Consider the following 288,358-nt stretch of genomic DNA (forward strand, 5'->3'; position numbering starts at 1 on the left):
TAATTTATGATAAAATTATCACATGCATGCATTCATATGGGATTTTGAACATCTCATAGTCCCAGATTCAATCTAACCACTACTCATCTTCTGAAACTTGGAGAAACAAATTTCACACTTTCAGTGGTTTTTAGTGACAATTCAATTGTGATGACTAAGTATGAATAGTCTTACAATATTGATCTCAAAGTTCAGGAGCAATGTAAACCAAGATAGGTGTCTCCATTCTGGAAACTGATTGGAGAACCTCTTCCCAGTTACAACAGTGTCCTCCTCACAGATGTTCTCTGTTGGATTTTGTGTCCATACCGTGACTTCAAATTGACTATAAATGGAAGTGCCAAAAATTGAAGGCAATTAGTAAAAAATAATACTGCACCACATGCCGCATGTGATATCTGAATAGATCCATGGACGGTATATAGGCATAATATCAAGCAGTTATGATGAGAACACATGCCTTACATGTATTTCTCTATGACATGTTGATGTTTCAGCCAATTTGCCTAAATGGTAAATGCCACTATAACTGGTTGTTCATCATAAAAAAAATTATATTTTATTATTGATATATGTTTATCATGTACAATTAGAGATTTTTAACAATAAACATATGGCTATAATGAAGGATTTTCACACTTAAAGCCCCAAAAACTGGTCAAAAACCTTGAAAACAACAACTGCCTTGCAATCTTCATAACATGGTAATAATGTTTGATTGGTCCAATGATTGATAGGTCTGTGTCTGTATAGTTCATACATGTAATTATACTTTATTTTAGCAATATAATTTTTGCAACAATCAATCAAACATAATGTTTTGTAATTATAAAAGCAGAAGCATGCATTTCCCTCCATTTTGATTTCTATACAGACCAAGCGACAAAAATGCATCAAAAACATGATTAAAATGATAGTGTAAACATGAGAATGTGAAATATATAAAGTACAATCTGAACACATTGCACCAAACATTGGGAATAGTGACAAAAGCCATATAAATAGCTAAATAAACATTTAACTTTTCAAACTACATTTCTATACATGCAGCTGTACTAGGCATTTGTTACATGCACAGATATATACATAGTTCTTGGCAGCCTTTTATACATTTTTGTCAGACTTGTATTAAATAAACAATATCAAAACCAGCTCTACCGGAAAAATATAATCATTTAAACATTATCTAAATATAGATTAAATCCACCTGGTCTTCCCTGGTATTTCGTATAGCCCATAGTGTTGCTTCTGATTCATTTGGGAGACCAGGAATTTTCCTGCAGAGATATTCAAATGCCCCGGATTGAAAATTGGGACACTTACCAGGAAACTCTAAATCTATAATTGGGACTATGACAAGAACAGCGCATTATGTTGAGTTTGTATGTTTGCTCACAGCATTATTGTTTTTTTTTTCATAGAAAAGACAATAATATAACACAGCAGGTACTGATAGTTCTTGTTATTGTCATTCATCTGGTATGAGTACAGCATGAAAAGGAAACATGAATTTTATCGGGTATAACTGAGTTAATCCACTCAGTAGACATGGAAGAAGCAAGATGCCAACAAATTTACTGGGACTTCACTGGATTGCATTACAGTAACAAGTTTGACACAGGCATAAATTATCCTGTCTCACGTTGATTATAACTCTGTACAGTATAATAACACACAGTATTGTGACTGATGTAGATCCAAGAGAATGATGCTAAATTGTGAGCGCTTGTTTTTTGTTTCAGTACATAGCTGAAATTTCCATAGGTAGCGTTGCATAAACTTGTTTCTCAGCTTTTAAGCAATAAGGTGCTGTCAAGGTAGGAATAGTCCTGCTTTCAAATACACACCTTGCCATGTCAGCACCTGCAATCAAAACGCTTATTTACGCTGAGCGATGTCGAAATGTGTACATGGCAATTACTCACTTTACAGGCGTGATGGGGCACAAATTTTCAGCGCACTGCTCCGTGTTCGCCGCATATTAAGAGCAGCAGATGCTTTTAAATGTAAATCTGCAGCAAAAGAGTTTGCGCAGCATGTTACCATAGAAACAGTCCAGAAGAAGCCCGGGAAAAAAAAAAGGAGTAAGTCTCAATATGTGTTCTGACCCATTTTGGTCTTTTCTGAGTTTGGTTTCTTCGCCTCTACGTTTCTGGCTCTATAGCAACACGCCGCAGTCTTCATCTTTTTATTGCCTTTAATAAATTAAATGAATGAATGAAAGCTATCAAAGCATGCAGATTTGTCCCTTGTAGCACATATACCCATCGCACTAGATAAATATTAGAGGCCCTGCACTTCACTGAAGATGGCTTTTGGCAAACAATTTAATTGTGGTAGAAATGTCAAAAGAAAGGTCTCTGCAATATTAGAAATGTAGATTTTAATTGAAAATGTATTAATAGATTTTTTCTAACTTTTTAATTACTCAACTAAGTGCCACAGGCTTTTTTTTTGGGGGGGGGGGGGGGGGTGGGGGTGGAGGATCTGTTTTATCAAGACATATCCACTTTCTATTTCTGAGATTTTGATATTTTTTTGCAAAAGTTTAAATACTCAATAATGGCTGTCATGAAGTGTTTCACAATCAGTTATTACACAATAAAAGGAAATGGAAAGCAACTCTCTTTGCCATTTTGGAAATGCACAAGCACAAAATATTGGCAGTGTGGGAACCGTGTGGGGATTGGCACAGTAATTAAAATTTGGTTAACTGTCTGCGTCACGAAAAAGGAGACAATAAATGTGGTGTTCTCCCTCCCAGAATAAAACCAGTCTGGTCGCTAAAAACCTTCTGTACCACACGGCCGGCGGTGGCTATGGGCAGGGGTGGGCTCAGCCCAAACGTGCATCATCCCAACCCAATCAAAAGTTAAGAGAAAAAAAATAAAAATAATAATTTCTCTGATGCCCCCACTTCGACAGCATCCGACGACAGCATCCGCCAGCACCCCGCCAACACCTCCCCACCCACCCACCCCCGGTCAACCGCACTGGGTGACACCAACCCTAGTGACGTCACTGCGCCCAAGTTGCCCACCTATTATTTCTGCCAGCCCACCCTAATATAGCAGGCTAAAACCAGCCCTGCTGTACCATCAAGTTACTTCTGGTTTTCCTGGTAGAAGTAGTCGTATTTCTTATTTCGCATTATTTATGATATCAAATCTAAGCGAGCATACTTTTTATTTTTCTTATTTGAAATATATATGTATATATATACTAACTTGCTCGCTTGCTAGTCATTAAGATTCCTGAAAAATATTGCATAATTATACATTTTAAGCCATAGGTCACCATTAACGATAATAACTAAATGGTACTGTCCTATTTACAAGAATAATTATCAAACGGTGGTGTTTTCAATTCTGTGTTTTAAAAAGTTCAAATCTGATTTTAGATTTTAGTTTAGAGACAGAAAGGAACAACTGTATTGCTTTTTACAAACTGTATCCACAAACTGTACCTGTTCCAGAACACAATATCTGGGAATCATTTGAACCATGAATATTTACCACTCAAAGAATGTACAATACGTTAGAATGCAGACAATAGCAGGCACCCGATGTGAAATACCAGGTGTAGTATCATAGAGGATCTAGGCATGCACTGAAAAATGAATTGCTTCTGAATATCACAGACACCTTTGAACTGAGATCATCAAAATTCCTTTAATTAGAGAAGCATAATTTTGTGATGCATATCTGTTTCAAGCCTTGATTATTTATATCATTGGCCATTTGGAGTGAAACAATGACATGCAAAATGATAGTGGAATTTAGATAAGTAAAACAAGATAATCATGATTTACTAGCAATTATGAATAAAATATGCACCCTAATCACACTTCACTTACTGATGCACTTACCCCAACTACTGCTGAAGGTTAGTGAATTAGGGAATGTTCTTGAATTCTGTTCAGTTCATATTATAACATTTCATCCAATCACAAAATGACCTGAATCATTGTGGTTCCTCTGTTAAAGTAATGCATTATTGGTATTTTGAATTTTTTAATCAGAGCAAAGATTTGTGGCTACTGTCGCCTAGTAACATCCATCACTTATGTTCAGAAGGACAAAGATTAACATACAAAATTAATATTTCATTCAGATGGCTAGTCCACAGACAAGATCATTTATAATACAAATGTGACAACGGGGACTTGTTTTTTACAAATATAGACTTGGCCTGGGCAAAATGTCTTAAAGACCATTGTTATTAACTAGCAACTGGCTGGCTACCTTTAGTTGTATTCTTCTTTATCAGATGGCTATTGATTCAACACCAAAACATTTTTAAGTACTAGGCACTGTGATTTTAAATAATATAAATCTACCACATTCCCTGATCTTGATGAGGTTATGCAGGTATGCACTTGGTTAATACTTGGGTGGGAGACAGCCTAGGAAAACTAAGTTAGCATTGCAACTAGTAGCCAGTAGGGGCAGTGCCCTAATACAGTGATGGGAACACTGTGCTGTAGGAGATGCTGTCTTTCAGATGGGACATGAATAATCATGTCTGATCATGATCGTTAAAGGTCACGTTGTATCATCGCAAAGATTGGGGGTTCCTGACAAAATGTAAAATCTGCCTCTCTCAACCTGTCACCTCTCATTCCCCATTTTAATTGGCGCAATAATTTACCCTCTCTACACATAAGCTAATGAGTGGTGAATGTTGTGGCACAAAATGGCTGCTGTATATCACCCCCTGGAAGCTACACATTGGTGCTGGTTGACATGGGTCCCTCCCCCTTCACTGTAAAGAAGGATGAGAATATGAAAAATGAATTCTGAATGCAGTCCATTATTATTATTATTATTATTATTATTATTATTATTATTATTAATTCATTGATACACTTTGTAGTTATGAAAGTATGAAATTACTCTCTACACAGTCTGAATTTGTCCTCCTCATACTGATACAATTGCAATTAAAACAATTGTATTCTCAGGAATCCAGATTGCCCTAATAACTTATCAATGCCAATGTATAAATGCCATCAACGTGATTTCTTTCTTTCCCATTCTGTCATTGCTTTAATCAGCTTTTTCCTTCTAAATTTCATTAATTTTTTACATTTTAGACAGCACCTTGAAAACTGATCAACAGAGCACTTTCTCTTTTTTTTTTTTTAAATAACAGTTACAACCTGGATAACATTTCAGGTAAAATGCAAAAGGCAATATTGATTTACACAACCATATTACAGCCATGAGTTATTCTCATTAATGCAATGGTGGCACTATAAGCAGAATTGAAAGAAAACAGAAAAATGATCGAGTCAACTTATCAAATTTTTTATTAGAAGTAATCTGAAAGCAAACATCTGAATGAAATTGCGCTTCTTGAGAAAAGTTGTCCTTATTTTTGAGATTTCATCTCATTATTTTATCTATTTGAACACATGAGAATTATACGAAACATTCCAAAATATGCTGTGGAATTGTTTCCTTAATAATTCATTGTGGTTATAAATAACCAACCAAAAACTAGCACAACATATTTTTCATATTAACTTATTTGTTTTCCCACAACAATGTAGTAAACATTGGCAGTCCTTCAAGTAACACAACGCAGAGATATGTTTTAAAGACTAATGTCCCTATACACATATAGACCCCCTCACCAAATGCTGTCTCGATTCTTTCTCAATGTACTCTTATGATATTTATATTTCGGTTACAAAAATGGTGGAATGTTGCTGTGGAACACATAATAAGTGAGGAATATTCTTTCAGACGAAGAGAGCAAGAGCTTGCTTAATTTGCAGTCAACTTGTTCCCAAGAGATCCCCTGCCTCTCCGCCAGAGTCTGAGATTCGCCGCTCTCCAGTTGAATTTATTAAGAGTAGAAAAAAAAATCAATCCTTCCAAAAGCATTCCTGAAAGCCGAACCTGCTCAGTCTGTTGTGCACAGCTGTGTACATCACTATTGATGAATTATAGCCTATTTCAATGGTCAACCTTACCATTCCAACATGTTTTGGGTCTGAATACACTATGTGCTTTTATAAAGATAGCTAGGCTTACAGGAGTGACTAATCCTTTCTATGATTATTACCGTACCTATTTCAGACATGGCTCATTTAGACTGGTACCAATTCAGTGTACGGCTGGTTGGCTGAACAAAGTTTTTTCTCCTCTCTGTCTCACCTGTAGTTGTTTGCCATTCATTTCATTTGAAGTCCCACGTTTTTCCACATATAAACACCCTCTATTTTTTTATTTATTTGACAAGCTGCTTCACCGAAACAGCACACACAATGAATGCTGTGCTTGCATCCACCCACACACTTGCTATTCTTGACAAGCGCAACTACATTTTTGGAGCAATTCTGTAAAATACTGCATCATGTATCAGTTTAAAGAAATGTATTATTGCAAATTTGATTTATTTTGTTGGCTAATTGCTAGTACTGGAGACAGACAGACAGATAGATAGAGAAACAGACATAGTCCCTTGCTTTACAGTACTCTTGTGTCTCCTTTCCAGACAGATGTCCTTGGATAGGAGTCTGTTTAAATTTGTTGATAATATCTTTTCTTTCTTATTCTTAACTTGCACATATTCTGAGCTGATTATTCAAAATCTTTACAAAACCTTAAAATGGGGTTGCATGGGTGGGGTTGTAGTTTTAGTGTAGTGATACCACCACAGTGCGTTATTGAATCCTGTCATTTCCAGTGCCAAACGTGATGCACTTCCCCACAGGGTGCCATTTCAATTGGCTGTAGCATCACCTTGGGAAGGCAGGATTTCAGTCATTTGGACAGCCCTGGTTTACCGGGTCCCTGCACAACCAGCGCATGAAGCGCACTCCTCTAACGCAAGGACCATAGAGCTCAGGTGGAGTGCGAGTTCGCCAGAGCTCTCCCATGTCCAAGGAGGGTGGCGTAGCGAAGAGACGCGCCAATGAATACGATCAAGCTATTCAAATTCAGAGCATGGTAAAGCCAACTTAAACACTTCATGCAAACAGCAGAACATATTTCATGTGTCAATGTGAAGCTGGTCCTCTTCGAGCCACAGAACATATGGGCTCGATGGCTAATTTCTACCTTGTGAGAGGCATCATAAAATTAATACGAAGCAGCTGCTCTGCATTCCAGCCAGTGTGTTAAGAGTTAACCAAAATGTAATGATAATTTATAATGTCAATATAAAACTGAACACATAGGATTTCATAATGATGTAAAAATGCATGTGTAAGTACTATACTTTAACTGCAATATTCTTGTGACTCGTACTAGTTTGTGCCATCCGCTCCTCCCTTTTGGTTGTTGTCAAGGCTCCCTGCAATCTGCGAAGCGTGGGAGAACTACAGGGGTGTAGACAGCGGTGACCTCACCCTGTGTAAAGGTCAGTACACCTGAGGTTGATTAGCAATCAGACCAGGTGTTCCTCGTTTTCTTTTTGGATCTTTTGTAAGTGCAACAGACTGTGGTGCCTTTTCTGGGTGAGACTTCCATGGAGCAAACTGGTGTACAAGGATTTTTTACACGGTCTTACCACAAACCTGGAATTGTTTTTGTTTGTTTTTGGGTTCACATTTTCTGTTGATCTCTGTACTTGTTTGTTGCTTGATTTCTGCCTCATATGCCTGCACCTTTTTTTGGCTATCGTGCTTCCAATCCAATCACCGTCTGGAAAGATGACAACCCCTTGTATCGTGAAGGCTATTCAAAAAAAAAAAAGTTTTAAGGTTTTTTTCCCCAAAATCATTCACATTTTGTTGTCCTTTCTAATGTATCTGACGTAAACGGTGCACGGTTTGTAGTCCATAACGTAAGAGTAGGCCACAACTACAGTTTATTAAGGTATAGTGCCGAAAAACATGAATGGCAAACTCGTTAAGGTTTAAAGAATTTCTCGGCTGGGGGTGGTTGCTGGAGAATAAATTCTGGGGAATAAGTAAGGCTCGCTTCCAGGTTCCAGAAAGCTCCTTCAACATACATCAAATTAAAACCATCTCACCCAGTATCTACTTCTTTTCGCTGAATTATAGTTTTCCATAGAACTGACAGGAAATGACCCTTCAACAAACTGTTGTTCTGGGCGCAATCCGCGCAGCCTGAAGGTATCCAATAATCCCCCCAGCCCCCCTCCCTCGCCTCCCCGTGTTCCTGCCCCTCCCTCTCCCGTTTTTGCCAGTGCAGCTAGCTGCTCCGCTCAACGTGCGCCGAGTGTGACTACAGATATCTGTTCAGTGCTTGCAGTGTATACCGAACATTAGAGTCCATGTGCTCTGTATGGATGTTGAAACCGTGCAGTGTAGCTTGAATAGCGGCAAGCAGACAATATGTCCAGTACACCCCACGATCCGTTCTATTCCTCCCCGTTCGGACCTTTCTACAGAAGGCATTCGCCGTACATCGTACAGCCAGAGTATCGGATCTACGAGATGAATAAACGGCTTCAGTCTCGCACAGAGGTGAGTTCACAGCCGGAGCTGCAGATGTTTATCAAGTGCTGAGTGCGTGGTGTTTGTGCCTGGTCCATTTCATATGGTTGGCAGGCGGCGTTGGTGTGTCACGCGTTTCTCATGTTATCTTGTATGTTTACAGACACTTATTGTCAGCCCGTTCGTTCACATGTAGCAACAAGCCCCAGTGTCTGCTGTTTCCGACATATCAGCGATAGGCTCCCACAATACGTTAATATTCCGAAGCATAACTGTTGTGGAATTTCAGACAACAGTACTGATTTCCACTGATGTAGCCAGTGGACTGCAACCTTACCGTTACCTTATCTAATCTCACACCTACCTCGTTTGGATGGCATCATCATAAATCGCAAACACATGAAAATTGAAATATGCAGGTAACCGATCGCGATCATGTTTAAAACATTTAGATCATAACTAGGACTTGAATGAACGAACACGCAATTGTATCTGCCGTTACTCAAGTAAGTTTATAGAGGTCTGGTTTAGGGTATGCTACAGCTTTCCAAACATTTGTTACGGATGAAAATAGCAGGACAATCAATTGAAAGCAGCGTAGCCCACGTATGAAAAGTCATGCTGAAGTTAGAATTTGATTAAGTGGTAATCATCCGGGTCAGTTTGATATTTGTACTGGTAGGCTACTGTACAGGTAGGCTACTGTTACAGATGCAGTCCTTGCATTATTGCATTGTAAAGTATTGATTCCAATTACTGTATCCTTCGTATAGTCCCTAAATTCTTTTCTTTTTTTTAATAGCCTGCATTTGGTATTTGGTATGCTGTAAAACTGTATTTGAATAATGCATGTCAGAATTATCCGTATGAATCTACTCATTCACTTTCAGACTACAATCTTTATTTTAATTATATTCCACCAGATTTCCAAATAATAATCCACAGTTGGTTATATAAAGTAAAACAATGGATTGGAATGGACAAATTCACAACATTTCACTGGCTTTATACATTAATAAACAGGAACGTGTAACATTGTGTAAGAAAAAAAAAAGAATCAAGGCCCACCGCCCACCGTCCACAGCCCCCCCACCCCCCACCCCCACACACACCACCTCCAAAAAAAAAAAAAAAAAACTCAAGCTATAGCAAAAAGAAGAAAAAAAACATAGCTTACATGTGTTCAGTCAGGAGTGTAGTGGAAAATGATTAAAATGATTAAATACCAGAGAAAAGGTCATGTTCATGCACATTTTATAATGTTTTGGAACATTTCAGTTAGAAGCCCTGTAATAAATTATAATAATAATTTATTCATGATAAAATTGAATGTGTTCAGGTCAAGGAGTAGTCAAGGAGTACAGGCCTCTGTGAACAGATTTTCCCACTGGACAAAACTTAGTGCTCCTTCCATTTAAGTGTAAATGCTATGCATAGCACATGGAGATATTGGTGTCTCTGTGTGTATGTATGTTTTCTCGTGTACTAGTTTTATTTTTGTATTTCAAATACCAACTTTTTTAAGTGGATCTCTTAGTGTAAGATTAAAAACTATGATGGACTACCTCTTGCAAGTGAAAATACTAAAAAGAAAGAAAATGGCTTTCTGTTGCATCCATGCAAACCCCTTGATGATTGACTGAAGAGGAGCAATGTCAAGTATGAGAGTACAGAATATATGATATTATTTATCATCATACGGAGTAATAACTGTGTTTGAGTTAGTGGCACTTGTACTGTATAGATCTGAACTCAAATCTGTTGTGTTCCAGTGTGTGATCCTACGTCTTCTTCAGAGAAGGCTAACTGCGGAAGATTTTTCTAAAACATATTGTGTCAGACGCTTGCACTAAACTCGTAAATATAGTGCTGTGTGGTTAGTACTTAGAGGCTTGTAAATCAGCTCACCATTGGGAATTAAAAAGGATGATTTGTCACTCAGTGATGTGACCTGCGATAGAGAGACACAGTCCCAAGTCTGTGGGACTTGAGTAATCCACAAAAGATCTCTATCCAGTTCATTGCCACATTTTATATTATAATGTGCAAACAGACTGCACGGATGTATAGGGATGCATGGGGTATGCATTTACAATCTTAAAATGTCCAAGGGCTATATGTACATAAGAATGGTGAAGGCAGAGATGCACTGGTCCACGTCCACAGGGTATGGGGGCCGCACATTAAAATGTTCAGTGTCAAATCAACTCTTGCAGAGTACATATAGTCCCAATTAGACTCATATGTACTCTGTTAGAGTTGAATTAACACTGGAAATTTGACTGTGAGGAAGTGCTTTTATTTTGTCTCATTTCTTATGCACACTTGTAGATGCACTTGGGAGTATAACTTCTAATGAAGAATTCTGATGACCTATTTTTATTTGGAAATATTTGATTAAAATATAATTGATTAAAATAGCTGAAAAATGAATTTCAGCTCAGAACAGGCTAACAATTGAATGAAAATTATTGAAGCCAGTATTAAAAAATGGTAATAAATATGTTTGAATAACACTAGGGGTGTCCTAGTGTTAATAGATTGACAAATTCCATCCAGGATTTGCTTGCCTGAAGTCATGTTCATGCCTGAATGAGTCTTATGCAGTCTGGGCCTTAAAGCAGAGTGAGATAAACTTCTAATTTTTTGATAAATTCTGTTTAATTTATTTAATCCATTTCAGTACATCTGTGGATAACAGTATCGCCGTCCAGCCACGAACAAATCAATTTATTTTAAATGAATGTTTAAAAAAGAAAGGGATTTACAATGGGTCTTTATGAATAGCTGAGATAACAATGGTTTTTATAGTCAACGGTCGCAAATATGAGTTCACAGTAAATGAGTGTAAACATGTAAAAGGTTTCCGTCTGAGTACCAATCGCACGTCAGGTGGAGGAAGGTTTACTGAGGTACCGTGTACTGTAGCTTTAAGAAAACTGAAGCAATGTTGCAGAGATGCAATGGCAAAACATCATGCATTATTCATGAGGAGTGGTGTAAGCCCCCGAAGACTTCCACTCCCTTATATTTGTTACCAAGGACGCATTAACTCTATGGCACACCAGCTTTTAACCAAAGATTCCTTCTCAAGGAGTAACAGTTCTAAAGAGAATTCATGCAATACATTCAGAAGACAAGATACCATTGTTTATGTACAGTACATAAAGTCTGAGATGTAACTTATATGTTATAGGGTACATTTAGTTGAGAGGGGTTTTACATGAACAAGGGCAAAAATACAACTGATACTGGACAATAGGTTTCTGAGAGAATAAACAAATAACAGCAAAGTTCTATGCAAATGAAACGGCCTAGACCTGGTCACAGACGAGAGAATGGCTGTCAGAAATACAGATGCAATAATATCTTAATTTACTTGTATGCTGTTTAACTAAGTAGTTCAATGATGCACATTAAGCAATTATAGTAGTAACAGCAATAGCAACAGTTTATGGAGATGGAATTGGCACAAAATTGCTGGTCCAAAAGGAGTCACACAAAAAAATGATTCTTGGCTGTGTTTTGGTGCAGCTCTGTGCTGTATTCTTGTTTTTCTGGGAATATTTTAACAGTGGTATCTCAGGCCTTGCCAACCTTAACAGAAGGGTTTAACCTTAAAAAGGAAGCCAAGAAATAAAGCTGAGCCAAAGGGAAGAGGATTTTTCTTGAAAATCAAAATGGCCACTTTTAGTATATGTATCAAATATTTTTTAGTTAAAATAAAACAAACGAGAAGAAGACACTTCGACACATCTGTGTTTCTTATTCTGGCATTGAGAAACATTAAAATGGTAATTTTATAGATTTTAATATCAATATAAAAGTTTAATTAAAAATATTTCACCATATTTAACAATTCAGTTTTATATTGCAAAGTGCTTTCTTCTTATTTTTTTAAATGACCGAAGGGGTGGCGAATTATGCAAGTAGGTTACCTTCTTTCATGTTTAGCTTGCTAGATATAATTTTCTTCCTCAATCATCATTACCACTGCTACCACCATTACATTACAAGCTATTTAACTGTTCTAGCTACTACACACCGATGGCATCATAACCAATTCTCACTAATATTAACTGTTACTAGAATTTGTGCTGCTAACTTTAGTGTAGTGGTTAGCTACTTTTTCATCAATAGCTATAACTAGTAAACACTAAACAAAATCAGTGCCAAAGGCTGTCAAAAGAAAATACACATAAAAGCATTTGGAAGAATTATCTGAAATTAAAAAGTGAGTGCAAAAGTGAGTGATGGAGAGGAGAAAGACATACCTCTACAGAGCAGTGATCAGGGACCTCAACGTAAACATGTAACAACATAGTTATGCTTGGGAGGGACTTGTACTGGGGACATACTCCGAAAAGCAAGGCTAGTTAGCAGTACATTCATAAATTTGAACCTGTGTCAAAACATTTTGACCACTGCAGTCATTCATATTCACTTGTAATAAATGATGAGCAAATGAAAAGAAATCACTGTTGCTGCTTATAGAGTTATCTGATACTAACATTATAGTTTGACAAATGCAGTGTAAGTTAGATAGCCAGTATGTAACACTGTTTGGCATATTAGCTAAGATCATTTTGCCATTGCCCAATTGGCCAATACATAAGATTGCTTACACCAGTGGTATTACTTACACAAACTGTTGCTGTAATTTTCTGAATAGGGGTCTTTCTTTTTTTCAGGACTCCATATTATGAGTAAATACAAATAAATTACTTTGGCCATCATTGTTTCTACTGTAAGAATGTACATTTTGAAATGTTTTAATATTAGCTATCAGTAGCTGGACAGACAATCAGTAACAACATTAATTCAATTCATACATTGAATTAACATTTCTTTCCTTATATAAAATTCTGTCTCAAGTTTAAAGTGGGTGAATGTACTCCTCTTGTGAAGCAGCCGCTGCTGACATGCTAAAAGTTCACACATGCTCATGTTTGGCATTATCACCATCCTCAGATCACTTTGCTTCCACTGACATATTTTGTCCATGTCAGAAACCATTATTTGGGTCCCTCAAGGACGAAGCTTCTGTTTTATTCAGGATGTACAACGTCTGCTTCGTCAGACTTTCACCTGGTTCAGGATAGCTTCAAAGCACCTTGGGACATGCCCCCCCCCCCCCCACCCCCCACCTCTCTTCCAGAAACCAGTATCGTCTAGAGAGGAGTTCATTTCACAAGACGGCTGCAAGGGATGTAAAATAAAAGTGAATACATATACAGTGTAATGCATACAATTTTTTTCAATAATTAATTTAAAATGACCCCAGCGGGAATTTTCTCTCTCTCGTGTGTGGAGTTGCTCGGTGTGCCTCTTGAGTACCTTGTCGTATCCCTTCTGCATTCATCTGCGAGGCAGGGAAATTCTTCACACGAGTCATGCAGCGTAACAGGAGAGCCAGGGCTGTTTGGAGTTGCGATGATTTCCCCCTGACTGTTACCGGGAGCCTATGGGCAGTTAGCAACAAGTTAGTAGGACCTGATGAATTGAACCCGCTCTAAGTCAAGTCAAGGCCTGAGCCTACGATGGTGGAGCCCAGCTTGCATTCGTAGCCAGCATCTGTACTGACTGAGCTGCTGGGGATTGTAGTGCCATGGATGTCTGTTTTAGCATTTCTGCTGACTTTTTGGGGTCCATCTGTCCATTCAGTGGTTTTCTGCCAGGCATTGAACCAGTTAACCACATTTTATTTATTAATTTCTGAGCAAAAATAAGAATATTAATATTGTTTCCAAGCATTGTTTCATACAGTGATATGCATCCAATATTCCCTGAATTCTTTTTTTCATTTGGTCAGTGTGACATTTGGGCTGATCAATAGTTATAATTCCCACAAAATACCTTTGAAGATGAGCCCTTCACTGTTCACTATGAGAAGGCCAGAGACAGTGGAAAAGAACTTCTCTCTTCAAGAGGGGGAAAGGGACAAGGTAAATATTAGTGCAATATAAAATGGAGGGTAGAGCAGGTATAGTAAATAAACAAAGGAGCAATAGGAAGGGGAACTTGGGTGGTAATGGAAATTAAGCATTTAATATTGGCATTTAAGCTGTATTATGGAAAATGCAGGACTTATATTAGGAAAGGCATTGTGGGTATGTTTCCTTGGCATTTTTCTGACCTGAACACAAGCTGTAGCAGTCGTGAAGCAGTCTTAAGATATGAGCTTAAAACAGGCTCTTTGCAAGATCCATGTTTTTTAGACTGGGGAATTTAGGAAGACCACCATTTACTTTGGTAGTATTTTGAAGGCACCCTTTAACACCCTTTAATTTAAAGAGCTGTATGGTTGTTCAGTGGTAGATCACCGGGTGCAAGGAGAGGGTGAAGGTGTAGACAAAGAAAGAGGTAGTTTGATTATTAAGAGGCTGAAGTTGTTGCACCGAATGACTTCACTTCCTTCATTGCCATTGAACATGAAGTCATTTGCTGTGAATCTTTCACACGCGTACCATGTGGCATGTGTGTTCAAGCAAAAACGCAGATTGTCTGAATGAGGTTCATTAACAATGCTTGTGCTCGTTAGAATAATAATAAATTAAGGATTTGTTGTCAAAGTCAGTTTATAAGTCGGTTTAAGGCCAGGTGTAAAGCAGTCTGGAGTCTTCCCTTTCACCAAGGCACCCCGACTGTTAGAAGACGAAGACAAGATCTGAGATCGCCAGCGAATCGCGGAGCCGAGAGGATATTGCAGACGGCGGTTTTCGCTTCCGAGGCTGACTGGAAAACTCATGATTAAATGTTACAAGCTCAGCGTTTTCTCTGCCATCCGCTCCCATCACCTGCCCTGTGGAGGGCTAAAGCTGCGCTCGCTGCTCTCGGCTTCCCAGTGCCCGCTCTTCAGGTGGGCCCCTGCCCCCCCCTCCTCCGTAACCCCGCCCCCCCCCCGTCTGTTTGTGCGGGGGGCGTTGAAGAAAGAAAGGTTTCGTTCCTTCTCCGCACCTCATGACACGGTCCCACCTTTACTCCGCACCTCCCCGCAGATAATCGTATTACTCCCAAAGCAGTCATTTTCTGTACGATTTAATTCCACGCCTCCTCTCCCCAGGTGATATAAACGTGTACGACAGGGCCTGCTGTCGCAACTCCCGCTCTTAGTGAATTTCTCTTTTCTCAAACGGGCAGCTTTCTGCGCTCTCCCCCACTTCTTCAATTAGCCTTCTCTTTGCCGTATGTATTTTTGCAGCACTCTGGAAGGTATGGTACGTTATAGGGCAGGCTCTTCAATTATTACAACCAGCATTAATCTTGCAATTAACCGCTTTACCCAAGATACATAATTGGGAGAATTGATTCTGCTTTGCACAGCCTAGTCGTGAAATATCAGGAAATGTTCAGGTGCAGGTTATCACGAATCAATCTACGAGGATTATATATTGTTATTATTATATTTATTGTATTTGTTGTTGTTGTAATTAAATTTATTTGTGTGTATGAATATGCACTTTATGTTTTAATATCAGGTTTGACGCCTGAGCCCCAGATTGTGTTTCCGCATCACGGAGAGTGTGATGTTGCCACTATGGAGGGCGTGGAGGCATTGGCGCCTGGCTGGATGCAAATAAAGAGCTGATTAACATTCTGAGGAGGAGCCTCTGTGTGAGCTCATTAGCATAGATCTCATTAATATTCAGTGGGAGAGCTGGCTTTAAACATCATGCCATGAAGAGAATAATCAATGATAAAGAAGAGGGGGGGAAAAAATGGTTGGGCCTTGTAAAAAAACAGATTCATTTCAGATTGGACATAATGTGTGTATCCACTGACTATATAAATTATCAAGCATGTTCATGCCAAATCCTTCTTCAGAAAGATCGGTAATGGAGTTTATTGAGAGTGACTCATCAAAAACTTGTCTGAAACTAACCAGTGTACCTCATTTGGAATTTTTTCATTTAATTAGCAGAAGAATTACTCTGTAACAGCAAAAAATGATGTTAAGCATACATTGTCAATAAAACATCAATGAACAACCTTTATCTGTAATTAGGAATTCATTAGCATCAACACTTCAGAAATGATTTAATGTCACCCGAACTGCATAAAGGAAAATTATACATGAGATTAGTATCACAGGACTCCAGTGAACTCCACCAAGACTCACAGGAAAACAAGGAAGTGTGACGCAACCCCTCATTTAAAGGGATAGTGGATAGCATTCTGATTTTGGCCAGTTTATGGTCACTTTCCCAACAACTTAATGTCTTTGCTGACTCTTTACACTGCATGCATCAGCACTTCTAAATACCTACATTCCTTTGGCCATTTGGTCACTTGTTTCAATGCTGTCAGCACTTCCATTTGTTTACGGGGTTTTAATTCAGTTTTTTATTTGTATAGTTATTGTCACAAAGTGGCTTTAGAGGAAAATTTGTTTTCCTGTACAGTTTACAGCCATGAAATACTGTCCGCATTATCCGCGGTATGATGATATAAATGTGATACCTTCAATTTGTTCATTTGTGATTCAAAATTTTACTTCAGTAATGTGCATGAATGTATCAATAGGGATTCAGTTCCACTAATGTTGTAACTGTAATTCTTTGTGGTGGTTATGATTCTTTGACCAAATTTCCATCTGTTAAAGTGAGATAGTGTTGCAGTATGATTTATTGTATATCCAAAACTTAATACTGATTTTGAACTCAGTTTCTCATAATTCATAGGCCCTGGCGATGAAAGAGCCTCTTTTTCATCTAGTCCTCTGATTCTTGCCCCCTCCAATGATTTAGATTTGTGTTTGTTTTAATGTTCACTAACATACCTATCAGCATGTATAATTGTCCAGATTATTGCCCTCTACCTCTTGCCAATATAATTTGTAGTCTCAGAGGTGTGACTTTTTATATGGGCCATACATTGGGAATTGACACGTGCAATTTAGAATTGTTCCAAGTTGTCTTAGCATTCATTTATTTTCACTTTCCTGGTGTTTTAATTTGTTCTGTTCTTCACAAGCACTGTTTTGTGAGCTGGTTTTAACAATTCATTGGTAAGTGCTTGCATTTATTGTGAATGATTGTTGATTGAACAAAGACCTTTATCATACTCCTTTTGTATAATCGTTTACTTTAGAGATTATGTAGATGGTAAATGGTAAATGGACTGCATTTATATAGCGCTTTTATCCAAAGCGCTTTACAATTGATGCCTCTCATCCACCAGAGCAGTTAGGGGTTAGGTGTCTTGCTCAGGGACACTTCGACACGCCCAGTGCGGGGATCGAACCGGCAACCCTCCGACTGCCAGACAACCGCTCTTACCTCCTGAGCTATGTCGCCCCTTAGAATGTAGAATGTCACTCTTTCTTCTCACAAAAAGTGAATTCATGACAAGATACCCCGCCTATTGCAAATGTCTCGACTGTAAAGTGTCATTTCTTTAAATTTAAATTTTTTTGACTTCATCTCAGGCGTATACCTCCTGTCAGCATGTGCGTACTTCTCAAGCTCTCCCCCCAAGTTGTTTGTTGTGTTGTTGTTGTTGCTGTTGCTGCTGCTGCTTTTCTGTACTCTTTCCCTCTAATAGTGTGTTCATCGCGCGCTGTAATCTTCCACTCGCACACCACCGGCCATGACTTACTGAAAATGGATTTCTGAGATGCAATATTCATGTTCGTTCCTGTTTGGTTGTAAACAGTTTTCTTGGCGCTGGCATTGCAGACGATTGCATTAGCGGTGGTGCACTTACTACAGATCGATAAGCGGTGTATCAAATCCCGGTCAGATAGAGGATGTTGCAGGGCAGAGCATGATTCGACACATTAGACTGAAAAAAAAAAAATTAAAAAAATACAAACAATGAGGCACGGGGCTGGCCGTCAGGAAACTGGGACAATACTCCCACCTTTTTCCTGCAAATTTCCCATAGTTCCTTCCAGGGTACAGTGCTGTGCTGATAACAGATAAGGGAGATGGTCGTATTCCATTTACGTCTTGTTTTGTCATCCTGTGTATCAGGAATAACGTATTGTGTGTGAACTTTTTGGGCACGGAGGGCCTTTACTTGAACACGCCTTTGGCACAACCAGGCTTTTTCAGGGCAAAATTGTACACGCATGCGAATAACCTAATGTGTGATGTTCTGTACACCTTAAGTTTATGAGAAATCAAAATGATATATTTTTAAAATAACAAAAGAAAACAAAGTCGCCTAAATCAACAAAGTATGTTTACTTCCCGCTATAGGAGTATTGAGTCATTTGAAGACCATGTGTTGTGCTTAATTAACATGGAATTTACATTTTAACCAATCTGTGGCAGTCACTGTTTAATTGGCTACCAATCAGTAAATTTGATGTGAATATCTGTAACAAATGGACACACCACATTGGACCTTCAGCATTCATGTTTAGAGATGACATATTTCACACCAGAACAAATTGTTATCATTTAACTATTCAAATTTCCAAAACTGTGCCTACATCTGTCTTAATGTGGCTTAATGAAAGCTTCAAATGCAAGAAAAGAGCCTGCACCGGGATTTTAATAATTAATATTGCAGTCTGTACTTACGTACAGCCCAGGTTCAGTGAATTATAATAGGTGAGGTCATCTGGACCTGTCCTTCCAATCTGGAAAGTTCTGATGCTTTCAATGGACAGAAGAATGTGAGGAGTGATTCAACTTGAAGAGTGATTCAAGTCTGACTGTGAATGTGTGTCTGGAGAGAGGAGAGGAGTCTGTAGCCCCTAGAGGATTGGGCTTACACTTCCTTTATATGACAGGAAGATTTCGCATTAAAAAAGTAAATATTGCAATGATGAATGGATTCCTATTTTATTGTAATTTCTAACTTTTAGAGTGGCATGATTTATATGGTTTAATCCTTGGCTTTTTCATTTTCATTAATTTATTTATTTTTATGGAAGGACAAGGCCACCGAGTCTTCCGAAAAGTGCACAGCTGCGATCATTTATCCTTTACTGTCATCTTAGCGGTCTTATTTAGGAGATTGTTGAGTGTGCTGTAGGCGTCTAATTCCATTTGAAAATGTTGTTCTTTCATTAGCTGCCGTAGCTCAGGCGCGCGCTCCCCGTTTGACAGTTAGAGAAAAGGAGCGGGACTCGCCGCTTAAACTGGCGTTTAAATACTCTCCGCGGTTCGTTTATCGGCATCAAAGTCTCACCTTGACAGTTTCCTTTCGTGCCTTTTAAATGAGGGAGCGCGGGAGCGAGCGAATCGTTCGCGGGGAGCGCCTGACGGACTGATCCTCGCGTTAATCGGTGTCGGATGACAGGGGCGTCAGCCCGCGCCGCGCTCCGCTAATCTCTTTTCGCGTCAGACGTCCGGACCGTAAAGCCTCTCCGCGCGAGGGTGGTCTTCGGGAGTTTGTCATTGTGGCCGATCAACAAACCACTGACCACTCACTCAAACGACCACTCACCTTTTGAGCTAGATTAAGAGATGCGTTGAATGTGTTGTTCGCTAGCCTTTGGGGTGATTTTTATTTTGTTTTTATTTTATAAGGGGCTGTACAGCTGATAAGTGAAATGGGTGATCTATAATGCCAAATGGTGCCCATAAATATCCTGACATTTAAAAGGTCACAAGAACATCTTAATTTCACCTTCAAAATAAACCGTAGTCTGCCTGAATTAAATAAATGTTTGTCCTTAACTTTATGTACAGGTGTTCATTTGTTCTCCTCAGAAGCTTATTTATTTGGTTCAGATTGCTTAGTGCTGAACACACCAACATGGGTTTGTCAAAGTTGATCCAATCTAGGAAATGAAAGGTACAGTTCATGCAAAGCACAGTGTACATACTGTAAGTGTACCTCAGTACCTTGAGAATGGATTAAGACTGTTTCATTTATATTTTTGTTTGTTTATTCTGTATTGTTTAAGTGATGACATACTTAACTTTAAAATACTAAGTAGCCCACTTTGTGTCTTGATTGAATTGCTCCTAAAATAAGCAACATAAGAACACTCTTACCTGACTTAAGTAGCTCTGTAATTCTAGTAACATGGAATTTTGGCATTCAAAATGGTAAGCTACTAGACTATAAACTAAAATGGTATGATTTGTATAGTTTAATCCTCGTTGATTCTTTCGAAAAGTACACAATAATGAGCATTTATCATTTATTGCAATTTTCGCTGTATTATTTGGGGGATTGTGCCCTAAATAGACTTTGAGATTTGAATTAATCTGGATAGATGTGTAAAAAAATTATTTCATCGTAAGCAAGCATTAGTATTTTTGTAGAAGTCAAGTTAAAAAAAGCTTTTATTGTCACTTTGTCTAATTAATTCCGAGCTAAGATGATAAGCAAGGTAATTAAAACGGAAAAACAATAACAAGGAGAAAAATGAGTTCACCTCGGCTTGCATTATCCAGTATCTGATTACAGAGCTCACGCTGAAGGATTTATTATAATTTTTCTTGTTTTAATAACTTTAATATTTTGTATATTTGTTGCACTGAAATATCATCTTCTGCAATGCAGATGTGTGCAGTCACTTTTTTGTGCTGTGGGTGACAGTACTGTTTCGGAGAAGGTTAATCAATCCTGGCCCCACAGGTCAGTCACAAACACAAGCTTTCATATAGTGCACTGCCATTCTGAAATGAGTTGTAATTATTGTTAATTATCATTTTATGTATTCTTTACTTTACATTTATTTAGCAGACGCTTATTTAAATTAATCAATGTATTGTTTTTATTTATTTATTTAGTTATTTATTTGATGGTGGGTGCATTGGGTAGGGTTGACTGAGTAGAGTGGAGTTAGAAGTAAGTTAGAGGGCAGTTTGTTGTTAAGTAGATTAAAGTAAAGACAATAAGACGATAGTAAACACAATAAATCCTATTAAGGTAGTGAAAGGTAATGAAAATAGTTCCCTTTGAAGTTCAAATTATAGCAGGCTTACACTGCTGTCTTGTTTCTTATGTAGTTTCAGCCTGTAATGTGGTGCCATTTATTAGCTGCTCCAATGGCCTACTCAATGCACAAGGAAAACACAGGAACAGATCTACAGTTCTCAAATGACTAAAGTTATGTACACCGGCAAAGCAAATTTAATTATTTGTGCACCAACCCCCCTAAACCACCCCCCCCCCAACAGCACCTCACCTCAACCCCGAAAGTAGGGTTAAACTCTATGACAGGGACAAAAATAAGTTTCAGGTAGGCCGTTATTCCTACCTGCTGCTACTTCTGGCCAATCACAAGGCCCACAAAACAAAACACTGGACCACAGAGGTGATGTGATGTCATTTCCCTTGCACATAATGCTTTTGAAAATGGCAGTTAGACCCGATGACATATCATTTACTGCCAGGGTTGCAGAGTCACCATTGCGGTGCTTGGATGCTTGAATCTAACACGTACAAATGCATATTATGTTTGGAGGTCTCCGGAGGAAAGAAAGAAAGAAAGGCAGAGGTGTAATAAAGAGGAGAGAAGGCAAACATTTTGAACAGGCAGAACTCTCTGAACAGGAAAATTCGAACGGAGCCAGTGCAGACGCTATGAACGGGGAGGCTGAAGCGTGTGGGATATCGAGTGCCCTTTGCCTCCGTCTGAAAGTGGCGCAAACAAGATGAAAGTCGGGAAAATGTTCCTTTTGACTAAGAGCTTAATTGCAGAGCCTTAATGTCAGGTAATGCACCGTACATGAAAATGCTGTTGCCTTTTGAAGTGTTGGCTTTGTCGAATGGGGGCACGTCACCAGAAGCAGAATGTGAGCAGTTTTTAATGTTTTTAATTTTGATGTTTTCTGTAACCTTGAGGGAAAGCCAAGCAGGGCTTAGCACCAGCTCCGGCTTCCCCCACGATGAATTGGTTTTTCTTTTTTAATAATTTTGTGAGAATTACTGTATGTATGATTTTTCACAAAAAATATTTGTCATCAATGTCAATATTTTAGTGTGGAATAAGTGCTTTTTTTGGAGAATTAACTAGGCAAACATAGGTGTTTTTTCATTACAACAAGCCCTGAGCATATGCGTATTTTGACCAATATGGTGCATACAGTGTCACTTGCAGAAGTACAGCTGTGTCAAAGCATCTTATTGAGATAATTACCCGCACAATGGTGCATGCCAGCTGCTGTGTAATGACTCTGAGGTACGTTGGCGTCTGTCTGTACACAACCTAACATTTTTAAAAATCTGTTTTAGCATCTTATCGATCGAGGGGCAAAGAACAACCCCTCCCCCAACAAAAACACGCACACCCACTCACGCGTGCGCGCACACGCACGCACCTGCACGCACACACGCGTACGCGCACACAGAACCCGACAGATACGCCCCCTCGCGCGCGACGGGGCGTAAGAAAACTCCCCGGACGGGGCGCTTGGGACCTGTCAGTCTGGACTTATTGACACTGAGCACAGTAGCTAATTTAGTCCTCAGCGAGCGCGCTGTCGTCTGGAAGGAGCCACAGTTATTTACTCCGAAGCTACAGCCCGGAGTCCCTCAAATCCCGCGGATTCAACATAAATCCTTTCAGCTGTCTCGCTGTGATCCTTATGAGAACAGGCATTGACACATTTATAAATCCCTTTGACAAGGGCGATATGTAAAAATCAATATCACTTTATCAGCCCGGCACCACGGACGAGGCGTTCTAGTTTACCTGAGGTCCCAGATTGCGGCAATTTGCCGTGGTTTGGTTCACAGACCGTTTCGACCGTGCCTGTTACATATTGACCACATTAGATAGCATTTTTCTGAAGGAAGTGCGGAATCAATTAAGGAAAACGCGCAGGATTTGACATGCTTTGCCTGCTGTATAAGAGGATAATGGGTTTTAAAGGAATCAACCCTGTAAAGGAGTATTGAACACAAACTATTCATACTTTTTTAATACTTCTGTCTGTTTATCCTTTGGAATTAATCTGAAAATTGTTCTTGCGTCTTTAGCATTTTGATTGAGATAAAAACAATTAGCAAGTGATTAGGCAAAATGAGTTTGCTGTCTTGCAGATAACTGAAGAGCACCCACTAACCATCTTACGCAGTAGGAAATAGGCCTGAATATCTTCCTCACATCATTTTGTTCGGTTCTCTTTAACATACATACATTAGCCTTTTTCTGCTTTATTGAAAATAGGTAAAAATTATTTGCCCTTTGTAAGCTCTCTGTTCTCTGGGAGGTTATACCTGTGTTATTTGATGTTTGTCCAAAGCATCTAGTCACCTTGAAAGGTAAATACCCCAATAATACTCCGAGACTAAATTACAGACTAATTCTCCCCCCGGGCTGAGAATGAATTGTTTGTTTAGCCGAATAAAAATGAGGGCGTACATCTTACGGAGTCACCGTCCTCTTCGTCGTCTGTCTTAATGCTCGCACGACAGAACTGGGCCTTGGAAAATATGTTTCTGCGCGGCTATAGATAGGCATTGGCAGAGCTACTGCCGACGGTAATCGCCCCTGTCAGGATACGGTATACGAGTTGTTCTCTGTGCCATGGGTCTTGTCTGGAAGGTAATGATTAGAAAATCAGGGTAAGCTGTCATGCCAATAACGGAACGGCAACAAATTTAACTGCCTCGTGACCTTTTTTCAATCTGAAAGGCCTATGGGGAGCAAATATATATGTGGATGTCACTTGATTTAAAGTATCAACGTCAGATTTTACTTCTATGCAAAACTGTATGATTGAATCCCTGAGAGAACCTGGTCTGGCCAGGATTGGTCTGGTGCTCAGAGTTACTGAAGCTCTTATGGGAAGTGCAGGCCAGGACTGGTCTGGTGCTCAGAGTTACTGAAGCTCTTATGGGAAGTGCAGGCCAGGATTGGGCTGGTGCAGAGTTACTGAAGCTCTTATGGTAAACACTGGCCAGGATTGGACTAGTGAGTAGAGTTACTGAAGCTCTTATGGTAAACAAAGATTATACTGGAAGTGAGTTATTTTCTGCCTGAGGGACTTCCCTAAAGCCGGACGGAAGGGACGTTGCTGTATGTCACAAAGTGCAGGCATCCTCTTCCTGGAAGTTGGATTGTTTTCAGAGCTTTTGTTTTCAATGCATTGTTAGTTCATATATATGCCAAATGAAGTAGGCAAATTTAGTGAAGGGTCCCTAAAGGTTTGACTGTAGAACCTGCCACCTTTACAATTTCTTTACTCTCAGGTTTTGGGGGAATTGGTCTCCTAAAAAAAACCCTATGATCATGTTTGACCCCTTGCCTTAGTCTATGACCTTAATTTCACAACTTTAAGAGAATGTGTGTTATTTTCTGTCTAAGAGTAGCTGCAGAGAGGTGTGTTTGTGCATGTCTACGTTTGTGTGTGCGTGTGTGTGTGTGTTTGTGTGCATGTGAGTGTGCATGTGTGTGCGTGCGTGTATGCACATGCGAGTGAGTGTGAATGTATGTGTGTGTGTGTGTGTGTGTACGCACGAGGGAGTGCAGAGAGAGCTGATCGCTGACATTCGGGAACACAGGTCAGCTACTGAAACAAGCTGATCTGAGCCAGCAGTGTAAACGGGCTGACCCCAGCATCAGAAATGTTCCTCTCTGATGAAATCCAAGCGTGCAGCCATGCTGCAGTGTAGACTTAACACCTGATAAAACAAAGCCTTTGGATTTTCAGATGTGTAATAGAACAAAGGTCAATCAAGTGATTTTTTTTTACGACATAGTGAATTGACCAGACATTTAAGAAACAGCATTCTTCAGTGACACTCAGTGTGCACTCAGTGTGTTATATTTTAAAAAGTGACAGGCATTATAATCCTGTGAAATAATTACATCTGTGCAAAGACATGTTTTTTTACATCTTTGCACTGTAGTTTACTTTCTGTGAACTAGTTTTTCTGCATGAGCTGGGCAATAATGTAATTGGAGAAAAAAATGCTGCTTCTAGGTCACTGCTGTTGACTGCTTTATTCTGCAGATAAAAACATGTCCCCGTGCCCCACTAACATCTGTGAATTCACCCATTATGACACAAATTCAAGAGCCGGCCTTTCCGCCAAACCGCCAGAACCTCCTAATCCCGTCCGAACGTGATGAATGTACGCATCTAATAGATTGAAATTATAATAAATTCCGGGTGCAATTTTCGTAAATGTTTCTCGTTTCGTTAGCAAAACTGCGCCCGAGAAACGATCATAAATTATTATCGGAGGGGCGTCGTTAAGAGCGTGGCGCGCGGTGGCGGGGGTGGGGGGGGTGGGGGGGGGGGGTTTAAGATGCCGATTGACCCCCGCACGCGGCTGATTTCACCCCACACCCCCCCCAGAGTGCCGTGGAAGCGTCGGATTATCCGGAGAGGTCGCGTAGGCTGAAGAGTCCCTCTGCAGTGTTTAACTGTGACCCTCACGCACAGACTTATCCTTATCCAGTCGGGTCACAGTCACAGTCAGACCGTGCGTGGCTGTTGCGGTCAGTCATCCAGCGCTGGTGTCCTGCTGCGCTGGACAGTTAATGCTTCAGAAATGGCGCCGCATTCCTGGCTTCCATTCTTCGGCGTCGGCCGTGCTGCATTTCTAGCATTTTCCGTCGACGTCTCGTCCCCGTTTTTCCATTGGTCGTTGCTCTTTTTTTAATCACACGTGAGCCATATTTGATGACCCACTCAGAATTTTCATTGAACCTGATTCTTCGGTGCCATTTGTAGTTTCAGCAGTGTTTGGTGCATTTGCTCCATCTAAGAATTGATCAACTGCCTGTCAGATTGATTTACATTCTATGAAACAAAATTTGCATTCAAGAAAGCAGAAGATCTTACCTGACAAACCCTTATGATAAAACTGAGGCAATCGTATTATGTGTGGCTACTGCTGAACTTGTGAACAGTACATTTCACTGAGTGTGTTGAAAGGAAAGAGCTATAGCGGTGTTGCAGACGTAGATTAACAGCAAACCATAGCGACAGCTCAAACATACTAAACATGAGGACATGTGGCCTGAATTCAATCAAAATCTGTCCTTAACTTTGTATCTAATAATTGTAGTCCAGAGTAGCTTTTCAGCGGAAACACAGTTCTGGAAGAGTGCTCACCAAAATGAATCAAAAACATGTTTTTGCCCTGAAAAAGGTGTTAGTGGTACATTTGTGTGTATATCATATGTAAAGACAAATGCTGATTGACTCCACAATGTTATTTCTTGAGGCGCTCATGCTAATAGGCAGCTGTCTGAAGCGCCTCCATTAGATAACTTGTTGTGGCGGAGTTTCCATTGTTGGCGTCGCCGTCCCGCTGAACGTGACTCCTTGGCCCGCGTGTGTCGCGCGCGGATACCAGACGAGACGCGGGGGTCTCCGCCGGGCCCGTCTTCATTACACACGACAGCGCGCGTCTCTGGCTCCGCTAACTGCTCACCGCCACCCCTTCTTCCACCCCCCCTCCCTGCGCAACACACAGCAAACAATACGGACAAACTCACAGCTTGTCACAAGACGCCCCGCGACATTGGCGTCGTTTGTCAGGACGTCGGTTTCGGCCCCCCGAGAGCGTGACGTGACGTGACTTGACGTGTCAGAGCCGGGCTGGAGCGCGGGCGTGTCGCGTCTCCGTGGTAACACGCGGCGGTGTGTGGCACACGGTCGGGAGGACCGCTGCTCGTCGGTCAGAACGAGAACGTTACAAGGCGGGCGGTGTTCTTCCCCACTGTGAAACATTTGCTTACATGGAGCGGACACGATGAGGCTGTTCTTCACAGCGCTGGTGCATACACCTGGGTGTATATAAGGGGCAGGGGGGGGGGGGGCACACAAAATGCCCCCCCCCTCAATGCTCCTCTCTTTAAATGTACAACGTTTCACTTTTTGGAAGTGGGGGGGGACTTGCTGCGCTTATGCAAACTAAAATAAAAATTAATCTCTGTCGTGAATAAATGTTTGAAAAGGGGGTCAGACACTTTTTGTCATTCAGAATAAATTTCCTTTTGGTCTGACAGTTGGGAACTGGAGTGGTGTTTTCTCCTGATCTAAATAATGAATGTATACAAGCGTTACCTGATCTTCAGTTCTTGCACGTTATCTCAAACTCCATAATCCTGTGCAGTTCACAAAAATGAAAATATTGTGTAAAAAAACAGATGCTAACATTTAAGGGCAGAGTACTGTAGTGCTCAGAGCAGATGTTCCAGATATTTCTATATTCCTGTAGCAGTTGTAAAGTAAACTAGATAAGCCTTAAGGGAGTAGAACTGATGCTGAACTGAGCGCATATGTTTTGACACATACATCCTAACCACTGCTTCTTAACGGTTCTAAATGTTAGAAGTTTTTAACGTCGGCATAACAATCTTGCATTTCCCATTTCTGCAAAAGCTGTCACAAAGCCTACTCTTTATTGAAAAACCTGATATTGAATCTCACTCAAATGTCAAAGTGTAGTAAGTGGTGTCAGATGCTGTCTGAAAGGAAATTCTTGATTTATTGTCTTATATTTGTCTAAGTCACTGGAAAGAGTTAATTAGATACGTCTTGAATGTTCCCTCTCAGGCAATGGACGAGTGTGTAATATTAAGGAAGCGTCTTGTGGGAGGCTGTGAGTTGAATACCAGGATGTGCCAGTCTGTCTCGCATGGTACCATACGTTTCTCAGCAGGGAACTTTGTTCAACAATCGTGGCAAGCGTTTGTGCTACTACTCTACGTATCTTTCTGACGCAGTGCAATGTCTAAACATTTCCCTCACTACTTTTTAGAATAGATGGTACAGGACAACATTTCAACATTACAGGGCCTCTGAAAATAGCAGTTCGCAGCAAGTTGTGTCTCTGTGATTTCCCAACAGTTTTTACCTGAAAAGGCCATACTTTTTATTTCTATCGAAGTAATGTACACTTTGTTTGATTTGAATTCAGTCTGAACATTTATTGTGTTCTGAAATTAATGAGTTGTTTACAAAACTAAGAAAAATGCTCATTGTCAAACTTATTATTGAAATAGAAGAACAGTCCTGTTGCGAGATTGAATGTGGCCTGAAGTTATTGGAATTTTATTTTTGGTACTGTCCTTCTAGAAATACTCAGCCTATCCTAATTGTTGGTTCTTGTTTCAGGAGAGTGACAACCTTTGGTGGGATGCCTTTTCTACTGAATTTTTCGAAGATGATGCCACACTAACTCTTTCATTTTGCTTGGAAGATGGACCAAAGAGATACAGTAAGAGTCTATGTATATCTACCTGATTTGGCCTCTACATGTAAACAACTAAAATTGCCACTTCTGTCTAGATTTGTGTAGCTACGTTTCATGGATATGTGCCTGTCTATCAGTGTACAGTGTTTTTTTTTAGGAATTAATGATGTCTTGTTTTCAAAATTCAGCTAAAATGAGCAAGAACAAAGATTTTTATGTGGTGACTCAAACAATGCAGCTCACGTATTCTTTCAGTGTGTTCATTAGTGTAGTCAAAAATAATTTGTGCTGCTTCCCAATCTAATATCTAGTATGACGCACATCTCAGTGGAAAGCAATAATGTATGATCGTCTTTCATTATCTTTTCCCCAGCATCTTCCTTAAAAAAAAAAATCAAACACACTATAGTTTTATTTTTGGAGAGAGATTTACATTCATTGAGATCTACCTTTTGGATTCAGTATTAAAACACTAGTTTGAATCTCAACTGTTTTAATTTCTTGTGTTCCCATGCAAGAAATATTAACTGCATAAGCAAGTAGTAATTAGGTATTTAAATATATGTGCAGATTTAACCTACATGCATGTACAGGCGGTAGTGGAAAGAGGGAGTATAAAATGGCACTCGACTTCAGTTAAATGGCCAGAAGGAGCGGTTGCTTTTGTCTGTGCTTGTCTTTTTGCCTTTTTTGTAGTTCTTGTTTGTCTTGTTGATTTCCTGAACTACCACAGAGGCAGCCGTTTGGCTGCGCGTCTCTTAACGAGAGAGCAGCACTACCAATAAGCCATGATACTGTATCGGCCTCTGTTTTGTTTAGTTTTTTTTGCACGCTGTAGATTTTGCCTGGGTGATTCTGTCTCAGAATGGAGAGGGCTAAAGGAATAAGGCTTTCACAGAGCATACGCAAGGCCTCATGCGCAGATCGGGGCTGCGCTGGGGTTGTTTCGAAACTTTTTTGTGTAGTTTGACAAAAAAAAAAAAAGCCTTTCACTGTAGCCTCGGCAAAGTTCCTGGATGAGGCGAGCAGAACAAGGCTGAATTCATCATAGTCAAGCAACTGTCAGAGGGTGGAAAAAAATCTGTTTTCAAAATATACTCCCTCAGAATTTTGGCTCTATTTTCCTCCACTTTCATCATTTTTTTTGTGAGACGGTTCCTGCGAGAAGTATTGCATGGGATTCTGAAGTTTAAGCCTCAATGAATGGAGTCTTGCCTTTTATTCAACCAAGGAACCGTAGACCCTTTTACTGAAATCCAAAGGTCACCAGAATGAAAGCACCAGACTGTGCACAGAACGCTTTTAGGCTGACTCATTTCAAGGAGGTGCCTCTGGAATGTTTTTTTTGTAGGACATGTGTCATCAAATTGTTTATTTCTTCGCTGCTGGAGCCAGATTTGCAGAGGCAGTTGCATAGGCGTGAATGACGAACCTTAGCAGAGACATTTTCCTATGGATGACAGTCAAAATCGAAGCAGCAGGCAAACATAGTCGACGGATATTTTACAGCATCGGTATTGTGTTGGACTGGGTCGATAACATCTGCCATTCAGTCATTCTGTCTGTCTGGCCACATACTTAACCGGTGCCTTGTCATAAAGTGCAGAGAAAATACAGGTTATATAAGTAGGTTAGGATATGAATTTAAAAGTCCTGATATGACCAAACCTTCATCTCTAATTGGCGCTCAGGTCATGTGCTGTATATCATCTATCGGTTTTTTTTTTTTTACCCCGGCGCACCTTTGTCTTGTGAGTGAAACATCGCCAGCTGAACTCAGCGAGCCCCCTCTGCCCTTCTCAAGTCATGCGGAACATAAATCCCGTTGGCTAAAGGCAGGGGAGCGGCCTTGATATTCAAATCGCCTCCATCATCTTGATACAAACCGCGGTTGAAGCGTGAAACCGTTTGACACTGAATGCAGAATGAGCTATTTACATCCCTCCGCCACCTCGGTTGTACCGCTAATATATTTCAATTTGCCGCGTTGTAAATGTCTGCCTTCCCCGAAGTGGTGCATCAGTGGAGTGAACGTGTGTTGCCGAGGGAAGTTTTATCATCTCTTGGTGCACATACAGATAGGTGGGCTATCGAAATGTGGATTTTTTTCTCTGAGTGGTATTGGAAAGTGTGGTGGAAAGGTAAAAAGACTGAGATCTACCGGAGAGGAGTCGTGACTCATAGTTTGAACCATGGGAAGATGCAGGGATGTCAGATGTGCCAGATTTTTCCAAAATACCCATTCCTCTGGGAAAAAACATTCTGCAAAGCAGTGAGTCAGACTTAAATCATGAGCTTGCAGGGCCCACAACAGAAAAAGCTCCATAAAACAGCCTGTTTTCTCTGCACAGTTTAAGACTCAACACTTAATCGAAATGAAGACTTGCATTTGCATATTTAGTTCATTCACTTCAGTCGTTTGAAGAGGCTTGTGTCTTTCTTGAACATATTTCACAACTGGAAAACATGGACTCCACTTCCCAGCAGCCCTTGTTTGAAATTCCTCAGGGTGATCATCCTGAATCCAGCTCAGCAGTGATGATTTGAGTGGGCGTTTAGCTGTAAGCGCTCAAGCAGCTAGAAATTAAAGCCGTTGTCCGAGTTACCCAGTCCTTCTAGACTTTGTATGTTAAATATTAATAGTAACTGCACATAATTTGTGAGTGGAAAATGGTTCCTTGCTGGAAAAAGGCTCGATGTACACTAGTCCTCACTGACCATGTCCCAGAGTTCAGCACTCCAGTGGATTCTCACCGAGAAGAGTAGTATTTTAACACTGTACTTAAACTGAGAGCACTTGAGCCACTCGGAATAAAACGTTGATCTAATTTATGTGTGCTTTACAAGCAGTCTAGGGCCATATTATCTTGGACGGTTTCCACGGCGGCGTTAGGCTCGCGGTGAAATCGGGAGCGAAAGCGGTTTACATCATTAGATAAGGCCCGGTACTTTGTTACACCTGAACGGTCTGGCAGGCGTCTGCGGCTCGTCCGTTACGGGGTGGGGTGGGGGGGGGGGGCGATGTCACGCGTTTAATGGGAGGCTAAACTCGCGTTGTTTCCCGAGCCTTTTTCGTTCCGGGGTCCGTGAAGGGGCCCGTGAAATATTAGCGTTTGTTATTCGCCGTCTCCGAATGACGACCGGAGGCCGGTTCCCCTCGACGATGGCGATGGCGACGGCGGCGGCGGCGGTATCTGCTGATCTGCGGTGATTAGGGTCAGCCCGCTTGTCGGATCTCGGATTCCGCGGTTATGTCATCGCTCCGGAAAGGCGTGCGCGGACGAAGCCGGGGCAAATTAATGTCCTCCGATATCAGCCTGGCTGGCGAGCGCTGTCTGTCACTGGGGGCCGTCCGTCAGGCGACAGGTGTTCTTCCTGCATTGTACCAGTCTTCACAGTGCTTCTGGTCTTGTACTCTCTTTTTTTAAATTTTCACTATAAAGCAATGCATATCTTTCGCATCTGCATCATGGGATTTTATGTTTGTTTATAAATTCTCATGATGTCCTGAAATGGAAAACAAGTGACAAGAGTAGTAAAACTCCAAAAATTTAAACAACAATCAATACAAGTGAAGTGTAATGAATCAGTACGATAAAGATTTATTTGTTTTTAATTGCGGTTAATATCATAATATTTCAGAGCAAATCTTTTCAGTTAGAGATTCAATTTTCTGTTATTATTAAAACAATCATTCATACCCAAGACATTATCATTATGAAAATAATGTGAATAATATTATATAAAGGTTGCAATATTGAAGTAAAGCTATATATAGATCAGCAGGTAGGATTAAGCATGCTAGCTCAAAATGTAAAGAATAGTCTTCATTGCCTCTGCACATTAGCTTACAAATAGCAGTGGAAATATGTCAAGAAACAGTCATTTCATTAGTAAGTATTTTTGTCTATTTAGAAACAGAAATCAGAACCATATGGTTATTTTTCATGTTTATTTAATGGTTGGCAGCATATGTACTGTACACTCATTAATCCTAAGTGTTGATGTCAATGTAAGCTAAAACTCATGTTTTTCAGTTATCATTGCAAAGCAGTAATCAGCAAGTGAACCAAAACAAAATAAATCCTACAGGTAATACAAGTAATGTTAATAACTTTTAATTGCATACAATAAAAGGATGTTTAAACTAAAGGTATGGTTTGAGTATTTATTCTGTTTTTTTTATTTTTTTCATCGTTATACAGTTAATTCTAACATCCACGCTGTTTGAATATGAGCTGAGGTTATAATTACGCTTTGAGTTGGAGCAGCATTGCAATTCACATGCATCATGTTAGCCTCCCTCACTTGGAATTGAGTGGCAGGTAAAGCAGTAGTATAGGTTATGATTAAAAACCCATTGATTCTGTTTGTTGGTCATATTAAGACAACTTAATAGGACCTTACATTTGTTTTGCTGATAATAATAATACATCTTGTTTATGATCTTGTGTTTTCAGGGTCTGAGTGCATTAGTATTTAGCCAATGCTGATGTGAATGTTACATAAATATATTTCATGTGATTATCAAACCAGAATGATTTGTAGAAACCTTTGCAGGAATTTGCTGAACTCAAAAGAATGGAGGCTGCATGCTTTGATCACATTGATGTTTTGTGAATTTGTGATCTAAGCAGGTGGCTGTAACTTATTTCGCTTCATATTCTGTTTCTTTACCTTTCATGAAACGTAAGTATGTTTCATTTTCTTTTGTTACCAGGAGGTAGTATTTGTAGGTCATTTAATTAATATTTAGTTTGACTTCTATATAAGGTGGCCTAGTTCATTTCTATGTTTGATTTGTTGAATAAGTAGTAAACATCACTTCTTGCATTTTCAGTTGTGCTAGGTAGTGCAATTCTGTACACACTTATAATTAGCAAAGATTAAAGACCAATGCCATGGTAACAATGGTGTTCCCTGTTCATTTACATAACAGATATGGTATACATGTTCACAGGCCTGTACAAAAAAAGCAAAACAGTAAAAATGCTAATTTCAGCCTGCTTTCACTGTAAGTGCAGCGTACAAGGCATCAGTGAGCCAAGCGTTCAGTTTGACAACCCCAGCACTGAATTTCAGTAATGGGATCATTCCATCCTCATATTACTTAATTTCACTAACACAACTGCTTTGATTTTAAGATTTTTGTCCGGATGTCTTGATATTTCTGCGTAGGGCTCATGTTAGCCTCACGCTGTGTAGATCTTTTTTTTTTTATTATCTACATGCCTGTGAAAGCCTGGTTTCGGGGAAGCTCATGTCATAGCGAAGGGTTCCTTGTAATAGAGGAAATAAATATCTCCTCCTGTCTGTCAGCTGTGTAGGATCTTCCTGAGTGATCTGCATCGTTTGTGCAGTAAGTGCACTGCTCAACTGCCGGATTAGAGAGTGCAAAGGAACAGTTTAAAGTGGGGGGATATTTTTATACAGACCTATCAGCGAATTCAGGCATGCCCGGCAATGGCAAACTAGTGTTTCCGAGTACTTGTCCTGCACAAAAAAGAAAAAAAAAGAAAAACAGCTTCAGTAGTCTGCATGTTTGTTTTTTTTTTTTTTTTTATCCTGCCATTTTGTCCTCTGGGATGGTACTTAGTGGCGGCAGTACCTGTTGTCCCTTAGTGCTCGAACCTGTGGCCAGGCAGTGAAATGTCTCTAATCCCAACACAAGGGGATTTAATCTCTCGCGTTCTCATGACCGCAGATGAAATTAGGCGGGCAGAACGGGTCGTCCCGCTCGCTCTCTGTTAATCTGCCGCTCTTTGCTAATTTGCTTTTCAGACCAGGCTGAAAACCCCCTTGATTAACGCGGTGCGCCGCGCGCTGCCGGAACAGGTGCCGGGCGCGGCTCTTCCGCGACGGCGTGGCTTCGCAGCTGCGCGCGTAATTGCGAAACACGCCGAGATTAGTCAAGGGTTTCATTTTCTCCCCACTCTGCCTCCAGTGCTCCTGTTATTATTGTTTGTCGGGAATACGCGTTAAGTGGATTATCTTATTTACTCCCCGTTCAGGTGCCGCCGTACGCGTTCAGGAAAGGAATAAAGTCATTCATTGCGCTGAACTGTAATTGGATAACAAACGATATACACGCGGAGAGGGAAAGAAAACACTGTTTTCGCGAGGTTTAGCACAGACCTACAGACCCGCGGGTCACACAGGCTCCTACGGCGCAGCCTAAACACCGAAAAAGTGGCACAGCGCCTGGCTATCGGGTGCGGTAGGCGTCGGCGACGTACAGTGGGGCTCCTTCCTCGACGCGCCTCTCGCCATGGTAACAAGACCGCTGACTAAGTCAAGTGGGGATTTGCCTGGGCGCGAGCCGTCGGCTAGCGAGCGGGCGGGCGGAGGGGATTGGCGAACCACTCCCGCTCCCGTCTCTGGCTGGCCGTTCCCGTCTCCCCTCCCACCGGCGGGGCAGCCCAGAACGACGCGGATGTCAGGTGCTCACACCGAGCGCGGACCCGCGGTCCCCTTGGAAACACCTCTGTATGCGCAGCTGACCGGCAGTCAGAGGGGGTGGCAAAAACGTTTCCTGTGTATTTTAATGACACGCCTTCCTTAGAAAAACACATCTCAATACCCATCTCTTGCAAAGCAGGCTGTGCTTGTGTTTTGATGCTAATACAGTACATGAAAAATAAATTCTTTCACCATGTGCATTAAAAATCGGATAGCTCGTTAACTGACCTTAAGCTCTCCTTACTTAGAGGATTAAACTAACGGTGAAGGTGCCATTGAAATTATTCTTCGAAATCAATGGGCACTAAAATGAGCAGGTTTAATGGGGTGTGCACGTATACCATCATGAAGTAGTTTCAGCTCTAAACTGGAATGTAGTCTCTTCTTCCTCTGTACACCCATCCCCCACCTTCTGTTTCTATCCTCATCTGCTCTCTCTCTCCCTCTCTCTCCCTCTGCTTCTCTCTCTCTCTCTCTCTCTGCCTCTCTCTCTTACTCTTTCCCTCGTTTTCTCTCTCTCTCTGGCTATTTCTTTTTTCTTTTTCTCTCTCGTGGTGGAATATTTATTTCCTCCAGTTCTCTGTGGTATGAGAAGTGCTAGCTGCATGTGTGCGTGTGTGTGTGTGTGTGTGTTTGTGTTTGTGAGGACTGCAGGGAGCAGTTAGTCCAAAGAAAATAATGGCATGATTGCCAGGACTGTTTTTTGTTGTTGTGTTGTATCTGCATCATTGTAGAATGACTTTATTTTTCAGGATTCCGCTTCCCCTGAAGATAAATGCACAGTTTTGGGGCTGTTCACAAATCCCTAACATTAGCACAAGGTGCTGTGTTAAGCCAGGATGTTTTAACAGTTGTTTTTTTTTTCTTCAGCATGATGCAATCTTTCTGCAATCATTGCAGTTAAGGGTAGTTTGGGAAAGTTAATTGAAATGCATTTTCTTCCCTTTTTTCCAATTAATGTGAACCAGATAATAGTCACGAAGCTAAGCTACGAAGGTAAATTTGAAATTAGGAGTTGACCACATTAACATGTGTTATGGTTTTAACTGTAGCAGTGTGGCATGTTCCATATTAAGTAGAATACTTCAGTTGAGCTTCAATATATTTAAGAGGACAGAGTATGTAATGCACCAGATCCATGGAAAAAAAAAACAAATTAGAATAAAAAAAAAAAAAAAAAAACAGTTATCAGGTTGTGCACTGTTGTGTGTCATATTTATGTTTACTGCAATTATTTTATCAACACCAGTATCAACACCGTTGTAGTTAGGGGCTGCTAAAAGTGCCATGCACTAATATTTTAACATTTTGAATAGTTAAATGTCCACCGGCAATATTTTAAGTGGACCGGCTGTCGAAACTATGACTCACTGTGGCATTTTTAAAAATGCGTATCTATACCGAGCCGTAGATTTTGGCCTGAAATGCAGAATTGATTTAAGGCCTTTCTTTTATGTCAGTGTGGAGACATTATCGCGGCCGTGGTAACGAGCTAGTAACAGCCCGTGATGTGTTACCTCGGGAACGCCCCTAAACCTTCTTTGGCAGGGTGTCAAAAGGGTGCGAAGCCGCCATTAATTAGGGGAGCAGAAGATTAAGCGGCGATCCGTCGAGCGGTCCCGTTGTGTGCGACGTGCGCCTCTCGTGAATCGTATCGTGCAATCGGATGTTCCGCGGTCGGGCAGTTATCTTTGAGGCGATCCGTCCCCCTCCTGGCGGCCGATGATGCGGCCGAGGCGCGGCGAGATCGGGGCGGCCAGAGAGAGAGAGCCGGAGTCGCCGAGGTGTTTGATGGGGCCGGGTTTCTCCGCCGCGCCCCGATTTCCGGCGAAATGAAGCCGCCGTGGAGGAGGAGGAGGAGGAGGAGGAGGAGAGGCGCGCGCGAGCGAGCGAGGTGATTGACAGGCAGGCGTAGACGCAGCACAGCGTCGGGCCCCAGCCGGTGGAGAGCTATAGGTCTGCCTGACGCTGAGCTAACTGACGGCTGTCTGACAGCACCGACTGGGGGGGGGAGAGACGGGATGAGCACCGTCTCCACTGCACTGCAGAGTGGGGGGGGGGGCAGAGAGGGGGGGGGGGAGAGACAGAGGGAGAGAGAGAGAGAGAGAGAGAGAATGGGGGGAAAAGGCATAGTGTTAAACTGAAAGTGTGAGAATAAGAAGGAAAAGAGACGGATAATAAGAAAAAGGGTGGGGTTTTAACCGTTCTGTGTCCGCGCTGCTCGGATCCGGGGTTGGAAGTTCAGTTCCAGGGAGGAGAATCGTGACAGGAAATGGAAAATCTTGCAGAATGCAGCAGTTTTGTTTTGGATGGCCGTGCCTCTTATCTTCCTGCTTTCTCACCACTTTTTGTATCCCGTGGAAAAACAAACTGTTTCCCTCACAATTCTGAAAACAATAGCTGTCAGAAATAGCCTCTCCTCTCACAGATTGGCTCTGGCTCTGTAATTGTAATTGCTCTTACCGAAGGGGCCTCTATCCCTGACCTCCCTCCACAGCTGTGATGTGGCAAACTACGTGTGTGAGTGTGTGTGTGTGTGTGTGTGTGTGCGCATGCAGGGAGCGGTCAGTCCAGAGGAAATAATTACATGATTGCAGGGACTGCAGCAGAATATATTGTCAGGAAGAAAGTAACGTGTCACATGGTCGTCTCAGGTAAAAATGTAACACAGTTTTGAGTAAAAATTGAACTGGCTTGTGCAAATGAGGTGTTACATTGTTGTGTCATTTAAGACATTATATGATTCTAGATCATCCACTAGAGTGCCTGCTTAATTCTCCAGAAGGCACACTAGGTAATGGGGAAATAATACTTGGCCATAAGGATTGTACTGGTTTGCATCAGGTCTGGAGGCTTTTAGGAAGGAGCTTTCGCTGTTTGAGAACATGTCCAGTGAGGCTATGGAAAACATACCACACCAGCTTTTGCCAGATGTATAAAATCCATTGGAATAAATTGACATAGAACAAGAAACATCAGTGGTCTGAACCGTAACATTGTCTAGGTTAATGTGGTCAGAAATTGAACATCAAGGTCATGCGGGCCAGTTGGCAGTCAGATCTTGCGCAGAAGCACTTGAGGAAATATAATAACTCACCAGATATCACCAGAGATCATCATCACAAGATTTGGGAACCTTTAAATGTCCACCTGAGGAGCAAATGGAAACGCTGAAGAGAAATGACGTGAGGGAAGAAAATGGCCAACACCCAGCAGAACCTCAAACTCCTGTATTCTAAAGGAGCCATTTGAAAATGGTTTCTAAAAACCATTTGAAAGTATGGGATTCGCTCAGAAAATATGACCATTAAAGGTGGAACTTCCCAAATGGTAGGCTTCCCAAAGGGACCAATAAAAGAAGAGACCCCAAGTAGACAGGGACTGTGAGTCCGCCAAGAGTGAAAAGGCATGATCTTCACAAATGTAGGTCATACTATATAAATTTCAGTAAATACATGATGCATACTATATACTTGCATGATAGTATCAAATGAGCTGTCCAGAAGCTGCAACCGTTTCCACTGATTGATTGGCCAGTGTGACCTTACTGGGAGAGAGGCTATACTTGAAGGCTTGTACCTCATGTATCTCTGACATTTACTCATTCACATTTCATTCACTAAACTAATAACTAAGTGTTCAGAAACCAGCCATTTCTCGCGACGTGGTCCCTCAGGCTTGAGTAGACCACTGTGACTGACGCGGCTGTTTAACCTCTTAAGAAGACTGACCGGCTTGGCCGAGTCCAAAGCAGCCGATGTAAATAGGAGGAACCGAGCAGTTTCCCCTCCAATAAAATGAATGCGAAGGAAGAAGTATCCCAGAGATCTCACCGAGATGATTGGTGCCCGAGATTTCACTGGGGTTATAAAACAGCTGCCTGTATTCTGTTCTGCAAACAGTTTAACCCTGTTTGCAATTGTGTGCATTTTTGGTGGCGCACCGTGGAGCGAAAATAAGTGGTAGCTCGCAGCATTCTCCCCAGGGAAGGGCACCTGCTTGTCTGAGCTCTCTCAAAATGACACAGGATGTCACAGCAGTGGGACAGGTCTGATAGGGCTACACAGATTGTGATAAATAAAATAAATATTTTGGTTATAAAATAAAAAAAAGTGATCGAATAAAGACACGGTGTAACATGAAAAAGCAGGATTTGTTTTGAGCAGGAAACAAATGCGCTCGATGCTATTTACATGTCTGGAAATGGACTTGTTAACAATAATAGAAGCAGTCTTTTCTACCACTTTGCTTTTTGATTTTCACAGCATGAAGTACAGTAAAACGCTCCGTAGTTTAAGCAAGGAAGATAATATATTATCATTATGATCAAATGAAGGCAGAACTGAAACAGACACTTGAAAAAAGGCTCCCGAACCTCACTTAAGACATTAGATGTTTGTATTGTATTATTTCAACGCAGGCTCTCTTTGATTGAGCACCACTCATGTCTGTGTGACTCCTGGTGTGCCAAAATCAATGATAACGACGGAGCAATTTGCTCATTGTTGCTTCAAATAATCCCTAATCAAAGACAACGCTAATGCTGAGGCACTCACTGCGATGTGTTTTTGTGTATTCCTGGAGTGAATTTTCCTCTCCGGGGAGAATGTAAGGATTAGCGATGGAGAGCAGTTGTTAAACAGCTGGATCCCATGTTAGCACCGCCTTAACACAGTCAGGGAGAGAAAAGGCGCTCTCAACGTGCTTTTTTAAAAAAATTTTTTGCAACTGATCAAGACGAAGAATTACAGAGTGGTTTGGGCTCGGTCAGAGACTTCAGTTAAATATGTGATTAACATATTGTTTCAGATGAAGTGTAGGTTACGGGGAGGTTAAAGGAAACAATGTGTGTGTTTCCAGGGGTTTGGTTTCAGGAGCGAACCTAAGGCTGTGACTCAAAGAAACTGTTGTTTCACAGTATTTCTTTATCGTTAATGAGCAACATTTTTTGGCTGGTGTTTTGCGACACTTTTACATTTCTTTTTTTACATTTACATGACTTGACTCGTGAACATTTCTGTAACGTTTTTGAAATGTTAAGTAAGAAAAAAAAGACTTTGCTTGAAAACAGTATTTTTATTTTTGTGTTTATTTTTTTATGAACAAGGCCCTTTGTGGTTTGAAGGAATCGAAGCCTCAGAGGCCGTGTGCACTCCTTTAATCTCCGAGGCGTAAGATTATTGGGTTCCTTGTTCGTTCGTCTCCACCGAGCGGAATATTCTATGAGCTCGGTGCGGACCGAGCGCACGCTGGTGTCGGCCTTGGTAGCCCGTGGGGGCCCGCTGCGTGCGGAAGATGAGAGGCGGACTGGCCCCTTCTGAATTATTGACCAGGGTACTGGAGCTTAGGGAGGTCCCCACGGCCGCGCTCACGTTACGCCCGAGCTGGAGCGGGGGTGCTTCGGGGGCGAGCGATTCACTCCCCCCGGGTACCGTTGCGATGAGTACGGAACGAGCTGCACCACTGGAAAACCACTGGAAGAAGTTTCTGGAAGATTATCTTGAACTAGGTCACGTTGCATATTTTAGGCTTCCAATCCACCACATGTACCAGGTCCAAATCAGAATGTGTTACAAGTCCATAGTCTTGCTTCCATTTCTTCCTGTATTATTTCCTTGCTGCTTTTTTGGTCATAGGTAGTCCACAGATGTCCATAAAATGCTCTCTCTCTCTTGCCCTAGGCCTCGGGCCGTGTCCAATACGGACAAGGAATGAATTGCTCAGACGCAGGCACATTTCTGCCCACAGTGCACGCCTATCGATCGCACATTCATCACACCGGTCTCGGGCTGTGAGCACACAGGGACTGCTTTTCATGCACGTCCATGGCCATACCCAGCCATTTCCCAATATGGTCACTAGACTCAATATTTGTCTGACTTTTTTTTTTTGCAGTATTTTCCACCAAATTCAGTGTTGCCGTTGAATCATTTAGTGCTACGTTTATTTCGGAAGCTCTTATGGATATAATTTCTCGTTTATTCCATTACTCACTCCTCTGACAAATGGCTTGCAAATGTGGGCTTGCCATCATACTGTATGTATATATTTTTTAAGTGATGTAAATCTTTTTAAGTCTGTAATATTTTTTGTACGTATTTTCCGCTGAGCGAGTGAAAACTGCAGAAATAAATTTAGATTCTTTAATGGTAATATAATATTGTCTCTACTTTTATGATAACAAAAGAAGTGCTGTTTACACTCTGCGTGTAAGAACAACCGATTCAGTCATCTCACAAACACTTATATTGTCATCAAAATTACACTGTGAAGCACGGTGGAATCTCAATCACGAGATAAAATAATTACACAATAAGTAAAACAGCAATAGCGGACGGCACACAGCGAGTCCTACGATTCCACTGTAGCCTGTAGTAGCTGCGAGGGCCTCTCTGATACAGACGTATATACATACCAAGGCAAATGCAATACCCTGGAGATCCCTGGTAATGAGCAAGAGCAGCAGAACAATAGTTTTCTGGTTTTACCGCAGTATGAAATCACCCTTCTGATAGAAGAGGAAGCTGAGGAGTGGCAACGCTCAGTGGATCTCAGCAGGAGCACATGGAATACAAACTAAATCCAGTACATGAAGGCATCACGAGCATCACAAATCTATCTCGCAATCGTAAAGACAGCTAATGTCTGTGCGGGTTATGACTCATCTCTCCAAAAAAGGTTTGTTTTGGTGGGGAGAATAGCCAACGCTTCCTGTTTCGCGGTAATCGTACAGGCCTGGCTCCTTACCGACTTCCATGCATGACTCAGTTCACTTTAATGAGCTTAAATGAAAATGCATGTTTGCAGTTGAAGATCCATAGTTTATATTTTCTAGTTTATCTGAAAATGTGTTATTAGGATTCTTTGAAGTGCATCATTCTTCATTACATTTTCTTGTAATCTCAGTATAGTTTATATGATTCAGATGATTCACTTCTGGAAGTTTCCATTTCATTTTGTTTTCTGGATAATCGCATGAACAATTCATAGAGGTTTTTGCAAAAAAAAAAAAAAGAAAAAAAAAGTGTTTGCTGTACAAGAAATTTAGTATGCAGCTGAAGCAGCATAAGCAGTGTGTTAAAAATTGTATACTAAACCTAAAAAAGAGAGAGGTGGAATAAAAATTTTATGACTGATACATATTTTATGTTCTGGGCAATAATGCTCACATTCTGGCGCAGTGTTTTTTGTTTAACCCCTTCCTCCCCGGTCTCCCCCCGCAGTTTCCTTCAGACTCACAACAACTCGCCCATTACCCGCCAATGCAGCAGTTTCTGCTAGAAAATGTACTTTGCTCCTCTGCGGAATGGCTGCAATTTAATGCAATTAGTTCTGCCACAGTGAGGAAAAAAAAAAAAAAAAACACTGCGAGAGAATATCAGCAGGGCTTATTGTCCACTCCTCAGAGTTTAGTGAAAACACATTCGAGGAGCCCGAGTTCCGGTGAGACCTCGGACTCCGCCGTGGCCCTAACCCCCCCCCCCCTCCCCTTGTGATTGACGGGTACAGACCACGCGCCTTTCAGTCCGGACGTACTGTGACAGTCGGGTCAATGCGCCATTGGTGCAGAGCCAAGCCATACCTGTGGAAACCTGTATATCTCTTGAACAGTCACACAACTCTAATTAATGGTCAAAGTCAACAGCCAAGCTTGTTCTGAATCGTATCGAAAACCACCTCTTCCCTTTCTTTTTACCCTGCCTCAAATTTTTTCTGAATACGTCATAATTCTGGTCAGCCAAGCAGTATGTGCTCTGGGACGAGTAAACTGTTTCACGTATTTTATTGGCTATTTTATGGTTTAGTTTAGTTTTATGTTGATGTAGAAACTGATTATATTTTCAGGTTGTATTCATATATAATATTCATTCATTCATATAGAATCGCATTTTGTTAGACATAATCATATTTAATTAAAATCAGTTTATTTTTCCTTCAAGCACTTCTCAACTGCAAATGTACGTTTACATTAAATCTCATCTATAATAAAATTGTTTATAATTAAACCAATCCTCTAAAATGTCAGATTCACATTTTACTTTCCAGTGACGTCCATCAGTACCTGTCCTGTACGCATTAGCTGGTAATTGAATTTAATCATTTTGAATTTGCTGGTTCATGTAAGTTAGGAATATTGAGTATGTTCCGTCAATGAATTAACTTCCCTGCAGAAGTCATTTACCTCAGAACACCCAGTGCGTAGCCTCATTTTTACTGTGCAGCCCTAATGCAACAGGACACTGGTGGCTACTGTATTTGTTACTGTAGTAGTTTGCACTCTATCTTGAACTAGATGTTGTCTGTTACTTTGTGTGAAATGAAAAAGAGAATGCCTCAGAGAGAGAGAGAGAGAAAAAGCGAGAGACAGAGAGAGAGAGAAAGCGAGAGACAGAGAGAGAAAGCGAGACCAAGCGACACAGAGAGAGAAAGCGAGAGACAGAGAGAGAGTGAGAGAGAGAGAAGAAAGCGAGAGGCACAGAGACAGAGTGAGAGAGGCAGCGAGAGGCGCAGAGAGAGAGTGAGAGAGAGAGAAACAGAGGAGAGAGCGAGCGAGTGAGAGAGAGAGAGAGCGAGTGAGAGAGGAGAAGTGTGGGTTGTTGCGCTGAGTGAATACGGTTCCCTGGAGGGATAATTACCGACAGGCAGGGTGGGTTTCGTATTGTCAAAACCCCGCTTTGTGTGCGCAGCGCACTTGAAATGAAAATCTCATATTATACGGCGGGCACCGCACTGGCGCTAGTCAAAATAATAAAGAGGGGAGCGGCACGAAACGCTACGGCGACCCCCCCCATCCCCCATTCCCCCCCCCCCCAAACTAAGGCGGGATCACAGACTCCAGGGTCTGACGACGGGCTCCGGCTCCAGTAGGGCTCGGTACGTTCAGAGACGCCGCACAAAGAATTCCAAACATCTGTTAAGGCGGATAAATATTTAGGATTACCGATCGGAGCTGATTGTGGAAACTATCGGAAGCACGTCACCTTCGCCGGGGGGTTATTCTGAGGTGGCCTACATTTTATGAATTGTCAGTCGGGACGGATTATCAGGTGGACAATAAGGACTGTTGCTATCCCGGTGAAGCGCCTGGCTCAAACTGTGCTGTAGGTACAGCAGCAGTGACCTGACTGAGATTAGAACTCGCAACCTCTGTTTCAGTCCTTGCTTTTATACATCAATGTCCATTGTAAAAAAAAAAAAAAAAATTTTTAAATCATGTACTGTCCTCAACTGTAGTTTATTAATTAAATGTGTTTGTGTACAAGTCTGTGCGCTGAACAGGCATGTTTGAATTTCTGGAATTCTCCCAGCAATTTTGCTTCATGGCACTGAGGCTTTACCGCCTAGACTGCACACCGTAAACTGAATGTAATCTGTAATTAGAAACTGCTGCATGCAGACAAATTCTGGACAGTATCCAGTGCAGCACCGCAAAACTAACTTCCACGATGCCTAGCATCGAGGTTTAATACTAGGATGTAATTAGACAAACAGCCAAGGGATTGAATGGTTTATCCGAATTCCTCTTTCAGATCAACGTGTTGTATGCTTTTCACTGTCACACACTGAAACCTACATTTACCGTGTCAGCATGCATAAATACAGTCTTCAGACGCCAGGACTTGTCTCGTTTTTTGTGCAACTTTCGCACAATCCCATTTTAGTTGGATCAAAATAAGCAATCAAAGGCAAACGACTGTAATGCATATGTAAATTCTGTGAGTCTGACAGCAAACATGGATGCCTGCTTTTACTGCTGTGTGTAGCGCAGCCTAACAAATTCAAAAGCGACTACAATTTAGTTACTGTTTTTTTTTTTCCAGTCAGAATTTGGTGTGTTTAAAATGAAGGGAATTGGAATGCAGGTCAGCTCGTGTCTCCCTCACGCATTACATTACATTACATTTATTTGGCAGACGCTTTCATCCAAAGCGACGTACAAAAAGTGCATTTCATGGTCATAGACGACTGCTAAACACAGGTTCAGTAAGGTACAATACTTATTTTGTACAGCTATTTCTAGCCAAGAACACAGTTTAGTTCACACAGTGAACACTATTCAGACCACGCGTCCGTCTAAGGGAACGTAAAAGGAGTGATTCCGCTCAAATCCGGACACGGAACAAGCAAGATGGCGCTAACTGATGGACACAGTCGCAGGGCCGGCTTTTCCCCAGCCCGCGCGCGAGAGAGACACGCAGCCGCGTACTGTAACAGCGAAAGCGTTTGTAAAACCGCGGCGCGGACAGAATGGCATCCATCTGGTGATTTAGGGGGACCATTCAAACTGGAACTCTGTGAGCTATGCCGGCACAAAGATACGGGCGTGACATTTTAAGGCTTTCTTCCCATACAGACCTCCATGAAATGAGTTTTCGGTTACACCTCGGTTCCTGGTGGACAGAGCCCCATATCACAAAAGCAGTGGGGCCTGTAATTCTGTGTGATGCTGGTGCGGGGACCGGGGGGTGAGGGGGGTTGAGGGTGGGGGCGGGGGGGTGGATGTGGCAAGATGGGAGAGAGATGCCAGCAGAAGTGGAAGGGTGGGGGTGCTGGTATAGATGAACAGAGACCTAGGTTGATGGGTTTAGGGCGGGAGGGGACGGGGGCGTAGTTGTGTTTATCAGAACGTATCAGTCCATGGTTCCTATGCTTCTCCAAACCTGGTTAGCCCTGCAGATGGGATATCCTAAGATTACATGTGAGGTTCAGATCTCCATAGGCAGGACAGAGGCTCAGTTGTGAAGGCTTAAAGTTATGTCAGCGTACCTAGATAATACTTGAGTGGACTGGTCTGGGCCCCTCACCACTCTGAACTGGATTGCTTTTGTGGCCCTGTGATAGGCCAGGATCCTACCCAGTGAGGGCACCTGCTGACCAATGAAATTGAGATCTCAGAGAAGGCTTCTGTCACTTATGATAAATCTAACAGCAAAGCTCTGGAGCCATAATGGTGGAATTAGACTAAATTTGAGAGTGATGCAAGAGCAGTTGGTTGCCCATAAGCTTTCAGGCTTGCACCAGGACGAAATATCCAAAAGATCAGACCAATGACAATTTTGACAGCTGTGTTGGGTAAAGCCATATGTCCCAGAGAACTCCTGTGTTGACAGTTTACGATTATGATGTGTACTTTCCCTTATGCTACTCTGGCTTTGTTCCCAAAACCCAAACGGACCGAAGCTTCAGAATCTCAAACATTTTTTCCGCCTCTTCATTTCCATGCATCCTAGGCGGGATGTTGCAGTGCTGCAGTCTCTCTCTCTCTCTCTCTCTCTCTGTTTATGAAACAGTGTCAACAAGATATAGCCGTGCAGGCTTACTTAAAATCAGTATCTGTTAAAATGTTGAATCTGGTGCAGCAAGTGGCTTTCTGTGGAATCTATTAGCACACCATACACTCCTTGCCAGACCACTCTGCTCCGCATTTGCTGGTTCCCACTGTGGAAGGAACCTCAGTCTTCACTCTGTTTTGGAGGCTGGCTCAGCAGAATCGGTCCCCACCGGTCATGTCTGTTCTCAGGCCCCCAGTGGTGGAATGAGGACAGCCTGAAAACACGCCTGTTTAAATTGCACCTAATTCAGGAACATTTATCATGGCTTTACTGCCCCCACCAATGCCGCACATAAAACTATATCCTCAGAGCCATTTTCTGCTAAAATACATTCTACAGTCTCCGTTCTCAGTCTCCCTCTTGTACCTGCATTGCACTTAAATTTATGTTGTGGGTTTATATATTTACTACTTCAAAGTAAGTTTTGTATTAACAGCTATTCTCTGTTGTAACCCTAAAGAACAGACATCCGCTCTTCCTAAACCTTTTTGTAGGCACTTATGAAGGTCGCTCTGGACAAGAGCATCTGCTAAATGCCAAAGTGTATGCTAATGTTATCTTTTGGAGGTGTGTATTGCGGAAGAAGAAACATTACAGTACCGGTGCGGACATGACGGGCTTGCTTCTGTCTTTACTTGAGAGGGAAAAGCTCTTGAGCTTCTCATTTCAGCAGAAGACAGTTCTCTTGGCCTGTCTTCGGGTGAAAGCGAAGTGGATTGTCCAATTGGAGGAGCCATGTCTGTGGCAGGCCCTGTTCCTGGACGATGTAATTAATTCTTGCCGGGCCGTGAGGCAGCAGAACCACTGGCAGGCCACCCGCTGTTTTTTTTGCAGCCGTCGGCCAAGGTCACTCCCGTCCAGCATGGCCTTGCCTACCTAGACAGAGGGAGATTCTTGATCTCCAGTCCTTTGGAAACCTCAGAAAACACAAACACACACGAACACACGAACATACTGCCTTCTCATTTGAAAAGGCTGACATAGGCTAAAGAATTGTTCTTATCCAATCAAATCTCAAGAACCTGTCAACAGTATTGTACAACATTGACTTTTTTTGACTGGTAAGAAGCGGTATATAGTTGACTAAGTCTGGAATCACGCTGTGTTCTAAGTGGATCTCTTCTCCAACAGTTTTCCTCATATTCGATCAGTGTTCAACGGAGTGAGTTGTTTTTTCGGAGCGGATTTTCTCCGCTTAACGCCCGTGTTTACCGACCGCGGCGTTCTGTTGTCGCTAGCGCCGCCGCTAGCGCCGTCGGCGGTTCTCCGTCTCGTCCGCCGGCGCGCGGCGCGATCGGCGAGCCTCGCGTCTCCCAGCTGTCTGCGGCTTCGCGCCGGGAGACCCGACAGCCAGCCGCCGCTTCAGCCACTCCGAGCGGAAATTTCACAGTCTTTTGGCTCAAACTGCTGGCAGCCGTCCCGAGGACTCGGAGGAAACAATTCCATAAAAGTGGCATAAATTAATGTGACTAATTAACGCGATGTTAATTATTTGTAATTGCGGCGTTTGGAGTCGCATTACTTGAGGAGGCATATGTCGCGCGCCGTGTTTACCGAAACAAGCGGCGGCTAATCCCGTCTCTCGAGTGCTCCCTTCCCGTTGTTGGCCCAATCAAGCGGCGGCGCTCTCGAAACATAAAGCGAGCTAAATCGCATCTCTCTGAAGAATGCAAAGCCAGCGCTGTCCGAACGCTGCAAACCTGGATTCGGGTTTTCATTAGCATCATCGGTACGTTTTGACTCTTGTTTATGCCGGAGCGGACAGTGGTCATTGTTGAATAAATCAAATCTAATGAAAGTGCTAAATCCGCTGACATCGGTGCCTGTAGGCAAGAGCAGACGTTGTGGCTACACATGCATGTAATCACTTTCATTGTGATTATGTGAATATGTGAAAATATTCTGATGGTAAATGCTATGCCCAGCACTGAATTTTTGAAGTATTATGCAACTATTTATTGAAATTTGTGTAAATAATTCCATTGCTTATCCTTCTTGCGTGTATATAAATATTTTGAAGTAGGAAACCATTCATGAGAAGTCAAATGCATATGAATCAGATTGCAAATGATCCCTTAAAAGCCTGCACTTTCATATTTCGATTTACTAATTACAGAGCTGTAATTGTAAACAGTGCCCTGTCAGTGACATTGAGTTAGCCATCCCTATCCCCCTGTAATAAAATAGGAAAAACAATAAAATTGGGAAGATATACAGGTCTGTGTGCACGTTGCTTGTGTGTGTGTGCGTGCGTGTGTGTGTGCGTGCGTGCATGCCTACGTGTGTGTGTGTGTGTGTGTCCGTACTGGCTTCCAGCAAGTCACAGTGGTACTGTGTTATATTCCGAAATCATTGCAAGAACTTGTGGTTTGGATTAAATGTATTTTCACCTAAATGCAACTTAAGTCTAGAGTATTTAGCATGCGCTTATTTTAAACTCCTTTCATGGACAGAATGTGTGCAGTTCAAATGAATTTAGTTTAAAACAAGCATATGCTAAAGATCCCAGGCTTAAGCTGCATTTAGGTGAAAATATTTTTTTTCTCGATCGTACGCAAGGTTGGGCAGAAGGGTGCATTAAAATTTATGAGCTCTGTGTTTATCGTATTAATAAATATTTAGAAAGATGTGCATTGCGCACGCAGGCCCGTGATTGACGTCGTTGTGTCCCTGTTTTCTTTTGTGCGGTGTCGAGATTTTCCAGCCGGCTTGGTCAGAGCCCGTGATGCAGATCCGGGCGGTCGGCCTCCTGGAGGCAATCAGGTGTGCCTCTGTAAACATCCCCAGTGTGCCAATGAGAGTGCTTCTCTCGCTCTCTCCCTCCCTCTCTCTCTCGCTCTCTCCTCTCTCTCTCCTCTCACTCTCTCTCCTCCTCTCTCCTCTCTCCTCTCTCCCTCGTCTCCTCTCCTCCCTCTCTCCCTTTCTCTCTCTCTCCCTCTCCCCCTCTCTACCTCTGTTTCTCCCTCTCCCTCTCTCCCCCCTCCCTTCCTCCCTCTTTCTCTCTCTCTCAGTCCTTCTCTCTCTCCCTCCCTCCCCCTCTTTCTCTCTCTTTCCCCTCCTCTCCTCTCTCTCTCTCCTCCCTCCCTCTCTCTCTCTCTCTCTCTCTCCCTCCTCTCCTCTCTCTCTCCCCTCTCTCCTCTCCTCTCTCCTCCTCTCTCTCTCCTCCTCTCTCCTCCTCCCCTCTCTCTCTCCTCTCTCTCCCTCTCTCTCTCTCTTCTCTCCTCTCTCCTCTTCTCCTCTCCTCTCTCCTCTCTCTCTCCTCTCCTCTCCTCCCTCCTCTCTCTCTCCTCTCTCCTCTCTCTCTCTCTCTCTCTCCCTCTCTCTCTCCTCTCCCTCTCTCCTCCCTCCCTCCTCCTCTCTCTCTCCTCTCTCTCTCCCCCTCCCTCCTCTCTCCTCTCCTCCCTCTCCCTCTCCTCTCCTCCCTCTCTTCCTCCTCCTCTCTCTCTCTCCCTCCCTCTCTCTCCCTCTCTCCCTCTCTCTGTGCCTTCGGGCCCTCAGCATATGAACAGTGAGCAGCGCTCGGGGGCTCGGCTCGGCTGCCTGTTTGTTTCTTAACCACAGGAGACTTTTATTTACACATTTAGACCAGGCCTCCGTTCAGCTCCCTCCAGCTCTCCCACCGCCAATCCCTGCGTTTATAAGATTACGTATTTATGTAGTCGGGCCCGACTTTATAAATTCAAAGCAAGCAGGTCACAGTTACTTTATTTTCCAAGTTCGGTGCTAAGAAACCCCCCGGATTATTTAGTGTTTTGGGAGGGATTTGAATTTTGTGGGGTTGTTTAGCCGATTCCCCTGGGGTGCCGGTTCAACATATATTCACACTTCACGGAGCGGAATAAAGATGGATTATTTCGGTTTTAAATGGGAAAAGATGCTAGGCGGCACAGCAAGTTATTTTTTTTTTCCCATTATAGAAACTTGACGGTCAATTGTTTTCAACAATGACCAACATCCCCTTTTTCAAAACGAAAGCCATTTCCTCATACTGATGGAATATACAGTAAGGACAGGAAATGATCTGTACAGAATACTGTATAAATAATTTTACTGGAGGTAGTCCGCTACTGTATACATTTTATTATTTGAGCGACAGAGCTTTGAAATTTTGTGTCAAATCACGTCATTCCTTCGAGCTTTGCTGGGCTCTTAGAGATTCCATACCCTTAATGATCCTTAGCTGTGGTATGTGAAGTAAAATTTTCCGTGGCGTTCTACGGTCAGAGGGACCAGGCTTGACCATTGATCAGTAGTTAATCAAAAAATATCCCCGGCACGAGTCTGCTCCCGCTCGAAAAAAAAAAACTGTGCTTCATCACCGCGGACTCGCGGAGCTGCGCGAACAGGCTCGGGCGGCGAAGAGAATCCGCAGCTGTGCAATTCATCTTGCTCCATCAATAGTTGCCCGCGGTGAACATTGTAATTAAGGTATTAGCCGCCTGTAAGATAAACACGGCTCTTTGAGAAACAAACTGCGCCGCACTTTGGCAGTTACTTTTCGAACCAACGCAACACCCGCTGCTTCTGAAGTTGAGTCGAGTTGCGTCGTTGTACAGTGGGCATGAGACCCACAATATGCTGTTTTGTTCTATGAAAAATTAATCTTATCTTCATCCTCTGTTCTGTTTTCTTGCCTTAGATTTTTTTGCAGCTAAATTTTACGGGATCAATCATTTTCAGTGTGATGTACTGTTTGACTGACTGCGGGTAACACTGGTATCATATGAAAGGCCAGAGATTCACCACTTGGAAAAAGAGCATAGGCAAAACATTTAAAAATGTGGTTCCAGTACTGATGTTTTTCATTTCTTTTTTTCTTTCTTTGTGTGTTTTCCGCGCAGCCATTGGGAGAACCCTCATCCCCCGCTACTTCAGCACGGTGTTCGAGGGCGGAGTCACCGACCTCTACTACATCCTCAAGCACTCCAAGGAGTCCTTCCACAACTCCTGCATCACCATCGACTGCGACCAGTGCACCATGGTCACTCAGCACGGGAAGCCAATGTTTACAAAGGTAAAGGTCGCTCTTCAGATTCCCTGTACAAAGGAAAAATACACTGAGAGAATGAGACACCACTGGTGCCATGAACACGTAATAATGCCAATTTGATGACCTTGTACAGCGCTTCCAAACGCCCTAAGAAACTGAATGCAATTATTTAGGAAATTCTAAGGTCTTGTGGGCCAGAGAGAAATTATGTGTCTGTGTATATGTATGTTGAAAAAGTATACTTTGATATTTGAAGCATATTTGTCATTCTTATTTATGATCTACATGAGACCATTTTCATTATGTATGGTTTGTATTTTCTCTCTTTGGCTTATGTTTTTATTTTCAAAACAATAATTATTTGAGTTTTGTGCAAGTCTTGGGTACAGTTTTCATGTTTGAATTCACCACGGGGTCTTTTCTGTTTATTTTGAGGATAATAGCACAACCTCATAAAAAGGGGAAATTTATCAGGATGAATTCATGCGATTTTCTGTTCCTCCTGTTCACATGATAAACAGAAAACAGATAATCATTCTGCTCCCATGCAAGCAGACTGTCTTTGAACCACCAGCACACCCACAGAGGTAGAGCCAGATTTATTTATTTATTGAAGCATTTATTTATTTATTTATTTTGGGGCGGGGGGGGTGGGAGTAAATTCAGTGTCCACAAACTACGATGCGTGATAGGTTAGACCCTGCAGTCCTCACGGGATTCGTCGGATCGCAGCGAGAGAGCGAAGTGACAGACGGGATGCTGCCGTGGTAATGGAACCGGCGGGTTTGCCATTGCAGGGCAGGGAGAGGCCCGGAGGAGAGCCATCATCCGCGCGGGAAACTAGCGCGGAGCCCCGGGGCCGACAGCCCCACATCCGCTAGCGAGCGCCGCGGCGCTCGGCCGTCCGCAGGAGGCGCCGTTAGCAGGGAAGGTCGGCGCGGTCACTCGGCCGCTCAGAAGCTGCTCGCCCTGCGGCAGTCAGCTGACCGGGATCCTACCTCGCTCAACCGCCGCCCATTCACATAATGTGGACACTTTGTGTCTGTTGGTGACGTCAGGAGAAAATGTAAAAAACAATTAGCCTGATTCTCCGTATTCCAGCAATACTGGGAGAAATGGAGAACGCTGATGTTCAACAGTGTCTCAGTGTCTGAAAAGCTGATTGGGGTTAGCTACCACAATAAAATACGGCTCCTATCTGGAATTTTAAAACACAGATGATACTCGAATGGCATTTATATAACATTCCCATAATGTTCTAATAACGTTGGTATAGAAGGCTTTTTTTTTGTTACTGCTATAGTTTCTTTAACAAAAACAAAAAAAAACTCATCGCATTCGGTCAGCAGCCGAGGTACATCTGGTGTGAAAGACTGTTCCAGAAACTCCGGTGCCGTGAATCATCCCCCGTCAGGAGCGGAGAGGTTTCCAGCGGGGGGGGGGGGGGCGTAGGGTTGGGGGGAGGGGGGTGGGAGGCTCCGCTTTATTACTCCCCCTCCCCCGAGACGGCGGGCGCTCTTCCGATCCCGGAGGAGGGCCGGCGTGCCCGCTGTGGGTAATCAAGATCTGTAAACCGCCGCCGTCGGGAGGGAGATTCGAGCGGCGGGGCGGCGGCTCGGGGGGGGGGGCGCCGCTGTCACAGCGCTCCCGTTCGCCCGCGCGCCGTCCGCCCGCTGCGGGGTCCAGCCCCCGCGCCGCGGTGCTCCTTTGTGCGCCGCGCCGGGGACGCCGCTGCTCTTATCCCGCCGATAATTCGGCCCCGGTCCCGCGCCCGCGCTCTCCCCCCCCCCCCCTTCCCAGCATGCTCTGCGTGCGCGTGCCACGCTCAGCTTCTCAGGCCTCTCTTCCCTTTCCTCCCTCAGGTCAGTAACAGTCATAAAGCCCTGAAGTACACGTTTAGCATTTGTCGTTTATTCGACGAAATTGCCGTCTAACTTCAGTGCAGAATTTTTTGAAAATATAAAAATGCCTAAAATGGCTCTTGCATCAGATTATGTAGAGTGTTTAGGCCTTAACAGAGCACAGTTTAAAATGCTAAATATGAAGACGAATGCACCAGGGAAAACAATTAGATTATGCAGAGTATTATAGAAATTGCATTGTTTGTCATAATGTATTGTCATGATAGTATTATTGTAGATTGGTTTAATAATCTTTAATAATTGTGTGTGTGCATGTGTATGTGCGTCTGTGTGCGTGGGTGGGTGTGGGTGTGTGTGCCTGCTTGTGTGTGTGTGTGTGTGTGGGTGGGTGCGCGTGCGTGTGAGTTATATGTCTTGATAGCTTGTCCAGCTCCTCGCTGATTTCTGACTTTAAATCATTCATCAGCCCTTGGGGTTGTTGAGAACAACTTACATGAAACAGAACCTGTTCCCCCATTGATATTAACAAGGGTTTCTCTGCTCCCTAGTGCCACTTCCAGACTCGGAGAGTTCTGAATAACTGCTGGGGATTAAACTGAATTAATGTATCTTCTATATATTAGCCTTTTACGGCATCCCTTCTGAATCCATCAAACAAGCTCGTGAGTTGAAAGGGAAAGTTTTATTGCGAGTGCCTTAAATCAATGGCCGCCCTGTTAGGACTCATCTTTCATACAGCCACATTTCATTGTGTTCTCTCTTCCGGATTGAGAAGTTGTGTTTGCGACCGCGTAAATCAGAACGCCACAACGGCGGCTAACAACTCCATCATAAAAAATCTAGATACATAGAGTGTCTTGATTTTTAGAATATTTGAAGTGCTGCAACTGTTGCCACAGACACATTACGAAGTAGTATTCATTTGTTAATTTATGGTATTGGAAGTCATTGGATCCTGTGGTTCCTTTATAAATAGCAAAATAAATGGATAGATTATTTTTACCATTAGTACTGTCGTTGTGTATTTCCTTTAAATGTTTTTTTAGTGATTAAGGATGCACATCAGTCATTTTTAATTTACACTTTAACATCTAAGACGTAAAGAGCTAACTCTGTGTAATGCTGGCACATCCTTGTTGTCTAGTCTACAGCAGTAACAGAAAATGGCTATATTAAAGAAGACAAATTACTATTACCACAGTATTATATTTTACAACAAAATGACTTTTGACATGTCAGATCTTTCTCAAAGAAGCTCTTTAATTGTTTTGTTTGCTCAACCCTCACCTTCAAAAGCACTTCTACCTGTGCCAATAACAATGTTGTGCTCTTTATGCACCTGTTCCCAATAATAATTGACCCTGTCTCTAATTAATTAATGAGATATTATAGAGTAATGAATGCAATTAAAAAGAATATGAGAAAAAAATACCAAATCTACATGAGAAATATAAAAGCAAGAAAGTTAAGGGCAAATTGAAAAATATGAGCATTACAGTCAGTCAAGATAAATCTGCTGCACTTCTGGTGTTCCTGTAGAAGTGCCTGGCTCAAAAAGAAACAAAGTGTGTTAGCAGATCTTCTTCACCTCTTGCAAATGGATTAAATTGTGTAGAAGCATGACTCCCAGAATAATGGCAACGACAGACAGAAACCCCATTTTACATCTTTATCAAAAAATATTTAAAGACCCGCTGTGCAGCTCCTGTGTTTCTGTTTGGTTAGCGTTCCTCTGCGCGTGCTGGTTTATATAATCTCCTCCTTACAGCAACGCGTCCATCGTTACTGTCTAGAACGTTTGATCAGGTGTGATCAGACTTTTGCAGGGTCTGAATATGTGATATGATATTTTATGATGGGGTTTCAAAATCAGTACAAACAACCAAAACCTGCCCTAGTCCTTCATTATGATCTGAAAAGTTATTGCTCGCTGTACTGGCCAGTCTGTACTTTTTACAGTGGTGATCCTATTTAACATGCATGGCTTTGATGGAAGATGACAACTTGGTCCATCACCCTATGGAATGTTTATGGAGTCCCGTGTTGTTAAAAAGCACATAATGATGTATTACCCAATACCCTTAAAAGTAATGAAGTTGTCATTTGTTGTTTTTTATGGTTGTGTTCTTTTTTCCCTGTGTAGCCAAAAGCCTCTTTTCAGTCCAGCCACATTATTTTTTTCCGTAATTAGAGTTAATTTCTGAGGGAAATGATGCTGCCGCTGAATGTAATATTTCGAAATTTTAAATCAATAAGGCTCTTCTTGTCTTGACATCATGGGGATTATTATTTTTTTTTTTTTACAGTAGATCGTATTTATCTGGGAGTCTGGAAGCCCATAGTCAGTGAAACTGGTCTGAATTACCCTCGTATATATATCACTGCATGAGGAACACCTCTTTATCATCAATCAGATGTGTGTCCCTGTGAGCTTATCCACTTAAAAAAAATCTATACAACCAGCAATAAATGATGTCACCGTAACTGGTTCGAAAACTTTGGCGGCTTTTTTTCATGCGCGCTTAATAAAGATCTAGCATTTGAAGTGCATTCAGAAAATAGCAATGGCGGAGCGCGCGGCGTGCTGGAATGGGTTAAATTATATATTCACTAGTTGGAAGGGAGAGGGGGGAGAAAAAAAATGTTCTTTTTTTAGTTTTCTTTTCCAGCGTGGACTAGCGGTACCACGTGACCGAGCTGTGTGCCCGCCAGCCTCTTTCTTGTTGATCCTCAGGAGACCATCTGTGCTGGGGGCATTGATTAGAGTGTGTCTGCTGGGATTACATCTTTTCTGTTGCCATGCCAACTAATCAGCTGATTTCGGTTGCCACGGCAACAAAATGTCAGAGCTCAGAGTACCATAACATGAATTCAGCAAAAAAAAAAAAAAAAAAGCAAATGTTTTCTTAATTGGCAACTCTTTTGATTTAAGAATCTTTGTCGTGTAAATTAACCCAGTTTGCAAAGATTGTTTTTTTGTTTTGTTTTGGTTTTTTTTTTTTTGGGGGGGTTTGGGTATGAGGAGAGAAAGGAACAAGGATTGTGCAGAATATAGAGATGGTGTATTTTTGTTGGAATACAAGCATATTTTTTCTTTTCATTTCTTTTTTTTTCATTTCTTTTGCTCTATTGTAAAGGAACTACTCACACACACTGTGTTTCGCTCCTTTACCTTGAATGTATTGTGCGTTTACTAATCAAACGCAAGCAGCATCTTTGAAGCGGTATGAGAATGACGCTCTGTGATGGAAATCGTTTGTAAGAGGGAATTAATGCTGAATTATGCTGGGTCTGAAAACACGACAGATAATCTGAAATGGCCGTTGTGTTTTCATGTGACTAAGGCGTAAGGAATGACAGCTTTAAATACCACTAAGTAAAGGCTGGTATGAGTTTATCTCCCGCGTCACTTTTAATTTGGATCCGTTCCTTTTAATCTCAATTCAAATTAAACACACGCTTCTGTAATATAAACAAAGCAACTCCAGACCTACATTATGGGCTTCCTCGGGAAAATCTCAGAAATGGTGCTTCCCTTTCATCTCTCATTTATCTGTTGCAACACGTGTTGGCAAAGCTTCTCATGGAAGTCTGATTGCAGTGCACAGTTCAAGCTATAGATCAGAGTGGTGCATTGATGCCATTCTATGAAAATAATCATCAAAATCCTCTTCTGTTCATTAGCAGGTGCTTTAAATTGATGTAAGTGAAAATTTTTGGGAGAAATCCATGTGTAATATAATGTAGGAAATAATAATTGCTGTGAATTCTCTGTTTTGACCGACGAAGACCTTATGTCATATTTTTTCAGCTGTAATCTGATATTTTAATTTGTCCTTTGTTTGCACTGTAGTGCAAATACGTTTATGAATGAAGGTGGTAAAAGGGCACCTGGGGTGGTTTTCTAAAAATGATGAGTTGTTTATACAACACTTATCATTTAACATACTTAATATAATATGTCTGCTGTAAGTGGCTCTTTATTTGTATTGTTGGCTGCAGGGAAAGAGAATTGGCCGGATGCTCCATAAAAGCACGTAACATAAAGTGGTACCGGGCTGGAATGGCCAACCAGCCACTTTTCCTGGGTTTCATTTTTTTCCACAGCACCGCTCCACGTGACTTTAAAAGCCAAGGACGTCCAATACAAAGATCAACTACCTGTTTTATCTTCTTTTCCCGAAGGTCTGCACGGAGGGCCGGCTGATCCTGGAGTTTGCCTTCGATGACCTCATGAGGATCAAGACGTGGCATTTTACGATCAGGCAGTACCGAGAGCTGATCCCACGCAGCATATTAGCCATGCACGTAAGTTAGCATTTTCCTTTGCGTTTTATTTCCTTCTCGACAGTGTAAGGTATTGAACAGCTCTGTGTAATCTCTGGCTTGTTAATATTGCAATAATAACAGTCTGCTTCTTAATTCATTGACTTCAATACTCTACTCTGTAAAAATATATATATATATATATATATATATATATATATTGAATTTTAAAAAATTGTCAGGAATTTGTCAGGAAATGACTAAATCTGACTAGACTTTACTTAACTGCAAATACAAAGTGTCCGAACCTCACATTAAGCCAAAACAACAGATTTGAGCATGAAAAATATTTTTTAATACATGGATTTCAATTTTTTTATATTGCTAATTTCCAATATTGCCAATATGTTCTGATGAATTGGTACCAATATATTTCTTAATTGTTTTGTTACTGTTGAATTTTGTTTCCAGAGATCAGTATTCTGAAGTAATATATTAAAAATGAAATAATCACATGAATTATTGTTATTGCCAGGATTTAGTTTTCTGTTTCCAAATACCCATGTTCAGGGTAAAGAAGTACCCCTTGTCTGATCTTAATAATTTCCAAATATGATAAATATGGTGTAATTTATGGAACATCCAAATCTTATTGTCATATTTAATCTAGATAATTTTTATAAAGTCATTCTACAAAGTTTCTGAACGGTTTTATATAATTATATTTTTAAAAAATGTATTACAGTGTCTATAACAGGACATTTACAATTGAATTATAATTTTACTACCATTCCATGTCAATATTTCAGATCATGGAAATATGGTTAACATTTTATGAAGTGCACTGTTAAATCAGCTCTGATAGATGTATGTTTTACTCTGATAGAGTACATTTGATACTTTTATTAACTGTTTTTTGGTTGAAATAACGCAGAACATTTTATTGTGTGAGCTTGCCCTTTGCTTGCCAGAATACATTATGCCTTCCAGTGTGTCTGTCAAACAGCAAACCTTCCTGTATTGGTTATGATATGATTTATCTATAGGAAACAGTACATATAATTGTTGTTGCTTTTGCCAGTGTTGACAGTATCGCAGCAGTTTGTGTATGGGCAGAACATTTGATTATTAAAATGTTCTACTGAAAGATAAATGGGAAATAACAACAGATTTGTATGTTTTTGTTCTGTTATTTGGGTGTTTGTTTTTTGGCCATAGCTCCTGACGTTGAGCAAACATTTAGCTATCCAGGGCCACCACCTGGAGTCCTTACTCTGATGCCAGATATTTAAATCTAAATCCAGGCTCCAGACTACATAGCAGCAAACAAAGACAAGACAAACACAGTTTAGTGACAAACAGGAAGGATAACACACGATCAGTGTGTATTTGTTACATTTGCTCACTGTATCCAGTCCTGTTCATTTATTCTGTGTTGGCCATGAACTCATGGTGTATATAAACTTGACTAAGTGCCTGAAGCAGCAGGCCAATGGCCAAGTCATTTATCGCTGATAGTTCCCTTCTGTTGCAAAGCACGGTAAATTACGTTCTGGTGAATTCCTGTCTACTTTATGACATTGGGTGAAAGAATTCACAAGGACAAAAAAAAGTGTCATTAATATCATAGCCTAGTGCCAAACCAGAGTTACTATAAAGCATTACGTTTGTAGTATTGTTAGCTAGAATTACCGCTGGAGTGGGAAAGGTGTTATATTCAAATTGGATTAGCTATGTTTGCAGATTTATGCTCATAATTTTGCAAAGGGATTTAGCTGTATGGATAGTCAGCTTGCTATCTAATGTTACTTCGCTAAGCAGCTACAAAAAAATACCTTGCAAGCTAACATGATCCACTAGCCGATAGGTATGAGTAATGGATGAATTACTCGTCAGATACATGACTACTTGATTTTTTTTTTCTCACAAAGGCTATGCAGTTACAACCTGTGTGTTGGAACTTCACTCTATTTATTCATTTAACATATTTTTTTAAATAGACACATTAAAATAGAGGATATTTTTTCATCTAATTTTAACACAATAGAACAAATATATATTTTGAATCGCATGTTTTGGTTACATGCAATTATGCTTTTTGTTGGTAAGTTGTTGTATAAGTGGGATAATGATAAGTTTACACAGTTTAAATGCCCAGAGATTGCAGAGATGGATTTACTACATCCTCATCAGGCATTCAAACTGCGAAACGCCAAAACTCTGCATGTCTGGTGAGGCTGATGCAATTGGCAGATCATGGGATTTGGACGGGGGGGAAGAGAGATTCTGTCATTGCTAGCATTGCTATGTTAATTTACAATTTTTCTAGCTACTTCCTCTGGTATTATATTGCCGAACTTCACTGTATGCTAGACCTTGAGGTCATGCAATTGGTGAGTGAGTTGGAGTAGAAACACAACTGTTTTCACCCAGTAATGCATCTCCAGTGCATTTTGTCATATTTCTGTCATTATATTACAGCATGATTAAAAACATGTATTTTTCTCTGTGTATGCCTCCCTATATTTGAAGTGATTATTGTGATGTGATATATTTATGATTTGTATTTCTTTCCTGCACCTAATGACGTTACCTTGTGGAAGATCATATGGGAAAAGGGAAATTGATTATGAGCTATTCACCTGATTCCCAGTGGGGGTTTTTTTTTTCCTAATCCCAGCCTTCTGAAGAATATATTTTAGGAGCTAGAGATGGAGATGCCCAGCGCATGATCTGTAGAAGTAGCTCCTTTTGATCATAGCTTTATTTAATGAAGTGGGAGAAACCCCGGCCCTGAAGATAAACCCAGTGTTCCATCGCGATCGTGGGACCGAATCCGTACGCTGCGTTTAATTGGTCCGCGGAATTCACTTAATGAATGCTACTCAGAAATGCACTTTTAATCAAAGTCTGAATGTTTCAAATTCAAAATCACCTTTGAAGGATGTTTTGATTATTGAAAGTGTCCTTTGTCCTGCAAAATGTTAATGTGAGATAGAGTCCCATCTATCACTGGGCAGCTGTGTATAATGGGTAAGGAGCTGGTCTTGCAACCTGAAGGTCACAGGTAGGACACTGCCGTTGTACCCTTGAGCGAGGTACTTAACCTGCATTGCTTCAGTATATATCCTGCTGTATGAATGGATGCAATGTAAATGCTATGTAAAAAGTTGCATAAGAGCATCTGCCAAATGCCTGTGTTGTGATGTAAGTTTTGAATGAAGTCTTCTCATAGATTACTTTCTGTATATTCTGTATGATGCACCTTTGCAGTGATTTCATTGTCCCCTGTATGAGAAAGATGTTCTTATATCACTTTCAAACATATATCCTGTCTCTTCAAGGTCACAGCCATTTTGTGTTTGCATTTTCATGAAGCTGATAAAAATGCATCATTATGCTATTACTGGATATTTATACCGTGGATTCACACATGGTATTCACCCTAAAGGTTCGCCCTAATACAAGCACTTAGCTGCAGCACCTTTATGCCTTTTTGCTGGCACTTTGACTCCCAACAACGTGGTCGTCTGACCTAAACGTTGCGTTTGAAAAAGGGACCGACCAGCCATCCATTTGGTCTGTAGCACCAGAGGAGAACAGTGTACAAGGAGCAGTTCTCACCTGAATCAGAAATACTAGGTGTTTTTTTTTTGCATGCTCAACACAGATGGACTCTGCGTATCATGCTTGAATTCCGCTTTGTGCGAAAGTAACAAAACGGCTACGCGTCGGCTTGCTTTACCACCGCCGTGTAGCTTTTGTTATGTGTTATTTCATCTTGCTGAACCGTTTAAGTGTTTCGTTCATTAAAGGTCTTGCGTTAGAGTGCACGAATGTGCCACAGTCAGAGTCGCTGTCGGTTCCTTCTGTTTGCGCCCTTTGTGTGTTCAGAAATAAAAAGAAACCCTCTGTGTGTGATGTATTTTGGCATTCGGATGTGGGCAGTATCAATATTCCTGTAAGGTCAAGGTAAGGCCCGCATAGTTGCGCTGTGAATAAATGGTATTATGAACACATTCATTGTGCCAGAGACGTTGTCTCTGTTTGAAAGCACGCCTCTACATCTCTGCCGAGCAGTTCCGCGTTGGATGAAGGCCTTGTCAGATTTCGTTATGAAGGCTGCGGTTCGAGTAGACAAAACTAGTACACAATTATTTAGGCTGATGGCACAATCACAGTTATTAGCCTGGCTTGAGCCACTGGAAATATTTTTTAAAACTTCTGCTATCCGTCATACCTCCGTGAGACCTGTTCTAGAAAATGTAGCATTACACGCAACAGTTTTTTAGTGATTTTTTTTATCAATAATGTTTGTATAAAATGAAGCATAGTGCACCTCAGTGTTTTAAGGTTTTAGCAGTCATCATTTTACTCGGCGAATATGAGGCTAAATCCACAGTGGTGTGAATGTTAGACGTTCTCAAGTTGTGTACATGTTATTTATTATTTCTAATTTTATCTCCCTATTAATTATCGCACAAGGTGCTCTCCTACAGAGCCTGATTGCTTAAATTTGCTCAGTTAGATGTTTTGCTTTCTGCTTATTTGTGGCAATGGAAGAAATCTAATGAGCATTTAATTTCGTATCACAAGATTACCATTCTATTTTGGACTGATTTATTTTCAAAATAAATAGCATTAGTATAGTATCTTACGGTCGTTTATTCCACAAATTAACAACATCAGTTTCTTATAGCAGAAAGAAAAATGACAAAGTTTTGAAAATGGTAAATGAAAATAAACTTGGTTTGGGATTCCTGGAAGTAATCAGGGCCAAGGTCTGTAGATACTACCAGGTATGGCTGCACTCCTGACACCATATTCAGTCAGGGAGAGAGGGATGGCTGGGGGCAGCCCGTGGGCTTCACGGAGTCAAACCTGCCCCCCAGACGTCACACTTAATTCAATCAGCGGCCCTTGGAGACATGGCTGCTTTTCAGGGGTTAGAGTGTGATTGTGGAACCTGCCTGAGGCTGCGGTCCAGGGGTCAAAACACCCCCCCACGCCCCCCCCCCCCTCCCCCCCTGACTCTGTGGGGAGGCCAGAAACTTGTGATGTTTACCACTCCACGTTCGTCGAAGCACCTGGTCTTTGTTTTCATTCCGGGAAAGGTTTGCAGCGAACTGAAAGTAATGGAGAGCTAATGGAAGCTTTGTCTTCTGTTCCTCATCGTGCTTGCCCCATAACTTCTGCAGGTTTCATTCGTAGGCCATCCCTGTTTGCAGGCTGGCTCATTTAAAGATGTTGGGAAAAATACTCTATTGTACTGTAACGTGCGTAAGTATTGGCAGAGCTGTTTGGGGTTCGGTTTTGCAGCCAAATTGCATTAAAGCATCTAATTTGCCGAACACAAGAGTCAGCCTCTCGCACTCAAAATATGTGAAGTCTTATTTGCTGCCTATTTTGGGAATGCCATTTAATGCACACAGATAACACTGAATGTTTGTCTTGGACCTTCTCTGAGCTGTTGTTGTAACGGTAATAACATGTTGGTAGAAGAAAATGAAGAAAATTGCCTTTTTAGACAGAGAAATGGAAGGTGTGCATTTACCTGTTGCCACAGAGCAGTAGTAATACCCAAAACCATTGTTAGCTCACCGGATAACATTACAGTGATGACTTAGACTGTGAAATAACTACTAACAAGGAAGTTGGCTATATAGTTACTTGAGAAATCTATGTTATATGGACAGCTGTGAATCATTAATGTTCTGTACAAACTGACGTGTCCCATGTAGCTCTGTCAGCCAGAACCTTGTTTCTGTCTTTGACTATGCTTGCGCTACAGTTTTAAATCAGTTCATATGCACACGGTAGACGCATTTTAGCTACTCCCGAAGGCAACAGCCTACTTATAGCCAAATCTGTTCGCGGGCCAATGTGACTCTACCCTTCTTTTTCACTCCCCCGCCAACACACACACACACACACACACACAAAATATGCAAGCCCGGCTGAGGTGTTTCTGTTCCGCGGTATGATTCGGTACGCTTCCACGAAGAACGCCTGAGGCTCTGAACGTGAGCGCGCTCCGTGCGTTCTCCTATGCCCGTAATCTGTCGAGCATTTCCTGTGGAGCGAATGTTTTTTTTCCCCCGCGCCGACGTCATCGATGTCGACTTTGATTGGCCGAGGAGAAGTTTTATGGGACGAGGCAACGGCACTTTGACCGTTTCAACTCTGCTCTCGTTCCCCCCGACAAATATTTTCGCTTTAAGACGAGATGCAGCTGCCTTAAAACACCAACATGTTTTCATTTGCTGTCTTTAAAAAAAAAAAAAAAAAAAAAAATTTTTTCCTTTAAAGTGTTTTCATTCTGATGGATGAGATCTACTCAATCTAATCTGCTCATCATGCTAATGCAATGTATATATTTTGTCTTTTAGCACATCATTGCTAGTACATTACTGCAGCCACCAAACCCACAAAGTGTTGTGTAAGAAATGAAAAAAGGAAAAACATCTCCAGGGACCAAGCCTGTTGCTTTGTTGAATGGATGCCTAGATTTGAATGTAGTCCTGCAATGCCATACCATTTGCATGGGGAAAAAAATTAGCATTTCCAAGGGGGGACAGTTATTTGGCTTTATATTGTTCTTAAGTTACCTATATTGATTTTGGGAAAATTCCAATGTCCGGAGATAACATAGAAAATAAAAATACCCTTATAATCACTTCGTTTATCACTTTTTTTGTTAAAACACTTTATTGTCCAGGCCTGGCCAGATCAGTGATTGCTATGTATAGAAACATTTTATTTCCATTTGTTTTTGCATTAAGCAGTCACTCCTTCTATGAGCTATTAAATGTTGCAATTCTCGGCACTGTCAGTTCTGTTAACATCGCGTAATTGTTGCAAAACACTACACTTTACTTGAAGACATTTAATGACCCAGAGGCTTCAGTTTTGCCATCTCCTTGTAAAAAAAAAAAGACAATGTTATTAGTTAGGGAGAACCACTCGGTCAGTCATGACTACTTGTTTTTTGTTAACATGTTTTGTTTTATCGTTTGTCGTGTTAAAATATCTTTCAAAATGGCAGGGGCGAACCGAGGACGAGTCGGCAAAAAAATGTGGGTCGTCCCACGGTCACAGCGTGGGCGATGTGTTACCTCTGGAGGTGAGATCAGCGGAGGTCCGGGTCTCAGACGTCTCGATTCTGCTCCCCACAGGCGCAAGACTCGCAGGTCCTGGAGCAGCTGTCGAAAAACATCACCCGGATGGGCCTGACGAACTTCACCCTCAACTACCTCAGGGTGAGACTCCCTTCTGCGCTCACCCGATTCAAGTGTTTCAGATCACCTAAGTCGCTATACTGATTACATTTACATGTAGCCTTATAAACCATTTATTAGTCTGAATGGACCAAGAACTCTTTTGAACCACAACACTGATACGTAAGCGCCTCTGTCAGAATTTGGTAACTCGAACAGTCCTTTCCCAAATTAAATTTCATTCTTGATGACCTGTTTGACAGGAGAATAGTAGGCAGGTAAACACTGTTAAGTACTTCATTTTGAATGTCTGTGTGACTAGTTAAGACTAGGTGACAGGGGCAGAGATTTGTACGTAGTCAAACACCTCAATGACTGTGAAGTCCTTACCAGTCATTTGATTTAAATGACATTCAAAACAATTAAGGAATCTGGGTTCTGCAGGACTATCAACAAGATTAACCACCTCTGGAAAGTGCAAAAAAATAAAAATAATAATAAAAACTAAAAAGCAAAAAAGCCAGAAAGGCACAAATGGATTTAATTCAGCTAGCTGTCCATGGATGCAGTGAATGGGAGAGAGGGACTGCCCTATTCCAGTCAAAATGGTTTTATGCAGATTCTGTGTTTCGATGTGTAAACAGGCATCTTAAATTATGCACCGAATTTAGTGGTCATATAAACAATTTATTTGGAATGGCCAAATATTCAGCATGTTAATGTGGTCCCTGAGTATACTTTTGCACCCATCCCTTCAGTCCCTGCAGAACACGTTTTAGTTAGCCCCTCTCCTCCCATAGCTAATTGAGGGGGAGCTGTGCATCTGGATGACTCATCCATTACAGGACGAGGTGGATTCTGTGCTATGTACTTTTATAAACAGCAAGCATGGGAGAATTGAACCCAATGGAAGAGTCCGGGACTTTCCAAGCACACACCAAGGAGACGACCCTTACAAGGGTTTTAGATAAATGCTTTGTGCCTCCGACTACCCGCTCCCCCTCCCCCCCCCCATATTTATGTTTTTCCGGCAACCGCTCTAGGCGCCCTTTAATTTAAGAAGCCTGAGGCAACTAGCCATTAATTTAGCAATGTGTGACCAGAAAGTGACCTGAGCGTTTATGGCGAACGGTGTCCGTGGTGAGAGCGGGGGGGGCATAGCGCGTTGTGTGTGTTTGATGCCGGGCCTCCCCCCCCCTCCCTCCCTCGCGCCGCGGACATACAGCTCGAGAGGCCCCCCTTGCATCGGAATACATTATTCCCAGCTTTGTTTGTTCGAGTCATTCCGGCTTGAGTGACAGCCGGGAATTCCAACCCGAGGAACAAGGGAGAGAAAAACTAATTGGAGATGGAAAATTAGCATAACATTAATGAATGTTCCCTGTGGAGATGCATTATTTTTTTTTTCTCGTGCCGTGCTGAGAAAGTGGCGAGCCGTTATCGAATAAGAGACGGGCTAAAGGTAAACGTTCTAGCACGAGATGTCCTGCGGAACTGTTACCATGGTAATTCCTGATATCCTGTCATTACGCAGGTATCGAATAGCAAACAATAATAAGCTTTTTTCCTATTTTAGAAAGCAACATAATGATATAATAAATGTGTTCCACTGTTCAGTTGTTTTGAGGGGCTTAATCAAACTGATTAAATCCCCAGACCTGACTGGATCTGGATCTATTGGAAACAGTGGCAGATCGGGGGGGAGATGCCATTGTGTAAAAATTTGAATTATAGTTTTGGTTCTTGTGAAATATGATCTATTTACCATAACTATTTTTGTAAAATATGAAGATCCAGGAAACTGGATTCCAATTGTGAATGACAATTGATTGTCTTCTTAATATTTCTTTCAAGTTCTTAACCTAGTTCTAACCATTAAATTTTAAACACTATTAGATTATTGTGACCTGTTCAGCAGACAAGGACTGGGTGGGTGTGTATCCTGCGCTCATTAACATTCATATCCGTAAGACACGTCATATGTAAACCATAAGTCATCGCTAGCTAGGTTAGAGCCTGTTAAATCAGACAACCTTGTAGTTACCTTACACTACCAGACAAAACAAACAAAGTAAACTAGGCTTTACCATTGTATAGGTCAACCTGAGGATCATTTGATCGTTGTAACACTGAGCTACTGTACACTAACATTAGGCTCTATAGCAGTCTCAAACTCCCGACATTACAGTCAAATAAAGTCTTTGATTCCACGCGTCTAAGCTTGCAAGCTATTTAATTGTCACTAGCTAACAGTGGGCCTACTTGCCGACCCACCACATTCTGGGCACAGGCGAAAATGGGCGCTGCAAATACTAACTGTAGTGGTTATTGTAATATTGCAGTGCCTGGGGGCTCCAGAAATAAAACACATTAATTCTATGTCCCTTCATTTTTGGGAAAAAGAAAAAAAGCGTATTGCTTACTCCACATCCAGAGCAGGGGCAATGCTTGGGCATTTCCGGGTAGGACGGAGTGTGGTACAGTGGGTAAGGAACTGGGCTTGTAACCGAAAGGTCGCAGGTTCGATTCCCGGGTAAGGACACTGCCGTTGTACCCTTGAGCAAGGTACTTAACCTGCATTGCTTCAGTATATATCCAGCTGTATAAATGGATACAATGTAAAGTGCTATGTAAAAAAGTTGTGTAAGTCGCTCTGGATAAGAGCGTCTGCTAAATGCCTGTAATGTAATGTAATGTAAAATTTCAACTTGGCTTGTCTTACCTGCACAAAAGTGGCAAGAGCATCATTTACATATTACATGTAAGAAGGATTTCACTGGTTTTTGTTACGTAACTAAGACCAAGTTAACCCCACCCACTGAAAACCTGGCGTTTAGCTTAGGGGGGGAAGCAAGCCAATTTCACCACAGGCTTTTATTTATTTTATTTTTTTGCAAGAAATATTTTAAAATATTTATCAGCAGTTGGTGAATACAAAAAAGTATTAAAACAACACATCGGCAAAGAATTCACAGATTCCAGTTTCCTGGACCTTTAAACATAGGAATATAGGTGTACTGTTTTTACAATGGTATTAATTACAGTATAATACTGCATATGAGACCCTGCTGAGGCAGTTGAATGCATGGCATACATTCAAACTGTCCACTAATTGCATACAATAGAAAATAAGCATGGGAGTCAAAGTAGTTTAAAACATAGAATGCATAATTTTTCAGTTCAGTAAAACATGTTGGAAAATATGTAAAAGTTGCGTCATACATAAATCGTAAAAATATGATTTCATAAGTTAACATAACTCACACACACACACACAAACAAATCGTACGCAACACACACACACACACACACAAAAGCATTAGCCCATCTGTGTTTAAAAATAAAAAACTTTAGGTAGAGAAGATTTCAGTTAATATATGCACATTTATTAAATAACAAACCAAAATAAAGAGTTGGGCTTAGATGTGTGGAGCCAAGTAAACATATTGTGGCGAGAAGGGTCCAGCTGATGGTCAGTAATGTTAACGGAGAAGACCAGGATGAAGAAGGCTAACATCAGACTATTGCTAGACATCACAAATATTTTGTGATGTCTAGCAAAAGCAACCATTGTAAAACTGCACCACAACTACAGGAAGAACTCTAGAGTGCAACTAGAGAGAAACCAGTTTCCCTGACTACAGTGAAACAGCGACTGTGATCTGCTGGCCTAAAAGGGTGCGTATCTGCATAAAAGCCCTTGCTATGTGCTGCTAACGTGAAGAAAAGACTCCAGTGGGCCAAGCACCATCGACACTGGACCAAGAAAGATTGGAAAAGGCTCTCTCGCAGATGGAGTACAGAGCCAAATAAATAAAAAAATGTTTTGTCCCAAACATTTTGGAGCTCACTGCATATGAAAAAGGATTGGCACATTGCTAGATGTCAGTTATAGGAAAGATGATTAACAAATGATTAATCTCAAAACGATACACTTATTGAGTAATGTTCTAGCCAGAGCAGTTCCTGAGGAATCAAATTAATTTACTTGGCTTAGCTTAAAGCTCTGCGTTGAGTTGAGGCTGCAGGTTGGCTGTCTCGGAAGAGTAGAGCAAAAAGTCACCTCCAAAGAGATTTAACATAACCGTAAAAAAAAAAGATCCCATGCCATCTGCTTTGAAAACAAGGACACACATTATATCAAAACGTGTCAGTCTTTTACCGTTTGAAAGGGGGATTTTGCGTTTTTTAAAAATGCCTGTGATCTATTATAAAGTTCCCAGAACATTTTTAACCTTGTCTCTGTCAAACCCACATGTTCACTCTGAAGAATTGCTGTCACAGACAAATCTTCATTATGGAGTCGGCAATGGAGTCCCAAAGGAGCCTTTCTTCCTTCTTCGGTACACAGAAACGTATTCAATGAGCTTTGTGTGAGTCGGGTTCTGTTATAAATTCCCGCCCTTTCATCTCATTCGCTGCCTTTAAAGCTGTCAAACTTGAAGGGGGCATTTGTGTATCGCAGACATAAATCGAGTTTCTTCCAACTTCCAACCAAAAATATAACATGGCCTTTAATAATAATACATCTTAAGCAACAGGAAGCAGAACTACGTATCCACTGCGATTACGGTTTGCTGGATTTTAATAAAGCAGTTCAGTGCATAGTGAATATGATTAGAAATGTATAGTAACTGGATCATACAGTTTACGGCAGTGTTTGTGGGGTATTATGTTCATTTTCTTGCCAGTTCCAAAACATATGTAGCATTTTTTACTGTGCCTGTGTGCTGTTAGCTGAATTATTAGTTTGCTTGTGCGATCCTGAAAACATGCAGAGCTGTTATTGCTTTATGTGAGTATTATGGATTGAAGAGTTGCAAATAGTTTTCACAAGGTACAGCTATGTAAGAAAACCTTTTTCATAATCTCACAGAATTTAAACCAGGTCAGAGTTTGTTGCTTAGGTGAATTTTTCCCATGTATAGTATTTAATTTAGTGACATTCTAAAACAATTTTTTTTGGATATTTGGATATTTTTTATATTTATTGCTACAATTATATTTGAATGTAATTTCGGAAATCATTCTTATTACAGTTAATGTGAAGAAATATTAATAAAATTAATAAGATCAGCTGTGATGAATATTTTAAAACCAAAGCCACACCACCATGTCCTGATGTCTTAGTCATTCGACTATCCGAGTCTCTAACTTTTAACTGACTGCTTTTGTTATGAACAGGGCTATTGTAGGTATTATGTAGAGCTAACATTATTCATTCATATCATAAAATACATAGCGCTATTACACCACAAAAAGAGGCAAGACCTGGACTAGTTTTCAAGGTTCATACTCAAATAAAGTGAACAAAAATAGGCATTATATTTATCCCTGAGTAAAGTAACCATGACGTGGAGAACCGAGAGCCTGATATAGCTTATGCATTACTTTACACGTTGCCAAGGTGGTTAAAGAACATAATGAACATAACAGGATGGAGTCTACAGGCTGTCAATGCGAATCTTTATGGAAGGGTTTGAACATGCTGTGTCATGGACTATTGGGTTTTTTCTCATTAGAACACTATCTAAAGGTAATAAGAATGCCAGTAATCTCCTTATCATCTGAGTTTTATACTGGGATTTATAAGTGGGCTGCACAATGAATTGCCTATCAGGGAATCTAAATATTGATTGAGTAATTGATTCTTTGATCGACTGGTCGAGCGTTCAATGTGAACATTAACTGCTTCAGCAGACTGGTCCCTTTTCATACCTTCTAGGCTTGTTGTTATGTGAAGGTGAGCTAATTTCTCTAGCAAAAAAAATGAAATTCAGGGGTTTCTCTCTCAACCTCTCACAGCCTAGATGAGAAGGTCTGAACTTGAAACACCCACCTAGCCTGTCTCCTCCATACACACAGATATTGAGAAAGGCTTTGGCGCATGTGTGTACCAGCCTTATAGCATTGAGCTTTTGGAGACGTCATACAGGGATGAGAAAGCGATGGCTGTTTGGATAGCTTCCCTTCAGTTATTACTCTATAAATACACTTATCCACACTTACATTGTAAGCTTAAGTGCCTCCTTGTCAGACCCAAACAGCACCCAGTTTCTGCGAGAAATTCCTGAAAATGTTAGTTTGTGATTGTAACTTACATTTTGTCACTCCTGGGGGAAAAAATACATGCGCACTTATCGAAAATAGGTTTTTTTTCCAGTGCGATTTTCTGGTCCTAGCGTGGGTGGGTGTCTATTGTGACAGCTGTCGCTCAGTTAACGTGTGCCCTGTCAGGGCCGGCCCTAGGATTTTGGTGGCCCTAAGCAAATCTATTTGACCGGGGGGCGGGGGGCGCTGTTCAATTCTGTCGAGCATGGGTTCGCTTGGTAAAATCCTTCTTACACTTCATTGTTAGGAAATGTTCGGTTGCCATTCCGTTTAAAATTAATACCGCTACTTCCGCGGTAGGGGATGAATAACGTAATTGTGAAAGTAACGTTATTTACCTTAAAAATAGCATTGTGGCCCTAGACGACCGCATAGACCGTGTATGCCACGGGCCGGCCCTGTGCCCAGTGGCAGTGGGCCCGATCATGCCCAGTTGGAGCCTGAGGTCACGTCTCACCCGCGGGTCGAACGGCAACCTCGCCGTGAGGACAGCGCATCCTCCCGGGGCGATCTCGCCATGTGCGCCGGGCGAAATAGGAACCGGACGTTTCCGTTCTGAAGTAAGATTAGCTCAGCGCCCCTATTGTCTTGAGAAATCTGGCAACCTTTTCACCCTCCCCTGCGTTGGAGGTGATTCACCGCGGTTCTAACCGGAGTGGCCAGTTTTAAAACACACCTCTTCCCCCCCTCCCCTGAAATTAGCCTAAGTGAAGTTCGGAAGCCACCCATTCTTTCCTCCTCCACTTATCAGTGACTTGTGGCAGTTTCCTGGCTAGGGGTCAAACAGGCATTTTGGCTGGTACATTATTATTACACCGTATAGCTTTTACATTTATTAAAGCTGCAGGCTTCCTACCATTCATACTAAAAATAGCCCTCGGAGAAAAAAAAGTCCCAGGATTGTTCTTGAGTGTGAGGTTGGTAGATAACACAGAATCTCTGTGTTCCTGCAGGATATGAATCTGTACTTGTTGCAAAATGCAGCCAAACTGCTCATTTTTACCTGTGATTCAATAGAGTGGTATGATCTTTTGCCCATGTCTGTATAATGTCATCTATCGCAGTAAAATCCCCTGCCTGGTCAGGAAAAAGGCGAGGTGGAGCATGGGGTGCACTGTGAACTGTGTGTGTGTGTGTGTGTGTGTGTGTGTGTGCGCATGTATGTGTGTGGGTGTGTGTGTGTGAGAGAGAGAGGGAGAGAGAGAGCAATAAAAGAAAGAGAGAGCGAGAGGGCGCTTGTGGGTGAGTTTGCGGATTGGTTCATACATAATGATAACCATGTGGTCCTATGAATAACGGTATTGTTGTATAATTTGTGGGAGAGAAAGGATCTGGCTCCTTTTGACTGTCGTAGAAGAGGGCTCTTCATTAGAGCTAATTCCATTCCACATATGTAGGATTTCATTATGGGACCTTGTCTGGAAATAGATACTAAAACAGACGGATGTCATCGTTAGTGTCACACTCCACTGTAATAACAGGGGAAAGGCCCAAGCGAAGGCCTCAGAGTGGTGAAGCTCTCTCCTAATAGAATCTTCATATATAAATGCATTGCGAAATCAATTCTTAATGAAATGTATGGGAACTATAAAGCATGCAGTGTTGTGGTTGAATAAATGCATGCTGATGTTTATTTAAAATAAATGTAAATGGTTTATCAACCCAGCGGATGTAATGTGGGAGATCTGTACGTTAAATTAAATACTGTGAGACACACAATATAATTTCTATATATAGATAAACAAAGATAATTGTTATTAAATTAAATAATTGTGGATATTATAGTCATTCATATTGCCCGTCTGAACAAGAAATGTTAAAAATAAGTGTTATGATTTCCTAAGACCGGGGTGTGAGTGAAGCTGGGTTGTGCTCTTTTTTGCGTGTGAATTAGGCGCTCGCTCAGTGTGTCCATCGTGTGCTTTTTTCAGCTGTGCGTCATACTGGAGCCCATGCAGGAGCTCATGTCCCGGCACAAAACCTACAACCTGAGCCCGCGGGACTGCCTCAAAACATGCCTCTTCCAGAAATGGCAGCGGATGGTGGCTCCTCCAGGTATCCCAGAGTCCATTGTGAAACTTGCCTTGCTGTCTGGCTGTCGTTTAGCTCGCGGACAACTGTCTTCTTTGATCAAAGCAGAGTCTAATTCTAATCGAAGCAGATTGCTTAAGAATTTCACTACTAACATGGCATGCTTTCCTAAATTCTTGGTTTGACCCATATTCATATCCTTGTAACAGCCTAACCTAATCTGAACACCCAAGGCCATTGAAATAATAATGTTGGGCATTCAGTAATAGAAGGAATATTTTGTATATAGGGAATTTACGGAGTTTATTTTTGTCTAAATTTAATCCGAATGAGTGGTATCTACTAGCATTTTCTATGTCATTGCTGCTAATCCCATTGTGCTGTGTAAAGTTGTGTATGTCTACAATGCAAGTGAAAATTTATACAGGCAGGACTTACTTTATGTTCCCTGTTGCTATAGATACACCAGTAAGGTGAAACATACAGTAGCCATATAGAATATTTTCCAGATTCTGCTGCAGTGTGGTCTCAGGTTTAAGAAACACTATGTAAGTAAATTATGTGGTTGAAATCACAGTGATGGCATTATGGTTTTGGCCTCAAGGTATAAGGAACTAGGTTGCTAAATCAGTAAGTATGTAGTTTTATGAATGGATATGAAAATTCAGGTCAACCTCATAAGTCAACATTATGAAGTTGTCTGGTCAGAAAAAAACAATCACGATAATAACAATAGAGAAAAATACCAGCTAAACCAGCGGATATAGAAGACATGGGCACACAGACAGACACAACAGTCATTAAGAGTAACAGAATGCACGGCCCAAATTGTCTGAAGTTAGAGAAAGCCGCATTCAAGCTCAGAATATTTCTGTAACGTTGAGAGCATGTCAAGGGCAGTTTTGTTTCTGTTGGCAAGAGAATATTTGGCTGAATTCCATTGGCGGGCATCTATGGTGATCGCCATAATTCAATGAATAAAAATGTCTCCATCTTTCCTTAAAAGGCACAAAGGATGGTACTGTGTTAAGTCAAGCCCCTTAGTGTTCACAAAGTTGAGTGCAGCAGGCATTTGTTTATCAGCTTTGCAAGAGCCAATGTCCATGTATATGAAAAGAAACTTCTGTCTGAGTACATTGAAAAAGAACACTGTAATGCTTACTTTTAATTATTAATATAATATATGTTTCGGACAAAGGTATATTTTTCCTTGATTTTACTCTATGCTCCACAATTTCAGATTTGTAATGAAACCATTTATTTGTGGTATTCAAAATACCCTTTAATAACTGAAGAATTCTCACCATAATGAAGAAAAACCACCAAACACCTGTCCGACGGATCAGAAACACTATTCAGGAGGCAGGCCTGGATGTGTCAGTCACTACCGTCTGTGGAAGATTTCACAAACAGAACTACAGAGACCACACTGCAAGATGCAAACCAGTAGTTAGCTGCAAAAACACAGTGGCCAGGTTACAGTTTGCCAAGAAGTACCAAAAAGAGTTTTGGTAAAAGGTCTTGCAAACAGATGAGCCACAGATTAACTTGTATCAGAGTGATGGCAAGAGCAAATTGTGGAGGCCAAAAGGAACTGCCCAAGATCCAAAGCAGTACAGGCCTGGCAGAGCATCACCAGAGAAGATACTCAGCACCTGGTGATGTCTATGGGTCACAGACTTCAAGCAGGCGCTGTATGCTGACAAAGTAATAAACATGATTACTTTCATTTACATAACATGAATATGTCCCAAACATCATGGTGGGCTGAAATACCGGGGGCTACATAAAAAGTGCTCTAATTTCTGAATTATTTGAGTACATATCTAAAATTGTGAAGCGCAGAGCCAAATCAAGCAAAAATATGCCTTTGAAGCTCACTGTGTGTGTTCATTCATAATGTTAAATATTTGTTATAAAAAACAGATAAAATGCTAAAGGTATTTGTCATCGGTCTGATGCCTGCGTTTTAGCCATATCAAGTTCATCTACTGTGGGTTTCACCGACAGTTTTGTCTTTCCTCCTATTCTTCTCCAAATCTGGAAATGTTTCTGCTTTTGCGAGGAAGGAAGGACAGACCATGTGCTGATAAGCTGAAACAGTCTTATTTTGGAAATCTGGCACGTTTCAAATGCGTCAATAATTTGAGGAAGTACAGGACTTTATCGTTAAGCTTTAAGGTGTGTCTTTAAAGCGGTAGGAAGTAGGAAGCAGGAAGCTATATCAGACTGCAGCCATTAAAGGCAGAGCTTTACTCGGAATTCTCTGTACATCCTCAAACTCGTTCCGTTTGCGTTGTTTTTGTTCACTTCAAAAGTAAAACATCTCCCTTGGTGTGATTAGTAAGAACCTCAAAAATGTGTTTCAGTTTTAAACAACCCTGTAAATGTCACTATCAGCTGGTCGTCTTTTCAATGATCAAAAACTTGTGTTGCTGTTGAGTTGAAAATTAATTTTGTACCATTGGATAACACTCCCATAATTATTTTTCATGAGCGAAAATTGTCACATCTGACAAAGTTAATACACTTAGACTGAGAATCTGTCTAATCAAGAGGACATTATTCATAACTTTGGAAATATACTAAAGTGTTATCTTTCTCCTGCCTTATACAAAATCATTTTTGCTACTGCGTAAATTAATAAAAAAAGTTTGTAAAATAATACTTTATTCAAAGGTGACACATAACACAAATATTGGATTCAAAAACAACATTTTTACTGAATTGTGAATCAAAGTTAAGGAGTCCTGGTCAAAGTTAAATACAGTGTATTTAATCATAACACAGAATTCGACCCTTATTGCCTGAATCCTATTGACAAGCTGTAACCATTAATAGTTTTGCTTGTTACTTAAATATTACTTGCTAAACATGTACTAACTGCATGTCTATTTTATGTCACTAGACAGTTTAGACATTTGATTGGTTGTCATGCAGGTCTTTGTTTGTCTCCATTTTATGGACACCAATTACTTTAATAAATAAAATTCCCTCTGACTCCAATTTCAGCAGGACACCCACAGAACTTCAAAACGGAAATTTTCACTACAAATCACAAAAAAGGTACCCTTCCCGTCTTCTGATCTTCTAACGCACGTATGGTGAGCTGGCGATCGGCAAGTGCTGTCGGCCACCACTGGAATGGCGTGAAATACATTTTTTGGGGGGGGTTTCGTGAATGCTCCGATGGCACAGCGACTCCGACGCATCCACCTCCGCAGCCATCATTGGCTGTGTCCGGGATGTCTCCGTCGCACCTGTCTGGATACCTGTAGGAGGTGGCCGAAGGTCCTGATTGGATTAGTTTTCACTTCCTCACCAACGGGGCCAATCACAGAGTGGGGTCGGACTCCACAATGTATGGAAAAACATTGAGCATCGTTTCCTCCATTTCTTATTGGGAAATAATGCTTAATTATGTGCATGATATGAATTACACAAGTTCCTCCTACTGAAGTATGCTCTTGCACCATTGAGCATTTATGCAAAAACAATGGAAGAATGCTTCTCTCTTACTAGTGCATGCTTGGGGAGATGTTGAAATGCTGTCTGATTTCACCTCTAAATAAAACAAAGCATGACATAGTGACAGCTACAGCGGGATTTCTTTGCTAAAACCTGACTTTAAAACCAATCCCGCTACGGCTGTTGCAGCGCGTTTTCTGTCACCTGAAGAGTGTCCGCGTGTCGTGTCTGCTTTAGGCCCTGCGTCTGCACAGTTTTCCATTCTCTCTCTGCTTCTCTCCGTCTGCCCGCAGAACCGACGAGACAAACGACGACCAAGAGGAGGAAAAGGAAGAACTCGGCCAGCAGCGCGTCCAACAGCAGCATGGGCAACAACGCCAACAGCAAGAAGCGTAGCCCCGCCGGGAACTTCAGCCTCTCCAGCCAGGTACCTGTAAGCATCTCCTCTCTGCTGCTCTAGCCCCTCCCTCCACACACACACACGCGCACACACACACTTAAACACACACACACACACACACACGCACACTTAAACGCACGCACACACACGCATGCACACACACGCATGCATGTACACATGTACACACACACACATACACACACCCACACTCACGCACACACACGCATACATGTACACATGTACACACACACACATGCACGCATGTACAAGCACGCGCCTGCACACTCACACACACTTAAACCCACACACATACTTGCGCACACACACATGCATGAGCACGCACACACGTGTACAAACACTTAAACACACACATGCTTTCACACACACGTACACAAACACACACACACACACACACACACATACACACACGTGTAAAAACAAACACACTCACACTTATTCCATTTGGTTTCCGCATCTTTTCTTCAGGAGTCATATTTCTGTTAGTGGAGTGTTTTGAACTATTCTGCCACTGGAGGTGGGTATCGGTAGTAGGAGATGACTCACTCACACGGAAAGCGTTTGTGTTGACTGGCTCACGCAGCCCCTCGTTTCATGTGAACGAGGCTGCTTTTGATCCAAACCAGCTCCCCGTGGAGACGCGCGCTGCATTGGTGTGAAAGATTAGGGCCATACGGTTTCTACACACCGCGCGAGACTTGCCATTCATCAGGGATACGGCCTTCCGATCTTAAGCAAAGCTCTCATAGTTTCTGTTTACGTGGGGCCATTGTACAGTCACGCCTATGAATGTACCGGCTCTCGAGGCCCGGACAGCTGAACTCCTCATTTCATGTGCTTCAGCTTTTATGCTCCGAATGGCCAGCTTACGCCACTTTTACGTTTCCTTGCTTAATTTAACCACTCAGTCAGATTCAGAAGTAGGGTTGCTGACACCGTTTCATCCCTGCAGACGACGCACCTCTCATGTAACGTCCTACAACCAGGGCTCGCTTCCGGAAGCTTCCGTCCGCGCTCGACGTGGACGTTCCCGCACGCTCGTCCTCAAGAGCAGCGACGGAAGGAGGCTTCTGCGGTTCCGTCCGCCTGTCCGGTTTTCGGAGCGCTGGAGCGAGAGTTGGGTCGAGGCGGTCACTGCTGCCCGTGCGCTGATCTGTTCTGCTGCAGCTGAATATCTCCCAGCCTCTCCCCCTGTCTGTGCGGTCTCTCTCTTCACTGCGGCCTCTTCGTTCTTAAAAGCAGAATTTAGACAATAAAAAAATTCTCTTACTCCTGCATCTGGGAGTAATCTTCCTCCAGAAAATCTGGATAACTACTGAGTAGCTATGACCTGCCCGCGTCTAACGTTCTGTGTTCGTCTTTATCGAAACAGCTTCTCCTTGAATTATTTTGTATATTAGATGCGTGTGGCACCACGTCCGGATTTCAAATTGAGTTCCAAGCCCAAGCATCAGAGTGTACATTCTATAAGCGCAAGGATTTTTCTCTCTCTCTCTCACTCACGTACTCACAGAAACAGCAGGACCATGCCTGCATCGATTACAAATTACAGAAAGGGCGTAGTCTGGTTTTGAAATAGGACTACAGTTTTTCCAGAGACCAGTCTGGTTGCGCGGTTCTTCTCCCACGGTGTGGCAACAGGGCCGTTAGCCGTCGCGTTAGCGTGCGTCTCCGTATGTGACGGGATGGCGCGTTACAGCCCCCCCCCCCCCCACGAGGCTGCCAGACGGCTTCTTGCAGCAGACACGGTTACATACAGAGTACATATGTTGCACTCCCGCTCGCTTTGTCTGAGAAGTTGTACTTTCGCCGCCGAGCGCACGCCTACGTGATCACAATAACAATGCAGGTGTCTCCGCATGGTGTTGACTAAAGAGGAGGGGGCTTCGGTGGGGGTGGGAGGGAGGGGGAGTGAATTCCATCACGTATTCAACAGTGACCTCTATTGGCGGCTGTGGTGAATTGCGCCGTGTGTTCAGAGCTGTGATTACCTCAGGTTGTGCTTCGCTCCTGGACTGGTGAAGACGTTCCATTTAAAAGACACCTTGAGTGGCACTGCTAGAGGGTAAATATTAAGGAAGGAAGGTCTTTGGATATTTAAATAAGTGATAAATGAGACTTCTACCGACAGTTAACTTGATATAGTAGCTGCATGTTCCAGTTGAGCCCTTTGATGCAAACGCATTGTATGCGTATGTTGATTATGATTCATAGGTGAATAGCAGGTTAAACCGCGGACAGTTTTTGATAAGTTAATGAAGGTGATACATTAAAGACCATTATAAAAAAACCGCAGTGTCTATCTCGGCCTGTCGGCGGAAGCCGATCCGGGTATTTGCGATTTCAAAACGAGAGACTGCTGTCGGCGAATGGCCGTGAGAGTGCGTGACATTACATAGCCCGTAAGCCCGCGGACAAATTCGAGATCTCCGGTGCCAGCCTGACGGGGGCACTTGTCAAGTCTGCATTACCCCGCAGGCCGGTCCTAATGAGATGAGTACATAGGAAGCGGTATCAGTTTAATTGTAATTAGCGCTCTCGGTCCTCCCTTCGTATAACGGCAGCTGGAAGGACTGTGTGTTTTCTCTGCAAATTGGCTCCGTGTTTGCTGCACAGAGGTAGGTGACAGGCAGGCTGCAATAACAGATGGCAAATTCAGGGCTTGTTGGCAATCAGCAGGTTTTTGCTAATGACTTAATTAGCTATGCAAATTGTCAAATCAGTGTGTATACTGTTATTTAGTCGAAACCTTACCTAAATTAATTACCATAATTAAGTAGCAGAACGTCAAGTATATTGGCGGCAGCTGGGGGGAACTCTGGCTCGGTAACAGGAAGAGGTTTCTCACTTCCAGGATAAATAAACTTGTCCCGCGCGTGTCCCTGCCGGTGCTGGGGCGCTAGGGGCTGTGGCGGGTGGGGCTCGTGCGCCTCTACACCGAGTCGGCGTAAGCGACAAGCGAAGTATGTTTAGTTTAATCTCTGCCCACCATCCCAAGATGCACTGGGCAACATGAACGAGAACCAGCTCCGGGTGACAGAGCCCGAGATCCAGGCTGTCTTGTGACGCGAACCCGCAGGGCTCCATGACCACCCGGTGCAGCATCGAGCGTTCCCTCGCTATTACTAAAATAGCGAGAACTGATACAGCAAATAAGTACAGCGCAAAACTGCGTTTCCTATGTCAGGGGTGTCCAGTCTTATCCGAAAAGGGCCGGTATGGGTGCAGGTTTTTGTTCTAACCCAGCACTAGTTCACCTGATTCTACTTATCATTGTCTTGATTGAAGACCATCATCAGTTAATTAGTAAATGGTAAATGGACTGCATTTATATAGCGCTTTTATCCAAAGCGCTTTACAATTGATGCCTCTCATTCGCCAGAGCAGTTAGGGATTAGGTGTCTTGCTCAGAGACACTTTGACACGCCCAGGGCGGGGTTTGAACCAGCAACCCTCCGACTGCCAGACAATCGGTCTTACCTCCTGAGCTATGTCGTAGTAGAATCAGGTGTCATAGGGCTGGGGCTGAAACAAAAAACCTGCACCCACACCGGCCCTTTCTGGGTAAGATTGGACACCCCTGTCCTATGGGTGAATAAGGTTCATTCAGCATTTGAGTAACGTACTCATGTCTCTAATAATTAAACGTGTTTTTCGGGCGTGCGTTCACCTGACACCTTCGCACAGCCTTTTTCGAGGGAAATTTCGAGCTGGTTTTTAAAAAGCAGCCGCGCGGCGGTACCTCTCTGGAAAGTTCTGGGCTTTGACCCTCCGCGCTCGGCTGACTCCCCGAACGGCGATCTCGGTGATGGGTATTGATTGAGCGACGGCTACCTCGCGCCGCCGCCCCGGCGTTTCATTCGCGGAGAGCATTCCCGGGTCCTCTCGCGCTCGCTGGGGTTCGCCGGATCGCCGGCAGGGCGCGCCTCACCTCTGCGTTCAGATTCCTTTGTCTCTAGAGAAGAGGGGTCTGGAGGTGGGGCGGGGTCACGCAGAAAAATCTGGAACGCTACAAGAAGCGTCGCAGGACGGCTGACTTTCTCGCCTGAAATAAAGAAAACAACTGACATTAAGTGCTATCGTGGCTAATATATGGTGCACTACAACTGGTTCTGTACTTTAATAGTAACCAATATTGCATCTTGCGTTGTAATCCGGTATTGTTCTCATACAAATCCCAAAATTGATTGGCATGTGTATTTATTTATTTATTTATTTATTTATCGTGAACCATAATATAAGACCAGTGAGATTTCAGGTTAATATTTACCACTTACTTTACTTTTTAAATGTGATTAATCTGTGGGTTCTTTTGGACTACTGTTAATACTTGGCAGTCTGAAAAAATAGGCCTGTTATGAAATTAGTATTTATTTTTATATTTATTTATATTTCAGCCAATGCTACAATTTTTTTTCAGAAACCAATATAAATGCCAGCAGAAATGCCCCTATAAAAATGATTCATTTTGGCTCCTTAGTGTGGTTTGGTCTGGCACATAAAGCAAAAGCACATAAGATGAAAGAAACTTTGGCCAACACAGGCTGCTGCCTGAATCACATGCTTAGGTGTATCTAGCTGTGTGCCAGTGCTGTCAGTTCACATACCTTAGTTAATGGGTATGGATATGGCATAGTTCATCTGTGACCCTGAAATTGGCAACATTGGCTGCTAACTGATTAAATACTGTAGAAATGCAGGATGGCCTTATTAGATCAACATTAGTTGCTGATAGATTATCATTACAACATGTTCATTGCAACATGTTCATTACAACGCAACTAACAGTGCCCCTCTGATGGCCTTCCTCCTGCAGTGACCATTACCCACCATATACACCAGTATTCAACAACGGGTCAATGGTCAGGTCAGGTTCGTAGGGTACGTTGACCATATAAGGAACGCAGACGGGTAGAGCATGATCTAGTGGCAGCAGCGGATTGGCCATACTGACCTCTGCCCCGCCCTGTTGACAGGACGTGATGGTGGTCGGGGAGCCGACGCTGATGGGCGGCGAGTTCGGGGACGAGGACGAGCGGCTCATCACCCGCCTGGAGAACACGCAGTACGACGCCGCCAACGGCATCGACGACGAGGACGACTTCAACAACTCCCCGGCGCTGGGCAACAACAGCCCCTGGAGCACCAAGCCGCCCAACAGCCAGGACGCCAAGCCCGAGAGCACGGCGCCCCAGCCGTCGCAGTGAAAAACACCGCCGCGAAACCCGCGCCGGAACCCGCGGGGCCTCCCCCCCCCCCCCCCCTCCCCGACCACACACTGTACCCTGTGGGCCCCCACCCACCGCACACTCCGCTCCACAGCATCGACGCGATTCTGACAAACCTCAGACAACTCTAACTCACCTCCTTGTAATATAAAAAGAAGATGGTGGCAACGTGCGTAACACCGAAACATCGTTTTTTTTTTACATAAATGTGTACAAATGCGTGTAGTACAAAAAAAAAAGAAAAAACAACGGAATGAAATGGAAGTACTCTTCTTCTGTACAGACCCCAGCCAGAGTCTCCCTCGTGTTGACAGGAAACCGGCTGTTTTAGGAATCTGCCGAACGTCGGAGTCGCAGGCGCTGAAGAACACGACCGGTTCGCTTCGGTTCTTTCATTGTGCGTTCGGGCCGAGCTTTGCCATCGACCGTTTACTACGATGTCAGATCACTGAACTCCAAATGAATCCAGAAACTACAAAATGTTTCAAGAAAAGACTGACTCGGTGCAGTTGACCCTTGAACAAATTTAAAACCGTCATCAACACGCATCCCTGGCTTCCCCCAAGGAATCATGGGAACTTGCGAGGGCCACTCAAAAGGTGGCCTCTCTCTTCTCTCGCTACTGAAGTGTGACCTCATACGGATCCAGTCGCGCATGTGTGCGCAGTCAGGCGGAGTTGTGGGAAGCACTGAACCAGCGTCCTGGCTTTAGCAACAGCAAAATGGTTTCAGCATATTTGCATTTTAATTGAAAAGTGAGCTCATTTTGGATGTCTTTTTTTAATGAAACACAAACTCTTATCTGTTTATTCGGTTCTATGGACTGATTCAAACAGGAATGATATTGTCATATTGTGTTTTCCAAGCACTGCGTTATGGCTTTTTGCAGAATGTTACTGCATACAAAGATTTACTGTCTTATTTTGCATTTATTTTTATTGTTATTTTTTTCCAAAATTATTGCTTTTTCTTTTCTATGTAACTATAAGCTCTTGAAGTACTTGGCTGTCAGACACATGACCTGTGCATCTTTACTAATTTTGTACTTTGAACAGTCCCTCTGTCTGTTGTATGACTGATTCCCAAACTGAACAACAGAGAACAAGCCAAAGAACTGGCATTAAAGTGAATAACAATTCAAAATGATATCATTCAACCATGGAATTTAAGCAAGATTTCATTGAGCAGTAGAATTGAATCAATTACTTATTTGATAATTAGTGCATGATTATAAGATAATAGAACTTTTTTTCTATGTTTAATGTTACGAATCAAGCTCAAATTATATAAGGGCAGCAAGACAGGTTCGCTAAGGGGTGATAATTGGTTCATAATTCAAAAATACTATTTTTGAGCCGAGTATATATGCAATTATGGAAAACTGGAAGATTAGCAGGTTTAGTTCATTATGGCCATATTGATAGAAGCATGTGGAGATACTTAGTTAAAACCGGTGTCAGAAAATGTATTATCGAGCTTCATCACTGAGGTACAATATGAATGTTCATGTGTCAATTCCTGTCAAACAAACCTTACCACTACCAATTAGTATAGCCTTGATAATTCCTGTTCTTCCCTCAAAGGTAGAGCCGCCTCCCTGGAGCAGTCAGTTTGTTAATTAAAATTAATTTAATCACACAATTGACCTCTGAATGAGGTTAATTCCTTTAATCGAGCACTTTGCTGTTTGTATTTCAGTAACTGGCTTAGCTGGGTTCTTTCAGTGTGGGCTGACTGCCATAACAATTCACATCACATCCGTGTGTTCTGGTATTTTCTTAATATAATTACTCATAATTTTGCAGGTCTTCATAAAGCGTTCATCCCCGGTCATCTTCTGCATTTGTTAGCTTAAATATCCATGGTTGTATCTTTTGCTTTGCTGTCCTTTTTCATGATTTTGTTTTCCTTTTTCCTAACCACTGCTCTATGTATGAATTTTTTCTTATATTTTACTATTGCATAAATCAAAATTTTTGAATTATCCAGCTTAATTATTTAAAGGTAACAGTATTAAAAATAATTTTTAAGACCACATAATTACCATCCTCACGGTTATCTGTTTTCGGTGAGATTTTCCTGTTCTTAATTAAAATAGGTTAAAGACATTATTATCGCTCAATTCCTAGCTAGGAGTGTTGGGTTCCATTTTAGAATGGAAAAACTGTTGAACTGGGGAGTTGATTCATTGAGGTTCAACAAGGTATGGTATGTAAAATATAGAGAATGTGCCATATTGTGGCTATTTTATAAGCGGTGTTTTTTGGCTTATCTACCCAGGCCATTAGAGGTGCAGAATCAGAGACATACTACAGCCCACAAACCCCATCTTAATTTTGTTTCTTGCCAAAATAGAACTGGGCTGTACGTTCACCATGCAGTGTCTCTGCTACAATCCGGTGAAGTGGTATGGACACGCGGTTGGCAAGAAAATACTGCGAATGAAATCTGACAAATGTTTTGTTAACAATGACGTGAGAACGATTTAACTTGGCTTCGTCTTGATTTAACTGCGTTTCTGCTTTCAGTTTTGTTATTCAGTTTGGGAAACCTGTTGAAGCTCTGTATATAAGCCAATGAATCAGACATTTGAAATCTGTTGATACCATTCCTTAGAATAAATAGACTCTTGTGTTTTTATTGTACTTATCTTGACTGTTTTATTAGTCCTTAATCTCTATTGTCCTAAATGAAAAGGTAAAATGTATATGGCAAAATATAAAATTCTAAATATAAGGAATTTACTTTTAAAATGTACCAAAATAGATGTTATATGTTGCAAAATAAAGCAGTCATTGCCACAGTAATATAAAAGTTATGCATGTATTGTGGAATATTTTACAATGTATGTAAATAAGCTATATATTCAACAATATATGCATAAATATTCTTGGCTACAACTGATATATTTTCTAATACATTTGGTATGTTTTCATATGTATTTGAGGAAAAATTCCTTGCATTTTAGAATTAATATTTTATCACATGCTACTTTTTCATTGGGGGTCATTTACGTCATGTTAGATATTTTTGCTAAAGAAACAAAAAAGATGACCTCAGCTGTCACTATTCTCCTTTACCTTTGCGTATTTATGTGAGAATTTGTAAGGAATCCAACACCTTTTTTGACTTTGTTTGAGTCTCATATTAATACAGTGCAGCACAACTTGTAAAATATTAGCAGATATGTCTTTGTGTCATTACTGATGTATTTTATGTATGCTTTGTCATTATGTGTGCCAATAAATTGTGCTTACATGATTGCTTTGCTGTGGATGTAACCCTTACTCCATAACTTACTTTTAGCTATGGTCGTTAGTATCTGTCAAATTTAGGAGAAGATACTTACGTTTAACCTGTGCCAATGAAATGTGGCAGCATTCATATTTCAGACTTTGTGTAATACTAAGGGGGAAATGAGGAATGAATTAGAGTTATCATTTTATCAAACAGCAGAGATGTTCCAGCAAAAAGTGCTGGGTCACAGAGATAGCATATTGCCAATATAGTGAATAGCCTTAAATGTGGCCACACAATGCAATTAAGTGACAGTCACATACAGTGCTGTGAAAAAGTCTTTGCCCTCTTCCTGATATTGCATATTTGTTATGCTGCATGTGGTCAGATCTTTGGACAAAATGCAATATTCAACAAAGGGAATCTGCGTAAACACAAAACACATTTTTAAAATTATAATTTATTTCATGAAAAAAGTTACCAAACACTCATGCGACCCGTGTGAAAAAGTAATTGCCCCTTAAACTTAAGCTTTATGTCAGACAATGGGACCCACGTCATCCAAAAAGTTCCACTTCTGACATTTAGCTGGCACATGGCCAATGTAGGATACAGTCTAGGGTCTCTGGGAAAAAGGGTGTAACAAGTTAAAAGATAATTTATTGAGTGACTCATCCTGCTGGGTTCCATTGCTGTGATGTGTCAATTAGTCTTGGATGACATCCTGACTGTTAGTACCGACTAAGGCTAGTTTGTGAACATCCAGCCTGGATGGAGAGTCACTTGGGTTGTACTCATCTCATTTCCTGCAATAGCTGCATATGAAGTATTGTCCTCTAACATACTGACTGCACGGCTCACCTGGTGACTGTTCCTGAACTACTATGTCACAGTGTTACCATAATATCTTTTAGTAATTACTGAGTAGAAAAACGAATGCCCATATTTCTCCACTGAAGTTCAAGCTGAGGGTAACTGGTGTGTTTCTTTCACAGTGACCTGGTTGCCCTTGTTACACACCAGACACTAACTTCAGCAAGTACTCAATTAGCACTTTACAACGATCCACCAATGACCAAAGACTTGCAGGTGTGAGATTTCAGCAGAGCAAAACATCAGGAAACAAGAGTTTGATAGGGTTTTGTGTTGAATGTCTGTCGATGAAGTTCTCTGGAACTTGTTTCTGATGCTTCCTCCTTTGCCTGAATCTCTGCAGTTTCTGCAAAGATAACGATACGTGTAACACACCACTCAAATCGCAGCAGTAGCCACTGAAGTGCGAGGCCGCCCTCGTTAACACACAGGTGTGGCTCACAGCTGCGTTTGGTTTTTGGTCGTTATCTCGCTACTAATTTTCTCACCCAATCATTGAAAAAGAAGACACAATTTTCTTGGTTTCGATAAAGTATGCCATCATGGAGCAGGTTTTTTCTTTATAAACCAGCCGTGTAATGGCTCTTAAATTGGCATGTGTTTATTTGTATCCACACTGTATTTGTGATGCTTTCGTAAATATGTGTACCATGCTAATTCTGTGTTCTGAGGGAATGAACCTCTGAAATAGACATTTTAACCTTCTTAGGTGTTGAGTCCAGTCTTGTTTTCAGTGGCTCAATTCCTCAATAGAGTATTCAGCATTATAGCTTTCTTTTAATAGCTCATGGTACAAACCCTTGTTTAATGAAAGTTTTATCTTGGCAAGAAATTTGGGATGTATATAGATGTTGGCTTTTTTAATCTTTAGTCGTTGTTTTATGTTGTATGACTGACTTTAAACTTCTCAAAAACTGCATTTATGAGGCTGCGTGCAACATTGAGGGGCAAGAACAAGACGTTAAAAAAAAGAAGAAAAAACTGGCTAAAATCTTTTGAGTTTAGCTACATCCAAATCATTGTACTCTCTTGCCATCTTGTGGTATAAAGTGGCATGAAACTAACAAAGGAAATTTTTTTTTTTTTTTGTATATGGCAACAAAATAATGGCATGGACAGGAAACAAGTATCATGTTGACACGTGCAACCTCTTTCTGTTCTGTAGTTACTGTGCCGTATATGACTGCTTTAACAATGCTTTAACAGGGTGAGACAATTAGCTTCCCAACTGTTGGATTGTTCTATGGGGGGAAAAAACTAATATTTAGGTTTCAATACAACATTTTTTGGGACATTCTTAGGGGAAGAGTCACCAAAGATTACACAACATGTATTGTAAGGTTTATATAAAAATGCATAACATAATATCCAACAAACTGTTACAACTGAATGAACTAGATCTAGTATAACCGTAAAAAACGTTTTTTGGTGGAGAAACAGTACCCTCCAGTGATTAAACACGGAAGTGCAGGACATTCTTTGCTGAATAACTCTCCTTAATTTTCAAGTTCCTTTCTAATGCTGAACACGACATGAGTCGAAGAGTGTTTGCGTCTGGGATGCGGCCTGCCTCCCTCGCTGGTTGCTGATGCAATCAGCCACACATCAAAATAATGGAGCCCGGTTCGGCTCTGCTGTAATCACGGCGGAGTACTCGAACTCTAATAGAAGTGATTGAAGCAGTCTTTCAGCGCAGCCCTGACGAGAATACATTAAAGCATAGTAAATCAACGTCCCCTGTGTTACAGCGTTTGTCTGTTCGGTGTTGCGTCAGCTTGCAGATAAAGCCAAAAATGGAATTTTGAATGCGATATTAGGCATATGGTTATCTCCGATAAATAAATGACTTCGGTCATTTTCAGTTCAGTCAGTGGTTTGAAACACCCAGTTGACAGGTTGGCCGAATATAGTGCTGAGGTGTTTTGAAAATTCAATAATGGAGACATTACAGGGCTACAGGAGAAAAAGGTAATGGAGTAGCTGTTCTAATTAATGATTAACCGAAATAATTCATATGTTCATCAATGGAAGGGACGCTGCAGAGACCATTTGAGCTGTCATTCACGCGTCATGGTTGACGTGCTAAAGGGGTACAGTGCCAAGCCCTGATTCCAGACAGAAGTCCCAGGAACCTCACTTCTGGGGTTTTGCAACAAATAACTGGTGAGAACATGAATTTCATCATTTTGCTACAAATAAATATGTTTCAATAGCTTTCAGAATGCTACAGATGAAGTCAAAATGCTTAATTCATTTAATTGATTAATGAACAACGAACGACGCTACACAATTCAGACTGCCTGAAGGAAAGCATTTATATATTTTATGCAATTCTTGCAATGTTCCTTGTGGTTTAAAAATGACAATCATGAAGCATCCATGAGAATGTGGTAAAAATGCTGTCCCACAGCAAAACATCAGAGAATGAGAAGATGTGTCCATTATGACAAGTGTTTATAGAAATTTATATTAATTTATGTCCACCCCCCACCCCGCACACACACACACACACGCCTCCATGGCCTGGGCTGGCAAACATTCAGGCAACAATCCCTCTTCCATAGTCCAGTGCTCCCTCATTATTGCAGTAAGGCTATGGGCAACTTATTTCTGAAAACATCGCCGCACTACTATGAACAAACGAGAGAGAATCCAATCTGTTCCACTCCTGAATATGTGGCAATAAGACATCATTTTTCTATTTCTGCTTTACAGTCCAGTTAAAAGCGCCCCAGCCTCAAAGTTTACCCAGGTCGGTATTATATGATCCTCTTCAATATTTTCATTATTTCACTGTGCTGACACATTTTTTTATTTTATTTTATTTTTTATTTAAACATACTGCATTTTTAATAAAATAGCTGTTGATCTAAAAGTATTGTAAATTCCAGGACAGAAGTTCAACACTACATTAATATGATATTCATGGTAATGCTAGCAGCACTTCATTGTGCAGCACTGCTGTACAGCAGCTTATAGCTGTTTAAGTGTATACATGGAAGTTACACAAGGCCTGCACCATACCCCAGTTCACCCATTACATTACATTACAGGCATTTGGCAGACACTCTTATCCAGAGTGACGTACAACAAAATGTATAACCATAACCAGGAACAAGTATGACGAAAACCCAAGAGAGAAGTACCAGTCCAAGTGCAGGGAACAACCGCATAGTTCAACTTGGACCCTGAAGGTTAAACTGATTAACACTAACACAAACGAGAACAGCAACAACGCAGTCTATGGAAAAATACAAGCAGTAGTTAAGACAGGTGCATTAACTAAGTCACCTACGAAACAGTAATATCACCTACGAAACACCCAATATTGAAATTCACATTTTGAACATAAAAGCCTTTCCTTGATCACAGTAGGCTACCTGTAGATCACTTACAAACCTGTGCAAGTGTTGGAATTATCAGAACTACTGTACATCACCATGTACATGTGTCCATGGCATCTCTATTACATTACATTACATTATAGGCATTTAGCAGACGCTCTTATCCAGAGCGACGTACAACAAGTGCATAGGTTTCATGATGTAGAGGCGCAAAAGAAACACTAGAGTGAAGTAAGGATCGTAGTGCCAGAAGTGACCACATCGATCAGGACTCCAACCATGTAGAGTAAGCTTGTTCAGCAAGCAAGAATCCTACCAAGTACAAACTAGCACTGGAATCACACCTAATCATACAAAAACAATCCTGCCAGATACACTAACATAATCAAATTATCCTAGCTAGGTACAGTACTATTAAGAGGACAGTGCCCAAATGATATTATGTCTATACATAAAAAAACTTTATGTTATAAAGTAACTTCATCTTGCAGCCCTCATCATAAATCAGTACTGACCATGTTCAATTTCACAAGAATACAAGGATTCTTACACCCCCCAAACTATCTATCTTTCTGTCTAAAAGTGAACCAGGAACAGAAATAACAGAAACCTTTGCATAAATTAGCTACAAAGATTATATGCAAAGCAGAGGCTACTATGCAGCCGATATCATCCAGTAGCCAAAAAAATAACATCCCAACATGCAGGTCATGCATAAAAATGTAGGCTATGCAGGCAGGACATGCTGCAAGAGTGGACCCCAGAGACTTTGAAAGAGTGAATGTTGGGGCATTCGGTGGGAGCGTCAGTGGCCAGGAAAGCTCAAATTGCAGATTATTCAAAAGCAAAGGTACTGTCAGAATGGAATTTCTTTTCTTTTTTTGTAAGTGTTTGAAAATGAACACCAATGAAAGTGTCAAGTCGGCCGCACCAAGCGCACACCCAGTAATTAGCCCCTAGAGTGTATAAATGAATAAAGGCTTGTTTTGTCCAGCCAAATATTTTCCCTTTCAGAACAACCTCAAGAGCACTTTCTCTCTCTCTGTGGGGCTTGTGGCTTGGCAAATCTCTTATGTAATAGCAGTGTCACATTGAACAGAAAACTTTATGCATACCAAGATTGCCTAGCACAGTGTTAGTTGTCTCAAACCCCAGTCGAGCAAAACTGACGTGTAGATGCTACATCTCCAGAGTTAAATATAAAATGAACTCAAACTTAACTGATAGAATGTTCCCCACTGTTTCACATTAATTAACTCCCAGTAGCTAAGGTTAGCGGCTAGGTTAGCTGCTATAAACAAACAGACATGGAGTCAGAGTCCCAACATTGTTTAACATGATGTTCACCAACAGGCCAGTGTTGGCATACTCTGGTGCCAATAATGCAGAGCCTTTAAAGGCTGGTACATAATAGAGGGCACTGAGGTAAAGAGGGACGTGTTTTGACTCTTGGCACTTTTCCTCATTTATTTCACAGGGTCTTCAGTGCAATGCAATCACATTTATCCTCACAGAGAATCAGATTCTGTAATTACCCAGATCACCTCACTATTTAACTGGTTTAATAACCCTTCCTGTCACACCTCACATCACACGCGATTAGCACTCTGACACAAAATGGATGCCGTGGATCACCTAGGTGGGTGCTACCTATAAAACAAGCAGCTTCCTCCTTTCACCATAATGTGCTTTGACACATTTGAAAAAAGCGTCCTTGCATGAAGGACTTACTATTTCAACAGTTTTATGTACAAACAATATGTATTTTGATATAAAATTCAGAGTATTTCAATCTTGTTTTCTGTGCTCACGTGTCCATTTTCTTCAAGAAAGCTCTGTACTGTAGTGTGTCACGTATGCCTTCAGGCATTTTGACTGTCGTATCCCATTTCTTTCATAAGCACACAATAGCCCGCAGAAGCTAGTGCCACACAATACATTCAGTAATCTAAGTAATCCTCTACAGACTTGTGTCTTTGTCTCATGCCTGTGTAACAGCATATACATGTAGGTTACATATCATATGTGTTCTCAGGGGTTGGGGCTGTGCAAAAGTGCTAAGGGAAAGTTCCCTTGAGGTATTTTGAGAGATATATTGGTGTGACACATGTATGACACGAGATACATTAGTATGACACGTATGACATGAGATACATTGGTGTGATATATGTATGCAATGAGTGATGTATTGACGTTACACATGTATGAGATGGCTCACACCGCTTTTAGTTGCTTTTAAGGATAAAAGGTCTGAGATTACATCACACATAGCCTTTGGCTGTTATGCAACGTTCTATCTTTTGATTGTCATCTCTCATACCTCCATCATAGCCACAGCATTGACTGACCTTTAGAGCACTACCTTTTATTCAGATTTTAGGTTTTGGTTTCTCACTGACACCATCTTCTTGTCTGACACCATTGTTTGTCCCATGTTAACTGAATGCCTTCAAGAATATTTATATGGAGACACTGCAAGGGATCTGAGGTAATTCGCTTGATCTCTCTGATATTAAAGAACTCTTGTGTGATCAGTGTCCCAAAGTTGGGCGACTTGATTTCTGAAGATGATGGCTTTTAAAAGATCAAGTGGAAAGCACAGCGCTGTACCAATGCTGATATTCCAGGGAAAATCACATAACAAAAGTGTGAGGTTTCCTACTGGTGCTGTGGTTTTGCTTTCACCATAAGGAGTTTGAAACAAGCAGTGAGAGAACAGCACAGTAACTCTAGATTCTCGCCACACTATACACCAACCACAATAAAGGGGGGAACTATGACATAGCACATATGTGGTTGCTAGTTTTTATACAGCCAAGATGTCTGGCAAAGAGTTTCTTAAGCAGACATGGAAAGACCGATGCATTGTCTAAAACTGGGAAGTAGAATCTCTGTGAAGGCCACATAAAGAATGAGAGAGCCAATTATTTATTAAATTCTTCACAGCCAGGCTGTGCTAAATAATTGCAGCTTCGCCTGATGTCTGAGAAACAGCAACAGATGGAACTCATTTTGTGCCCCCCCCCCCCCCAGTCTTGGTCACGGTCTGTCTGGATTCCTCTGCAAAATGCTTCCTGGATAATCAGAGATTTGTGTCTGTGTTAGAGTACCTCTCTGCTGTTTGAACACTGCATACTGATGTACAGTCATCTGCATTTGATGCGTTCCACCTTGCGTGACATTTTCTTTCCCCTAACCGGGAAAATAAATGCCTGAATATCAGCCAAATCTCAGTTGGAAGCATTTTGATGGATATACTTCTGAATTCTATATTCGGTGTGAGATGCAACTCCAGGTGTTGTGGTAAAAATATGGCAAAAATGTGGCAACAATACCACATTGAAATGTACTGCAACACCGTACAGAGTTTGGATAATAACAGATAAGCAAAGAGATTAAAAATGACACTAAGATGACATTAGATCATAGTAATATAGTGCAATTTAATCAACTTTGGCCGAGTGGCAAAGCCACACAAGGGTATAATCACCTGTTTTACATACAGTACACTAATATTTGCCGTTTCCGAATTCCTGCAGTGCATTGGAGGCAGTGTATGGATGAGAGTGTGCCGGAACGTTCACTGGAATGACACAACCCTGTCAGAATTGAAGAAAGGGCTCCACGGTTTCAGTACAGCCCCTGACAGTATTAGATAACCCGAAAACACGGCATATAGGAGCTGGGCCAGGTATCACACACCGGTAATCATCTGTAACCTCACATGAAGACAGCGAAAGCTACAATGTGAGACCTAATTACTGTAAGAGAAGGATTACATGACAATGAATTAATCAGATAATTGCCATCGTTGTTACTCAAACAATCTCACATCTTTAGCTCTATCTTTGCATGATGTACTGAATGAAAATTACAATACAGAAATCAACTGAATAAATCTATTTAATCATTACAAAGAATAACCTTTTAACTTTGATGAAAACTTCTAATTAACTCCATCTCATTCAATAGCTTTGTACAGTAAAGGAAACAAACTTCAGAAAACTGTACTGTTCTATTTAAACTGCACAAGCTTCGCAGGTCTGATTAGTTCATCCTTGAATTCAGACAGGGAATGAAAACCACAATTTCACACCACCAATTAAAATAAACTGTTGAATTTTTATTTATTTATTGCAAGGGTCTGTGATGTTGATGAAAACATTGTTTTCACTTATATTATTATCACTACGTTAATATTGATAATTATAATACCTTTTGGGATTGATTATTAAGATAGCTGTTTCTCAGCTCACTGTCACATGAATATTCCTCATTGAGATCACAGGGACAGGCCTTGCTTGTCTTATTAACAAAACTATTTATTTCACCTAGAGCACTATTCAAAGCACTATACAAGTGCACTTCTTCATACATTTGAATGAGTTACTAAACCAGCTAAATAAACTGTACATTTATCAGATCCACAGTCAGGTTGTACTTAATTTGTATAAAGTTTCTATTCTTATTCTTTTGTGTGTGGGTATGTGTGTATACAGTGAGCTCCATAAAGTTTGGGACAAAGCCTACAGCAAAACAATGATCACAGACATACTGCTAAACAAAGAAGTTTTTCAAGCCAAAACCTGGAAAATTCTTGACATTCACCTGATCTGAATCCAACTGAACATGCGTTTCATGTGCTGAAGAGAACACTTAAGGCAACCAGCCCCTAAAATAAGCAGGACCCAAAGATGGCTACTGTACAGGCCTAACAGAGCATCACCAGAAAAGATACTCAGCACCTGGTGATGTCTAGGGGCCACTGACTTCAAGCAGTCATTGCATGCAAGGGATATGTGACTAAGTACTAAGCATGGCTACTTTCATTTACATAACATTACTATGTCCAAAACATTATGGTGCCCTGAAATAGGAGTGGGCAATGTATAAGAAGTGCTGTGATTTCTACATGGTGAGACTAAAATGTATACAAATACCCTAAAATCTGAAAAAGTGCACTTTAACCACGTGTGAATTATGTTATTACAAATCGAAAATTGTGGGTCAAACATTATAGAGCTCACTATATGGGTGCTGGATAAAAATGTATATTAGACTTTATCAGATATGATTAAGTCTAATATACTCAAAGTCCTCTTCAAACTTAAATAAAATTAACTTTGGCAACTTTGTTTTAAAGAATTAAACATAGCACCCCAAGTTGAGAGCATTTCACAAATAAAACTTATTTGACATGAAAAACTGTGGGTTACAACATATCCATTATGCATGATGGTTATGTATTTCAAGTAGCCTACATATACGTGCTTGTTTTCATAGAGGATCTGGATACCAGTCTGGCTGGAAGAAAGTATGCATAGGACGCCTTACAACATAAGCGTGAGGTCACAGTCAGGCGCCCCATAAAAAGGGGGGGGCGGTTGAAGAAAATGTTATTTACAAAAAAGAGATAATGACGAACACCGAACTTTGCACTGAAAAATATGTGACTCTTATATAACATTTTATAACGGGAGCTTCATAAAGCGGAACTCTTTTTTGCGTAATTATTGTAGCAGTAACAGGAACTATGTTGTCTGCTACGGAAATAACGTTATTGCAGTCTAACGAGTGTCTTGTTGAAGCATGAGCCGTCTGAAGCTATGTACTGACATCATCTTTCTGCGTCCGCATCGTCTTTCGTGTGTTTCTGTGTTGAAGCGCTGAGGAGAGTAGCTATCGGTGTCTCTTTTCATCTTATTTCGAATCCTCATCAGTTTTCTTTGGGGACAGATCTACTACATTTAAGCAACCGAGAGCAGATTTTGTTTTCAGGAGGTAAGGAAGCACCATGGACACCGTGTGGAAACATTTCTGAGGGGACTGGTTAAGAGTTTAAAGCAAAGGAGAGAATAGAACATTTTATAGCTAGCTTGTCAGCTCTGGCTTGCTATCTATCTGCAAGGGGGAGGGTAACGTTAACCCACTGGAAAAAGGAAGCAGAGCGTGAGAAAGACTGCAAACCAGCCATCCTTAGTAGCTTCAAGCAAGCAGGGGTTGCCCGCTCTGTGTGAGAATAGAGGCCCCGTTTGGTGGATCGTACGACTAGCTTACTTTAGCTAGTACCTAGCTACCAGAGTCCACCCTGAGGTAAGTGAACTTGGTTGCTGTCTATTAGTTAACTACACATTTCACAAAAACAGGTGCTTTATAATGTCACTGTCTGAGTTTTTAGTTAGCTAACGTTAAATAGCAACATTATGGTTATCTGTATTTGCAGAATATATGGGGAACTAGAAAAGGACTCGCTAGCTAGCATGCAAAACTATTACTGCCATCTTCAGCACGCACAGAGGTCGAAGCCCTTGCCGGTTTTTTTGGGAGACCCTATGAGCGAGTTGACAAGCGTTAGCAAACTTTATTTAACTGGCTGCAACCCTATTTGAGCGCTTAGCTGGACGAATGAAAATAGTGTTGCATGTTTTTGTTTGCAGGCTATCGACCTAGTTTCAAAGTATGTGGCCAGAAGTCATATGCACAAAGTTAGCGGTTCTGCCAATAACGTGCATTCATCAAACTGGGGAACACGCATGCTTTCTCTTGCTTCATTTGGCACTGTTGCCAGCTAGAAAGCATGACTTGGGGATGTAGGACTAACTTTGCTCGACCATGTTAGCATGTTAATTTTGTAAAAGCAAATCATGTTTGCTTTGGTATCTGAAGAACTAAAGTCACCGCTATGTTTTTGACGCACGCGTGACCGCTCGTCTCTGCATCGTCTATTGTGATTTACTTGATGTGGTCTCACTTGGTACATCGTTTACCTTTTATCCAACTTTAGCTAGCTGTTTTGGCAACATGGCTAAATAAATGATTACAAGCCTACAAATATATGTTTAAATAAACACAAAAAGTTTGGTCAGCAAGCTTGCAAACAGCCTAACAGTTAGTGGTGGTAGTGCCTTAAACTAAAGTCAGGGAGCGCGTTTCAACACGTGCACGCGTTCGGCGAAAACTGGTGCAGCAGGTGCTGTTCACTTAGCCAGCGCCTGCTAGGCTGGCCCTCTTTTTCGTTTTGATAGATATGTTCTAGCCGTATCGAAGTTGGAGAAAATGCTAAAAACAAAACCTTGTGATGTAAACCAATGTCCTCCGTAAAATAAGTTGCATTGCTTAAGTTGCATTAACCGTTTAAGCGTAAAGTGGTCAGACTTTACAGCAAGCTAGCAGCCAAGACGCTGGCCCGACTTTATACGTAGAAAACGTTTGTTTTACTATTTGCGAGGTATTTAAATTGCTTCAGGCTAGATATTTGACAAGATGGTCGGGCCATCCTTGCAGCTTGATGATTATTGAAGTGCTGCTTTCTCCATAAATGTTATTCTGTTCGTGTGCCTTTAGACGAAGTGTTGTTCAGTGTGTGACAGTTACTTATGACGTCAACTATACATTGATGCGTTTTGTCTTTATGTATTTTGAGTTTACAGTCATCTTTAAAAGAGCAAGTTGTCAGTATTGTTTAAGGGTTGTAGAAATAAATAAATAATGTAAAACGGCAGTGTTCCCGCAGTAAAGTGTGGTTCCATATGAGCACGTTTCTGGCGTAGATGGAAAGCAAGGCTGACGATGCTATGGGAAAGCATTTACTGTCTGTAGATAGGTGTCTTAAGAGGCCAGTACCCCCTTCCGCAGGGCATGTGATGTCACCCAGTGGTTTGAGTAGCATGATACTGTCAATGCCTTCTTCGTCAGCAGTTGTGAGCCTAATCGCCAGATCTGAGCCTAATCGCCAAATGTAAATCTTACCAGGCATCTGCGGGATATTCTGGACATGGCCCGACATGGCCCATTCTGCTCTTTTCAATATAATGTGAGTTTATTGACTTTCTCGGGTGCGGTAGTCATCCTGTAGAACTCCAGGTGCTGTACGTGGCACACTGCACCCTGTTGAGTGGCTTTACATTGGAGAGTAATTTTTTGTTCACTACCTGTAGCTGTGGCCAGTCACCTTGCTAGCGTTGTTGTTACTGGACATCTGGCAGTTGGAAGTGGTGGAGCCGGCCCTGCTCTCTGTGCCGTTTCTAGTTCTTTTCACAGTGAGTCAGAATCCGGGCACGCCTGCATCTGAACGAAGAGGGCATCTTTTTTCACTTTATCTCGCTTTGGCACTCGCGCTTTGAGTTCCGAGCGGAAAGAGCGCCATTGTCTGCGTCTGAGGAGGAAGATGGACCTGGATAAGGGATGGCACGGGAATCTGTCCTCTGAAGGGAGGAGTGAGGGAAGGAGGGAAGCTGTTAGCGAGTGGAGGACAAAGGGAAGGAGGGAATTTGTTAGAGAGAGGAGGAGAGAGGGAAGGAGGGGAGCTGTTAGAGAGAGGAGGAGAGAGGGAAGGAGGAGAGCTGTTAGAGAGAGGAGGAGAGAGGGAAGAAGGGAATCTGTTAGCGAGTGGTGGAGAGGAGGCTGTTGTAGAGGAGGGATGGGTAAAGGAGGGAAGCTGTTGGTGAGCGGAGAAGAGAGGAAAGGAGGGACGCCTCAACCTTCTCCTCTACTCCGTTTCACTGGCAGGCTCGCTGCTGGCTGTAGGTAATTTCCTCTGTTCTCACTTCCTGCTTAAATGTCTCTTCTCACCCTCTCCTTTCGATGTATTTTTAAAAACAGGAATGAGGTACAAAGCACAGTTTTTAAAAATTTTTTATCTAAGGATACTTGCCACAACTCTTGTGAAAGGGGCCAGACTTGTATTGTCATGTAGACAGAACTGAAATGAAACTAGTTCATGTGATGAGATGTTGCTTCTATGTGCTGAATGGTAGTTCTAGGCTTTCACCCATCAAGGATTCTGACGGTAAAGGTGTTGAGGAGTGATTCTGTGACTACCTAAAGGCCCCAGTTTTCCTAGCCTGTGAGTTGTCTGCTCAAATTTGTCCAGCACGTCAAGCCGAAGACCTTTAAGGCTTCATTGTCACTCAGTCGAAGCCTTTTAAGACCACTTCATCTGTCTACCGAAACCTTGAGACGGGGAAAGCTTCGTCAGGGTTCCGGTGCTCGAGGGGCCCTCCGGCTCGGAACTGTCAATTCTGAAACCATACTTGTGCGGTTTACCTATGAGCATACTCTTAGATCTGAAGTTTGACTCCTGGACCAAAAGAAAGTGAGAATTCTGAGTGGGTTGTGCATCAGCATCTTTCTCAGGCCCGGTAAATCAATTCGTTTCCATGTCTTTTTGTTGATCCGGTGATTTTTACGGGCGTTTGAAGACGGGAGATGTTTAGCGTTTGCTTTCCTGCGTTATTATTTTTCGCGCGGTTGGTGGACTGCAGTTCTCTCTCGATCTCTCTCGAGCTGAATGAAAAACACGATATACAGGCAAGGGTTGCCCACGTGATGGATTTTGGCTTCCGGTGAAGTTTCTCCAGGAGGTGTAATCTTTCATTTCGCACAGATCTCTCACCCCTGTGGAGTCCCCGTTCTCGCAGCGCTGAGGGAAGGTCCTTATGCAATAACTTTGCTGTAATATTACAGAAGCATCATGCAGACGTCGTGCGAGCTGGAATTGCATTTGTACCGGTGGATTTGTAGCCACACCAGTTGCTGCAATATTTGAAGGCTCATTTTTTTTTACCTTAGGCTATTGGGCACTGTACTTGGTTGCACGCAGCGAGTGGACTGTTTAAAGTCTGATTTTGTGGCCTCTGAATTGAGTCCTATTCTCTCTTTGTGAAGCCTTGTAAGTACCCCTGTCTGAGTTGTTTACAGCTCGTCTCTAAGGGTGTCTTATGCCGTTGTGTGTGTCTCCGCTCCATCGCAGAACCTGGAGAGGAATGCAATGGAGGCATGTCTCAGAATGAGGAATTCCTGAATTGAAAGCAGTCCACAGGAGTGACAAGTTTCTCCAAATGACTAATGCGGATGCACTCTACTAAGAGCCAGCGGGAAGGTCCATCCATTTCAGGCCAAAGACCATGGCCTGTCTATATGCCAAGTCCTATAGCAGTCATCCTCAACCCTGGTCCTGAAGACCCACAGGGTCTGCTGGCTTTGACTATCACCTTAATGCAGTGCAATCAGTTTAGATTTAAGAAAATGGGTTAGACGAGTTAACTCTGTGATCAGCTGCTTTAATTGAACAAAGATATTTAAGTGAACAAAGATAAGTGCTGAGTACATGTGAAAAAGCAGGACCCTCCGGAGCTCTCCATGACCAGGGTTGACCTCATGTCCAGCGTGCTGCAGTATTGCACAAGCACCCCGTCCAGTCTGCTGTTTGCGCTCGTGGAGAACAGGTGTTTCTGTTGGCTTATGCGTTTGAAGAGAGAAAATGAATGCATGTGTGGGCGGTACTTTCCTAGGCTCAAGAGTGAGGACAAGAGATTTGGCAATGCTGACATTGACAGGCTGGTCTTTTTCTTTTTTTTTCTTTTTTTGCTATTGTAATTACATTTACGTGACATTACAGGCATTTAGCAGACTCTCTTTCCCAGAGCGGCAGTTTCCTACCCTGGAATCGAACCCGTGACCTATAGGTTACAAGACCAGTTCTCTACCCATTATACAGCACTGCTGATTATAAAATTGAAATTATACCTTTATATTTGACACGCATTAGATGCATTACAAACTCCCTCCATCTTCCTTGTCCCCTGTAAAAATGTCTAACTTAGGCCCCGTTTTTGTGGCTGGAGCTTTCTGTTCTCGGTTCTTCTGCTTTCTGTTTTCCCACATGAAGTCCCCGTTTGCGTCATCTGTGTTATGAGTTCAAAAGACAGTTATGTGACCTCGCTCTTCAGAAGAGCACGTCCTTCAGTTAGAAGGAGCCCAGTCTTGTGAGTTTTTTTATTCTTTTTTGACTACTTATAATAATAAGTGAAATATTGTAATTTCCTGTAATCAAATTTGTTTTAATGGATTGGTTAAAACATTGCGAAGCTTAGACATGATGATCTGTTTTATTTTCGCCACTTGACCCATGTTTATAAGTTCAGTGCATCAATCTATGAAGTAGGAAAGTTCAAGTCCTTTAGAGTGTTCTAATTTTCCAAAGGCAGAAGCATTTCTTATTTTCTTCCAATGCTTGGCCTGAGCTGGCCTTAACTTGTTTCATTGCAAAGTACATAGGCATAGCCTACATTTTTTCCTATCCTGGATGATAGCACAAATGTGCTCCTTTGGAAAATAGCTTGCAGTGTTTTTTATTTATCATCTGTTTCGTTCACTCTGTTCAAGGAAATGGGTAACACTTACTGCAACTCCTAGATGGGGCATTCCGTTTGAAATCAGCATAAAATTGCCATCGCCCTTGTCAGTGGTGTCTGGGTTTCCCAAAGATGCGACCTATCATAAAGGCTTTTGTAGCTCCACCTATCATCGGTTTTCTTATTTAGCATTATGGCTGTGTTTGGCCCATACCCGTCTTAGTGAGTTTTTACATCGCTTGCATACTCACTAACGTGTACTCACTGTTGTGGTGGGCTTTTTTGTCCTGGTTACATACAATCTCTTAGCTCATTTTCCAGTACAATACTGCCCGTGGTTGATTTGGAATAAACATGCACGTTGGGGGTTTTTCTTGGGTTATTTTGTTTGCACGTCCTCAAATAATCAGTGCTGCAGGGACAAAATGTTCATTTTTGTTTAATTTTTTCTGCACTGCGATAAATTATTTTGTCGTGCGGAAAGGGGGAAGACACCCTGGCGAAGAACCGTCTTTCCAGCCGGAGTCGAGCGGAGCTTCAAGGAATCGTGAAATATTCAAGAGCGGCATTATGAATGTTTAATTGTCTTTCCACGCGGACGAAATGCAAATAGTTGGCTTCCGTCAAAATTGATGAAATTCGCAGTGCACAAATGCCCGCCGCGCTTCATTGACGGTTTGCGCGGCGGCGGATCGAAGCGCGGTCCGTCTCCGGTCCCGTCGGAATCCGAATCGGTCCCGGGAGCGAGGTGCGCGCGAAATGCCAGATCACCGCTAGCGGTCGGCTCGAACCGGGGCGCACCTGAAGGCAGGCCGAGGGCGGGGGCGGATCAATTGATCCGCGGGCCGGGAGACAAAGCCCCCGTCGCTCCAGCCTCATCGATCGGGGGGGGAGAAAGGCGCCCGCATTTCGCTCCGGCGTCTAAAGCCGTCTCGCACCCCTGGCGTCCCGCGGAAAGCGAGGGATGGAGGGAGGAGGGAAAGCGAGGGATGGAGGGAGGAGGAAAGGTCATTTCAGTGCACCCGGGGAGGGCTGGTCAATAACGAGAGGTGAGAGAGCTCTAATTTATTCGCACGTCCAGAGCAAGGCTCGACACACACCGCTCGGCCTTCAAAACGCCTTCCCTGCAGCAGCATGGAGCCGACCAGAATGGTGAAGATGGGAGTTTTTGGAACAAATGCTCAATATGGCATTAGCCTGCCCAGATATTACTGGACAGGTGAAACACTTCACCTGTCCTGGACACAAAATTATATCTCACAATGTCAGATGTAACATGCATCTGTTAAAAATACATATGCATATGTAGCATTTCATAATTTTACAGTACAAATAAAATATAAAGTTGCGAAATGGCCACTTGTCAGAACAAAGTGTTAACTTTGCTAGTATGTACAAGGTCTAGCAGAACCTTTTTAGTTACACAGAATACAGTTTGACCTGCTGCAACACCTTTGGTAAAATAAGGTCTACAAGTTGGCTTGTCACAGCTACAGGTAGTGAACAAAAAAAGAACTCTCCAACAATGCAGTGCAGTGAAGAGTGATAGTGTGCAGTGGTGCTAAAAGGCAAATAAATGCAGCTTGTTGGAATCTATTACAATTCGGCTTACTCTCGCGTTCACCGATATCTCCCCGACTACAAACTTTACTTTCCCCTCATCCAAACTTTCTGGCTCCGCCTTGCTGGCTGTGATAAGAGCGGCAGCATTACTCACTCCCCTCCTTTAATTTGTCCAATCAGAACGGAAGAGCACGAGCATCAATCACGGATTTAAGAAAAGGCGACGCGCGCTGACCAATCGGGGACTTCGGCCGGAGTTCGAGTTCTCCGGCTCGAAGGAGCGCGGCGTCCTTTTTCTGCTCTCGCCGAGGCGAGAGAAGTCGCGTTTACCTCAGAACCTGCTCGCCTTCGCCTCCCCGCTCCCGCGTTTGAGCGCTGGGCCGGCCGGCGTCCTTCAGCCCGCCCGACCTCGCGTAGCGCTAATTGCGAAAAGATCAAAGCGAAGCCCGTTTTCTCCCGCCGTTTGTCGTGAGCCTGCTTCGGCTTCTCGAACAGACATTACATTGCAGGCGCTTGGCAGACGCTCTTATCCAGAGCGACGTACAAAGACAACACCACGCGCCTTTTTCACGAATTCGCCGTCTCGGGAAAAGGCCTGCGGTGTTTATTTTACCGTTTCGTTTAGTCAGCACGAGAGAAAGAGAAACGTCTGCCGCCAACAGGCTCGACGGGTCATCCTGTATGACAGCCGTATCCAGTCGGCCTGGACCTACCGCAAGGTTCGTCTAAAAGCACCGGGCCTTGGCCTGGACTAGACGTGCGTATCGTCGATATTAGATGGACAAGGGGGCCTGGAGACATAAGAAATGTAGTCTGTCAGATGAACCTGTGAGATGGATTGAGTTTTCGTTATCTGCCTGTGTGTGTGCATGTGCGTGTGTAGCTGCAGAAGGTGCGGGTGTTGAAATTCGGCAAAATGGCTGCCCACCTGCGACAGTGCCCCATTGTACTCTGAGGCAACACCTGGCTACTCCATGACTCGAGACTGATAAGAGCGGTTTCGTGTGTGCGTTGATGGCATGCTGCGGTGGCTGATGTTTTCTCTCGGTCTTTCCCATGGTGTATGAACGCTTGGGCTGACTTTGAGAGAAATATCTCAGCAGACAGAGCAATTATAATTCCCAGTGGTGCAGCTCTAGCTAAAGAATGTATGCCATCTGCAAACTAAATACCAGGCCTTCTGAGAAACTGAACAGAATGTCGAAATATTCTATTTTTTTCCCACATGGAGCCGGTTTTATTCTTGTACAACTTTTTGTCCCGACTATATACATTTTTCCCTTGCCTGGAGCCACTTGCCTGAACATCAGAGTGAATCCAGATGACTAGGCCGAGTCATTAATTTTCCATTGTATATATAGAGTTTCATAAATCTAGCCTATTCAGAATTTGTATGTTTTACTTTCGCTAATTTATGTGTCATTGCTGGGAAGCGGGGGGTGGAGCTAGGCCATGGTGTGTGGGGGGGGGGGGGGGGAGAGAGACCGAATTTTTGCGGTGTGATGGTCTAATTTCCCCACCCCCCACAAAGATGAGCCCATTGGCTAATGGTCAATTTGAGACGGGCTATTGTGTGGCCCGGGGCTGCTTGCGCTTCCCTCGCCGTTGTTTGAAAGGATTACCTCTCCGGGAGCCGCCTCACAGTGAATCTCAATGGGCCGAGTGAGCGATGGCGGCATGCTCGCAGTGTGAAAGGAGGCTTGGGCATTGTCTCCTCCGTGAGCGTGTGTGTGTGTGTGTGTAAGAGAGTGAGTGCGTGTGTAAGAGAGTGAGTGCTTGTGTGTGTGTGTGTGGGAGTGTGTGTGTGCGTGCGTGTGTGTGCGCGCTCGTCTGCGCGTGAGAGATAGATAGATAGAGGGAGAGCGTGTGTATGTGTGTGTGAGTGAGAGAGAGCGTGTGCGTGTATGTGAGAGCGAGAGAGGGAGAGGGAGAGAGAGCCTGTGTGTGTGTGTCCTGATTAGGAGAGGGAAACTTGCTCTAACCTTCTGTACTCTTCCCAAAGCCCCTCCTTTCTCTGCACATCTCAGGAAAGCCCTGCATTTTATGACAAACTTCCCACTCGTTTTACGGTGGCGGATTAAAGCGGAGGTCTTTCCACCCCCTGCTCAAACACAATGGCCCCGCTCGAGTCTATAGTGAATTAAGAGACGGCCTTCTGGAGACCCCCCAGTAATTTGGGAACTACATTTCCCACAGTCCTCCCACACAGAAAGAACTGCAGCTCCCAGCAGCACCCACCAGGACCAATCCTTTTCTTGCAGCACATAATTAAGTGCCATATTAACTATATTTGAATGAACAGCAGGGTCAATTTCAGTTGCATGTCTTTGAGTCAAAAGGCATCACAGCCATGCTCTGTGGCGTGCAATGATAAACCACATCAGTGAAGCTGGTGGTCTCTTTGTCAGTACACCTTGTAGGTAGTGACACTGGTTTGTTAAAGTATGCAAACACGCTGTTGAAGGTGCTGACTGTAATGTAATTTTGATGTGATGGAGTTCTTTGCAGGGTTGACGTGCTACTTTGTGCCTTCAAAACGGAGATTGTGTGACTGTCTCACCGGGCCTTACTCTAGTCTTTTGTTGTGATACGAGCTTCTTAGCTGTACTTCCCTCAGTCGCTGCGCTGTTTTCTTTCAGTCAGATACAGTGATTTGACTTCGTTAGCCTGCTGGAGTGCGCGGGCCTGAGGTCACCTAGGTCAGAGCGGTTCTGAGCGTCCGCCGTTCCCACGACGCGGATCCCCGTCCGTCTCCTCTTCCCCGAGGGACGGGACGGGGGCCTGGAGCGCACGTAGCGGCGCGCGGAGGCGAGCGCGCAGATGGGGACGATCCTCAGATCCTCTGGAGAAACCAGGGGCAGCTGGCGGCCCCGGTGGCCCCCGGTGAAAGTGCATTAAGGTTCGTTAGCGGGGATAATCTCCGCGGCGGGCCGCGAGGGAACGAAACGTGCCTGCCGTCTCCCCCCCCCCTTTCCGCATCGCCACGGCGTCGACCTCAGTCGTCGTTCGTTCGTCGTCAGTCTGGGAACTTATTCCGTTGGGGTCGGCTGTGCTTTTTCGGGTTAAGCGCGGGTCAGGCACGCGGGCGGTCTGTTAAACACCACTGCTAGCGCTCGCGGTTCCAGCGCCGCGCGGTCCAGACGCGGAGGCGTGAAAACCGCTCTAATCTGGATCGGGCTCATCTGGGTCTCTCCGCTCCTTCAGGAAGGCTGGAGCCAGAAGCTCGCTGCCGAGGACCTGGCTTCTCAACAGGTACGCCTGTGTCACCGAAAACAGACTCCTGCTACTCCTTTGCTAGCCACGTCAGAATTCGGTTCATGTGCAGTTGGCGATTGTAATTGTGCATTGATTATGTAATTGAATTACTGAGACTGTGGTAATTGCTTAATAGCATTGGATACGTGCTGTTCTTATCCGTGTTGGCGAATGGGCTGACTTGGCTTCCTACTTTCCGAATGTTGATGCCCTGGTTTGCTGGTTCCTCTCAGGTGAGCTCTTTTCTGTTGTGAAAGCAGAACCCTTATAACCTCTCTTCTAGACCGACGCGTAGTCTGTGAAGTGGCCTCGTGCCTGGACCAGCGAACAGTAGACCGCGCGAGCCGCTCCTCGAGTAGCCGCAGATGGCTTCAGAAACCGTTCTTCCCTTCATCTTCTTGAAAGACGTCTCTGGCTCCCGCTGCGTGCTCAGACAGAAGATTCTGCCATTGTCATTTTGTGAATGCTATCAAACAATCAATACGGTCATTGGGTGTGTGAAGAAGAGATGCCGGCTGCGTTCTCGGAAGCTAATGCAGCGGTTTCACCTTCATGAGGCCCCTAGTGTTTATCCTGTTTTTACACTGCTCTCAGATGACCTCTGACCTCTGCCCTCCCTGTGGCAGGGGAAAGTTTTGGGGTTCTCGTGACGTAAAGGTTGGGGCCTGTCCCTCTCCTCTTGCTTCGTGACCTCACGTTCGTGTGGCCTAAATGAGATTCGTAGAGCGTGCTCGTTTGACATGACGACGACGACTTGTTTTCACGAGCAGAACTTTACTGTGGCCTCCCCATAACAAGCCAATAAGAAAGCTTTACGTTATAGGGCTATGAAAGCTGCAGGAAAGGTAAGCAAACCGCTGCTTTAACGTGTTTGTTTTGGAGTGTTCTATCCATTTCACCCTCAGAGTAAATGTACAGATCTCTATAATTAGCTGAATTACCAGAGCTGGATGTGTTGATTTTACCCACAGTCCTGTGGGGGTTTCCAAGCAGGCTTGAGTGAGACACGCTAGTTTAGCATCGAGCAAAAGCAGCCGTGCGCTACAGTTACGGTTTACAAATGAGCTGTTTGAGAGGTGCTTGTAGCTACAGCGACGTAGAAAGTGCATTTAACATGGTAAACAGACACTGCTAGAGGTGGGCAATGTTGCAGTCAAATAAGGGCCAACGTTAAGGGACATTTTTCAAGGCTAGAATATAGAGATTCTTATGCTTTCTCACAACATTGTGGAAATGTCAACACTGAAATATCGGTGTGGCTAATTAGCCAATTATGCAGGCTAACCCTGTATCTTCCCACAAGCAGCTTTAAACATAAGAGTGTCTTGTCGAACTGCTAACTCGGATGCTAATTAGATGGAGCAACACGATATAGTGTAGATCAGGGGTAGTACTAACACGTCATTGCCTTTACTTGTTTCATTTGATTCCGAAACGGCTACTTTAGGAAACCCGGGAGTGGCGCGCGCTTAGAGGAAAAAAATGGATTTTAAATTGCCGTTGAAATGCATTTTTGAATTGCCTTCGAAATTCATTTTAAATGGCCGACTGCATTTGCATTGCTGTTGTGCTTTATTAAACTAGCGGGCGGGGTGAGGCGCGGTTGACCTCTGGAGTGGGAAAGGGTGTTCAGTTGGCTATGTTTGCCAGACCTTAATTAAAAACCCAAACCACAGTTGCGAGCGGTTAATGGGCGACATTGTGTGGAAGCCTAATGCAACAGGAATACTTAATGCATGCGGGGCGAGTTCTTGCTGTTCTTCTCAAGTTGGATAGCGGCTAACGGGAGATGAGAAGCCCGCAGAGACCTGGCGGACAGACTCGAGCACAGCGGACGCTTTCTTTCCGGAACGTTCCGACACGCCGTTGCCCAGCCAGGCGGAGGAGGCCCAACCCCGGGGTCTTCTGGGCGTGTTCGGAACCGAAGTAGATTCCACTCGTACTTTTAACAGTATTCCAGGAGAGCTGTTCGAAACAGCAGCTGGTGATGGATGAACACATATGCGGGAATGTTTTTTAATATCATCCCGCTGATTCCCCCCCCCACTGCGTCGGGGAGAGAGGTGCTCAGCGATTGCTGTAGCAGAGTGGGGAAAAAGGGCATTAACTCTAATGGAGCTCATCTTTTCAGCAGAAGTCACGCTGTTAAGGTTGATTTCTAAATTGGGTGGCGTCTCCAAACAAACATTATTTGTTTGCTTTTCATGTCAAACCACCTCAGCCGCTCCTACTGTACCTTGAAAGGACTTCGGAGAGCGGGTATAGAAATATGATGCGTTGGAGTATATAGAGATTCTCATGCATTCTCACATCATTGGGGGATTCCTTACCCGGAAAATTTCACGGGGACTAGCCTAAAATGAGTAATGCTGAAACAGAGCTCAGAGCAAAAGTCCCAGTTTAACGAACAGGGGAGACTAAACTTTCGTTTTGATGTCTATGGCATCTACCTAGTCAGAAAACAAATGCGAGGGCTGCACTAGGAAGAATATAATTACCCTCCCACCAATTACACGGTGTACGGTGCACATGTATAAAGAGTACAGATGCCTCGCGCAAAATATCACATGCATAGCAATAATTGTAGTAACATACTACTTCTTAACTGTCTTTCTTTTTAATGATATATTGGAGGTTGGTTGTGTCTGTACTGTGAGGAATTGATTTTTTCTGTTTCTTTTCCGCCGCCTTTATTTCTCTCCCCCTCTCTCTCTCTCTTCTCTGAGCTACGGGCGGGCAAGCCAGGTCCTCAGATGACACCTGTACTTTTATCCCAGTTTCCACGGTAACGGGGCCTCGCGAAAGCCCGCCTCCCTCTTTCCCTTCCACAAGAGGACCCCGGCACGGCGCGGCGCGGCAAAGCTTTAGCGCGGGTTTCCTCCGCTGGACCGAAGTCGTCACGCGGTTCTTGCCAAACGCCAGCCGGCCCGTCACCAGAACCCTCCCGGCCGCGTTAACACACCGTGCTAACGTGCCACGCTAACACGCCGTGCTAACGTGCCACGCTAACACGCCGTGCTAACGTGCCACGCTAACACGCCGTGCTAACGTGTCACGCTAACACGCCGTGCTAACGTGCCACGCTAACACGCCACGCCGCGCACCCCGGCCCGAACGAGCGGCAGACTCGCCGGAGAGAAGGCTCGCCGGATGAACTCCCGCCGGAACTCCCACCGGTTCCGTTAATCTGCCGCCCGCCATCGCGGAATTAATTCCGCGCGCGCCGAGCTGTGTAATTGAGGGAACGCGCCGAGTCACCCTGCGAGGGATTAGCCGACTCCGCCGCCGGGCTCATGTCCTACACGTTCCTTTGAAAGCACCCCCCCCCCCCTCCCCGTTTGGCACAGTCCCAGATTGACACGGGTGAGAAACGCCCTGAGGTTGGAGATGGCGGTTAGCTTGTGCGCTCAGCCAGCTGTTTGTTTACTCTGACTGGGGCTGCCTCCGTATTAAGTGTGAGAGTAATGACGAGGATCGCGGAGGAAGGACGTGCAGACTGGGTGTGAAATTAAAAGGGCTCCCGATCGCGCCCGCGGACAGGGTGCCCGCGTTCTCGGCGGGGTGACGGGGGGGGGGGGGGTCACGGGTAGGGACGTGTCATCTGCAGGGAGGTGGGGTCCTGGGTGGGGCTGGGGGGGTGGTGTGAAGTATCCCATCAGGCCGTGTGCTCTTTCTCTGTGTCGGGCAGGAAGGAGGCCATTTCCTCTCTCACACCAGAGAGCCAACGCTAGCGCTCTGCCGAGAATAGCCCTTAATGAGAGACTTCAAAGCCGTTCCCTTTTATTTTCACACTGCAGTTAATTAGCCGTCCGTGGTCCTCATAAACACGTTGTCTGCAGTGATTCAGTTAAGGTCTTCTCCCGAGTAGCTGTACGTATTGTCCTCCGAAAGAGAGATTTATGGAATAGAATATAGGCTATTCCATGTAGACTGTTGCACTAATTTGCAGCGATATCTAGTATTGTTTGAGGCTGTTGTGCTGTTTTATTGCAGTTTGTCATTGACGGTTTGGTCTGTTTAGTTGTTAAATGTTTGTGTGTGTCTGTGTCTGTGTGTGTATCTCTCTAGTGTCTGTCTGTGTGTGTGTGTGTGTCGGGGGGAGGGTGTCTGTATGTATCTGTATAGTGTCTGTGTGTGTCTGTATAGTGTGTGTGGGTGTCTGTGTATATCTCTATAGTGTGTGGATGTCTGTGTGTATCTGTATAGTGTGTGTGTGGGTGTCTGTGTGTATCTGTATAGTGTGTGTGTGGGTGTCTGTGTGTATCTGTATAGTGTGTGTGTGGGTGTCTGTGTGTATCTGTATAGTGTGTATGTGGGTATCTGTGTGTATCTGTATAGTGTGTGTGTATATGAGCGTGTGTGTGCGTCAGGCACACAGCTGTCATGTCTCTGTCGCTTGCAGCAGCGATACGCCTGCCGGCCCTCTCTTAAGTGTTCTGTACCGTGTCACACATCCTTACAAGATGAAAGACTTAGGGGCTTACCGCCCTGGAGGGCTGAGCCGTCTCCGCGGCGCCCGCGCCGGTCACCTGACACGGGGGCAGACTGGCTCCAGCGCAGGAGGGGGGAGAGAGGCTTTGAAAAGGCCGTCGGACGGGCTTCGCTCTCACACCGCGGTATTCGTGACAGGGCCGCCCCCTCCGGACGCCCCAGGCCACGCCCGTGATTAACGACGACGGCTAGGAGGGGGACTCGCGCTTCCTGTCTCGTCTCCGAGCGTTTGCGGACGGATGCCTCGGCGCGGGGAGGGTCGTGGGAGGCCGGGGGGGTGGGGGGGTTGGAGAGCCGCGTGACGCGTCGCGCTGCTCCTCTTACCGCGGGGCGTGTTGACATTGACATTAGGACCCCGCCAGGAGGGCCGCTAACGAGCCGGCTTAGCGGACGCGGGCGGCGGTGACGGAGAAGGGCGGAGCCTCCGGCCGAGCCGGCTTTGCGAGCGTCTGGCGCGACAGGTGCGGCTTAACGAGCGCGGTCTGCTCTCGGCCTCCTGCGACCGAGCCGGGGAAATTCCCACAGTCCTCTGCTGCAGCAGGGAGCGGTGCCACAGTGCACCATTTCTGCCGGGGGCCGGGGCTTTGCTCTTAGGGCCACAGTGTACTGTTGCTGCAGGGGGTGGAGCATTGCACCCAGGGCCACAGTACTACATTACTGCAAGGGGCGGAGCTTAGCTCTGATGGCCACAGCACGCCATTGCTGCAGGGGGTGGAGCTTCACTCTTAAGGGCTACATTGCACCTTTGCTGTTGAGCTTTTCCAAGCTTTTTTCCTTCTGTTCTTGTGCAGTGTAGCGTGTGCCTGTTCTGTTCTCATCAGGGTGGATCCTGACACTGTTAATCAACAGCAAGAGGTCCTGTGGCTCTTCCTGGGGAACTGTGTCAAGAGCCATCTAGCCCGTACATTTTCTGAACTACATTAATTTAATTCACCTAAACATCTAATTTGGGTTAAATCAGCTGCTGTTGGTAGCTGTCAGAGGCAATGTCCCTTTGCTTGTGTGGTGTTTTATGTTTGTTCTCCGCTTGTATTTCGTTGTTGAACTTCTGCTCGTAGGTAAATGTGGCTCTTCAGTGACTGACCGTTGAACAGATCATTATCTTAACTGGCTTATCTTAGCTGGCTGTCCTGGTGAGTGGGTACGTGCGTTAATGATCAAATCCACCATGCAGTCCCGTGTGCATCCCCAGCACCTCACAGAGAGGGGTTGGACATGGAGGGGGGAGAGATTCCGCTGGCCTGACGCGATGCTCCGCCTCGCCGTTTCTGACCTAATGAAGAAAAATGCCCCCCGCCAGCCTGCTCCTGGAACGAGTCCAGCGCTCACCCCCCCACCCCCCGATGAGAACGATCACAGTGAGGCGGGTACTGTAGAGGGGGCAGGCGAGGTGAACACCCCCCCCCCTCCCCCACATACACCGCTGCTCGGGCTTCCCTTTCTCCTCCAGCGAGAGAGCGGAAAAATGCCCCCCCCCCACCCCCCATCCACAGTGTCGTCTTTAGTTAGGGTCGGCTTGTTCAAACCACAGCGTCGCAAACCCACCGCTCGCAGGAGAATGAATCGCCGCACGGCGCTAACGTTGACGACCAAACGCAGATTCGAAACGTTCGCCCCGCTTCTGAGACGGGTCGCTTTAATTTCGCCAGCGCAGCCTCCGGAGGAGGCCCGGCGGCCAAATTGCTGGGGGATCTTGGGAAATGTCGAATGTTTCGAACGGTTGGGGAGTCGTGTTGTGTTTTCGGTAGGGGGCTCCCAGCAGGCTTTCCGCACTGTGGAATGCGTAGCCTAACGCTCCCCGCCCCAGCGAAGGTGTATTTTTACCGGTAACTCGAGCTCCGGCCGGGCCCTTTCGCAATCAACCCCCCGTCTTGAAAGGAAAGCGAGACCCCTGCCCCCCCCCCCCCCCCCAGGGTTTCGCCTCTTTGGCACCGAAGGAGTTTTTAAACGGGTTTGGGCGGAACCCCTGCTGCACGTGAGGGGGGGGGGGGGAGCCGCCGCAGGGTCCAACGGGGGGGTCGCTGCGGCCTCGCCCTCCGTCCCCTCTTCCAACTTCCGTCGAGGGAAAGAGGGGTACGGCTTTCTCCCCTGCGGACCGGGTGTGGGGGGTACTCCAGTCCCAGGTCGTCTGGCTGTCTTCTCTCTGCTCAAAGCGCCGAAAAATCCCACAATGCATCTGCTTTGAAATGAGGCTCTCGGGGGTCTGAGAAACACCCGTGTGGCCCGTCCGTGAGCAGGAGGGGCGTTTATTAGCGTTAGATTACTGATCTTTGTTCCATTTGGGCCAGTAGCTTATCTTGGTTCTCACAGGCGCGCTGATGACTCTGTTTTATTTTGACGAGTGGACCGTCTTGACGCAGCGTTCGGTGTTGTCTGAGTCATCCCGCGCAGCCCACTGAGGTCTTAATGTGCTGCAGGAGCAGGTTTCCCGGCTTCCTGTTCGACGCTTTCGCAGAGCTCTCCTGGAGGCGAATGACTGGGCGTTGAGAGGCTCCGGCACGCAGGTGAGCTTAGCAGCCGCATAAATCACCGGACCCCGGGTCCCCCATGTAAATAAAGGAAAATCGCGTGGCGGGAGAAAGTGCCGAACGGTCTCGCGTTTGCCAGAAGGGCATCGCTAGATTTAAGGGACAGAGAACGTTCCAGTTTCTCGAGGCATCCGAATTTTAAAAAAGCAAACCCGAGACCGTGGTGACAGAGAATCCACTGCCCTCAGATTTTGGCTTGTAAATTTTGGTCGCCGCGGGAATTTTTTGCGACCGGCAGCTGACGCCGTCCGTTGCTAACGGAAGACGTCAGAGAGCCGTTGTTTAAACGCAGTTTCTTTGCCGCGTCTGATCTGCTGCGCCGTTTCTCCCCGCCACGTCTGGGAGCGACAAGGCGTGGCGTTCTAAGCGGCGCGTGCTTCGACGCCGGGGCGGGAAGCTCGTTGAGCCCCTCCGCGTCCCGCCCGCGTCCGGGGCGCGTCTGCGCCCAGGACAGCCGAAGCTCGTTTCGGAAGCTGGGGCGGCGCGGTGCGGTTTCTCTTGGCCGCAGTTTATCGCGCGAGGCCCCGGGGGCGGGGCCTCCCGTCTCCACGGCGAGGGGAGCCCCGCCCCCGGCTGCGCGTGCGGGGAGAGAGAGGAGCGACGGGGGAATCGGATTAGCCTCGACTCGCCCGGGCTTCGGACGCTCGGTTCTCAGGCTTTACGACGCCCTGGACCGCGGAGTGCTGCGTTCGATATTTTCAGTAGATTACTGAAGTCATGCGCTAGCCGTTTAATGCCAGGGAAAACGCGAGCGCTCACATTTGCAACAAAGCGAAATGGCCTCTCCAGTGTGAAATGCTCTGACCTGATATGATATCTTTGGTCATTTCCATACGGATGCTATAGGATCCCGTTTATTGTGTTCTATCCATCTGTGCTAAGGCAATATCCACGTAAGATGAAAGATCTAGAGTTGAACACGGTGCTAGTACCTCTAGGGTAAAGCTACCTGACCTTTAGCCCAGTGGCGCTAACACCACATTCAACTGTGGATCTTTAATCTTACACGGATGCTGTATGTATGGCACAGATGAACATTGTGTTAGCGCTGCTAGGCTAAAGCTACCAGACCCTTAGCCTAGCGGCACAAAAGCCACCTTCAACTGTGGATCTTTAATCTTACATGGATAGTGTATTAGCTCAGATGAACATGGTGTTAGCGCCGCTAGGCTAACGCTACCAGACCTTTATCCTAGCGGTGCTAACACCACGCTCAGCTGTGGATCTTTAATCTTACACAGATTGTGCATTAGCACAGATGAACTTGGAGTTAGCGCCGCTTGGCTAAAGCTACCACGGCTTTAGGCTTCATGGCCCAGGCCGCGTGTGCGTGCGCGAGGGCACAGGTCGCAGTGACGCCTTTCTAATCGGGGGGGCCTGCTTGCGTCTGCGCCCCATCTGCTCCCGCGCGCCTGCCGGCGGGACGACGAGCGGAGCGGAGCGCCCGGCGGCTGGGACAGGTGGGTGTGCCCAGTTCCCCGTCCATCTGGAAGGATGTCAGCGTCCCGCTTCGGGTACACGCGCCCGGATTAGCCTGCGGTCGGGGGGCCCTCAGAGAAGCCAGACCGGTTCCTGGGGGTGTCCTGCTCCAGGCTCGGCCCCCGCTGGGGGGTTATCAGCGTAGGCCGTACTCCCAGATGTCCCCTAAACCGCTGCCCTTGCACGGCTCTCTTCACTGGGTACTTTTTCTCTCCTACGGCACGGAGATCCCCGGTCCCCCGTGAGAGGCGAGAAGAAGAGGAGGGCTCTTCACTCCAGGGAAGCTCTTGAAAGCTCTTTTAGTATTTGATGGATGCAAATCACTCCCAGTGCTGTGCCCTTGGAGTTTTATTTACATCCCTACATTTAAAATAATTGCCTCGAAAATGTTGCCGGGAAAAAAGGGGTTTTTTTTTTTTTTTTTTTTTTTTTTTTGGGGGCACTAAGAGAGAACATCTTATCTCACTCAACAGCTCATCTAATCAGACAGTTTCTGGCTTCATCGTCGCCTCAGGTCTTCAGTCAGACGAAACTTCGCCTGCCTCTCGGAATAGTCGATGCCGGTTCTGCAGTTTTACTGCGCGTTAATGGAGGTCTCCTGCCTGCTTGTGCGTTCTCTCTCTCTCCCGGTTGCCTTAGCAGCCGTAGCTTTGGGACGGATTCCCCGCTGGCGTGCTCCGTGCGCCCCGCGCAACATCGATAAGGGAAACCCAGCTTGCTCCCGGAGAGCATTCTGGGTAATAGCCCCCGCGTCGAAGCCGCAGGCGGGGGGCCGGGGTGATGTCAGTCAGCCGTTTTCAGGGGGAACGGTTGCCATCGGCAGCGGGGGGGTGGGGGGTGTGGGTGTGGGGGTATGAGGGGAGGCTGCGTGGGGACTCGGGGATTTGATAGGGGCGCGGGGGACCGTTTCATGCTTCAGCACAGTCTGTTCTAGCCCGGGACTCTAAAAACCAGCGGGAGGATTCGCACTTTGTATTCTCGACGGTTCAAATTCCTCACCTCGACCTGAACCGTGTTACAGCTCCAGCTTGACACAGCGTCTCCTCTTTTATTGCGGGGAAACCCAAGAACCCCAAGAAAAGGACAGCCGGCATAAAACAACAACAGCCCGTTCCTGGTGTGCGCGGGCTCGGGTTTTATAAGCCCGAATTCCTGTCAGAGATACTTTTTTCCTCATTCGAGTGGAACCGAGAACAAAGCGCTATTGATTCTGTGTTTACTCTGGGCTGAGAAGGCGAGGCTGCCGTCGCCTGTGTTCAGGCCGGGTTTCGCACCTTGCTCGTTTGGCGTGGTTTTTCAGAGGCCCTGGTGCAGTTACCACCTCGGTGCGGTTTCTGCGAGCGGGTGGGAACACTCCACCAAACGACCGCTCCCTCAGCTGCCCGAAAACGGCGCTGTCAGCCTCCTTCCAACTGCACTGCGCAACGCTGCAGCTTATGCAAATGCCACCTTCTTGTGAAAAGAAAAGTAGCATTATTTATTATATCTAATACCTACCGCTGTTACACTTAAGTGTACCAAAACAATACTAAAACTGCTTAAGCAAATGTTTAAAATCACACATCTGACACTTATTACAATTTAAAAACATTATTCATGGAAAGTTTGAATGAGTCCATTCTTATTTTGTGAAAGAAGACCGCGTAGTGTAATTGTATCTCTTAACGAATGAACGCTGTCCTCAAATGCTCTTACCTGATAAGGCTGCCAAAACAAAACTTTAAATGCAAAGATCATAGCAAATAGCCTAATCAATGCCTCACAATTGTTCCTGGACTGGATGGAATCATAAATACTTAACCTCTAAGATGGGAAAAAGAAGCAAGAGCAATTCCATTCAAAGACCATGAAGTTGTGAAATGCGAAATGTTAAAAAAATACAATAAAATAAAACTTTCACAGAATTGTGTTTTGTGGAGTGAAAATCCATCTTTGGCATCTGCACCCTCTTGCTCCGACACAGTTGCAGCTGTGCTGTAACCCAGAATGCATTTCTCACTGGTGCGCGTAATGAAGTGGATGACTGCTTTATGCCACTTAGCACGGTTCACAAAATGTCTTCCCCTCTGGCAGAAGAAACTTTTTTTCTCAAAGCTCTGCAAATTGAAAACCCACCGCGTTTAGAATTTTCAGAGTTGCTTTGGAAATTTCCCGGGTGTTCTCGCTCGGTCACCGTAGCGAATTCCAGCTCTCTCTTTTTCCGTCTCGATGAAGCGTCTGGTCGGGGAGTCGTGAGATTGATGCGCTTCTGCGTACCTGTGCCCCCCACACGGGACTGGCCGAGGCTCTGCAGAGATGACAGCTAATTTCTTTTCCTGATTAGATTCAAGTGCAGTTCGTGTTGGAGTGCTGCAGTGCTGACCCTGTACACTGGAGAGTGGTTTACGGGCGAGACCTGGTCTATTTCACAAAAGGAACGAGTACCTGTAGCAGGGACCTGTGAGCTTGTTGAAGGTGCGCGGTCGTCGTCTCAGTGCCGCGGATGATGTCTCTCCATGTCACCCGCTTCTTCTGGAAGCTTTCGTGGCCCTGCGATCGGTCGGAAGTTTTAGTGCTTTTAAGCAGCAACGTCGCACCAACTTTGTGAAGCGTGCATTTATGATTTCTCTGTACTACGGAGTTAGCCTGGCCACAACTAGGGCAATAAGTTTGTTATCAGTTTGGCAGAATTAGTCCTCAAGTCTGTGGTCATTTTCTGTCTGTATCATAAAACCACAGTGCACTGAGGTATAATTCATCCGGATATAGGCAAACTCCATTTTACCCATCAAATGAGTGGTTACCCATTTTTATGAATTTTGTATGTATTACTTTATTGTGCTTAAGCATTGGGATAAAGGACACATTTCATTTTAAATAATTGTACTCCGATACCTTGGAAATTGGGGTTCTTGGGGATAGAATTGTTCATATCTCTTGCTGACATGTTAAACTCGGGCTGGTAAATTGTGAAAGACTGATTTAGATAAGTCTGCTGTTGGTTTCACGGGTGAAATAGAATGGGTATTGGAGGGACGGCATGTCATAACCTTAGCTGAATGTTTTTGCAGGTACGCGTATAAATTTAATAAAATGTTTTTGTGAAGCAGAAATTTTCCAGGTAAATGCGAGAAGAGATTCGCACCCTGTAATCAACGCGCTTGGATGCATCATCGCGTTATTTCCGCTCTTGTTTTGACAATATTTTTGCAGGTTACGGTTCCAGGCACATTGTGGCTTTTTATCTAAAATGGTTAGGGTAATACCGAACTGTGGCAGACCATATTATTAGATAGATTAGTTTTGCTGAGATGATTTTATTTACAATACAACAGAGGCACAGACCGAAGCGTGACCTCGAACCTGCAGTCCGTCCCAAACCACGTCCGCAGGGAACCGTTGCACACCTGAACGCCCATGTTGTTGCAGCTGTTGTTGTGATGGTGACAAAGATTAGGATGGGGCGGTGTGCAGCAGCACTGATATAGATGAGTTGAAGGCTGCATGCAGTTTCCTGGTTTGTAGCAGTGAGCAGTATGGCTGAACTCTGGTCAGTTTCCTGGTTTATAGCAGTGAGCCAGAATGGCTGAACCCTGGTCAGTTTCCTGGTTTACAGCAGTGAGCCAGAATGCTGAACTGGTCTTTCTGGTACAGCAGGCCAAAATGGCTACCTGGTCAGTTTCCTGGTTTATAGCAGTGAGCCAGAATGGCATGGAATTCCTGGTTTAGACGTACTGGGCATCAGAACCACTGATTCAGTGTAAAGACGGAGTGGTAGGGGTGGGGGGGTGGGCTGCACCCTAACACACCGCGTGCTCAGACAGGGCGAGACGGTTTGCCGCACCCTTTATTGGGGCCTTTTGCGAATTGCGGTAATTAGAGTCGTTGGAAGAGCGAGCACGCAGTATATTGACAGGGGCCAGACAGGAAGTGTGTCTGGGGGCTCTTTAAATTATTTCGCTTCCCGAAATGGGAAAGGGCTCTGGAGAGTACCGGCCGCGGCGGCAGTTCACGGTCGCTCGGCCACAAGACGGACCGCCCCAAAGCGCTCCAGTGCTTCTATTTTGGGTATTTAATTAATCTGGCCTTGTGAACAGTTCCCTCTATATCTGTGGCAAACACTCCAGGGTTCCCCTCAGTTCCCACCCACAGGGCCACACAGGGAAATGCGCTGCGCCCATTCGAATATGGATCACCGTAGATACACTTGGGATTATTATTTTATTTTTTTTGTTGCAAAAGTGCCCAGAATCAAAGTAATTGTCTTTTCTTTATCATGGATGTATGGGCATTAGGCCTGGGGGCTGGACTTCAAACAGGCGCTCAGCTGCCTGTCCGCCTTGTGTGTGACCTTTGACCTTTACCGGAACCACTAAGTACTTTTTCATTGTAGAAGCATCTGACCGTATTTTCCCTTTGTTTATGCTAGCTAGTGTGGCTGGCTAACAAGACGTCTGTCTGGGAACATCTGAGAGTCTGATCAGATGAAAATCCATCCCACATCCTCATAGAATTTAGCATCGGGTCGCTGAAATATCGTTATCTTACCCCATGCGTCATTGTCTTGTATAGATGACCTGACCTTGAAAAGATCTATGTCGCAAGATCATTTCTTTCAACGGCTAGTGACATGAGCCGTGAGCAGTCAAATGTTTACAGGTAACAACACGTTTCTACTGGCAACCGCAAATAACGTAAATGCACTAAGTCAACAAACATGGCCCCTCCGCCCTCATTTCTGCAGAAGATGAAGTGGCTGTCTTCGCACCTTGACCACAGATGCAAACACATGATGGCACAACACTGCTTCTCTTTTTTCAGGTTCCCTGAACAGAGACGGGGAAGGACGTTCTGTCTGTGGGCCACTGTGACAAGCAGAATCGTGAGTACCTCCTTTTTTTGTGTGTGGGTGGGGGTGGGCAAGCTGGATCTACTGGACATTTATGATTGGCCAATGAGATTTTCCTTCTCTGTGATTGGCTGCGCCATAGTTGGCAGTGATGCCCGATTTAATCATTCCAATTTTGGGGAGAGATTTGTACTGCGCCAAGACATCATTCATCACTGTCATCTAGCTGTTGGCATTCTGATCAGGTTCTGAGGAGCTGAGTGAGCAGAGGTTGATTAGAGGCCTTCTTTTGGGTCTTTCACATTATGAAAGTGAAACGCGCGTGCACTTTCTTGGGAAAACATAAACGGGGCAGGGAGATATGGATCGATACTGGGCATTAAGATTTATATCAGTGTTTTTTTTTTTTCTGGGCTCTGCTATTGAGTGAGAGTGGAAAATGACTTCACGTTGCTCGTTTGTTTAGGAGGGGGACACGCGTGCCTTAATTTTGCGTGTGATCTACTCAGCCGAGGTGTTTAGGGATGCGACTCGGGTGGAGCGTCTCGGGGGGGGCACGAGCGCCGCCCCCGCGGCGGTTCGAACGCGCGACCGCCTGGTTCGCCGGCGCCTCGCTGTTTAGCGGCCGTTGCCAGGGGAACGTGTAGCCGCGGGCCTGGGCCCGCTTGTTTGGTCTTGCCATGCTTCTCCTCGTCACCCTCAGGGACCGAAAGTCATTCTGACGAACCACTTTAAGTTATCAGCCCTTTGTGCGAAGGGACCTTTGTCTGCAAAGACCTTCTAGATGCTTCCGAAGAGCACTTGAGCTTTACCGGAGGAACCTTGCATCTTGCACCTTGAGAAATTGCATCTTTTCATCAGCAGGATGTGGTCCTTTCTACATTGAGACATTTTGTGATGTAATTTTTTGGGCGGGGCAGACAAACGTCCCCTGGCGTGCTAGGGCTTTCCTGTGTGTGTCTGCCGCACACCCGTGTGTTGGAGCGCCTTTCCGCGGTCTGCGGCGTGCCCGTGTGGCGTGTCCTCATCACCAGCGGTGACCTCAGCCAGCGACGCACACCTGGCCTGCGGGGACGCAGCTCGTCTGCTTCCTGTTCTCAGCAGGGTGGTCGGCCATGGTACGCGCTCCAGGAAGTAGACTTTTAGTCACGCTGGTTATCATTAGTCTGTGGTACATTCAGCATTTACACCATAAAGCATTTATAACGCCAGATAGTTACTGTGGCACTTCATGACCCCCTTGCTGTGGGATACAGCAGCGGTGGATTCAAACTGGCAACTCTCTGGTTACGTTTTTTTTTTAACGCTCTGCAGAATGCAGCAGCTGCTCTGTACGCTTCCGCTGTGGACAAACCAGTCGGATCCCACAGGAACCTCGAAACACGCTCCGATCACAGCCAGCGAAACGTGTAAGGTCGGGAGGGAACCACGTCGCCTCAGGCAGTGCCGCGCGTTTACCTAATGAGTCGTAACAGTCTTACCATTGTGTGTGCGCTGTTTTTTTGGGGGGGGGGGGGGGAGGTGGTAGGTTTTGGATTGTGGATTGATTGTCCCTCTAGGCCGGCTGCAGCTCTTACAGAGGTAGCCAGCCATTAAATGCTTTTCTGGAAAATTGATGGGAAAAAAACATCGTTATTTCACCCGGGGTTGGGGGGGAGGGGGAGGGGGTTGCTGCCGTCGAACGACCAGAGCCAGAACCGTAGCGGTCTGCTGTCAAACTGCCGGACCCGCGAGGAATAGTAGACTCGCTCCGATAACTTGCAGGATAATTAGGTAACCTAATAAAGGCGCAGTACATTTGCATTGTTTGCTTTTGATCAGCTGGGAGGCAGGGAGAGGAGGGGAGGAGGGGGGGGTGTTTGGGCGGGGCACTCAAACAGTTCAGCATTTCCTGAAGTGTCTTGTTTGCATCCGCCATCAAACGGCCCCCGAGGTGTGACTGAGCGCGCTCCGAGGGCATCTGCGGTCACCCCCCCCCGCCCCTCTGCCGCCACCCCCGCTTTTTTAAATAAGACCCCAACGGCTGCGCCTTTGAGCCGCCGGCCGTCGTACGGCCGAGCATTAATTCACTTCCTTCCTCTCCTCCTCCTCCTCCTCCTGCTCGCGCGGCGGGCCTTTTTGATGCTAGCGGCCGGGCCGAGAGCCCCGAGCAGAACAAACAAACAAACAAACGAATGGGCGGAGGGAACAGAGGCGGCCCGAGCGGCGGTTTGATGTACTAATTAGTTAATCTCCGTCGGAGTGTCCTCCGGGCGGCGGCCCGACCTTTCATCTCCCCTCGGCGGGAAGAGGGGTGGGGGGGGAGGCGCGGGAGAGAGTAGGGTGAGGTGGCGAGCTGGCGGAGGGGCTGGAGGGGGGGGGGGGCGTCCGTCTCGTCTGTCCTCCGAGCTTGAACTCGGGCCCTTCGTTCTTCTCCGGCACGGCGTCGCCCCCCCCCCCCAGCCCCCTTCCTCTTCCCGACCGTACGCTCGCCGCATTTCGAACAGCGGCTTCTGAAACTTGGTCAGCGCGGTAAAGCGGCGAATCGTTTGAATTCGCGCGAGGCGGCGCCGGCGGGACCGTGCGGCCGAGCTCGGCTCGGTTTGGGGCCCGGGTTCGCCGCGGCCCGCGAAACCCCTGCCGTTTTAGCGTAGCCCGTATCCGCGGCGTCGCCCGTCTAGTCTCTGGCGTTTAACGGCCGTCTGTTAATGAACGCGGCCTCCCGCTGTGAACAGAATTAGGGTTCCGGTATTGGGCAGGACTGATTAAAGAACGGGATAAATACACACAGAATGGGGAATCGGAAGCCCTGAGGCCTCAGGTATGCGCGCTACACTAATGGAACCTCATTTTACTTTGAGTTTAGCGGGCGCATTGAAGGCTGTCAGAAGAACTGCATATTGGTACCTACCATATTGTTTGTGTGTCTGTCTGTACTCCTTTACCTACGGTTATTATGCCTTAAAAATTGAAGCTGCTTTGGTTGTGTTTTCCAGCAGCGAGAGAGTGTGGGGATTCACGCACAAGCGAGACCCCCCCCCCCCCTTGCTCCACCCCCCACTGGAAGTTGACCAACTATGCACCGTTTTTCATTATTTATCTTCAGCGATTACATTAGTTTCCCCTGTTCGTTAAATGCGAAGCGCTGTTTATTTTTATCGTTCGTTCTGTCGCTTACCTTGCGTGATTTAGCAAAACGAACGGACGAGTTTAATCAGTCGACGGGTCGCTCCCCGTGACGACGGGTCGCTCCTCATGACGACGGGTCGCTCCCCATGACGACGGGTCGCTCCCCATGACGACGGGTCGCTCCCCATGACGACGGGTCGCTCCCCATGACGACGGGTCGCTCCTCAAGACCCTGCGAGTGGGCCGTCTCTGGGCAGACCTTTCCAACACAGGGGACCGGTGATGTCACGGGACTGCAGCTGAACACAGTGTGCTTCCGTTAATTTACATGCAAAAGGTGCCTTCATTATGGGGGGTGGGTGTTGGGGGGGGGTGGGGTGGGGTGGCTATTCCGTTTTCAATTTCAGAGGAGATCGGCGTCCCTGTTTAAATTCACCGGCTTGTATTTGTCGCCGAATAAATTGGCACCCTGATGGTTCGGTTTAACTAGAGGCAAACCATTTCCCAGGTAGAGAGGAGTTTTTAAAAAAAATCTAGATTACATGTGGTAAAATAAAATGGCTTTGCCCGTGCGGTTTGCTGCTAATGTCCCCAATCACTTTTCACGGTCGTCATTATTGGAAAAAACTTATTTGAGGAAGAGAATTGTCCAAACTCGCATCTTCAGGTATGACTGATGGATTTCCTGTGCTATTGATGGAAGGCTTTTCAACACAGCCTACTGAGCACTGCAATAAATTTTACATGAGTATTTTAAATATGTACCTTACCATATGTAATGGTGTGTGCTACATAGGAGCTAGGCTGCTGTGCATTTCTCTGTGCAGTTTTCTTACATGAGCAGTAGAGGGAGCAGTAGCTAAGAAGTAGAGACCCAGAACAGGCAGGTGTGCTCAGTGAGATAAGGTGATCTCTGCTCTGCCTTGCATTGTGTTCTCTCTCGTGTTTTACTGCAGTTGTTGAATGTCAATGAGCTTATTTTATGTGGATTTTACTCAGTTTATTACAGATAAAACAGTCTCTCTGAAACGCTTTGAGTGTATCTGCTGTTCTCATTAGAGGCTATTGTACTGTTCACATTCTCGCCGTCTATCACAGCGGCGTTTGTGTGCGTGCGGGTGATAGGGTGAAATGAGCTGTAGCTTTGCGCCAGTCGTGGGTGAGGCCCTCCCCTCTCCCCTGAGTGGGCCAATGGCGTGAGGGTCATCCGAGGGCTCACTTGGCTTCCGTCTTCTGTATGGCACAGCAACGCGGCGTCTTCTCATGGTGGATAATGTTACAGTTAGAGGAGAGAGGTTACTGTAGCTCTTCCCAGGCCCTGTCTTTCAAACCTGGCATTGTGTTGTTGGATACTCAGGGGTGGGGACCACCTGACAGGAGACCTGTGAGACCACTATGAGAGTGCGGTTTCTCATCTCTGCGTCACTGTGTCTGTCTTCTCAATTCCTCCTTTTGAGCTGGAATGTATGGAGTGGAGTGTATGGAATGGAACAGCCCAGTGCAGTCCTTGACCAGGATATGTGATCCGGATCCCTTTCTTGATGTCATGCCAAGTTTTTTTTTTTTACCAACAATTTTGTTTACGGTCTTACATCGGCAGTCATTTGCTTGATCTGACATGCTAGCTAAATTTGTCGGTAAGCTCGTGAATGGCGAGGAAAGATTACTCATGTCGTCCTGGGGAACGTTTTACAGGTGGAATGAGGAAGTGAGCCGATGGGGGTGCAGTCGGCCAGCTGGCTCATCCAGCGAGGTTAATTGGCGGAACCCAAAAGCCATACGCACCCACCCCCCCCCCCCCCCCCCCCCAAACGAAGCCGCCCGCGTCCTGTCCTAACCTGATCAGACAGCCCCCAATTTCCCCACTGAGCCCCCCCCACCCCCCCCACCCCATGCGAGATAATATCCCCCACCGCTTCCAATTATTCTTGTTTTAAAAAAAAATAATAATAATAATAATCTCGGTTTTGTTTTTAATCATTAATCCTATCTGTCGCAGCCTGGATAAGCTTTCTAATGGCCTCCCGTGACACGGGCCCCTGTTCATTAACCCGCCGGCCTGCTCTGGCTCGCCAGTGTTCCCCGAATACAGCGAGAGCCTCCGCTAATTACCGCTATCCCTCCCGCCCCCCCTGGACCGCGGCCACCGTCGATACCGCCACTGAATAACCGGGTCCATAAGGGGGGTGGCACGTTAACCTAAACGGTCAATCGGGGCCTTAACGATCGCCGGCGTTTTGTTTCCGTTAATGGCGCGCGCGTTCGAGATTAACGACCGGCGGGCGAGCGGCCGGTGTTTTAATTAAGGGGGGGTCCGCTTTATCGGCGTAGAAAGGGACGCGCCGCTATTCAAATCGAAAGACCTCGCGGTGGTTTAACCCCCGCGGTTGCCAAAACCCGCCTTTGTAAGGACGGAGTGTGGCACAGTCGGCAAGGAACTGGGCTTGTAACCGAAAGGTCGCAGGTTCGATTCCCGGGTAGGACACTGCCGTTGTACCCTTGAGCAAGGTACTTTACCTGCATTGCTTCAGTATATATCCAGCTGTATGAATGGATACAATGTAAAGTGCTATGTAAAAAGTTGTGTAAGTCGCTCTGGATAAGAGCGTCTGCTAAATGCCTGTAATGTAATGTAATGTAATGTAATGTAATGTAATGCCCCGGACGCACGTCCGCCGTAAAGATCCCGTCCGCGGCATCGCTGCGGGAGGTCGATGTCCGTGCGGCCGCGTGAACCGCGCGCCGGTTTCCGACCCGGCTCTCGACGTGGGAGGCGTGTCGAACGCCATCGCGGGCGTTCCGCTCGCTCTGCGTTTTCCTGACAGAGTTTCGCGCTGTGCGACGCGGCAAGGTAAACTGCAGAAAGGCTTCTGTAGCTGGTAAACTTCATTGCAGCTGAGCTGAAGCTGTAGGCACTGGCTGAGGCTCTGAGAGTTTCGCCTCACTGTAATCTAATGGTAAATGGACTGCGTTTATATAGCGCTTTTATCCAAAGCGCTTTACAATTGATGCCTCGCATTCACCAGAGCAGTTAGGGGTTCGGCGTCTTGCTCAAGGACACTTCGACATGCCCAGGGCGGGGGATCGAACCGGCAACCCTCTGACTGCCGGACAACCGCTCTTACCTCCTGAGCTATGTCGCCCCTGGGCTTCGGACATGGGTTTATTTTTGCTTCCGAGTTGATCTCTGCTGGTTAAACATTGATTCATCTCTGCTTCTTAGTTAGCATAATCCCTGCAGGTTACACAGCGATTGATCTTTGCTTCCGAGTTATCATAATCTCTGAAGGCTTCAGACATGGGTTTATAAGTGCTTCAGTTAGCATAATCTCTGCAGGTTGCGTGCGGATTGATCTTTGCTTCTGAGTTAGCATAATCTCTGCTGGCTTCGGACGTGGGTTTATGATTGCTTCAGCGTTAGCACAATCTCTGCAGGTTGCGCGCGGATTGATCGTTGTTTCTGCGTTAGCGTTTCTGAAATCGCGCGTGCTCTCAGCAGTACTCTGAGCTCTGCACTCGGCAATGTTCTGGAGTGTAAAAGCTAGCCTGCCGAGCTGCTCGGTCGGTAGCTTGAGCCCACGCTGTTTCTCCGGGTGACTTTGGGGATCTGCAGAGAAGGGAAGCACACGGCCTCGTCCCACAGGAACCTGGGCGGGGTTTGTCATTGAAAAAAGGGAAAAAAACACTGACGCCAATCAGCCACAACATATTTCCCGCCACCACAGATAGCTAACAAAAAAGTAGCAACATTTAATCTGAATTGGAAGCATGTTTGATTGGTGTCAGGCAGGTATGGAGTATGGGGTGGGTCTTTTGGTGTTGGCCTTCCTTCAGCTCTGTTTGGAGATTTTGTGCCTTTTACAAAAAGTCATTGGAATGATGGGGCCTGGAACGTTTTCGCGGTGTGAGTCCAGCACAGCTGTCTCAGTCTGCCCGTCTGTGGGGAGGGGGGGGGGGGAATCGCTGCCCCCTACAGGTGATGCATGGTGGTGCTCTCTGGGCTGTAGTGTCCTCTCTCTCCAGACCTCTCACACAGACTCTCAACTGCTCGGCCTTGTTTCGGCGTCAAAGCGCATTCTTCATCCGAATCTGTGACCGGCTTCCACCGGGTCGTCTGGCTGGTTCGGCTCTTCGTCATCAAAGCCTCATTCTCTGAGCTGTTTAAAAATAATCTAGCCTGCGAATGCTAAAAGCGGGGGCTTGTGTTTTCCACGGGAAATGTCCTGACGCTGTGTCCTTACACCCCCCCTTCCCTAACCTCTATTAATGTCCCACGGCTCGCCGTGCTAATAGAGGACATTAAAAGGACATTAAACAGGACAGACGTCCATCACAGACGGCTAAATGAGACTTTGTTGTGTGTGTGTGTGAGGGTGTGTGTCTGTGTGTGTGTGTGTTTGTGTGTCTGCACTTTTGTGCGTGTTATAGATTTGATTGCCTAGTGGGGACATTGTAAGTGTACGCCGCTGCAGAAGCGGATTGCAGGTAAAGATTGTAAACCGTCTGACTCGTTCTGGGCGTGATAAAAAGCGTCTGATAAAAGTCTTTATGTAAATGGCTAACGGCGTAGCAGTGCTCGGGGCAGAACTTGGCGGCCGCGGCGGGTTCTTGCGCTGCCGCTTAGCCGCGGCTCTCGGCCCTCCTGGCCTGCGGCGATAACTGATAAGGGGCGAAGGGGGCGATCAGGGGCGATAAGCCTGGCTGAAACATTACGCCGACTCTGCGCTAGGCTTCGCTAGCCGTCGCCCGTTTTCCTGGCTAACGCGGGGGGCGGCGGCTAACCCCCGTTAAGACGTTCGCAATTAAAACGGATTAAACCTACGCACTGCGGGACGGTCGCACTGGAAGGCTCTTGGTTTGAGGGGGTTTTTTTGCGGAGGAGCCGAACGCGAGCGGGGGGCTAGGAGGGCGGGCGAGCGAGCCTCCGCTTGGTTCATGATTTATGAATATTGTGTTTTTTTCCGCCGCGAATCGATTGGGCGAAAGACAATATTCATAAATAATGAATGGGGATCTCTTTGACCTCTCCCTGCGTTTCAGGCAGTATTTCTGTGTAAAAACCAGAGTCTCAAACACCCTTGGCTGAGCTGTTCATCGTCGGGTCACTGAAAGGGAGCTTCACCCTAGTCCGATCGTTATATCACTCACCACTTCCTGTGTACAGAACCCACTTATGCAGTGTCACTTCCTTGGCCACAATGCCTTACGCTCTTAGTTTTATGGAGTTCCGAGCATCCATTCCCACTTGGGAATTCCTGGCTCTTGTGAGTGGGTGTAGTGTGTCACAGGGTAGATTTTTCCAGGCGGGAAGACTGGATTTTTATCTGTAAAGGATGGGGTAGATTTGATTTGAAGGGAGGGATTCATGCTCTGGATAGCAATATAAGCAGTTTTGTGTTGGATCACGGTATTGCATCAAGTAGCATTAGTGGGTGACAGACATGCTGTAGGTTTTTTTTATTGGGCGAAAGTGCTGGATTTGGGTAATTTTATATTTGATGCAGTAATATTTAACATAGTAGTCACTTGAGTAATGATGTTTGGTTCAGTAGTTGTATATGGGATTACAGTATTGGATATATTATTTGTTTTTGATTACAGTATTGAATGTAGACTACTTTGGTTTACTGTATTTTATAAATTAGTAGATTAAATAATTTGATTCTGTGCTTATATATGGATCTGTCAGTCGTTTAATATTCGGTGTATGAATGTTGGTTTTGTATTGAAAACTTTATTTGTCAATTGATGAGCCTTTTGAATGCAGTGTATTTCTGTGACTATTATAGCCTGTCAGAAGCGAGCGGCTGTTGCCGTGGTAAATCCGCAGTACAGTACCGGTCTCGGGCCCGGGGAGAAAGGAGGGAGAAAGATTGATGGACAGATCAGCGGATTAATGGGCAGAGGGAAGGGGCGAGATGGATGGAAGGGTAGATGAATGTGCGGACAGAGCGAAGGGTGGACGGATGAAAGGAGAGATGGATGACGCGGGGAGGGCGAGATGACTGCGCGCCGAGACGAATGGACGCGCGGTCAGAAGAAAGATTGATGGCGGGGGGGAGACGGACGGATGGAGGGGGACCGCGCGTGTGAATTTCTTTTTCTGTTTTTTTTTTTCTTCCTTTCTTTTTTTTTTTCCTTCATCTCGTTTGGTTTCTCTGAGGAAAGAGCGGCGCGGCAGAGAGAGAGAGAGAGCGTCAGCTCGTCGGGTTAAGACCTCCTTCGAAAACACCGCTCCTCCCAGGCTAGTCTCTTCTTCTTCTTCTTCAGTGCTCCTCTGCGTTCGGTGAGAAAGGGAAACAAAGAAAAGTTAATGCGCTGAGAGGATTGAATTTTTTTTTTTTTTCCTCCTTCCTCTCTCCGCAGAATCAATCTCTTTGCCCGTAGCACTTAATGCTAATGAGGCCCTCTCCAGAGCTTTTAATCTCATCAGGGCCCGGTCTACTGCCCGGCCGCCCGCCCGGCCGCCGGACGGTGCCCAGTCAGCCCTGCCGGGCCCCGCTCCGATTCAAACGCCGCCGCGCCCCCAGCCGAGCCTTTCGGACGCGCGTAACGCTGACTCGCCGTTTTTAAAAAACACCCCCCCCCCGCCCCCCTCCCTCCACGTGTTGTTATGTGTTCTGACCCTCCTGTGGATGCTGCTGCGTACGGTCGCGTTGTGGTCCGCTGTCAGCTGTGGCGAGGTTTTAGCGATGGCGGTCACCAAGTGCGGCGGACTTTGTGACCGGTGTGAAGCTCACCGCACCCCTCCCCCCAGCATTAGCACTTATGGCCTTGGGTGCACTCCTCCTCTACCTGCAGGCAGAAATACAAATTGTTGTTTTTACATTTGTGTCTTCCTCTCCTCACCTGCACAGATACAAGTTGTATTAGTTTATGTTCTTCCCAGCCTGTGTGTAAGAAGGACTCTGTACACAGCTGTATTCCCAGTTCTAATGTTCTCCTCCTACCATAGCCCTGTGTGTGTGTGTGTGTGTCAGTGACCTGGGTTCAGTTTCTAAGGAGGACTCTGTACACAGCTGTACTCCCTGCACTGATATTCTCCTGTTACCTGAGCCCTGTGTGTGTGTGTGTGTGTGTGTGTGTGTGTAAATGATCCAGTTCAATGTCTTAATGAGGACTATGTACTCCCAGCTCTAATGCCCCTCCTCCTGTTACCCCCAGGGGGGGGGGGGCTGGTTCCCCTCTGCCCCCCACCAGTCTGCATGTGCCAAGTCACTTCACTGCGTCTGCCGTTCCTTATCGCCTTCATTTCCTCAAAGACAATCTGACTCCATTAGCACAGGAGCTGTCAGAGCATTAGCCACAGTCTGCGTGCCCTCCCTCACCCTCCTCCCTCACCCCTCCCCTCCCCCCCACACTGTAGCCTCACGTCACCCTCCCCCATCGTCGTCGTGGTGATCGTTTACCCCTCGCCGTCAGGCACGTCTCGCCGTCCGGCGCGGGGAAGCGGCTCTGTCCGCGGGGCGGGAAGGGTACACGACCGCGACGAGGCGTGCCGGCCGCTTCTCCGGCTGATGCTTGCATCGGTGGGGGTGGGGCTGGTGGGGCCTGGGGGGGGTTGGGGGGGGGGTCAGTCAATTTGCGGAATGGAGACGGCGAGCGTCGCCGCCGCGCACACTTCCAGCGCTCTGATTGATCGTCCGCCGGCAGCCGCTAACCCGGCGCTCTGGTTCTCCCGCTCGCCCCGGCGCACGCTGGGCTCGGGCTGTGTGATGTAAGCGACATTGTGCTTTCACAGCCAGGGAAGCTTCTCACCGCGCTCCGGTCAGTGTGCAGCCTGGTGGTGCTCAAGCACACACACACACACACTGACACACACTCAGACACACACACACACACACACTGACACACACTCAGACACACACACACTGCACACACACACACACACAGACGCACACAGACTCTCGCTTGGAGGTTTTTTGTGCCTGGAAGGTGTGTGCTGGACTTTCGAAGCCTGATAAGAGGCTGCAAATATTAATAACGGCGGAAATGTTAGTGCTGGCTCTCTCATGCCCCCCCCCCCCGGCAACGCTCGGGCTGTCAGACGCGCCGGATCCCGAGGAGAGCGCTCGGAGCGTCTTGGATTTCTCGCCCGTCCGTCTCGACCGCGGCGGGGCCTGATTGACAGCTTCCCGGCAGCGGCGGTGTCAGGAAAGGGCAGCCCGTCTCCGCGCGGCTCCGGAGCGAAGCTGGGGGGGGGGGGGGGGGAGATGAGGGGGAGGGGAGAGGCGAGAGGCGGGAAAGAGCGCCCGGGAAACGGCGGTAACCTGGAGCAGGGGGGGGAGAGGAGGAGGAGGAGGAAGCGGCGGCGGCGGCGTCACGGGCAGGAGGAGGGGGGTGTGGCCTGACGCCGTGGCGATGTGGCTCTGTCTGCGGGGAGGCGGGAGACACAGAGGCAGAGTGACTGGAGAAGCTAACGGGAGAACGCTTCAGCGTAGCAGCCCTGGAGAGGTGAGGAGAGCAGTCCTCTCTCTCTCCCTCCTTCCCTTTATCGCTCTATCTCTCACTGTCTCTCTCTCTCTCTATCTGTCTCCATCTCTGTATCTCTCTGCCGCTCTCTTATTCTCCTCTCTTTCTCCCTATATATCTCTATCGCTCTCTTAATCTTTATTTCTGTCTTTCTCTCGGTTTCTCTCCTCTCTCTCTCTTTCTCTCTCTCCTTCTCCGTCTCTCTCTCGCTCTCGCTCCGTGTACGCTGGATGTGTGCTCCGTTGGCCAAGCTCACCCAGAACGCCCCCCAGCTCCGGAGAGCAGAAGACTGCGGCCGCATCAGGTGTCTCCCCCGTGAGGCGTCGGCCTCGTGGATCTGGAGAGCCCCCGGTGGATCTGGCCGTCCCGGCAGGTGGATTTGAGCTGCCCGGCAGGTGGATTTGAGCTACCCGGCAGGTGGATTTGAGCTACCCGGCAGGTGGATTTGAGCTACCCGGCAGGTAGATTTGAGCTACCCGGCGTGAGATTCCCTCTTCCTCCCGAGAGCGAAGAAGAGTGCGATGCTCGGGCTCCGGAGTTGAGCCGAGGGGGAAGAGAAGCGCGGCAGCCCGGAGGCGGCCGTTCGCCCCCCCCCCGACACCACACCCCCGCCCCCCCGCCCGTCCTCCGTTTCCCCGGGAACCGCGCGGGGCCCCCCCCCCCATGAGCGAGCCGATGTGCGGCTGTGGCTGCAGCATCATCTCCACCCTGATGAAGAGGCTGGGCCGCTCCACCTGCTGCTCCGACCTCCTGTCCTGCAGCCACACCTCCGAGCACCTGCAGCGCCTGGCCACCCGCTGCCCCCCGCCCACCAAGGTAACACCAGCACCCCCCCACCTCCCCACCTCCCCACGCACCCCGAGCGGAACCCGGGCAACCCAGCGCTAGTTACTACGCTAACCGGATTGTTACTAGTCGTTGACGGAGTCTGTAGCAGCATGAATCTTTGAAGGTGTAATTCCTGGAGCCTGACCTTGCAGTAGCAGCAGCAGTAGCAGCGGCAGCAGCAGCCTAAGTATCGTTTTGCCGTCATCAGACAATGGAAATGCAATGCAGTAATTGATTTTATAATGGAGGGGTGATTTACTGGCTGTCCCGGCGACATCGAGCTGGCTTTGAACTGGAGAGGGGCCCTAATGGATGCGGTGAGATTGTGGAGGGCTGGCCGGGTCTCTCGCTGCCGCTCGCCTTGTTGACAGAGATGGGTTTTCTCTGGGGGGGAGGGAGAGTGGCAGAGTGTTGGCTTTCTCCCTCTCGCAGTGTTCTTTGGGAAATGTATACTCTCCCCCGTGTGCCTGAGAAGGCTCCTCTCTTCCCCGGGCCTCCTGCTGGTCGCTAAGCTTCTTTTTCTTCGCGTACGGCGGCTAGCCCGGTTAGCGGTCAGCGTTAGCTCTTTGAATTTCGCCTCCTGCGTTGTACTGAGGCGGCCGGGCGGTTGAAGTCGGACCGTTTTGGAGTGAGCGGCTTTATGGCACCGCCCCCGCCCTCCCTCTAACCCCCCCCCCCACCCCAAGTTTCCTGGTTTCCTGGCACTCTTAAGCTCTCTCAGCTGGAGGAATAGCCCAGTCTTCCTCGCCAACCAGACTGAAAATTGGAGCCCTGGAGAGAACACTAAAGGGGTGGGGGTGGGGGGTCGGGGGTCCTTATGTTTGCTTGAAAATTGGCGCTCTCATTTGAGTCTTCAGTCTAGGTCTCCTCTGCCCCCCCCCCCCCAGCTTTGAAGCGGCAGAAATATCGATCATTCCTATTTTCAACGAGCCGTCTGACCGGCTGCAAAAAAACCCCCCTATTTACTTCAAAGACCCCCCCCCCCGGCCCTGAGAAACGCCCGCCCGCCTGCCCGGCCATTCATTCTGATCACAGAGATCGCCGTCTCTTTACGAGCGCTTACCGGGCCGGCTTGAATCGCGGCCGCCCGTCCGTCACGCCTTCCCTTTCACGGCTGCGGTTAGCGCCTCCGAAGCCAGGCCGCTAACGCGACGCTTTCATTTCGCCTCGGCGTCGTCGTCCTCGCCGTCTGGCCTTGCGAAGTCAATGCGAGCGAAGACGAGCATGTTCTCGCCCCCGCTCTTCCTCTTTACGGGGAACCGAAGGGGTTTCGAAGGTCTCGCCACAGACACTTCTTCTTTTTTTCAATTAGAAGAATCAAGTGAATGTTTGAAAGGGTAGGGCGAAGTCAAGTCCACGCAGCGCTTGCTTTTCTGTCTGATACGCATGTCTAAATGCATTAGAAATTTGACCCTTTCTTTCCACAACCTTCCTCTGTAGTTATTGGTGAGTTGGGAATGAGTGGTCATTTTTTCCACAATGACCTTCTCAATGTTCATTCTGTGCATCCCTTCATCTTTCTTTTCTGTGGCTTAAAGTAAAAATAAAACGTCTCCAAAAGTGTCATTTCCTGTTCTCAGATCAGCTGGACTTGTGCCAGTTCTCTCATTGGTAAATCTGGCTTGTCTGTATTTGAATTCGCTGTATCGAAGGTAAATGAAAAAATGCCTGAAGCGGAGTGCGCTGGCAGCAGTTTCTCCTCCTTTCTGTGTAGAAGTATTGCGTTTAGCAGTAAAGGACCGTGTATATCACAAGGTCAGCACAGATTTTTCCTTACAATAAGTGGAAATGCACGAAGCCCTCCTGTACCTTTTAAATCAGCGGGGTGGGAATCGCGCACAGAGCCGCACTCACGGTGCCAGGAAGCCGCGGCGCTCCGTCCGAGATTCCATTTGCAGACACGACTTCGGGGAGAGCGTTTGACGCACAACGCTCCGGGGGAGGGGGAAAAAAAAATCATTTTGTCTTGGTGCCAGACCAGGTGCTTGTTTTCGTCTGAATTGACATCAGCGCTGGAGCGCGTCGGCCGAGAACGGGCCGATCGGCAGATTGCTGCCGATTAATTGGCCCCGGCTCCCCGAGCGCGCTCTCTCTCTCTCTCGCTCTCTCTCCCTCCCTTTCTCTCTCTCTCTCTCTCTCTGCCTCTCTCTCTCTCTCTCTCTCGTCTCTCTCTCTCGCTCACTCGCCTCTCTCTCTCTCTCTCCCTCTCTCTACTCTCTCTCTCTCTCTCTCTCACTCTCTCTCTCTCTCTCTCTCTCTCTCGCTCTCTCACTCTCTCTCTCTCTCTCTCCCCTCTCTCTATCTTCCCCTCTCTCTCTTTCTCTAACTCTCTCTCCTCTCTCGCTCTCTCTCTCTCTCTCTGTCTCTCTCCCCCTCTCTCTAGCTCTCTCTCTCTCTCTCTCTGTCTCTCTCCCCCTCTCTCTAGCTCTCTCTCTCTCTCTCTCTCTCTCCCCTCTCTCTAGCTCTCTCTCTCTCTCTCTCTCTCTCTCTCCCCCTCTCTCTAGCTCTCTCTCTCTCTCTCTCTCTCGTTCCTGACAGCGTTAATAGCGCGGAGCGTTCAGGAGGCCGAACGGCGCGGAGCTACGCGATCCCGCGAGCGGTAAAACGGTCGCGGTCTCGGTCCGCGGGTCTCGCGGGCAGGAGACGGACGCGCCCGTCACCTCACGGGCCGTCAGACCGCAAGAGCCGAAGGTGCCGCTCGCCCGCGTTCCGTCGGCCGATCGATGAGTTGGCCCCCGGTTAGGCTTCCCGCTCTGGCGCGAAAAACGGTCCTCTTCCCGATTTCGATCTCAGAGTGTGAGAGCTGAAGGGAGGACGAGGTCGGCCATTTTGGCTTCCGTGCCCACTTAGTGGATTAAGGGAGCCTCAAGGCCCCATTTGAGCTACATGTTCTGAAGCTACAGTAAAATTAGAGTTGGTCCAGGTGCAAAGAGGACGGTCCAGCATCGTTGCTGGAATACCACCTTTTGTCCAGGCAGCAAGGCCTTTCAGATGGATATGGGACGCTTACCACGATGAAGGGTTCATAAATATTCTTTAGAGGGTAGAGTGATACAAGCCCTTCTCAAATCACCATATCTTTTGTAATATTCCAAAAAGCCCCACTGTGGCTCGGTTGCTGGTTGTGCCGCTAGTCGCATAGCACCAAAAAACGTGGCGAATCTGAGCACTTTTTTGTGACAATTTAAACAGCATTAACACAGGAACAGGTTAATTCGCAGATTTTCTGAACTACATCCAGCTAATTAAGAAATGTTTTATTTATGTCCGGTATGCTTTAACGTGTGTTCAGCTATACTTAAAGGTGAGACATACTTAAAGGACTCCTTACATCCTTATTGTTAAAATAACTTCACGTTTTCAGATGATTACAGAAATTAAGCGCTGCATAATATCCAACCCCTTACTGGCGAAAACGTTATTTTGGAACAGCGTAAATTGCGTGTATTCCCTGTGCGACGGTGTATTTATTGAGGCAATAAAATCGCAGGAGGTAATTTGCCAGTGAGGACCGTCCCACGTTGTTGCCGGCGTGTTTAGGTTTAATAATGGAGATGATCGTAATATCAGCACGGGACCCGGATGGGAGTTTGAGCCAGTTCCCCCAGGGTTCCCTGCAGCCTGGAAGTGTTCAGCCGCAGATTGGTTTTAATTTACCTAAGCGGTTATTGATTACAGCTGCCATAGAGTTAAGCGCACCGGTGACACTGTAGATTATTTTGATCAAGCTCCGTGGCAGTTTGCAAAGCCTTCTCAGTCACTTATTGATGCGTTAAAAAAAAAAAAGAAGAAGAAGATTGAAATCATCTTCCCTGGGAAGATTAATTATTATTCATGTAGATTTTGCTGCCAACTGCCTGTTGTTCTGTTTTGCATTTAGTTGAGCCAGCTCCACACACTTGGTGAGAAAATGAGCTGGGGGAAGAGGGAAAAAAAAAAATTAATTGGCTGAAAAATGCTTCCAGGTCTTCAGAATGCACGAGCGTGGGCAAGGCCACAGGCAATTAGTCTGTGTGAACTCGTTTTGTTTTTTTCTTCTGACCAATGTGCTTATGCTGGAGTTGAGTGCTGTCAGTTGTGTGAGGGGGCCCTGGGGAGGAGTTAGCCAGTTGGTGCATGCTGGGTATCTCGCGATCGTCGTCGTTTGGCTGGGGTGTCGGATGCGGCTTGTGCGAGTTCACAGGGCTACCGTTCGAACCCGTCGCCGCCCCCCGTCTGCCTGACTGCCAGGGACGCTGCCACTGGGCCCAGCTCCAGCCTACCGGCCACATGCAGCTGGGGTTTTTTTTTTTTGGGGATGTTTTGAGGTCATCAGACTTGGCGGCGCTCGCTGCAAACCCAAAACCGCGCATCAGCGATTCGTCGAAGCGGACAGTCTTTTATTTCTCTCAGCCCAGAGGAATCGACACAAATACAGGCCAATTTCACGCGATTAAAAAAAACAAGAGCGTACGTGCGGACGCGAGCTGAGGTTTGCGCTGGCGAGATGTTTCAGTCCGCCCTTTTCGGGACCGTCGGAAGTTGGCGTGCGTTTTAATTGGCCGTTTCCATTATCTGAGCCTGTTGCCTTTCAGCATTTAAAATGAACCGGAGCTCATTGAAAATGACTGCGTTTCCATTGCCCTCAGAAACGCCGTCCCCGCATATGTTTTCCACCGCGAAATCACACCGCCGTTCGTTGGCCGCTATTAGAAACCGGGCCCCCAGGAACGCACCGATCGGTGTGCGCGCCGAACATCTGCGCCGGCTAATGGCCGACTGACCTCCGCCAGCCGGTGGGCGGTGATGCGATTTCCCCCCCCGAAACCCTCCCGCGCACCTGTTCCGGTCGCTTCCGGCGGTTAGCCTATTTATATCTGGGTTCGCTCGCACGCCCGCGACCGAGAGCACTGTGCGTGGGCGTCACCAAACCCAACCTCGTCGAAGACGCCGGTCGACACTGTTGCGACCGCGCGGCGAAACGTGCGGTAACACAAGGACGCCGCCCAACGCTACGCCCAGGCTTCAATGTGTCGAGAGTGCCGACACGCTCTTTCGCGTGTGTTTATTATTAGAGCGCAGGGCCCCGAAAGACCGACGGTTGTTCATAAAAAATCTCTCGCGCTTCGCTGCCTGATCTCCGGCTCAGTCGCCGTCGGGGAGACGCTGGCTCTTCCCTGGACGGCGCGTTTATTAACCTGATTGCGGAAGCGTCGTTTCTTAGGTAGGGGCCACCGCCAGCTTCTCTTTATAACCCCGATCTGTGGCAGTGCCTCCCAAGTGGATGCTCACAGGCCAACGGGGCCTCTGCGGTTCCTGCAAGGCTGTCCTGCTGCTCTTCTGCGTGCTTCACCGTCCAGGCCTTTCCAAGCTTCGCTTTCGCTGCTGCGACAGCGTCCGAGTCCTCTTCTTTCTTTATGCGCCCAGTGCGTCGCCATAAATAAATGGCGGGTGACCGCACGTCCTCGCAGTTCTGCCCCCCCCCCCTCGACTCTCTGTTGCGTTGACAACGCCTTTCCACGGAATTGTTTGCTGCAGGTGCATTCCACTTTGCTCTTTAATGAAAATAAACGGTCCCTTTCATCATCATCGTCAGTCAGGGCTCCCAGAGCAGAGCGTCTCCTGGGTGTATCATCCAGAGGTACGGGGCGAGTTCGGTGGGACGGGACGGGACGTCTTTTCACGGGACGGCAGGTTTGAGGGCGGTGGGCACCTCAGACGTTCCCCTGTGACTGCAGGCCAGGGTCAGCTGTGCAGCAAACACCGCAGTCTGTTGACTATGTCTGCCAGAGAGGGTACTTTGTTCGGTGGTTTGCAAGGATGTCTGAACCCCTTTGAGACAAGGCACACATTTAGTTGGCATTTTGTCGATTGCAGGCCCCCCCCCCCCCCCATTCCACCACCTCTGTTGATTTCCACCTTGAGTTGTTGTCGAGGTGTAATGTGGAACGTGTCAAACACTCCCCCACCCATACCCCCCGAAGAAGTGTTTACCAGACATCCTGAGCCTTGGGGTTTCTGAGGCCCGGTTGCAGTCGATGCAGAGAAATCAGCCTCCATTGAAAAGTGGGGGGCGATGGTAATAAGTCAATGGAAAGTGCTCTTACAGTATCGCCGAGCCTGCTTGCCTGGCTGAACCCCCGGATTTCTCCTCCCGCCTCCTCTCCCCCCCCCGATTCAGCCCTGTGCGTTTGAGTATTGTACGTATAAAACCCTGAAATCAGCTCTTTGGTAGTCATGCATAATTAAGGACTTTCACACTGGGGAACTGGATCTTCACAGCCTGTAACTATCTTAAGCATCGCTAACAGCCCCGGTCTCCTGTGCATTCTGCAGGGGCTGTGGTGGCTGTCGAGAGCTGTGCGCTACGTAGCCTGCGCACACATAAAATAGCTGCGCGGGAGAGTGTAGCAGATCAGAGCTCGAAGAGATATCTTGGTCTTAAAAGAAGCAAAAACTGGTGTCTTCAGTAAAACCGAGCGCTATGGGCGCGGTCTTGGTATTTGTTCGCGCCAGCCAGTGGTTGTGTTATTTATTTTGTGTGCGCTGAAAGGCTTTGCACATCCTGAGGTGTCTTAGTCAGTCAGGCCCTTTGTGATTATGCTAGGCTAGTTCAAAATGGGTTGGAAAAAAAAAAAACTAATTCTCTCCATACATTCTCATGGCATATATTCAGTTTAAGTATTCGTATAACGTATTTACAGTGTTGCTCGAATGCATTAAATTGCGAATTGCCTCATACTAGCTGATGCATTAAGATGGTCTATATAAGTTTGAGACAGCCTGAATTAAGTGCTTATTCTTCCTAACCTAAATGCTTGGTTTCTTAAAGTTAATGCACTTAGTTTTTTTTTTTTTTTGGGGGGGGGAGGTTACGGTAAGTACTCCAGGTGCTTGGAAATTCAGTAAGGGAAAATTTTAAAATAAAATGTATCTATCGATTCTCCTTGCGACTTTCCCAAAGCCAGCAATCTTTTAAATCTTCGGCCTATTAAAAATTAATGTTTCGGCTATATATTACCGATCAATATATATATGTATTTTCCCAATTTGATGCATCAGTGCATTTGTCTGTGCCCCGTCTGCACTATAAAAGTCTTCTGGTCTGGGGATAGAGGATGATTTCTCCGGTACTAGGCTGCCCACGGCAACGTGTCTGTAAGCGCTACTACTCCTTCCTGACAGGAACTAACACTATGACGCCAAATGCACTTGGCCTGAACCTAAATTAGAGGACGCGATGCGTAGAAAACACGCTTCCGTTAACAAGAGTGTCAGAACGTACAAGCTAAACTCTCGACAGATTTAGCGAAACGTGGCACGCCGTTTTCGACCGGCGTGGTTCCGTACTCTGAGTTCGCACCGATGATTAACCCTGTCGGTGGAGTAACCCCGCCCCTCACCGCCTCTGTCCGTACCTCAGCGGGGGCTCAATTTGATGGCCTGAGTTTCACAGGGGTCTAATGGGTTTAAATTTAGCTTCTGTCTCTGGTGGCGATCGATCATGCCTGAAGGATTTCTGTTGCAAAACGCGAAAGGAATTTTCCTCAAACACTCTGCAAAGCTTTTGGACCCCACCGTTCATATGTGTGTGTGGAATTACACTCATGAGTGATGCAACTGCAAATATACGCAGAGCTTTACAGAACTGAGGCTGTGCTTGAAAGTAGTGGAGGCGGCACAGAGTACCAGTGCTTATGAGCACTGAATACAGGATAGTGTTTGCTCTTATGACTGTGACCCTGATGCTGGATAGTGTTTGCTCTTATGACTGTGACCCTGATGCTGGATAGTGTTTGCTCTTATGACTGTGACCCTGATGCTGGATAGTGTTTGCTCTTATGACTGTGACAGGATAGGTTTGTTTATGACTGTGACTGATCGGATAGTGTTTGCTCTTATGACTGTGACCCTGATGCTGGATAGTGTTTGCTCTTATGACTGTGACCCTGATGCTGGATAGTGTTTGCTCTTATGACTGTGAATACAGGATAGTGTTTGCTCTTATGACTGTGACCCTGATGCTGGATAGTGTTTGCTCTTATGACTGTGACTGATCGGATAGTGTTTGCTCTATGACTGTGACCCTGATGCTGGATAGTGTTTGCTCTTATGACTGTGAATACAGGATAGTGTTTGCTCTTATGACTGTGACCCTGATGCTGGATAGTGTTTGCTCTTATGACTGTGACTGGATGCTGGATAGAGTTTGCTCTTGTGACTGTGACTGAATACAGGATAGTGTTTGCTCTTGCTCTTATAACTGTGATTAAATACAGGATAGTGTTTGCTCTTATGACTGTGACTGAATACAGGATAGTGTTTGCTCTTGCTCTTATAACTGTGACTAAATTCAGGGTAGTGTTTTTCTCTTATGACTGTGACTGAGTGTAGGATAGTGTTTGCTCTTATGACTGTGACTGAGTGTAGGATAGTGTTTGCTCTTATGACTGTGACTGAATACAGGATAGTGTTTGCTCTTGTGACTGTGACTGAATACAGGATAGTGTTTGCTCTCATGACTGTGACTGAGTGTAGGATAGTGTTTGCTCTTATGACTGTGACTGAATACAGGATAGTGTTTGCTCTTATGACTGTGACCCTGATGCTAGATAGCATTTGCTCTTATGACTGTGACTGAGTGTAGGATAGTGTTTGCTCTTATGACTGTGACTGAATACAGGATAGTGTTTGCTCTTATGACTGTGACTGAACGCAGGTAGCATTTGCTCTTGCTCTTATAACTGTGATTAAATGCAGGGTAGCGTTTGCTCTTATGACTGTGACTAAATGCAGGTAGCATTTGCTCTTGCTCTTATAACTGTGATTAAATGCAGGGTAGCGTTTGCTCTCATGACTGTGACTGAACGCGCTCATCCGTGGCGAGCGAGAGATGAAGAGCGGCAGAGGGCAGCTCCTCTGATCAGCGAGGTTGCCGGAGCGACGCCTCCTCTTCAGGCGGTACATCGCACCTTTCGCACGTTGCGTCGCGCTACGTTTATTTGGCAGATGCTGCTATCCAGAGCAAAGTAGAATAAACGCCCACGTGTCCACGCGCATGGACACGCGTGTGCTCCTTCATCCACACACGTGCCTTTCCCTGCGCCCTGTTCTCCACACGCGTGTGCTCGTTCATCCACACGTGCCTTTTCCTGCGCTCTGTTCTCCACACGCGTGCCGTCAGTCAGGCAGACGTTCTGCCTGCCCACCGACTGGATTAGTCCTGCCCTTTTAAAACCTATGTGTGTATATATATATATATTTTATTTTATTTATTTATTTTTTTGAAAGGGAAATGGGCGCTTTCATTGGCCGAGCCTGCGGAAGGCCAGATAACCTCCCTCTGGAGAAGAAGGGGCTTTTAAGTTGTAAACGAAGGCCCCGCAGCAGGAGCGGCTCCGAAAGGGCGTCGCCTCCTTCAGCGACGGTTTGGCTTCCGGAGAAGAAGAAGGAAAATAAATAAATAAATAAAAACGCGGTCGAATCCGCGAGCTCGCGGTCTCTCTCCCGCGCCCCCGCCGCGCCGGCCCCGGCGCTAACGAAAACATCCTGGCTTTCCGCGGCGCTGCCGGAGTCTCCATACCCCCGCTCCGGTATCTGCTCGTGAGCATTCCCCCCTGGAAGTAGGACCCAGAGGTTCCTGTTATTGCGATGCAGCGCTGCTCTGGCGAAGCTTTTATATACCGAGTGGTTCGTTTCCTACCTGGGGGCGCTTCAGACGGCGCGAGAGAGAGGCTGATTAATCTAAACGAGCTGCGTCCTGTATGACACACGCGCGTTCGTCAGCCGGCGTGACGGAAAAGCAGGCGTCTCTGTCGCTCTGTTTCATAGGGCGTTTTCCCCGTGATGTCATCGCAACAACGTGGCGCTTCCGCGCGGGAAAACGGCATGAATGTCACAGCCGAGCCGTTGAGGGCTGAAGTCGCGGCCTGTACGGTTGTCGCGGTATTGAAGCGCTCAAACCGTTAAAAGATGGCACCGAAGTACAGTCGTGTTCATTAAAGTTTAATTACAAGACTTGGCTTGGTTCAGGTGATTCAGAACGACACGGGTCGATAAGATGATAAACTGTAGATAATGATACTGCAGCAAACCTTGTTTGGATGCAGATAGGAGTACGTTCTGTATCCCCTCTGCCAAGAAGCCATCGCCAGGTGAAGAAGATTATTATTTTTGGCGGAGGCTGGCGTTCGCCAAGCCCTTTTTGCTCCCTCCCTTGTTCCTTGCTTGTTCCTAATTGGAGTCATGCCGTCGTGATGTTTTACATTATTAACGAGGAATAACAAAAGCTTTCACCGGGAAAGAACTAACTAGATAAGCAGTGTCTACGTCTGTTTGTTGTTTTTTATCTATTCACTGTTAAGTCATCGCAATAAAAAAGCCATTTTATTCACTCCTGCTGTCTGAGCTGCTTTCTGTTAATGCCAATCTCTTGACCAAACAGAGTTTGTTGTGAAACTTAATTCAGCGTGATGCATGATTCAGGTTTGTCTTGCCGACTTTTGATTTGGCTTTGAACTTTCCGTTTTCCACAACTTGTGGTTTAGTTTCTGCAGTCATGTCCACTCTTACACTCTTATGACCCTGCTGATTTCACCTCCCTGTCTGATTGAATCAATAAAAAATGAAAAATGCACCTCTTTCACCGGGAATCATTTCTCATGTAAGCACATGAGGTGTGAGCTGGCTGATAAAATGTTCTGGCATGTGAATATGGGGCCCAGTGGGTATAGTTGTTTCTGACATAATTGGGCCTTAATGTGGCCAGTTGGCGTTAAATGTGTCAAACTATGAATAATTAGCAGCTTTTTATAATTCAGAGCTTGTGATAACAGTTGGAATGAAAAGCAGCGTACACAATGGGTTTCCCAGTTTGAGTCTGGGTTGGGTTGAGCATACACAGTGGGTCCTCTGGTTTAAGTCTGGGTTGGGTTGAGCATTCACTCTGGGTCCTCGAGTCAAGTCTTGGTTGGGTTGAGCATGCTCAGTAGATCCCCCAGAAGTCCGGGTTGGGTTGAGCATGCTCAGTACATCCCCCAAAAGTCTAGGTTGGGTTGAGCATACACAGTGGGTCCCCCAGTTTAAGTCTGGGTTGGGTTGAGCATACACAGTGGATAGCCCAAAAGTCTGGGTTGGGTTGAGCATTCACTGTGGGTCCCCCAGTTTGAGTCTGGGTTGGGCATACGCAGTGGGTTCCCCAGTTTAAGTATGGGTTGGGTTGAGCATACACAGTGGATAGCCCAAAAGTCTGGCTTGGGTTGAGCATACACAGTGGGTCCCCCAGTTTAAGTATGGGTTGGGTTGAGCATACACCGTGGATAGCCCAAAAGTCTAGGTTGGGTTGAGCATTCACAGTGGGTCCCCCAGTCTAAGTCTGGGTTGGGTTGAGCATACACAGTGGGTCCCCCAGACAAGTCTGGGTTGGGTTGAGCATTCACTGTGGGTTCCCCAGCCAAGTCTGGGTTGGGTTGAGCATTCACTGTGGGTCCCCCAGTTTGAGTCTGGGTTGGGTTGAGCATTCACTGTGGGTCCCCCAGTTTGAGTCTGGGTTGGGCATATGCAGTGGGTCCCCCAGTTTAAGTATGGGTTGGGTTGAGCATACACCGTGGATAGCCCAAAGGTCTAGGTTGGGTTGAGCATACACAGTGGGTCCCCCAGTTTAAGTCTGGGTTGGGTTGAGCATACACCGTGGATAGCCCAAAGGTCTAGGTTGGGTTGAGCATACACAGTGGGTCCCCCAGTTTAAGTCTGGGTTGGGGTGCTGTGCGATGCTGCCGGCCCAGACCGACGCTGACACTGTCGAGACGGAGGGCTGCGTTGTCACGGGAACCGAGGCTTTAATCTCGGGGGAATTATTCCCGTCACAGGGAACGCCGCTGAGGTCGCGCCGGGCCGGCAGGGCCAGCTGCAGCCGCGCGCCGTGACGCCGCCAGCGCCCAGCGGGTGGGTAAATGGGTACGGGGGGCCCCGCTGCGCCAGCCGCGCGGGGGGGCGGGGCTGCGACTCGCGACTGTCGCAGCGAGAGTTTGGCTGCGCTCAAAACCCGAGCCCATCTCGCCGGGATGTCGGAACGGAAAGGAAAAGGAAAAAACAGAGGTTCGCGGGAAAGGGAAGGGGGATGGGCGTAGGTTCTGGGGGGGGGGCCTCCAAGATGACCCGCCCTGGAATTCGACCAACTCCCTTCCCAGAAGCCGCTAAAACAATGAACCCGAGCCGCCGCCCCTCAACGTTAATGCGGAAGTCAGGCGGTGCAGCGTTTCGAGGTTCCGACGCGCCGGTTCGTATTTCTCTGCAGTCAGCTGATTTTGTTTCAGCTTCGTGGCGGAGGGCCGAACCCCGCTCGCCGGGTCACGTCTGGGATTAGACGCGTCCGCTGTGCCCCCGAAACGGGGTGCTCTCGCACGGTGGCTCAGGTGAACAGAAGCGATGCAGAAATGAATAGCTGTGCTGTGATCACAAGAGTGTTACGATGGTCTCCGCCTTCAGGGGAAAGGCGGGGGGCCTCTGTCTCCTGAAGCGAGCGTTTGGTAGAGCGTCGGGCGTTTGGTAGAGCGCCGAGCGTTTGGTAGAGCGTCGGGCGCTCGTGCCTGTTAGTCGGCGCTGGCGCTTTATCCTGCAGAGGGCGCTAGAGCTAGGTGTGCTCTGAAACAGTTTGGTGGGATAGCGCACTGAATGGATCGTCCAGCCCGGCATTATGGGAAATCTGTGTGCATGCAAGCGTGTGTGCACGTGTGTGTGTGTGTGTGTGTGAACGCACGTGTATGTGCTTGCATGTGCGTGCGTATGTGTGCGTGTGTGTGTATGCGCGTATGTGTGTGTTCACGTGCACGTGTGTGTGTGTGACTGGGATGCATGTGTGTGGGCGCGTTTGTGTGCACGTGTATGTGTGTGGCTGGCACGTATGCGTGTGGGCGCGTTTGTGTGCATGTGTGCGTTCTGTATTCTGGACACACGTGCCTGAAGAGCTCCCTCTGGAATATAGTTTCCCAGAGTGATATAGAGGCCCTTGTAAAGTGGACACCATGTCGGGAGCAATCGATGGAGTAGAAAAATCCGAGAACGTGACATTGACCTGCACTGGGAGAAAACGGTACAGCCACCTTAGTATTTCTCCTCGTCTGACTGCATGATGAACTTGAGCATTGATCTGCCTGAAGTGTCCACGCATCCTGTGCAGTCCATTAGTTCTCTCTTGCGAACACACCAGTTTGGCATTCCTGTTTATTAAAACATTATTCATAATCTTTTTTTTTTCTCCCACATTTTAATGCCCCTGTAAATACAACAGATTTGAATTTACTGCTTCTCTCGGACAGAAGAAGCTGTGTTCTGCTTATTACGATGAAGCAAACGTTCAGGCAGTTCAGTGAAATACTACCGGCCAATTCCCTCCACAGATGTATACATGCAACCCGGACAGTAAATTTTGGAGCTTCAGATTAATTTGGTTCTGGACACTCATTATTGGGAAATGAACACCAGGGCAGTGCTTCATTTGGGCTCTCTACATCTGTGGCTCTCAGTGCAGTTATGAGTGAATGCGATGGCAGTTCAGTTGCATTTTAGTCATTTGAATCTTACGCGCGCCTGAGGTAAAAATAAAATGTGTTTTGCACAGTGACTCTAGCAGGATTATCCCATCTCACCTCTCCATGGCTTTGCCGTACTGGTCATGTTTAAAGTGTTTAAAATAATAAGCTAATATTGAATATATAGGCACAGTGTGAAGTAGGGTAGATCTACCCTAACAGGGGAACCTTACGGAGTGCAGGTCTGCCCGGAGGAGTCGTGTCATCCCGGGTGCTGATGCATTGTGGGACGGGCTGTGACAGAAGGGTGGTGAAATATAGCAACCCTGTGTGTTTTTTTTTTTGTTTGTTTTTTTTGAAGGAATCAAAAACTCTGCAAACGTGGCGAGCTGGCACTGGGCTTGGACAGTAACTCAGACGCCGAACATGGGATCGAGTGGTTCTCATAGCGAAGCTATGGCAGTGCTTTTCATTTTGACATTTTAGGCTCGCTAAAACCATGAGCTATGTTTGTTTTCTGATTTTGAACATTTTGGATAATTCCATGGACTTTGTCCGTCCTACCAGAATTTCCACCTTAGTGGAGATTTGTGTAGAGCTCTTCCATGGCCTCTTCTCCGAGACACGACCTGCGCCGACGTAGGGCCAAGGTTAGGATGCCCGAACTTTGAGCGTGATTAAACTCCGTCTTACATTACATTACATTACAGGCATTTAGCAGACGCTCTTATCCAGAGCGACTTACACAGTTTTTTTACTGCATTTTACATTGTATCCATTTATACAGCTGGATGAAGCAATGCAGGTTAAGTACCTTGCTCAAGGGTACAACGGCAGTGTCCTTACCCGGGAATCGAACCTGCGACCTTTCGGTTACAAGCCCAGTTCCTTACCCACTGTGCTGCACTCCGTCTTCTTCGTTATGAATTCATAACATCTCCCCCCTCCGTCTTCAGCATCCGCGTCCGTTCGTTCTCTGCCTCGCGTGCATTTTTAATGGCTTATTGAGCAAGGCCCCCCTCCGCGTCGCTTCATTAAGCAGGAAAACATCTTTTAGGACCGGCGACGCTGTCAATCGCCCCGGGCTCCGCCCTCCGAAGGGTCTCGGACCGCGGATAACGGAGGGTTTTAACGGGAGCGATTAAGCAGCTGTTCCGAAAATTAAACGCCCTTTAAAAAAAAAAAAAAAAAAGCCCAAGATAAAGTCAATTATGTTCAGAAGAAGGGTTTCCATCCGGTGTTGTGCTTCGGCGTAGAGCGGCTGCTTGATGAATCGGCGCCGGAGGAATAATCGCAGGCAATTGGAACCGCGTTCGCCCCGTACCTCCGCGCTCTCTCCGAAAACGAACGTCAGGCGCTGCTTAATTTCTGCACGCGGGGAGATTTCAGGCTTTATGTGCACGCTGTAAAAATGCAGGCCGTTTGAGGAATTAGGGCTTTTGTACTGCAATGTGTGCGAGGCACTTTATTTGCTTGAAAGCGTAAAAAAAAAACATTTCTATCCCATTAAGATTTAATGGAAAATAATGTATTTGAATTTGAATATTCAAATGTTGGATTGTGGTGGAACCATTTGGAATGCAGGATGCTGAATTTCATCTGCGCTGCTCGCTTAGATTGCCACCTAGGTGCCACATTGGGCCGGTGGCCGATTTTCGAGGCTCCGTGTTTTTAATGCAGCCTCGCCCCCTGCTGGTCATAGCTTTAAACTACAAGCAGCTCTCCAGGAAAGTGAGAGTTCATCACTGCGTTCTTTGCAATTCATTTAGGCCTTCTGTACCGACGCATGACGCTGCTTGATTTTGTGTTTGTTTTCATTATCAGTCTCAGTCGCTTACAAAATTTGTTTTGAGTGGTGATATTCCGGAATACATGTGTATCAATATCATTAACTTGTTTACTGATGCTAGGCATGCATTAGTGCCTAAGGTGCAGAATGCTTTGCTGTATTATCTGCTGAAATTCATACACTATTTGTGAGAGTTAACTTGTTTAGGTCACGCTCAGCTGAAGTTTTTTTTCATACTTGTGTGTATGTGGCCAATGAAATGTGGCCTTCTTGGACGGCGAGTAGGCCAGTTGCCGCTGGCTGCTGTACGATCAGGGCAAAGTCCCGCGCACAAGCTATTCGTGGAAAGCACTCTTTGTGGGGGAAAGGAACTGGCCATCTTACCCTCTCAAGGTTAATCCTGTTTATTTCAGTAGCCTGTGTGTTAATTACATAGTGCTGGCCGAATCTGCGGGGGCCCAGATGATGCCTTGCGATGATTCCTGGAGCGCTAGCAGTGCCGGCGTCGAACCGATTTTATGAATTATTTAGGCCGGTCGTTTCTGAGCCGTCCCTCAGACGCCGCGGCGGTCCATCACGCCGTTTATTCGTTTGGCGAAAAGGGAAGCTCCAGCGGGAACGCGGCTGATTCGCGCGAGCGCGCGCGCGGCTCCACGTCGCGGTAAAGCAGAGCTCTGAGGATTGTAATGGACCCTTTCTCATCAACGGCACATTAAGCCCAAGCCCTAACGCGCTCCGGAGACCTCATCACTTCTCTCCTCTTCATTATATTTCACCCCCCCACCACCCCCCACCTCGCTTGAGATATTAGCGAGCTCCAGACCCCGCGGCACCTTCCGGCCCCCCCGAACCCTGTCGAGGGGAAGCGCCGCCGCGAAGCGCTATCGGAGAACGCGTAGCCTCGTCGGGCCGAGCGGAGGGGAGCCGGGGTGATCGATTCCTGGAGAATCGCTTGATGAGCTGTGCCTCCTCTCTCTGCGAGGTCACTGCCGTCTGCTTGCTGGTGTTTCTGTGTTCTCGGGGGTAGGTGTGTGTTTCTGGGGGGGGAGGGACTGAAAGATAGTGTGTGGCTCTGGGGGGGGTGGGGGGCTCATAGGTACTGTGAGGGAGGGGGGGATGGGCTTATAGGCACTGTGGTTCTGTGGGGCAAGGGGGCTCATAGGGGGTTCATTGTCCTCACACACACACACACACACACATAGAACACACACACTGCATCACACCTCCCAACACTTTGCTTTACGTCAAAAGGAAGCATTATTTTCCTGTGTATAAATTTGAATGGTTAGCTAATGCCTTCACATGAAAGACTGCACAGGGTCTTCAGCGCATAGCCTCGTGCTACGCTGCTGGTCTTAGCGTAAAACAAATTCGGAGTTGAGCGCTCATCTAATGGCACATTCCCGACCGCGCGTCCTTTGGAAAACGTCAGACGGCACGTTGGCGTTCGGCAACACCGCGGAGGTTTTCGCCGAGGTCTCGTCCGCTCGCTGATGGATCGCCCCGGACATCGGCACCCGGGACGGGCCAGACGGCTGGGGGCGGTTTAAAAAACATCAGCCGGGGGCGACGGCGGCCCATCTCAATCTTACTCAGGAGCGGGGGGGGGCGTTTCGCGTCTCTCCATCGATCTGGTCTGGTCTGGTCCTCCAGACTGGCTTTTCTTCTTCTTTTTTTTTTTTCTAAAGCGCTTTCTCGGGTTAATCTGACTGTCGCTAACGTTTAGCCGCTACGTGAACGGAGCGCGACACGGGATTTCTCCACCTTCCGCTCGTGTTGTTTCCTCCCGGGCTGAATTGAATCACCACAAGATGAACCCCCCCCCCCCCTCAGTATTCATTTCATCCCTCTGTTCATCGCATTTTCGTCTTTTTTTTTTTTTTTTTGTGTATTTTTCATAAAATTTCATCTTCTAAAATTTATTTTCGTCAGTTATTTTTTATTAATTAGAGTCTTTTTGTATTTATTTTCGTCTTTTTAATTTTCGTCTGTTTTTTTTTAATTTATTTTCGTCTGTTTCTGGACGGGCCTGCTTTTACGCGGCGGACGCGGTTCTGCCGGACCCGGGTTTTCTCGGACCCCCGGACGCCCCGTCGGCCGACGGCCCCGGGCCCGTCGCGGGCGGCGTCGACGCCTTCGAAACGCGCAGAGCGCCCCTTCGTTCCCCTGCGCCGCGTCCCGTCCGATCCCTAAAAAGAAAATGAATAATGAAAAGACGGTTTGAGGCGCATGAATAAAAGATGGGTTGTTATTGGCAATTAAAAAGCGCTCTCAGGACGGGCCGCAGCCTCTCTCTGAGTAAACAGTGTCAGCGTGGGCCGGGTAATGGAGGGCGTTTGTGGGCTTTTTATTCAAAGGAGTGTAATAACAGCTCTCCCATCCCCCCTCCCTCCCTCTCTCTCCCTCCTCTCCCTCACCCTTGCTCCCTCTCTCTCCCCTCTCTCCTCCCTCTTCCTCCCCTTCTCTCTCTCCCTCTCTCCTCTCTCCTCTCCTCTCCCTCCTCCTGCTCTCCTCTCCTCTCTCTCCTCTCCCCTGTTTCCTCTCTCCCCTCTCATCCCTCTCCCTCCTTCGCTCCCTCTCCTCTCCCTCCTTTGCTTCCCTCTTTCTCTCTTCTCTCCCTCTCCCTCCCACCATCCCTTGCTCCCCTCCCCCTTCTCTCTCTTCTCCCCCTCCCCCCTTACTCTCTCTCTCTCCCTCCCTGTCTCCTCCCCTCTCTCTCCCCCCCCCCCCGTTGCAGAATGCCAAGCCCTTCTCCTCCTCGGACAGCCTAGCGAAGGTGCAGGAGGTCGCAAGCTGGCTTTTGGAAATGAACTCGGATCTGCTGGGGGGGGGCAGGCGGCGCCGGCCGGGGGGGTCGGCGCGCGCTAACGCCTCCTCGGCCCGGGCGCCCCGCGAGCCGGGGGAGGAGGGCGAGGAGGAGGAGCACATGGACCGCGTGCTGGAGGAAGAGCAGCAGCAGCAGCAGCAGAGGCGGTCCGCGGCGGGGCCCGGGGCCAGCGACGGCCCAGAGGCGGCGGCGGCGGCGGCATCGGCGGCGTCGGCACCCGGGGAGGGCGAGGCGAACGGGGAGAACGGGCCGGCGAAAGGGCCGCCGTGGGCGTGGCAGGCCGAGCGGAGGGACGAGGAGGACAACAACAACGAGGAGGACGAGCCCCCCGAGGGGCGGGACGAGGAGGAGGAAGAGGAGGACGAGGAGGGCGGAGAGGAGGACGAGGACGAGGAGGAGGAGGAGATGGACCAGGACAGCGACGACTTCGAGCATTCGGAGGAGAGCGGGCAGGAGGAGGAGGGCGAGGAGGGGGGCCGCCTCCACTCCCCCTCCCTCAGGAACAGCGTCTCCGACCCCAACCACAACATGGAGGTGTCCTCCGAGCAGACTCCTCGAACCCCGGCCTCCCTCTTCAAAACTAAGGTAAGATCGCTGCAGCTCCACCCCATCACCGTCTCACACTCACAATCAGAACCACCATTTTAGCCATGCTGGAGATGATCCGCTATGAGTAGCTTTTAATTTAACTGCCTTTGGCCTGTTAAGACACCCGTTTCCTGCAAAGCCCCCTCTTTTGGTGCAGATTTGTTGGTGTATTCTGAATCCGCCAAGACATCCTCCTCTCCCCTCTGATTCTGCGGTATTTGGCTCCCTCTAGTGTACGAATGGCAGTAAAGTCGGAACGTGTTGCGTTTATGGATTTATGAATATTATTTCCCTTACTGAAAAAACATGTACTCGAAGGAAAAACTCTAGATCTGAATTTTGGTCGCTGTTTCCTACAATCAGATATTTAAGACCATCCTGTCATATCTCCCTTATGAACTGTCCACGACTCCTTTCCATGACCAATGAGTGCCGTTCACAGGCTTGTTTCATGGGCTGGAGGGCCATGGCTTTGAAAACTACACATTAACGTGAGCTACAGGCCGATTGGGCCTGTGGAAAATGAGCTGGGATCGAACAGTCTGCAGGAATGAGGCTCGTGAGTGTGTGACATATCCAGCCCCCTGACCCTGCCGGGGGGGGGAAGAAAGCTCCTCCAGTCACCCTTTATAGAGATCAGCTGCCAGCCCATATGAGTCCTGTCTTAATTAGAGAGGACTAATTAAACCTGGAATAATGACGTTAAAGCCCACTGTCCTCCCTCTCCTAACCTGGCTCCACCCCCGGGTCAACCTTTAAGGCCGGGAGTTTACAGCTGTCTCACCCCTGGGGTAGTAGAATTGTCTGTCCCTGGCATGGTGGTAGAATTTGGGGTGGGGGGGGTTAGTAGGTTTGGGGTCTGGCTTCTGGGGGCTTCTGGACGTCCCGCGCCCCGGGGACCCTGAGAGCTGTGAGCAATTGTTTTTTGGGCGCGCCCCCGAGTGACCTCTGTGGGCTGGCTGGAATGTGTCTGTTGTGCTGAGCGATGTGTCTCTGCGCCCCCTGTAGAGGAGCGCGCCGCTCCCCCTGTGCCCCCCCCACCCGAGCTCCCCTGTGTGGGAGAGCAGCAGATGCAGCTCAGTCAGTGTGTGCAGATGCCCTGTAGAGTAGCTTACTGAGAGAGAGAGAGACCGAGAGAGAGACAGACAGAGAGCGAGAGACAGAGAGTGAGAGACAGAGACAGCAGTCTGCTAGAGAGAGAGAGAGAGAGAGAGAGAGAGAGACACTGTGTAGAGCAGCCTGCTAGAGAGAGACAGAGAGGCACTGGGTATAGCAGTCTGCTGGTGTGTGTGAGAGAGAGGGAGGCGCTGGGTAGGGCAGTCTGCTGGTGAGAGAGGGAGAGCGAGAGAGAGAGAGAGAGAGAGAGGGGGAGGCACTGGGTAGAGCAGTCAGCTGGTGAGAGAGAGAGAGAGAGGCGCTGGGCAGAGCAGTCTGCTGTTGAGAGACAGAGAGAGAAAGAGAGAGAGAGAGGACTGCTCTCTTCGACAGCCACTGGATAGACCCATTTGCCCCTGGAGTTTTAGAGTGAGAAGATATAGAGCAGTGTGATAGTGGAGTCCAGAGAGAGAGAGAGAGAGAGAGGGCGAGTGCACAGACTCTCTCTACTACGGCAGTCTAGAGCGAGGGACAGCAGACGGGCGTCTGACAGAGCGGCTCGGCCCCTCTACATCACTCAGCCAGAGCGCCGCACGCTTGCTGGACTTTGGGTGGCTGCAGGAGAGACCCCCCCCCCACCTCCCATCACCGAAAGATGGGGAACAGAACCATGAAGAGGGTGGCACTGCTCCTGGTGAGTCTCTCTGTTTGTGAGCATGCTGCTGATCCCAGAACAGCGTTAGTTTCCGTTTGACCAGTTGAAGCCTTCTCTAGAATGTGTGCCAGCTGATCTCAGACCTGTACAGAAGTTACAGTAAATGGATTAACGTCGCAAACTGCGCTTATGTGGACCTTTGAGTCCGGGCTAAGCAACAGGTGTCCTTATTCCTCTGTACCCCACCTGGTACATACGGAGGCATGTTTTACCTCAGAGTATCTTTGTGCCTGTGGCATGATCTTGCAGTCAGGCATAATGGCTTTAATTGGATTTGGGGACTTGTCAGCAGTGGGGACTGGAGCATGTGTCGGCTGTGGAAAGCTGTTGAAAGGTCCACCTAATGGACTCTGTAGCACCCAGGGTTTTATAGGCTGGCTTGAACTTCTCTTGGCTCTGAACTCTTGGTGTGTGGTGTGATTAAGGGGAAGTGTGTGTGTGTGTGTGTGCGTGTGTGTGTGTGTATGCATGTGCGTGTGTGTGTATGTGCGTGTCTGTCAGACATCAACAGTTTCTTGATTCCCCTGGAATATTAGCAATGAAATACCTTTAACTTTCCCAAAAAAAAAAAAACGTTTTTCGTCTCCGTGTGTTTTTTGCCCGCCGCGGTACCCGACGCCCGTTCGGGCTTTCCGGCCGCCGCGCCGTTAAATCTCACGGCTCGTTTGGTTCCCGTCCGAAAAACCATTACCGACGACAGCCCGCCGCGATCGTCGGCGGCAGACCTGGAGCCTCTGATCCCCTCGCGTGAGAGACAGCTGTGTTCTGGGCTATAATCTTCCGGAGCGAAGATTTAACCAGCGACACCCCCCCCCGCGCCGTTCTCTCAAAGCGTATTAGCAGTTTACCTTGCGCCGTAAATTACCGTGAAAAAGTATGAGCTTCTTTCATGCAGGAACAATGCGTTTGGAAAAAGAGAGTCTGGGGGAAAGCGTTTAGATGAAACTTTCTGTGATGTTTTAGCGATTTGTCCTTGAACTGCTTTGTGGGGTTTGCGGTATGTCCAGGGACATAGGCTACATTATTACCCGTGTTTTTATTTTTCTCTTGGAACTACATGAATTTTGGTGAGAAGCGACGGAGAAAGTCTTTAGCCACATCCAAATTTCACGGGCAAAGGAAAGTCAAAACCAAACGAGTTATAAATAGGCATGGATTCCTTTGTCCGGGGAGAATTTGGGCTATTCTCAAAGTTTGAAAGTCAGCGCTGACCTTCGCCCCCGTCACTCTCGCTGTGCGAGCCGACCCCCTCCACCCCCCCCCCAGGTCACGTCACTTCTCACGGCCACGGTCTCCCGCAGCTGCCGCACGAGGGGGAACCTCAGGGAACGTTCTGGAGGGCTGGCCGAAAATTCTTAGACCTAGAATTAGCACAACTTTTGTGTTTAAGGCGAATAAAGTTTATTTTTTTATATTTGTGTAATTGGGATGGAGTATCCAAGCATTTTTCTTTCGAGAGGAGTAAAAGGGGGAGGAGTCAGCGTCAAATGCCGTGCGTGCGGTGGGGGTGGGGGAGGGGTAGGAATGTGGAAACTCGCCCAGTTAGGAGCCTGATGAATGCATTTCGGTGGGGTGGGGGGTAGAGGGTGGAGGTGGGGGTGGGTTGCAGCTCGTTGGGGGTGGCAGGGGTCCCGGGCATTCCTGCGGGACAGGCGATCTCGGCGCACTCGGCTACAGGTGCGGCGGACTCTGGCGGCGGGACAGGCCCAAATTAGCCGCTTCCTCCGGGCCGATAACAGACATGCTGTTAACCCTGGGGTACGGCACATGCAGCCTTTTGGAGAAATACTCAGTAGAGAAAAACTGCCTTATCATGTAACGCCTCAATTCTTTATATACTGGGGTATTTTGGGACCTCTTCTGTTTTTGGACCATACCATAATGGTACCATACAAGCATGATGATGATTTTCAACTGGTTTCCATGTTTTCCATATACATGTGTGTGTTTATTGTGTCATGTTTCTGAATACATTGGGTAGGTTATCGCTCATTATGTCTTTAGCTCTCACTGTGTATCCTGTTGGTTTAGGCTCTGTGTTGTGGCCACTTGCATAAGCACAATGATACTTTGGCTTACTTAGTCCGCTTTTGAGGAGTTAGACAGGAAGAGAGTGGTACGGTTGGCGTTTCCCCTCATAGGTTGGGCGGAAGGTGAGACTTCCTGTCCCGCGAGGTGAAGTGAGGAGCGTGAGGGGCGGAGAGCAGGGTTTAGTACGGAGCTGAGATGCACTGTGTAGAGGGCTTGATGGCTCTCTAACTGGTCTAAGAATAGAGAAGTACGTACGGCTCTTCCAACAGGCAGTTTACAGTCTGCTGTTTCCGGGACAATTTCTACCTTAAAATTATGCAAATGGAGAAAGAAAAATGGAATTTGATCCCAAGAAAAACGTATTTTTTGATACGTTCTGTATTTAAATGTGTTAAGAGTGCATTTTTCAGCGATGTCGAGGCATTCCCTAGAAACTGTGGAAAGCTGTTACCTGTGTGGTACAGTATATCACGCCAGGAGGAAGACCTGGCTGTGTGCTAGCGTTTGTGTGCGTTAGCGTGTGTGTGTACGGTTAGCATCTATGTGTACTAGCGTTTGTGTGTGCTGGCGTTTGTGCGCTAGTCTTTGTGTGCTAGCGTTTGTGTGTGTTAGCGTGTGTGTACATTAGCATCGATGTGTACTAGCGTTTTTGTGCGCTGGCGTTTGTGTGCGTTAGTCTTTGTGTGCTAGGGTTTGTCTGCTGGTGTTTCTGTGTGTGTTTGTTCGCTAGTGTTTGTGTGCTAGCGTTTGTGTGCTAGTTTTTCTGTGTGTGTTTGTTCGCTATTGTTTGTGTGCTAACATTTGTGCACTAGCGTCTGTGTGTCCTAGCCTTTGTGTCCGAGCGGCCGCTCTCCCCGTGAATGGGCTGAAAAAGTGAAATGTGCAGCAGTGGCCCTTCGCCCCTCCAAAGAATGCCGCGGACCAGCTGGCCGGGATTAGGCTGCCCATCGGCCGGCCCTCTTTGGCCGAGCGGAGCCTGGCGTCTGGCCCTTTGACTCCCATAATCCGGGGGGGGACAATGGCGCGAGGGTCGCTTTTAGCCGCCGCGCCGCGTGACGCGGGTGAGCGAGCGGACGTGGGCTGCCCCGGAACCCCGCCCGCATCGTGGCGTCCTCCCGAGGCCCGCGCCGCCGCTACCGCCACCCCTCTGAGCTCCTCCCCCCGGAGCTGGAGCCCCTCCTGAGGATGGCCACACCCTTCCGGCTGTGGGATGCCCCTCTGGGGAGACGAGGCTTTTTTATAGGCCCATGAACAGAGTCACCTCCTGCACGCGCTCACAAGCCCGCCTTCTGACCTGTTCATTGTGCACTGAGACGTCAGTATATATCCAGCTGTATAAATGGATGCATTGTAACTGCCATGTAAAAGTTCTGTAAGTCGCTCTGAATAAGAGCATCTGCTAAATGCCTGTAATGTAATGTAATGTCTGTGAAGCCCAAACTGGGTCTTGGGGCCTGGTGGGTTACGGAAATCCTCTTTCGAATTTCGTAAGGCGTGCCGAGCTGTGCAGTTTTCTGCAGCGTTAGCATGTTAAAACACCAATAAGAGCGGGCCACGGATAGCCCGAAGAGGCGGTTCGCTTGTTAGATTTGCCAGCGTTTGTTTAGCTAAGTCTTTGAGCGCTCGACAGACTAATGAATGGTGTCTGTATTTAAAAAAAGGGGGGTAATTGTGTTTCTGGGGTGTGTTTTTTTTTTTTGGCCGGGGAATGTTTGCGCGGAAATCAATGGGCCGTTCCTCTTTCACGGTGCGGCGCATTTCAGTCTCCCTCGTTTCACGTTCCCCGCAGCCTCTGTCGAAGCGGAGCTCGACCGCGTCTCGGTACTGAAGGAAGGGAAACAATTTCACATTTTTTTTAAAAAAGCGTCATTTGGCGTTTTAAATGGCGATAATTGTCACACTGCATTGTTCGCTGTAGTCCGGGATGTCAAAGCATGTGACTGTCACCCGTTGTTCGGTGACAGTGTGGCGTATTAGTCGGTGAGTGTGGCCGTGATAGCAGTGATGCATTGTGGGTAGAAGGCACTTTGCTTCCTGAGAAGATTCAGTAGCGTGAAACAGGAAGGCCTTTTGGGACAGTGCCCTCAGCCAGAGAGCCCCACCCCACCCCTCCCTCGATGCCTGTGGATGGGCCAGCTGTCCAGCCTCTCCACCACAGAGGCTGTCCTGGGCACCCCCCCCCCCCCAACCGTCCTGGGAATGCCGACAGCCCCGAAAAAGGGAGCGACTGAGAGAATGGCTGAGCTGGCTGAGCAGGAAGCTGGGAATGTAGCGAGTGGAGGAGCCTGTCACTAGGAGGGGAGAGATCCGCGTTACAAACGAGCAGAGTGGACGTGTGTGTCCAGCCGAGCCATACGCACACACACACACACACACACACATGCACATTCTCACACACACACACACACACACACACATGCACATTCTCACACACACACACCCACACATGTGCACAGACACGTATGCACGTACATTCTCACACACACACCCACACACCCACACAAACACACAGATGCACACTCACACATGCGCGCAGACACACGCATGCCCGCACACCCGTGTGCACAGAGACACAAACACACACACACTCACAGGTTATTAAAGTGCTAGGTGACAGTATTGGGTTTGTGACTTTAAGGTTTAGCTGGTTCAGTTCCCAGATGGAGCACTGTCGTTGTGCCCCTGAGCGAGGTACTTAAACCACAATTACTTCAATAAAATATCCACTTATATAAATGGATTGTTTGAAAAAAAATAACCCATAAAGAGCTGCTGCTGACAGAAGCACCAATACTCTGCATAAAGAATGAATGCTTAAAGGTAGTGTAGAGTGGCTTCCTCCCTCAGATGTGCCTCTGTCTAGCCCTCCATGTTCTAAGTAGCCCTTTGTGTTCTGACTAGCCCTCCATGTTATATGTGGCCCTTTGTGTTCTGACTAGCCCTCCATGTTATATGTGGCCCTTTGTGTTCTGACTAGCCCTCCATGTTATATGTGGCCCTTTGTGTTCTGACTAGCCCTCCATGTTATATGTGGCCCTTTGTGTTCTGACTAGCCCTCCATGTTATATGTGGCCCTTTGTGTTCTGACTAGCCCTCCATGTTATATGTGGCCCTTTGTGTTCTGACTAGCCCTCCATGTTATATGTGGCCCTTTGTGTTCTGACTAGCCCTCCATGTTATATGTGGCCCTTTGTGTTCTAACTAATGCCCCATGTCCTAACTAGCCCTTCATGTTCTAAATAGCCGTCCATGGTCTAACTAGCCCTGCATGTTCTAACTAGCCCTCTGTGTTCTAAATAGCCGTCCATGTTCTAACTAGAACCTTCATGTTCTAACTAGCCCTCCGTGTTATAACTAGCCCTCCATGTTCTAACTAGCCCTCCATGTTCTAACTAGCCCTCCATGTTCTAACTAGCCCTTCATGTTCTAACTAGCCCTCCGTGTTCTAACTAGCCCTGCATGTTCTAACTAGCCCTCCATGTTATAAATAGCCCTTTGTGTTCTAATTAGACCTCCATGTTCTAACTAGTCCTCCGTGTTCTAATTAGATCTCCATGTGCTAACTAGTCCTCCGTGTTCTAATTAGATCTCCATGTTCTAACTAGTCCTCTGTGTTCTTGGTCAATGGTGTCTGATCGCAAAGAAGAAAGTGGTAGCAGGATGTTATCTGCCTGTGAATGAAGTGTGGAAAACGCTTATTAAAAACACTGATTCCCTGCAGAATTCTCTGGCCGTTTCTTCCTCATGTCTGCGCGCGTCACGGCTTCTGTGAGGGTCTGTTTATCGCTCCGTTCCGCGCTGGCGATCCTCTCCTCCGCTCCCCCGCCGCCGTCTTCGCATTGGGTGGACACAGGCGATTGACGCAGGTTGCCAGGTAACCGCGCGGCTGGAGCGCATGCCGCACGTCCTTAACCCCTGCTGCCCGCTGCTCGCCTGGCGACCCCCCCCCCCGGTGTAACAGTGACTCAGCGCTGTTCCAGCCCGACCCAGCCGCTTTACCGTAGCATGAAGGCGTCGGCTAGCGCAGCGGCAACCAACCCTGTTCCTGGAGATCTACTGTCCTCTCGGTTTTCACTCCAACCCTGGCAAAGCCACACCTCATTCGTCAGCTAGAGATCCTGTTGGGCTGCTATTGAGTACAATCAGGTGTGCCAAATTAGGGTTGAAATGAAAACCTAGAGGATGGCGGATCTCCAGGAACAGGATTGGTTACCACTGAGGTAGCGGAAAGCTCCGTCAGTCCGCTAGGCGCTAATTTTACGGGCTGCAGTTTGAGTCTTCCTCCCTGGCTGCCGGACATACCAAATCGCCTCCTTCACGCCGTTGGAAGGCAGGAGGAGTAGAATGAAGGGGGAGGGGGAGGTCTCGCCTTTTGGGGGGCGAGGGGGTGGAATTTAATCGGTCACCACTTCAGCAGCAGGGCTGCAGGAATGGATGGACGGGGCGATCGGGGAGCGTTTGAGCTTCTAATGACACTTCTAATGACACGCCCCGACAGAGCAGACGCTGTTCGCCGCGGCAAAGCTTACCAGTCGGTGACAGCGGTGAAGCCACCCTGAGGTGTGAGCTGAGCATTAGCCCCTCCCCGCGCACCCCCTCCCCCCTACCTCTCCCCCTTCCAGGCTTTTCATCAAAACCCGTCAACAGCAATTCATCTCAGCAACGACGTCGCTGATTGTTTTTGCCTTTTTTTCCCCTTGTCCAAATTAAGGACATCGTTTGGAATCGACGCCGGGAGAATAGGTTTAAAAGGATGATTAATGAGGCGCTCCCCGTGGGGCGGTGATTATCGGGCGGGGCTGCGACCGGATGGCGTGATTGGGGGGGTGGGGGAGAAGGGGGGGGGGGGGAACGGTGACTCAGCGGAGCTTTTCCGCGAGAGATCTCTTCCTCCTTCTCCCCGCTCGCTTTGCAGGTCCTCCTCTCTCTCTCTGCCCTGCTCAGCCACCCCCTCATTTTTACCGATGGGAACCTCCTGTGGCGAACAGTTGCTAAGTAAGTGTGGACAGGAAACTGAGAAAGGAATTTTATTGGCTGCCATTTTAAGTGGTCATTATTTTTGTTTTTGATTTAAACTTGGATTTTATATGAAAAAGACATAAAATTAGGTGCCCAGTGTCAGGAAGCAGGCTACTATAGTCTTTTTTGTATTTTTTTTTTATATTCTATCATTTTTTTATTTTTTTCAGCTTGGTTACTGTATGTATGCAAAAGACTAATTAAAACAATTGTAAAAAAAAAAGAACAGGTCAGTCCAGGTCACTTCTCAAGGATTCCAGGGCCCCAGCGCATGCACGTTGGCTATTGTTACTCCATTCATCCACCCGCATGTAAATGAAGTGTTACAGCTTTACCATGGACATGAGTTTCCTCCTGAAGTTCTCTTACGGCCAGCAGAGGGCGCTAAAGAGCTTCCCTGAACGCTTGCGGCGGTGGCCGGCGCGCCTCCTTAGCGGGAGCTGGGTCTGGCTCATTAATTAATCAGCTGTTTCCTCTCTGCCTGGGGGCGGGTCCCAGCCGCACAGACAGCCGAAACGCGGCGAGCTCCAGGACCACAGGAGAGCGCGGGGGCTGTCTGGCGACTCGCGACTGTCCTTGAGTGACTTGCAGCGCCGGTCACAAGGACACTCCTCGCACGTATCGAATGCGTTTGTATGGAGTGCGCCCAGCTAAGGGACCGGGGAGCTCCTATGGGAGACTCCGGTCTCTCAGTGGCTCCTCCCACCTACCACTGATTGACGGAACTGGCAGCATACTTTCGCAGTATGAGGCTGGTACACTGTTTTTTTTTTGTGAAAAATAACCCGGGTGAGAGAGACAGAAAATAATGAAGTCGCTGTTGGTTTGGAAATGCCCTGTTACACGCAGTCATGCTCCCGCACATCAGTATGTACACGCACACCTGTTTACGCGCACCCTGTCATCACCTCCAGGAGTTACCGCACGCCAAGATTAAAAACTCACTCCGTTTCCCTGTCCTTTCCTTCCGAGCCACATCGGCATTCAGGGCAAAGAACGGAAGCAAACGCGGCCTTATTGGAAGTAATGGAGGAAGAAATTAGTTACGTTTTTTTTCCCCCCTTTTTTTGAAGGTCTCTTCGATTTCGGTCCGCGGCTCTCCAGCCGTTCGATTCGGACGGGGTCCGCCGCGCCCTCTCGACGCGCCCGTTTAATCGTCCCGCCGGGGGCGGCTCTAAAGACGGCGGGCGGGGCGGGGAGGGGAGGGAGATTAGTCTGGCGCGGCTCCCCCCCCCCCCGTCCCCGGGCCAGAGTCGGGGGAGACGGCCTTGTCCTCGCGCGAGCGTAAGGACGGCCGCTCAGCGCTCGAATCGTTATTGCGTCGTCTCCCGTGGCAACCGGCGGCGCGTGCGGAGCGGCCGCGGCGGCTCGGGGCGGTTCGGCGGGCGTCGGCCGGTCGGAAAGCCCCGCCCGTTTCACTCGGCCTCGACGCGTGTCAGATTACACACACACACGCACACACACACATTCACACAGTGAAAGCACAGGCCTCCGGCTCGTTTGAGAGAGGCCATCTGGTGTAAGAGAGCATGGAGGACTCGCGCTCACACCAGCACCATTAAGATCATTAGCGTTTGCACAGGAGCTCCTTCACCTTTAATGGGGGTGATTTCAAATGGACTCCAGCTGAAAGGAGGCGCTGCACAGCGAAGGCTGGTCTGACGTCTGAGTGTGTCAGTCTGTGTGTGTCAGTCTGAGTGTGTCAGTCTGTGTGTGTCAGTCTGAGTGTGTCAGTCTGTGCGCGAGTACATCAGTACCATTCCTGTGAAGATATAAAATCATAAAAAAATAAAATCAGACTAGGGGTGGAGATTGATATTGCAATCTTTGCATGGGCAGACGGGGAGAGGAGAATGCCATCGCGATGTGGACGGGCAAAAGGGAGATTGCGATCACGGACTCGGGGGGTTTGGGGTTGGGGTTTGTGGACCCCCTGTTCAACCCCCTGTCCTAGGGCTGTCTTTGAGCCTTGGCGGGGGTTCCTGGGTCAAAACTGTTTGAAAACCCCCCTGGTACAGCGTGATATGCTGTGAACCCGCCTGTGCCCCAGACTGTGGGTGGGGGGGGGTTGGGTACACGGTCATTTCTGCACTACATGTTCCCTGAAGCGGAATCCGTGGGGGTCAGTCCTGCACTTAAGCCGTCTCTCTTAAACTTGTTTTTTTTTCTTTCCTTTTTTCTTTTTTTTTGTGGCCAGTGCCAAATCTGACCTTGACAAGGCCGCCGAATAAATCTGGTGCTTCTAAGTCACAAGGCCGCGGGGGGGGGGGGGGATAAAAGCGTGCGGCGGACGAGAAAATGGGCTCCTCCTGTCGCGAGGCTTCCAGAACATTCCGCGCGGCCCCAAGGTCGCGTGTCTCAGATTGTCGGCATTCCTTCCAGTTACCTCGGCCCGATCGCGTCGGCGGCCCCCGCGTTCAGCACCCGACGCTCACACAAGCACGCCGCCTCCGAGCCCGAGATTAAGATACGATCGTCTGAGCTGCGTTCTTTAAATTATTATCATCAGTGTTTTTTAAGCAGGTTACTGCTAATAAAAGCAGCTTCTTTTTAAGGGGTCTGTGTGTGTTCACGGGCAGGAATTCACTGCCTTTTCATTGCTTGCGCGGTGTTGCCTCAAGTCTGGCCAGCAGTTGCTCTCTGGCCAGCTGTAGAATAAAATGCACTCGAAGGTGTTTAAATAAGGGACTCGCGCTTTTCGGCAAAAGGCAGTTTTTGTTCGTTTTAAATTATTCAGGCGGGGAATAAACGCGAATCGAGGTCCTCGTTCGTGCAGTTTGTGAAGCGCACAATATCGCGCATCAAATTTTAATTTTTTTTTTATTTCATGAAGAAACTCAGAGAAAAGGCTCTTTTGGTAATTGCAGTTTTCCCCGCCTTTGCTGAAACTCTTTCCCCTTGGCTGAGTCATTTTAAGAGCGGCCATCGTCTAGCAATTACCGTCGTGCTGCAAGACAAGTGACTTGTCTCTTCTTCAATGTCATACCCCCCAAATCTGCTGCCAGGTACTTTTATCTCGATTCACGGACGCCGTTAGAGAATGTACCGGGATTGAACCTGACCTACATTCCGGTAGTCCGAGCTAATGCCGCACACATTTTGAGAGAGAGAGAGAGGGGGAAGCGTACAGTGTATCTGGGCTAGAACAGGGATTTCAGAAGCGCAAGATGCAAAGCTTTAGTCGCTCCTGTAAGGTTACAAAGCGCTTTCTGTTCCTCCAGGGCGCACAGAGTCACCGGATATCTCTCCAGCGGGTCGACCGGCTGCCCTTTCCACGCGTCGTGCTTGTTTGTAGCGGCAGATGGTTGCGCGTTTGCGTTAAATGTCCCCTCGCACTTTTTCCACAGCTCAATAAGTTCCTTCCACTTGTGCCCAGTGCGTGTTTTCACGTTGGTTCTCATGCATTTCACATTTGAAACTTTGAAATTTGGACTTCCTTCAAAAGAGTAAATATGTTTTGATGCTCGAGAAACACAAACAGCTTATTCAACGTATGAGACCCACCCACAGGACTGCTTCTAGTTCTAATTATTTTCTTTTAAGACTACAGATTGTTGAAAAATGTCCCAGCATGCCCGTATTAAAGTGCGAGCGCGTCTTCTGATGTCCGTGCGCTGAAGTAACATGCGTGTCATTTCCCTTCGGTCTCAGAACGAGGCGCCTCACGTCCTGTTCTGCCCACTGTGCGTTTCCTCTATATTAAGCGACGCCGCGGTCCGTTCCTGTGCCACGGATTACCCACAATCCCCCGGGACGCCGAAAACGACGTTCACCCGGACGCGGGGTTTAAAGAAAGCCCCGCCCCCTGTCCCGTGTCACGCAGTCCCGCCCCCTGTCCCGCGTCGCGCGCCTACCTCAAATAAATCCCAAGGTGTCACCGCCCGCAGTCAGGGTGACACCCGGGACAATCCAATGCGTAATCCTAGCGCTGTGCCTTGAGAACTTTTTGGGGGGGGTACGGGGGTCGGGAGAGGAGCTTGTTAAGAAGTCCAAAACGAAAATCCAAAAAGCACCGCCGTCGTCCTGTTGAACTACTGAGATCCTGTTTCCCACTAAGGAACCGACCCTCTCTAAGAGTGGACTGAGCGTACTGTGTAGCTTCTGTGTCTAGCTTTATAGTACAATATAATCCTCTTTATATTTGCAATGATTTGGGGAAGCTCTTTTATGTTCTAGTACTGTAGGGTAGAGTATTAGTTTAAAGGACGATTAAATAGCCATCAGATTGATAGGTTGGTTTTGGTCATTTTTTTTAATGAGCCTTATCACAGGCACCTACAATTCTGTGTGTTCGCAGGGAAGGTGAAAGCAAATTTATATTCAAAAGAAAAAGATAAAGTTTTTTATGTAACACGTACGCTACAGTTGTAGGTACAGTAAACTGTATCGAGTGAATTTACTAAAATGTAGGCCGTCATATAAAATGCTTTTTTGTTGTTTAAAACACGTATTGTGGCATTTTATAAGTGCGTATACGAGCATATACACAGGTTAACATGCAACGACATTGAGGGTGTTATTTGGTTTGATCTATCGTCCCGCCCGGACGCCCCCTGTGACCCCCCAGTTGGGGAGAGCACCGTGAGGGACCAGCCGCTCCCGTGTGGGACGCATTCCTTAACGGGACGGGGGCGGGGCCCGGGACAGGCACGCGGCCAGCTGCTCTGATTGACAGGCACAGGGCGTGATGTCACTCACAGGGGAGTTTTAAAGGGGAGCTGCGGGTGGCAGGAGCTCAAACCCGGGGAGCTATTCAGAGCCCCGCGCCTCGTCGTCGGTTCGAGGGGTCCGGGACGCTAGGCTAACGCTTCCGCGGTTCAGAGGGTCTCGGGGGTGGGTTCCCCCCCCTCCCCCTTTGCGTGGGACATGCGCCGGCGCGGCCCCCCTCCAGGCTCCAGTACGGGCGGCAGGCAGGGGACCACGCCCGCGGAGAGCGGCCCGGAGCCCCCGCCCCCCCAAAGTTTCCTGAGGATCTTCAGCATCAACATCATCGCCCCGGAACTGCCCTTCCGCCGCCGCAGGGTGAGTCAGAACCCCCCACCACCCCCCCCAGCGGGTCAGCTGTCCACTCACCCCACCCCCCCCCCCCCCCCGCGGTACGGCGACGTCGTTTTCCGTGCGATTCCGCGCCCTCTCCTCCACGTCCGAGACCTTGTGCGCTATGGGACACTCTGGGGTCCGTCGAGTTTGGGGTGGGGGGCAGCGGGCTCAGGGGCTCAGAAATAGCTCCAGCCCGTGTGTGCCTGTGGTACGCTCAGCGCCTGATTTGCCTAACGCAAGCCCTTCCTCCAGAGGGGGGCCTTCCGTACGCAGGCCCGCCCAGAGAAGTCTGATCGTTATCCGGTCCGGCTGCTCTCTTCATTACCGGCTGAAAGACAGGAGCAGCCTGCGCTCGGGCCTCCCGGGTTCGAGGCCCGCTGCATTCTGGGGAGGGCCACTTCAGGTGAACACCGATGTGAACTTTTCCTCCGGAACCGGGCATCGATTCCCTTAACAGCCGGCGCGGTTAAGAGCAGGAACTTTAAGCGATGCGCTTTGCTTTTTATTTCTGCGATCGATTTCCGCGAGCGCTTTTCGTTCGACCGGCTCGGGCTTCACGGTTCACCTGAGATCTCGTCGTGCACACGCTCGTACGGGACCGGGAACGGGAGCGGGGTAACCGATGACCGCGCCCAGCGGTCTGGCATCGCGGGGCAGAATGGGGGGTGGGGGTGGGATTTATCAGTGGAATTGCGTGTGGGAATGGGGGCCGGGAAGGAGGAGGGGGTTGGGTCATGTGATCAGCCCCGCCACTGTCCAGAGTGTCCAGAGGGCCCGACCCTGCAGGCAGCCACTGGACGGCCATGTTCTCAGGACCCTTAAAAACATTGGGTCTAACGCACCTGATTTTAGCACGTGTACTGCTTTGAATTTAACCTCAGTTATGAAAAACAGTCTCTAAGTTGTGCAAAACACGTATGTGTTATGTACATAAAGATTCGTTGAGGTTGTGAAACGGTTTTGTTTCTTGACCACTGGTCCATTTGTATTGCTTAAAATGGCCTCTCCTTTCGCTGTGTGGACCAGTTGGAAGCTGATATTCCTTATTAACGGGCTGCGTAGTCGCTGGGTATGAGCTTATATTTAGATTTAGCGTGTGGAAGGCATGTGCTCACACTGTTCCTCACCCCCCGGATCGACCGGGGTTCCCAAGGTCGGCTGCGATGCAGCCAAAGTAATTATAACGTTCCTTTCGACCTTTTATTTACACTGGCTCGTTGCTTCATGCGGTCTAGCCAACAAATACTTTTATTTGTACGCATTCTGTAATATAAATATGTTTTTGCTTTCTTTAAGGGAGAGTGGGCAAGTGCCTACGTCATGTATTATTTTCCCCCATTTCGTTTGTCTTATTTTATTTGGTCGATTTTCTGACGTCCTACAAAATCAATTCTCGGCAGTGGAAATGCCAACGGAGGGAACGTATCGTCCGAATCCCTCGAATCGGTTCCTCACCGAACGGCCTGTCTGGAGCGAGCCATTCCGTTGATGGAAACCAATTGTTCTGATGGATTCCTGATGATTAGTCACCCGGGGAATTGGTGTAATCTGTGAGGACTGGGTGGAGGAGACGGCCCAGATCCGAGGGATGCGTTTATCTCCGTCTGTCAATGCCAGCGCTGCTGTGGGCGTGCGCGCTCTTGAGCGCGTCTCAGAAGATCTGTCTCTGGCGGTGTCACTCTGGGACATCGAGGGGCCTGAGTGCGAAAGGAAGGGAATTTGGTGAGGCAGTGAACTGTGAGTTTACTACCTCTTTCCCCATTTATTCCTCTCTCACTCTCTTTGTGTCTCTCTCTCTCTCTCTGTCTCTCAAATTCAAATTGATTGACTTGAATGGAAATCCGCTACTGTTGCCCAAGCAATACAATATGCACTAAACAAATACCTGTAAAATAATAAATAAATAAAATGAAAATGAATACATAACAAATTAATACAAAATTTTAAAAAATGGTGTGAAAGTAATAATCTCTCCATCTCGCTCTTGCTCTCTCTCTCTTGACATGGAAAACTCCTCAGATTGCTAATTGGATCCTGATAGGAACTATCGCTTCAGGTTCAAAATCTGAGTAGTATGCAAGTGAGGCAGTGCATTGTGGGATTTGTAGTATCTCCTGCCATTCTTCATTCGCTTTTCATGTCTGAAGGAATGTGGACCTCAACTGCTGGGGGCTGGGTGGGTTTTCATAACCTAACCCTGCACACATGGGGAAGGAGAGACTAGTCTGCTTCAGCAACAGGAGAACGAGGTCTCCCCCACCCCCATAGGGCTCTATAAAGCACACTGCAGCCCTGACACCGAGCTACAGGCCTGCGTTTTAGCCTGTCCTCCTAGGTCCGTACACCACAGAGCCGCTCCGCTTCTGCCTGTCCCGCACCTGTCACCCCACCTTTCCCACGCATGCCGAAAATGTCGGGCTCTTTGGTTTCAAAACGACCCCCCGCTCCCTCCCTCGGTAATAGAGGCATCGCCCAAACGCTTTTGAAGCCTACAGTAAAGACGCTAAGCGGGCTGCAATTGCGCTGATGTCTCGAGTGGGCGGGGCCAAATTCTGAGATGACTGACAGGGGGGAGGAGACAGGCAGAGGCTGTCTGAGGCTACAGTCCTCAAGGCTACTCCAGGGAGTAATGGAGCTGGTTTTACAAGTGCCCATCTGAAGGATTCCGTTGACCCTTCCAAATTGCTGCTTCGCACATACCACAGAGCCTTATCCTCCAGTAGCTTTCAGGAACGCATTTAAATCAGCACTCCAAGCTGAGGGTCATTCCCCCTCACAAAGGAGACCGTTTTATAGGTTTAAGTTTTGAAGTTGTAAAGATTGGATTTTGTCGGGGGAGGTTTTTCTGCGCCTGGCGACCCGAGTTCGCCGTCCTCGGACATCCCGTTTCCACAGTTCAGCCAGGACGGGTCACCGCTACGGAATTAACCACCCCCTGCCCCGCGACCCCCCCCTCCCCAGCCCCCCGGCCCCGCCCGGTCACGGCTGCGGGGCACAGACAGAGTGCGAATCAGGGACTCCGGAAGAAAACGGGGGAGGGGGGGGCATCAGACAAAAAGGGCAGAAAGGGATTATCTCCGGTCGCGGGCGCGGCGGGACGTGATTGGTCTGACCCTCGCTGTAAAATTGCGCTCGGGATTACGTCCGGACGGCCGGCCGAGCGGAATCCTTCCCCCCCCCCAATCGCGCCGCAAACGCCCTTCATGGGGTGAGAAGCCCACCGTCGGCATGCCGATTGCCCGAAGCCATGACAGGTGGCGTCTCAGATAAATTTTTCCTCAAATTAACGAGGCCTCATTCCTCTCGTAGATCACCAGTATTTTTGTGTTTTATTTGTCTAAAAACTTATGTTCAGCTGGCACTATCTTTTATTTATTTTTTTTTATTTAACGTTTTCTCTTTTTTTGCTGCTTTAACGACAGTTAAGAACAACCCCCTGTGGTGCTTTCTCATTTAGGAGTTGATGTAAACAGAGTAACCACAGAAGGAGATGCTCAAGCCAGCGCAGTGTGGAGAATTGACTGTATCCCAGCATGCTCTAGCTCTGCACATTTTCCTGGTCCTGTGGAAAAACACACACATCTTCAGTAGCAGCTGTGTGTTTGGATTATCTGCTATTTCTGTGTGTCTTTAGATCAATCTAGGCAAAGCACCTTACTCAAGTACATTACAACAATGCCGCCCACGTTGTGTATTTGAACCCACAGCTTTCCGGATTCCTGTTTACTCTGTAAACCCTCACGCTCATTTACGCAAGGAACACATAATCCAGGTGAATGTTTCAAACTGCATCTCATCTGTCCAAAAAAATAAATAAAGAAAATGGCCACCTGCCAGTCTTCTGTGACAGGCCTGAGAGAGAGCCTCCTTATAAATAGCTGAGCGCTGGATTGAGTTTCTAATTAAAGCTCGCCGGAGGGAAACCTCATATCCCCTGCTCACGGACACATCCAGCTGTTGCGAAGATGGGTGCTGGAAAAAAGGGGTGAGCTTCATAGCCACGCCGCGACACGAACCGCCCGCTCCCACCACCCCCCCCCCCCTCCCCGAACTCGCCGTACCGCGACGGAAAGGGATCACACGCCGACCCGGCGCAGTGCCAAACGGCAACGTCGGGTCCCTCAGGCCGCCTGAAAGAACGGAGCCGCCTGCACCAAAGCGTCCCTGGCCCTTAACGTTTTCCTGAGGTGCAAGTGAGCGTCGCGGGGAGAAGTGGATGGGCACGCTCAATGGTAATTAGCGGGAATGTGCCTTGCTCTCTAGAGAAATGGCTGCTAACGGTCTCTGTTCGCTTCCTTCTGAATAACTCGGGGAGCTGCAAAGCGGCCTTTTTCCAGTCGCGCATTAGCGGGCGTACGCTAGCGTGCATCGCGAAAGGCCAGCGACGTGAGTACGTCTCTAGAATGCACTCGCTGCTATGTTGGCAGCGTAGATATAGAGTTACTAGATTGGTTACACCATACCTGATATAAGTTTGTCAACAATCCAAAGTATAGTTTTGAACAGGCATGGACTAGTGGAATAGATACTTGATGCTCTAAAATCAAAGCAGCACATAGGCCTATGTTATGCAGTATATGACATACGCTCTTAATTTGAAGCAGATTACACAGGTTATGCAAAATGTTGCCGTTTTTATTATATGTAGCCTACATCTCCTTCATAATAAAGGTTTTTGGCAAAAATACATGTTTTTGTCTCTGTTGCACAGAATGCAGCAATTTGTCTTCGCAAAAAATGGCAGGGATTTGTGCGCACTTTGCTGTCCAGCACAAAATAACTTGCCTAGTTCGGGAAAACAGTTCTTAATTCGCTATAAAACACTTGTTTCTCTCTTCTGTCACTAGGCAGTCTGTTTTGTGCCAGTATTTTTCTGGACGTCTCTTTGATGATTTGAACAATGGTGTTTCCGAAAGACAAAATAGTGCATCTTAACGCCAGGGATGCTGTGTTCAAAGAGTTTCGGTGAATGGATTCGTTTCTATGGTTTCGTGTCCCTGAGCGCCGAAAAAAATATCAAACTCGCCCACCGGATCAGATTGCTTGTAAAAACTGCGAGGAGTTCAAAAGTGCTCCATCGTAGTAAAGCGCTTCATTGTTGTATCCTCACATGGCCACAGTTTTGAAAAACCAAATGTTTGTTTAAATACACGATTGAAGCTAGACTAAACTATTGTAAGCTGACCTGTTTAGCTTATTTCCAGCACTGGGTGCAGTGTGGCTTTGTATGCAAAGGAGGGTTTTTTTCTCCGTTTGGAGCGGGCATGCCCTCCATCTTGTCTTGGGCTACATGTGGGGAGCTGCTGTGGAATGCACAGAGGGCCAGCAGCTGTGTCAGCCTGGCTGCTTCCACATTTTTGGAGGAGGCTCACCTCCACAGAGCTCTCATCAGACCAGGCGGGGGGGCGGTGTCTGTGTCTCACACACACACCCACACGGGGACTGGGAGGAGAACCACCTCCCTCCTGCCGGGCCTCAGAGCGCAGCTTCCTCGGTCCCGCATGCGGCTTCAGGCTTCCCCAGCAGGGGGCAGTAATTGCGAATGGAAACCAATTGTAAAGGAAGAGCGGTACAGAACTGACCCCACGGGGCCCCAATTTTCTTAGCCGTGAACACTCGGGCCCCCTCTTTTTTCCGCGGCGTACGGCGCAAGTGAAAAGTTTCCACGTTGAAGAACTTTCCGGGAGTTTTGTTTTTTATTTCTCGCCACCGCAACCCAGCTGCGAGTCCGGGAACACCTGCGGTTTTCTTTAGACGTAGAAGCACCTGCTGTTTTTCTTTTTTTTTTTTTTTTTTTTTTTTAGAGGTAAGCCTTTTTTATTTTCGGGAGCTGACTTTGTGTCTTCGCTTGGCGCTCTGCGGATGAATATTTTTAATGGTCCGTATCGTCCCGGAGCTCGGGTTTGTGTTCTTCAGACGGCACCGTTCCTCTGGCCCAGCTGGGGCTCAGGCTCTTTTTGTTTTTTTGGACCAATCGGGGCCGTGCTGAACCCTCTGGGGTAAAAAAAAAAAAAAAAAAAAGAAAAGGCTGTTCTTAATCAAAGGGCATATTTATGGTCGGGTGCAATTCTGGGGTGTTTGTTTCCGTGCGCGTCCAAGACGAATCGCATCACGCCCAATGCAGTCGCGTCGATAGCGTACGGCAGACGTGTGTGTTGGGCTCATGCTAAGGTTGCGTAAAGAAGGGCAGAGGTTAATATTCAGTCAGGGGGGGACAGTCAGATATCCTGAGCGGTGCCTCGTTATAGGTGATGTCACAGGCGGGAGCAGTGTGGTCGAGTCCTGCTTCAGCTCGTCTGATGAAGAGTGGGGAATAACACGCGGAACGGTGTCGGCGTCGGTCTCCGAAGTGACGGAGGGGAGGGTGTTGTGATCGCTCGCTCTGTACCAGGTCACATTCGACATTATCTGATCGCTAATGGCCTTGACTTAGTCACGCTCCAGATCCGTTTCATTTCCCGTCCCGTTTGCCATTTAAGAGGAGGCCGGTTAACGGAGTGGCATTTCGGCGCGCTTGGGCACCGGGGAGAGAACCGCCCTACCTCGCCAGCTGGGTTTTTTATCGTCTGTGAATGTCAGTCCCGAAAAGGCGCGCGTCCCGCGTCCTCTAGCCGGCCGCTGTGACTAATGAGAGGGGTTATGGGTACGCTTCGCGGCGGGAGACTTGAGCTGCCATCTGTACCTCCTCCTGCGCCACGCCCTGTCTATTAACACGCATTAATAACACGTCCGGAGACCAGATGGGGCAATACTCAGGTTTTTAATGAAGTATTTAAAACAAACAAAGTCCCTGTCAGATCCCGTACTTCCATATAAATAAGTCCTTCCACTTCCTGAATACTTTTCCTTTTGAGGAGTGGTTGGTACTGATTGATCCCTTTGAGGATTGGCTGGTACTGATTGATCCCTTTGAGGATTGGCTGGTACTTACTGATCCTTTCGAGGATTGGTTGGTACTAATTGGTCCCTTTGAGGATTGGTTGGTACTGATTGGTCCCTTCAAGGATTAGTTGGTACTGATTGATCCCTTCGAGGATTGCTTGGCACTGATTAATGAGTAAAGATTCATGAACGCTTTAATGGCAGGGCTACTGTGCATAATCAATAAATTGTCTGAAACCGTTGAGCTCTGTCTGGACATTGTCGAGCAATCCGATGGCTTGGACAGCCGACGGGTTTGTGTTGCACTCGAGGGCAGCAGCGTTTCTCCTGAGAGAACGAGAATTCCCTTAGCCAGGTTCCAAATAGCGCAGGGAAAGTATCTGGCCTAAACTATTGCGAGACCCTTTCACTCTGAGAATACCACATGTCCTCTGTCCTCTGCAGCCGACTGTTCCACGTACTGACGCAAGGCGACTGGTTTCACGTTCCATCTGGAGATAGACCTGTACGTCTGGTCTATATGTTTTCTTCAGATGTTCCATTTGAAATGCCGCAAGGCCAAAAAATGTGGACGCATTTTAGGAATTGAGATTTTCTGTCAATTTTTCCCCTCAATTGGAAACAAATTCCGAATGATTATCGCTTCTTTTAGTTTTTTTTTTTTTTTTGTATAATACAATCATGCATAACAAGGTCATTCATACATGAGCCAATTAAATTGTTCAAGCTCCATAACTCATAACGTTGTTATGGATCTCCACAATGTTGTTATGGAACCAATTGCGCGTGTCTCGACGCCTCGGGTGTGAAAGAGCCGACGGAACGTCCTCCCCGTCTCCTTCAAACAGATGGCGGCGCCATGCGACTTGGGGGCGCGCTTCCGTCGTCCCAAACCCAGTCTGGCTACGGCGGGCTCCTCCATGGGCGGCGGCACGGCTCTCCGTGGGAGCAGTCCCTGGCATGTCGGCACGCGGTGTTTCCGTTCCAGCGAGAGGGGAGGCGGGCTGACCCGTCGAGCGCTTTCCAGACTTCCCCTCCCGCGCGCAGAGCACGCTGGCATCCTCACGCTTCGTCTTTGTTTGGCTGCCGGCGCCGGACGGCGCGGAGGTCGAAATGACATCGGCCCGTGGGCCGTGTTGGCGAAATCGATTGAGGCCGGGTTGAGGCAGACGGTTTTTCGGGCGAGCTCTCTGCCTCGGAGCCTGACAAAGTGAAATGAGCTTTGGAAGAAGAAGCCGAACTCTCTGGCCTCACGTTTGGCTCCGTTTGCGCATTGCTAAGTTTTTTTTTTAGCTTTGCTAAAAGTGGGGGCAGCTAGGCCACTGGCTTGGGTGCACCTTTTTTGAGCTTGGTCAAGTCCCTGTTTCTCCATTACCTCTGAAAAGTATTTATCAGTCTCTGAGTAACTAACATTGCATTCTGGGCTACCTTATTCTCATTCAGTCGCTATTTAAAACCTTTGAAGATTTCAGAGTCAGTTTACTTCCAATTTTCTTCGTGTTACTTTTATGTTACTTTATTCAGGGTAGGCTGACTGAGCACACGTGCTCATTTACAGCGGCAACCTGTTAATGCCCGCCCCCCCTCAGGTAGCCCTAACCTGCATGTCTTTGGCTTTGTATGAAAATATACATATAAAAATATATTTCAGTTGTGTGTTCATGCCTCCTGTGAGTGACTCGTAAGTAGAGAGAGTTTTCCCGCCCGCCTGTCCAAATTGTTGGCCCCACCCCCCCTCAGTTTTCCAAACTGCCTAATTGCAGTTTGGGGCCTCGGTTGGCGAGTTAGCCGGTGAATAGACGTGATTAAAGCGGTTCAGCCCAGCCCTCTTCAGAGGCCGCCTCGAGGAGCCAAGAGCAGCCCTTTCAAGGAAACGCTTCAGATGGAGGCGGTCGGACCGCTTCTTCATTAGGCAACCCGCTGGGCCACTCCGCGGCGCGAGCTACGCTATCGAACGTGCCGAGAAAGGGCCACTCAATTATTCTTACTTCGCCGATTTTTACGCCCTTGGATCCGTGAGGCCAGGACCCACCGTGAACATTGAGATGCTGTTCTACCCACTGGGGAGACGCTGTTGGCCAGGAATTTTTTTTTGTTGTTGTAGAGAGAGCTAGCTTTGCCTTGAGCGGGTTCATTAAGTATTCATTTGCACCTTGTTAGGTAGAGCTGGATGTGGAGAGACTCATCAGGTGGGTTCAGCTCCTGGCCCACGGGGGGGTCATTTCTGGACATGGTGGTAGAACTGCCCTCCATCTCGGAGCTGTTTACCTGAGCACAGTTTGTCAGATCTGGGACCTCCACCTGGAGCTGCCCAGTCACACCGCTCGGCTTTGGCCATTTAAACCACGTACTCTCCATGCGGACCCTCCCCTTTAAACCCCCAATCTCCTCTGTGAGCTCAGTCCCTCACACCCTCCCCTTTAAACCCCCAAAAGCTCCTCTGTGAGCTCAGTCCCTCACACCCTCCCCTTTAAACCCCAATCTCCTCTGTGAGCTCAGTCCCTCACACCTCCCCTTTAACCCCATCTCCTCTGTGAGCTCAGTCCCTCACACCCTCCCTTTAAACCCCAATCTCCTCTGTGAGCTCAGTCCCTCACACCCTCCCCTTTAAACCCCCAATCTCCTCTGTGAGCTCAGTCCCTCACACCCTCCCCTTTAAACCCCCAATCTCCTCTGTGAGCTCAGTCCCTCACACCCTCCCCTTTAAACCCCCAATCTCCTCTGTGAGCTCAGTCCCTCACACCCTCCCCTTTAAACCCCCAATCTCCTCTGTGAGCTCAGTCCCTTTGCCATATCCGGGCTAAACCTTTCCCGTGCTAGTAAGGCAAAAGGGACAGGTTGTGCAGAGACAGGTTTTTCTATTGGCCGTACTGTGGACTGGCTCTTGTCAGGGGGGGCACATAGGACAGTACCGTGTGAGACCTGTGCCTTCCATTAGCAGTTATATACTCAGTTCAATTTACATCTGACTTGACAGGCTGGTATCTAGTTACATGTGAAGGGAGACATTGGCATATAAAAATGAATGGTGATGGACAGCACTAATTCGCCTCACGTAATCCAGTAATTTATTGATAATAACTCTGGAGTGAACCCGAACAGCAGAGTAGAAGCGAAGGCTCTTTATGTAAGTGCTTCACGTTTGTGGGGCCCCCTCTTCCCCCCCTTTTCCGGGGTCTCCTAAACGCAGGCGCCCCGCGCTGAGCTTGGCAGGTCTGCCGCGCGCTGTCTGTTGGAGAAGGCTCCTCTAATTACCTGCCTCTCCGGCAGTCTCCCGCTCGCTCTGTTTATTAAATTATACATTGTGCCTCGGTGGCGAGACCCCGGGAAAAGACGGATGCGTTTTTTATGCTAAGCCGGCTGCCTGGCTGTAGTCTGGGGACCGGGCTGGCTATTAATAGCAACCCCGTTGGCCGTCGAGGCTGCCGGGCTTCGCGTTCCGGCACGGTACGACGCTCCAGGTCACGCGCACCAGGGTTTCGGGGGGCCCAGTCCCCACAAGCACCGTGCTCAGCCCTGGACACACACACCAAGGCTTCTGGTCCCAGTCCCCACAAACACCACACTTAGCCCCGGACACACATACTGGGGTTTCAGGGCATAGTTCCCGCAAACACCACGCTCGGCCCCAGACAAGCTCCTAGCCCATACCTCTGTCACTCATGCCTGATGGTGGTCTTAATAGTAAGTGAAATGTAGGGGGGGGGGGGGGGGAGGTTTGTGGGGTATTCCCCCCATCCTAAACTCTTTCCCTATCCATAAAACAGCATGACCTCTTCAACACCTTAACCCCTTTGACAAACTCTACCCCATCCATTCAACAGTGTGACCCTTGTAGCACCTTAAGCCTTGGAGTCTTAGCCATGGAGTCAGCATTCGATTCCATGGTGGATTATGTCTTTGAAAAATAAGACTTCCTGAAAATGCATTTCACTATTTGAAATTCAAATGCTGCAAAGCTGTGATTGACAGATATGGCGTAACTGTAAATCTATGACTGTTGAAAGATTGGCCCGAAATTTGAATTTATTCTTTTGTGTTTGGACCTGATGCACTGTTTTGCTCCATAATCTTTCATTGTTAGGTTCATAATGCAGTAATTTTCCTTCGGCGTATTGCTGTACGATTTTCTGAATGCAGCGTCTGAATTATTCATTATTTACCTCTTTAAAATTGAGCCCGAATGGTTGTCCTAGCCCTTGGAACCATTTATTTTTGAAGGCTGATGTTTCCCTTTTCATCGGGGTGGATTTGCATAACTCCCAAAATGCCTTTCTGCTGGCTCCTGCTGGAATACTTCACTGGGTAATTGGGCTGGTTAGAAATCACCGTTCAGCTGATTAACGAGGAGAGGCCCAGAAGTTCTAGCGCATGGCCTGCATCGTGTTTATACTCCGCTCACACAACCTGAATGCAGATCGGCCTGAATGCTAGTGTTTTGCGGGCCGTCCACGATTAAATGTTGCGTTCGGCAGCTGTTAGCTGTCAAGTCCCTCTCACCTGCTTCGTTCTGCCTTCATTTTAACGTCCATGTCAGTGTTTAACACTGTGGGGGTCACTAGGTTGGGTGTAGGGGTAAATCTGAACAGCTTTAGTCTCTCTGAGTTTGAAGCGCATCGCGTTTCTGTTCCATGGAGCCCTTTGGAGCCGCGGTCCGCCCCGGCCACGCCTTCCCTTGTGCTGTTTTTCCTCCGCGAATGGAGTGACGGAGTGTGGCACAGTGGGTAAGGAACTGCGCTTGTAACCGAAAGGTTGCAGGTTCGAATCCCGGGTAAGGACACTGCCGTTGTACCCTTGAGCAAGGTACCTAACCTGCATTGCTTCAGTATATATCCAGCTGTATAAATGGATACAATGTAAAATGCTATGTAAAAGTTGTGTAAGTCGCTCTGGATAAGAGCGTCTGCTAAATGCCTGTAATGTAATGTAATGTAATGTCCCACAGAATTTTTTTCCCCCGTATATTATTATTATTCAAACCGCATGGTTTTGTGTGTTGAGTCTGCGTGCAGACCAGCCTGACGGTTCTCGACGGAACCTGTGAGAACGGCTGACCCACGCCTCCTCTTCCTCCGTCGCGCTCCACCCGCCTCTGCTTCTACATCTTTTGTTTCTGCTTCCAGAGAATTCTAGCTGTCTGGTGCAACCCTTTCTTTAACCGTCATTTAACCTCAGAATTCTAAGCGTTTGTAATTATGTTTCAGTCGTGTGAGGAAACCGGAAACCTCTCGACCTCACCAGCGGGAGGACCTGGTAGCGCGCGCGGAACAGAGACTCGGCCGCGTCCTCCGCGGTAAAGCCGCGCTTGGGATCGCTCTCACGTACCGCCTCTGCCCAGACGGCGTTCGGAGCGGAGCGTGACCACGTGCACGTGCCACGCGCTCGTCGATCTGGCGTCTGACTGCACATCGATCGCGTCTGACTGTACATCGATCGCGTCTGACTGAGCATTGATCCTGCGTTCTGGAACCGCTGGAAAATTGGCCTGGGAGCCCCTCCCCTCTGGGAGCTCCTCTGGCCTCAATTAGACCCCTAGCACACAGTACACTAGTGTGAGAATATGACCTGCTGTACCATACTCATACACTTGCACACAGTACACTAGTGTGAGAATATGACCTGCTGTACCATACTCATACACTTGCACACAGTACACAAGTGTGGGAATATGACCTGCTGTACCATACTCATACACTTGCACACAGTACATATGTGTGGAGATATGACCTGCTGTACCATACTCATACACTTGCACACAGTACATATGTGTGGAGATATGACCTGCTGTACCATACTCATACACTTGCACACACTACACTAGTGTGAGAATATGACCTGCTGTACCATACTCATACACTTGCACACAGTACATATGTGTGGAGATATGACCTGCTGTACCATACTCATACACTTGCACACAGTACACAAGTGTGGGAATATGACCTGCTGTACCATACTCACACACTTGCACACAGTACACAAGTGTGGGAATATGACCTGCTGTACCATACTCACACACTTGCACACAGTACATATGTGTGGAGATATAACCTGCTGTACCATACTCATACACTTGAACACAGTACATATGTGTGGAGATATGACCTGCTGTACCATACTCATACACTTGCACACAGTACACAAGTGTGGGAATATGACCTGCTGTACCATACTCACACACTTGCACACAGTACACAAGTGTGGGAATATGACCTGCTGTACCATACTCACACACTTGCACACAGTACATATGTGTGGAGATATAACCTGCTGTACCATACTCATACACTTGCTCACAGTACACAAGTGTGGGAATATGACCTGCTGTACCATACTCACACACTTGCACACAGTACATATGTGTGGAGATATGACCCACTGTAACGCACTCGTGTCCCAGTTCCCATGTCCTTCTCAGTGCCGTCAAATAAACAGTGAAGCCGCCGGCGGCTGCTGTTTGGCGGGCGGGGCTCATCAGGGAGTTGGTCTGGTCGTCCCCGACGTCCACACGTGCTCCCTCCTGTTCTGCCGCGACTTGGTCACGACAGAACTTCACATCTCCGAAAAGCTCTTGGGCGACACCCCTACAGTGTGACCTGAGCAGGAAAAAGGCCTCCGCTCCTGCATCAGCAGCCCCGCTGCCTCACTGCGACGCCAGCTACCCTCAGACCCTCAGCGTCCCGTCACAGCAGACGCATTTCCGTAAGCAGGGGGGAGAACGCGCGCTAATTGGCGAGCCTCTTTAAATTTGTCCGGTCTCCCCTTGTGCTCGGCAAGCTCCGGCCCCTCTCTCTGCGTTCGAGTCAGGGGGCGTGTCCGTTTCGCCGGTCCGTTAGATCCCATCGTGTTTTCTCCCGCTGAAAACTCTTAATTAAAACCCAGAAGATTGGAAAGGGAGAGAGAGACTCGGCTAATCTCTCCAGCCGGGCTACGCGATGCCGCGGCGGTTGAAGCGATAAGAAAACCGGTCCGCTGACCGTGCGGTCCTCTGTACAATAGTGTGTAATAAGGTATGGCACACACACACACACTCACGCACACACACACACACACACACACTCTCTCACACACACACTCACACACACGCACACACACGCGCACACACACACACACTCACACACACACACGCAGGCACACACTCACACTCACACACACACACACACACACACACACGCAGGCACACACTCACACACACACACACACACACGCAGGCACACACTCACACTCACACTCACACTCACACACACTCACACACACACACAATGTGACCGCATTAGGACATCCAAAGACTAACATCACTGCTGAAGCCTTGATGTTGACAGAAGCAAATGAGCCGGTATATTCTGTCCCCCCTTTAATCGTTTTACTCACTCTAAAGCCCGTGAGGTGTGCATCGTTGCAGAAAAACGGTTTTGATATTTGATTAAGGGACTCATAAAGCACATTGATCTCGGTACCCAACAGCTCTCCCTTTTCCACACAAGAACTTTGTGTTGCGGACTGCGTATCTGTCTAATACCGGCTGACCTTGCCGGAGCAAGCTTCCCGCCGATGTTTTTGCAAACTTAGCGTCAGGCTTCGAAAATTGATGCTACTGTTTTCCCCCCGCGGGGAATAGCGCAGGTAAAGGTCGTTTCTGTTCCTACGTTTACAAAGTACCGGCATTAACAGATCCAGACCTCCGGCCCGGCGTCCTGGACGCAGATCTTGCCTACGAGTCTTTTTTGCTGAGGCGGATGAAACGCTGGGAGCAAGCCGCGCGTCCCTGTGATGGACGCTACCTCCGAGCTCACCCTGACGGCAGACGAAGATGCCGTTTTTGTCAGTTGGGTAACCGGCCCGAGAGAAACATCGCCCTCTTCCTGACGGCCATCACTCTGAGCCGCGTCAGAAAGGGGTCTGACCTTCACGCGTCAGGTCGAAAAGCGTTGTGACGGCCAGAAAGAAATTTGGCGAAGCTTTCCTTCATGGATTGATTTCGGAGCGGTTATCCAACGGGGAAAGGCCCGGCATCACATGGCGAAAGTCTTTATGGAACTTGGCTGCACCTGTGGGCCACTTATCACAAACGCGGGCCTTGAACTGAAAAGCAGTCTGCGGTACTTATGTGCGGTACTTATGTCTCCCTTCACTAAAATTAGCAGTTTCAAAAATTTAATGTGTAATCTAAATGCGTTTAATTTTCTTTTTGAATGTATGTTTTATAGTTAAAATAGTCATTATATATCACGCCACTATCTGTACTGCTACTTAATAATAAAAACAATAGTAGTAGCATTTGTGGTTGTAATTATAATTATATTGTTAATAGTAGTTAGCGTTTAGCAACTCTTTCAGGTTAAGTTGTCAGAGTGTCAAACTCTGTGCGCTCTGTATAAAACAAGAAAAAAAGGGCTACAGACTTTTAATTAAGTGCAGTCATAAATTTCCAGTGCAGCTGAACAGTACCTTTAAACACGAATGTTCCTCATTCCCTGTAATTAATAAATTTGATTAATTGGCCCCGGTTCGCGGGAGAGATCCGTGGGGAACTTGGCGGGGGGGGGGGGGGTGTTAATCATTTCACCCACCGGGCCGGAGCGTCCGCGCGGGCTCCTGGCCCTCCCCACCCGCCCCGTCCGCCCCAGGACCGCCATGCCCGTTGACCGCAACAGCCAACCAACCTGCAGCGAACGGCGCAGTCATGGTTTGCATTCATTTAACTCTAGCAATGCTAACGGTTTCTGTGGCTCCTAGAGGGATTGTATGTACTCCGTGGGACCTAATGTAAAACCAAATGTTGTACTGAACGCGCACCTCCCCCTGGCGCCGTGTTCAGCCTGGAGGAACGCTTCCGGGAGGACGGCCGCGTTGGGCACAGGCGGGCGCCCGCTGTTCGCGGGTACCGCCGAGCGGTCGCCCCCTCCCCACGCAGGACGCACAGGAGCGGTCGCTCTGACGCAGGTTAAGCGGTCTCCTCTCCGCTCCGCTCCTTTATTACCAGGCGACCGAGCAGCGGAAGCTCTCTCCGCCCCCCCCGCCCCCCGACCTCCCCATGATGCTTTCAGAGCCACTTTCTGTGCCCGGCTGTACAGCTGGAAAAGGTGTGCCGTAGGCCTGTATTCAGAAAACCCAGTCTTCCTAACAGCGTAGACATTTCCCTGACAAATCAAACCATTATATTTCTACTTTTCATTTTGATGGGAAATTTGAATGTTTTCCACAGCAAAGTCAGTGCTCCAAAATGAGTCTTTAAAACTGAATTGCTTTAAGAGGGGCTTTTGCTACAAACGGGCTTTGAAATGATGATTGGTGTTTGACATAAATGAGTCGGTGGTCTGTACGGGGGTTGGTTGCCTGGATACCCCTCCACGCCCGGCTGCAGGAGGGCAGATGCCCCGTAGGTGTGGGACATGGCATCTCAGGTGGGGCGGCTTTTACGTGGTAATAAAATACGGATCAATCTCCAGCTGTTTGGTGGAAGACCTGGTCCGCTCTGATGTGACACTGGGCCAGCCAGCAGAGGGTGGTCTCCCCCACTAAGATGGGTCCCCCTAACTCTTTTTGTCCACCGTGTTGCCTCATTTGCTAGATTTTGGAAGTCCCATTCTTTCCTAATTTTCCTGTTTACCTTTTTTCAGTTTTCCTGTAAAGTGTAGGCGTAGGCACTGCTCAGTCCTGTTCATAAGGGAGACAGGAACTGACTGTTTTCACAGAGCTGTCAATCTGACCCGCTTGAGCACGAGGACTTTGGCAAGTTTCCCATTTATATGTTCAAACAAACAAGTCTACAGTTTAGAAAATAAAATGAAGTATAAGGTTGAAGCACAAAAGTATAATACTGTAACTGCTTACCGGTATATGTGAAGGAATGCTGTCCTTCAAGGCAGTGAGCAGCTTGTGTGAATGTCTGATTAGCATCGGGGAGAACGCCGTGTTCTGGGCATCGGCACCAGCGCTCAGCTCGTTCTCTCTGTTCTCGTCCGTCAGACGTCTCGCTCCCGGCCTTCTCCGCTAGCCCGCTCGCCGGCTCGCGTCCTCGCCTAAACCCGCGCAGGAAACGCGGTTTTTGCAAAAATTCGATTCCGCCGCTATGCTAATCAGCTCTGCCCGGGGTAACCCGGCCCCCTCGTTCGTCACGGTTTGTCTCCTCGGTCGCTTCCGAAAAAAGCGGAAAGAAACCTCCTCCCTCCTCCCCTTTTTTTCCTTGTCGGTGAAATCGCGTTTCGCGCATAACAATGGAAGCGCTGCGGTCGGCCCGGGGAACAGCGGCTGCCGTTTGATCCCGGAGTGAAAGGCCGGCCGTCTCTCCGGATCGCATCCGGCTCGTTTTCCGCCCCTCGCTTCCGCGCCGGGAATTCTCGTCTCTCTCCGGCGGCGGCGTGCCGAATCCGGGTTTTGAATTGGGAATGCGATCCCGCGCTCCTCCGGAATGAGAGGCGGGTTCGAGAGGCAGAGAATTTGGCCAGAAGAATGAGGGGGGTGGAGAGAGGTGACGGTTCCTTCTCCCCACACTGTAATAACTGTACACGGCCCTGGGCTGCATAGGCATCCTCCTGCAGCTAATACATGAGCTTTCACTGGGCAGTCTCTGCACATGCTGTCTCACACACACACACACACACACACACACTTAGACTCAAACACACTCAAATTAACACACACACACCCATACCTACGCACACATGCACACTCGCACACACACATTTACACTCGCGCACACACGCACACACACACACACGCTCGCACCTGTACGCCCTTTGCATAGAGACCGTTGCCGCACTTCCCCTCAGCACAGCAGGTCCCCGTAAGCCCCCATTTCACGGGCCGTCGCACTCGCACAAACAAGTTTTGCGCACTTTGTGTTTCCAGTCGTTAGTCGCCATATTTGCGTGTAATGAATGTTCCGGTCCGTTGTGAGCGTGGTGAAAATGTACAGCGGTAACATAACTCATAAAAGCGTTTGTTTCTTTTCCATGTGACCGCGCTGCCTGGCCCTGAATCCCCCTGCAGGTAAGACCATATCTGGTTCTCTGTCATAGATGTGTCCGCACTGCTCCTTTTTGCTGATTCTGTGGTTCTACGGACAGACAGGTCTGAGCCAGTCTGGAGTTAGCGCCAGAGGCTACAATACTATAATACTGTAATCGTATCTCTTATTTGGTAGCTCTGCTTTGTAAGAATACCTAATAGCAAAGTCCCCACTATTCATGGTCCTGTGCTTGTTTGGGTGCATTGTCCTTGCGTGAACACTAAGGGGCAGGGCTTGATTGACTGGAGTTCCAGGGGGTGGAGGTGAAGCTCTTTGAGTCACGCGGAGCCTGTGCTGATGATTCTCACCACGCGGGTTCCCTTCCCCATCTCATTCACGCCGGCTCTGCGGCGGTTAGCGGGACCTGCTTTGCGCTTTCAGTGAGAAGCCCATTTGAATTGCTATTAGCCGGCGGTTTTGAATGCTAGCGCTGCCTCTGCAGTCCATTAGCAGAGGCCAAGGACGGCCACGGCGACGCACTGGACCGTTTCTTTTCTTTTTACGTTAGTTTCTCCGCTTTCTTGAAGCTGCATTGTTTCTCCGAACGAGTGTGTGCACATGTGTGCGTGCGCATGTGTGTGTGTGTGTGTGTGAGAGAGAGAGAGAGAGAGAGAGAGAGAGAGAGAGAGACGGCGCTGCTGTTCGCCATCCAGCTCTACGCCTCACACGCCCACGCACGCGCTGCCTCCGCGATGCCGCGGTTGCTATGACGACGGCGAGCGCCGGCGATCAATTCCGCATCAGGATGCCGCGCCCCCCCTCCGCCGACCCGCCGTCCCACCGTGATTAATGGAAGCGTTAATTGTTCCCGAGAATCTTCGAAGGAAGCCCAAGCTCCGCTGAGCAATCGTTAGCTTCGATAATTGTTTGGTGGGAATCTTCTGTTGGATTTAATTAGCGGTTTAACTTGTGCGGGGGAGCCCTTTCTCCGCGAAGGTCGTCGTGCTCGGTTTCCGCGAACGCGGTTCAAGCGACAGGCAGGACGACCGTGTTGACGATGCAGCGTGGGTTAAATTACACAAAGGCGGCCTTGTGTACTTATTCCCGCTCCTTTCGCTACCTGTTCCTTGAAAGAAACACTTAGCATTTCACGACTGCTGGAAGAACATTGGTTCACCGGGTGAACACCGACTTGAAGAACAGTGCTAAGTGAACAGTGTAAAGAACAGTGTTTCCTGTGAAGGTGGCCTAGGTCTGAATATGGTCGCAGTTTCGATAGCAGCTAATTTTCACTTACAGTATACACCCCCCCACCCTCTTCTCCTGTGGTCCTTTTCCCGATACGAAAAACGCACAGTCGAAAATCTTGAACGTTTGACCTAGGTGCAGCGGAGCGGTGCTGGGGACCTGCCCTTTGTGTCATCGTATCCTTAACGCCGCTGAGGAATGTTAAGCCCGTCTCTGTTGGCGATAAGGGGGAGTGGCACGTTTTTGTCTGAAACGGCGCCGAGGGCCTTGCTGTTACTGTTGTCTTTCCCAGTTCAGGGACAGGCCTCGGGAAAAGACAACGCTGGAATAAGACGTGGCTTTCTAACTGTTCTTTATAAGAGGGTGCGTGCTACTGATACCGAAGCAGATCTTTTTGTATGATGCTAGCCTTTGAAGGCGCTAGCAGCGGAGAGGTGTATTTAGCATTTCTGGTTTTGGGGAAAAGCACGTTCAGCACAGCTGAGTGTTTGCAGAAGGAAGTGTCCAGTTTTCGACCCGTTGTTTGCCAAACAGACGCCCGTGTGATGGTAGTTGGGTAACTGCCATACCTACAGCCGAGTACGCCGAGTTCCTGCCGCCAGGTTAGCATTGTGGGGCACCATACACCCCACCCCCCCAGGCCGGTTGTTTAAGTCCGCAAAGCCGCGTTCCTCCCAGCTGTGAATAGGTGCCGGCGGCAGCGGTGGCAGCGGCGGCAGCGGCGGGCGCCAGCGTCTCCGGGCATTGGAGCCGCCTGTCGGATAAACAGGCCTGCTTTCCCCTTTGGTTTTTTCTCTTTCCGCATTACCCGCTCATTAAGAGCTGAACCACACACCAGGAGGCCACAGACAACCACACACCAGGAGGCCGCACACAAACACCGCGTAATTACTGCAGCGGGCGGCACCACCGATGCCCGTGCTGAGAATTCTGAGCGGGGTCTGAGGCGAGCCGATATGCGCTGCCTCGCATGTAGCTGACTGACCGACTCACTGACCGACCGACTCACTGACTGACCGACTCGCTGACTGACCAACTCGCTGACTGACCAACTCGCTGACCGACCAACTCGCTGACTGACCGACTCACTGACCGACCAACTCACTGACCGACCGACTCGCTGACTTGACTCACTCACTCACTCACTCGCTGATTGACTGACTCTATGACAGACTGACTTGCTGATTAACTGACTGACTGACTGACTGACTGACTGACTGACTGACTGACCGACTCACTGACTGACTGACTGCCTTACCAACTCACTCGCTCACCCCTGAGCGCCGCTTTCGTTCTGTGTGAGACAGTGCTTCTGTGCGTTTGGGATATGCGTGGGTTAAAGCACGCGCTTAGCTAAATGTGTGAATGGAAGCACGTTTGCATGCGTTTAGAAAACGTCTGAGTAAGGGTGCCTGTCTGCACACGTGCAAGTGTATGTGTTACTACATGTGTGAATGAAAGCACATTCACACATGGGTGTGGGTGTGTGTGGGTGGGATGTGCGTGTGCGTGCATGTGCGTCTACGTGTGTGTGTGTTTGTGGGGGGGTGGGGGGGTGATGGAGGATGTTTGTGCTTTTGTGTTTATGCAGGTGTTGTGTGTGTGTGTGCACGTGCGCGTGTGTGTGTGTGTGTGAGAGACACATGATGGAGAGCATGTGCGCAGTGCAGATTGGGGCGGAGGTGTATTTATAGCGGTGCTCTATTAAAAGGAGGAGAGAGCGCTCCAGGCCGCTGTCTTTTGTGAGCAATGGAGATGCCATCCTTCACCACATACACAGCCCTTTCCTGAGCAGGTGCTCGCTGTACAGCCAGAGTGCATATTCATATCTCACATTACACCCAGAGTACATATTCATATAATACTGAGAGAGCATATTCATATCTACTATTACACTGAGAGTGCGTATTCATATTACACTCAGAGCGCATATTCATATCTCATATTACAGTGAGAGTGCATATTCATATGTCATATTACACTGAGAGTGTATATTCATATCTCATGTTACACTGAGAGTGTATATTCATATTACAATGAGTGCATATTCATATCTCGTATTACACTGAGAGTGTATATTCATATCTCATATTACACTGAAAGTGCTTATTCATATCTCATATCTCTGAGTACATGCTTTCACAGGCCTGGGTCCTCAGTGTGGGAAACAGGAAGTGCACTGTACACTCCTCCGTTAGAAAACAGGTGCAGACCAGATAAAATGTCTGATGGGATGATAAGTGACTCCAAACCCCTCTTACAAGCTGCTGCGGTATGGGTGGTCTGTACCCCTTCACTTCGGAAGCCCTGAGTGGAGAAATGCAGCGCTGACATCATATCCTGCGACGCGTGGTGAGGACTTGGAGAGATCTGGTTGTCCCTTCGCCGGGGACGTCCGGCGGTGTTCGCGGCCCGGCGACAGGGCTGCGCCCTCGGCCGTCCGCTAACGACACCGTGACCGGCTGGCCGTTCGAGAGCGAGCCCCAGCGCGTGTGATCTAGTCAGGAGAGCTGGCAGCCTTCCTGGGAATATCCTACTGCTCCGATCTCAGCTCAGCACTGTCGTCATCAGCACCCAGCCCCCCCACCCCCCGCCCGCCAACCCAACCCCCCCCTCACCCCCCACCCCCCACCGTGACGCTTCCACCCATCGAGCGGCGAATCGAGCGAGACCGCCGCCGGGCGTCGTCCTCTTTGACGCTCCGCCGTCGCGGGGTCCCCTCCTCCGCCTCGCGCGTTCGTTCCCGATTTGAGAATAAATGGCGGGGGAGACGAGGGCGGGGGAGCCGCGGAGAAGCGTGAACGGGAAACAGGCGCCCGTAAAAAAAACGCCGCGCGCTGAGAAGCCGCTCTCAGAAGCTCCCCCCGCTCGGGGAGCCCGACCGCTTTTCAGAAATAAAATTTTAAAAAATGCGACTAGACCCGCGGCTCTAAAGGCCACACCGGGAGAAAGAATGTGACACGCCGTCCGTTTCCCTCGCGGTTTGCAAATTAGCGGTAACGTTTTCGCCCGCGAATCGGACGTAATCCGCAGTTTCAGGCCCATGACTCACCGTCTGGGAATTTACATCTGTTGTCCTTTCTGTTGAGCTGGGCTTCAAAGGGCGAAGCGTGTAACCTCATACTGCCGTGTCCGTTCAACAAGGCTGGTTTTCATTGGTGGAAAAAATTTGTGAACGTTTCGCTCGCATGTGCTGGGAACCTTTGTAGTCCGGCTCATGTATAGTTAATGCCGCGCACATGCTCTGACCGATGCGCCAGGTGTAACGCTTTTAGAACGCTGCCTCTCATGCCTCAGGTGCCAAAGTATGGTGGCCCTAAAGGGCCATACGGAAATGCGAAAAAGAAAATGCACAGACAAAAGCTTGCAGCCCTTGGGCTCAGACTCGGTATACGGAAACAATAATATGCTGATCTGCGGTGCAGAAACTAAAGATTCGAGAAGAAAAACACGAAAACAGGATCTCGCAGCCCGGAAGTGCAAACCACAAACACACAAAAGCAAACGGCCTTGAGCTGTGGGTGCACTACACAGAAACAGAAAGGTGGCTTAATTACAGAAACGAGTCACACTGATCCCAGTACAGTTCGCTGTGACGGTACATAAGTGATGATGTCACAAGGCAGGTGATTTCTATTTATTTTTTATGCTGACCAGCTGTTAAAGATGTGTATACACTGGTAGGCATCTGCTCTCAGTCTGGCTGGGATTAATAAAGGTGTGACATAATGAATGGGCATGGTTGTATTGGTTTGTGTGCGAGTTGTGAGAGAGTGTGTGCGTGTGTGTGTGCGTGAGAGAGAGAGTGTGTGTGTGTGTGAGTGTGTGTGTGAGAGAGAGAGAGAGAGAGAGAGTGTGTCCGTGTGTGTGTGCATGTGTGTGTGTGCACATGTGTTTCTGTGTGTGTGTGTGTGTGTGTGTGTGTGAGAGAGAGAGTGTGTCCGTGTGTGTGTGCGTGTGTGTGTGTGCACATGTGTTTCTGTGTGTGTGTGTGTGTGCATGTGTGCGTGTGTGTGTCCACATGTGTTTCTGTGTGTGTGTGTTTGAATGAGAGGGAGGCTCTGCGGCTGTCGGGGAGCTGGTCTGCTGCCAGGGCTGCTGGCTGGCTGGCTGGCTGGCTGGCTGCCTCCGGTCTCTGTGCGAGCGCCTCACCTCCTCGCCGTCCGTCAGGGGGACGGCTTTATCGCGCCGCTCTCCAGCGGAGGGACGGGCTCCCTTTGGCCGGGGTGTGATGTGCTGCTCGTTAATTTCTCTGGCAGCCCGCGGGCAGAGGAGGCGGGGTGGAGCGGACCCAGTCGCAGCCTGTCGATTGGTCAGGAGGACGGAGAGGGCGGTCCTGGCCCGCCCACCCGCCCGCCGCGCCAATCGAGCGCGGGAATACCTGGCTCGCTCCGGTTTGGGACAGAGCCTCCCTCTCGTTTTCCCCCATCCCTTCATCTCTCCATCCCTCCCCCGTTCTCTCCGAGGGTCGGTCCCTGAGGTCTCCTGCTGGTTTTTTTGTTTGTTAGCGTCCCTCAGTAAAACTGGCGGACTGCAACGTCTGCTGTACCTCTGCTCAGCTGAACAGGACTTTGAGAAGAGCCGGGTGCTGTTCGTTTAGCTGATCGCTAAAAGCAGATGTATGAGAGCGAATGGGAGAGAGAACAGCTCTCGGGAGCTGCGTCTCTTAATGAGAGTAATCGGCGTTCTGCGGAAAGAGTGCCAAGCGAGTCTCACACGAGGTTGACCCCCTCGAATGCCCGGAACCGCTCCCCTGTTCGCTCCGCAAACCCAGCACTTAAACCTGGAATTCATCAGCTCAAAACGGTACCGTCACCCTCCAATACTCACAAGAGCCATTTTCCACCCTGCGCTCCTCCATCGGACTAAATTGCACTCATCTTTCAGGCCCGTATCACTGTAACATTTGGTTCGAGAGAAGATTATACAGAACGCGATGCTGTAATGATCACATTTAAAAAAAAATGTTTTTGATCACTGTGGTTTGATCCATCAGATGTAAAACACAAAAAGGGTTTGCAGTCATCTGTGGAATCAATTGAAAATTCCCACACCCGCCCCATCCTCCAGTTGTGTGGTGGGAATAGCCAAGCATACTGTAAGTGATGGGGATGTGATGGTCTCCGTGGCAACACTGAATTCTGTCTTTTGGGAAAGATGCACTCCCAAATAAAGCCATTATTGTGGCAGCGCTTAAAGTCCTTTTGTGAAAATGTTCCCCCCCCCCCCCCCCCCCCCCGGGAGTTCGCGGTGCCTTGTCTCGCGGCGCGTGGCGCTGTCAGAACCGCGCGAGTCCCGTGTGTCACAGCCGCGTTCGCGCCGCGGTCTGACAGCGCGTGCTGCCGTTTCCTGGTCAAGGTCCTTTTTCCTGAATGCTCAGCAAAATAAAGACGACGTGAAGCCGGCTATGCATGCAGGTTTTGCGTGCTGTGCTGTGTGATGAACAAGCACACTACTGCCACCCCCAACGCCCCCCCCCCCCCAGACAAAACACGACCCCTCCCTGTCTGCCCTGACAGTTCCTCTTTTCTGTGTCTCAGAAAGTGTGTGTGTGTGTGTGTGTGTGCGTGGCTGCGTGTGCGTGGGCGTCTAAAAGGAACTCGCTACTCCCACTAGCTAATGTAATGGGCTGAGTCCCTCTGTGTCCGTCCACTCAGGGGGTTTTCTGAAAGAAACAGTCAGATTTGAACTTCCGTTTCTCTTTTCTTCCCCAAGCCGTTGGTTTTTCTGATATTTTTCCTCGTTCATCAGATTGCTCGGGGATTGGTCTGTGACCTGGTCTGCAGGGTTTGCCTGGGTTTTACCCATAAGCCCGCACTGTGGGCGGGGCTAATGAGCGTGCCCGCTGATGAGCCTGTGGTTCCGTCTGGCCACTGAAACTCCAGTTCCGCCATTAACCGCGCGGAGGAGCGTTCGTTACTCAGTAATTAAGCGTGTTCTTTTGGAAAGGCTTGTTTTTATTTGCGCTTAATCGAGGCTGCTTTTGGATTCCAGCGAGGGCACGGTTGTTAAGTATGGAACAAGGGAGAGGTGGAAGGAGGACAGAGAGGACAGATTCAGCTCCGTCTGTGTACCGCCCCTTACGCCTTCTTCCTTGGCTGTCGCTCATCGAGGCCTTTCCTGTAGGAGGCGCTGTGCTTTCACACGTGATTTTCCTTGTATGCACCCAGTCTGTGCTTTGCTAGTTCCGCCTAGGATGCGTTCTGGCTAGTTACAGGCCGCTCTCCTTGCTGTGCACGCACTACGTGTTCTTCGCTCTTTCACACCCGTTTCCCCCATAAGACCATGCAGCGACGGTGGCAAATTGCATTGCGCCTGTCTGGCTTCGTGAATCCGTGGAATGGACTGGAACGGGGGTATCTTAAGGCACGCAGAAGGTCTGTCGGGGATAGATGAGTAAGACAACACCCACGTAATAACTTGCAGGCTGGGGGGAGGGGGGGCGTCTGGGTGTAATCGCAGCCCACGTAGAACTAAATTGTCTCCGTTATACCGCAGCGGATGCAGAATACGTGGGCTGCCTGGCTCATTTACATGTCTCGCATTTGGAGAAGGTGAAGAATTCAAATGTAGCGCTGTGGAGTTGAAGCCTTCGTTTACAGCATTAGACCAGTCGCCCTACAGAAAGCAGTCTTCTCCGTAAGATTGAGCTGCACATTATACGGCCCTAAGCTAGGAGCGAAACTAACACTGCGGGCGTCATCCCTCAAACGTGCTCACGCGCAAAATCAATGACACGTCAGGAGCATAACGCCAAACTGCGACTGAGCTCATCTCCATGCCTTCACTTACGGACGGATGCAAATTGTTTTGTAAGCAAAAAGGTTTTCAACCTTCGAAAGAGATATTGTACTGTTCATTTTTACCTGTACTCTATTTTACCTCTGCTAGCATACTAGCATGGCATATGTATATTATATACTGTATATTTTATATATATTTTTATTTATTTATTTCTAAACAGTGACATTTTAAACACCACTGCATTAACCAGGTTTTCTCCCTGCACGGTTGGCAAAGTAGTACTTCTACTACTTCAATCATTTCCTGGGTTTACAGAATTCTAGTATTGGCACAGAATGCAACACCTACACTAGCCTGTCGCATACAAATGATAGTATACTGTCCTTGGTAGGTGAGCCAGTTGCAGTTTGGTTTGGTGGTGAGAACACAGTGACACAGCTGGAGATCAAAGTAAATCACTTTTTTTTTAAACTGCCTGAAAGAATAATTGATAAAAATTGTGAGTTTTTGGCCGGAAGCTCTGATGATTATGGTGCAGTTTAATTAAAGCTGCGGTTTGATAGGTCCGAAAATATCCCAGCTCAGCTGTAAGTTGTGAAGATGTTTTAGGAGTTTTTTTCCCTCCCTTCATTTTCAGATGTACCCCCCCCCCCCAGTATGGCAGAATAGAAACTTGAATCAGAGATAATATATTGGCTCAAAGCTACCTCAGTCTCAAAGCCCATTACTTCTATTTGCTCACATCTTACGTTCTAAAAATGAGCAAGGAAAGCTCGCTGATGGTCCCTATTGATAAACCCTTCCCCTTTGATTTCCGGGAAATTAATTTGCAGGAGACTCTTCATTTTTTGAAAAGTTTCCAAACCCCGAGCTTTCAGTTAATTAGGCTTGGTTTGGAACTGTTAGCAGCTCATTCAGGACTAATGAGCTGAGGACGGACGTGCGCAGCCGGGCTGCAGGGCTGGGTTTGAGGTACACTGGCGCAGCAAGACGGCGTAGTCAGAGGACATCGAGGAGTAAAATTAGCTTTCCATTAAGTCCCCCTGCCGGTATATGCTGTAGTTATTCAGCTGCAGTGTATTGGATAAAAATATGGTGATAAATATATTTTGCAGCAGAAGTTTGTATTTTTACCCGTACGTTAGGCTGTCTTGCACTCTCTTTTTCTGATCTTGATAATATTTCATTTCAGAATAATGCAATATACCGTACCCTTAAGATGGCCTGTCTCCGCTCACACAAGGTTGTGCTTTTCATCCAGTTTTTGCAGGAAGGAAAGAAAGGACTTTGTTTTGCTGCACTATTGAGGGCCACGGAATGGGAAACCGTGGCAACGAGGGAAAAATTCCATCTGCTCTTGAAGCGGAGCGGCAGTCAGAAGCCGCTTTTCTGTTTTAAAGCTGCGAGTCTCAGCAGTGGCGTTTCGGAGGGTTCCGACCGGTCGGGGTTTTCCTCGGCAACATCAAATGTCCCCGCCCCATCTCCCGGTTGTCCCGACGCCGCCCTCTCCTCTGGGATTCCCGCGCCGCCGTCGCCGCGTTTCCCCGTCCGTCCCTCCTTTTCTTTTCACCCCTTCCTTTCCTCCGCGTTCCTCCCCCTCTTCCTTCGAGGGGGGAGGGGGCGCGCGGGCTCGGTCCGGCGCGTCCGGGCCCCTTCAGGAACGGGCTCCGGGCCGATCGGAAAAGCAATGATTCAGCGCCCCCGCGCTCCGAGGTCCCCGGCGGCAATTAACATACATTATCCCGGACCGCGCGGGCGACAGATGGCACGCCCCGAGAAGAAGGGGGAGAGAAGGCTTTATGAAAGAGCGTCTGGCAGATGCCCCTGAAGATTATGAGAGACGTTTCCTCCCCACATGTGAGCAGAGGGGCAGTCCGGTGCTGGGAAGTGCCTGAATAACTGTGTCAATAAGCTTAGGTTCAGTTAGAATGTACAAAATGTGTCATACAGTACTTCTTACAACACACACACACACTTGCACACACACATGTCCTCTCACACAAACACACACACACTCACATACACAAGTGCACACACGTGAACACACACTTACACATGTGCAAACTCACACGCGCGCGCACACACACACACACACCAAAATCAGGCTGAAGTAGGATCTGGTTGCCATCTGAATTTCCCCTGCTTCAGTTTTATTCCGCCGTGCCAGAGTCTCGGATGATGAGCTGGAAATGCTCGGAATGAAACCCAGAGAGAGGGGAGACTTTGTCTGGTGATCTGCCGAATGGCTCCCCCCCTGCCGCCGAAGAGCCCGACTACAAACAAGGGCTCCCCTCAACCCCGGGGGGGGGGAGGAGGAGGAAGTTCAACCGGCCGCAACGCGTTGCCCGGCAACCGTCCGCGGCCCGGGGATTGTGGGCCGGCTTTTGTCGGCGGGCCCTCGCCACCGGCGGCCAAAGCAAACAAGCCGAGCCTTTGAAGCCCCCGCGGACCCTCGTCCACGGCGAAGGAAGCGGGCCGTCCGTGGGGCCCACCGGGGCCCCCGTCAAATTCGCGCCCCTTCCCGCTGAGCTCACGCCGTCGGCCGAGCCCCGGCGCTCGCGAGCCTGTCGGGGGGGGGGGGGAAGGAGAGATGTCGCTGGCGGGACTGGCGTGTGTCCTGAGTCCCAGGCTTCGCTGAGTGACGGGTTCTCTTCCTCTCGAACGGAGACGGATGAAATGCGCGTTAAAGCGGGGCTTCCCCCGTCACAAGCTGCCTGGTGTCGGGGTGCGTTTACGCTGCGCCTCTCGCTTTGGAACGAGGTCCCCCCCCCCCCCCCCCCCCCCCCCCCCGCCCGGGAAGGGTCACATCTGCGAAGAACGCCCGGCTGAAGGATTAACGGTGTCTGTCCCACAGGAGAGAGGGAATTGTGGGGCGGGCGCGGTGGGTGTGCCAGCGGAGGTCGGCGAGCCAATCCTGGCAAATGCCGAGCGGATTGTTTGACCAATGGTGCGGGGGGTACGGTTGGATGGAAAATGGCAGAATTGGATCAGAGCTCACAGTTTATTTTGAAGGGGTGGGGGAGAGCGTAGGTTTTGGCACTTCCGGGTACTGAATTGAGTCTTTTCCAGGCACCGCCCATTCCCCGGTCCTGACTCTGGTGGTTTTGTGCTCTGGGGTGTCCGGCCAGGCCTTGGGTTCATGGCCCTGTGTTCGGGACCTTGTGTCTCGGACCCTGTGTCAACCAGACCTTGGGTTCCAGGCCCCATGTTGGGGACCCTGTGTTGATGGGGCCTTGTGTGACAGCGCAGTCTGTTTCAGACACCGTGGCTCATTTCCATACAGCTGGGCTACGCAGCATGGGGGGGTGGGGAGAAGGGGGAGGGAGGGAGGGGATTTAGGGGCTCGGCCTGGATCTGTGCACAGTGGCAGATGGGCCCTGTAGTTAAAAGCGATTAGGCCGATTGCATTAAAAATCAGCCTTTGTGAAATTGAATGTCAGGACTCCTGAGCCAAGACTGATGATGTCATGTGGCCCCACCTCCCTCCCCGCTGGCCACGCCCACATGCAAATGGGCCCATGTTTTAGATCGCGTCTCCTCCATCAGCTTTCAATATATTTTTAAATCCTCTGGTCAAAATTCCAGGAGTCACGCCGTTTTACCGAATTTATTAATTTTTCTGCAAAAGTGCTTTCTGTGCATACGTTTTGTGCCATCGTGGCTTACATTTGAGATTAGGTGTGAGGTGACGAATTTAAGGGTTGGTTGCGCAGCTCTGGGAAACGTGCTCCGCTCTCTCCTAGAGTTTTAACTCTCGGTGGGCTGTGGTATTTAGTGTCCATCGCCTCCACTGAAGTGTCCGATCTCTCCGCGGAGGTTTCGCGTACACAAACACCACCCCAGCGCTGCTCTGCGCTGTAGCCCCCCCGCCCCCCCCCCCCGCTGTCCTTTTGAAAGCGAGCCCCAGCGAACGGTGTTCAGCCGCCGCGGTCGAACGGCGAGGCCCTCCCCGTGTCGCGGTGGAGGCGCGGGCTCCGAGCCGGCGGCGCGCGGAGGAAGCGAAGTCGGGCGGTAATTAGACGCTAAATCCGGCTTTGTGCGTACAGCAGGTTTATCATTATGTATCTGAGCCTATGCGCTCCCTGACAGTAATTCTAGGGTGAAAAACAGCGACGGTTTTGCTGGGGTTTTTTTTTTTTCTCTCTTTCAGTGGGAAAAGTTGCATGTTATGGAGATGCCGTCGAGAGGGAAAAGCGTCCGCTGTAGAATTGGGCGGGAGCGGGGCCGACGATTCCGGTCACGCAGCGTTCCTCCCGCCTGCGTTCTCGTTTTCGGCGGGCGCGCGTCCGACCTCGGGCCCCGCGGCGGCGCGCGCGGCGGGTCTGGCTGTAATCGGCGGCTGTAATCCGGTGCTCCTGGAAGCCGCCCGGCGGGGGACCCAGCGAAGCCGACGGAAGGGGGTACGCCGGGGGAACGGCCCCGTGTCCGGACGCCGAGTTTGCTCGTCTCGCGGGTCGTCCCGAACACGTGGCGTCACCTGGGGGCAAAGTTAGAGGGTGGGGGAGGGGGGGTTAGAAGGAAATTGGTGCAATTTGAGCTCAGAAAGGCCAGCCGCTCCGACAGCTCCACAGGCCGAGGACCCTGCGGTGACACTCTGTCATTGAAAAAGGAGGCAGAGGCATTATTTCACAGCGCTGTAGAGGGAGTGTGCTCTGTTGGAAGGCCGCGTGTGTGTTGCGCAGCCGCAAAGGACCAGGTCGCATTTCGCCGTTGGCATACGTTTGCTAGGTTATGCTAACCGCTCGCCTCAAAGCCCGTGTGGTACCTCCTGCAGTAAATGAGGAGGTCGGAGGGCCAAGTGCCCTGTAGTACGCAGCCCCGCCCACCTGTGGATCCATCTCGAACGTCCAGCCTGGGAAGCCGGCCTGGCTCTGTCCCCCGTGAGTCAGCCAGACTCAGGCGCTGCGTAGCGACCGCCGGGGGGATAAATCTGGATGTTGAGCTCACACACACTGCAGCTGGTGACCTGGAGGAAACCTCGCCCTGCAGTCAGACGTCGGAAACGTCCCGAATCGCTACCAGCGGAAGAGACCGCCCCTGAGCACCGCCAGCGTAAGGGCGATTCCCGCCACTGGAACACTCAGGTCACAGCGAAAGGGCGGCTGTCCTTAAATTAGCAGCGTGGTGTCCAACCAAACATCAGCACTGTAGACCCTGACTGCCAATCAAGGAGATGGGCCCCGCCTCCCTGCGTCAGATCTGCGAAAGGGTGGAATGTTAAGCTCCACCCCCCCCCAGCACGTACCAGTCGGCAGACCTATGATTTATTCAAAGGGACCTTACAAATTTCAAATTCAAATTCACATTATACAGGACGGGTCTAACCCAAAACTGTCCACGCCACGCGCAGCCACCAGAGCGCGTCTGGAGATTTGCAGCGGGGTAGAATAAGGTAAAGTCTTACACGCCATAGCCCCGTTACACGACCTTGTGTAAAAAAAAATATATTTTATAAAAATAAAAAGTTAAGAAAGTGAAAGCGGATGATGTGTCTTGTGAGAGAGGGGAAAGGGGGGCGCCTGTCTGTAATTCAGTCGAGTTCGTTAAGGGTGGGAAAATACTAACGAGGGCTCTTAATTAGCGGCAAGGGCCCGTTACCGGCCCGCCGGGGCGTCTCTGTTTGTGTTTGTTTACACTTTCTTTCCCGTCTCTCGAAGGGCCGACGGAGCGTCGGATCGTGTTACTGGGTTTTTTCTTTTTTTTGTTTTTTGTTTTTTTAACGAAGCCCGCCGCCGCTGGCGAAACAAAGCACGGGGCTTCGCGGGACAGGGTTTCCGAAACGTCCCCTCGCGCGGCGAGTCTCCAGGGGGGGGAGGGCTGTCGGAAGGAAGAGGGAGAACAAAAAAAAAAAACTAAACAAAACAACAAAGTCGAAAGAAAGTAAAAGGAGTTGGGGCTCGGATCTTTGTTTTCCCTGTGAAGGAGTGGAACAGGGGGGGGGCAGCTGGGTGTTCTGGGTGGGTGTGTGGGGGGGGGGGGTCTTCCCCGTTAATTTGCGTAAATTGGCCGTGGTGGATGGGGGGGGCAGACTGAGGCGACTCAGGCGAATTTGTGAATGACGGCAGAGGCGCCCTGGAGCGTAGCCACGCGGGGACTGACACGCCCCCCCCTCTCCTGTTGTCTAAGAATACGTGGGCTCATCTCTCCGCAGTCTCCTCTGGTTTTTTTTTTCCCTCTCTGTTTTCTCGGTGGCTCGGTCGGGTGAGAATTCCCAGCAGCAGCTGGGGCGCAGCATCTGGCCGTCCTCGGCGAGCCCTCCGACCGAACCCCGCAGACGTTGTTTATCTCCTAATTGGGCGAGGAGAGCCGAAATTGGAAACAGCAGCCGCGGTGGCCCGCCGGCCCGCTCCCGCGTCACAGACTTACCCGTCCACCCCTGTCCGGGGGGGGGGGACAGGCAGGCAGAGTCAGAGTCACTGCTCACATTCGCTCCCAATGAAAATAGTCCCCCCCCCGCCTTGTTGAAACTGGACTGGCACCAGTAGAGCACAGCTGGTTTACAGAAGGTTTGGAGCGGGGTGGGGGGGGGGGTGTGGATTTGGGGGAGCAGCTGTCTGGCTGTGTGCGGAGCGTGCCCACTGGGTCACAAAAACAACCCCAGCCCTGGCGCCGAGGTCTCTGGCTCGTCGCAGCTGGATCAAAAAAAAACAACCCCCAAACTCCCAGATATGGGATATCACGCTTCCTTCACCAGGCCTTCGCAATCTGCGTAAAAGCTTTTCCCTGGACTGTGGGGCGTTCTCCTCTTTCAGTGCCAGCTGTGTACCCACTGTAGGCTGCGAGTCTCTCCCCTGCCTGCAGTCCCGTCGGGCCTGTCGTCTGGGGTCAGTCAGTGGACCGCGCCCAGGAGAGTCCAGCAGGGATAAGTGGGCCCGCAGTTTCAGGCTGAAGTCTGGTTCCGGGATCTCGGATCCACTCTCTCCGCATCGCCCCGTTCTGCAGGCTGGAGATGGGAAGGGGAGGAGGTAGGGTGATTAAAAACACCCATGATGCAGTGCGCGCGCTCCGCTGGCGCGAAACTGGAACGTTCGGCCGCGGTCCCGCAGACCACGCGCTCGGGCAGGCGGTACGAAACGTCACTGGGGCGAGCTGCCCTGCTCCAACCACGCCCCCTCACCTCTTCGCTCCCCGGTGGACTTACCAGCGGGTTATATCTCACCACGTCCGGGTACAGAATTTGGCGGTTTGAGGAACTCGCCTCGTTCCCGCCTCCGCACAGATCTCACCAGCACACAGAGGCCCTCAGCTCTGGCGTCGATAGCTAGTAAGGGCGACATAGCTCAGGAGGTAAGACCGATTGTCTGGCAGACGGAGGGTTGCCGGTTCAAACCCCGCCCTGGGCGTGTCGAAGTGTCCTTGAGCAAGACACCTAACCCCTAATTGCTCTGGCGAATGAGAGGCATCAATTGTAAAGCGCTTTGGATAAAAGCGCTATATAAATGCAGTCCATTTACCATTTAGTTAGGCCGGACCCAGCAGCCGATGTTCAGCAGGGGACGACGCCTCCGCTCCAAGCCTCTGACGACTCATGGTCTTTGTTTAGCTGCTCGTCACAGGGGAGCGTTCTCCCCGGACTTGAAGATGCTCAGGCTCTGTCCCGTTTCCTCTGTCTGGAATTTTAAAAAATCCCTCTTGTCTCGCACTGGGAGCGGGCTCTGCAGCTTCAGGTCTCATACCGCTGTCATTTTCGGCTTGCCCAGTCCCCCTGAGGCGTTTCGTATCGCTTTGCATCGATTAGCTCGATGTTTTTCGTCGCGGTTCTTGCTGTTGTTGTTTTTATTCACCCTCCAAGAAGAGGTGTTTGAGAGTAAGACTCTGCGGTCTCCTTACCCAGACATTCCTGTCCCGAAACGGTATCCTTTGAGCCTGAGTCACCATGAAATTAAAAAGAGTTTATAATTAAATGGATTTCTCCCGGAGACTCCCCGCTGGGTGAGTTTTCACGCTTCTCTGATCTACAGGTGTGTGCTTATGAGGAAATCGTCCCTCGTACGTTCTAAGAAACCCCCCCCCAAGCTTTGAGGCGCACCAGCCAGACAGGTTCTCAGAACTAATCTGTTGTTATGGTTTAGCGATGTGTGGTAGACTCTTTTTTTTTCGGATTCCTCCAAATATTCCGCCGCGCTCTGAAGAATTTAATCCCGTTCCGTTATCTGTCAATCATGCGTACGGCGGTAATCGACGGCGAGGCCGTTTCCCCCTTTTAACGCTCTGGAATTCCACCGCCACGGGGGAAGCATTTCAGGTCCCGCGAAGTGCGAACGTTTCGAACCGTGAGGTAAATCATACGGACACGGTCGCAAGAAGGTGGGAACGGTCCCCCCAGGGGGCGCTTTACAAAGTGCCGACGCTCGACCGGACGCACGAACACAAACACGACTCGGCCGTCTGTCGGCGAGAGCCTGTCGCCACCGCTGAAACCGCTTGTTCGGAGTTGAGGAATTCGCTGGTCTGGAGTGCGTTTGCACGTCGGCGCCACAAACGAGAGGTCTTGCTGTTCTGTTGCATCAGCCGCGTATTTTATAAGATGGCCCCAACGATGCCCAAAACTGGAACCGTGTAGGCTACCGTTTCTTCTGTCTGCTGAGATGTGTTTAATTTTTCTCTCGCGCGCGGTCAAGGGCACCTTCGCAGCCGGCGGTAAAATTCTGGTTTCTCGACGGCACCCGAAAGCCATCGTCGCACTCCGGCCGAGAAGCCGTCGCAGATGTTTTAATATCGAATACGCTTTCCGAACGGGAACAGACGCTCGATCTGAGACCTGCGAAGGCGGAGAGCCGTGCTCCATCTTGTTCGGGGTTGGGTGCATGTGCACCCCTTAGGATCCGAAGGGCCCTTTGATCGCAGCTTCACCCTGATCCCGCGGCAGGGGGCCACGCCTTTTTTTGCGCCGTTCGCTAGCTTTGGCCAGAATGGCAGCATCTCAGACCGTCCCTTCATAGCCTGTAGGCTAAAAACGCAGCAGGTCGCTCTCTGTGGTGGTCATGGGAAGGTTCTCTGCTCCGTGGTCTGCACATAAGAAATGAGAGGGGAACAAAGCTCACGTATTTCTGGAAGGCACCGCGAGCAAACACTGCACTGACTCTTAAGGCGTGCTCCAAGGTCAGGTCCAAGATATACTGGCTTGGAGTTTCAGTCTGCCCTGCTCTCCTCTCCGTGTGGAATTGCAAAGGCGCCGAGGAAACGCATCTCAGGCGTTCCGGAGAATACCGTCCCGCCAGGCGTGGAAGTTTTGACTGAAATGAGGAAGTTCTTAAAGTGTTATGTTGGGCTGTTGGCCAAAGATGGAAAGATTCCGACCGCAAACATGGTTTAATTAAAGGAAGATAATTTGCTTTGATCATTTGCATAGTTAAGCTGGGGCCTGAACGTACTGTATCCCGGGAACCGTGCCCTCCGGTCTCTTCTTCGTCGACCGAAAATTCCTTTTCGCCGTGAGAGCGTTGTTACGAGGGACGCTCGGTGTCGTGGGCGGATGGGCGTGTTTAGCGAAACCCGAACGCGCTCCTAAGGTTCCCCCCCCTCCCCCCCCCCCCCGGCGCCGCGCTCGTGAGACCGTACGACCGCGTTGTTAGCGCGAGCGCCCGCCAAAGCTGCGATTACAGGCTGTTTTTAAAGGGGGGGGGGGAAGCGGTCGCTCGTCTTCTCCCGCGAGTTCAAGAGAGTGGGCGCGCTAAAAAAAAACAAAAAAACACCGCGGTTACACGCTGTCCTCGAACGCGCACTCAAAATCCGACGAGGTTGAGTCGCCTCGGAGCGCGTCACCAAACCGTATTATGAGCCGGGTCACCCGGTTGAATATTTGCACCACAAAGACGGAAGAAGAAGAAGGAGGAAATGGAAATCCGGCACCAGCCCGGATGCTCTTGAAAAGCCATTAAGGACCGCGCGCTTGGTGGAGATGAGGCGGCGCATTAGGCTGATGCGTACGGTGAATTTGGGCGCATTGTGCATCGTTCGATTTCGCATCGTCATATTTCAGAAGCGGGGCATAAAATGGCAGAAGGGGGGAGTTAGATGCCGGTAATACAGGAACATAATTAAGGAAGGAGAGCTGCCGTATCTTGCATCCTTGATTAATAAGGGCTCAGTGATGCTTTACATGTTCCAGCAACTGTTCTCAGAGAAGACCTGCAGGTAGTAGGAGATAGGGGATGATTGATATGTTTTGCCCCTGTAAATAAAGCATTTCATTAGTTTCATCGAACACTCGTATTTCGGGTTCCAGGGGGGCCTCGCAAGGCTCCGCACTTTCCCCCACACGCTGCGGGCGGTCCGTGCTTGGAACGTTGCGGGGGTCGCCTCGTTGGGCTGCGCTGTTCGCAGAACGCATCGTGTGGAGTTATCGCCCTCGTCTGGGTCTGCCCGCCCCGAGCAGCGGCCCTCACGGCTGGGTCCGCCCCTCTCTGGAACGGCTGCCGCACGTCGCTGGGCGAAGCCCATAAACGCCACCGTCGCGCTGTTAGCCCCATGAGGCTAAACTGTCTGCCTGCGGAGTTCAAATCTGGAATTTAATCTCGTGCCTTGCGTCATGTTTAATCTTTTACCACTGGCGTTTATTTTTTTTATAAGACTGATTCCAGTCTCGCGGTTACTTAAAATTAGTAAAATTAGTTCAAGTGTCACTTGAACCGTACTCTTTTTTTTTTTTGTCATAAATTTATTTAAAATGGTTAAATGGGCTTGGGCATGCTGGGTTTTTCACTGGTGCTACCTTTCAGTGATCATTGTGAATTTATTAGCCATTTATTTTTGTCTGCCATCTGTCCCCCTGCACCCCACCCCCCCCCCCCCCCCCCCCCCCCCCCCCCCCCCACTCCCTCCTTTCTCAGGGCATCATTAAACTTGTCTCATTTTCATTCGTGCTCTCTGTAGGTAGAATTCTGCACTGGTAGAAATTTCAAACTAAAACGAAAGCAGGGCTGTTCTGCGTCGTGTCGTAGAGCCGGATCTCTTCAGCGCGCCGGTGTGAACGAACGTCGGCGTTTCCGCGGCCGCCGCGGTCTCTCCCGGGGCCCTGTAATCTTCCCCCAGCCCGAGCCCTTTCTCCCAGAGGGCCGCTCCCACACAGACGCGAGCGTGAGAAACCCGACCCTCGCTGCCCCTCGCCGCGCCGCGCGCCGGGCTCCCGTCCCGCAATCTGGAAGTGTTTTAGGCGCTAAAAAAAAAAAAAAAAACAGGTCCGGGCTCCCTTTCTCAGCCCCGGCCCCGGATCTGTCTGTGAAGGAGCCGCGGGGTTCCGGCTCGGCTCCTCCGTTTCGGTTTTTTACACGCCGCTCGGGAGACGAAAGGCTCGGGCGGCGAAGGAATGCCGTCGTCCCGCATTTCCTCGCATTTTCGTTTTTTAGGGGGCGTGGCCTTTTTGAGCGCGCGGCTCGGCTGTCTTCAGCTTCGCTCGAGAGCCCGCGCCTCCTCGACGCATCGCGGACATCGTAAGGCGTCTCTGGTGATTAAACGTTGCGCACAAGTATCCCAGTGCATCAATGTACCTAGTTAGGCCAATACGATTACGTTAGTTTTTATTTGGCAGGATTGCTTTTGTCTGATTAGGCAAATGTGATTCCAGTGCTAGTTTGTACTTGGTAGGATTGTTGTTTGCTGAACAAGTTACTCTACAGGGTTGGAGTCCTGATCTATGTGGTCACTTCTGGCACTACGATCTTTACTTCACTCTAGTGTGTTTCTTTTGCACCTCTGCACCTTGAACTAATGCACTTGTTGTACGTCGCTCTGGATAAGAGCGTCTGCTAAATGCCTGTAATGTAATGTAATAATGTAATGCATCGGTCACACGGGTCTGTTTTCTCCTTATGCGAAACCCTGTGTATTCCTCCAGCTCCGTGTTGTGTGTTCATTTCCACACCATCAGTAACGGGCACGCCGTACACCTTTTCAAAATGAAAAGGAGGTCGCGGCGCCGCACTCCGGAGTCCTGTATCGATCACCGCGGGAGACTGAAGTATATGAGTGTCATGGTTCCCTCTTTAATTTGATGGAGGATCTTGATGTGGGATGACTTGATCACGGAGACTCCTGACCACTTAATAATGCTACGCTCACACCGCACTGTATCAGTAATCCACCAGAAGGGACAGTACTGGATCATTACTCACATAGAGATTGGATGCACAGTCTGGGGAATCGGATATCACCTGTCACTGAGAAGGAGAAGCAGCCAACGCAGGGCTAAGAGGTTGTGCTGATCTTTTATATTGATTATGATGCATGCCTCTCTTGTAGCTGTTACTGTCATTGTTTCATATAGCCATATAAACGTTGCAGAAACCTCTGTAATGCATTACAATGACCACAATGTATATGTAGCTGTCTCTCACATAATCAGCCGGGCCTTCTGTGATTTGCAGTCTTCATTCCCCTGCTAATCGGAGTCCTACAGTATCTCTTCTCCTCTCCTTTAGGGCCAAGCACTAGCACTAGTTTCTACAAGCATTTCTCCAAGTTACACGCACCAATACAAGCTGTGATACGAAGCAGTTATGAGAAGGTTCACGTCCTTACGGCAGGGGTGTTCCTCGCTGTTTCACGGGAGAAGTTTAATGGCGTGTGATCTGTCCAGGTTGCCCCCCCCTGAAGCTGAAGCAGCATGATTCCACCCCACGTGATTCGCCACCTTTGTTCGGCAGGGGGAGGTCGCGACGCCGCCGCGGGCTGTTTGTTCATTGGCCGATGTGTTGGGGCCCGTTGCCCCCTCATTTGTCGTAAATGCAAACGGGTCGGGGCACAGGGGTGAATCTGGATCTGTTTTTTTGCCTAGAGAATTTTTTTTTCCAGGCTCTTCCAGTCCTTCATTGGGCTGTAAAGATTCGCTGGGTCTCGTGTTTTCAATGTTCCCGTGTTCTTAGAGGCCACGCTGAGACAGAAAGAGGACGCTGCGTGTAAACGGAGACACCTGAAGCTCACGGAAGGACTTTGGTGTCGGTCCCTAATGAGCGCCCAGAGAGTCCTCTGCCAATTAACAACCCAATTAAATACGATCGCGACCGTTTGAAATGTGACTCATCTTTGGGGCCCAGTCCAAAATGCGGTTTTATTGAGTTTTAACTTCTAGCAGCTCTGTCAAGAATATATGCAGTTCAGTACTTTTTTTTACACATCTTAATATTTTTCTCAATTTTATCGCACTGGAATGGAAATTATGTCACTCAACTGACTGGTCTGGACCTGTGTGGTGTGGGGTGTTGTGAAAGTACACACTGTGGGCTTCACCAATTAGCCAAGAGGAAAAGTGATTGTAATCTATATAGGTTCTCTCTGTAAGCCTCCAATATCCCACAATGCTTTGCGATACAGGTCTTCATCTCAAATCAACCGAGCAAACATGAAGCGCACGCTCTTAGTTTGTCTCAGCGTCAACACCTGAGGAGGGTCGTTTTGAGTAAAGGAACCCAGTGGAGAGGCCCCTTTCTTTATTTTGTTTTCTTTGTTGAGATTGCTGTTGCGTACTGTATACTTTTGAGGGTACATAAGGAAATAACCAAGCTGCAGTTGCTTTCCCTTTGAATCACAGCACTCCATTTTCCCCCTCGGCCGCGTTTCGAAATGAAAAATATTTTTGACAGGCGGCGTCACATTTATTGGTAGATAAAATCGCTTAAATGTTTTTGTTTGTCGTTCCCGTGTTCGTGTTTGCTTTGTGACTTAATTCCCATGGGGCTTCGAGTTCTTCGTCTCTCGCCCTCTGGAAGCTGGCTTAGTGTGTGCGCTCCCAACAGCTCCCTTCATGACGTTATCAGAGTAAACGATCGCGTTTTATTGTTCGCTGGAAAGAAGACAGGAAATTTTTGATTTGGAGAATAGATCAGAATAAAATGGAGAACAACGGTAGGGTTTCGCCACAGTGATTTTAAGCGGCGCTCGATCGCAGCTCGCCTCCCAGTTCAGCGCCCGTGGCGATTCTCCTCGACCCGAACGCTGTATAAAACGTGCTTTTCTTCTAGAAGGTTCAGGTGAACCCGCCGCCACAGTTAGACTCACTCCAGCCCCTTTCATGTTGCGGCCGTATCTCTAGTGCTTATGAAGTGGAACCTCTTTCCACCACCGCTCCCCTGAGGCTAGCCTAGCTTCACAGCCTCAGCTTCCAGACGCTAGCGGACTGACCCATCAGACAGAAACTGTCGAGTTATTTTCCTGAGAGGAGAGATGAATAATCTATCGGGAAGCGCAAAATATGAAAAGTTCCCAGCACTTCGCGAGACCTGATTACCTCAAACAAATGTTTGCGTGAACTTTCGTAGGCTGCAAGGCGGAAGTACTGACAAGTGGGCCGCTCAAACAATGTCTCAGACTTTGAAGTAGGTTATTTCTCGAACTCTGCTGAAGTACTTACAATTCAGAAGTACACTTCCAGAAACCTTAATCCTTCTGTCATAAAATAAGGGAGTAAATAAAATCTGAAAGATTGGGCACTTCCTGTACTGCCAAAACAAGTGCATAAGGGTATTGAATAACCCAGTGAGAAAGCTGAAAGTATAAAGCTTGAAAGATATTTGAAAGCTCTGCTTCTGCATAACTGAGTCTGTTTATGTGTAACCAGAGCCATTACCAGGAAATCGTCTTTATAGATCTTCTCGGCGTTAACCTGTACTGCGCTGCAAAGCTCATAGCGCCAGTTTTCACCACCGGGGCTCGGGAACTGGACCGTCGTGTTGGTTTGAACCTAGAGGCGGTGGGATAAGCATCCATGAGAAAACGCAGTGACATGAACTGCAGACTTGTGTTCCGCATGAGAAGCCGTGTAACAGCGGGCGCTTAGAGTCGCATTTAGAATGTCTTGCCCACAAATTGGCGCTGCTGTTTCTCTCTTACAGCTCTGGGGTCTTTTTTTGTTAACCCTGAAAATAGGCCTGCGCTATTTTCACAAGGAAAGAAGCCTTGAAAACTGTGCGCGTCGTTCGGCGTCTTACAGTAAATTACGATTCTGAAAGTAACCCAACCTGCATCCGTGCGCATTTCCGCTTGTTTTTCCATAAACTAGCGAGCGTTCCCGACACAATTCCCTGTCGTACCCGAAGTTTGTTTGTGAAGCTACGCATCGCCTAAGCACGCACTCGTTTCTGCTATCCCCTTAATGGCTCTTCTTGAGGCAGTAATCTGCCTTTGATTCGTTCTCAGAAGCGGGCGCTTTGTTGGGGCTCACGTGCGGCTCACGGGGTTTGGTAAAAGGGCCCCGATCCCGGGGCCCGGGCCCCTGTTTAATGTGTTACCGCGCAACAGAAGGCGAGGCAACAATGGCCCCGCAGATCCTTCAAAGGCTCGGGGCCGGCCCCCCCTCCGCATTCCGCGCATTCCAGGCGCCGCGTAGAGGTTGGGAACCGTCTCCCGAGGGGGGGGGGAGGGGGGCGCCGGGGAAAAAACCACCCCCTGTCCCGCCGGCCCAACCCCTCTGTCCTGGTCTGGTTGGGCCAGTTGCCATGGCGATAAGAGATTCGGGGCGCGCTGTGCCAGGCGGCACACCTGCTCTCGGCGCTCCCGATGCCAGGGAGCAGGTGAGCGGCAGAATATTAGGAGTCGCCAATCGACCATCGGGGCCTCAAAGGACTTTTTATTTTTTATTCCCTCCCCGCCACCAGTGCAAATATTTACTTGTCGTAAACTCGCCGATAAAGGCAGTTTTTTTTCCTAGCGTGCCTGACGAGATCCAGATGCTCCTCAAACGGCCCTCTGAGCGGCAGTCTCTGCGCTCCCGCGCGCCTTCTGAGAGTCCCCTAACGGCCGGGCGCTGATCGGGGCGCAGCGACGCCAAACACCTGCGGTTCCTGGGCCGCGTTAGCGCCCGTTAGCGCCCATTAGCGCCGCGTCATCCTCTTTCCAGACCGCTAGTTCAGCGGCGCGAGGGTCCGCCCGAAATTGTGCGTTCTCACCGCTCTCGTTTCGTTTTTCCCCTCCCTACCCACCCGTTTAATTTAGTTCTTCCGAAAGACCTTGTTTGATCTCAGTCTGACGGTTGACCCTCTGTTCGCGTTGATGTTCGGTCTGTAAATGTCAAACGCGCGCGTTCCCCGTGAGTTCAGTATTGCATGAGGTGGGCTGCGTTCCGTGCGCAGTGTGTAAGCGTCATTCCCAGTTTTTTTGTTTTTTTTCCCCCCCCACCTAAATTTTGGACACTATTCAAATCATTAGTTATCCTCTCATCCTGCATATCATTTACATCTTTGTGGGATTTTAATTCATTTCAAGACCGGAAATGGAATTGAACTATAAACCAGTTCTTTCACTGAAATGTCCTCAGAACATTGAGGGCATTTATTTTTCAGTTAAGTTAATGAATTGAATTCCAGTTCGTTTCCTGAATGGACGCATTTCAGATTTAATCAGCCCCAGCCCTGGGTAGTTCTACAGCACGCTGTGTAAGTATTGCTTTTATGAAACAGGCAAAAAAGAAATGGAGATTATAGTTTTTTCGAGGGAACGTGAATGAGAACGTAGATTCTTCTATGAGTTCATGTGGCTTTTTCTTTGATATGGAAATAGCTTTTTATGTTCACATATTGGTCGTAGTGTTTTGGGGTGGGCCTTTGTGGAGTGAACCAAGCCAGGGACTTTCCTGCTTTGTCCTTTGAACCAGAGTGCAGGTTCCCTGGGGATGTTGGTGGGTGTGTTTGGGCATCACAGTACATGTCCTGCCTCTCTAAACTCCATCCCATTGTCTGCTGCTCACACACACACAGCACTCTGTATAGACGCCACATACCTCCCTTCAGTTAGATTTTTTTTTTCCTTTGGGTGAATTAAAGTAATCTATGTATTCTCAGAGATAGTAGCCTATTCTTTATGGTTAATTAAAATCGGAAGAGAAGAATTTCAGAGAAAGTTCAAAAAATAATTGCACACAGCTGTTTAAAACACTGTATCCACTGTTCCGCTGGCGTTGGGGGCAGATTTTGAGCAGACTCTGTTGCCAAGGGCGTTTTCATCACCCTTAATGAAGTCTTCGCAAAAAAAACGGTATCTGTGGCTCATATTATCACGCAGAACATCAGCATTGGAGAGATGTTTCTGCTGTCTCTCTAACTCATAGCTGAGCATTTATCATGCTGGTTGCTAAGACTGTTGATCACTCTCTTGACCATGTAGTACCATGGTCTTTATCAGACCATTTTAAAACGGTGGAACTGATACATTAGCCTGACTGTGCTACATGGAGGTGGTGTCAGATCTGTGCCTTACAAGGTGCTCAGATAACCTTACAAGTATTGTATGAGTCCGTTGAGTCCAAAATGCAAAAGTGTCAAAGTCTTGCCCATATTATTGGAAGCATACCATTAAAATATTAGGAATGTTTTGTAGCTTGATGTGAATGTGGATATCTGTGGCAAAATGTTTGTTGCATATTTATTCAAAAATGTTAAATCTGTCAAAGCAGTCAGTTGAGCAGCCCCTTTTGATGGCATTCATAGTATTTATTCTAATTATGACAGAATTTGAAGGGAGGAAGGCTAGAAAATTTGACCAAGTAAAAGCAGAAATATTGTTTTGTAAATGGAAACATTTAAGGTGTAACAGGGATGAGACAGAATGTTTTTAACCGTGAAATGCTAATTTATTTCTGTAATCAGAAGTCAGGTACTAAAAAACTGCAAAATTATTTCTCATTAATATTAATATAGCGCAAAGCCCTGCACAGAACAGATAAGTCATAGATATTATTCATGTTCCTGTAGAGAAATGTGAGTTGAATGCAAGTCTTTTTGCCGTGAGTCATTATTAACACAGAACCAGACTCGCATACTGTGAGGGGGAAAAACCTTACATTTCATTGTTTCATTATTCGGTTAAGTATTCTTAGGTAAGTGTCAAATTAACATAAAAGTACATCCCTTGATTTAAGTGCAAGTCACTAAAAGAACTTCGCCTGAAATGCACCTGCCATCCTGGGCATCTGAACCCTGTTTACAGTAGGGTGGTTTGCTTTTCTTTAATTTACTTTCCGGTGCTCAGATATTTAGAGGTGGTGAGTGGCTCGGAGCTGCGGGCAGTCACGTGTGGTAAAGCTCGTGCCCTTTGGGCTTGCTTGTGTTTAGCTTCTCTGTCCCGGTTTATGCACGTTGTGTTTTGTAAACAGTAGCTGGAACTGGGATGCGAAACTGTGACCAATGCAAGGAGTGGATTTTGCTGGCATTTAAACAATGGAAACCACCACAACATTGTTGGCAACCAGTCTGTTGGGGTGGGAGGAGGGGGCGTTACCATCCGTTTTATTTTTTTAATTTTTTTTTTGGTCGGGCCATTTTGTTGAAAGCGATTGTGCTGTTGCTGAATGTCTGTCCGTTAACCCTTACCTACGAGTCCAGGCACATTCCCTAAATTGTATGCCTGCAGGGCAGTTCTGTTCTTTGCTGTTTTTCTCTAGATCATAATTTACGTTTCCCCCTTCTCTCGGCTCAAACGGCGCAAAATGCCCGACATTCTTCTCTTCCCTGCCCTTTATTTAAAGAAGAAAAGTCAAGTTGGGTGCAACAGGAGGATTGCTTTCTAATAAATGACACAAAGCAAAGCCGTTTCTTTATTACTTAGAGAAGTTGTCAGAATACCAATGAGGTATTTAGACACTTCTGTTTAACGAGCAGTTTCAGTACTCTCTTTGTGCTTTATTTTCTCTTTTTCTGAATCATTTAATGTTGACTTTATCTGTCAACATTAAATGATATTTCACAGACTTCCAGGCGCTGCCGTCAACAGTAAAGTACATTTTAAAATTAAAATCAATTTGGAGAAGTCTGGCGCCTTTCCTCATGAAGCTTACAATATATATTGGAGATCTATAAATTGAATTAAACATCTATATGATTTAAACGTTTTTTAAACGTATGTTTACATGATGTGTCTTTACATAGTAGTTTGACAGTGTGTAGCCTAGGTCTGTACCAAATGAATTATCATACATGTAGCCCATTCCCCATTACAGCATAAATACAAAAATGAATGTTCATTCGGTATTTCCTTTGAAAGCGAGATGAAAACATAATTTTCAGAAGTAACAATGTCCTGGTGATCAAATAACCTCCATTGAAGGTGCCGACGCTACTTTTGTTGTTCCGATTAGTTTGTTAAAATGCTAACCTTCCACTACCGGACGAACTTTGCAGCAGATGAGGAACACAGTGAAAATGCCACGCGCGCAGTGATGGGTGGAATAATAGGATGCAGGGCGGAGTGGTGGGGGTTTGGGGGCAACACTTTAGAGACCATGTTCAGTTATTGTCAATCCATGCAGAATGTTGCATCGTGTTTTCCCCCCTGCTCAGTGTTTTACTATCAGGCGCTTCTGCAGTCGCTCGCAGTCCCTAGGTTGTGTTCATTTAATTGATGTACTGCGCATAGCGTGGACGCTTGGACTGCACCATTCGCTTCCTCACCGCCGGGGAAGATGGGAGTCGAACCCCCAGCTGAAAACGGCAGAGCAGAGGCTTAAAGCGAGCACGATCCTCCCCTTTCTCTATGACCCCCCTTCTTCCCTCCTTCCTTCCGACACCACCTCTGCTTTCTTCTCGCTATCCCTCCCCTTATTATCCTCCCGGAGTCCTCGGGGGCTGGCAGTTGTGAGAGAACTGCTGAATTGTTACCGAGCGTCTGTTGGTGTCACTGCGAAGCTCTCTCATTGCCGGGTTCTGAAATTCGCCTCTGCTTTCGGTGACGTGCCCGAGCATGTTCACATCAGAGATAGTGTCGAATCTACCTGAGTGTGTACTTCTCAACCGCTGCCAGAGAATACCTACCAGGCACAGAGACTGGGGCTTCAGATACTCGCAGTGAAGAAAACCACACAGGATTACAACGATGGGGTTCTACGGCACTTTAAAGATGATCTTTTATAAAGTGAGTTAGTGGTTTTTTACCGTTTTATATCCGCGTCCAGTTAGCGAACTGCGCATCGCAGTAGATGATTTTCCGCATTTTTTTCAGCCTTAGCCGTAATCGACATCGTGTAGCCTTTGGTTGTGAGGTCCTTGCATAATTTTAATCACGATCGGCATATTTACTTAGCTGTCCATTAAATATAAATCCTTGGTATGGCGTTGCGGTAGCTATAACTGCTTTAAATGCCAGACTTCCTTAAAATGTATGCATTTGAGCTGGCCAGAATTAGATGATTTCTGTCTGTATCCGTGGCTTAAGTAGCAGCGAGGACCTCGGGAATTTAGATCCGTAGATCAAGGGCATTGATTTCATACTGAAAAGAAAAAAAGACGCGAGGTCGTTTCTTGATGCGATTTATTTAAATTGTGCGATTCTGCCAAATCATTCTCCCGTAATGTCTATGCTACTGCACCTGCGTGCTACGGTATATGGACGAGAGATCCGGCACATCAGCACTTTACTGCACGGATGCTCATACAACACCCCTCGCATGGGACCATATAGGATATCTGCAAAGATTTTAAATGGTCTTTTCCTTGACGTGACCGGGCGCGGTTTGAGGAAATTAACACCACATTGTAATGTGTTCAGCGTGGTGTTAAAGCACCCCTCCGCCAACAGGCAGCTGCCATGGTTGCTTCTGTCATGTGCAGCAAAGATGTTCATTATTTCCCGTAATCGCCTGTGCTTATTCGGTCGTTCGCAGTATTGGGTGTGTTGAACGAGTCCTTGACACATTGAAACAAATTTTCCTTTCGCCTTTAGCACATTTTGGGCTATCACAAAAGAGCAAAATAATGCTTATTACTGTGTGTGCCATGTTCCATTGCGCAAGTTACCGCGGAGATGTCGGTCCTGCTGTGCGTGAGATTTCGAAGTGGTGTTTGAAGTATGGACTCGAAGCCTTCCCCATACAGCCTGTTGAAGAATCTCGATGTTGCTGACAGACTATGACAGGCTATCATAGGCCTACGTGGTTAATAGCTAGTGCAACATATATGTCTCTTCCATATATACGAAAATATTTATTTTCCAGTTTTTTATAAGTTTGTTTAAGAAACATATCCGTCAACTTGGTCCAAGTGCATTATCTCTCCAAACGAATCGCGCTTGCGCAATCAGTGGAAATGTTTAATGTAATATTGGAAACGTGTTCAAGGTAAACGTGCCTTTTCTGCACCCAGATGACTTCAGAACCTGATTTCTAGGTTCCAGAACGTAATCTATTTTAAAACGTGTTGCGACGAGGAAGCAGCGTGTGATGTTACGGAGGAGCTGTCTGAGCAGGGACACTCCCCGCCCTTTCTGCTCGCTGCGTTTAGACATTTTCCGCACGTCCCTGAGAAAATACGCTTCCGAATCCGCAGCTGGTGGAAATTCTGTTTTTCGTGTAATGCTAACACATTTCTCCATCACCATCTAGTCATTTTACCTTTCCGTGTCCTCATTTTAGTGAACTACAGATTGCCCATGATGTGCATGTGCTTGCTCATAAGCAATTAACAATAAAAAAACACTTATTTTAGTTGAAAATGCATGTATATGCTCTGTATTCTCTCCGGCTGTTGATTTCAGGTCTCAATATTTTTGGGCTTAAATAAGCGGGGGGTCGATGCGTATTCTGTCTGTACAAATTGTTGCGGATTTAGCATAGGAAATTACATCCCTCGCTGTTGACTACTTAGATTTTGGTTCCCAGGGGATCGGTATGCACAATGCCGTTCCCAGTGTAGCTGAAATTGCATAGCCTAACCATCTGTGACCAAACACTCATATTCTGTAATGACCACCACGGAAAACCTTTTTCATGTCTGAATCTTCAGTAAAGCACTGTGAGGAAAGCGTGTTGGCCTTTAAATGCCAAGTAAAACTGCCATTTAATTTTATTTCTAGTTTGGTTACGCAATTCAGGTGCTGATAGGAGGGTCCATCGAACATTCAGCCTATAGAATTAATCCTCTTAGAGATACAACCATGATAGCTGGGCTTCTCTCTCTCTTATTCATTCACTCAATGGGTATATACAGTATAGGTGATATTTAGCCGTCGTTGATTTTAATAAGGACAGCAACCAAGTAGGCTAATTTATACTTCACCATTTTCGCACACCTGTTAACATTACTATACTATACTTGCCAACCACGGAGTTCCTCTGTCATATTTATGTTGGAGCAAGAATTTTTGTCATTGTTCATTTTGAATGCTTCACAGAGAAAAGGAGTTAATGGTCCATTATGTAAGCAGCATGCAGGCGAGGCTTGTACGTGTAGGAAATCCCCTGACGTGCCCTTGTGTCTCTACCACGCGTCTGAAGGAGGGAGGTTTCAGGAGCCCTGCAGTTCCTCATTGCTATTAAGGTTGGGAGAGGTGCGCAAACGGCACGTTACAGCGAAGCTTATGGGTGCCTTAGCTCAAGAGCACTCTTCCCTATTCCCTTTCATCTCCGTTCTCCTTTCTCTCGCTCGGTCTCGCCCTCTCTTCTTCCTCACCCCCTTTTTTTCTCCTCGAAGCTCGTCGTCGCGGTGAGGTCACGGCCCTTCGAGAACGGGCGCGGGTTTTGGCGGCGGCTAACCCGACCAGTCGAACCGCCTGACAAAACGAGCGAGCGACTTCCTTCGGCAGGAAAGGGAACGTTTGAACAGCCCGTAAATAACGAAGTTCTCTCGCCGCCGCGCGGAAAACGCGCTCGAGGGCCCGTCCGGCGACGCTCGTCTCGCGTCTGCGGTGGCGGTAACGAGGCGTTCGCGTACGCCCGCCGGGACCGAGGCTCTACTGATGTGCCCGTGCCCTTGATTTACGACTGCTCTTACCCCGCCCCCCCCCCCCCGCCCGTCACTCATACTTTGAAGGGCGCTTTAATCAGAACCCCAGGCCTGTCAACACTGAGGCTTCTTCTCTGAGAACACGTGCCCCCCGGTGTCCTCATCATCCAATCGTCTGCAGAGTGGGGGGGTGCCAAGCCCCCATTTTTACCCCGTGCTTCCCGTGTGACGCTCCTGTCTTTTGTACTGGCGTGCTGACGCCTCGGAAATCCACCATCACCCCTAGTAACAGCGACAGACCGAACGTCTCTCAGTTTCTACCTCAGCATCTTGCCAAGCTTGTTTAGGCTAGACGAGGCAAGCTTATTTGTATAGCACCTTTCACACACACAGTGGAATTTCGAAACGCTTGTTTAGCACAAGGCTGATCGCTACAGTCTCACCGCTGTTGTCAGAGGAGCGGTGAAATGTGCTCTGGGCTGCAGTTGCATTGTGGGAAAGCGGTTGGGAGGAGCAGACCCGCTGTCCGGAGTTTCCCTCTGTGACATCACTGTCGGTATCCGGCCGCGTTCCATCCTGGAAACCACGCACGGGCACCCCGGTGAGTCTTCATCAGCTAGGGACTTGGACAGGGATTTCCTTGGACAGGCCTGAGAGGAGAGTCCCAAACAGCTTTTGATTGGCCCACATCCTCTTAGGAGAGTCCCTTATGGCTTGTGATTGGGCCACATTCCCTGACAAGAGTCCCAAATGGCTTCTGATTGGCCCACTTTCTCAGAGAAGAGTCCCAAACACTTTGAGTGGCCTACGGCCCACGTCCTGCATAAAGTGGGACTGAAGTCCAGTGAGACAGCAAATAAATTTCATATGTAACTGCTTCCCAAAAATACTGCTTTTTTCCTCCCTGAATGTGGTGTTCTTGTGTGAGTGGACAGTGTAGGCTTTGTGTGGTGGCGTATCTAGGGTGGAACTATGCACTGAGGCAGGCGACAAGGGGCTTTGATGGTGTGTGTGTGTGTGTATGTGCTTGTGTGCACGTGTGTGTGTGCATGCCTGTTCCCATGCTTGTGTCTGAGTGGGTGTATGTGTACCGCAGGTCTGTGTGTGTGTGTGTGTGTGTGTGTGTGTGGTTTGTATGTGCATCTGTTTGTGTGTATGTATGTTTGGTGTTTGTTTGGGTGTTTGTGTGCGTGTGTTTGCGTGTTTGCTTGTGGATGTTTTTGAGGCAGAGAGAGCGAGAGAGAGAGAGAGAGAGAGAGGGCACAGTGAAGAATGGGCTGCTCTATTTCCCTCCCTGAGCAGCAGTATAAATCAAGCGGGTGTCTGGTGCCGGGGGTGCAGTCTGCAGGCAGCCCTGTCGCTGTGGAGTCCTGCAAATCAAAGCGACAGCGTTTCCCGTACGCGGCCTTCACAGACTCCGCCCCTCCCCCCCCCCACTGCAGGCCTTTACAGCCCTCGCCCCCCCCCCTCCTGGCAGAACCAGGAACCAGGGTCCCTATCCCCCCCCCCAACGGGTGGAGGAAGGCTCTCCACGCCGCAGAACGAATTCACCTAGAAAGATGGGCTCTGTGCCTAATGCCATATATCAGTTTCCCACCTTGGCCCAGCTGTTCATTTAGGATCTTTCTATTTTTGGTTCACTTTACCTGGAACACCCACTTCACAAAATGGCTCCCGATTATCGCTTTAAAATGTTATGTGCCCACATCAGCGTTACATGGCCAGTGCCCTTTTCTGTTGGGAAGTGATACAGGGATCCAAACAGACCCCTCAGGCTACACGCCGCAGTCGGAAAGGGTTGACTGTCTCCGTGTGGCTTTGGGCTTTGTGAAGCTGGTAGACCAGTGAACGGCCGTCATAAGGGGGGGTGAATGGGGTGGGGGGGGGGGTGGTTTAAACAGCGAGGGGCAGCCCCGGGCGTTCTTCGGTGTTTGCTTAGCGAAGAGGCGGCGTGCTCCAGCGTAGATTTGTTTGCGTTCCTCTGCGATCGATCGACCGTTGGTCAGCCTCAGGCCCCCCCCCCCCGGTCAGATGTAAATCAGCGGTAGTCCCTGGTCCGTTAAGCGGTCAGGTGTAAATCTCAGGTGGTTTCGGCGGCAGCGCTCGCGGTCCGCCCTCCGTGCTCCTCTTGACCGCTCCGTTCTCCTCTTTTGTCTTGCAGATGAAGAGAAAGCTGGACCATGGCCCCGAGGTCCGGTCTTTCCCTTCAGGGAAGAAGCCCTGCAAAGGCTCGGAATACCCAAGGTAACCCCCGCCCCTCACAAACCCACTCACCCACCCCCCACCCTCACAAACCCACTCACCCGCCCCCCACCCCTCACAAACGCATTCACCGTTACCTAGCACAGACCAAACAAACCTGGCTGTCCCAAGAGCCATCCACGCCCACCTTATTCGCATCGGTGTGCGAGAGGCTACCTGGAAGAGCCCATTCACACAGTCTGTCTAATGCGCATGTTAGTGAGCGCGTGCAAGGCCAGGGCTTGTGGGAGCAGCGAGCGTGGGCGCTGCTTTTCCGCTTATTTTTCGGGCGGGGGGCACGCTGCTGTGTCGCGGTAACTCCGCGGCCTTGCGGGGACGGAGGGGGTCGCTGGAACGGCCCGCACACCCACGGCTACGCTGCTCGAGGGAGGCAGAGGAGTGTGGGAGAGCGTCACCGGCCTGGAGTAAAACATGGAGAAATATTACAGGAGAAAATGGAGGTGGTGGAAATGATGGAAAAATTCCAGGGAAAACACCCCCCCCCCCTTCCCATGGCCCCCCACACTACTCAACCGCTGCTACCTTAAAGTCTCGCGATCTCGGGAAAACGAAAGGCCGCATTGTTCTCACAACCCACAATTCTCAGGGGCAGTCGGGGAGAGGATATCGCGGCTGGTAAGCCCGACGGGTTTCTAAAAACGATCACGTGAGCTCTTCCGACGCGTCTGCCCCGCCTGGGTGAAAAGGCTTTATTGAGGAAACGCCTCCATCCAAAGGAGGAGTGCGGATGCCTCCCTGCCCTCCCCTCCCCTCCGCGGGAGTGATGCGACCGCGGGGGGGTGCTGCCCTGGTCCCGTACGGATTGCGTAGCTCCGGATCCAGGCGGGAGGGAACGGACGATCGGGTATCCGAGCGATCGATCGATTCCTGGTTCGCAGACAGAGACTGACGGACTGTCGACGGGTTGACTGCACTGCGGCAGCTCAGTTAAGCCCCCCACCCCCCACCCCCGACCCCCCCCCCCCAAGTTCTCTGTCTGTCAGCACCTTCTCGCTACCGTGGCAACCTCCCAACCGGTAAGCACCTGCTCAGTAAAACGCACGCTCCGGGTCCGAACGGCTGGGAGTCGTCGGGCGGCGTCGTCACGGAAACTCCTCGCTTGGGAGCTCCCGAGCGTGCGGTTCACCTCGCGCTCAGAACCAGGCCGGCCGCGCCCCGCCCCAGCGTCAGAGACCAGACCTGGGAGCTCACGGTTTGGAGCTTTTTCAGTACGTGCTGTAGAGACTGCTGTGTGAAATGCAAGCTCCTCCCTTTTAGAAATAAAACTTAGGGAGCGTGTGCAAATGATGCCACTTTTCCTGCAACACGTCGTGACCTGACTAACCCAACGCGCTCCTCTCGAGGCGTTTTTTGGCCTCGCTCCCAGCATGCATTGCGTCTGTCTGTTTTTGCACTCGACGCTCGTGTCTGGGTTAGCCAAACGTTAGTCGCGTCCCACCTGGGATTCGCTCTCATAACCTGCTGCTTCAGGCTCTCGTTCGAGGATCCTCCCCCCCCAATCGATCGATCGGTCCGCCCTGTCGGCGTCTCTGGCGATTAGCGCTACCCTTTGTTTCGAGCTGGAGGATTAGCAGATTAGCCTGTTTTAGCCCTCCCCGGCACTGGAGATTTGTAAGGGATGCTAAGTCCAGCGCCGCTCTCGGTTCCGTCTTCCCGGCAACAACGACCGCGTACCGCCATCTCCCTGCCCACCGCCATCTCGCTGGCAGCCCCTCCCGGGTTTTAACCGGCGTACCTGCGATCCTCTCCACTTTTAAATCCCGTTAAAAATTCATCCGCCGTTACGAAACGGACCCGTCTCCGCTCACGGGAAGAAACTAGACTTTTCTGACTTTAAAGGACGCTGTCACCGGGCAGTGGAACAGTGCTGAGCTGGCTTCCCCCCCCCCCCCGTTGCCGTTTCTGCATCATAAGCACCCGCGCTTTGAAGAGCTCGTTCGCTGGCCCCGGGTCCCGCCCCCGGCGCGCGGGAATTCCTGACGCCGAGCGCCACGCTCGGGAGGACGTCCCTCTTTGAAGCTTTCGGCACCCGCGGACCGACCGGGCCCCCCCCGTGAGAAACGGCACCGTTTAGCCGCCCCCCCGCCCCCCCTGCCCGAGGTTTTCTTTTGAAACCGGCCAGGAGCGGGGCAGATTTACAACGAACGTAATTAGAAGGGGGTCGAAGGTCACGGTAGCGCGTTCGCGCTGGGCTTCCTCTGTTTCCAGCGTGAATTATAGTGCGGGGTATGGTGAGCAGCTGTTTTTTTTTTTCTCCCACCCCCCTCCCCGCTACATCATCGTGTTTGATGAGAAGACAGCAGGTTGAGAAGCCAACTTGTCTGCGCAAAGCCCAGAAGCAATATGTTTATCTCATTAATATCAATCGTGCATCTCTCCCACCGCCAGAAGCGCGATATTACAGTTACTCCTTTGTTATCATTGAGAACAGATTCTCCACGTGGCCCTCCCCGCCCTCCCCCTCCCCAAACTCAAAGGAAATGTTTGATAAGAGATTAGAAACCACAAGATAAAGAGTTTTCTGCCCCAAATCTCATCATCGTTATCCTCTTCGGGGCAGTTCATAACGGCACTCTGTAGCCTAATCCAAACGCGCGAGTCTGTCCAAATAGTCCCCCTCTTAACGCGCTTGTAACGTTTTGAAAGCTGATCACGGAAAGCTGCGGGGAATGCAGATTTTTAATATTGTTTTCCGTGAAAAGGTGCTTTGCCCGGAGATATCCGATTAATGCGTCTGAATTTTCCCCTCTCTCTTCCTCCCGCCCCCCCTCCCCTCATCTTTGATGTGGCAGCCCTACGGGACTGGTTCCGTACCCGGCCACGCCCACCACGTTCGGGGACTTGAGGGCGGCCAACGGGCAGGGGCAGCAGAGGCGCCGCATCACCTCCATCCAGCCGCCGTCGGGGCTCCAGGAGTGGCTCCGCACGTTTCAGGTAAGCCCCGCCCCCCTAAACGCCCGGGTCCCAGCACGGAGGGCCATGAGGTAGACAGTCACCCGGTGATCGTTCACTGTAGTCTTCTCTCCTCGCTCCTCTGTCACTCGTTTCTTTCTCTTTCTCTCTCCTCTGCCCCCCCCCCCTCCCCCTTTCTCCCTCTCCCCTTCCTCTCTCGTTGGATTCTCGCCATCTGGTTTTCGCGACCCGACGGGTTTGTGGCTCTCCCGTCCAGCGTTCCCTCAGACCTCGAGATGACTGCGGCCTCGCTAGCGTCCTGCGGCGCGTGCTAGCGTGGAATTAACCTGCCCCTCCAAACACGGCTAGTCGATTCGGAGGTTCCGGTGGGGGGGGCGTCTGCTCGATTTGTTTTCCCCTTGCGCTCCGGTGCAGACGTCTTTAAAGCGGGGGCCTTCGCCCCCGGCAGATATAATCTTTAGTGTAATCCTCAGAATCCCCCCCCCCTCCGTACTTCAGGAGAGGCGCCGCGGGGTGGGGCACTGAACTACAGCGCCAGATTTTGGCCGGTTGCCGTGAACGAGTTGGGCTTAACGAAAGCACTGAGGGATCCGACCCCACCTTCCCTGCACACCGCGCCGCTCGCTGCCTTAGCTAACGGAGCTACAGAGCTCTGTTAAAGGCAGGTTGGGATGTTCGTTCCGTAGCGGAGGCTGACCTTTGAAACGGTGTTTTTCAGTCTTTCTGTGCGCAGGCGCAAGTCCTTTTTTTTTCGGGCGTTTCCCCAGCGCTGTTCTTATCTCTTCTTTTTGTTTGCGGCATCAGATCCAGGAACCGAACAGAAATCCTTTAAGAAAAGGCTTTGTGGTGAATCGGGGCTGCTATTCTGGGCTCGGACGTTCAGAAAGCACTTTTTTTGGGAACCGCGATGCCCGGTTGCACCCTAACCTGGAATCTAACGCCTTTAAGAAAAGAGCGTTTTAGCGTGGAATGGGCGAATCTGGCGAGTTAACGGTAGTCGTTACGGCCGGACATGAAAAGGGGGGTCTCGAACGGGGAGAGAGCTCGGCGCGAATCTCACCGTCTCCTGCACACTCCCGCGCGCACGGACGCCATGACCAGCCGTTTCCTCGGAGATAACGCGCCCCGTTTCCTGTCGCGCCCCCCCGAGTCCATTTTCGGAGGATGCCGCAGTTCTGTCCGGCCCAGGCTCGTTAACCGGTCTGGATGGGATGGGATGGGGTGCGGGCGGGTGGGCGGGCCCGGGGCGCTGGGATCGTGGCTTTGCTTTCGTTGGCACGGGCTTCCCGGTAACGACCCCCCCGGCGTCCAGGAAGGATGCCCGCCGTCTGCCATGGCACGGCGTGATGCAATTAGACTGAAAACAAACGGGCGCCTCCTGACAGATTGCATCATTTAAAAGCCTTTCTTTTTTCTAAATACCCCCCCCACCCGCCACCCCCCCCTTATTTCCCCCGAGTTTAAAGCACTTCCCTGCGAAACGGCCAGAGCTCGGACTCCGGAGGAGGGGAAGTTTGTTCGCGCGTCGCTGGCGGCAACCGAGCTGGCCCCCTAACGGTCGGGCCCCCCGATCCTTTCCGCCGGGCCACGCGCTCTCTCATACCGCCAGGGACTCCCCGGCTCGGCGTTCCTCGGCGACGGGACATTAACCGGGGTGGGGGGGACCGCGAATTAGGAGTCTTTAACGAGCGCATCGGTGCCCGTGCGCTAAGAGCCCTGCGTATGGGACCCATTAAGGCCCACAGCGTTTAGAAAGGCCCTGAAGCCAATGCTAAACTCCGCGCTCGCTCTCTCCTGGCCCCCAACCGCGGTCCCTGCCACCTCGTAATTTCGGGGCGGGGTCCGAGTTTCGACGGGGCGGCCCAGCCGCGGGCGCTGCTGAGCCTTTCAGGTTTCTGAACCCGTTGCTTCGCTACGCTAAGTTTGCACAGGCAATAACAAGGACTGGCGCTCGCTGCAGAAAGGACCTCTTCTGCAAAGAGTCGCGTAGACGAGAGCTTAACTCGAGTGCCCGTTGTAATGAACCTGCGCTGAGCTCGCTGGCGGTACTCTCCTGTTAGCGTGTGTGTGTAGCGGGGTCGGCTGGGACCGCGTGTTAATGTTAACGTCTCTCTCTCTCTCTCTCTCTCTCTCTCCCCCGTGCGTTTCAGAGCTGGAGCGGTCCGGAGAAGCTCCTGGCGCTGGACGAGCTCATCGACAGCTGCGAGCCCACACAGGTCAAGCACATGATGCAGGTGATCGAGCCGCAGTTCCAGAGGGACTTCATCTCCCTGCTGCCCAAAGAGGTGAGCCTGGGGGCTCCGCCCCGCCCCGTCCCGCCCCCACCCGGACGGACACGCCCGCCCCGCTCGCAGACATTTCGTCGCGCCAGCCAGAAGCGTGAGCGCGCTGGCGTCAGGGCGGAGTCGCAGAACCTGACTGACGCGCCGGTTCTTCCAGTTCCTGTTCGGCGACGCGTGCCGCGCGTCTCTGTAATTAGGACAGTGAGAGAGAGAGGGATGTGTGAAGTAGCTGGGAAGCGGAGGCTGCTGGGACGGGGTCACGGTTCCTTCGGCACGCGTTTCTGCCGCGGAGGCAAACTCGTGTGGATCGCCTCCTTTCCTACGCCTTCCAAGAATCCCCCGAGAGTTTCCTATTAGACGGAGAGAGAGAGGTTCGGTTTCTCTTCCTCTGCACAGAGGGAGAGAGGGAGCGAGAAAGAGAGAGAGAGAGGTTCGGTTTTTCTCTCTTCCTCTGCACGCAGAGAGAAGGAGAGAGAGGGAACGGGAAAGAGAGAGATGAGAGGGAGGGAGGGGAGGGAAGTCTGGCACCCCGCTCCCTTGACCCGGGGTCCCCGCGCGGACGCAAATTAAAACCCCCCGACGGTGGGCCCGGCCGCCGCTTTTAATCCGGGGTGGGAAACGCCGGCGTCGGCCCTCGCCCAGGATATTGGAGAATCCGAACCCCGTAATTGCCTTCTCCCCGCTCCCCCCGGCTCCCCCCCGCTCCCCCCGGCTCCCGGGCTCCGCCGGAAACGCAGCGGCGGGGTTTTGCGTCGCGATAAATGAGTTTTTGTCGGAATTAAATTTGAGCCAGTGGTGGACCGGCGGACCAGTGACACGGCGGTTATGAACAGCGCCATTAAAAAGGCCGGCTGGGGGTGGAGCTGGGAGTGCGGCTGGGGCTGGGGGAGGGTGGGTGCTGGGGGTGGGGCTGGGGCTGGGTGCTGGGGTTTTAGGTGCTGGGGGTGGGGCTGTGGGCTGGTGCTGGTGAGGTACTGAGCGCGTGCGTGACCGTGTCTCTCTCTCTCTCTCAGCTGGCCCTGTACGTGCTGTCCTTCCTGGAACCCAAAGACCTGCTGCAGGCAGCCCAGACCTGCCGATACTGGCGCATCCTGGCCGAGGACAACCTGCTCTGGAGGGAGAAGTGCAGGGAGGAAGGTGAGCCTGCGCAACTCGCACAGCAACCTTACACAACTCATACAGCAAATGGCCGCTCGCACAGTGACCTTACAGAACTCATACCGCAACGGGCCTCTCACACAGCAACCTTACAGAACCAATACTGCAAAGGGCCTCTCACACAGCAACCTTACACAACTCATACAGCAAAGGGCTACTCGCACAGAAACCTTACACAACTCATACAGCAACCTTAAGCAGCTCGTTCTGCAACTTTACACAACTCAGACAGCAGCCATGGGCAACTCTTTCAGAAAAGGGCAACTCACGCAGCAGCAACCTTGCATAACTCGTACAGCAACCTTACACAAATCGTACAGCGACCTTACGCAACTCATACAGCAGCAACCATGCACTGCTCAGTTTAATGAATTGGGACTGCAGTTAAACATACAGCAAAGGTGTGTGTCATTGTCAATGCCCAAACATGTCATAGGTTTCTCACAGATTAAATTGATTGGTCTGTCCACATGCGCACACACACACACGGTTCCCCAGGATGCCAGGAGCAGGCTTAACGCCAGCCAGCCTGGCCTGCCGCAGATTTACAGCAGTCTCTGTTTGCTGAGCCAGGGCTGTTCATCACTGCAGACCTGTGCATCAATACAGCGCTGTGCATCACTACAGAACTGTGCGTCACTACAGAGCTGTGCATTAATACAGAACTGTGCATCAATACAGAGCTCTGCATCAATACAGACCTATGCATCAATACAGCGCTGTGCATCACTGCAGACCTGTGCATTAATACAGAACTGTGCATCACTACAGAACTGTGCGTCACTACAGAGCTGTGCATTAATACAGAACTGTGCATTGCTGCAGACCTATGCATCAATACAGCGCTGTGCATCACTGCAGACCTGTGCATTAATACAGCGCTGTGCATCACTACAGAACTGTGCGTCACTGCAGAGATGTGCATTAATACAGAGCTGTGCATCGCTGCAGACCTGTGCATCACTACAGAACTGTGCGTCACTGCAGAGCTGTGCATTAATACAGAGCTGTGCATCACTACAGAACTGTGCGTCACTGCAGAGATGTGCATCAATACAGCGCTGTGCATCAATACAGAGCTCTGCATCAATACAGACCTGTGCATCACTGCAGAGATGTGCATCAATACAGAGCTGTGCATCACTACAGAACTGTGCGTCACTGCAGAGATGTGCATCAATACAGCGCTGTGCATCAATACAGCGCTGTGCATCACTACAGAACTGTGCGTCACTGCAGAGCTGTGCATCAATACAGCGCTGTGCATCAATACAGAACTGTGCATCACTGCAGAGCTGTGCATTAATACAGAAATCTGCATCAATACAGAGCTCTGCATCGCTACTGACCTGTGCATCAATACAGACCTGTGCATCGCTGCAGACCTGTGCATTAATACAGAGCTGTGCATCAGTACAGAGTTGTGCATTTGTACAGACCAGTGCATTAATACAGGGCTCTCCATCACTGCAGACCTGTGCATCAATACAGCGCTGTGCATCACTACAGAACTGTGCGTCACTGCAGAGCTGTGCATTAATACAGAACTGTGCATCAATACAGAGCTCTGCATCGCTACTGACCTGTGCATCAATACAGACCTGTGCATCGCTGCAGACCTGTGCATCAATACAGACCTGTGCATCGCTGCAGACCTGTGCATTAATACAGAGCTGTGCATTAGTACAGACCTGTGCATTGCTGCAGAGCTATGCATTAATACAGAGCTGTGCATCACTACAAAACTGTGCATCAGTATAGAACTGTGCATCACTACAAAACTGTGCTTCACTGCAGAACTGTGCATCACTACAGAGTTGTGCATCGCTATACACTGCGTACAGCTGTAATCCAGAGCTGTGCATTAATACACTGCGTAAAGCTGTGATTCAGAGCTGTGCATTAATACGCTGCTTACAGCTGTAATCCTGCAGGTGTGGATTTGACAGTTCTGAGCCGGCTGGTCTGTTGCCGCGGGAGCGCTCCTGCGCAGCTAGCCTGGCTCCCGCGCATGCTCTCCAGCTGGGGCTGCGCTCTCATGCAGGCGTGTCATTAGCAGGAATGTTGGCTCGCACGTCGGCGGCAGCTGCCTAAGCCGTCGCGTTATTACAACCGTGCTAGACCTGCAGGGCGCTTTCCAAGGGCTTTTTCTCATCGCATTATTTGATCATTATTATAGTTTTTTTTTTTTATTGTTTTATTTGCTTTGTTATAACACTTGCCAGGCTGTTGAGTTTGAGAAGCAAGGCCAGCGTTCTTGCGGAAGAAGCAGCGCGCTGCTTCGGTTGGTGGCGCTGCCCAGAAGGCTCCTTCTGTTGCCAAGCAAACCCGACACGGTTGAAAGCATGTTTGTTGGCTGAGTGGGAGAGATTATCCCGTTTCACATTTAGCAGGTAGACATCCGATGAAAGCTGTCAGGCGGAACCGAGGCTAACTAAACCAGCTTCCGCCCCCCCCCCCCCACCCTCCCGCCTTCCTGGAGGGTCCTGGCGAGGGTGTCTGGCACAGAACCCCCGAAAGCCCGCCCCCCCCCCCGTCTCCTCCTTCTGAGCGCTTGTTTACCCCGTCAGGTATTAACGAGGCGCTCCACGTCAAGAGGAGGAAGGTGATGAAACCGGGGTTCACCCACAGCCCCTGGAAGAGCGCCTACATCAGGCAGCACCGGATAGACACCAACTGGAGAAGAGGAGACCTCAAATCCCCAAAGGTACACACAAGGCCTCTTATCCCCAGTCACCTGGCGTAGAGTTCCTCCCTACAGATCCCTACCGCCTCCCCAAATCTTTAGCCCGGTAACTGCAGTATGTGAGGATCTTACTGAAAGCAGCAAACGCTACAAGTTTGTTACTAAAAGATTGGAGTTCCATCAAGGTTATTTGTGTAGAATGTTTTTTCTCAGAGTAATAACTTCTGCAAGTGCACTTATGTAGCGAATCTTTTCAGCAAAAATGTAGAAGGGCACGTTGTGCTGGAGACTAAAAAATGTCAGTTGCATAATTCAGTTTGCTAGAAAGGCTCTTAATTTTTTAGCTCGAATGTACAGTATTCAGGAAACGAAGAACTTCCATCTCATTCGGGTTTTTATGTACACAGGCTGTGACTGACAAGGACAGCAAAGATTAATTTTCTTCCGAAAACAAGACGCCATATATGGAACGGAGATGCACTAAATTCTGGGCCGTGTGTTTAATGCATGCCATAAAAAAAGTTAATGGCTAGCTCCCGCAGCCCTGAGTGATAAATCCTCCTTCCGAGCGTCCGTTTGATTGAAAGAACGAGGCAGAGTGTCTTTGAGGGCCACTTTCCCAATCAGCCAATTGGAGCGTGCGCTCGTCGTCAGCAGGTGGTTCCCGCCGAACCGCATTTCAGTTCCAGCTTTTTTTTCGCCGCGGCTCGAAGAGATTTGCAAAGTTTCGTGCGCGTTTCTATTATGTTCCCCAAAATGTCTAAACGGGAGCCGGTTGAAAAGGTTCCATCCTGTTTCCAGGTGAATTGTGGGCAAAGTCTGTCCTTGTTGCTGTGCCTCAAAGCTCTTTGAAAGTTTACCTCATCAGCAGTTTGTTTGGCCCAGTTTCACTGCGGTCAATATTTGCCTTCTTGCAACCTTGCTTTTGATGTGTGTGTGTGTGTGTGTGTGTGTCTCGACCTTAACCTTTGACCTCCCGCTTCCTCCTCAGGTGCTCAAAGGTCACGACGACCACGTGATCACCTGCCTGCAGTTCTGCGGCAACCGCATCGTCAGCGGCTCGGACGACAACACGCTCAAGGTGTGGTCAGCCGTCACAGGCAAGGTGAGCCGCTCTCCCGCGGTCGCTTCTTTCCGACCGCTTCACAGATCTCTCCCTTTCCCCCCGCCCGCCTCTCCAGGAACCCCTGTTAGGACTGCGTTTCCGATCCGCTGAGGCGTTTTCCCATCCGCTGGCGCGGGCGCGCGGCGGACTCGAGCCGTAATGGTGGACGATCGCCACGCGAGGCCTTGTCGGGGCCCTCATCCAGAGCCGTGTGTTTTTTTCGCGCTTATCGATCCGTTTCATTACAACTCGAAGCGGGTGAAGCCATCAATAACAGCCGCCTTGCTAACAACGCTAACATTATTCCCCCCCCCCCCCCCGGCGACCGGTGGCGTCTAGCCGGAGCGCTCGGGCCCAACCGGCGATGCGTTCATCAGGTGCTGCGACGGAAACGTCTCGCCCGAACCTTCGCGCCAATCCCAGCGGTCGGGTATTAGAGAATAGGCGGTGCTAGTCATCAGACTTGCCCGTGCGGTAGGGGGAGGGGCTTTCCATTTACACCCCTCCCAGCCTTAGCCCGGCGTCCAATAACATTCTCTCAGGGGAGTAAGAAGCTTCCACGATTTTGTGTTGTCCCACGCCTCTCTTTGTCATTTTTTGTTTTATATTGAAATTTTTTTTTTCCCAGCAAGCCGGCAAAAAAGAAAAGCCTTTTTAAGAATTCATGACCGAATCTGTCACATCAGCCTTGCGGCTCTGCTTAATGCTAACCCTTAAACAAAAGCGAAACCCAAAAAAAAAACAAAACGAAAAAACTGAACGCGAGCCAGCCGCTCGCTGATGGCCGTGAAGCACGCCGCTTCTCGTACCCTCTCCGCGCTCGGCGCCCGCACTGGAGCCCTAACGAGAGCCCTAACGAGAGCTCTCGGCGTTAAGGGCTCTGTGGCTCCGTCCTGTTTTCAGAAGGGAGGGGGTGTTGGGGGGGCGAATGGGGTGGGGGGGGGCAGGCTCTCCCATGTAATTGCATCAGAACGCTGCTGAGGGTGAGTTAAACGAGCGAACGGGGAGCCGTCGGGAGGGGGCTGATTGCGGGGAGTGGGGGAGGGGTTAATACGCCACGTTTAATCAGTTCCCTAATTTCCGCGCACATGGTTGCCGTAGCTACCCACCCCCCACAACTCACACAAGAACGCTCATCGCTCTTATTCTTCCATTAGACAATGAGGTTACTGACAAGATCATTGGTAACCCAGTTAATGGAGAGATGGACTGTAGATAAAGGGACCAGGTCTCCTGGAGGACAGGGGCATGCCCCCCCCCTCCCTCTAAAGGATTGTGATACACACCAGCCCTTTTGGCTAATATCGTTAGCTGCACATTATCTGCATCAGATTTCCCATATGAAGAAATGCCATTATCTGACTAGTGTATAGCTATTTTTTTGTTTAGATGATCTACATAAGGCCACCAGAACCCTGCTGAAGAATACAATAGTTCTTATGCAGCACTACTGCGTAAATCTGTCACGATGTAGCCATGGGGCGGGGTGACGAAGCAGTGCATTGTGGGATATTTTGAGCAAGCTGATTAGTGGGAGTGGCTTAAAGGCTCAGAGGGAATCAGCTTCCACCTCTGACTTCCCTGGCAGTTGGTACAGATGTTGCGTATTTGTTCTCCTGATAAAGATCTGGCAGGGCTGTGTGGGTGGCTCGGAGAACAGGCTTTGAATCCGTTCCCCCTTTCTCTTTAGCCTTTTGTGTGTTTTTATTGGGTGTAAGTGTGGACTTTATGGAGATTTGTTTGGCCCCTCGACTTGCTCTCGAGGTGCTTGTAGACGCATCTGTTTGAGTGGGTTTTTTGAGAGCCTCAACTCGACGATCTGAGGCTTCGAACGTGTTGAGTAGAACCGGGCGGGTTCAGTTCGCCTTCAGCCGCGCGTTTGTCCCGCCCGTCTCTGTCGCTGCTTCACGCGGGCGTGCGGACGCCTCTCCGTTGGCAAATTTACAGTGCGACTGCGACGCGCAAAAAATGCTCCAGCTCTCGTTCCCCCCCCCCCCCCAGGTCTGCATTATACTTGTCCTTCCGGCAGAGGTGGAACGGAGAACGAATGATCTGTCCATCTGTTCTCGTCAGTGGGATTCCCAGAGAGAGAAAGGGAGCGAGAGGGAGGAAGGGATTGAGGGAGGGATGGAGAGAGGGAGGGAGAGGGGGGGCAAGTAGAGATGGAGGAAGGGGGGGCAGGGAGAGAGGGTGGGAGGGAAGGAGAGTGAGATATGCACCCCTCTTGTGGGCAGATTTGAGGAGGGAAGTCGTCAGTGGGGTTTGATAATTAACGCGCCGGGTACATCTGGCTTTCTCGGGACTACCTCCGCGAAACACGTTTCGGGCGCCGTGAATCGGTCTCCCGGGATACCGCAAGTCTCCCACGCCGTTACCTCGGCACACGCTCTAGATGCCGTCCGCCCGCCCGCCCATACCCTTGAACCCCAGCGATAGGCTGAAATTGGATTTTTATCGTCCCTTCGCCCCAAACGAGGCCGCTGGTCTCCCAGGCCGGCCCACACAGTGCGGCGAGACGGGGGTGGGGGAGGGGGCGCGCTGAGTCACAGAGAAGGGCCCGCCAGAACAGAAACCGAGGCGATCGCGAAAGAAGGTTCCGGAAATTGTGCCTTTGTGAAACGGTTTGGAGAGGGCAGCAGTCGGCAGTAATCCCATTAAGAGCAGCTGACCCGCCTCGCTCTCCTCGCTCTCCCTGCACTTCTCGCCTCAAGCTGTTTTTTTTTAAATGTTCCCTCCCCTGCTCGGTTTCGGTTGCGCATACCTCTGGCTGCGAGGCGTCCCCTCCCCGGTTTCGGCCGCGTCGGGGCCCGCCCGCGGGTTTCTGCTCGCGAGGGGGGGCCACGCCCTCACGCCTCGGTCCGTCGCTACACGCCAAATCCCCCCTCTCAGTTTCGTTAAGACTCACAGGCCTTAGGCACCATGCTTTACTCCTCAGTTCTTTATCCTTGAAGTGTTTCATGTTTCTTTCTTGTCTTTTTCTTATCCTCTCTCCCTTGTCTTTTGTCTCTTTCTTTTCTGTTGTGTGGTGTGTCTGTCTGTGTGTGTGTTAGTGTGTGTGTGTGTGTTTCTGTGTGTGTGTGTGTGTGTGTGTGTTTCTGTGTGTGTGTGTGTTAGTATGTGTGTGTGTGTGTGTGTGTGTGTGTGTGTTTCTGTGTGTGTGTGTGTTAGTGTGTGTGTGTGTGTGTGTGGTGTTGTGTGTAGTATGTGTGTGGTGGTGTGTGTGTGTGATGTGTGTGTGTTAGTATGTGTGTGTGTGTGTGTGTTGTGTGTGTGTGTGTGTGTTGTGTGTGTGTGTGTTAGTAGTGTGTGTGTTGTGTTGTGTGTGGTGTGTTGTGTGTGTGTGTGTGGGTGTGTGTGTGTGTGTGTGGGTGTGTGTGTGTGTGTGTGTGTTGTGTGTGTGTGTGTGGTGGCTGTGTGAGTGAGTGAGTGAGTGTGTGTGTGTGTGTGTGTGTGTTAGTATTAGGGGGTTTCTCCTCTGCGGTTGGTTTTTCTCCTCGCGCTGCAGACGCGCTTTAGAAGCGCTCTGCAGGAGAGCCGTCTGACCGCGCGGTCGTCCTCGGCCCCGGTCAGCCCAGCGGCGTCTCCCAGCCGCGGGAAGAATGCGCGGAATGTCAGGTGTGAGCGCGGCCACGCCCGTCTCGTTTCGGCTCCCCGGTCAAATATTTGCCGTCGCCCGGGAAACTAAAAATAAGCCGACGGAAAACACTTGGCGGTCGGAATGCGGAGGTCAGAGAAGAGCTTTTTGAAAAACTGTTAAATATTTGCCTTGACGCAGGCCCCGCCCTTTTCCCAGGCCGGCTGCAGTCGAGCGCTGCGGCAGGGTTAGCGCTGGCGAAACCCCGCCCTCGCACGCTGGACGCGCTCTCCTTGGGTCGCGATAAGGCCGTGGCGGGATTCGGCGGGAGGCAGCCCGGAACATTCATCATTAGCGCGTATCTGATGCAGTTTGGACGGGTCGCTGCGGTTAAAAACACATTCACTAAAAAGTACTGTCCTTGAGGTCTGGGGGTCTGGTCCGTGTTCTCCGAAATGGAGTCTAAGTGGATTTCTGCCATTACACAGAATATAGGGCTCTTATGTTCTATTTAACTGGCGGTCTTCATCCCACTTGTCCGTCAAACGCCAAGACAAATTTTCCCAGCAGCATCGTAAGAAAGGCTTTCTTCTTCGCCTTCTCTCTCCTCTCGCTGTTATTCTTCCTTTCCTCTTGTTCTTGTTTTCTTCAGCAATTTGTTTTTTTTTTTGGGGGGCGGGGGCGTTGTACAGGAGGAGGCAGGGACCCAACAGCTGTTGCGGACAGCCTGTTCTCATTAGAGGAACCCCGTCCGATTCGAGGGGGCACACATTCGCGGGGCGTCAGGCGCGCTTCGGACACGCGATGGCACGCGGCCACCGCGCAAACGAGAATGCGCCGTCCTGCCGTCGTTTTCGTTTAGTAGCTCTGCTATAATTCTGCCTTTATCGCTCAGTGGTGTGCCATTGGAAGGCACTGGTAATGGGCACTTGGAGTGGTTTGTGTATCGCTCGCCATGCTCATTGTAGCACTTAGAGGCCTCTTTACCCCATTATTGCATTGCGCTCGAATAGGAGGGAAAAAATTTAATACGGGAAATGTAATTTAGGGCTCATTGGATTAGTCCGCAACCTTTGCAAAAACACAAACACCCCCCAAAAATTACAGTAATCTACTGGTCCTAACAGACAGGGTTGTGTGTTTTTTTTGTGTTTTTTTTTCCCGTATGACAGGCAGATAAACGGACACCTAAACCCCTCCATTTTGAAAAGAGCCCGTAAGGGTCCTCTCCCAGTCTTAAGTAGCAGATCACAGAGCTGGGAAGATGCTCACACTATGATCCTGGAATGCTCCTCTACTTCCCAATGGACTTAAAATGAACGCCTTCATCCAGTAATTGATCTGAAAATATATCAGTAAAAAAATCTAAAACTGCCGCTTTATTTCTGGTTACGTATAACCTTTCCTTGGATGTTTTCCGCCTTGAATAGAGGTATCCTAAGGGTAGGATTCTTCTGTCAGCTTGGAGAAACCGGGTGGACCGACTAGGCACATTATTAATTTCATACTCCAGAGTGATTTTCTGCCCTGTGGAGCCTTAAGTCGTCCTTTTGAAGAAAAGTTGGCATACTGTAAACTATAATTGAGTCGTTTTTTTTTTTGTAGATTTTTTTTACACAGAAAGCACAGAAAGAAAGTTGAAGTGTAAGGTAATCCCCGTGTAAGTTTCAGGACTACCCTGCTGGCTTCAACAACAATCACAAATGTTTTTAATCAGGTTGAAGACTGGTTTTTCCAAGAAAGTTCCGAACAAATCGGAGAATCCTGAAAACAGCGCTGGCTAATTTTCAGAATCGGGCCAGTGCCTGTTTCTTGTTGCCGGCGCGGTGCGTAACCGAAACCCGGGCAGCTCTCTGCTAACCGCTTCGCCTGCGGTCCAACGAGCCGGGACCGCAACCGGGACGGCAACCGGGAAGGGGCTCCCGTCGCACCAAGCGGAGAGGCCTTCAGCGTGTGGCGTGGAGGGGGGGTCAGGAAGGGGGGGGGCACGGGGGAGTTCCTGGTCCTGCCACCGCCCTCATATCGTAGGGGTGCAGGAAGACCAATCTGCACGCATCGGAGGCGTCTGTGAACTCGAGCCGCATCACCGTTCCTCCACAGCTCATTATTCGCGGTTAACGCCATTAGTTTAAATTCAAATGCGGCGCGGGGGGGGGGGTCCCTAATCACCACGCCCTGCATCCGGTTAACGATCTCAGATTGCACCGAGCCGGCGCTGGAGCGAGCCGGACTTTCTGAAGCGGGGGAAGCGGCGGACGGCGACTCGTTTCCTCGTTTACGGAGCGCGTGCGAGAGGTCGCGGCGGGCGTTGGCGTCCTCGTGGACGGGCGCGCCACGGCGACGCCGCTCCGCTAGCCTAGCGGCCTGTTTCTCGAATGGATCCCGGATGCGTTTCGTTTCCCTGCCTCACGGGCCTCTGCTTCTCCTTCCTGTGCGTCTGCAGTGTCTGAGGACGCTGGTGGGCCACACGGGCGGCGTCTGGTCGTCCCAGATGAGGGACAGCATCATCATCAGCGGCTCCACGGACCGGACGCTCAAGGTGTGGAACGCGGAGACGGGCGAATGTATCCACACCCTGTACGGGCATACCTCAACGGTGCGATGCATGCACCTGCACGAGAAAAGGTACGCCCCCACCCCCCCCGCCGATTCGGCAGCCACCCCCACCTACTTAGGGAAATGCGCGCGTTCACCAGACGCCAACCAAATTATTTAGGCCTTCGTGAAAAGATGTGGCAAATATTCAAAATGGAAATAGCCTGACTAAGAGATGGTGTGCAGTGCATAACACACTAAGTTAGCATCACGCTTAGCTGTATTAAGTGAAGTGCATACGTCCACAGTCTGGGTCAGTTCCACTTTAATGCATTACACTGAATGTTGTTCATCAGTTGATAAATCCTCATTGAACACCATGGCCGCTTTTCAAAATTTCTATTCGTAAAATTGGATTGCAGTTCATTCCCTGTAATGGGTCCGACCCCAGCCAAGTGTACGGGATTATCTTGATTGCCTACACGGAGAGCATATAGCAATTGTGTTTTAAGACAAACCTGCACAGATACTGCGTAGCTGAAGCCTAGCGAGCAGTGTTTGGTATGGAAATGGGGCGCGTGTGGAGCATGCTGCGTTATTTCTGCTGGGGCTTTGCATACCCGAATAGCGGGAGCGTGTTAAAAGCGCAATAATATCCATCCTCCTTTGGCGGAAGGCATTTTGCAAATTAAGAGCGCCTCTTTATTTCTTTTTTAGAAACGCCATTTTGCATGTTCTGTGCTGAAACCTGGGGGCCGGGCTGGGCGGGATAGTTTAGGGATGGCCCTTCCAGCTCCGCGCAGTTGCACTTCTGTTGCCACGGGAACGGCGGTAAACCCAGTCTACTCACCAAAAAGACCCGTTCGGGCGTGGCTGGACCTGCGGAACAGCCGGAGGAGCGGAGCTGGATTATAAGGGTGGGGAGGGGGTGCCGCGTGTTTGAGGAGCCGCTGGGACTAACCGTCCCGTCCGTCCCCCCCTTCCCCCAGGGTGGTGAGCGGGTCCCGGGACGCCACGCTGCGGGTCTGGGACATCGAGACGGGCCAGTGTCTACACGTGCTGATGGGCCACGTGGCGGCGGTGCGCTGCGTCCAGTACGACGGGCGCAGGGTGGTCAGCGGCGCCTACGACTTCATGGTCAAAGTGTGGGACCCCGAGACCGAGACCTGCCTGCACACGCTTCAGGGGCACACCAACAGGGTCTACTCATTACAGGTGAGCAGTACACCAACAGGGTCTACTCATTACAGGTGAGCAGTACACCCCAAACTGTTCATTACAAACGCACAGTACACCAACAGGGTCTATTCATTACAGGTCAGCAGTACACCCCAAACTATTCATTACAGGTGAGCAGTATACCAACATGGTCTACTCATTACAGGTGAGCAGTACTCCCCAAACTGTTCATTACAAGCACACAGTACACCAACAAGGTCTGTTCATTACAGGTGAGCAGTAGACCCCAAACTGTTCATTACAAGCACACCAGGGTCTACTCATTACAGGTGAGCAGTACTCCCCAAACTGTTCATTACAAGCACACAGTACACCAACAGGGTCTACTCATTACAGGTGAGCAGTACACCCCAAACTATTCATTACAAGGGCACCACAGTACACGTCATACAGCACAGTAGGTCTATGTGCGTACTACATAGGTTAGATACAGTGATACTCCCCAAACTGTTCATTACAGGTGGCAGTATACCAACAGTGTCTACTCATTACAGGTGAGCAGTCACCCCAAACTATTCATTCAAACACAATACCAAACGGATCTATCCCATGTCATCGGTGAGCAAATATACACAACAGGGTCTCTCATTCAGTGAGATTCGTGAAGACACAGGGTCTACATAAGCAGTACTCCCTTCTACAGGTACAGTACACATGTTACCCAGTGTAGGTAACGGATAAGGCAGCAGTACTCATTACAGGCGATGACGGACCTCTACTCCTTCAACAGGGCCTGCTGTTCGTGTCAAATGGGACGTGATTTGCTGTGTGCAAAAGCAATTGGGTCAATTATATGAAATAATTTGAGTTGTGTCAAGTGGAAGAAGTAATGAGCAGATTCTGTCGGATAAACTGTGTTGTGAAGATCAAAACCACGCTCGTTATTTGCAGAAGGGCTCCTCTTCTTTTCAAATGCACCATTTCTGCACTGATGATATACATCGACACAGCCATCCAGATTTAATAGCCAACTAAGGAGCAGTGAGCTATGAAATGATAACATGACATTTTCTTTCCTTTTGCCCCCACCAAATTTTTTTATTGTAAATATTTCAGTTGACAGGATGCATTATCTGCTTTTGGTTACACTATAAAATGTTTTTAAAATGCCTTATTTGACTGGTGGTCGGATATGCTATTGTGCTCTATTTCTAGTAATTATCTCAGATTATTATCTTTTATAGGTCAAGGCAATTATTATAATTGTTATTATTATTACTGTTATTATTATTATAGCCATCTGTGCAGTTTAATGGAGATGTATCTCCTCTTTTAAAGATGTATTTGCATGAAAGGCTTATAGTTTTTAGATAGTTATCCAAGCATAGCTCTAAACATAGGTCCTCCTCCGCCCCTCCCCCCCCCTTCCTGACAGTTTGACGGGACCCACGTGGTGAGCGGGTCCCTGGACACGTCGATCCGCGTCTGGGACGTGGAGACGGGGAACTGCATCCACACGCTGACGGGGCACCAGTCGCTCACCAGCGGGATGGAGCTGAAGGACAACATCCTGGTCTCGGGCAACGCCGACTCCACCGTCAAGATCTGGGACATCAAGACGGGACAGTGCCTACAGACGCTGCAAGGTGAGCCGGCGGGGTTTTAACCGCACCTCACCCCCCACCTCCCTCACCCCGCGCCCGCCCCTGCCCCCCTGTCCCCGCACCGTCCCGCCGCTGGCCACTGGCCGCTAAAGCAAAAGAAACCGCTTCAGCACTTCTGCCCAAAGTTGTCCTTTCATAATATTCAGCCAATTACATGCTTCAGTGGACAGTTAAAAATAGAGCAGAACAGGTTATAATGTAGAGTAGTCTATAAGTTGGAGTTGGGGGGAAAAAAAGGGATGAACTGTGTGTGTGTGTGTGTGTGTGTGTGTGTGTGTGTGTGGCGTGGTGGTGTGCGTGGGTGGGTTGGGTGTGAGTGTGTGTGTGTGTGCATGTGTGGTGGTGTGTGTGGTGTGTGTGTGTGTGTGTGCGCGTGTGTGCGTGCGTGGGTGGGTTGGGTGTGAGTGTGTGTGTGTGTGCGCATGTGTAGGTGGGTGTGTGTGTGTTTAGAGGTTGTTTGTGTTCTCACACACACACCCCTGCGGTTGGGTGTCCGTTATAAAGTAGGCACGGCGTGTTTATATTCGGAGAGCGTCACGTGAAGCCTCCTGGGTTTACCTCTCGAACCTCGGCGAGACGGGGCGGGGCGCAGGTTTCCAGCGCCCCCGGCGGGCGTGGCCTCTGCCGTCGCCGCAAAACGAAATACCGACTCCCCGTTCCCACGCATCAACGCAGGCGTTCGCTGTGTAAAAACAACAGCCTGACTTTCAGATCGCAAACGCTAGGTTCGGGCTTCCTGGGAGCTGCTATTGTCCCGAAATCGTTCCGGGGAGACCTTTCTTTTCCCCGCCCCCCTCTTCGGTAGCGCAAGGGCACACACACAATAGCGGCTCGCCCAGCGGGGCTACGCGTAATCTCGTGGGACGTTAATTGTGTGTGCGTAACTGGGGCGCGTAGCGGCGCGTTAGCTTAGCCGGCGAAATAAAGGGTTTCTGAATAAACGTGAAGTTCTGCGGACGCGACTTCGCCAGGCAGCGAGGCGCTGACGAGGTGACCCGAGGAACCGCGCCCGTCGCTTCACGCCGTCGTTGTCTCAACCGTTATACTAGCGCACGGCCGCCGAAGTACGAGCCGATTTATCCGTTCGTCGTCTTGCGGTGCCGAAAAAGTCACGGTTCGAGAACGGCCTTTTTGTTAGCGGAGCGTTCGCAGTGCGGAATTAATTAGTTCCTGTTTGACGCTGGTTGGCCGGGTTGGCTTGCCCGAGTGTCGAAGTAGTCGCTTCATCTGAGCACAAAAAAAGGCTACAGTACAAATTTAAATGACGCAAGTGTGGATTAATTAAGACTCCGATGGGGTATTTTATCGAGGTCGTTGACCTGAGCCGTCGCATACTGTAGTTTCCAGCATATGGCTGCGTACGCCATTAACTGCTAAAAAGGCCAAAAAGCCAGTTCACCTATAGGAACAGGGCAAAGAAACGGCGTGGAACGGATAATGGTATCGTCTACTACACGTTGCTGATTAAACAGTAAACGGGGAGAGTAAAGGGGTTAAGTTTAGCATTGGATAGGTGTGTTTTGTGGTGAGCTCTGTGCATCACACAGTTTCTTTGTGCTGCGGTTTGCTGTGTGGATTAGTGTAGCTCTGAACAAAGAGACTTCAGAGAGTGGCTGACACAGTGAGGTGCTGAAATTGGGCTGCTAAGGGGGGGGTCGCCTTATTAGGGCGCGCGGATGGGAGATGACCCGGGGGACTGGGGTGGGGGAGGGTTGTTTTGTTTTTTGCTGGGCGGCTGGCTAATTGGGTCAATGAATGGTCACTAGCATTCATTAAAAGGCACAGACGAAAGACAACGGCCAGTGCGTTTTAGTGAGGGAGGGCAGCGTAGACCGGGCTCTGGTGAGCAAATTAACCAGCCAGTCCTGTAGGGTCAGTGTGGAGGCCTCAGGTTTGGTTGTGAACGGCGGACATTTTGTACATTTAAGGAAACACTGAGGGTGTGATGTGCTCGCCAGTGTAAAGCAATCACCGCTTTGGGATGTGGATTATCATTGCTTAATTATTTGGATTGGGCCAAACCAGAGTGATTGACAGCTGGCTGTTAGCTCCACCCAATTTGGGGGTTCATGGAACCTCTTCCTCTTGTCACAAGTATGTGTGTTGTTTGAGGCTGTGTTACTTGTGTGTATATATCTCACGTGATGGTTTGTCTGCTTGTGTCGGATGGTGTGTGTGTGTGTGTGTATGGTAGCTACTTTGGCATCGTGTGGGTGGTGCCGTGCAGTGCTGTTGGTGTCTTTGGTCCACGTGTGTGAACTGCGATGGTGTGGGAGGACACTTGTGCATGAGACCAAAGCATCTTAAAAGAGAAGGTTGAAGACCGGGTGGTGTTACAGAATAGCTGTTAGCCCAGAGAGGGGGGGAGGGGGTTTGGGTGACAGACCTCCTGAATAACAAAGGTAACCCCATGTGTCATTTCACTGGTTATGGCTGTGATTTCTCACTGGGGAACATTTTGCAACCTGTTTAAAAGGTTATTCATTTGCAAGTGTAATGTCGTGTCGAGGACATAATTATGCCTCAGACAGAGACAGTGTGCCGGCACATTGAGTTTCGAACACGGGGCTAAAATGCGTCTTCTACTCTTTTTTATTTTTTTGTACAGTAGCCATAATGAAGGTTTTTTTTTTTTAGCGTGTGTCAGTGATGTATTTTAAAATTCTAGATGTACTTTTTATTTTTTTGCATGCATGTCACTTATAGCAATGGATAAATTATTTCAATTTATGAGTATTGATTTCTTTGTGTATGCATTTTACGTTTTGTGTTATGTTTCACCTTGCACGGACAAATTCTTGTGAGACATTTAAAAAGGCATCAAACGATTTTCTCGGTTGGTTTTCTAGGCTGATGCAATCGGATCTTTACTGAAGCAGGTTCTTGAGTGCGTAACTGAAGAGGACAGCAGTAGGGGTGCTCTTAGGCTCAATGATTGTACAGGAAGCCTTAGTACAGTTCCTGCAGTGTGCTGAAATCTCCGGGTTTTTTTTTTTTTTTTTTGTGTGTTCTTATATTTCGGTTCTCCATTGCTTGTGACATTTTCCCCCCCGGGACAAATTTCATGTTAAATGCAATATTGGTTTTGGGATCGTTCGTGTCATAATATTCAACATTATTAGTTTCCAGAGATTTGCGGCCTTTTGGTGTTGCCGGGCATACCTCACACAGCGAGGGCTCACGGTTGTTTATGTCTCCACCACCCCCCACCCTTTCCCACACCCCTAGGTCCCCACAAACACCAGAGCGCTGTGACCTGCCTGCAGTTCAACAAGAACTTTGTGATCACCAGCTCGGACGACGGGACGGTCAAGCTGTGGGACCTGAAAACGGGCGAGTTCATCCGCAACCTGGTGACCCTGGAGAGCGGGGGCAGCGGGGGGGTGGTGTGGCGCATCCGCGCCTCCAACACCAAGCTGGTGTGCGCCGTGGGCAGCCGCAACGGCACCGAGGAGACCAAGCTGCTCGTGCTGGACTTCGACGTGGACCTGAAGTGAGGGGGGAGGGGCAACGAGGAGGGGGGAGGGGGGCGGGGCGGAGGCGGCGCGGGGGCAGGGGGGTTGGTGGTGAAGGGGTTTTCGGCACAGCTCACCAAATTAAGATCTGACGGCGCTCCCCATGCCCCCCACCGTGCCCTGCCGGTCCATTCCACCCCATACGCCCCCCAACCCCCTCTCCTGATACACCCCCCCCCCCCCTTCCCCACGCAAGCCAGGTAAAGCCTGCAGTCTGCTGGGAAGGGGTGCAAGGGAAAAATAAAAGGAGAGAACTGACAAAGGCAAAACTCACCATGGAAACTCACCATGGAAACGCACTCCATGGAAACTCCTCGCTGATTCCCCCTGTGGGTCGGGTAATTTTGCAGAGACTTGCTCGCCCAAGCCTGACGTAACTGCCCATATGTATAAATACGTAAACAAGGCAACAAATCTATGGACTCTCCACTGTATAAATACGTTACAAAGGAATGAAACAACAGTTGTTGACAAATGGTAAATGGTGTAAAGAAAATGTTCCTCAGTTTTTAAGTGTTGAGTTTGGCTTCTTATCGAGGGGAGAAAAAAAACACAGCAGTGTCAGTGGAAGCCTAGAGCTTGCTAGAATTTCAAACCAGGAGGCAACTGCCTCAATTCAGACATTTTTTCTCCTTTTTTTTTTTTTTTTTTTTTTTTTTTGCCGGTTTCTGTCTTTTGTTTCCTGGTTTGAACTCAACAGAAAAGCAAACCGTACTGTGAATTTTACTTTGTACGTTCGATCCATCGAATTCAAAGTTTTTTTTTTTGTTTTTTTTTTGCCAACCGTTGCCAACAACAATCACAGTCACAGTATTAACTCCTTTCTTTCTCTCTCTACGTCTCTCCACGTTTTTGTTTTCTGTTCTTGTTCAAAGCTGAATCTGGAATTTATGGAACTGGTATGGGAGCTGGCCCAAACTTCCCGGAAGTGTGGCCGTTTGGAAGGGGAGCGCTCCGGGCAGCCTCCCATCCCAGCTCTGTACTTCCGGTGGCCAAACTGTATTTATGCTGCTAAACGAAAAGGAAAAGTGGAAACTTTTTACGGCTGCGACGTTTTAGTCCCAGGCGAAATTTCCAAAATTGACTCTTAGTTTGGACTTTTTACAAAAACGAGAAACTCGACGAATCGTAAGACTTTTTTTTCTTTTTCTTTTTTTTGCCACTGAAACTTGAGCCAAAATGTGCCTCTACGAGGCGGAGAGGAGGAACGTTCCGGAGGAGCGGGGAACGGGTGTGCCTGGCGCGGGCGTGCCTGGTGCGGGCGCGCCTGACGCGGGCGTGCGGATCTGTGTGTGGGGTGCGCGTGCGTTTTCCAGGCGACTCGTAAACACATTCCTGAGGACAACGCTCCGTCTGCCTGCTCTGCGGGGGAAGCTACCCTGCCCTGAGGATTGTGGGGGGAATGGGAAAAAAATCTCGAAAATAAAAGTCTTTAATTTAACGAAATGTACAAAGGTTTCTGTTTACCCATTTGATTGGTTCAGATGTTCAAGAATGGCATTCGAGTTAAAGCTGGACATAAAAAAAAAAATAAAACTGACAAAAAAACATTTCGACTAGAAGCAGGTCTGTCTTAGTGTGACGAGTATTAAGCTATTAAACATGTTACAGTGTTTTTGCTGTGAACTGACTTGTACATGAACAGAGATAGTTTGTGAACGGGACAACAAAACACCACAGGCAAATATTCTAAAACGTTTAAAGTGGCCAAACAGTATACCTGGTTGCCAGGGGCTACCCGACTCAAGCTGAACTGTGAAAGTGGTAAAAGCACTGTATATTAAACAATCTCCTTCCTCTGCTCTGTTAATTTCCCTGTTAATTTATGATCTGGTTTGAAAAATCAGATGTTGCAGGTTGTTTAATTTTTTTTTTTCCAGTTCGTGTAACTGCCTGATGTAACAGACAGGAAAAAAAACAAAGGGATTGTGTCTATTGTTTTGAGTCACTTAGAATTTTTATTTTCTTATAACTTAAGTGCAATAAAATGTGGGTTTTTGTTTTCCATTTCAAGCATTTCGGTTGTCTGTGTTTGTCCGGCGTGCGAAAGTTCTCTTGTATGTTCAATAAAGCTTCTGCAGCGCATTCACGTATAAAATCTTTTGCCGACGAGGCCGGTGAATACACAATGCGCGCAGTGACGATGCGCATCTAAATCCACCATGACTGTAAGTTTCAGTGCATTTCTCCTGTAATGGCTGTGTACTGTGTGTACACTAAACAGAAAATGCATAATGGTCACAGAGCTGTTCCAGGAAGTCACGCCCTGTAATCGCATTAGGTCTGTCTACTCGACCTTGGTCTTGGCGTGCAACACCGTCCGCTTTCTCGCCGGCCAGCTCTAATCGCCCACCCTGATTTAATCAGCTCCTCCGGTTTCTCCGGTCCGGGAGGCTGAAAATCCAGCCAAGGTGCCAAACCTCCTGAATATGGCTGTCTTCTCGCAAACATTTTACTCCGGTTGAGCGCATTCTTTTAAAATTACGCATTCTGCCTCGGGATCCGAACGCGTCACTTCGGAATGATTCACCCGTTTCGCGGAAACGCAGCGAGAGCTTCTACAATGGCGGATTCTCCACAACGCCACCTGTTGCTTTTACTTGTCTTGAGTTAAACGCTTAATTGTGTGCGGACGGGTGCATCTCCGGGATCTTTATTAAACCCTCCCAAACTCTTTAGCAGTTAGCGGCTAACGCCAGCAGCCTTCTTCCATAGACCGTGAACTGAGTACCGTTTCAATTGTGGTTGTTAGGGAGATGAATGATTGGCAGGCAGTGCATGATTGTGTGTGGCCACATTTGTTCTGGAGGTAGGTGGGCAGTGGCAACATTCCAAATGGTTGTTGCCTAGCGATGGATTCATCCTGTCACTCAGGGCAAAAATAGATGCAGAGCTCTGCCAATAAAACTGATTCAAATTGGAGAGAGGTGCATTATGGGGCAAAAAGTCAGCAGGTTACAGTGTTCACAGTAATAGTCTGCTGACACTTAAACTGCTTCAGACTTTCTTCATGAGTTTAAAAAAAAGTAAGACTGGACTCAGTAACAATGCTCGGTAAGTTTGTTTTTCGAAAATGCTTTCTAAAAATATGCTTTTGGATATGTCCCGCGATGCTTCAATAGCACAAATCTAAAGTGGTACAAAGTGTTTTTTAAAAGTCAATCAGGTGGGCCTAATTGTTGGTGATCCTCAACAATGTCGCCACCAGAATAACTTAATTTACCATGAATAATTTATGGTCGGCGGCATTGTTGACTCGAGGACAGTAAAAGGGAACACCCCTTAACTTGATAATACTGTTTTCTTAAATACCGTTCAAGCATGATTCATTTTGTACTGTTTTCTAGAAAAAATTTCTGGCAGTTGAAACCGGTATTTGTGCCTTCAAGCTAACAGATCTAGGCTGCCATTTTCCAAGAAAAAAAGGTACAAGTCTGCACATTGATCAACCACTCAAACTGTTTTGGGCTGTAATGGAAGATGAAGAGACATACCTTCAGGCGCCATTCCCGTTGAAGATGAACAGGTGCGTAGGCAGGAGCAGTGGGCCTATTGCCCATGTTTCAATCACATGCATTCATCTTTTGTGTGGCTCACAAGTACCCTAATATCTTATGGATTAGTCACTTTCCCATGAATTCTCCCTACCTTTGGGATACAGTGGGAGGGGAGGGTGGTTCTCATTGTGTAATAGCTTGGGACAGAGGAAAGGATTTACCGTGTCCACAGCACTCTGGAGGTTGGTGGGTGGCCACTAAAGTCTGTCCGTTTTGGGAGATTGGTCTCGTCCTTTCTCCTGTCCCACGCCAGAGACTCTGCTGGGGGGCTCTGAGTTTTTCCCGGGCGTCGAGTCCCTCTCGGGAACTGTTCAGTTGGCAGTGAGCAGTTCCAGAGATCGGTGTGTCCAGATCTTGCTGCGAAGTTCACCCTTCAACGCCTGTCTTACCCCCTCCTCTACCTGCTTTGGAAATATTTTCCTGAATGATTGATTTTATGAAAAGTTATCTCAATTAACTGTGTCTTATCTACTCTCCATGAAATGAAAGTTATCTATTAATTCATTATCTCAATTTTTCCACCGCTGTTTTATATTTAAAGGCTTAAATGACTCCGCTTTGGCCATTTCTAATTTTGTCTTCAAGCAGCCGAGGAAGTGCAATTTTCTTTTGAACTTTTTACTTCTATAACATTGAAAAGACATTAGCAACACTGCGTAATTCATATACAGTGTCCCTTAATACTGTTTGAATTTTTTCCCCAGAGAATTATTGCATAGAATTCATGTTCAATTAGTCTTCTTTATAAACTAGAAAAAAGTTTTGCTTTTCCCATCCTTTAGAAAGCATATCAAACTTGATATACTTAGTGAAATATTTAGTAATTGTACATGTAATCACAATTCTGATTATATGAAAAGTAGTATGTACAGCCAAGAAAAAATACGTAGGTGGTTTTATGGCCTACTATCTTCTCTGGAATGCACAGTAGTAGCAATTCCTCATTTACAATTTGTTTTGAATGGTAGAATGCTTGACAGGCTCGAATGCGCTTTTGTAGATTAAATTACAGTTAAAGTCTTGCCTGTATTTGAGCAGTACTTTGAATGGTAAGCCCAGAAGTCTGTTTTATTTTGAGCCAGTGGATGAATGTGTTGTCATTTGCGCATATGCAGTAGCTGGATGATCTGTTTAATGGGCAACCATTTTACATCACAGAAAGCTCTGCTTCATTTAGCAGGCTAACTTGCTAAACCATTAAGGGAATGATTTCCTTTAAAACTGCGATGTGTCTTACTGTACTTTCAATGCATGATTGCAATAAAGGATTGGGAAAGATGCTCTGTAATTATTTGTTTACCAAGTGTAAAGATTCCCATTTCCCTTTTATTAAGTCCTGGATTGATTAATGCTTGATGATCATCCAATCCAAAACTATCTACAGTATTCACGTCTAGAATTTTATTTCTTTTCTCTCCCTGTTTTATAATGCCCAGCTGTAATTGACTGACACCTGACTACTGTGTGTTTTTGGAGGGAAAACCTGCTTTTCATCGCTGTGCTGCCTGCTACTTCACCAATGTACCTGCAGTGCTGCAGGAGGCTTACAGTTCTGTCAGGAAATGTACATCCTCGGGCTAGTCCTCCCTCAGCTGGTCTCTGAACACTGGACCGTGGCTGCCCGTTCAGTGGGGAGCAGGAACTGTGTCCTTGTAGAACAGCAGACTGCTCCCCTCCACACTCAACTCAGCTGTGCGAATATTATCGACCAGTCTATCACTTAAGACCCATCCAGGAAGGGCATTTGAATTTTCCTTTTGAATATATTCCCAATATATTCATCAGCAAAATGGGGCTTCGCATCTTATTATTCCACAATGAGAAGCGAGGCCCAATCAGGACGTTCTGCGTTTGAGGACGATTGCTTGTGACGGCTCCCCGCTCATTTACATTCACCCCGGGCTCCCGACATTTATCCTACCCCGTCGTCCAAATGCCAGACGCGGCTAATCGCGGAGGTGTAACTCGAACCTCGCCCGCCCCGGCTCAAGAGGTACCGTCGACCCCCCCCCCCCCCCCCCTTGGGGACGAACCCTGGAGCATCCTTGGCACGCCCTGGTATACGCTCGCCGGCCAAGTGGCATTTCTGTGTCTGTCTAACAAAAGCCTCCGGATGATGTAATGATCTGCGCCTGCCAGGATATCAGAGTTCAAGTCGCGGTGACCCAGTTTCGGATAATCCCTCTGGGACGCCCCGAGGGAGCAGATTAGGCTGAAACAAAAGTTCTGAAAGGCGAGCAGACTTCTCAGGGAGGGGGGGAAAGCCATCACCGCAAGGCCGGTGTTTGTCCCGCCCTGGCATGCTCTTTGTGGAGGTGACAGAGGGCGGCCCCTGGCATGGTTCTACTATTTACAAAGATGGGCATTGTTTTGGGTGTCTTTTAATGTCCTTTTTTTTTCGTTTTTGGCACCACAGCTCAAGTGCTCATCTACCATATCCTTGACAGTTAAATAAACACTCCGAAAGTGTGTGTTTTGTTCTTTGTTCTGCAATGTTATGCATGACCATTATTGTTTCACAATTCAGGAAGCGTCATTCCTGTATTTTAGTGACTACAGAGGCAAAAGAAGGTAGGCATGCTGGGATTTTTTTGAATGTGGAAATTCAAAACATCCATCACTTGTAGGGCAAGGCTGACCTGGCTAGTTGGACATTGTCATGTCAAGCTATGTGGCTAGACCACCAGAGTATCTGTCAAGTTAAAGAAAATGCATTCAGTATTTTCCTTCAGATAAAAGTTTCACCCCATTATGTAAAGAAAAAATGTTTAAATCCCCTGTCAACCCTCTTGTGATTCGTTATTCCAACTGCCAGTTTGCTTGAATAAGCCATTTACCTCCCTAAATGGGCGGTTCTAAATTAGATCTCTCTTTAGCAGGCGGATGTTAAAGAGCAGAAGACCAGCAAGGGGTGGCCGGGTAATGCATATCAAATAGAACCCTACTGATCTGTGGATTCTATAAATATGTTCTAAAGCATTAATCGTCTATTTACACCCTCAGAGCATTAAGATGAGTACCTGTACGCCTCAACACATTTCAGTACAGCCAATGACGTCAGACTCAACCAAGAATTTATCAGTCTACTTGAGCTGCATTTTATGATATGAAAGGTGCTATATAAATAAAGATTATTATTATTATTTGTATTATTATTTGTATTATTATTAATAAATCAGGGGTACCAAATCCTGTTCCTGGAGATCTACCATCCTGTACGTTTTCATTTCAACTCTGAATTTGGCAAACCTGATTCTGCTAATTAGGAGCTCAACGAGATCTCAAGCTGTTGAATGAAGTGTGCTTCATTAGGGTTAGAGTGAAAACCTACAGGACGGTAGATCTCCAGGAACGGGGTTTTCACTGCTCTATGTCACGATATTACCTTATGATACAATATAATATTGCACGCTATTGACATTTGGACTTGTTTGACATCGGGAAATTTGCACAGAGAATTGGATTTATTTTTGTGACGCACCGCATGGCTCCACAGCGACTAACAACCCTGTTCCTGGGGATCTACCATCCTGTAAGTTTTAATTTCAACCCTGATTTGGCACACCTGACTTCGCTAATTAGCAACTGAACGAGATCTCTAGCTGTTGAGTGAGATGTGCTTTGTTTGGTAGGTGAAAAGCGGTAGATCTCCAGGAACAGAATTGGGTACCCCTGACTTAAATGCTCTCTTATGGTTGGCAGCAAGAACAAAAGCCCCGAAGCTGGCCTGCACAGGAGACCGTGTGGACAATACTAAAGGAGTGGCATAGTGGAAGCGCCATCATACGCGCACAGGCAAGTCTCGTAAAGTAGATAAGTTTAAAAGTTCTTTGTCCACATTTTCCTGCGCCGTGTGTCTAGGTACTGCATGGCAAACTGGCGAGCAGCAGTAGCTCTTTGCCTTTGAGTTATCCGTCCATCCATCCGTATAAAGAGCGAGAGCGAGGCAAATTACCTGTCTCATTCTGTCACGTCACTGACATATCTGCTTGCGTCTAAACGTGGGGCTGCCTGGCTGCTTCGCAGCTGCCGTTTCCCACTTATACATCCAGCTCACCATGGCACCCCCCTGCTATGTAATGACACTTCACAATGATTCTGCTGGCAGATTGATCAACTACATGGAAATGCACGGTGCGGGAATGTGCGCGAGACCGAGCGAAGTAAACGACTGTCTGAAATGCGCGTCTATTTTCATAACTTGTGCGGCCACACGGGAAAACCGTCCCGGCGGAATAAGGGGTCTGCTAGTCAGTGTGAGATCTTTCCAAACACGCCAGGGCCATCTGCGCAGTGCAGGAGTGGTGCAAGGACAGGAATGCTGCCAGAACAAACCGGCTTACAGAGGGCAAAGAAGGTGAGGGACGCTGCTGAGGGAGAGGTACCCCATCGTCCGATACGTAGCAAACAAACAGCCAAAGAGCGCCGTCGTGACCGTAATTCTGCGTCCGTTTTCCTTGAGTGGTGTTCATTCATTCCCTACCGCACCGCGTTTCCTAGCTGTTTTGCCTCTGAGAAGGTAACGGGAGTGTGCGGCGGTGCGTTTAGCTTCCCCTTCATCCTTGACAAGACAGCAGGTGCTGAAAGTTTCGAGGCACGAAGCAATGCTACAGACGCAGCCGCAGCGGTACCCCACCCGAAACGAAAAGACTGAGTCATTGGTGCACTGCCTGCCTGAACACAGCCAGAGAACAGGTTGCATGCAAGCAATGCAAAAACCGTGACAGGATTTCCACACCAACGAACTGTTTCCACAGACCTTACCTGAAGTGGCATTCCACGATAGTCAGTGTTGTTCCATGTGACTTTGACTTTTCCTCGATTGGATTGTCCTCATTTGAATTGTTCTGCATTGCTTGCCAACATCCTGTCCAAATCGGGAAGAAATCATTGCTCAGCAGCTTGGCCTACTCATGGACCTTTCCACGTTCGCTGTATGTAAGCGGTTTGAAAGGACACCGTGGAAATATCACCTGTCTTAAAACATTTGACATAGATTAGGCGAACTTTAGTCAGCGAGCCCTCATGAGGAAGATCAATTGCCGTTTCTATTTGAAATTACAATCATAAAGGCCGCCGCTCAAGAATAAATTCAGGCTTTCCAAATTTAATGAGAAAAGTATTTCCAACCTCTTTGAATACCGTAGTATTTTTCGGTAATCACACCTTGCTATATGCAGTCTAATATTAGTGAGTCAAAGGGCAATTGACTTTCGTGTCTGCACATTGTACCTCAGATATACTAATCACAATTGTAAGAGCAATCTACACAGTAAAATGTCCAGTGCTAATTCAAGTTTAACAGAGTTTATATCTGTCCAATAAGGCCATGTGTACACTGTAAGAGTCTATATAACACTGAACAATCACTGTGTATGGTCTGCTTGCGGTACATGCTGAGGTACACATTCATTTAATGTACTATTCTTTTTCTAAATAACTTGTACTGACAGTTAATTATACATTGCTGAATTATAATGTCTCAAGGTTCCCTTTAATGGAAGTATGGGGAGAAAAGGCACTACCACTTTACATATATTACCTCATTGCATTCTTTTAAAATGTGCATAGGCCTACGTATAAAAATACATGTTCATACCGTACATCTCATAATATGCCAGTGGTAAAATATAGCATCGTTTTTTTGACTGACCGTGTGTGTACAATGTGCGTTCAATATGCTTCTACCTATAATTTTGGTTTTATAATTGTTCTGAGCTCTCTTTCATGCTATTAATTTCATATTTAACTCATTCATTGGAGAACCCATTGGAGATCATTGTTTTATTTCACAGTATGTGGCTACTAGCCAGTCCTGTTTCAGTCATATTAACATTACGCAGTCCTGATGTATGCACACTCCAGTGAATAGCCTGACAGTAGTGCAGAGTCTAATGAAGTTGGCAGTTATCAGGAGCGGGCTTTTTTTGAAAACATCTCATTCCATAATTTCGCTTTTACCATTGACAATTTGCGTCACGTCGTTGTCATTTTCAAATGATTAATTTCATTTTTTTTCCCCTCCGTCGATGATTACATTTTCCTTTCTCCCATGATTTTCAGTCATGATGACTGGATATTTCATGGCTGCATTACTATTAGCCTTATCAGACTTTCCAGTGAATTTGATTTGCCATAATTACGTGATAACTGCACCAACAGTAAAGGCTTTATAATGGGGGAATAATTAAATGGCAAAGGGTTTTATAATGAGAGAATAATGAAATAGCAAAGGGTTTTCAATCCTTGTTGAGCTGCTTAGAACCTGGGTTGCTCTATTAGTCCACCTAAGGGACTTTATCAACCTGTCATGAATTCAAGAAAATATCCCTCATTCGTGAATAAGGTACGTGATAAGTGATAGGGGCTTGGGACTTAAAAGGTACCCATTGGGCGTATAAGAGGTTCCTCATGTCTGTCAGGTCATAAACCCTTATGAAAAGCAGTTCCATCTCACTGGGATGTCATTGCGATGTGATGATTTTGTGTTATGGAATATGTGTGAGGATTAGCTTGCATTAAGGTCATCAAAGGTGGTTTCTGACAGCTTCACCAGTGTACTGTTACATTCTCTACATGTGAAGATCTTTACGGTCTACACATTTGTGCTTACTCCATCACCGCCTGACCTCCCGACCAACTGGTCTTCACCAAACCTAAAAAAAAAAATGGTTTAATCTAAAAATAATGAATACAGAATAGGACATACGCCATTGCTGGAAAGTCAAATTTAGATGTTGATGACCCCGTGTTTTTCTTTCTCCTGGATGAACGCTGGTGAAAGCTATGTGTTCTCGTCTGGCTTGCAAATGACGACTGTGCGGCGGGTTGATATTTCCACTTGGACCACAGTAATATTCCTTTTCTTAACCAGGGGTTATTACAGTATATTTAGTCTCCTAGACAGAGCAGGCCTCGGATTGCGGTTACCCTCCAGATGGCATTTATGTTTCCGGATGGATCTGATCCACACGAAGCTCTCGTGATGCGACAGGCAGAACTCGCGTTTTCGCCCTGCGGCGGAGAGTAATGGCAGCCTCTGGCGCGCGGGAAACGATTAGCATTTAAATGCGCGTCTGTGCGGCCGCGAGCTGGTCAGAGGGGCTCGAGGACCGCTAGGACGCTGGTGTTTGTGGGGGGGTGGGGGGCGGGGGGGGGCTGGTGCCAGCAATGAATAGTCATTGTGTGGTATTGGGCCTGATGCCCCTGCTGCATATTGTGTCGGTGTGGGAACCTGGTCCTGGTAGCACGGGTGTTCCAGAAGGGCCGTCGTGAGACAAAGAGAGAGGATTATTCCAGAGATTAGGGACGTGTTCTTGTGCGGGACGTGTTCCCCTCCCTCACCCCCCTCTCTGGGAATGAAAAGTGGAATTCGCCGGTGGAAGATACTGCCCGTGCCAGTTGACTTTGTGCCTAATTGAAGACGCTCCACGCTGCTCATAGACGAGACGTTATTAGAGAGTGACGGATCTTGTAGCCACTCGGGGTGTGACAGGGCTCTTTGTAATGGAGGGCGGGGGGATCGTTTGAAAGCGCTGATCTTGGCTTTCGTGAGGACGGCTGAGGGCAGAATTGGGCTGAGCTTAATGATGCCGGCGCTCATTAAGGCATATTGTGGAATCGCCACGGTGACAGGTAAAGGTTCTGTTGGAGGATACATGGGGGAAATGTGCCCCTTGCTTCCCTTTGTCCCATCTCTCATCTGGCCCTGCGGTTGGCAGTTAGCCAGATGAGTTTCACCCAGAAATATTATTTGTGATAATGGTTACCCCAGACATGGTGCACCGTTACACCACTGTCTTAAAAATTAAAATAAGTGCTACATTTTTGTGCAACAATTTCTGAAATGACTTTTAAATGTGCAGAATACTTGCTAATGTTGCTAGTGTTGTCCAGTATTCCAAACCAAATAAAGATTACAGTTCATTTACATTTTAGGCGTTTAGCAGATGATCTTATCCAGAGCAACTTACACAGCTTATATTCTTTTCACATGCAATCTATTTACACAGCTGCAAATTTACTGAAGCGGTTCAGGCTAAGTACCTGGCTCAAGGGTACAACAGCAGTGTCCCAGCTGTCAATCAAACCTCTAAGTTTGGACTTTGCCCAGTTCCCTAACCATTATGCTACACCGCCACCAAAGATGTGTCCTCCTAATATTAAGTCTGTGATACTCTGTTAATATTGTATAATATTAATGTAGTCTGAATATACCACAGAGCTTTTCCACAGCCTACTGTAAGCTGCACGATAACTTCGCCCTGTCGACACACCACCAGAGTATTTGAGGTTTGATTCCCGCCCACGACACCCGTATTACCCTCAGGCATGGTGCTTGACCGCAGTTCATCCATCCACAGAGCTCTGTAAACTGTGTGTCGCATTTAAAATAATGCGAGATGACAGTATTCAGTGCTACGCTGCTGCTATCGAGGCGAGGAAAAGTTTAAATTGTTATTGATTATTTACATTTTTAATTCAAGCGGATCCTGTACCTTTTACCACGCGTCTGGATAGGATCCAATATTTCCAGCAACACCAGCTTAAACTCAATTATAAATCATTTTGGGGAGGAAGAGAAGTCTGCTGCCTCAGCCCTTCCTGCCCTGAATTTCATTACCGCACAGGCTTCTGGGGAAAGTAGGCACGGAAATGAAATAACATTAGTCTGATTGTACACAAATTGAATAATACTAAATACTTCTCTTTCCCTCTGACTCTCTTTCTCTTTCTCCCTCTCTTCGTCTCTTTCCTTTTAAGCATGTAACTAATTACCGGCATATCTCATGAGCCATGGAAAAAATAAATAAATAGCAACATCGAATTAGTTACAGGAGATGGTAGTCATCCTCATTTGTCAAAGTTCAGTAAACATCAAAGGACTTGTATCACTTGTAAATCACTTGTTTAGTTTCTAGTTTAACTGTGTTTTGGTGTGACTATAATTCTATTATAGTTTGGGCATGATGTTAATATTTCTATACTATCATTTCATTCAAATAAATTCCTGACTGAAAAGATAGCAAAAGGCGACTGTTTCAAAAACGCTCGCTAATGTTTTGACAGACAATTCAAAAAAATTCTATTTTCACAAGGACTCTTTCAGTACATAACATATTTGAGGGGTTGTCATGACACCGTAGGTATGTTGGCGGCACTGAGGAAAAGCTCAGCTCTGCTCAGCTGTCATCAGAAACTTAAAACACAGTGGCCACAATAGCATAAATAAGGCTCTTGTCCTTCAGCGCTGAAATATAGAAATTATTCAGCCGTCACCTTTGGCGTTGCTTATGATTATTTTGTAACCGTTCCCCGCAGGGATTCCAAGTTAAATGGTATTAATCACCAAGGAAGTAAAAAAGAAAGAAAGAGAATGAATGAAAGAAAGAAAGAAAGAACACCCACAGGTGCGCGAGATAAGGTTCTGTTTTGAGTCATGAAGCTGGCTATGGTAGACGTGACCAGGCTTGCTGAAGTAACGACAGCCCAGGGGCATCCTGACAAACGCAGCAATCAGTCTCATCTGTAGCTGGGGGAGGGGGGGGGTAGACAGACATATGGAAAAACAGGTTTCCTTCCTGGGGACTTGAGCAACGTACACAAAAAGGACAATGCATACATTTGTGTAGCGTAGCGTCACCCAGCTAAGGGCTTTGAAGGGCCATGGGGGGGGGGGGGGGGGTGGCTAAACGGTAGGAACTGGTCTCATTACGGGAACAGCGACTCAAAAGCTTGCATTATTTATTTGCTTAGCATCCGGCCTTATCCAGGTGACTTAAATGGCCTATTGTGCACTCGATGCAGTGTCATTTGTCCGCGCTTCGCTCGTTTACACTGCTGGGTTTTCTTCGTAATTAATCGCAGCGCGCGTGCTCCTCTGAGATTTCACTGCAGTGGCACACCTGGAATTCAAACCCGCAAACCTCCAAAAGTTACAAAGCTCCACGAACTTTGAAACCACATCTTTCCAAATAAGTGAAAGACAGTGATGTGCAGCACTGTAATAATAATGTTATTTCTCATTAAAAATGTAAAGGACAATTTGGTTTAAATGTGATAAAGTGTTATTTCTATGGTTTTGTAACTGAGTAAAATGTAATCATTTTCATGCATCAAGCTGACATTTTAAAATGCCCTGCCTTTGTGAAAATATATGTCACTATTTGCTGGAATGACTAGATGAACAAACCTCCTTTCGTGTCCCCTGACGTAATTCATGCTTCATGCAATCTAAAGCTAGCTGCCCTTCTCCATCTGAATTAGATTTTCTATGAGTCGATATCACTAGTACCTGATACCTCATGCCTGGTCACAATGTGATGTCAAGCCCCCACAAGGGAGAATGCATGTGTGCTGCAAGGACCTGCATTTCTTTTCGTAATATAGAATTACTGGTTTGAATCTCCCTTTTTCTGATTTGAAATATATTATTTCAACACCCAGATTTTCAAGAACAACAGGCTAGATTACTTCCAATTGCCTTTATTACATATAGCATTTCTTATAGTAGAATTTGCTATATTATGCTTTGTTTCTCAGTCACAAGCATTCTCTTTAATCCTGCTGGAGACCAATTTGCCCTAGAGAGCTAGAAGTGAGTTTTTCACATATTGTCAATTTATTTCCGGACCGTAATTTGCCTTAACTTTAATGGCTGATGATGGTTTCTGACAATCCGTCCCAGAATCCCCTGTGTTTTACCTGGAACTGTTATTTGCGAATGTCAAGTGGTAGGTCAAGCAGAACCTCCAAAAAGACAGCGAGGCACGGCAGATGTAATAGGGCTGTGGGAGGAAATGAGAAAAAGAAATCACAGCAAAATGAAGAGGGGAAATCAGCTCCAATTTGTAAAGGCAGTATTTCAATTGATAGGCGTTTCATTTTCTGATAAGAAAAGCATTCGTTACCTAATTGGCCTTACGCGTAGACTGCTGCGTTCTTTTCAGTGTGGGATTTGTCACACAAACAGGTCGGGTAAATGATCTGTAAATATGCCACTTTTTAAAACCAAAGTAAAGGGTTTTTCTCATTTTTGCTTCAGTGCTGATAAATTTGAGCAATATCCTCAATCCCTATTGTAGAGGTTTTCGAAAATTCACAGTCTTCATGGGCTAATCACGGTATTTCAGGAGAGATAAGATTTTTATTCTGAAAATGGCCAAGTTTGCCTTTTTTGCATTACTGCATAAAATAAGACAATAAAGAGAGAGAACCCATCATGTGACCGGCATATTGCCTTCACAATACTTTTGATAAATATGATGTTCTGTGACATTCCAGGTTCCTTCGATTATGCAGCAGTTTTTGCAGGCAGTTTAGTGCTGTTGTTATGGACTGTATTTTATTGCAGAAGCACTAGAAATAAAGGGTTTTATATCCACAAACGACTCGTAATAGGCCTTTTGTGATCTCACAGGTTGGTGGGGGTGATCCTGATTGCTGTAACTCGTACTCCGATCACTTGAGTTTGGAGAGTGATACTTAATGAACGCCAGAATGATGGTGAACCCTTATTTTAATCATGTCTTTTGATTGGGTTATACAATCCAATGATGGGGCCAGATGGCATCCATGTCATAACAAGGTCACGCCCACAGCATTCCCCATTGACCTCAATTCAAAAACATGTTCACCTTTGATTTTCAATACTTTTCCTTTTGGCTGTCTTCTACACTAAATACGCTTCCACGCATGCTTTTTAAAAGAAAATAAGTTGTTGATTTTCACAAATATGTTCCTATTTATAAGGAATCTAAAGACCTATATTTTTGGAAAGATGACAAGAAAGCAAGTTGTTATAAACTAAAGGTGGAAATAGTAGTCTCTGTCGTTGACCTCCATTCAAAATGGACTGTCTGCTTTACCCTTGCTGTGGGCGTGGCCTTGTTATGATGTCGATGCCGTCTGTCCCAATTGACGGCGTGTCCTTGTCCCACCCATAATGAGGTCACAAAGCCCAATAGTCCCATCATAGATCGGTCCTCCATTGACTTGATTGCGTTGGTCACAACTGCCATCGCACAGCGTGTTCTTTGGCAAGAGCGCTGAAAAGAAATTTGCCTGTGTCTAACGCATTAAAATCTGTCCGCGGCTCATGCGCATGTGACCATGTCTGCAAGCTGTTATGTCGGAGGTCAAATTGTGTTCTGTGCCAGCAGAGTAGATCCAGTCTGTCACCGGAGACAGCCAGGCTGTGAGGGGACGTGTGTCCCAACAAACCGCATACAAATTTCACCCCCAAAAGCCTCATCGAGTTTTTACATTAAATGCATACACCTGGCCTAGAAAACAAGCATCCATTTCAATCTAAATATCACTGTAGAGTGAGCTATACTATCCTCCAGACACATTGTTACTACTGTTAAATAATTTCATTATCATGCAGCTTAACAAATTTGGGGAGGGACAAGGTTTTTGGGGGGTTTTTTCCCCACCGAAAGTCAGATTATACTGTTCGCTATATAGAGCAAAAAATTGTTAATGGCATGTGATAACAGATATAAAATGGGAGTCTGGATATAAAGAACGTGAATAGAAAATGGCTACCGCTTTCCAAATGAAAGCACACAACTGCAACCAAGAGACATAAAAGGCCAGTGTAAAATGTAATTAAAACTCATTTATATTCATATTAACCATTCGACCGTGGGCAGATATTTGCTGTTTTCATAAAACTTTAAATGATAAATAATTAATATAAATGGACGTTATTATAATTGGACATTCAGTTAGTTTGTCATTTACAGGGCCATTTCTACAGCATCTGTCTGGGTTGTGTGGAGACAGACCTTGGGAGTTACAAATGTAAGACGGTGAAAGAGAGAACGGTACTCTGCAGAAAATATATGGGCAGAAGAAAATGACTGAATCCCCCTCAACAAATTCCATAGGAATATCTTTCATGTTGGTATCTGTCCCAACTGGAGATGCATCCAAGTTGCTATGAGTAATGCCAGATGTATGATCAAAGTGAACTGGAAGAAAAGCTCAGCAAAACAAATTGATAGAAATGATAATACAAAACCTCAAGAAAGAGAAGCATTGATCACAGTCTTTAACCAAAAATGATTCCAGTCGAATACTGACTGTGGTTCCTCTCCCACTGATATATACTAAATACATAAAGTATTCAAAAACTAATTTCTATGACTTCGGCTGATTTAAAATATCCCCACACAATACAGTTCAGATGTTGCTAGCCACAACCGACAACTCAAATGAAAATCACAACCAATGCAAATAATTTTTGTGGGGGCACTGTTACTTTTTTCTGCATGTTGAACTTTCTTGGAAAAACTTGGAGATGCGTTGGCCTCTTTGTGTGAAGTTCTAGCTTCTGAGCTAATTTAAAAACATATAAAAAAAATATCTTACATCTTATCCCTTAAGAGCGAAAAGAGGCTTTATCAAACCTACTCCCACTGAATCTGTCACTTAAGAAAAAGTAAATTGAAGATTCTGTGCCGCAGCCAGGCTAAGCTTTAGTTATTAGTGGGAGTTCAGCCATGACCAAACGGTGTGCATGATTTAGCTAGCCTTGTGGTCTGGTTACACCAACAGAGCTTTGAGCTCACCACCATCCTATGACAGTGAATCACCGTATAAATGGTGTATACTGTGGTCTGAAAAGTAAATTATTTTCCACAAAAAAAAGCCTATTATAATGAACACTAGCTGACTAGCATATGTATAATTATTAGGATTGTACCAAAACTAAGTGGAATAGAACATACAATTATTGCCAAAATTCTTTAGATTTCAATCTGTCGTCTCCCCACTTCTTCAGTGCATGTCTTTGTGCACAGTTGGCTCTTGCCATTGCATGTCATGTGATTTGTCTGTGATTATCCTTGACTAGCAGGCTTTTTTTCTTGTTTCACTCAGAACTGTGGGGCGAATGACTGGTTTCGAGAGTCCATTCAGTCACCAACATTGCCATCTACATCCCCTTCTCCCCCTCATTCTCATGCAAGAATCTCTCATTATCTAGTTTTCTCGAATGTTCTCAGACGTCTCATCGGACCAGTTATAAGCCTTTTGGCACGCACTGCCTCCTTTTCTGAGTTTACCTGCCATGGTCCATTGCTTTCAGGAGGCTTTTTTTTGTTTGTTTATTGCTTCCCCCCTTGTGATGGGGTTAAAGTTTTACACTCCAGAACAATGTGCACCGCATGAATGTTTATGAAATACTAAAATGTGCAAATTCAGAGAGTGGTTTGCTGGATAATGTTGACACAAATCTGTGTCAAAAGTATGCTGTTTTCTTTGCTACTTTTTACACAGATCTGATTTGGCGGTAAGCAACACAGCCATCTTCCCAATGGACGAATTACATCCACACTATTTCACAACTGTCTCCCACAGACGGAGCATGGCAGAGTGTCTAGGTTGGCCGAATATAGCAGTGCTGCTGTTTGGTGCATTATATGCGCCACACAACACAGAGCAAGAGTCCACCAAGTATTGCAGCTCTTTTTATACTATTAGGACTCTCAGGACTGGAGAGCGAGGCAAGATTGGTTCAGTCAGGCCAGTGATTAATTAATCCAGGAGGTTTGGTTCCCAGCTGAAAGGAAAGCCTGCGGACACCACATCTCCCCCAGAAACCGACGATAAGAACTGCTGATGTAAACTGCACTGCAGTGCAGTAGCTACAGACTGTCACAGATTACACCTGTCTGGTGACAGTTTAAAAGACATGCTAATTCCTATTGATTAAACACAACTGACTTTTAATTCTTTTTGTTCTTCGACAAAAAAGTTCAGAGGTTTGCTCCTTTGCGTATCAAAATGTCACAGGCACCATGGGTCCTTTGAGGATTCCCTGCTGTCTGTGTAACTTCAGGGATTCCCTTTCCTTCTTTGAAAATACGATGCCTGTTTGTGTTCCCTACTAAAGGTCAGAATCTGAGGAAGAAAGTACACAAATAACATTGTATATCAGTCAGCTTGCCTTTCTCATGCTGCTTTTTATGAGCGGTATTTCTTTCATGTAGTTTTTTTTTTTTTTTTTTAAAAACACACCTGAGACTGTACAGATCACAGTATTTTTCTTATTGCGGCAGCATCAACATTTACATTCAAAAATCTCTTACAAAAGACCACATGAAAAAGCACTTCTGTATTATTATAACCCCGAAATTCCTTGTCACATAATCAAGGTTAAGTGTCAGAATGTTACAAATAGCTCTCAAAGTATTATGATTTGAAAAGAATTTCCAATAGCCTTCCAGTAGTCCGGAGACAAGTAGAACCAAACAGCTAGCAGCCTTTCTGCTGCAGAGCTGTGCTGAGCAGCCATAATCAGGGAAACGATAAAACAACCGCTTAATTAAACTTGGTTGTGCTCTGCATCGAGCATTAGGGTGCAAACGAATTAAGCTGACGGTGCTCTGCGCGTGTGATAGGCAGATCCACTCGCCCCAGCGACCCGATTAACACAATAAGATATCGATGCTCATTTCTGTTGAACACGAAGACGTAAACGGTCGGTTGCTTCAGCTGCCGTCTTCAGCTTGGCGTTCCTTCTCTGACAGTTGAGGATAAAGACTTTGCTCTCCCCTCGCCCCCCAGCCCCCCTGCCCCCTGACATCTGGTAGAGAGACATATTACAGGCAGGTGTCACCCTGACGCAGGGGCGGCTATGTTCTCCTCGTGTTTTAATTTGGTTAATCTGTCTGGGGACAATGGCGTCGCGTGGCCTGGGGCAAGCGGTCGCTCAGCGGGGGGCGAGGGGTGGGGTGGGGTGGGGGGTTGAGCGCAGGACCATATGTCTCCCTGTCAGCGCAGACGAAAGAAAACGTCTGGCTGTAAGAGAAAACATCCGTTCGCTCTGCTTTGGACCCGCTTCAAAGGAGCAAAATCGCATTTGTATGTTTTCCCCTGTCACTTACATCCTCTACCATCCATTCTCACTCTCTCTCTCTCTCTCTCTCACCCTCTTTTACTCTCTCTTTCATGCAGTAAATACTGTTGTAATATCTGGGCCACATCTAAGCAGGCATCCAAGCAGAGAATGATTTTTGAGATTTATCACTGGAAAATTTCATGTCCACCACCTCCCCCCCATCCCCATTCTGTTAATTATTGTTGCATTGGGGTTTTTGCCAACAGCTGTAAATTCTAAAGGAGGAAGACTTTGAATCGATTCAGCTGCAGCGCTTTTATTTAAAGCTTACCGTGCCCATTTGAAAAGCATTACCCAGCACTGCAGTTTACTTTAATCCCAGTAAAGGACGCTGTAAGATATTCATTCTCAATTTGAGAAGAGATTTTCAGATGACATAATGGAGTCTCTTTTCAACAGACGGGCAGAAATCAGTTGGGGGGGGATCCTTTGACCACACGCGCTTGCCTCGGGACCCGAAACCCCCGCTTCTCCTCCCTTTGTTTCTCTTAAAATATCACCCTTCAGAGTGACAAATGAGTTTCCCCCCGAACACAATGTATGAATGCGCCCCTTTCTTTCCGACTGAACGAAGCCATGCCCGTATGCAAGTGAGCCGGAGTCACCTTTCAGCGTGCATCAGTCGCGGTTCGGCGAAGCCCGACGTACGTCGCGTCCACCCCCCACTCCAACCCCGCCCCCAGCTGAAGCCTCAACAGCCAACAGCCGTGTACCCCATGACATCTGGACTCCAGACTGAACTCAGTGAACTCAGCCAACTCGCAATATGTGCATGTTTGCATATGCAAAGACACGTACGTGTTTGTGCATATAAGGGTTGGAGGCATTTTCCGTTTTCAATTCAGCCAGTGCACAGATTTAACTGATATTCAATCTGTTAATCGAAAGATCATCAAAAAACAATATAGTTGAATTGACTGATTTTACAATGGATTTAACTCCACCCACGACACACCAGGCTTAGTCAAGGTGCTGAACGATTCTGCATCATATTTGTCTTCTTAAATTTTATGATTTTTATTATACAACTTGTTTATATATATTATTATATAAATCTCCTTCTGCTAAAATAAAATGAGCTTTATATGCTTTCTCTGTTTCCATTAAGCCTAAAATTAGGCTTTAATTCTGGTATCTGCACAAACTGCGTGGGAGGTATGATACTTCTTCTCTATATCTGTTGTCAGACACATCTTCACGCATAACAGGCATGAATCTCACCATGCCGCGAGCCGCCATTTCACTTTTACAGGCACTGAGAAGGCTGACTCGCTTTCCGCTCACATGGGTACACAAACACTCAAAAATACATGCAACACATCTCACTTTCTCCTGCTGGGAACTTTTGAGATTATTTGGAAATATTTCTGGAAGTGACAAGTTTTTTTTTTTTTCTAGATTTTTCTAGATCTCTTACATTTTCTGAACTTAGTGTGTCCTATTCTACACCCAGGACTCAGTACTTGCAGCAAGTGAAATCCAGTTTAGCCTAATGTTGCCAGATAACAGACTTTAATTAATCGCAATGGGTGAACAGGCAGTATGATGCAGGTTAAAGGTGCTCTTATTGGTTTATTACTTTGACATCACGTGAACACTCTAATATGAGCTAATGTTGTTTTTATACAGCTCAGAGTTTGGCCATGCCTGAACATTAGTCTGAAATGTGTACACTACTCCTAATGATAATTGTTAGGCCTCATATTTTCACTCAGTCAGTGTTTATATCATAGCTCTTTCAGCTTTATTCAGTACTGTTTTACAGGCTGTCCAGCTGTTGTTGCTTTGCTCCTGTAATATGCATTCATGTATTTTGCCATCTAGGCCTACAAGTCACTTTGAATAAGACTGTGTGGAAAACAAATACATATTTATAATGTTATTAAATGGAAGTCCCATGGCAAATAAATGTCCCTGCCACATAAATATGGAAGGATTTTCCACAAAGGCTTTCAACCCATTTTTACGTGCCCAAATACTTTCATGCAAATAGTAAACCATTTCAGATGAATGGTGGGAAACTTGTCGCATTTTGTAAAACGAAAGAGATACGAGTCCCCCTTCCCCGTTCATAGCTAAGTGACTCTAAAAAAATAACTCTCAGCTTAGGACCATATTTTAATTTTAATAAAAGATAGAGCAAACATATCAAGGGTTTTAAAGGAGTTAGCCGGATTAATAGTGAAAGTACATCTGAATGACAGAAATATAAATTAATATTCATTTCAAATTAATTTTTTGCAAGATGGCACGTTCATGAATAAGTATTACATGCCATATGCCATATAGGATCTCAGCTGAGGGTAATTAGACGAGGGCTATTATAACCAGAAGGGCTGAACTACCACATACCATTTCCCCACAGAATCTGTCACAAAATATTATTCAAATACTTAGACTATATAAAATATACTGCTATACACCAGAGAATCATCATTTCTCTTCTTTTCACCGTTACGTTCGTCTTAGACACAGTATGCGGGTGATGTTCCTTTAGTCAAAACTGTGACCCGTCAGCAAATAGACATTTACAAACACGGTACTGTCAACAGAAATCGCTCATTTGAGCTTACACACAGATTGTGACATTTATGCCATTTGATTTCTGGGCAGGTCACAGTTTCAAGCAAATGATTTCTGCAGGGGATGATCACATTTTCAACAGGTCACCTACCAAGTAATTACAAATCGCAAACTTATTGTCGGTAGTAAGGCGCGTACGTATGCATTTCTTTAAACTGTCAATATCAGTACTGTAGGTTTCTGAGAAACAAACACATTTGGCCTCATTCACAAAACCTTTCTTTAATTATTCTTACTTTTGTTCTTAAAAATATTCCTACAAAAAAACAATATGAGATTCATGGCACATTGTGCAGTCCTTTGTTTTTGTGCACATCCCAGGTGTATGAGATGGTGAATACTGGCTGTTTGTAAATTTAATGCGGAATCCTGTTCATGTGATTTTCATAAGGAAACAGCCATGAACAAATACAGACACTGTAAGAATACAATGATGAATGCCAAAATGTTCTTGGAAACGTTCTTACACACATCAAATGTGATCGTACGTATGTTTCGTGAATGAGGCCCATGGTCATTCATAACTAAGAGACATTTAGATTTCTGAAAGTAATGTCAAAAATACACCAAAAACAAAAACACTTGTAGTCTTTTATGCATGTTTCTTGTCAGAACATAGATTTAGAAAAACTAGCAATCTCGTTTTTATTTTACTGCAATCTTAACTCTCATTTGCAAACTCTTGTATATGTTCCAGTTGCCAAGCCCCCCCCCCCCCTCGTTTTTTTTTCTAGAGCAAACACATTTGTCTAATTTCGATTGTATTTCGAGATTTTTATCCATGGAAAGTGACCCGTTTCTGTTTCTGCCTTTTTTTATGAACAATAACAATGGACTTGATGAGGCGTAACTTGAATATGCCTCATTGCGTTTCATACCTATTCGGTTGACTGGTCGGTCCAAGGATCCCTGTTAAATTCAGGGCTGGTTTTTAAGATCTTGCTCACTATCTGTAAAACCATTTCATGGACTTGACCTTCACATTTTCAGGATATAATCAAACCTTATGTTTTCAGTTGGACCCTGCCTGCCCCTGGCAATTTTTAATTTTTAAAAATTTTTATCTTTTATGAAGCCAAACATTCAAGCAGAAACAGTTTAGAAGATCTTTAGGCTTCCTTGTATCTCATCTTTGAATTCTGTTCCAAGCCATATCAGTGAGGTTATAACTGGAACTTTTAAATGAGATCCTCATGTGCTTTTATCTGATTCTATATTTGAATTTTAATCTTCTTCCAAAGCACCTTGAATTGCATCATATAAGTGCTCATCGCATTGTAGTGTATCGTTTAAACGTGTCAGCGATATTCATTTTTTCCATTCACTCACAGAGCTGTGTCTGCTGCACTACAACAGGAAGCGCCAAACTACAACCATTTTCCATGACCATTATCCATCCATCCATCCATCCATTATCTATACATGCTTATCCTGGTCTGGGTCGAGGGGTGCTGGAGCCTATCCCAGCATGCACTGGGCGAGAGGCAGGAATACACCCCGGACAGGTCACCAATCTATGGCAGGGCACACACCATTTCCTGACAATTAATCCCGCAAAAATTAACTGACAGCTGGCTGCTCCAGGCATCGTCTCTGAGAGGGTCCTTTTGACATTCGCGGGACAGGACGGACCCAAAAAGACGTACGGCCCCTCTCTAACTGAGCAGGCGCGGGGGCGCCGAGGCCATTATGGGGACGTCCTTGACACATTTCCTGGGGAAAAAAAATGCAATAAAAGCCCCGTTTCTGCGGGGAGACGCGAGGAGACGCGAGGAGTGTGAAGCGCGGGTCGCTCGCGGGGGCCGTCGGATCCGGTCGGTTATCTCCGATCCCGTCACTGTCGGCCGCGCGTGTCACCACCCCGACGCGGAGGACGCCTCCGGGGGCACGGCGGACGCGTAACCGACGGTCCTCGTAAAGCATTCACCCCGCAAACGGGGAAGGACATCCTGCCCCCCGTCGGCGTATTCAAATTCATCCTGACCGCCAAAGACACTTTCAATGCCCAAAAAGTAAATGATGTTCAAGGAACTCTCTGAGCCTGATATTTGCTCCCATGAAAAATACACATTGTCCTTAATCCAATTTGATAAGTGTGCAGTCAAATATGCGGTACCATCATTAATATGCAGTATTATATATTAATATTATTGGTTATTATCATAAAGCATGACCAAATGCCTGTCATAACCAGTTATGACCACATTTCACAGCTTTTGACAGCTGTCATAATACTGCCATCATATAGCAATCAGATTTTACAAAACAGATTCAAATGATTTCATTCTAAATGGCTACTGAATTTATTATGACTTGTTGCTATGTTGCTACAGCAAGCTGTAATATGCCGTCATGACTGTTTACGGCAGACATTGACTCATGCTCATCAGAGTGTTATGTCAGCTACTGTATATGGTGGATAGTTCAATGAAAGTGTTATGGAACATTAATCTCCTAATATTAGCCAGTTGTAAAATAGGCACCTCAGGCTCAGGAGATCACTGACCACATGTTTGAGAACATTGGTCACAAGACAGTAGAAAAGGAACACCAAGTAGAAATCAACCAATCTGGGAATTTTATGGAAACTCCCCATTTGTTGGGATGATTGGTGTGCAAGATGACGTTGGTTACTATAAGCCGTGGAATGGTTAAATCACATTTCCCTCCTTCACAAACGCACATTTTCATCAGTCCAAAAATTTCCAGAAATGAGCTTCCCACTTTATTGAGGCTGATGGTGTAATCCATCAGATTTATCGCAGGAAAGTAATTGTATTATCATGCTGTAATATCCTTAAGTAACCTTGATGGACTATGGCTGGCATGTGTTGCAGGATTTCCATTTCGGTATTGTTTTTCCATCTGAGTTTTCCAATTATGTATTTTAAGTTTGACTGACATGCTGTAAAATAACAATGGAAATAGCATTCCAACTTTATAGAACTAATAGGCCAGATAGTGTAATTCATAGTGAGGACTGAAGAACATCAGGCCATACTCATTATACCTGGAAATACATGACAGTGTGCAAAGGAATTTAATTTTTTGCAACATCAAACACTTGCAATTTAATAAATAAATAAATAAATAAAATCTTCTAAGTAATAGGAAATGCAATTAGTCAACTTTTTGACAATTAAATTGGCTTGCATGTTTTCCTGAAAGGACTGTAAAATAAGCGTATCTGTGATTATAGGTGACCTCTGTGTTGAGTGCAAACAAAGTGAGTTTGAATCCTTTGTATTATTTGTGTAAAGTATTGTAATGAGTCCTGTGTAATTATAGCCTTGCTTCAGATGGCTCTGTATTCATTAATCTTATGTGATGTTTGTAGGTTACATCAGTTAAAAATAAAACCTTTTCTAGCTTCGTTCTTGAGATTTCATAAATAAAATTACTAGCTCAAAGGCATACTATGATTTTCACCTTGAAAATATAGAACAACCATGCTCAGTCATTACAATGGCACACTGGCAATCTGTGTCTGTGTGTACTCCTGCCCAGTCCTTGCTTGTCTGCCTGTATTTGTTATCCTAAGAAGTGTTACCTAATGCTAACTGAATGGCTGGTCAGTGTTTGGTAACATTACAGTACGTAGCTGCTGTAACTAGCTAAATTCAGTCATGTTTGGCAATAATAGCTGGCTGGCCCTGATGGCCGATAATTTGCCCTGGGTCCAACAACTTCTCTCGTCTCATATGGGCTAGCTGGCTACCATTAGCTAGGTAATAGGGATGGGTCCACCAGTTGGAAAATACTGTATCCTGTATGAGGTTTTTTCCAAATACAGCTGCAGTTCAACGACTACCGAAAATCATATGTTAAGTGAAAGTGCAGTTGTGCCTAGATTGCCGTGGGGATTACCTGGTAGGCCACAGCCTGGAGATCTTCTAGGCTACTTCCCCAATCTGATGAAGGGGGAAGGTGGCTTCTCATCGAGGCATGTGAATTTGCATAGTATGCCTTTAAATATTTATATACACATTCTCAATAGCTATCTTAGGCATTAAACCTTCTGGTGCCTCACCAGTGAAGATGAGCCTTGTGGGTAAAATAAGTACTAATATTTAAATATTTTTGTTCCATAATTATTCAATGGTGGTTCTTCAGTGCTGTTCAATTGGCAGAAACAATTGTGGACTATAGGACAGGTCGATGTGAGCCAAGGACAACTCTTTGGATGTTTGTTGAAAATATGAAACAGCTTGGCTGATCAGTCACTGTGGCAGAGGCAAGGACTCACGTATTCTTCAACCCTAATGTCTCTAGGCAAAATGGCAACCCCAGATGGGCTAAAAGGCCTTTTCTCCTCATCTATCTTTCTTATGCAATGCACATCCATATGTAATCTTCTGCCTTTTGATGTGATGCTCATGGCTACAGAGAAGGCATTCCCTGCCCAATCACCGTAGGACACTGGGGAGGGCTATCGGCCAATCACAGTGGAGTAATAGCTTGGGGGGAAAAAAACACAGTAAAGCTAATCAATATGGAGACCGGACAGAGCCAGAGCTGGCATCGGCCATATTGCTAACTAAACATTCTGCTAAATCACCTCTTAGGCATGCGGCTGCGGCTTCGGACCGCCGACGAGAGGACGGTATTTTAAGATGAAGCCGCCCAGATTCTCATTGACTGGGGTCACTAAATCAATGCCTGTCATTGTCATGGAAATGAAGCGCTGCTTCGGCATTTCGCTCCCGCTTCCGAAGCGCAGTTACTCGCGGGGGCCGCGCCGGCAAGCGGGGCATGAATATTTCATGCCGCGTACGCCTTTACCTATGAGAAAATATCGCTGTGGGTGTAGCAAACCTAATAGATTTTCCGGGAATCAAATCAATCAATTTGTAATGTTGGGGTTACTGATAGCCCGCTTGGGCAAGGTGTCGGTCCTCAGGGCTTACTGCCCCCACTCTGGTTGCAGTGTACCCCATTTTTAAATTGAGGCGCATTCTGGCAGCTCCCTCTCCACAGACCGGCACATCATTCTTACTTTTTCAAACCGTCACCAGGGCATCCTTTCAAGAAAGCGAATGTAGAAAGCGAAATAAATGGCATCCCAATGCACGCTGGCCTCCATTGCGCTACATTGGGCAGATCGGTCACAAACATCTTTAGTTTGCATAATCGTGCACCATTGTCTGCAATTATAAATCTTCCCGGGCTTGTTAACTGAAGTGAACTTTATTACACATTATGTTCAAAACACGTCGATAAAATTCACGCAAATTTACGCCCGTCGTTAAATTGCAGGACTGTTGGCTGAAATGAAGGGGTAGGGATTGAGTGGGCGGGTCAAATGAGGGGCAAATTAAGCGAGAGAAAATAATTTTGTGATCCAAGTAAGATGTCAGCGCCTAATAATTATTATTCCCTTTGTCAGTGCTGTATGTGTTTTTTCCTCATTTGTTTTCATAAGTGTCAAAGCGCTACAGAACGGTGAACCGCAGTGTAGTAAGTGCTTTTAAACAAAATGTAAATGGCGGCTATGCGCTATAAATCTGCATTCAGAAGCACTTCGTACGCCTGTGACTCCCCCTGAGTGTGAGCGATTAAAATTCTTCCAGTAGGAAAATGAATTCGCTGTGGCTGATGTCAATTCCTTGTGTTTATTCTCTATTTGATTAAAGCAGCTCCGTATAGTAAATACAGTATATCGTCCGGGTGTCCCAAGGCCTGTTTTTCTTGGCTAAAAAGACAAACCAGAGGTCCTTTCCAGATGAATAATTTAACAGATGCAGAACTGTGAAAATTCGAAGAATACCTGGCTTGCAGGCCGACATTTAAATTGTGACCTGACATTTTATTCCTGAGAAAATAACTTATTTAATCGTTAAATGAAATGCAAAGTCATACCAAGCATTTGCAACAGACTCACCTGCAAAATGTATGGATGTGCATGAGTATAGGATTCCCTCTGGTGTGGAATAAGCACAGTGGCTTAGGTAGAACAAAAGTGCAATGTGCCGCATATTCCAGATTTGCACGTGAACAACTCCTAGTTTTTCCCTGAGTACAGCTGAATATAAACCGAATGAGTGGTCTGCCCTCTCTCAGAAGACATCCACACCTATTTAATAATTAAACCCAGAGAGAATAATTGAATGTACGATACTGAGAACGCACCTACATTGTTCCCCTCACTGGGACTTGTCTGTAAGGGTTTGACATACAGTACTTAAACTTCATCCTATTATTTTAATGAAAAAAGTTAGAGCACCTGCAGACTTTTCAGACTCAGCGAACTCCTCTACTGCGTTCACCTCTGACCCCTGTTAACTGGGAGGGCAAAAGAGCAGGGTCTGACGTGACTGTAACGGTGATGCTAACTGTGTGTGTGTGTGTGTGTGTGTGTGTGTGTGTGTGTGTGTGTGTGTGTGTCTGTGTGTGTGTTTGTGTGCCCACGTGTGTGTGAGTGTGTGTATGTTGTCCTCACTACAGTATGACTGTCTGAGGGGGGCCTCCCCCAGGCTGTTCCCCTCTCTCTCTCCTGTTGACACAGCTCCTCTCCTCTCCTCTTCTCCCCGGGGAGATCCGCCAGCAGCTCTGTTAATCACAGCTGTGTGGAGTCAGAAGAGCGCTGTCAGAGAGAGTCCTCCGGCAAAGCCGGAGCCATTCAGCACAGCCACTGTTTAGGGATGCGTAGCTTCATCACCTTCACCTTCCTGCTTCTGCCGTCTCTTATCCATGAATATATATGAATATATATGCATGTATAGTGCCAGCTTTTTCTGCTGCCAAGATTTTCCCATTGACTGGCTGTGCAATAACTTGCCCCTCTCTCACTGCTGCCAGGCACTGATCTCCTCACCCAACTCCTAAATCCACTCTGCAACGTGAGCATCATCTGTCTGCCCTTCTGGTAATATGCACTTCAAGGACAAGGGCTAGTTTTTACAATTTTGGGACGTGCAAGAGCTTGACACAATCAAACAAATGGCGATTAGAGACCAAATCCCTGTGTTAGTGGAATGATACTCGACGACACACGATATGCTAGGGCACGTTGTTAGGCATGTAGCAAAGCTGAGTGCCTTAAAGCTCCCGGCTGTTTGAGTTTCATATTGCTTCTGTGAAATGGAAACATCCATGGATATCCTTTTGGGCTCAGAGGAGCACAGAAAGACAATATTAAATTGAAGACTTTGGTGTTTCTTTCCACATGTTGAGGTTATTTGGTCACTACGCAACAAGAGGTCAATTTCTGAATTTAGTGGGGATTCACGTGGAACCTTATTCATTGTGCCCTTGGCTGTTGACATTGAGTTAGCCATTTTCTTTTCTGCGCATCAATAAGTGAATCAACAGACATCCTGCTTTGAAGATCTGGACATTGAATCCAAGAACTGAAAAAAATCTTCATTTTAGGTGACTGCTTACTGTAAGGATAATTGAATGTAAAATGAAACAAAAATGATGCATGGACATTCTGTTTAGCCATGCTCGTGAATATGGATACTGCTAGGAAGAATGGTTGACCCATCCGGGACCAGAAACAATATTCAGCAGTGTGCTCAATGGCTCCTCAGATAGCGAGCCTGGATTGGCTCGCTAGTGATCCCCCCATCGGCACAGTGGTTGAGGCGGTTGAGATGATCGGCTGTTAAGTGAAGGGAAAATGGTTGGAGAATGGTGAATGATCCTTCTGCAAGCAGATCACCGTACTGCCCATTTGCAAAATGGCGGGGTGCAACAGCTGTTGCCAACAGCAGTCCAATAGGTGATTGCTTGCTGGGTAATGAACCAAAAAGAGAAATCACATTCATTTTATGGCTACATCTGTATTTGGATTCTATTTTTATTGGTTTGCACTAACAAGCACGCTGATTTAAATAAAGATCAACCCATTGGCAGCCAATTTCTTTTTACATTATTTAATCCAATGTGATAGTTCCCTGGACACTTGAATCATTGCATCAATTTGTTATAACTAAAAAGGCTATTGGTTTTACATTAAGCACTGACTCCGATCTTTCTGTTACAAATGAAATTATTATGGCCCTATTAAATATTACATAATGCAATGTGAAGTGCAGCGACATAATATTTCCACAATTGATAACACTGAAGCACTGTCCAAACTTGCTCATCAAGGAAACATTTCCAAAAACACTTTCAATTTAAATACAGGTTCTTTGCCTCCATAACTTTCATGATTTGTAAGCCACATCAGCCACTGCTGAACAGAGGCTCTTGGTGTAATGCTGAAATGCATAGGTAGATAATCAAAAGGGATTTAATAATAAAATTAACAAAGAACTATAATGTATACTCCTAGCTAAAGTAAATATAATTTATTACAATGTGTAAGCAGTCTATGAGTCAAAGTCTTCCTTTTTTGCTTTATGGCTACAGTCATTACTGGACATTATCAGATATAACTGGGACATGATTCCCTTGGCAACAATATCTTTTACTGATGACCAGTGCATTCTTAAGTCACCAGTGGACTCTTGTGTCAAACATCAGGGAAGAATTATTTTTATTGGACACATGTAGTTTATGGAAATCAGCAAAGAAATCGAATTAGCCTTGACAAGTTCTTTTTTTCCGGCAAAAACCTTTACTGGGTTTACTTTTGGGAACATTTCATGGCTTTCTTTGTCCCGGTTTTAAAGCACTGGTGATTGTAATGGGGAAGGTAGGGAGTCGATGATTTTATTGATGATTGATGACTGACAATCTCATTTATGATTGCAAGTTCATACAGCATGTGAACAGCAAGGAAACAGGAATGAGAAGACTGCACCTTACACAATGCTCTCCAGAGATAGACGCCTTAGAACACTGGCATTTATCTGACCCCCTTGTTTCAGCCAAACTCTCGCTGAATGATAATCGTGTCCTACTAATATCGGTTCGGGTTACACTGTGATGTTTTTGTCTGGCTGTGACATTTTTGTCCTGAGAAGTAAAAAAAAAAACAAACAAAAAAAAAACGGCATTGGAATCACTGAGGAATGTCAATCAGGTGGCCTTTTGACGTGCTCTACTTAAGATTCCGACTACGGATGAAATGGAAAGGAACCAGCGCGTCTTGAGTCAAAGCCCCCCGCCTTCAGAACAAACACAGACAACGCGACCCGACTCTTAATTTGGCACCAAAATGATTTTTATCATGCATCCCATATTACAGAACCTCTGCTAGGCATTTGCATAATTAAATCACATTTCACATTAGTTTTTAACTTCTACATTAAACTTTATACATTTAAAAAAACTATATTTACCTGTAATTGCAGTAATATTATGTTGTCTGTTTTAGATGTTTTGAAATATGGCTCCTGTTATCTGTAGGAAGCATTTTAAAGTCACATACGCTGTTTTTGAGTAGGTTTCGACACCAGCAGGTTAATATTTTTAAAAAGTGCCCCCCCCCCCAGTCCAAATGTATTGCCACTGCTATTTTCAACATAAATTAGATTTGTGCTGATTTTTCAGTTCTAGTGTTGAGGGCCATATAGGTGCTCCCTTTTGGTTGAACCAGCCTACTACCACAGAGCTCATCATGAGCCATTTGGATCGGTCGATCGCAGTGAAAAGCCACACCCTAAGGATCAGCACCCAAAAGAACAGTGACTTGTTACTGACAGGGAGAAATGTCCAGAGAGACAGCTTTTCTCCAAAAATATTTGCTCATTGGTGTGAAATCCCCAGCAAACCCTAACACCAACCATAACCTTAGCCACAGCTGAATGTGTAGACAATGGCTATAAGGACAGACCATGATCATGGACTGGCTAGACCACTACCATGGGCAGGATAGACCATAACCAATGAGAGGCTAGGCCATAACCATGGACAGTCTCTATAGTCATGGACAGGATTACTTGGATAAGGTTGCATTTGGCATCGATCTTCCTCTGACATCTGCAACACCCACCTATTGGCCTAATGTCACATTTTGGAGAGGCCCTCTGGAGCTTTTTGGTAAATACCACATCCATATTAACAGTGTGATAAATGTAAATGGAACTGCCCTGACAGCCAGATCCCAGATGGCCCTGCTCTGCGGTGACATTTTAGGGCGAGATTATAATGTCACATTTTTCCCCTCATGCAGTAAGTAATGCCAGGGAATGGGACCTGTACACTCAGTCCTCACCAGTTTGCCACATTATACCTAATGGATATTGGAATTTTATACCACTCACTGTGCAGGCCAGCTGTTTGAAAGTTGTACGTGTTGTACAGGTTCAAGATGTACAGGTTCCATTCTTTCTTCTAGCCACACTCTTACTGCCCCAAGCCCAGGTACCGGAAGCCACTTCAAAAATGTTGAATAAAGCAATATCGTATGTTAAGCCATATTTGTTCCAAGTTAAATAAACGTAGCCTGTATTTACAGACTATGATCAGATTTTTTTTTGGTAAGCCTAATCTATTTGTTGGGTCATATAACGGTCACAGCAACCGCTGCCAATTCAAATTAGTTCAGACAAATGAGTTCCTCCGCATTCTGACCACCACCGCTTCCATTCAATTTGCACTCCACCAGTGGCAATGTGCGGTTGTTTTGTCTCAAGAGTACACTTGGCACAGGTAGACTGCAAGCTGATGATTGTCCACAGGGCTCCATAGTACCTATGATTATAAAGTCATGATACTGAACCTGGTTTTTTTTTTAGAGAAGACAGGCCTTACACTCATTATATCCTTGAGCACAGTTGCTTGTAAATTCTAGGGTGTGACCCAGAGTGGGTCTCACAGGTTGTGTCTAAGTTTTAAAGAAGTGACACAAAATTGGCCTGAAGAATCAAAGTGCAAACGGCATCACCGCTATGCAGCACTGAACTGTGCTGGCTCCAAAAACATATTTCCCTCCAAAACAACAAATGTATCAGTTATCAATGATAATCAGCTACATATGGTCTTAATATCTTTTAAAATAATTTACGTTTTTAGTTTGAGTATTGGTTTCCATTTTGATTCCATGAAAACCATACCGTTTTCAAATTCAAATGAGGATGTGGACATAATTACTGGTGTAATTATTTAAAAAATAAACAATTTTCCCTGAATTATTAATGAAATGACAAAATACTTTTGAAGCATTTATGAAGTTCTGCAGCCCAAAGCCCAGCCTACAGAAGGTAATGCTCACTCTGTGTAAAAACTAATGTCTGTTTTGGGTGTGTGGGCATGTATATAGCATTATATAACATATTCCTGTCTTATAAACAGTTAATGTATACTTTTAATTGGATAATTTTGTTTTATTAATTGGTTATCTATAGCCTATGGCTTTTTCAATTGTTTTCTGTAAAATGTTATTAGAATTCCCGGTAGCAACTGTTTAATTTTGTTTGCTGACCCATCAAGTGCACATCAAGTCAATGGTCCATGTAAATGCTTGGCACATCCTGCCAAACACTCTCCCTGGATTTTATTTTTGTCCGAAAATAGCCATAGGTACTCCATGTTCTTTGACAGCCAGTTTTTTTTTTTCCAGAACATTCTTGTGAAGTGAATGTCATACTGTATTGTATTTCATTCTCTCATGGTCATTCTGTTACTCAAGATTTCTCAATGCTGTCAAAACTGGTGCTGGTTAGCTGGTTAGGTGCACTGGCTGATCAGCTGTTCCACTGTGCACAGCATGCTTTACCAACTAGCAGCTTCATGTTTGATGGCCTTGATGACCTTTTGTTTTTTCTTTCTTTTTAAAAAAAAACATGACATTGTTGGAATATGATGTATTAAGACAGGAAGCCGTTCTTCATTAGTTTATCCTTCATGCACCTCTAATTGAGGCAGGACTACCGCTAATAATGATAAAAGATTCCACTTTAGAGTGAACTCAGGTTTAGGTCATTAACCTCAACCACTACCGATCAGAAACACGAAGATGACATTGTTTCTCTTCTTTGGTATGATGAACTCTGTGGCCCCAAACGAGAGTGATTAGTGTGTTTATGCCAGTGCCTAGCTCTGAAGTCGAAGAATGAAACACACCAACAACCTCTGCTTCATTCAGGTTCCTCAAGGCCTCAAAAAAATAGTCATGCTATGAAATAACCAGATGGTACAATTCATTTCATTTATTTAATCATTTCATAGAGCTCAGAAAATAGCTCTGCTTTTACACTCATAAAATATATTCCTACTTCTAACCTGGAAACTGTATTAAATGCATTGTAAATATATTTATCATATATTCCACATATACTGGAAAATATCCCTACATTAAATAGCCATGCATTAAAAATACATCTTAAAATACAATCCAAAAATATATGTGAAAATGATTTTTTTTCTTCCATATGGCAGTTTAGAATACTGAACTCAACCAGAGTAACCACAGCAAACCCTCTTGAACCATAGATGCATTTGAATGTATTAGTGATGCTCAAATGACATTATTAATCATAAAAAGCTGAATTCCAGTATCAAAAGTCCACTATATGAGTTGGGCTTAGCAATGTTTTATGACAGGTAAATCATGGTGTAGGTTCTCACAAAAAAAACCGTCATAAGGTTTAGAGCACATTGAAAGTGTAATGCAAACAAAAAGACAAATGAACATATAGAACAGACCATAGACAGAGTGGACAGTTGGAATGAGGGGCTTGTTGGTTAGCACGCCCTGCTAACACATTGGGGTTAAGTGTGTGTCTACATTGACAGAGGATGCTACTGCAACAGCACCGGCCTGTAAATACAAATAAGAATTCCAAACTGGGACAGAAGAGACTGCTGGGAAGTGCTCAGGAGGACTAGGTGGGAGATATCAGATGGACTGAGCTGAACTCTGACCCTCACCTCCAGACTCATCTTGGTTTTCTACTGCAGGGCAACAGCGAGTCAGGTGGGGACTGAGCTGCTAAAGAAAAGCATTTTCTATTATCTCTTATCTCTGAGAGCGGGGTAAAAGCTATTGAGACAAAATGTCTTGTGACACAGAGGCACGCTTTCAGGAATGAAAGTGCAGTATTGAATAGAAACGCGTACAGAGCCTGACGCTGGGGTGGTACTGTGTACGGTACTCAGAAAGGGCAAAAAAACACGTCTTTTCGATTTCCTTTGATATTGTAATGTACAGCAACTGGTGATTAAATAAACTAGCGGGTGACATGCAGATGAATTATATATCCGACACGTTTTTGTAATCACTGTGTCAGCTCAATTCACAGTGAGCATTGTTCTCTATTGTCTGAACGAATATCTTCTGGACCATTTTACTTTTTTCCAAGTTACATTGAGATCAAAGGATGAAAACAGAATCCTTGAAGATCATCATTTGTGTCACGTTTTTGTGAATATATGTCTTTGAAGTTCCTAACGGTACAAGTTGACCCATTTTATCATACGCCATGGAAGCACCAAGAAACTTTTTGCTCTTCATCTTAGGTGTGTTAGTCTGGAAAAGATGTTGAAAAATAATCAGGTAAGTGCGCTGTTCCCTTGCAAAAATCGATTGTTGTCGTCGTCGTCGTCGTCGTCGTCGTCGTCGTCGTCGTCGTCGTCGTCGTCGTCGTCGTCGTCGTCGTCATAATAATAACAACTGAGGACAGATTGGTAACAAACACAAATTATTTTAGCTTAGAACTTGATTGGTCTTTTAGGACGTTTTGGTTGAGATTTCCATTGCTTTAGTTGTCATACCAACGGGGGACATGCTGTTAGAGAGTTTGTAACCCTAGGTATTTTTGAGGTGTTCCATTTAAAAACACACCTATGCTGCATACACCTGTGGTGACTAGCAGCTCTAGACTTGGCTAATCATTGCAAGTCTATAGTGCTTGCCTAAATGATTGTCTAGCCATGAAGGCTGTATTATTTGTTTAGTTTATTAAAGTGAATCTCTGCAAACCTCACTCCTGTCCACAGTTCCTTTTCATATTTGCTGTTCAATTGGAAAGAAAAGATTGTAAATTATAAAGGGAAATGGGGAAAAATCCCTCAAGTTAGTTTTTATTTTAAAGTGAGGAGGCATTTGTTCATTGAAGAGGCATTTGTTTGATATGTAATTTTTTATCAAAAAGTTATTCGTTTGTATTTTATGTGGTTGAAAGCAGGACTCTGACTCCTTCCTGTTCAGCTGGCATTTGGGGATAACTGCCACAATATAGAATAACTCTGTCCTTTATTTTCTTCTGGCTGCCTACTTGCGTTTTATATTCAGGTTTAAACTGAATTTAAGGTTAAGTCACACTGATTTTGTATAATTCTATTGAAGTTGTTACAAGGCGAACTGTGAAAAAAGTAAAAGCCCATCTACATTTGGGCTCTGTCTATCTTATATTTGTACTGCAGTGCATATATTGTAGTTGCGCACCTCTGAAAAGCAGTCAGTCTTTGCTTGCCATTGTGACTGTCAGCAGGAGAATGCAGTTTAGAAAAACCTTTGTTACAGGGCAATACACATATTTCAGTACATACATTTATTGCTTCCTAAAAATGGACTGTGAAAAATCTTCAAAATAAATTCATACTTCATTTGGAAATCTGCCAAATAAATTCCATTTGCACCTGAAACAAGTTAAATAATTTAAATATTACCTAACATATGATATTTCCCAAATGTCTTTTAGATGTATGAAATGTAAACACAGGTATACTAGTGAACTTATATGCTGTGGCTAAGGCTAAACACTGAAGCTTAAATGTTGATAAGTCTGCATATTAAGCTTCTCTGGCAAACCAAGTTGTGAGGGAAGGCTTATTTACAACATGAGAGGATTTAGGAAACGGTTCATTTGCACTCTATTCTGTGTGGACAGGGGAGAATAAATGGAAGTATCGAGGCTTACATTTTTCAGCCACCTTCAAACATCTATATACACTTTATGGCTTGTCGCGCTAACAAGTTAATGTGAATAGCGTTTTTGGAAGTGCTGTGGAGCCATATACTCGCCATATGTCTTCCCTAATTGACCAGATGCCATGCTTGTTTCAAGCACAGGAGCTGTCTGCTAACTTTTGCGCTTACGGAAGTGAAGCGCTCCAGTCCAAAGGCATAAAACATGGACGCCGCATCGGACTGCCCTGCAGAAAAGCGTCCCTTACGTTCCCTGCGATCTCGGATTTCTTGTATCGCTCGCGTCTCTGCTGGGGTAAAAAGCCCTCCTCCCCCCGCTGCTGAATTTGCCTGTGTAGCCGTCGGGTCGCGCCTCCGGGACAGGTGCTGAGGAACGGGGTCGAGAGAAAGGGAGGCGTATCGATCTGCGTCGCCGGCCCCCGCATGAACACAGGCGGCACGTGCTCATAAACAAAGCGGGCGCGGCGGGTGATGAATTGGGACGGGCCCCATTGTGACAGGAAGCCACGGCGGCAGAAATCCGCGGGACGCCGTGCGCGCGCGTCGCTTCGCGGGCGTGAGGTTGTCCGTGGTAACCCCGTTTGGCTGTTTTAAAAGGCAGGAAAGAACATCCTTGGAGAGAGAGCGCGCTGCTTTGTGTTCTCAAGGGTAGCACTCCGCGTACGTTTTCAAGGTGATCTCCTCGCATGTTTATTCACTGCGCTGACGCTGAAGTGGAGGATGAAGGACATCTTTTATTGAGGAGAGATACTGAGGAGAGGCTAGGCCAACAATGAGTGCAGGTTGGGCCCTGAAGATTAGGGTCCCCACTTTGGCTGCAGTGCTCCTTGTAAGGGGTGTGTCTGGTACGAAGACATGTTCAGCGTCTCCAACTTGGGGCAAGAAAAAAAGTTGAAAACAACCTTTCCAAGTTGACTTCAGTCACGTGGGTAAATTGTAAATTTGAATCAGATATTACTGTAGATGTGGATGCTTCCTCTGTTATGTGTAACTGCAAATAACTTTCTTTGAGCTTGCTGTAATGTGAAGCATCAAGTAGCTTACCCACGGCCCTCTGTGTTATAATAATAAGAGAGACCTAGTTGCCTGCAACATAAAAAAAAAGTAAGGCACACTAGCCAGCTACATCACTGAGAACCCCCCTGAAAAGGTGAAACTTAAATGCTTACTGACCAGCAAAGCTGATGCACAATAATCAAATGCTGAGAACACTTCAGTTTCAAACTTCAGAAATGTGGTGAATGTGGTTGTATTTTAAAATTGGTAAACCATTGGTATGGTCGCGGGTAAACACCACATTGTGATTTGGTAAAGAGACTAGCATATAAATAGGTGAAAATGTAGTTTCTATGGAGAGAGTGTGGCACAGTAAGGAGTTACACGGTTCACGTGTTGGGCTGTTAATGAAGTAAAACATCCACCTCCGAGTGGTTTTGCTTTGCGTGCCAGAGTCTGTGAGTTCATTCCTAAAGTTCCATATTCTAGCAGTTTGTCTGTCCGCGCTTTCGTTTATTTTAAATCTCTGGGTCCTAAGCAGGGACATAACAACAAATGTGCATACATACAGACATCATCTGAAAAGAAAATAATTCTTGGAAAAAAAAATCTTCCCACATCTAAACCACATTAATACATCAGCCAAAAAAGCAAGTACTTTTAATGACAAAATTTATTAATGAACTCTAAACAGAGGTGCATAATGAATCCTTGTTTTGTTAGCAATTCAAGGTTCACAGATCTCTAATTTATTTGTGAGAGCAGAGGTACAAGTGTAGAGAAATATTTTGTACAAAGAGCCATCTGTTAAGTCGGCAGAGCCTCCTTGCTTTTCTTTTTGGTGCACAGTGACTACACCCCCGTCAGCAGAATAAATGAAAATTCTGTTATCTGAATTTAATGTCATACATTTTTATTTAATGGTGTGATTTATTCTGTATTATCTGTTATTTTCCCTGAAAGTAAAACATCAGTGTCCTTTTTGTGCATTCCACAAACGTTTCCTTGACGCTTTGAAAATATGGGCCACACAGTCATTTTTCAAAGTGTGGCAGCCTTTTATTTCATTCACGGGGAGCGCAAAATCAAATTAATTCAGAAACCTTCCTTTCTAAATTTTATTGTATTTATTTATAAATTTTTCACCTTTTGATGGATGGTTCGTATTTCCTTTCTCCTGAGTGGGGTACGTTGGGGATTTTTTGGAGGTGGGGGGGTGGGGGGCCTTAGTGTGGGAGATATTTTGGATGGGTATGCTGGGGTGGGATTTTGGAGGATGGGTAGAGGTACAAGTTTGAAAAATGAAAATACAAAAGTAAGTGCACTAAAAAATAAAATGTTGTATGATCTTCATTTTATAATATCCTATTAAGGCACAGAAAATTCCAGAAAAGAGTAGCTCCCTTCTTTGAAATTCTACAAAAAAATCTTCAAACCAAATACACCACTCCCTGCATTTGGCATACCTAATTGCTGCTTATTGAAGACCTGTGTTTCTACTTTATCTTGAGAGGGCCACTATTGGTGCAGTGTGCCATAACCTTACATCTCTGATGGGTTTTTGCTGCTGAGTGTTCTTCCCTCCCCCCTCTGTTCCCTCTCAAATGCACTCCTTGTGATTGGTCGCTGGGAACCTTTTTCATAGGGAACTTTGTAAAAGCAAAGATGTAATACAATGTCATAATATTTCTGTGTTCCTTTTGAAGTTCTTTCCTCTGAACCTTTTCAGGTCACCATGGAAACTGTTCGTTTGTTCAGAGCGTTTTGCCTTGAGTGCGAGACTTGTCTTAAATCTCATTTTGCCTAGCTGAAATTGAACGCTTGGCTCAAATTCTCATAAGAATCAAAGGTGTTGCCTGCATCGCTTGTATCTCGTTGAAGATGCTGGTTCTTGTTAGAAACATCCGTGAATGTCTTAGATGACCTATCATCTTTAATCTTCATCATCCCTCCCAGCTACTTCTATGGTACCTGAGACCAGACCTCTCTCCGTGTATATTTCTGAAAAGGTTGAAAAGAAAGTGTTTATGATTTATTTTATCATGTTTGGCATAGACTGATTTTTGGATTTTCATTCAGACATTATTTGTTTGAGTCATAAGACAATTATGAAGAATCAGATTTCCCTACAGAAAGAGTAGTTCTTCACTGCATCTCATGGTATACTTAAATAGGTCTATTTTCAAGAAAGAAAGCAAATTGTAAACAGCCATTGAACCAATGCATCTGTTTGTGGAAAACATATTGAATTGCAGCTTGTTACATTCTCAAACAAAATATCTTTTCCAGTCTTTGTACCCTTAGCTTGTCACAATGTAGTTTATTTATCTGGTATTTGTTTCACCCAGGCATTGTTGTCATGGCACATTATAGAGGATAGCAGAAAATGTCATTTTACGATATCAAGCAATTTTTTCCCATCAAATGTAAAATTGTTCCATGAAGAGTGTGAAATTTGTGCCTTTTACCCTGATTCTGACTGGTTGTGTTGTCCGCATTCAGGGCATGCTTTGTTATTCTTATTGAAGACAGATTCCCAAGGGTCTGTAAATATACAATATTAAGATCCTTAACCCCTTCGCACAAACCCCCTAGCCATTGACCTGAGATTGCCGAACTCAGACATTCAGTGCTCCTACAACCCAAACAATGAATGGAAACAACTGTGTTCTAGCTTCCTTAGTAGACGATACAGGACAACTACAATTAGGATTTTCTGTGTGACACCACCCTCCCGATGCAGGCAGCACACCAGACACAACCCGCTGATAGGTAAGATGGAAACCACCAGAGGGAGTTCATAAATACAGCCCACTAACCGTGTCAAGGCAAGACATGTGGTCATCAGCAAGCGACACAGTGAGGGCCAGATGTAATATAGTATCAGAAAACCCTTTTGAAATCAGGGAGGGTTGCACAAGCCCTGTTCTCCTGGGGTGGTCAGTCCTGCTGATTTACCATCTCTCTCTCTAAACCATCAACACCAATGGGGAGCTGATGCTATATTATCATTTCAATCACATACTGAAGTGCCTCTCTGAAGAGAGAAGCCTGCAAGCTCAGTGTCCTCCAGGACCACAGTTGAGCAGCCCTTCACTAGATGTATCGTCATCAACAGCTGTGATACAGAAGTATCACACCAGTTTGCTGTGCAACAAGTCGGGTTTTGTATACCACTGACACAAGCTTACAGTGAAATCATTAGTCATGAGATTTTCCCCCTATGAATGTAAAAGCTTGATGAATGGAGTTAATTACTGAATATACCATTACAACACAATTGCTGTAATAAGCATCAAAGCCATAATAAATTATAATCACCAGTAATTTAATATTTACCGTGCATATAGCACACACACATGCACACACACACACCTGCTTATGTTTTTTATCTTTAAGGTTTAATACACTTGTCAGACAACCTTACAGTTCTTATTAAAATTGTAAAAGAATATAATTAAGGGCATTATGAATATAATTATCATACCATGGAAAAAACTATTTTTATCTGGTGGGAAGAATTTATTTCACAGCCCAGTGATTATGTAAAATACACTGTAATGGATGGAAACCAAACTGTCTCTCACCTGTGCCAGACTTGTCTTTATCACACTGCAGATTTACAGTTGATTTATGGCTCGACCATTCTTAAATTGCATCACTGGGAGATTTACATCAGGAATAAATATTAATGCACTCATTCCAGTAGACTGTATCTTGTAGGCTACTTTAAAGAAGAAAAAAGGCCTGTCGTATTATAATTCGGCATCAACAAATCATACTAAGCTCCTGCAATGAATAACTAATTACATATACCATTGCTGTGAATTTCCATTTGAAATCAGCAAATCCTATTTTCCCTCATTTCGTGTTGAACATTAATTGTTGCAATTGAATAGTTTCCCACGCGATGAGCGCAGCAGGTCTATTTGTCATTGGAAAGCTGTGCCTGCCTGATTCATTTTATACTCATTACCCTCGTAGCGTCTGTCTCAAAGGGTGAACATCTCCAGCTGAGGCACCATTGCTTTCCTCTCGCTGTGTATACTGCCCCCCACACACCCACCTCCATCCCTGCCCCCCACCCCCCCGGATGAAGACGGCTCCGTCCCTGAGCAGTCAGCCTCCACGCATTAATCTGTTCCCTTACCCCTCGCCCTCCTGCCTCTTTAAGAGTCAAGGTGAGGCCGTGGGGGGCGTGCTTCGCGAGGGAGCGTGGGTCACATCTTAAAGCCAAGGTTCCGGCTCCCCCCCCAAGACATGAGCAGAAAACACTGTCGGCTCACAGCTGAATTTAGATCGCTCCGATAATGTTGTGACAGGGATGGAATTCTGAAAAGATACCATTGACTACCAGATACCATTTTTTAAAATGTGAATAAAATACACTCAGCAAAATGTCATCCACAAAATAACCGAAGTACATTTTATTTAGACCCTGGGTTTTTAACAGGGTGTTTGCAGATCACTGGGGGTCCTTGAAGGTACTGTAGGGGGTCCCTGACCGTACTTGATATACAATAGTTATAAATATAAAGCCTTTTTAAATGTAACTGATTTTAACTTATGATGGGGGTGCAGTGGATTCCTTTGAGCCTGGGTGGGGGTCCCTCAAACAGAAAAGGTTTAAAATCCTTGATTTGGAACATACAGAAGCTGCTTGGTAACAGGGAATCATTAATTGTCTGGTTTAATGATTAAAAAGTTCCTCTAGCTTTTAGAATCAGTTCAGACGATAATGTTGCTATGATTTGTATAAGAGGCATTTCAAGAGTATTAATTAGCATTTTAAAAGCAAATATGACAATTACTATAAATACAAATGGACCGGCCTGCCAACCCTTGGCCATCCACCCTGGGAGATGCTTTGGCTAATTATACAGAGCCCTGCAGGATGGCTGGCCACAGACAGCAAGGCCATGGTCACGATTCAATGCCAGACTATGGAAAACCTCCACACTAGCAGGGTGAATTAGAGATGAACGGAGGATAAAGAGCTATTAAAAATATACCGTAGATGAATAAAATCTAACTTCTGTTGGAATTTGTTCAGCTAAAACGACATTTTTGGAAGCCAACATAAATCTTGTTATGGATGCGGTGTTTCTTCCTGATTTTGGAGATCATTGCTTCAGGTAAGAATATGTGGGGAATTAAATGCAAATCAATTACTGGGACAAGTCGAGTTCTTCTAATCCTGATTTCTAATTGAGTCAAATTGTCCTTCAAAGCTCCTCAGCCAAACTTCATTATTTGAAGTACAACCAGGGAGACAGTTTTACCTGGCTCTGTTCCAGCTTCGCTAAATGTTTCTCTCTCCTGTATGTTCCCGCTCATGGTGCTGACTATCAGATCTAGTGAGCAGGAGCCGTTTGGGGGTGCTGGATGGGGAGTTTCGATGCCAGGAGGTCGGCCGGATTAGGCAGCGGACCAAAAAGTGTTAGCGCGCGTGTGCTGGCTGTGGGGCGCGTGGGGAATATCAGGAGCCTCAGATTCACTCAGCAGCCATCTTAACACGGCGACCCCTGGGCCTCTGCTGACAGAGACCATTTGTATTTCCGAAGCACTCCAAACCAAATAAACACACGAGAGGCAACAGCCCTGAATAGCAAATGAGATGTCGCATTTGCGGGGTCACTCGAGAAGCTCTGGATTATTCCTGCCTGATCCTCTTCTGGGTCACTCTGTCTTTTTCAGTCAGCTTTTCTTATTTAACCATTTAATGGGAGGAGATTCCAGGGACCAAATTGGTCAAAGTAATTACGCAGCGGACATCAAGCTAAAGCCCACAGTCACTCAGCTCGACAGTGCAGTGAATCTTTATACCTCTAACCCTTCAATCAATATGGAGAGAAGCTAAATCCGTTTAATCAGGAGAGTGATTTGTTGAATCAAGTGTTCCCAGCTCTCCTGAATGCACTGCAACCCTCCAGGCTGCAGTTGAGGAGCAGGACCTAAGACATGCTTGTTCGGAGCAGGTGCTGCACAGATCCACTGACCTTAATATGCCATGGATGCATCAACCTGGCCTGCTGACATCCACTCTAGCCTATCCTGATGACATAAAAACATGTTGGTCCGAGCAATACCTGCTCTGAACAGGCAGCCTCAGCCCGAACATTAGCCCATACATTATATGCCCTGGACTAGATAAGAAAATGATGAGACAGTATTATGTCATCAATATGTAGGTTAATAATCTTAAGTATATCTGACGGTCTTTCCCTGTTAGATAGAGAGTACTCCCCTCTCATGTCGTCTTCCATTAAAACTATCTCCCATCAGTACAATCTATCCTCCCAGCAACATTATAAGAGTTTTTTGAGATTGTTAATACCATCCCCAAAGAACATTTTTATAGTTTTCTTGTTTGATGTGTGAATTTAATTGCACTCTTGCCCTCCATGAAAAGGAAACGTCTGAGACGATAATATTATTAACAACATAGCGGGTTCATAACTTAATTAAATTATCTGATTGTGCAGTCTGTTTAACTTGCAGAGGCCATGTCTCTGGTTATATATAATAATATGAAGCAGGCAGAGACAATTGAGAGAATTATGGGAAATAGTCAGAGATGTTCAAAAGGATTGTCCAATCTAAACAATCAAAACAGGAGGAGAAAGAATTATTGGCACAGATTTTCTGTTACCTAATTGCGCATCCCTCATTATTTACCCTTGGATCCCAATGGGGCTGTCATAACCCCTGCTGGGTGCCGGGGGCGACAGAGGCCAAATCTTGCTCTTGTGATCGACTCACTGTTGTAATCATTGTTGTCACCTGCGTCTTGTTCATCAGTGTATTTAAGTTGTCCCTATTGTCAGTTTGCTTAACATTGGCATCTTCTGGGTGGTTGAGTTGCTGGCCTTTCTAGTTAGTTGTAGAAAGCAGAGAGGGTAATGGATAGAGATGGGGTCAAAGTACAGAGGATGGCAGGAAGCAGTAAGCTCTGTGGATGAGATTTGTAGATGAGTCACCTGCCCTGCAGACTGAGCCAAACAATCTCCCCATGAGCCTGCATGTTTTAAAGCAGTACATTACAAATGGGAATCCGCTTTCCACCGGCACAGAGGTGGGCAACAAGAGGTGGGCACCCACCTCTGGTTCTCATGCTAACTTTGGGCTAATTATTTAATTAGCCCTTACATTTATTCCATCTGACATTTTAGCTACATTGCTGGATGGCAGACTAAGACTGTTCTTGTGTCCATATATGTAATGTTTTACTGTGATCTAATCTATGAGTGGACCAGTGTTGGTGTATATATCCAGGGTAATTGGTGGAAACAAAAACATGCATACACACCAGCCCTCTAGGACTGGAATTGCCCACACCCTCTGCATATATAACCTCAGATATGCATACACACCACAGGAATTTTTCCCTTTTTATTTTACCGATGCTTAGATTTTACGTTTGGTTTCTGTGCGTAGAAAGAAAGTAAATAGTCATTAATAGCCATATCCAGATGTATGCTAAACTGGCTTCAAGCCACCTCACATTACGTCAAAGCTAAAGTAAACATGGTGCATTTGAACATTTCCTGTTCCCCGTGTTTTGTAAATGTAGTATTATGTTTTTCTAAAATCCAAGCTTCTTTTTTATGCTCTCAGTGCCTTGTGGCCCACCACCCCCACCCTTACATCTGCTGCAAAATCAACTAGAGAGATGAGGAACAGGAAATTTAATGTCAGCAGGCACAAACCAGAAGCGTTCACCGTGGCTGGGTTTAAGCAGCGGAGAGAGGCTTACTGATATCCCTCCTCTGTCATCTCTCTCCTTTTATGGACCTGCAGGCTTTCCCTCTCGTGATTTGACAGCCCCTAATTGCCCCTGAAATATGATTGGTTGATAGGTGAACATAGAGCCCAGTAGGTCCCTGCAGACCTGTGGGCTCACGCTGGGCAGGCTCTAGGATGCCCACTGGCTTCTGTTACCTCTGTTTCCATGGTACCATCTGGTACTGAGGTACTGACTGAAGTCAGCTCTCAAAACCATGAAACTGGGGCCAAATTTTGTCCTTGTCTGTTCTTTGTTAATCTTTTTTTGTTGATGTTGTTTTGGTTTTACAGTATTCATTCGAGTAAAATAATTTAAAGAGCAGGTGGGTGACTCATCCTGTTAAGGCAGTGTTCTTGTGCACGGATGGGCCCCGTGGACTGGCAGCCTATCTTAAGTAGCGTCAACCAAGGAAGAGAGGGATTCAAGTCAACAGTGATGTTAGGAAGGGGTTTAAGTCAACTGGGATGATAGGAAAGGGGTATAAGTCTACTGGGATCCTAGGGAGGGGTTTAAGTCAACTGGGATGTTAGGAAGGGGTATGAGTCAACTGGGATGATAGGAAAGGGGTATATTTCAACTGGGATCCTAGGGAGGGGTTTAAGTCAACTGGGATGATAGGAAGGGGTTTAAGTCAACTGGGATGTTTAATCTAGTTTTGTAAACAAACAAATCCAGGGATTGATGCAATTCAAACAAAGCCACGCTGCATATTATTAGGCTGCTTTTGACCTTAACTGATAAAGGTGAGCACATTCGTTTTATTAAGTTAATAAATATCATTTTCATCATGCAAATGTGGGTAATTTTTAATGCTCATTTCCATTGTGGGGGACGCTGGTTAATATTTTTCTGTCTCCATGTTTTTTTGGGGGGGGTGTTTTCAAGCAGGGAGAACTCTAGAGATTGTTAACCTTGTTGGCTGACCATCTGTGATTGTTATTGCATCTAATTCTGTGATTAAATTACGTTGAACTCAAACAAAATATAAACTGCCCCTTGTAATCATAAATTGTGGAAACAAAACTATTTGCGTTTATTTACGGGAATTAGTCGCATTCATTTAAGAAATTAAGGCTGATTAACTGAATTGAGTTCATTTCAAAACTACTTAATAAAACTCCTTAATAAAATCATTCGCAACCACTTGCAGAAATTTTTTTTAAGTAGCCTTAAGCAAATGTAATTGAGTGAAGTGGCCGGGCCAGACTGATGAATCATCTGCATCCTGCATCCGAGCACCCCGGTCTTTAAGGCTATTACGTGACCAGATGCCATAGAGGCACGCTGGACCATTTTGGTTCTTATTAAATTGAACTGACGGATTAGTTTCATGAGTTCAGTTGATTGTATCGATCCCTTTTACTGTTGACATTAAAGTAGATATACAGCCCCATAAACCGCTGGGTTAATAGATCTGTTTTTGCCAGTAACTCTCAGCCAATCATGGTGTCTGTGTTAGTGAACTCCATTTTAAAGCACTGCGGTGCTTTGGGAGTACGTGATCTTGTATCACCATTCAGAAGATAATATGTTTGCATTTCCTCTTCTCGTTTCATGCTTTATCTTTTGTATATCCAGATCTGACAACACTAATTGCAATTCTAGCCCGAGTTTCTGATTTAAAAAGCTGAAATCTATGTATGAAATCAAGCTGCACAAATGATATGGGAATTGTCATTACAAAGATGTCATGAATGAACTCAGCAGTTTTAGTAACTTTTAGTAACTTTAGTAACAATTTATACAAAGATTCCAACGCAAGGTGAACATTCACTGGAAACGCTCTGGTGTATAATGGTAATGTCATAAATAAAGGGCCACACCCTATGATGGCATTCACGAGTGTTAATATTGTGCTTCTGAAGGCATTAAATAGTGCACGGTGGCACTACATAGGGCTCTTCATAAAAGCTTCCTTTCATCATGGTTTTTTGTGCTGTTATTTTTGATGGAAAGAACAGAGCTTGTTATTCTGCATTTGTTCTCCGGAGGTCATTTCAGCCGAAGCTTCCTTTATGCGTCTGTGTGTGGGAGACGGCAGGGCCCGCGTGCGCGTTTAGACAGGTTCAATCAGTTCCCCACAAAATGAAAAGATTTTCCCACGGAACACAGAGACCGGAACAAGGCGCAGAGAACTGAAGATTGTCACCTGCAATCCTGTCGTGATTGCACGTACGTGTTTAATCACCCTGAAAACATAATTCTGCACGTCCATGAACACTGAACTAAAAACTTAAAAAGTAACCCCTCAAAAGCAACGTCTATATATTTTAGTACATTCGTTCCCTGTTGTAGACAATATGTAAGCCTGTGTGTTCTTACTACCCAACACCTGATGAAATGGTGCTGCCAGTGTGAAGTGTAAGTGGTAGGAATGAAACTAAAACAAGCACAGAATGTCCACGGTCCCATTCAGGGAGGCAGCCCTCAAAGTATGAAGTTCGTGACGAGCTCTTAAGTCTGCCCATCGCACCACATCTTCCACGTCATAACTTGTCCTGTTGGCTCCGCTACAAGTGCTTTTCTTCTCTCTGGGTCTTTTTAGGTCTTCATGAGTTCACCTTTAATGGAAAAGCTCTGGGAAGTGACTCATTGCCGCATTAAGATTTCTTTTTTTTTTTTTTTTGATTATTTAGAAAAATGGTGGTTATTTGTAGCCTGTATTCTAGAGCCGTAAAGTAAACTATAATGACACGCATAGATCATCACAAGGCTCATCCATTTTCCAACTGGTCCCATGGGGAAATACTGTAGGACCAAGCCACCTTGGCACACATCCTGGTTTCCCTGTATTTTACTTGTGTTAAATGTACGTATAGATATTGTACATATGCAAATAAATGTATAGGGCAATTCTCCTAAAGGTGAGCAGTGACTACATTTACATGTAAAGTAGCCACCCACATGGGTTGTACTGTAAGTAGCTGGCTTTATGTCCTTATGTAGGTTCTGGATTTCTGTTCATGATGCCTCTTCTTTAAACCGTTGTCTTTGGCTTCAGAATAAGAGCACTTAGCATGTTTTTCCTGGGAATCCCAAGTTACACCTTCAGTGGTTGAAATTCATCAGCATAGAACAGTAGGATATTACTACAGAGCAATTTGTATGCACAGATCTATTCTCTAGTGACAGCATCATAAATTCTTATTGATGAGGAGGGTGGATTTCACAAAAGACTGAAACTTAAAAATGATCGTCTGCAGTGAATTTATCCAGATGGATTGTCAAACCAAGCGGAAAATATACAAATATAAAAATATAGCCATACCGATAAATAATTTTGAATTCACTGGAACTTGATGAGCTCATATTGCTATAGTGACATCGTACTTTTGGTTTCAATGCAAACTACCTACTAGAGCCTGATCAGGATGGATTCTGTGATGTTGCTGATAATGGTTATTATAAAAATAATAATGGAATAACAACATTGACCACCAAAACACCATGTAAGTACACGTCTATAGTTTTCCATCCCAATACTGCACTTGGATGAAAAGCTAGAATCTCTGTCATTTACTATTTTTTTATCAGCAATATAAAATTGTCTCATAATGTGACTTTTCTCTCCTTGGATGCAGTTATACTCAAACACCCACACAGTAATGACACAGGAGACGCACATCAAAGTGTTTTTTCCATGCCCACGCCACCTATTTGAAAGGAATCCCGAAGAAATGGACTTCTATTGAAGTGGGTCTTTAAGTATGTGTGAGCGAGGGCTACAATTGAGGTTTAAGACTAGTGGAAGGCAAGAGTCCTTCAGATAGCCTGTGTTATTTATATAAACTATAATCCTGTTATATATGAATTACTTGGAAATATTTGACTTCACTGTAATACATTGTTACCTGGTGATTACAAGGTAATTACACAGGTAAAAATGCCCTTACATAAAGTATTATGAAAAAGAAACCCCTAAGTCCCACATGATAAAGTATGATGGTGCTGGTAAAAATGGGTAAGAAACTCCCTCAGACACACTAAACAGAGTGGTGAAGGAATGCCTATAGTCTTACCCAGTGCTACAGGATTAATTTAACAATACCTTGGTTATCTGACTCAAAAATACAGTTTTACATAGTAGTGAAAATGACCTGCCGGTAGTGTGGCTCTATACAGGTCACTATCTATCTTGATAGACATGGACGTGCCTCTGGTGTGTACCGCCTGCATAGATACAATTGTGTATGTTATTACGGTACTAGAGCATAGGCAAATTACTACAAGGTACAGATATCCTGAGTTCTATGTTCCTGTTAGGACCCTGAAACTGCTAGTTGTGCGGCATAACAGTCAAAAAGGAATTCCAGGTTAAAGTGAATGCAGTTTATTGTGCAGTTTGTTCAATAACGGAAATGTGCAATGTTGCAAAATTGTGTGCGTAGTGAGACCGCTATACACGAGTAGCGCACAGGATGATCGTATTGACAAGTGTCCCCGAACCATTGCACTTTTGTCCTTATATACCCAAAGATCAAAGGAAAACCCCAAGTCATCAAATGAATGCACACTCATAATAAAACAGTACATGAATGACCGTGCTTGCGCTATCTCTGTAAGCAATTCACACTGGGTTAGCCTTTGTAGCTGAGACACCAGCTTGTTCCCCACGACATCGGTTTGCCAACAATACCAAACATGATTACACTGTATTATGGAGAACCTAAGGTTCACATAATGCTGATCCAGTTGGATGTTTTGCAACTGAGCCTTGCATCGTTATCACACCCTGTTGACTCCCTGTCAGCACAATAAACAGTCTGTTTTCCTTTGGGGATCTGATAAGGGGCACACTTCTGCAAACAACCTTACAGTAAGTTTTCACCATACTCCAAGAACTTTGCAGAATATTGCACCCTTCTAACTGATGTTTGTGTTTTTGAATACTGTGCCATGAACACAGTCCAAAACCTTATTATACTGTATATCATTGTGAACATAATACTTTTTACTGGAAATTGATGAAAGTAGGATTAACTAGAATTTCTGAGCTGTGTGGCAATATGAGTCTCCATGTGATACAGATATATGCATACTGTAGCTGGTGCATTGTTTTCCTGAATGCTGTCTTCAGTGTGGTGCCCAAAACCAAGATGGGAGCATTTGAGTGCGCCATTATTTTGTTCTTTATGTTTCTGCATTTAAATTGAACTCAACCTACAGCATGTACTGTACAATGCAAATTGTACACAAATTCATTGACAGTGGCCATGTGTCTATTACTGTAGTTATATCCTTAAGTTGCATTTAAGATACTTATGACTATTTGAAGGAATTGTTACTTGTCAGTAATGTTGGCCTCATTTTAAGGCAGCAGTGTCTTGTCATTCCATTAGAAGAACATTTCATAGGGAAATGTGTAATTGGTGGGTTTCCTTGCCCAAGGTACAGGAGGGTTCAGTCGGTTAGGGGTCCATGTTTCTTTGCTCTTTAGCGACCCCCACTGGTCGATCGGGCACCTGTGGACTGCAGGTTAACTCATACATGAAAGGTCTTCCTCTGACTTGACTGCAAGCTTCACTGTAGTCCGCGGTGTGAAAAGAAGCAGCTGGTGACAGAGGCGTCACTAGGGGGGTGCGGGGGGTGCGGACCACGCCGGGTTACACCATCAGAGGGGGGTGACTCCGAAATGACTGGCAATAAATTTTTGTTGTGCAGTGTTTTGTGTAGCAAAACAGCTAATTTCTCTGATGCAGTATTAATGTGACGAGAAGCGCTTTGTCATTTGAATGCATAACACGCGCCAGCACCGCCCCCACCTGCCCCCCAGCCCCAGGCAACAACATGCAACAGCACCCAGCA

General features: G+C 46.8%; 2 protein-coding genes across 6 annotated transcripts; both read left to right on the forward strand.

The window, feature by feature from the left end:
• The first annotated feature begins 7,464 nt into the window (after positions 1-7,464).
• On the forward strand, positions 7,465-85,129 carry LOC135259818 (LIM domain-binding protein 2). 3 transcript variants are annotated; one of them, XM_064344584.1, is made up of 9 exons: positions 7,465-8,443; positions 28,405-28,507; positions 51,117-51,289; positions 57,313-57,435; positions 64,569-64,652; positions 72,653-72,776; positions 75,768-75,818; positions 76,514-76,653; positions 81,615-85,129. In XM_064344584.1, the coding sequence occupies exons 1-9, from the start codon at positions 8,312-8,314 to the stop codon at positions 81,843-81,845; spliced, it is 1,161 nt and encodes a 386-aa protein (XP_064200654.1). In that variant the 5' UTR covers positions 7,465-8,311; the 3' UTR covers positions 81,846-85,129. The 3 variants fall into 3 exon arrangements, with proteins under 3 accessions (XP_064200654.1, XP_064200653.1, XP_064200655.1); XM_064344583.1 differs by having other exon boundaries at positions 7,467-8,443; positions 75,765-75,818; XM_064344585.1 differs by having other exon boundaries at positions 7,468-8,443; positions 75,765-75,818; positions 76,514-76,647.
• Positions 85,130-94,936: 9,807 nt separating this feature from the next.
• On the forward strand, positions 94,937-239,042 carry LOC135259819 (F-box/WD repeat-containing protein 7). Of its 3 annotated transcripts, none has more exons than XM_064344586.1 (13): positions 94,937-95,413; positions 118,572-118,632; positions 149,042-149,716; positions 214,246-214,328; positions 217,139-217,280; positions 219,410-219,544; positions 220,555-220,678; positions 223,270-223,406; positions 224,377-224,490; positions 230,508-230,689; positions 231,589-231,814; positions 233,214-233,424; positions 236,671-239,042. In XM_064344586.1, exons 3-13 carry the CDS (start codon positions 149,111-149,113, stop codon positions 236,937-236,939), a joined length of 2,229 nt encoding a protein of 742 aa, XP_064200656.1. In that variant the 5' UTR covers positions 94,937-95,413; positions 118,572-118,632; positions 149,042-149,110; the 3' UTR covers positions 236,940-239,042. The 3 variants fall into 3 exon arrangements, with proteins under 3 accessions (XP_064200656.1, XP_064200657.1, XP_064200658.1); XM_064344587.1 differs by having other exon boundaries at positions 94,937-95,101; XM_064344588.1 differs by lacking the exons at positions 94,937-95,413; positions 118,572-118,632; positions 149,042-149,716 and adding an exon at positions 208,832-209,280.
• The last annotated feature ends 49,316 nt before the right edge of the window (positions 239,043-288,358 follow it).

The sequence above is a fragment of the Anguilla rostrata genome, chromosome 7, assembly GCF_018555375.3.
Source record: "Anguilla rostrata isolate EN2019 chromosome 7, ASM1855537v3, whole genome shotgun sequence".
Lineage (NCBI taxonomy): Eukaryota > Metazoa > Chordata > Actinopteri > Anguilliformes > Anguillidae > Anguilla > Anguilla rostrata.

What these genes read in the sequence shown, in the direction of transcription:
- LOC135259819 (XM_064344586.1), top strand. Translation starts at nt 149,111, where the DNA reads ATGAACTCGGATCTGCTGGGGGGGGGCAGGCGGCGCCGGCCGGGGGGG. An exon ending in ATGCACCTGCACGAGAAAAG is followed by an intron (nt 230,690 to 231,588) that starts GTACGCCCCCAC and finishes CCCTTCCCCCAG; the next exon opens with GGTGGTGAGCGGGTCCCGGG. An exon ending in ACAGGGTCTACTCATTACAG is followed by an intron (nt 231,815 to 233,213) that starts GTGAGCAGTACA and finishes CCTTCCTGACAG; the next exon opens with TTTGACGGGACCCACGTGGT.
- LOC135259818 (XM_064344583.1), top strand. Translation starts at nt 8,312, where the DNA reads ATGTCCAGTACACCCCACGATCCGTTCTATTCCTCCCCGTTCGGACCT. An exon ending in TCACCCTCAACTACCTCAGG is followed by an intron (nt 64,653 to 72,652) that starts GTGAGACTCCCT and finishes TGCTTTTTTCAG; the next exon opens with CTGTGCGTCATACTGGAGCC. An exon ending in GCGGATGGTGGCTCCTCCAG is followed by an intron (nt 72,777 to 75,764) that starts GTATCCCAGAGT and finishes CTCCAATTTCAG; the next exon opens with CAGGACACCCACAGAACTTC.